This window comes from Stegodyphus dumicola, chromosome 11 (genome assembly GCF_044657685.1).
Source record: "Stegodyphus dumicola isolate Sdum_Otavi_A_Nest chromosome 11, ASM4465768v1".
Lineage (NCBI taxonomy): Eukaryota > Metazoa > Arthropoda > Arachnida > Araneae > Eresidae > Stegodyphus > Stegodyphus dumicola.
In genome coordinates this window covers 23,193,715-23,482,072 of record NC_140778.1, presented here as the reverse complement: position 1 = coordinate 23,482,072, position 288,358 = coordinate 23,193,715, and positions in this window count along the sequence as shown.

The window sequence follows — 288,358 nt, the reverse complement described above, 5'->3', positions numbered from 1 at the left end:
GAAGAAAGCGGATCATAAAGGTAAGCAACCTTTCTTTATTTGCTTATCTAGAATTTTGAATGATCTGTTCTTTTCTGAATTGAAACGATAGTTTCAGTAAATGTTTTCAACTCTCTAAAAAGTTTAATGCACTTTTCCTTTGCAATGTCTCATTCATCAAATTGGAGAAAGAAACTTCGCTTCTTCGAAACTTCAAACATCGTATTTAGGCTTTAGCAAGTATGGCGGTGTCATCGGCAAAGATTGCAAAATGAAAAGAAGGGTCTTTAGGGATATCTTGTGTATAAATATTAGAAACGTAAGGCGAAAGTGCCGACCCCTGAGGGACACCAGCATTGATTACTCTGGTGGTAGAGTAAGCAGTACCGATTTTGATTCTGAAAGATCTGTTGCTGAGAAAAGAGGCTATTAAGCGAATAAAATTATCTGGAAAATTGAGAGTGATTAGTTTGTAAATAAGTCCTCGATGCCATACCCTGTCAAAAGCTTTCGCGATATCGAGAAATATAGCACCGGTCGGAAGCGGCGGACCAGAATCGAAGAAAGCGGATCATAAAGGTAAGCAACCTTTCTTTATTTGCTTATCTAGAATTTTGAATGATCTGTTCTTTTGTGAATTGAAACGATAGTTTCAGTAAATGTTTTCAACTCTCTAAAAAAGTTTAATGCACTTTTCCTATGCAGTGTCTCATTCATCAAATTGGAGAAGGAAACTTCGCTTCTTCGAAACTTCAAACATCGTATTCGCTGTTTACTATCAACACGAGAAATCCAAAAGAAACCCTGACACGAAATATTCAGATAAGTAACATTCTGTTCTCTATACAATATCTTATTCTCTATCACTAAAGTGCCATTAAATTTCTTTATTTATTATTTTCATAAGATTGTAACATTATACAATAGTTAGTAATAGCAGCAAGTCATGTGGTTCTTTTCTTCGTAACTATTCCGTAGAGACGCCACATTCCTTATCAGTAGTCCGTTCTTATCAGCTATTCACACCCATGAAAGATCTGTTGCTGTGAAAAGAGGCTATTAAGCGAATAAAATTATCTGGAAAATTGAGAGTGAATAGTTTGTAAATAAGTCCTCGATGCCATACCCTGTCAAAAGCTTTCGCGATATCGAGAAATATAGCACCGGTCGGAAGCGGCGGACCAGAATCGAAGAAAGCGGATCATAAAGGTAAGCAACCTTTCTTTATTTGCTTATCTAGAATTTTGAATGATCTGTTCTTTTCTGAATTGAAACGATAGTTTCAGTAAATGTTTTCAACTCTCTAAAAAGTTTAATGCACTTTTCCTATGCAATGTCTCATTCATCAAATTGGAGAAGGAAACTTCGCTTCTTCGAAACTTCAAACATCGTATTTAGGCTTTAGCAAGTATGGCGGTGTCATCGGCAAAGAGTGCAAGATGAACAGAAGGGTCTTTAGGGATATCTTGTGTATAAATATTAAAAAGGTACGGCGAAAGTGCCGACCCCTGTGGGACACCAGCATTGATTACTCTGGTGGTAGAGTAAGCAGTACCGATTTTGATTCTGAAAGATCTGTTGCTGAGAAAAGAGGCTATTAAGCGAATAAAATTATCTGGAAAATTGAGAGTCATTAGTTTGTAAATAAGTCCTCGATGCCATACCCTGTCAAAAGCTTTCGCGATATCGAGAAATATAGCACCGGTCGGAAGCGGCGGACCAGAATCGAAGAAAGCGGATCATAAAGGTAAGCAACCTTTCTTTATTTGCTTATCTAGAATTTTGAATGATCTGTTTTTTTCTGAATTGAAACGATAGTTTCAGTAAATGTTTTCAACTCTCTAAAAAAGTTTAATGCACTTTTCCTATGCAATGTCTCATTCATCAAATTGGAGAAGGAAACTTCGCTTCTTCGAAACTTCAAACATCGTATTCGCTGTTTACTATCAACACGAGAAATCCAAAAGAAACCCTGACACGTAATATTCAGATAAGTAACATTCTGTTCTCTATACAATATCTTATTCTCTATCACTAAAGTGCCATTAAATTTCTTTATTTATTATTTTCATAAGATTGTAACATTATACAATAGTTAGTAATAGCAGCAAGTCATGTGGTTCTTTTCTTCGTAACTATTCCGTAGAGACGCCACATTCCTTATCAGTAGTCCGTTCTTATCAGCTATTCACACCCATGAAAGATCTGTTGCTGTGAAAAGAGGCTATTAAGCGAATAAAATTATCTGGAAAATTGAGAGTGATTAGTTTGTAAATAAGTCCTCGATGCCATACCCTGTCAAAAGCTTTCGCGATATCGAGAAATGTAGCACCGGTCGGAAGCGGCGGACCAGAATCGAAGAAAGCGGATCATAAAGGTAAGCAACCTTTCTTTATTTGCTTATCTAGAATTTTGAATGATCTGTTCTTTTCTGAATTTAAACGATAGTTTCAGTAAATGTTTTCAACTCTCTAAAAAGTTTAATGCACTTTTCCTATGCAATGTCTCATTCATCAAATTGGAGAAAGAAACTTCGCTTCTTCGAAACTTCAAACATCGTATTTAGGCTTTAGCAAGTATGGCGGTGTCATCGGCAAAGATTGCAAGATGAACAGAAGGGTCTTTAGGGATATCTTGTGTATAAATATTAGAAACGTAAGGCGAAAGTGCCGACCCCTGAGGGACACCAGCATTGATTACTCTGGTGGTAGAGTAAGCAGTACCGATTTTGATTCTGAAAGATCTGTTGCTGAGAAAAGAGGCTATTAAGCGAATAAAATTATCTGGAAAATTGAGAGTGATTAGTTTGTAAATAAGTCCTCGATGCCATACCCTGTCAAAAGCTTTCGCGATATCGAGAAATATAGCACCGGTCGGAAGCGGCGGACCAGAATCGAAGAAAGCGGATCATAAAGGTAAGCAACCTTTCTTTATTTGCTTATCTAGAATTTTGAATGATCTGTTTTTTTCTGAATTGAAACGATAGTTTCAGTAAATGTTTTCAACTCTCTAAAAAAGTTTAATGCACTTTTCCTATGCAATGTCTCATTCATCAAATTGGAGAAGGAAACTTCGCTTCTTCGAAACTTCAAACATCGTATTCGCTGTTTACTATCAACACGAGAAATCCAAAAGAAACCCTGACACGGAATATTCAGATAAGTAACATTCTGTTCTCTATACAATATCTTATTCTCTATCACTAAAGTGCCATTAAATTTCTTTATTTATTATTTTCATAAGATTGTAACATTATACAATAGTTAGTAATAGCAGCAAGTCATGTGGTTCTTTTCTTCGTAACTATTCCGTAGAGACGCCACATTCCTTATCAGTAGTCCGTTCTTATCAGCTATTCACACCCATGAAAGATCTGTTGCTGTGAAAAGAGGCTATTAAGCGAATAAAATTATCTGGAAAATTGAGAGTGAATAGTTTGAAAATAAGTCCTCGATGCCATACCCTGTCAAAAGCTTTCGCGATATCGAGAAATATAGCACCGGTCGGAAGCGGCGGACCAGAATCGAAGAAAGCGGATCATAAAGGTAAGCAACCTTTCTTTATTTGCTTATCTAGAATTTTGAATGATCTGTTCTTTTCTGAATTGAAACGATAGTTTCAGTAAATGTTTTCAACTCTCTAAAAAGTTTAATGCACATTTCCTATGCAATGTCTCATTCATCAAATTGGAGAAGGAAACTTCGCTTCTTCGAAACTTCAAACATCGTATTTAGGCTTTAGCAAGTATGGCGGTGTCATCGGCAAAGAGTGCAAGATGAACAGAAGGGTCTTTAGGGATATCTTGTGTATAAATATTAAAAAGGTACGGCGAAAGTGCCGACCCCTGTGGGACACCAGCATTGATTACTCTGGTGGTAGAGTAAGCAGTACCGATTTTGATTCTGAAAGATCTGTTGCTGAGAAAAGAGGCTATTAAGCGAATAAAATTATCTGGAAAATTGAGAGTGATTAGTTTGTAAATAAGTCCTCGATGCCATACCCTGTCAAAAGCTTTCGCGATATCGAGAAATATAGCACCGGTCGGAAGCGGCGGACCAGAATCGAAGAAAGCGGATCATAAAGGTAAGCAACCTTTCTTTATTTGCTTATCTAGAATTTTGAATGATCTGTTTTTTTCTGAATTGAAACGATAGTTTCAGTAAATGTTTTCAACTCTCTAAAAAGTTTAATGCACATTTCCTATGCAATGTCTCATTCATCAAATTGGAGAAGGAAACTTCGCTTCTTCGAAACTTCAAACATCGTATTTAGGCTTTAGCAAGTATGGCGGTGTCATCGGCAAAGAGTGCAAGATGAACAGAAGGGTCTTTAGGGATATCTTGTGTATAAATATTAAAAAGGTACGGCGAAAGTGCCGACCCCTGTGGGACACCAGCATTGATTACTCTGGTGGTAGAGTAAGCAGTACCGATTTTGATTCTGAAAGATCTGTTGCTGAGAAAAGAGGCTATTAAGCGAATAAAATTATCTGGAAAATTGAGAGTGATTAGTTTGTAAATAAGTCCTCGATGCCATACCCTGTCAAAAGCTTTCGCGATATCGAGAAATGTAGCACCGGTCGGAAGCGGCGGACCAGAATCGAAGAAAGCGGATCATAAAGGTAAGCAACCTTTCTTTATTTGCTTATCTAGAATTTTGAATGATCTGTTCTTTTCTGAATTTAAACGATAGTTTCAGTAAATGTTTTCAACTCTCTAAAAAGTTTAATGCACTTTTCCTATGCAATGTCTCATTCATCAAATTGGAGAAAGAAACTTCGCTTCTTCGAAACTTCAAACATCGTATTTAGGCTTTAGCAAGTATGGCGGTGTCATCGGCAAAGATTGCAAGATGAACAGAAGGGTCTTTAGGGATATCTTGTGTATAAATATTAGAAACGTAAGGCGAAAGTGCCGACCCCTGAGGGACACCAGCATTGATTACTCTGGTGGTAGAGTAAGCAGTACCGATTTTGATTCTGAAAGATCTGTTGCTGAGAAAAGAGGCTATTAAGCGAATAAAATTATCTGGAAAATTGAGAGTGATTAGTTTGTAAATAAGTCCTCGATGCCATACCCTGTCAAAAGCTTTCGCGATATCGAGAAATATAGCACCGGTCGGAAGCGGCGGACCAGAATCGAAGAAAGCGGATCATAAAGGTAAGCAACCTTTCTTTATTTGCTTATCTAGAATTTTGAATGATCTGTTTTTTTCTGAATTGAAACGATAGTTTCAGTAAATGTTTTCAACTCTCTAAAAAAGTTTAATGCACTTTTCCTATGCAATGTCTCATTCATCAAATTGGAGAAGGAAACTTCGCTTCTTCGAAACTTCAAACATCGTATTCGCTGTTTACTATCAACACGAGAAATCCAAAAGAAACCCTGACACGGAATATTCAGATAAGTAACATTCTGTTCTCTATACAATATCTTATTCTCTATCACTAAAGTGCCATTAAATTTCTTTATTTATTATTTTCATAAGATTGTAACATTATACAATAGTTAGTAATAGCAGCAAGTCATGTGGTTCTTTTCTTCGTAACTATTCCGTAGAGACGCCACATTCCTTATCAGTAGTCCGTTCTTATCAGCTATTCACACCCATGAAAGATCTGTTGCTGTGAAAAGAGGCTATTAAGCGAATAAAATTATCTGGAAAATTGAGAGTGATTAGTTTGTAAATAAGTCCTCGATGCCATACCCTGTCAAAAGCTTTCGCGATATCGAGAAATATAGCACCGGTCGGAAGCGGCGGACCAGAATCGAAGAAAGCGGATCATAAAGGTAAGCAACCTTTCTTTATTTGCTTATCTAGAATTTTGAATGATCTGTTCTTTTCTGAATTTAAACGATAGTTTCAGTAAATGTTTTCAACTCTCTAAAAAGTTTAATGCACTTTTCCTATGCAATGTCTCATTCATCAAATTGGAGAAAGAAACTTCGCTTCTTCGAAACTTCAAACATCGTATTTAGGCTTTAGCAAGTATGGCGGTGTCATCGGCAAAGATTGCAAGATGAACAGAAGGGTCTTTAGGGATATCTTGTGTATAAATATTAGAAACGTAAGGCGAAAGTGCCGACCCTTGAGGGACACCAGCATTGATTACTCTGGTGGTAGAGTAAGCAGTACCGATTTTGATTCTGAAAGATCTGTTGCTGAGAAAAGAGGCTATTAAGCGAATAAAATTATCTGGAAAATTGAGAGTGATTAGTTTGTAAATAAGTCCTCGATGCCATACCCTGTCAAAAGCTTTCGCGATATCGAGAAATATAGCACCGGTCGGAAGCGGCGGACCAGAATCGAAGAAAGCGGATCATAAAGGTAAGCAACCTTTCTTTATTTGCTTATCTAGAATTTTGAATGATCTGTTTTTTTCTGAATTGAAACGATAGTTTCAGTAAATGTTTTCAACTCTCTAAAAAAGTTTAATGCACTTTTCCTATGCAATGTCTCATTCATCAAATTGGAGAAGGGAACTTCGCTTCTTCGAAACTTCAAACATCGTATTCGCTGTTTACTATCAACACGAGAAATCCAAAAGAAACCCTGACACGGAATATTCAGATAAGTAACATTCTGTTCTCTATACAATATCTTATTCTCTATCACTAAAGTGCCATTAAATTTCTTTATTTATTATTTTCATAAGATTGTAACATTATACAATAGTTAGTAATAGCAGCAAGTCATGTGGTTCTTTTCTTCGTAACTATTCCGTAGAGACGCCACATTCCTTATCAGTAGTCCGTTCTTATCAGCTATTCACACCCATGAAAGATCTGTTGCTGTGAAAAGAGGCTATTAAGCGAATAAAATTATCTGGAAAATTGAGAGTGAATAGTTTGAAAATAAGTCCTCGATGCCATACCCTGTCAAAAGCTTTCGCGATATCGAGAAATATAGCACCGGTCGGAAGCGGCGGACCAGAATCGAAGAAAGCGGATCATAAAGGTAAGCAACCTTTCTTTATTTGCTTATCTAGAATTTTGAATGATCTGTTCTTTTCTGAATTGAAACGATAGTTTCAGTAAATGTTTTCAACTCTCTAAAAAGTTTAATGCACTTTTCCTATGCAATGTCTCATTCATCAAATTGGAGAAAGAAACTTCGCTTCTTCGAAACTTCAAACATCGTATTTAGGCTTTAGCAAGTATGGCGGTGTCATCGGCAAAGAGTGCAAGATGAACAGAAGGGTCTTTAGGGATATCTTGTGTATAAATATTAAAAAGGTACGGCGAAAGTGCCGACCCCTGTGGGACACCAGCATTGATTACTCTGGTGGTAGAGTAAGCAGTACCGATTTTGATTCTGAAAGATCTGTTGCTGAGAAAAGAGGCTATTAAGCGAATAAAATTATCTGGAAAATTGAGAGTGATTAGTTTGTAAATAAGTCCTCGATGCCATACCCTGTCAAAAGCTTTCGCGATATCGAGAAATATAGCACCGGTCGGAAGCGGCGGACCAGAATCGAAGAAAGCGGATCATAAAGGTAAGCAACCTTTCTTTATTTGCTTATCTAGAATTTTGAATGATCTGTTTTTTTCTGAATTGAAACGATAGTTTCAGTAAATGTTTTCAACTCTCTAAAAAAGTTTAATGCACTTTTCCTATGCAATGTCTCATTCATCAAATTGGAGAAGGGAACTTCGCTTCTTCGAAACTTCAAACATCGTATTCGCTGTTTACTATCAACACGAGAAATCCAAAAGAAACCCTGACACGGAATATTCAGATAAGTAACATTCTGTTCTCTATACAATATCTTATTCTCTATCACTAAAGTGCCATTAAATTTCTTTATTTATTATTTTCATAAGATTGTAACATTATACAATAGTTAGTAATAGCAGCAAGTCATGTGGTTCTTTTCTTCGTAACTATTCCGTAGAGACGCCACATTCCTTATCAGTAGTCCGTTCTTATCAGCTATTCACACCCATGAAAGATCTGTTGCTGTGAAAAGAGGCTATTAAGCGAATAAAATTATCTGGAAAATTGAGAGTGATTAGTTTGTAAATAAGTCCTCGATGCCATACCCTGTCAAAAGCTTTCGCGATATCGAGAAATATAGCACCGGTCGGAAGCGGCGGACCAGAATCGAAGAAAGCGGATCATAAAGGTAAGCAACCTTTCTTTATTTGCTTATCTAGAATTTTGAATGATCTGTTTTTTTCTGAATTGAAACGATAGTTTCAGTAAATGTTTTCAACTCTCTAAAAAAGTTTAATGCACTTTTCCTATGCAATGTCTCATTCATCAAATTGGAGAAGGAAACTTCGCTTCTTCGAAACTTCAAACATCGTATTCGCTGTTTACTATCAACACGAGAAATCCAAAAGAAACCCTGACACGGAATATTCAGATAAGTAACATTCTGTTCTCTATACAATATCTTATTCTCTATCACTAAAGTGCCATTAAATTTCTTTATTTATTATTTTCATAAGATTGTAACATTATACAATAGTTAGTAATAGCAGCAAGTCATGTGGTTCTTTTCTTCGTAACTATTCCGTAGAGACGCCACATTCCTTATCAGTAGTCCGTTCTTATCAGCTATTCACACCCATGAAAGATCTGTTGCTGTGAAAAGAGGCTATTAAGCGAATAAAATTATCTGGAAAATTGAGAGTGAATAGTTTGAAAATAAGTCCTCGATGCCATACCCTGTCAAAAGCTTTCGCGATATCGAGAAATATAGCACCGGTCGGAAGCGGCGGACCAGAATCGAAGAAAGCGGATCATAAAGGTAAGCAACCTTTCTTTATTTGCTTATCTAGAATTTTGAATGATCTGTTCTTTTCTGAATTGAAACGATAGTTTCAGTAAATGTTTTCAACTCTCTAAAAAGTTTAATGCACATTTCCTATGCAATGTCTCATTCATCAAATTGGAGAAGGAAACTTCGCTTCTTCGAAACTTCAAACATCGTATTTAGGCTTTAGCAAGTATGGCGGTGTCATCGGCAAAGAGCGCAAGATGAACAGAAGGGTCTTTAGGGATATCTTGTGTATAAATATTAAAAAGGTACGGCGAAAGTGCCGACCCCTGTGGGACACCAGCATTGATTACTCTGGTGGTAGAGTAAGCAGTACCGATTTTGATTCTGAAAGATCTGTTGCTGAGAAAAGAGGCTATTAAGCGAATAAAATTATCTGGAAAATTGAGAGTGATTAGTTTGTAAATAAGTCCTCGATGCCATACCCTGTCAAAAGCTTTCGCGATATCGAGAAATATAGCACCGGTCGGAAGCGGCGGACCAGAATCGAAGAAAGCGGATCATAAAGGTAAGCAACCTTTCTTTATTTGCTTATCTAGAATTTTGAATGATCTGTTTTTTTCTGAATTGAAACGATAGTTTCAGTAAATGTTTTCAACTCTCTAAAAAAGTTTAATGCACTTTTCCTATGCAATGTCTCATTCATCAAATTGGAGAAGGAAACTTCGCTTCTTCGAAACTTCAAACATCGTATTCGCTGTTTACTATCAACACGAGAAATCCAAAAGAAACCCTGACACGGAATATTCAGATAAGTAACATTCTGTTCTCTATACAATATCATATTCTCTATCACTAAAGTGCCATTAAATTTCTTTATTTATTATTTTCATAAGATTGTAACATTATACAATAGTTAGTAATAGCAGCAAGTCATGTGGTTCTTTTCTTCGTAACTATTCCGTAGAGACGCCACATTCCTTATCAGTAGTCCGTTCTTATCAGCTATTCACACCCATGAAAGATCTGTTGCTGTGAAAAGAGGCTATTAAGCGAATAAAATTATCTGGAAAATTGAGAGTGATTAGTTTGTAAATAAGTCCTCGATGCCATACCCTGTCAAAAGCTTTCGCGATATCGAGAAATATAGCACCGGTCGGAAGCGGCGGACCAGAATCGAAGAAAGCGGATCATAAAGGTAAGCAACCTTTCTTTATTTGCTTATCTAGAATTTTGAATGATCTGTTCTTTTCTGAATTGAAACGATAGTTTCAGTAAATGTTTTCAACTCTCTAAAAAAGTTTAATGCACTTTTCCTATGCAATGTCTCATTCATCAAATTGGAGAAGGAAACTTCGCTTCTTCGAAACTTCAAACATCGTATTCGCTGTTTACTATCAACACGAGAAATCCAAAAGAAACCCTGACACGGAATATTCAGATAAGTAACATTCTGTTCTCTATACAATATCTTATTCTCTATCACTAAAGTGCCATTAAATTTCTTTATTTATTATTTTCATAAGATTGTAACATTATACAATAGTTAGTAATAGCAGCAAGTCATGTGGTTCTTTTCTTCGTAACTATTCCGTAGAGACGCCACATTCCTTATCAGTAGTCCGTTCTTATCAGCTATTCACACCCATGAAAGATCTGTTGCTGTAAAAAGAGGCTATTAAGCGAATAAAATTATCTGGAAAATTGAGAGTGATTAGTTTGTAAATAAGTCCTCGATGCCATACCCTGTCAAAAGCTTTCGCGATATCGAGAAATATAGCACCGGTCGGAAGCGGCGGACCAGAATCGAAGAAAGCGGATCATAAAGGTAAGCAACCTTTCTTTATTTGCTTATCTAGAATTTTGAATGATCTGTTCTTTTCTGAATTGAAACGATAGTTTCAGTAAATGTTTTCAACTCTCTAAAAAGTTTAATGCACTTTTCCTTTGCAATGTCTCATTCATCAAATTGGAGAAAGAAACTTCGCTTCTTCGAAACTTCAAACATCGTATTTAGGCTTTAGCAAGTATGGCGGTGTCATCGGCAAAGATTGCAAAATGAAAAGAAGGGTCTTTAGGGATATCTTGTGTATAAATATTAGAAACGTAAGGCGAAAGTGCCGACCCCTGAGGGACACCAGCATTGATTACTCTGGTGGTAGAGTAAGCAGTACCGATTTTGATTCTGAAAGATCTGTTGCTGAGAAAAGAGGCTATTAAGCGAATAAAATTATCTGGAAAATTGAGAGTGATTAGTTTGTAAATAAGTCCTCGATGCCATACCCTGTCAAAAGCTTTCGCGATATCGAGAAATATAGCACCGGTCGGAAGCGGCGGACCAGAATCGAAGAAAGCGGATCATAAAGGTAAGCAACCTTTCTTTATTTGCTTATCTAGAATTTTGAATGATCTGTTCTTTTGTGAATTGAAACGATAGTTTCAGTAAATGTTTTCAACTCTCTAAAAAAGTTTAATGCACTTTTCCTATGCAGTGTCTCATTCATCAAATTGGAGAAGGAAACTTCGCTTCTTCGAAACTTCAAACATCGTATTCGCTGTTTACTATCAACACGAGAAATCCAAAAGAAACCCTGACACGAAATATTCAGATAAGTAACATTCTGTTCTCTATACAATATCTTATTCTCTATCACTAAAGTGCCATTAAATTTCTTTATTTATTATTTTCATAAGATTGTAACATTATACAATAGTTAGTAATAGCAGCAAGTCATGTGGTTCTTTTCTTCGTAACTATTCCGTAGAGACGCCACATTCCTTATCAGTAGTCCGTTCTTATCAGCTATTCACACCCATGAAAGATCTGTTGCTGTGAAAAGAGGCTATTAAGCGAATAAAATTATCTGGAAAATTGAGAGTGAATAGTTTGTAAATAAGTCCTCGATGCCATACCCTGTCAAAAGCTTTCGCGATATCGAGAAATATAGCACCGGTCGGAAGCGGCGGACCAGAATCGAAGAAAGCGGATCATAAAGGTAAGCAACCTTTCTTTATTTGCTTATCTAGAATTTTGAATGATCTGTTCTTTTCTGAATTGAAACGATAGTTTCAGTAAATGTTTTCAACTCTCTAAAAAGTTTAATGCACTTTTCCTATGCAATGTCTCATTCATCAAATTGGAGAAGGAAACTTCGCTTCTTCGAAACTTCAAACATCGTATTTAGGCTTTAGCAAGTATGGCGGTGTCATCGGCAAAGAGTGCAAGATGAACAGAAGGGTCTTTAGGGATATCTTGTGTATAAATATTAAAAAGGTACGGCGAAAGTGCCGACCCCTGTGGGACACCAGCATTGATTACTCTGGTGGTAGAGTAAGCAGTACCGATTTTGATTCTGAAAGATCTGTTGCTGAGAAAAGAGGCTATTAAGCGAATAAAATTATCTGGAAAATTGAGAGTCATTAGTTTGTAAATAAGTCCTCGATGCCATACCCTGTCAAAAGCTTTCGCGATATCGAGAAATATAGCACCGGTCGGAAGCGGCGGACCAGAATCGAAGAAAGCGGATCATAAAGGTAAGCAACCTTTCTTTATTTGCTTATCTAGAATTTTGAATGATCTGTTTTTTTCTGAATTGAAACGATAGTTTCAGTAAATGTTTTCAACTCTCTAAAAAAGTTTAATGCACTTTTCCTATGCAATGTCTCATTCATCAAATTGGAGAAGGAAACTTCGCTTCTTCGAAACTTCAAACATCGTATTCGCTGTTTACTATCAACACGAGAAATCCAAAAGAAACCCTGACACGTAATATTCAGATAAGTAACATTCTGTTCTCTATACAATATCTTATTCTCTATCACTAAAGTGCCATTAAATTTCTTTATTTATTATTTTCATAAGATTGTAACATTATACAATAGTTAGTAATAGCAGCAAGTCATGTGGTTCTTTTCTTCGTAACTATTCCGTAGAGACGCCACATTCCTTATCAGTAGTCCGTTCTTATCAGCTATTCACACCCATGAAAGATCTGTTGCTGTGAAAAGAGGCTATTAAGCGAATAAAATTATCTGGAAAATTGAGAGTGATTAGTTTGTAAATAAGTCCTCGATGCCATACCCTGTCAAAAGCTTTCGCGATATCGAGAAATGTAGCACCGGTCGGAAGCGGCGGACCAGAATCGAAGAAAGCGGATCATAAAGGTAAGCAACCTTTCTTTATTTGCTTATCTAGAATTTTGAATGATCTGTTCTTTTCTGAATTTAAACGATAGTTTCAGTAAATGTTTTCAACTCTCTAAAAAGTTTAATGCACTTTTCCTATGCAATGTCTCATTCATCAAATTGGAGAAAGAAACTTCGCTTCTTCGAAACTTCAAACATCGTATTTAGGCTTTAGCAAGTATGGCGGTGTCATCGGCAAAGATTGCAAGATGAACAGAAGGGTCTTTAGGGATATCTTGTGTATAAATATTAGAAACGTAAGGCGAAAGTGCCGACCCCTGAGGGACACCAGCATTGATTACTCTGGTGGTAGAGTAAGCAGTACCGATTTTGATTCTGAAAGATCTGTTGCTGAGAAAAGAGGCTATTAAGCGAATAAAATTATCTGGAAAATTGAGAGTGATTAGTTTGTAAATAAGTCCTCGATGCCATACCCTGTCAAAAGCTTTCGCGATATCGAGAAATATAGCACCGGTCGGAAGCGGCGGACCAGAATCGAAGAAAGCGGATCATAAAGGTAAGCAACCTTTCTTTATTTGCTTATCTAGAATTTTGAATGATCTGTTTTTTTCTGAATTGAAACGATAGTTTCAGTAAATGTTTTCAACTCTCTAAAAAAGTTTAATGCACTTTTCCTATGCAATGTCTCATTCATCAAATTGGAGAAGGAAACTTCGCTTCTTCGAAACTTCAAACATCGTATTCGCTGTTTACTATCAACACGAGAAATCCAAAAGAAACCCTGACACGGAATATTCAGATAAGTAACATTCTGTTCTCTATACAATATCTTATTCTCTATCACTAAAGTGCCATTAAATTTCTTTATTTATTATTTTCATAAGATTGTAACATTATACAATAGTTAGTAATAGCAGCAAGTCATGTGGTTCTTTTCTTCGTAACTATTCCGTAGAGACGCCACATTCCTTATCAGTAGTCCGTTCTTATCAGCTATTCACACCCATGAAAGATCTGTTGCTGTGAAAAGAGGCTATTAAGCGAATAAAATTATCTGGAAAATTGAGAGTGAATAGTTTGAAAATAAGTCCTCGATGCCATACCCTGTCAAAAGCTTTCGCGATATCGAGAAATATAGCACCGGTCGGAAGCGGCGGACCAGAATCGAAGAAAGCGGATCATAAAGGTAAGCAACCTTTCTTTATTTGCTTATCTAGAATTTTGAATGATCTGTTCTTTTCTGAATTGAAACGATAGTTTCAGTAAATGTTTTCAACTCTCTAAAAAGTTTAATGCACATTTCCTATGCAATGTCTCATTCATCAAATTGGAGAAGGAAACTTCGCTTCTTCGAAACTTCAAACATCGTATTTAGGCTTTAGCAAGTATGGCGGTGTCATCGGCAAAGAGTGCAAGATGAACAGAAGGGTCTTTAGGGATATCTTGTGTATAAATATTAAAAAGGTACGGCGAAAGTGCCGACCCCTGTGGGACACCAGCATTGATTACTCTGGTGGTAGAGTAAGCAGTACCGATTTTGATTCTGAAAGATCTGTTGCTGAGAAAAGAGGCTATTAAGCGAATAAAATTATCTGGAAAATTGAGAGTGATTAGTTTGTAAATAAGTCCTCGATGCCATACCCTGTCAAAAGCTTTCGCGATATCGAGAAATATAGCACCGGTCGGAAGCGGCGGACCAGAATCGAAGAAAGCGGATCATAAAGGTAAGCAACCTTTCTTTATTTGCTTATCTAGAATTTTGAATGATCTGTTTTTTTCTGAATTGAAACGATAGTTTCAGTAAATGTTTTCAACTCTCTAAAAAGTTTAATGCACATTTCCTATGCAATGTCTCATTCATCAAATTGGAGAAGGAAACTTCGCTTCTTCGAAACTTCAAACATCGTATTTAGGCTTTAGCAAGTATGGCGGTGTCATCGGCAAAGAGTGCAAGATGAACAGAAGGGTCTTTAGGGATATCTTGTGTATAAATATTAAAAAGGTACGGCGAAAGTGCCGACCCCTGTGGGACACCAGCATTGATTACTCTGGTGGTAGAGTAAGCAGTACCGATTTTGATTCTGAAAGATCTGTTGCTGAGAAAAGAGGCTATTAAGCGAATAAAATTATCTGGAAAATTGAGAGTGATTAGTTTGTAAATAAGTCCTCGATGCCATACCCTGTCAAAAGCTTTCGCGATATCGAGAAATGTAGCACCGGTCGGAAGCGGCGGACCAGAATCGAAGAAAGCGGATCATAAAGGTAAGCAACCTTTCTTTATTTGCTTATCTAGAATTTTGAATGATCTGTTCTTTTCTGAATTTAAACGATAGTTTCAGTAAATGTTTTCAACTCTCTAAAAAGTTTAATGCACTTTTCCTATGCAATGTCTCATTCATCAAATTGGAGAAAGAAACTTCGCTTCTTCGAAACTTCAAACATCGTATTTAGGCTTTAGCAAGTATGGCGGTGTCATCGGCAAAGATTGCAAGATGAACAGAAGGGTCTTTAGGGATATCTTGTGTATAAATATTAGAAACGTAAGGCGAAAGTGCCGACCCCTGAGGGACACCAGCATTGATTACTCTGGTGGTAGAGTAAGCAGTACCGATTTTGATTCTGAAAGATCTGTTGCTGAGAAAAGAGGCTATTAAGCGAATAAAATTATCTGGAAAATTGAGAGTGATTAGTTTGTAAATAAGTCCTCGATGCCATACCCTGTCAAAAGCTTTCGCGATATCGAGAAATATAGCACCGGTCGGAAGCGGCGGACCAGAATCGAATAAAGCGGATCATAAAGGTAAGCAACCTTTCTTTATTTGCTTATCTAGAATTTTGAATGATCTGTTTTTTTCTGAATTGAAACGATAGTTTCAGTAAATGTTTTCAACTCTCTAAAAAAGTTTAATGCACTTTTCCTATGCAATGTCTCATTCATCAAATTGGAGAAGGAAACTTCGCTTCTTCGAAACTTCAAACATCGTATTCGCTGTTTACTATCAACACGAGAAATCCAAAAGAAACCCTGACACGGAATATTCAGATAAGTAACATTCTGTTCTCTATACAATATCTTATTCTCTATCACTAAAGTGCCATTAAATTTCTTTATTTATTATTTTCATAAGATTGTAACATTATACAATAGTTAGTAATAGCAGCAAGTCATGTGGTTCTTTTCTTCGTAACTATTCCGTAGAGACGCCACATTCCTTATCAGTAGTCCGTTCTTATCAGCTATTCACACCCATGAAAGATCTGTTGCTGTGAAAAGAGGCTATTAAGCGAATAAAATTATCTGGAAAATTGAGAGTGATTAGTTTGTAAATAAGTCCTCGATGCCATACCCTGTCAAAAGCTTTCGCGATATCGAGAAATATAGCACCGGTCGGAAGCGGCGGACCAGAATCGAAGAAAGCGGATCATAAAGGTAAGCAACCTTTCTTTATTTGCTTATCTAGAATTTTGAATGATCTGTTCTTTTCTGAATTTAAACGATAGTTTCAGTAAATGTTTTCAACTCTCTAAAAAGTTTAATGCACTTTTCCTATGCAATGTCTCATTCATCAAATTGGAGAAAGAAACTTCGCTTCTTCGAAACTTCAAACATCGTATTTAGGCTTTAGCAAGTATGGCGGTGTCATCGGCAAAGATTGCAAGATGAACAGAAGGGTCTTTAGGGATATCTTGTGTATAAATATTAGAAACGTAAGGCGAAAGTGCCGACCCCTGAGGGACACCAGCATTGATTACTCTGGTGGTAGAGTAAGCAGTACCGATTTTGATTCTGAAAGATCTGTTGCTGAGAAAAGAGGCTATTAAGCGAATAAAATTATCTGGAAAATTGAGAGTGATTAGTTTGTAAATAAGTCCTCGATGCCATACCCTGTCAAAAGCTTTCGCGATATCGAGAAATATAGCACCGGTCGGAAGCGGCGGACCAGAATCGAAGAAAGCGGATCATAAAGGTAAGCAACCTTTCTTTATTTGCTTATCTAGAATTTTGAATGATCTGTTTTTTTCTGAATTGAAACGATAGTTTCAGTAAATGTTTTCAACTCTCTAAAAAAGTTTAATGCACTTTTCCTATGCAATGTCTCATTCATCAAATTGGAGAAGGAAACTTCGCTTCTTCGAAACTTCAAACATCGTATTCGCTGTTTACTATCAACACGAGAAATCCAAAAGAAACCCTGACACGGAATATTCAGATAAGTAACATTCTGTTCTCTATACAATATCTTATTCTCTATCACTAAAGTGCCATTAAATTTCTTTATTTATTATTTTCATAAGATTGTAACATTATACAATAGTTAGTAATAGCAGCAAGTCATGTGGTTCTTTTCTTCGTAACTATTCCGTAGAGACGCCACATTCCTTATCAGTAGTCCGTTCTTATCAGCTATTCACACCCATGAAAGATCTGTTGCTGTGAAAAGAGGCTATTAAGCGAATAAAATTATCTGGAAAATTGAGAGTGAATAGTTTGAAAATAAGTCCTCGATGCCATACCCTGTCAAAAGCTTTCGCGATATCGAGAAATATAGCACCGGTCGGAAGCGGCGGACCAGAATCGAAGAAAGCGGATCATAAAGGTAAGCAACCTTTCTTTATTTGCTTATCTAGAATTTTGAATGATCTGTTCTTTTCTGAATTGAAACGATAGTTTCAGTAAATGTTTTCAACTCTCTAAAAAGTTTAATGCACATTTCCTATGCAATGTCTCATTCATCAAATTGGAGAAGGAAACTTCGCTTCTTCGAAACTTTAAACATCGTATTTAGGCTTTAGCAAGTATGGCGGTGTCATCGGCAAAGAGCGCAAGATGAACAGAAGGGTCTTTAGGGATATCTTGTGTATAAATATTAAAAAGGTACGGCGAAAGTGCCGACCCCTGTGGGACACCAGCATTGATTACTCTGGTGGTAGAGTAAGCAGTACCGATTTTGATTCTGAAAGATCTGTTGCTGAGAAAAGAGGCTATTAAGCGAATAAAATTATCTGGAAAATTGAGAGTGATTAGTTTGTAAATAAGTCCTCGATGCCATACCCTGTCAAAAGCTTTCGCGATATCGAGAAATATAGCACCGGTCGGAAGCGGCGGACCAGAATCGAAGAAAGCGGATCATAAAGGTAAGCAACCTTTCTTTATTTGCTTATCTAGAATTTTGAATGATCTGTTTTTTTCTGAATTGAAACGATAGTTTCAGTAAATGTTTTCAACTCTCTAAAAAAGTTTAATGCACTTTTCCTATGCAATGTCTCATTCATCAAATTGGAGAAGGAAACTTCGCTTCTTCGAAACTTCAAACATCGTATTCGCTGTTTACTATCAACACGAGAAATCCAAAAGAAACCCTGACACGGAATATTCAGATAAGTAACATTCTGTTCTCTATACAATATCTTATTCTCTATCACTAAAGTGCCATTAAATTTCTTTATTTATTATTTTCATAAGATTGTAACATTATACAATAGTTAGTAATAGCAGCAAGTCATGTGGTTCTTTTCTTCGTAACTATTCCGTAGAGACGCCACATTCCTTATCAGTAGTCCGTTCTTATCAGCTATTCACACCCATGAAAGATCTGTTGCTGTGAAAAGAGGCTATTAAGCGAATAAAATTATCTGGAAAATTGAGAGTGAATAGTTTGAAAATAAGTCCTCGATGCCATACCCTGTCAAAAGCTTTCGCGATATCGAGAAATATAGCACCGGTCGGAAGCGGCGGACCAGAATCGAAGAAAGCGGATCATAAAGGTAAGCAACCTTTCTTTATTTGCTTATCTAGAATTTTGAATGATCTGTTCTTTTCTGAATTGAAACGATAGTTTCAGTAAATGTTTTCAACTCTCTAAAAAGTTTAATGCACATTTCCTATGCAATGTCTCATTCATCAAATTGGAGAAGGAAACTTCGCTTCTTCGAAACTTCAAACATCGTATTTAGGCTTTAGCAAGTATGGCGGTGTCATCGGCAAAGAGCGCAAGATGAACAGAAGGGTCTTTAGGGATATCTTGTGTATAAATATTAAAAAGGTACGGCGAAAGTGCCGACCCCTGTGGGACACCAGCATTGATTACTCTGGTGGTAGAGTAAGCAGTACCGATTTTGATTCTGAAAGATCTGTTGCTGAGAAAAGAGGCTATTAAGCGAATAAAATTATCTGGAAAATTGAGAGTGATTAGTTTGTAAATAAGTCCTCGATGCCATACCCTGTCAAAAGCTTTCGCGATATCGAGAAATATAGCACCGGTCGGAAGCGGCGGACCAGAATCGAAGAAAGCGGATCATAAAGGTAAGCAACCTTTCTTTATTTGCTTATCTAGAATTTTGAATGATCTGTTTTTTTCTGAATTGAAACGATAGTTTCAGTAAATGTTTTCAACTCTCTAAAAAAGTTTAATGCACTTTTCCTATGCAATGTCTCATTCATCAAATTGGAGAAGGAAACTTCGCTTCTTCGAAACTTCAAACATCGTATTCGCTGTTTACTATCAACACGAGAAATCCAAAAGAAACCCTGACACGGAATATTCAGATAAGTAACATTCTGTTCTCTATACAATATCTTATTCTCTATCACTAAAGTGCCATTAAATTTCTTTATTTATTATTTTCATAAGATTGTAACATTATACAATAGTTAGTAATAGCAGCAAGTCATGTGGTTCTTTTCTTCGTAACTATTCCGTAGAGACGCCACATTCCTTATCAGTAGTCCGTTCTTATCAGCTATTCACACCCATGAAAGATCTGTTGCTGTAAAAAGAGGCTATTAAGCGAATAAAATTATCTGGAAACTTGAGAGTGATTAGTTTGTAAATAAGTCCTCGATGCCATACCCTGTCAAAAGCTTTCGCGATATCGAGAAATATAGCACCGGTCGGAAGCGGCGGACCAGAATCGAAGAAAGCGGATCATAAAGGTAAGCAACCTTTCTTTATTTGCTTATCTAGAATTTTGAATGATCTGTTCTTTTCTGAATTGAAACGATAGTTTCAGTAAATGTTTTCAACTCTCTAAAAAGTTTAATGCACTTTTCCTATGCAATGTCTCATTCATCAAATTGGAGAAAGAAACTTCGCTTCTTCGAAACTTCAAACATCGTATTTAGGCTTTAGCAAGTATGGCGGTGTCATCGGCAAAGATTGCAAAATGAAAAGAAGGGTCTTTAGGGATATCTTGTGTATAAATATTAGAAACGTAAGGCGAAAGTGCCGACCCCTGAGGGACACCAGCATTGATTACTCTGGTGGTAGAGTAAGCAGTACCGATTTTGATTCTGAAAGATCTGTTGCTGAGAAAAGAGGCTATTAAGCGAATAAAATTATCTGGAAAATTGAGAGTGATTAGTTTGTAAATAAGTCCTCGATGCCATACCCTGTCAAAAGCTTTCGCGATATCGAGAAATATAGCACCGGTCGGAAGCGGCGGACCAGAATCGAAGAAAGCGGATCATAAAGGTAAGCAACCTTTCTTTATTTGCTTATCTAGAATTTTGAATGATCTGTTCTTTTGTGAATTGAAACGATAGTTTCAGTAAATGTTTTCAACTCTCTAAAAAAGTTTAATGCACTTTTCCTATGCAGTGTCTCATTCATCAAATTGGAGAAGGAAACTTCGCTTCTTCGAAACTTCAAACATCGTATTCGCTATTTACTATCAACACGAGAAATCCAAAAGAAACCCTGACACGGAATATTCAGATAAGTAACATTCTGTTCTCTATACAATATCTTATTCTCTATCACTAAAGTGCCATTAAATTTCTTTATTTATTATTTTCATAAGATTGTAACATTATACAATAGTTAGTAATAGCAGCAAGTCATGTGGTTCTTTTCTTCGTAACTATTCCGTAGAGACGCCACATTCCTTATCAGTAGTCCGTTCTTATCAGCTATTCACACCCATGAAAGATCTGTTGCTGTGAAAAGAGGCTATTAAGCGAATAAAATTATCTGGAAAATTGAGAGTGAATAGTTTGTAAATAAGTCCTCGATGCCATACCCTGTCAAAAGCTTTCGCGATATCGAGAAATATAGCACCGGTCGGAAGCGGCGGACCAGAATCGAAGAAAGCGGATCATAAAGGTAAGCAACCTTTCTTTATTTGCTTATCTAGAATTTTGAATGATCTGTTCTTTTCTGAATTGAAACGATAGTTTCAGTAAATGTTTTCAACTCTCTAAAAAGTTTAATGCACTTTTCCTATGCAATGTCTCATTCATCAAATTGGAGAAGGAAACTTCGCTTCTTCGAAACTTCAAACATCGTATTTAGGCTTTAGCAAGTATGGCGGTGTCATCGGCAAAGAGTGCAAGATGAACAGAAGGGTCTTTAGGGATATCTTGTGTATAAATATTAAAAAGGTACGGCGAAAGTGCCGACCCCTGTGGGACACCAGCATTGATTACTCTGGTGGTAGAGTAAGCAGTACCGATTTTGATTCTGAAAGATCTGTTGCTGAGAAAAGAGGCTATTAAGCGAATAAAATTATCTGGAAAATTGAGAGTCATTAGTTTGTAAATAAGTCCTCGATGCCATACCCTGTCAAAAGCTTTCGCGATATCGAGAAATATAGCACCGGTCGGAAGCGGCGGACCAGAATCGAAGAAAGCGGATCATAAAGGTAAGCAACCTTTCTTTATTTGCTTATCTAGAATTTTGAATGATCTGTTTTTTTCTGAATTGAAACGATAGTTTCAGTAAATGTTTTCAACTCTCTAAAAAAGTTTAATGCACTTTTCCTATGCAATGTCTCATTCATCAAATTGGAGAAGGAAACTTCGCTTCTTCGAAACTTCAAACATCGTATTCGCTGTTTACTATCAACACGAGAAATCCAAAAGAAACCCTGACACGTAATATTCAGATAAGTAACATTCTGTTCTCTATACAATATCTTATTCTCTATCACTAAAGTGCCATTAAATTTCTTTATTTATTATTTTCATAAGATTGTAACATTATACAATAGTTAGTAATAGCAGCAAGTCATGTGGTTCTTTTCTTCGTAACTCTTCCGTAGAGACGCCACATTCCTTATCAGTAGTCCGTTCTTATCAGCTATTCACACCCATGAAAGATCTGTTGCTGTGAAAAGAGGCTATTAAGCGAATAAAATTATCTGGAAAATTGAGAGTGATTAGTTTGTAAATAAGTCCTCGATGCCATACCCTGTCAAAAGCTTTCGCGATATCGAGAAATATAGCACCGGTCGGAAGCGGCGGACCAGAATCGAAGAAAGCGGATCATAAAGGTAAGCAACCTTTCTTTATTTGCTTATCTAGAATTTTGAATGATCTGTTCTTTTCTGAATTGAAACGATAGTTTCAGTAAATGTTTTCAACTCTCTAAAAAGTTTAATGCACTTTTCCTATGCAATGTCTCATTCATCAAATTGGAGAAGGAAACTTCGCTTCTTCGAAACTTCAAACATCGTATTTAGGCTTTAGCAAGTATGGCGGTGTCATCGGCAAAGAGTGCAAGATGAACAGAAGGGTCTTTAGGGATATCTTGTGTATAAATATTAAAAAGGTACGGCGAAAGTGCCGACCCCTGTGGGACACCAGCATTGATTACTCTGGTGGTAGAGTAAAAAGTACCGATTTTGATTCTGAAAGATCTGTTGCTGAGAAAAGAGGCTATTAAGCGAATAAAATTATCTGGAAAATTGAGAGTGATTAGTTTGTAAATAAGTCCTCGATGCCATACCCTGTCAAAAGCTTTCGCGATATCGAGAAATATAGCACCGGTCGGAAGCGGCGGACCAGAATCGAAGAAAGCGGATCATAAAGGTAAGCAACCTTTCTTTATTTGCTTATCTAGAATTTTGAATGATCTGTTCTTTTCTGAATTGAAACGATAGTTTCAGTAAATGTTTTCAACTCTCTAAAAAGTTTAATGCACTTTTCCTATGCAATGTCTCATTCATCAAATTGGAGAAGGAAACTTCGCTTCTTCGAAACTTCAAACATCGTATTTAGGCTTTAGCAAGTATGGCGGTGTCATCGGCAAAGAGTGCAAGATGAACAGAAGGGTCTTTAGGGATATCTTGTGTATAAATATTAAAAAGGTACGGCGAAAGTGCCGACCCCTGTGGGACACCAGCATTGATTACTCTGGTGGTAGAGTAAGCAGTACCGATTTTGATTCTGAAAGATCTGTTGCTGAGAAAAGAGGCTATTAAGCGAATAAAATTATCTGGAAAATTGAGAGTCATTAGTTTGTAAATAAGTCCTCGATGCCATACCCTGTCAAAAGCTTTCGCGATATCGAGAAATATAGCACCGGTCGGAAGCGGCGGACCAGAATCGAAGAAAGCGGATCATAAAGGTAAGCAACCTTTCTTTATTTGCTTATCTAGAATTTTGAATGATCTGTTTTTTTCTGAATTGAAACGATAGTTTCAGTAAATGTTTTCAACTCTCTAAAAAAGTTTAATGCACTTTTCCTATGCAATGTCTCATTCATCAAATTGGAGAAGGAAACTTCGCTTCTTCGAAACTTCAAACATCGTATTCGCTGTTTACTATCAACACGAGAAATCCAAAAGAAACCCTGACACGTAATATTCAGATAAGTAACATTCTGTTCTCTATACAATATCTTATTCTCTATCACTAAAGTGCCATTAAATTTCTTTATTTATTATTTTCATAAGATTGTAACATTATACAATAGTTAGTAATAGCAGCAAGTCATGTGGTTCTTTTCTTCGTAACTCTTCCGTAGAGACGCCACATTCCTTATCAGTAGTCCGTTCTTATCAGCTATTCACACCCATGAAAGATCTGTTGCTGTGAAAAGAGGCTATTAAGCGAATAAAATTATCTGGAAAATTGAGAGTGATTAGTTTGTAAATAAGTCCTCGATGCCATACCCTGTCAAAAGCTTTCGCGATATCGAGAAATATAGCACCGGTCGGAAGCGGCGGACCAGAATCGAAGAAAGCGGATCATAAAGGTAAGCAACCTTTCTTTATTTGCTTATCTAGAATTTTGAATGATCTGTTCTTTTCTGAATTGAAACGATAGTTTCAGTAAATGTTTTCAACTCTCTAAAAAGTTTAATGCACTTTTCCTATGCAATGTCTCATTCATCAAATTGGAGAAGGAAACTTCGCTTCTTCGAAACTTCAAACATCGTATTTAGGCTTTAGCAAGTATGGCGGTGTCATCGGCAAAGAGTGCAAGATGAACAGAAGGGTCTTTAGGGATATCTTGTGTATAAATATTAAAAAGGTACGGCGAAAGTGCCGACCCCTGTGGGACACCAGCATTGATTACTCTGGTGGTAGAGTAAAAAGTACCGATTTTGATTCTGAAAGATCTGTTGCTGAGAAAAGAGGCTATTAAGCGAATAAAATTATCTGGAAAATTGAGAGTGATTAGTTTGTAAATAAGTCCTCGATGCCATACCCTGTCAAAAGCTTTCGCGATATCGAGAAATATAGCACCGGTCGGAAGCGGCGGACCAGAATCGAAGAAAGCGGATCATAAAGGTAAGCAACCTTTCTTTATTTGCTTATCTAGAATTTTGAATGATCTGTTCTTTTCTGAATTGAAACGATAGTTTCAGTAAAGGTTTTCAACTCTCTAAAAAAGTTTAATGCACTTTTCCTATGCAATGTCTCATTCATCAAATTGGAGAAGGAAACTTCGCTTCTTCGAAACTTCAAACATCGTATTCGCTGTTTACTATCAAAACGAGAAATCCAAAAGAAACCCTGACACGGAATATTCAGATAAGTAACATTCTGTTCTCTATACAATATCTTATTCTCTATCACTAAAGTGCCATTAAATTTCTTTATTTATTATTTTCATAAGATTGTAACATTATACAATAGTTAGTAATAGCAGCAAGTCATGTGGTTCTTTTCTTCGTAACTATTCCGTAGAGACGCCACATTCCTTATCAGTAGTCCGTTCTTATCAGCTATTCACACCCATGAAAGATCTGTTGCTGTGAAAAGAGGCTATTAAGCGAATAAAATTATCTGGAAAATTGAGAGTGATTAGTTTGTAAATAAGTCCTCGATGCCATACCCTGTCAAAAGCTTTCGCGATATCGAGAAATATAGCACCGGTCGGAAGCGGCGGACCAGAATCGAAGAAAGCGGATCATAAAGGTAAGCAACCTTTCTTTATTTGCTTATCTAGAATTTTGAATGATCTGTTCTTTTCTGAATTGAAACGATAGTTTCAGTAAATGTTTTCAACTCTCTAAAAAAGTTTAATGCACTTTTCCTATGCAATGTCTCATTCATCAAATTGGAGAAGGAAACTTCGCTTCTTCGAAACTTCAAACATCGTATTCGCTGTTTACTATCAACACGAGAAATCCAAAAGAAACCCTGACACGGAATATTCAGATAAGTAACATTCTGTTCTCTATACAATATCTTATTCTCTATCACTAAAGTGCCATTAAATTTCTTTATTTATTATTTTCATAAGATTGTAACATTATACAATAGTTAGTAATAGCAGCAAGTCATGTGGTTCTTTTCTTCGTAACTATTCCGTAGAGACGCCACATTCCTTATCAGTAGTCCGTTCTTATCAGCTATTCACACCCATGAAAGATCTGTTGCTGTGAAAAGAGGCTATTAAGCGAATAAAATTATCTGGAAAATTGAGAGTGATTAGTTTGTAAATAAGTCCTCGATGCCATACCCTGTCAAAAGCTTTCGCGATATCGAGAAATATAGCACCGGTCGGAAGCGGCGGACCAGAATCGAAGAAAGCGGATCATAAAGGTAAGCAACCTTTCTTTATTTGCTTATCTAGAATTTTGAATGATCTGTTCTTTTCTGAATTGAAACGATAGTTTCAGTAAATGTTTTCAACTCTCTAAAAAGTTTAATGCACTTTTCCTATGCAATGTCTCATTCATCAAATTGGAGAAAGAAACTTCGCTTCTTCGAAACTTCAAACATCGTATTTAGGCTTTAGCAAGTATGGCGGTGTCATCGCAAAGATTGCAAGATGAACAGAAGGGTCTTTAGGGATATCTTGTGTATAAATATTAGAAACGTAAGGCGAAAGTGCCGACCCCTGTGGGACACCAGCATTGATTACTCTGGTGGTAGAGTAAAAAGTACCGATTTTGATTCTGAAAGATCTGTTGCTGAGAAAAGAGGCTATTAAGCGAATAAAATTATCTGGAAAATTGAGAGTGATTAGTTTGTAAATAAGTCCTCGATGCCATACCCTGTCAAAAGCTTTCGCGATATCGAGAAATATAGCACCGGTCGGAAGCGGCGGACCAGAATCGAAGAAAGCGGATCATAAAGGTAAGCAACCTTTCTTTATTTGCTTATCTAGAATTTTGAATGATCTGTTCTTTTCTGAATTGAAACGATAGTTTCAGTAAATGTTTTCAACTCTCTAAAAAGTTTAATGCACTTTTCCTATGCAATGTCTCATTCATCAAATTGGAGAAGGAAACTTCGCTTCTTCGAAACTTCAAACATCGTATTTAGGCTTTAGCAAGTATGGCGGTGTCATCGGCAAAGAGTGCAAGATGAACAGAAGGGTCTTTAGGGATATCTTGTGTATAAATATTAAAAAGGTACGGCGAAAGTGCCGACCCCTGTGGGACACCAGCATTGATTACTCTGGTGGTAGAGTAAGCAGTACCGATTTTGATTCTGAAAGATCTGTTGCTGAGAAAAGAGGCTATTAAGCGAATAAAATTATCTGGAAAATTGAGAGTCATTAGTTTGTAAATAAGTCCTCGATGCCATACCCTGTCAAAAGCTTTCGCGATATCGAGAAATATAGCACCGGTCGGAAGCGGCGGACCAGAATCGAAGAAAGCGGATCATAAAGGTAAGCAACCTTTCTTTATTTGCTTATCTAGAATTTTGAATGATCTGTTTTTTTCTGAATTGAAACGATAGTTTCAGTAAATGTTTTCAACTCTCTAAAAAAGTTTAATGCACTTTTCCTATGCAATGTCTCATTCATCAAATTGGAGAAGGAAACTTCGCTTCTTCGAAACTTCAAACATCGTATTCGCTGTTTACTATCAACACGAGAAATCCAAAAGAAACCCTGACACGTAATATTCAGATAAGTAACATTCTGTTCTCTATACAATATCTTATTCTCTATCACTAAAGTGCCATTAAATTTCTTTATTTATTATTTTCATAAGATTGTAACATTATACAATAGTTAGTAATAGCAGCAAGTCATGTGGTTCTTTTCTTCGTAACTCTTCCGTAGAGACGCCACATTCCTTATCAGTAGTCCGTTCTTATCAGCTATTCACACCCATGAAAGATCTGTTGCTGTGAAAAGAGGCTATTAAGCGAATAAAATTATCTGGAAAATTGAGAGTGATTAGTTTGTAAATAAGTCCTCGATGCCATACCCTGTCAAAAGCTTTCGCGATATCGAGAAATATAGCACCGGTCGGAAGCGGCGGACCAGAATCGAAGAAAGCGGATCATAAAGGTAAGCAACCTTTCTTTATTTGCTTATCTAGAATTTTGAATGATCTGTTCTTTTCTGAATTGAAACGATAGTTTCAGTAAATGTTTTCAACTCTCTAAAAAGTTTAATGCACTTTTCCTATGCAATGTCTCATTCATCAAATTGGAGAAGGAAACTTCGCTTCTTCGAAACTTCAAACATCGTATTTAGGCTTTAGCAAGTATGGCGGTGTCATCGGCAAAGAGTGCAAGATGAACAGAAGGGTCTTTAGGGATATCTTGTGTATAAATATTAAAAAGGTACGGCGAAAGTGCCGACCCCTGTGGGACACCAGCATTGATTACTCTGGTGGTAGAGTAAAAAGTACCGATTTTGATTCTGAAAGATCTGTTGCTGAGAAAAGAGGCTATTAAGCGAATAAAATTATCTGGAAAATTGAGAGTGATTAGTTTGTAAATAAGTCCTCGATGCCATACCCTGTCAAAAGCTTTCGCGATATCGAGAAATATAGCACCGGTCGGAAGCGGCGGACCAGAATCGAAGAAAGCGGATCATAAAGGTAAGCAACCTTTCTTTATTTGCTTATCTAGAATTTTGAATGATCTGTTCTTTTCTGAATTGAAACGATAGTTTCAGTAAAGGTTTTCAACTCTCTAAAAAAGTTTAATGCACTTTTCCTATGCAATATCTCATTCATCAAATTGGAGAAGGAAACTTCGCTTCTTCGAAACTTCAAACATCGTATTCGCTGTTTACTATCAAAACGAGAAATCCAAAAGAAACCCTGACACGGAATATTCAGATAAGTAACATTCTGTTCTCTATACAATATCTTATTCTCTATCACTAAAGTGCCATTAAATTTCTTTATTTATTATTTTCATAAGATTGTAACATTATACAATAGTTAGTAATAGCAGCAAGTCATGTGGTTCTTTTCTTCGTAACTATTCCGTAGAGACGCCACATTCCTTATCAGTAGTCCGTTCTTATCAGCTATTCACACCCATGAAAGATCTGTTGCTGTGAAAAGAGGCTATTAAGCGAATAAAATTATCTGGAAAATTGAGAGTGATTAGTTTGTAAATAAGTCCTCGATGCCATACCCTGTCAAAAGCTTTCGCGATATCGAGAAATATAGCACCGGTCGGAAGCGGCGGACCAGAATCGAAGAAAGCGGATCATAAAGGTAAGCAACCTTTCTTTATTTGCTTATCTAGAATTTTGAATGATCTGTTCTTTTCTGAATTGAAACGATAGTTTCAGTAAATGTTTTCAACTCTCTAAAAAAGTTTAATGCACTTTTCCTATGCAATGTCTCATTCATCAAATTGGAGAAGGAAACTTCGCTTCTTCGAAACTTCAAACATCGTATTCGCTGTTTACTATCAACACGAGAAATCCAAAAGAAACCCTGACACGGAATATTCAGATAAGTAACATTCTGTTCTCTATACAATATCTTATTCTCTATCACTAAAGTGCCATTAAATTTCTTTATTTATTATTTTCATAAGATTGTAACATTATACAATAGTTAGTAATAGCAGCAAGTCATGTGGTTCTTTTCTTCGTAACTATTCCGTAGAGACGCCACATTCCTTATCAGTAGTCCGTTCTTATCAGCTATTCACACCCATGAAAGATCTGTTGCTGTGAAAAGAGGCTATTAAGCGAATAAAATTATCTGGAAAATTGAGAGTGATTAGTTTGTAAATAAGTCCTCGATGCCATACCCTGTCAAAAGCTTTCGCGATATCGAGAAATATAGCACCGGTCGGAAGCGGCGGACCAGAATCGAAGAAAGCGGATCATAAAGGTAAGCAACCTTTCTTTATTTGCTTATCTAGAATTTTGAATGATCTGTTCTTTTCTGAATTGAAACGATAGTTTCAGTAAATGTTTTCAACTCTCTAAAAAGTTTAATGCACTTTTCCTATGCAATGTCTCATTCATCAAATTGGAGAAAGAAACTTCGCTTCTTCGAAACTTCAAACATCGTATTTAGGCTTTAGCAAGTATGGCGGTGTCATCGCAAAGATTGCAAGATGAACAGAAGGGTCTTTAGGGATATCTTGTGTATAAATATTAGAAACGTAAGGCGAAAGTGCCGACCCCTGAGGGACACCAGCATTGATTACTCTGGTGGTAGAGTAAGCAGTACCGATTTTGATTCTGAAAGATCTGTTGCTGAGAAAAGAGGCTATTAAGCGAATAAAATTATCTGGAAAATTGAGAGTGATTAGTTTGTAAATAAGTCCTCGATGCCATACCCTGTCAAAAGCTTTCGCGATATCGAGAAATATAGCACCGGTCGGAAGCGGCGGACCAGAATCGAAGAAAGCGGATCATAAAGGTAAGCAACCTTTCTTTATTTGCTTATCTAGAATTTTGAATGATCTGTTCTTTTCTGAATTGAAACGATAGTTTCAGTAAATGTTTTCAACTCTCTAAAAAAGTTTAATGCACTTTTCCTATGCAGTGTCTCATTCATCAAATTGGAGAAGGAAACTTCGCTTCTTCGAAACTTCAAACATCGTATTCGCTGTTTACTATCAACACGAGAAATCCAAAAGAAACCCTGACACGGAATATTCAGATAAGTAACATTCTGTTCTCTATACAATATCTTATTCTCTATCATTAAAGTGCCATTAAATTTCTTTATTTATTATTTTCATAAGAGAGTAACATTATACAATAGTTAGTAATAGCAGCAAGTCATGTGGTTCTTTTCTTCGTAACTATTCCGTAGAGACGCCACATTCCTTATCAGTAGTCCGTTCTTATCAGCTTTTCACACCCATGAAAGATCTGTTGCTGAGAAAAGAGGCTATTAAGCGAATAAAATTATCTGGAAAATTGAGAGTGATTAGTTTGTAAATAAGTCCTCGATGCCATACCCTGTCAAATGCTTTCGCGATATCGACAAATATAGCACCGGTCGGAAGCGGCGGACCAGAATCGAAGAAAGCGGATCATAAAGGTAAGCAGCCTTTCTTTATTTGCTTATCTAGAATTTTGAATGATCTGTTTTTTTCTGAATTGAAACGATAGTTTCAGTAAATGTTTTCAACTCTCTAAAAAAGTTTAATGCACTTTTCCTATGCAATGTCTCATTCATCAAATTGGAGAAGGAAACTTCGCTTCTTCGAAACTTCAAACATCGTATTCGCTGTTTACTATCAACACGAGAAATCCAAAAGAAACCCTGACACGGAATATTCAGATAAGTAACATTCTGTTCTCTATACAATATCTTATTCTCTATCACTAAAGTGCCATTAAATTTCTTTATTTATTATTTTCATAAGATTGTAACATTATACAATAGTTAGTAACAGCAAGTCATGTGGTTCTTTTCTTCGTAACTATTCCGTAGAGACGCCACATTCCTTATCAGTAGTCCGTTCTTATCAGCTATTCACACCCATGAAAGATCTGTTGCTGTGAAAAGAGGCTATTAAGCGAATAAAATTATCTGGAAAATTGAGAGTGAATAGTTTGTAAATAAGTCCTCGATGCCATACCCTGTCAAAAGCTTTCGCGATATCGAGAAATATAGCACCGGTCGGAAGCGGCGGACCAGAATCGAAGAAAGCGGATCATAAAGGTAAGCAACCTTTCTTTATTTGCTTATCTAGAATTTTGAATGATCTGTTCTTTTCTGAATTGAAACGATAGTTTCAGTAAATGTTTTCAACTCTCTAAAAAGTTTAATGCACTTTTCCTATGCAATGTCTCATTCATCAAATTGGAGAAGGAAACTTCGCTTCTTCGAAACTTCAAACATCGTATTTAGGCTTTAGCAAGTATGGCGGTGTCATCGGCAAAGAGTGCAAGATGAACAAAAGGGTCTTTAGGGATATCTTGTGTATAAATATTAAAAAGGTACGGCGAAAGTGCCGACCCCTGTGGGACACCAGCATTGATTACTCTGGTGGTAGAGTAAGCAGTACCGATTTTGATTCTGAAAGATCTGTTCCTGAGAAAAGAGGCTATTAAGCGAATAAAATTATCTGGAAAATTGAGAGTGATTAGTTTGTAAATAAGTCCTCGATGCCATACCCTGTCAAAAGCTTTCGCGATATCGAGAAATATAGCACCGGTCGGAAGCGGCGGACCAGAATCGAAGAAAGCGGATCATAAAGGTAAGCAACCTTTCTTTATTTGCTTATCTAGAATTTTGAATGATCTGTTTTTTTCTGAATTGAAACGATAGTTTCAGTAAATGTTTTCAACTCTCTAAAAAAGTTTAATGCACTTTTCCTATGCAATGTCTCATTCATCAAATTGGAGAAGGAAACTTCGCTTCTTCGAAACTTCAAACATCGTATTCGCTGTTTACTATCAACACGAGAAATCCAAAAGAAACCCTGACACGGAATATTCAGATAAGTAACATTCTGTTCTCTATACAATATCTTATTCTCTATCACTAAAGTGCCATTAAATTTCTTTATTTATTATTTTCATAAGATTGTAACATTATACAATAGTTAGTAATAGCAGCAAGTCATGTGGTTCTTTTCTTCGTAACTATTCCGTAGAGACGCCACATTCCTTATCAGTAGTCCGTTCTTATCAGCTATTCACACCCATGAAAGATCTGTTGCTGTGAAAAGAGGCTATTAAGCGAATAAAATTATCTGGAAAATTGAGAGTGATTAGTTTGTAAATAAGTCCTCGATGCCATACCCTGTCAAAAGCTTTCGCGATATCGAGAAATATAGCACCGGTCGGAAGCGGCGGACCAGAATCGAAGAAAGCGGATCATAAAGGTAAGCAACCTTTCTTTATTTGCTTATCTAGAATTTTGAATGATCTGTTCTTTTCTGAATTGAAACGATAGTTTCAGTAAAGGTTTTCAACTCTCTAAAATAGTTTAATGCACTTTTCCTATGCAATGTCTCATTCATCAAATTGGAGAAGGAAATTTCGCTTCTTCGAAACTTCAAACATCGTATTCGCTGTTTACTATCAAAACGAGAAATCCAAAAGAAACCCTGACACGGAATATTCAGATAAGTAACATTCTGTTCTCTATACAATATCTTATTCTCTATCACTAAAGTGCCATTAAATTTCTTTATTTATTATTTTCATAAGATTGTAACATTATACAATAGTTAGTAATAGCAGCAAGTCATGTGGTTCTTTTCTTCGTAACTATTCCGTAGAGACGCCACATTCCTTATCAGTAGTCCTTTCTTATCAGCTATTCACACCCATGAAAGATCTGTTGCTGTGAAAAGAGGCTATTAAGCGAATAAAATTATCTGGAAAATTGAGAGTGAATAGTTTGTAAATAAGTCCTCGATGCCATACCCTGTCAAAAGCTTTCGCGATATCGAGAAATATAGCACCGGTCGGAAGCGGCGGACCAGAATCGAAGAAAGCGGATCATAAAGGTAAGCAACCTTTCTTTATTTGCTTATCTAGAATTTTGAATGATCTGTTCTTTTCTGAATTGAAACGATAGTTTCAGTAAATGTTTTCAACTCTCTAAAAAGTTTAATGCACTTTTCCTATGCAATGTCTCATTCATCAAATTGGAGAAAGAAACTTCGCTTCTTCGAAACTTCAAACATCGTATTTAGGCTTTAGCAAGTATGGCGGTGTCATCGCAAAGATTGCAAGATGAACAGAAGGGTCTTTAGGGATATCTTGTGTATAAATATTAGAAACGTAAGGCGAAAGTGCCGACCCCTGAGGGACACCAGCATTGATTACTCTGGTGGTAGAGTAAGCAGTACCGATTTTGATTCTGAAAGATCTGTTGCTGAGAAAAGAGGCTATTAAGCGAATAAAATTATCTGGAAAATTGAGAGTGATTAGTTTGTAAATAAGTCCTCGATGCCATACCCTGTCAAAAGCTTTCGCGATATCGAGAAATATAGCACCGGTCGGAAGCGGCGGACCAGAATCGAAGAAAGCGGATCATAAAGGTAAGCAACCTTTCTTTATTTGCTTATCTAGAATTTTGAATGATCTGTTTTTTTCTGAATTGAAACGATAATTTCAGTAAATGTTTTCAACTCTCTAAAAAAGTTTAATGCACTTTTCCTATGCAATGTCTCATTCATCAAATTGGAGAAGGAAACTTCGCTTCTTCGAAACTTCAAACATCGTATTCGCTGTTTACTATCAACACGAGAAATCCAAAAGAAACCCTGACACGGAATATTCAGATAAGTAACATTCTGTTCTCTATACAATATCTTATTCTCTATCACTAAAGTGCCATTAAATTTCTTTATTTATTATTTTCATAAGATTGTAACATTATACAATAGTTAGTAATAGCAGCAAGTCATGTGGTTCTTTTCTTCGTAACTATTCCGTAGAGACGCCACATTCCTTATCAGTAGTCCGTTCTTATCAGCTATTCACACCCATGAAAGATCTGTTGCTGTGAAAAGAGGCTATTAAGCGAATAAAATTATCTGGAAAATTGAGAGTGAATAGTTTGTAAATAAGTCCTCGATGCCATACCCTGTCAAAAGCTTTCGCGATATCGAGAAATATAGCACCGGTCGGAAGCGGCGGACCAGAATCGAAGAAAGCGGATCATAAAGGTAAGCAACCTTTCTTTATTTGCTTATCTAGAATTTTGAATGATCTGTTCTTTTCTGAATTGAAACGATAGTTTCAGTAAATGTTTTCAACTCTCTAAAAAGTTTAATGCACTTTTCCTATGCAATGTCTCATTCATCAAATTGGAGAAGGAAACTTCGCTTCTTCGAAACTTCAAACATCGTATTTAGGCTTTAGCAAGTATGGCGGTGTCATCGGCAAAGAGTGCAAGATGAACAGAAGGGTCTTTAGGGATATCTTGTGTATAAATATTAAAAAGGTACGGCGAAAGTGCCGACCCCTGTGGGACACCAGCATTGATTACTCTGGTGGTAGAGTAAGCAGTACCGATTTTGATTCTGAAAGATCTGTTGCTGAGAAAAGAGGCTATTAAGCGAATAAAATTATCTGGAAAATTGAGAGTGATTAGTTTGTAAATAAGTCCTCGATGCCATACCCTGTCAAAAGCTTTCGCGATATCGAGAAATATAGCACCGGTCGGAAGCGGCGGACCAGAATCGAAGAAAGCGGATCATAAAGGTAAGCAACCTTTCTTTATTTGCTTATCTAGAATTTTGAATGATCTGTTTTTTTCTGAATTGAAACGATAGTTTCAGTAAATGTTTTCAACTCTCTAAAAAAGTTTAATGCACTTTTCCTATGCAATGTCTCATTCATCAAATTGGAGAAGGAAACTTCGCTTCTTCGAAACTTCAAACATCGTATTCGCTGTTTACTATCAACACGAGAAATCCAAAAGAAACCCTGACACGGAATATTCAGATAAGTAACATTCTGTTCTCTATACAATATCTTATTCTCTATCACTAAAGTGCCATTAAATTTCTTTATTTATTATTTTCATAAGATTGTAACATTATACAATAGTTAGTAATAGCAGCAAGTCATGTGGTTCTTTTCTTCGTAACTATTCCGTAGAGACGCCACATTCCTTATCAGTAGTCCGTTCTTATCAGCTTTTCACACCCATGAAAGATCTGTTGCTGAGAAAAGAGGCTATTAAGCGAATAAAATTATCTGGAAAATTGAGAGTGATTAGTTTGTAAATAAGTCCTCGATGCCATACCCTGTCAAAAGCTTTCGCGATATCGATAAATATAGCACCGGTCGGAAGCGGCGGACCAGAATCGAAGAAAGCGGATCATAAAGGTAAGCAACCTTTCTTTATTTGCTTATCTAGAATTTTGAATGATCTGTTTTTTTCTGAATTGAAACGATAGTTTCAGTAAATGTTTTCAACTCTCTAAAAAAGTTTAATGCACTTTTCCTATGCAATGTCTCATTCATCAAATTGGAGAAGGAAACTTCGCTTCTTCGAAACTTCAAACATCGTATTTAGGCTTTAGCAAGTATGGCGGTGTCATCGGCAAAGAGTGCAAGATGAACAGAAGGGTCCTTAGGGATATCTTGTGTATAAATATTAAAAAGGTACGGCGAAAGTGCCGACCCCTGTGGGACACCAGCATTGATTACTCTGGTGGTAGAGTAAGCAGTACCGATTTTGATTCTGAAAGATCTGTTGCTGAGAAAAGAGGCTATTAAGCGAATAAAATTATCTGGAAAATTGAGAGTGATTAGTTTGTAAATAAGTCCTCGATGCCATACCCTGTCAAAAGCTTTCGCGATATCGAGAAATATAGCACCGGTCGGAAGCGGCGGACCAGAATCGAAGAAAGCGGATCATAAAGGTAAGCAACCTTTCTTTATTTGCTTATCTAGAATTTTGAATGATCTGTTTTTTTCTGAATTGAAACGATAGTTTCAGTAAATGTTTTCAACTCTCTAAAAAAGTTTAATGCACTTTTCCTATGCAATGTCTCATTCATCAAATTGGAGAAGGAAACTTCGCTTCTTCGAAACTTCAAACATCGTATTCGCTGTTTACTATCAACACGAGAAATCCAAAAGAAACCCTGACACGGAATATTCAGATAAGTAACATTCTGTTCTCTATACAATATCTTATTCTCTATCACTAAAGTGCCATTAAATTTCTTTATTTATTATTTTCATAAGATTGTAACATTATACAATAGTTAGTAATAGCAGCAAGTCATGTGGTTCTTTTCTTCGTAACTATTCCGTAGAGACGCCACATTCCTTATCAGTAGTCCGTTCTTATCAGCTATTCACACCCATGAAAGATCTGTTGCTGTGAAAAGAGGCTATTAAGCGAATAAAATTATCTGGAAAATTGAGAGTGATTAGTTTGTAAATAAGTCCTCGATGCCATACCCTGTCAAAAGCTTTCGCGATATCGAGAAATATAGCACCGGTCGGAAGCGGCGGACCAGAATCGAAGAAAGCGGATCATAAAGGTAAGCAACCTTTCTTTATTTGCTTATCTAGAATTTTGAATGATCTGTTCTTTTCTGAATTGAAACGATAGTTTCAGTAAATGTTTTCAACTCTCTAAAAAGTTTAATGCACTTTTCCTATGCAATGTCTCATTCATCAAATTGGAGAAAGAAACTTCGCTTCTTCGAAACTTCAAACATCGTATTTAGGCTTTAGCAAGTATGGCGGTGTCATCGCAAAGATTGCAAGATGAACAGAAGGGTCTTTAGGGATATCTTGTGTATAAATATTAGAAACGTAAGGCGAAAGTGCCGACCCCTGAGGGACACCAGCATTGATTACTCTGGTGGTAGAGTAAGCAGTACCGATTTTGATTCTGAAAGATCTGTTGCTGAGAAAAGAGGCTATTAAGCGAATAAAATTATCTGGAAAATTGAGAGTGATTAGTTTGTAAATAAGTTCTCGATGCCATACCCTGTCAAAAGCTTTCGCGATATCGAGAAATATAGCACCGGTCGGAAGCGGCGGACCAGAATCGAAGAAAGCGGATCATAAAGGTAAGCAACCTTTCTTTATTTGCTTATCTAGAATTTTGAATGATCTGTTCTTTTGTGAATTGAAACGATAGTTTCAGTAAATGTTTTCAACTCTCTAAAAAAGTTTAATGCACTTTTCCTATGCAGTGTCTCATTCATCAAATTGGAGAAGGAAACTTCGCTTCTTCGAAACTTCAAACATCGTATTCGCTGTTTACTATCAACACGAGAAATCCAAAAGAAACCCTGACACGGAATATTCAGATAAGTAACATTCTGTTCTCTATACAATATCTTATTCTCTATCATTAAAGTGCCATTAAATTTCTTTATTTATTATTTTCATAAGAGAGTAACATTATACAATAGTTAGTAATAGCAGCAAGTCATGTGGTTCTTTTCTTCGTAACTATTCCGTAGAGACGCCACATTCCTTATCAGTAGTCCGTTCTTATCAGCTTTTCACACCCATGAAAGATCTGTTGCTGAGAAAAGAGGCTATTAAGCGAATAAAATTATCTGGAAAATTGAGAGTGATTAGTTTGTAAATAAGTCCTCGATGCCATACCCTGTCAAATGCTTTCGCGATATCGACAAATATAGCACCGGTCGGAAGCGGCGGACCAGAATCGAAGAAAGCGGATCATAAAGGTAAGCAGCCTTTCTTTATTTGCTTATCTAGAATTTTGAATGATCTGTTTTTTTCTGAATTGAAACGATAGTTTCAGTAAATGTTTTCAACTCTCTAAAAAAGTTTAATGCACTTTTCCTATGCAATGTCTCATTCATCAAATTGGAGAAGGAAACTTCGCTTCTTCGAAACTTCAAACATCGTATTCGCTGTTTACTATCAACACGAGAAATCCAAAAGAAACCCTGACACGGAATATTCAGATAAGTAACATTCTGTTCTCTATACAATATCTTATTCTCTATCACTAAAGTGCCATTAAATTTCTTTATTTATTATTTTCATAAGATTGTAACATTATACAATAGTTAGTAATAGCAGCAAGTCATGTGGTTCTTTTCTTCGTAACTATTCCGTAGAGACGCCACATTCCTTATCAGTAGTCCGTTCTTATCAGCTATTCACACCCATGAAAGATCTGTTGCTGTGAAAAGAGGCTATTAAGCGAATAAAATTATCTGGAAAATTGAGAGTGAATAGTTTGTAAATAAGTCCTCGATGCCATACCCTGTCAAAAGCTTTCGCGATATCGAGAAATATAGCACCGGTCGGAAGCGGCGGACCAGAATCGAAGAAAGCGGATCATAAAGGTAAGCAACCTTTCTTTATTTGCTTATCTAGAATTTTGAATGATCTGTTCTTTTCTGAATTGAAACGATAGTTTCAGTAAATGTTTTCAACTCTCTAAAAAGTTTAATGCACTTTTCCTATGCAATGTCTCATTCATCAAATTGGAGAAGGAAACTTCGCTTCTTCGAAACTTCAAACATCGTATTTAGGCTTTAGCAAGTATGGCGGTGTCATCGGCAAAGAGTGCAAGATGAACAAAAGGGTCTTTAGGGATATCTTGTGTATAAATATTAAAAAGGTACGGCGAAAGTGCCGACCCCTGTGGGACACCAGCATTGATTACTCTGGTGGTAGAGTAAGCAGTACCGATTTTGATTCTGAAAGATCTGTTGCTGAGAAAAGAGGCTATTAAGCGAATAAAATTATCTGGAAAATTGAGAGTGATTAGTTTGTAAATAAGTCCTCGATGCCATACCCTGTCAAAAGCTTTCGCGATATCGAGAAATATAGCACCGGTCGGAAGCGGCGGACCAGAATCGAAGAAAGCGGATCATAAAGGTAAGCAACCTTTCTTTATTTGCTTATCTAGAATTTTGAATGAACTGTTTTTTTCTGAATTGAAACGATAGTTTCAGTAAATGTTTTCAACTCTCTAAAAAAGTTTAATGCACTTTTCCTATGCAATGTCTCATTCATCAAATTGGAGAAGGAAACTTCGCTTCTTCGAAACTTCAAACATCGTATTCGCTGTTTACTATCAACACGAGAAATCCAAAAGAAACCCTGACACGGAATATTCAGATAAGTAACATTCTGTTCTCTATACAATATCTTATTCTCTATCACTAAAGTGCCATTAAATTTCTTTATTTATTATTTTCATAAGATTGTAACATTATACAATAGTTAGTAATAGCAGCAAGTCATGTGGTTCTTTTCTTCGTAACTATTCCGTAGAGACGCCACATTCCTTATCAGTAGTCCGTTCTTATCAGCTATTCACACCCATGAAAGATCTGTTGCTGTGAAAAGAGGCTATTAAGCGAATAAAATTATCTGGAAAATTGAGAGTGATTAGTTTGTAAATAAGTCCTCGATGCCATACCCTGTCAAAAGCTTTCGCGATATAGAGAAATATAGCACCGGTCGGAAGCGGCGGACCAGAATCGAAGAAAGCGGATCATAAAGGTAAGCAACCTTTCTTTATTTGCTTATCTAGAATTTTGAATGATCTGTTCTTTTCTGAATTGAAACGATAGTTTCAGTAAAGGTTTTCAACTCTCTAAAATAGTTTAATGCACTTTTCCTATGCAATGTCTCATTCATCAAATTGGAGAAGGAAATTTCGCTTCTTCGAAACTTCAAACATCGTATTCGCTGTTTACTATCAAAACGAGAAATCCAAAAGAAACCCTGACACGGAATATTCAGATAAGTAACATTCTGTTCTCTATACAATATCTTATTCTCTATCACTAAAGTGCCATTAAATTTCTTTATTTATTATTTTCATAAGATTGTAACATTATACAATAGTTAGTAATAGCAGCAAGTCATGTGGTTCTTTTCTTCGTAACTATTCCGTAGAGACGCCACATTCCTTATCAGTAGTCCGTTCTTATCAGCTATTCACACCCATGAAAGATCTGTTGCTGTGAAAAGAGGCTATTAAGCGAATAAAATTATCTGGAAAATTGAGAGTGAATAGTTTGTAAATAAGTCCTCGATGCCATACCCTGTCAAAAGCTTTCGCGATATCGAGAAATATAGCACCGGTCGGAAGCGGCGGACCAGAATCGAAGAAAGCGGATCATAAAGGTAAGCAACCTTTCTTTATTTGCTTATCTAGAATTTTGAATGATCTGTTCTTTTCTGAATTGAAACGATAGTTTCAGTAAATGTTTTCAACTCTCTAAAAAGTTTAATGCACTTTTCCTATGCAATGTCTCATTCATCAAATTGGAGAAAGAAACTTCGCTTCTTCGAAACTTCAAACATCGTATTTAGGCTTTAGCAAGTATGGCGGTGTCATCGCAAAGATTGCAAGATGAACAGAAGGGTCTTTAGGGATATCTTGTGTATAAATATTAGAAACGTAAGGCGAAAGTGCCGACCCCTGAGGGACACCAGCATTGATTACTCTGGTGGTAGAGTAAGCAGTACCGATTTTGATTCTGAAAGATCTGTTGCTGAGAAAAGAGGCTATTAAGCGAATAAAATTATCTGGAAAATTGAGAGTGATTAGTTTGTAAATAAGTCCTCGATGCCATACCCTGTCAAAAGCTTTCGCGATATCGAGAAATATAGCACCGGTCGGAAGCGGCGGACCAGAATCGAAGAAAGCGGATCATAAAGGTAAGCAACCTTTCTTTATTTGCTTATCTAGAATTTTGAATGATCTGTTCTTTTGTGAATTGAAACGATAGTTTCAGTAAATGTTTTCAACTCTCTAAAAAAGTTTAATGCACTTTTCCTATGCAGTGTCTCATTCATCAAATTGGAGAAGGAAACTTCGCTTCTTCGAAACTTCAAACATCGTATTCGCTGTTTACTATCAACACGAGAAATCCAAAAGAAACCCTGACACGGAATATTCAGATAAGTAACATTCTGTTCTCTATACAATATCTTATTCTCTATCATTAAAGTGCCATTAAATTTCTTTATTTATTATTTTCATTAGAGAGTAACATTATACAATAGTTAGTAATAGCAGCAAGTCATGTGGTTCTTTTCTTCGTAACTATTCCGTAGAGACGCCACATTCCTTATCAGTAGTCCGTTCTTATCAGCTTTTCACACCCATGAAAGATCTGTTGCTGAGAAAAGAGGCTATTAAGCGAATAAAATTATCTGGAAAATTGAGAGTGATTAGTTTGTAAATAAGTCCTCGATGCCATACCCTGTCAAATGCTTTCGCGATATCGACAAATATAGCACCGGTCGGAAGCGGCGGACCAGAATCGAAGAAAGCGGATCATAAAGGTAAGCAGCCTTTCTTTATTTGCTTATCTAGAATTTTGAATGATCTGTTTTTTTCTGAATTGAAACGATAGTTTCAGTAAATGTTTTCAACTCTCTAAAAAAGTTTAATGCACTTTTCCTATGCAATGTCTCATTCATCAAATTGGAGAAGGAAACTTCGCTTCTTCGAAACTTCAAACATCGTATTCGCTGTTTACTATCAACACGAGAAATCCAAAAGAAACCCTGACACGGAATATTCAGATAAGTAACATTCTGTTCTCTATACAATATCTTATTCTCTATCACTAAAGTGCCATTAAATTTCTTTATTTATTATTTTCATAAGATTGTAACATTATACAATAGTTAGTAATAGCAGCAAGTCATGTGGTTCTTTTCTTCGTAACTATTCCGTAGAGACGCCACATTCCTTATCAGTAGTCCGTTCTTATCAGCTATTCACACCCATGAAAGATCTGTTGCTGTGAAAAGAGGCTATTAAGCGAATAAAATTATCTGGAAAATTGAGAGTGAATAGTTTGTAAATAAGTCCTCGATGCCATACCCTGTCAAAAGCTTTCGCGATATCGAGAAATATAGCACCGGTCGGAAGCGGCGGACCAGAATCGAAGAAAGCGGATCATAAAGGTAAGCAACCTTTCTTTATTTGCTTATCTAGAATTTTGAATGATCTGTTCTTTTCTGAATTGAAACGATAGTTTCAGTAAATGTTTTCAACTCTCTAAAAAGTTTAATGCACTTTTCCTATGCAATGTCTCATTCATCAAATTGGAGAAGGAAACTTCGCTTCTTCGAAACTTCAAACATCGTATTTAGGCTTTAGCAAGTATGGCGGTGTCATCGGCAAAGAGTGCAAGATGAACAGAAGGGTCTTTAGGGATATCTTGTGTATAAATATTAAAAAGGTACGGCGAAAGTGCCGACCCCTGTGGGACACCAGCATTGATTACTCTGGTGGTAGAGTAAGCAGTACCGATTTTGATTCTGAAAGATCTGTTGCTGAGAAAAGAGGCTATTAAGCGAATAAAATTATCTGGAAAATTGAGAGTGATTAGTTTGTAAATAAGTCCTCGATGCCATACCCTGTCAAAAGCTTTCGCGATATCGAGAAATATAGCACCGGTCGGAAGCGGCGGACCAGAATCGAAGAAAGCGGATCATAAAGGTAAGCAACCTTTCTTTATTTGCTTATCTAGAATTTTGAATGATCTGTTTTTTTCTGAATTGAAACGATAGTTTCAGTAAATGTTTTCAACTCTCTAAAAAAGTTTAATGCACTTTTCCTATGCAATGTCTCATTCATCAAATTGGAGAAGGAAACTTCGCTTCTTCGAAACTTCAAACATCGTATTCGCTGTTTACTATCAACACGAGAAATCCAAAAGAAACCCTGACACGGAATATTCAGATAAGTAACATTCTGTTCTCTATACAATATCTTATTCTCTATCACTAAAGTGCCATTAAATTTCTTTATTTATTATTTTCATAAGATTGTAACATTATACAATAGTTAGTAATAGCAGCAAGTCATGTGGTTCTTTTCTTCGTAACTATTCCGTAGAGACGCCACATTCCTTATCAGTAGTCCGTTCTTATCAGCTATTCACACCCATGAAAGATCTGTTGCTGTGAAAAGAGGCTATTAAGCGAATAAAATTATCTGGAAAATTGAGAGTGATTAGTTTGTAAATAAGTCCTCGATGCCATACCCTGTCAAAAGCTTTCGCGATATCGAGAAATATAGCACCGGTCGGAAGCGGCGGACCAGAATCGAAGAAAGCGGATCATAAAGGTAAGCAACCTTTCTTTATTTGCTTATCTAGAATTTTGAATGATCTGTTCTTTTCTGAATTGAAACGATAGTTTCAGTAAAGGTTTTCAACTCTCTAAAATAGTTTAATGCACTTTTCCTATGCAATGTCTCATTCATCAAATTGGAGAAGGAAATTTCGCTTCTTCGAAACTTCAAACATCGTATTCGCTGTTTACTATCAAAACGAGAAATCCAAAAGAAACCCTGACACGGAATATTCAGATAAGTAACATTCTGTTCTCTATACAATATCTTATTCTCTATCACTAAAGTGCCATTAAATTTCTTTATTTATTATTTTCATAAGATTGTAACATTATACAATAGTTAGAAATAGCAGCAAGTCATGTGGTTCTTTTCTTCGTAACTATTCCGTAGAGACGCCACATTCCTTATCAGTAGTCCGTTCTTATCAGCTATTCACACCCATGAAAGATCTGTTGCTGTGAAAAGAGGCTATTAAGCGAATAAAATTATCTGGAAAATTGAGAGTGATTAGTTTGTAAATAAGTCCTCGATGCCATACCCTGTCAAAAGCTTTCGCGATATCGAGAAATATAGCACCGGTCGGAAGCGGCGGACCAGAATCGAAGAAAGCGGATCATAAAGGTAAGCAACCTTTCTTTATTTGCTTATCTAGAATTTTGAATGATCTGTTCTTTTCTGAATTGAAACGATAGTTTCAGTAAAGGTTTTCAACTCTCTAAAATAGTTTAATGCACTTTTCCTATGCAATGTCTCATTCATCAAATTGGAGAAGGAAATTTCGCTTCTTCGAAACTTCAAACATCGTATTCGCTGTTTACTATCAAAACGAGAAATCCAAAAGAAACCCTGACACGGAATATTCAGATAAGTAACATTCTGTTCTCTATACAATATCTTATTCTCTATCACTAAAGTGCCATTAAATTTCTTTATTTATTATTTTCATAAGATTGTAACATTATACAATAGTTAGAAATAGCAGCAAGTCATGTGGTTCTTTTCTTCGTAACTATTCCGTAGAGACGCCACATTCCTTATCAGTAGTCCGTTCTTATCAGCTATTCACACCCATGAAAGATCTGTTGCTGTGAAAAGAGGCTATTAAGCGAATAAAATTATCTGGAAAATTGAGAGTGAATAGTTTGTAAATAAGTCCTCGATGCCATACCCTGTCAAAAGCTTTCGGGATATCGAGAAATATAGCACCGGTCGGAAGCGGCGGACCAGAATCGAAGAAAGCGGATCATAAAGGTAAGCAACCTTTCTTTATTTGCTTATCTAGAATTTTGAATGATCTGTTCTTTTCTGAATTGAAACGATAGTTTCAGTAAATGTTTTCAACTCTCTAAAAAGTTTAATGCACTTTTCCTATGCAATGTCTCATTCATCAAATTGGAGAAGGAAACTTCGCTTCTTCGAAACTTCAAACATCGTATTTAGGCTTTAGCAAGTATGGCGGTGTCATCGGCAAAGAGTGCAAGATGAACAGAAGGGTCTTTAGGGATATCTTGTGTATAAATATTAAAAAGGTACGGCGAAAGTGCCGACCCCTGTGGGACACCAGCATTGATTACTCTGGTGGTAGAGTAAGCAGTACCGATTTTGATTCTGAAAGATCTGTTGCTGAGAAAAGAGGCTATTAAGCGAATAAAATTATCTGGAAAATTGAGAGTGATTAGTTTGTAAATAAGTCCTCGATGCCATACCCTGTCAAAAGCTTTCGCGATATCGAGAAATATAGCACCGGTCGGAAGCGGCGGACCAGAATCGAAGAAAGCGGATCATAAAGGTAAGCAACCTTTCTTTATTTGCTTATCTAGAATTTTGAATGATCTGTTTTTTTCTGAATTGAAACGATAGTTTCAGTAAATGTTTTCAACTCTCTAAAAAAGTTTAATGCACTTTTCCTATGCAATGTCTCATTCATCAAATTGGAGAAGGAAACTTCGCTTCTTCGAAACTTCAAACATCGTATTCGCTGTTTACTATCAACACGAGAAATCCAAAAGAAACCCTGACACGGAATATTCAGATAAGTAACATTCTGTTCTCTATACAATATCTTATTCTCTATCACTAAAGTGCCATTAAATTTCTTTATTTATTATTTTCATAAGATTGTAACATTATACAATAGTTAGTAATAGCAGCAAGTCATGTGGTTCTTTTCTTCGTAACTATTCCGTAGAGACGCCACATTCCTTATCAGTAGTCCGTTCTTATCAGCTATTCACACCCATGAAAGATCTGTTGCTGTGAAAAGAGGCTATTAAGCGAATAAAATTATCTGGAAAATTGAGAGTGATTAGTTTGTAAATAAGTCCTCGATGCCATACCCTGTCAAAAGCTTTCGCGATATCGAGAAATATAGCACCGGTCGGAAGCGGCGGACCAGAATCGAAGAAAGCGGATCATAAAGGTAAGCAACCTTTCTTTATTTGCTTATCTAGAATTTTGAATGATCTGTTCTTTTCTGAATTGAAACGATAGTTTCAGTAAATGTTTTCAACTCTCTAAAAAGTTTAATGCACTTTTCCTATGCAATGTCTCATTCATCAAATTGGAGAAAGAAACTTCGCTTCTTCGAAACTTCAAACATCGTATTTAGGCTTTAGCAAGTATGGCGGTGTCATCGGCAAAGATTGCAAGATGAACAGAAGGGTCTTTAGGGATATCTTGTGTATAAATATTAGAAACGTAAGGCGAAAGTGCCGACCCCTGAGGGACACCAGCATTGATTACTCTGGTGGTAGAGTAAGCAGTACTGATTTTGATTCTGAAAGATCTGTTGCTGAGAAAAGAGGCTATTAAGCGAATAAAATTATCTGGAAAATTGAGAGTGATTAGTTTGTAAATAAGTCCTCGATGCCATACCCTGTCAAAAGCTTTCGCGATATCGAGAAATATAGCACCGGTCGGAAGCGGCGGACCAGAATCGAAGAAAGCGGATCATAAAGGTAAGCAACCTTTCTTTATTTGCTTATCTAGAATTTTGAATGATCTGTTCTTTTGTGAATTGAAACGATAGTTTCAGTAAATGTTTTCAACTCTCTAAAAAAGTTTAATGCACTTTTCCTATGCAGTGTCTCATTCATCAAATTGGAGAAGGAAACTTCGCTTCTTCGAAACTTCAAACATCGTATTCGCTGTTTACTATCAACACGAGAAATCCAAAAGAAACCCTGACACGGAATATTCAGATAAGTAACATTCTGTTCTCTATACAATATCTTATTCTCTATCATTAAAGTGCCATTAAATTTCTTTATTTATTATTTTCATAAGAGAGTAACATTATACAATGGTTAGTAATAGCAGCAAGTCATGTGGTTCTTTTCTTCGTAACTATTCCGTAGAGACGCCACATTCCTTATCAGTAGTCCGTTCTTATCAGCTTTTCACACCCATGAAAGATCTGTTGCTGAGAAAAGAGGCTATTAAGCGAATAAAATTATCTGGAAAATTGAGAGTGATTAGTTTGTAAATAAGTCCTCGATGCCATACCCTGTCAAATGCTTTCGCGATATCGAGAAATATAGCACCGGTCGGAAGCGGCGGACCAGAATCGAAGAAAGCGGATCATAAAAGTAAGCAACCTTTCTTTATTTGCTTATCTAGAATTTTGAATGATCTGTTTTTTTCTGAATTGAAACGATAGTTTCAGTAAATGTTTTCAACTCTCTAAAAAAGTTTAATGCACTTTTCCTATGCAATGTCTCATTCACCAAATTGGAGAAGGAAACTTCGCTTCTTCGAAACTTCAAACATCGTATTCGCTGTTTACTATCAACACGAGAAATCCAAAAGAAACCCTGACACGGAATATTCAGATAAGTAACATTCTGTTCTCTATACAATATCTTATTCTCTATCACTAAAGTGCCATTAAATTTCTTTATTTATTATTTTCATAAGATTGTAACATTATACAATAGTTAGTAATAGCAGCAAGTCATGTGGTTCTTTTCTTCGTAACTATTCCGTAGAGACGCCACATTCCTTATCAGTAGTCCGTTCTTATCAGCTATTCACACCCATGAAAGATCTGTTGCTGTGAAAAGAGGCTATTAAGCGAATAAAATTATCTGGAAAATTGAGAGTGAATAGTTTGTAAATAAGTCCTCGATGCCATACCCTGTCAAAAGCTTTCGCGATATCGAGAAATATAGCACCGGTCGGAAGCGGCGGACCAGAATCGAAGAAAGCGGATCATAAAGGTAAGCAACCTTTCTTTATTTGCTTATCTAGAATTTTGAATGATCTGTTCTTTTCTGAATTGAAACGATAGTTTCAGTAAATGTTTTCAACTCTCTAAAAAGTTTAATGCACTTTTCCTATGCAATGTCTCATTCATCAAATTGGAGAAGGAAACTTCGCTTCTTCGAAACTTCAAACATCGTATTTAGGCTTTAGCAAGTATGGCGGTGGCATCGGCAAAGAGTGCAAGATGAACAGAAGGGTCTTTAGGGATATCTTGTGTATAAATATTAAAAAGGTACGGCGAAAGTGCCGACCCCTGTGGGACACCAGCATTGATTACTCTGGTGGTAGAGTAAGCAGTACCGATTTTGATTCTGAAAGATCTGTTGCTGAGAAAAGAGGCTATTAAGCGAATAAAATTATCTGGAAAATTGAGAGTGATTAGTTTGTAAATAAGTCCTCGATGCCATACCCTGTCAAAAGCTTTCGCGATATCGAGAAATATAGCACCGGTCGGAAGCGGCGGACCAGAATCGAAGAAAGCGGATCATAAAGGTAAGCAACCTTTCTTTATTTGCTTATCTAGAATTTTGAATGATCTGTTTTTTTCTGAATTGAAACGATAGTTTCAGTAAATGTTTTCAACTCTCTAAAAAAGTTTAATGCACTTTTCCTATGCAATGTCTCATTCATCAAATTGGAGAAGGAAACTTCGCTTCTTCGAAACTTCAAACATCGTATTCGCTGTTTACTATCAACACGAGAAATCCAAAAGAAACCCTGACACGGAATATTCAGATAAGTAACATTCTGTTCTCTATACAATATCTTATTCTCTATCACTAAAGTGCCATTAAATTTCTTTATTTATTATTTTCATAAGATTGTAACATTATACAATAGTTAGTAATAGCAGCAAGTCATGTGGTTCTTTTCTTCGTAACTATTCCGTAGAGACGCCACATTCCTTATCAGTAGTCCGTTCTTATCAGCTATTCACACCCATGAAAGATCTGTTGCTGTGAAAAGAGGCTATTAAGCGAATAAAATTATCTGGAAAATTGAGAGTGATTAGTTTGTAAATAAGTCCTCGATGCCATACCCTGTCAAAAGCTTTCGCGATATCGAGAAATATAGCACCGGTCGGAAGCGGCGGACCAGAATCGAAGAAAGCGGATCATAAAGGTAAGCAACCTTTCTTTATTTGCTTATCTAGAATTTTGAATGATCTGTTTTTTTCTGAATTGAAACGATAGTTTCAGTAAATGTTTTCAACTCTCTAAAAAAGTTTAATGCACTTTTCCTATGCAATGTCTCATTCATCAAATTGGAGAAGGAAACTTCGCTTCTTCGAAACTTCAAACATCGTATTCGCTGTTTACTATCAACACGAGAAATCCAAAAGAAACCCTGACACGGAATATTCAGATAAGTAACATTCTGTTCTCTATACAATATCTTATTCTCTATCACTAAAGTGCCATTAAATTTCTTTATTTATTATTTTCATAAGATTGTAACATTATACAATAGTTAGTAATAGCAGCAAGTCATGTGGTTCTTTTCTTCGTAACTATTCCGTAGAGACGCCACATTCCTTATCAGTAGTCCGTTCTTATCAGCTATTCACACCCATGAAAGATCTGTTGCTGTGAAAAGAGGCTATTAAGCGAATAAAATTATCTGGAAAATTGAGAGTGAATAGTTTGTAAATAAGTCCTCGATGCCATACCCTGTCAAAAGCTTTCGCGATATCGAGAAATATAGCACCGGTCGGAAGCGGCGGACCAGAATCGAAGAAAGCGGATCATAAAGGTAAGCAACCTTTCTTTATTTGCTTATCTAGAATTTTGAATGATCTGTTCTTTTCTGAATTGAAACGATAGTTTCAGTAAATGTTTTCAACTCTCTAAAAAGTTTAATGCACTTTTCCTATGCAATGTCTCATTCATCAAATTGGAGAAGGAAACTTCGCTTCTTCGAAACTTCAAACATCGTATTTAGGCTTTAGCAAGTATGGCGGTGTCATCGGCAAAGAGTGCAAGATGAACAGAAGGGTCTTTAGGGATATCTTGTGTATAAATATTAAAAAGGTACGGCGAAAGTGCCGACCCCTGTGGGACACCAGCATTGATTACTCTGGTGGTAGAGTAAAAAGTACCGATTTTGATTCTGAAAGATCTGTTGCTGTGAAAAGAGGCTATTAAGCGAATAAAATTATCTGGAAAATTGAGAGTGATTAGTTTGTAAATAAGTCCTCGATGCCATACCCTGTCAAAAGCTTTCGCGATATCGAGAAATATAGCACCGGTCGGAAGCGGCGGACCAGAATCGAAGAAAGCGGATCATAAAGGTAAGCAACCTTTCTTTATTTGCTTATCTAGAATTTTGAATGATCTGTTCTTTTCTGAATTGAAACGATAGTTTCAGTAAAGGTTTTCAACTCTCTAAAAAAGTTTAATGCACTTTTCCTATGCAATGTCTCATTCATCAAATTGGAGAAGGAAACTTCGCTTCTTCGAAACTTCAAACATCGTATTCGCTGTTTACTATCAAAACGAGAAATCCAAAAGAAACCCTGACACGGAATATTCAGATAAGTAACATTCTGTTCTCTATACAATATCTTATTCTCTATCACTAAAGTGCCATTAAATTTCTTTATTTATTATTTTCATAAGATTGTAACATTATACAATAGTTAGTAAGAGCAGCAAGTCATGTGGTTCTTTTCTTCGTAACTATTCCGTAGAGACGCCACATTCCTTATCAGTAGTCCGTTCTTATCAGCTATTCACACCCATGAAAGATCTGTTGCTGTGAAAAGAGGCTATTAAGCGAATAAAATTATCTGGAAAATTGAGAGTGATTAGTTTGTAAATAAGTCCTCGATGCCATACCCTGTCAAAAGCTTTCGCGATATCGAGAAATATAGCACCGGTCGGAAGCGGCGGACCAGAATCGAAGAAAGCGGATCATAAAGGTAAGCAACCTTTCTTTATTTGCTTATCTAGAATTTTGAATGATCTGTTTTTTTCTGAATTGAAACGATAGTTTCAGTAAATGTTTTCAACTCTCTAAAAAGTTTAATGCACTTTTCCTATGCAATGTCTCATTCATCAAATTGGAGAAGGAAACTTCGCTTCTTCGAAACTTCAAACATCGTATTCGCTGTTTACTATCAACACGAGAAATCCAAAAGAAACCCTGACACGGAATATTCAGATAAGTAACATTCTGTTCTCTATACAATATCTTATTCTCTATCACTAAAGTGCCATTAAATTTCTTTATTTATTATTTTCATAAGATTGTAACATTATACAATAGTTAGTAATAGCAGCAAGTCATGTGGTTCTTTTCTTCGTAACTATTCCGTAGAGACGCCACATTCCTTATCAGTAGTCCGTTCTTATCAGCTATTCACACCCATGAAAGATCTGTTGCTGTGAAAAGAGGCTATTAAGCGAATAAAATTATCTGGAAAATTGAGAGTGAATAGTTTGTAAATAAGTCCTCGATGCCATACCCTGTCAAAAGCTTTCGCGATATCGAGAAATATAGCACCGGTCGGAAGCGGCGGACCAGAATCGAAGAAAGCGGATCATAAAGGTAAGCAACCTTTCTTTATTTGCTTATCTAGAATTTTGAATGATCTGTTCTTTTCTGAATTGAAACGATAGTTTCAGTAAATGTTTTCAACTCTCTAAAAAGTTTAATGCACTTTTCCTATGCAATGTCTCATTCATCAAATATGAGAAGGAAACTTCGCTTCTTCGAAACTTCAAACATCGTATTTAGGCTTTAGCAAGTATGGCGGTGTCATCGGCAAAGAGTGCAAGATGAACAGAAGGGTCTTTAGAGATATCTTGTGTATAAATATTAAAAAGGTACGGCGAAAGTGCCGACCCCTGTGGGACACCAGCATTGATTACTCTGGTGGTAGAGTAAGCAGTACCGATTTTGATTCTGAAAGATCTGTTGCTGAGAAAAGAGGCTATTAAGCGAATAAAATTATCTGGAAAATTGAGAGTGATTAGTTTGTAAATAGGTCCTCGATGCCATACCCTGTCAAAAGCTTTCGCGATATCGAGAAATATAGCACCGGTCGGAAGCGGCGGACCGGAATCGAAGAAAGCGGATCATAAAGGTAAGCAACCTTTCTTTATTTGCTTATCTAGAATTTTGAATGATCTGTTTTTTTCTGAATTGAAACGATAGTTTCAGTAAATGTTTTCAACTCTCTAAAAAAGTTTAATGCACTTTTCCTATGCAATGTCTCATTCATCAAATTGGAGAAGGAAACTTCGCTTCTTCGAAACTTCAAACATCGTATTCGCTGTTTACTATCAACACGAGAAATCCAAAAGAAACCCTGACACGGAATATTCAGATAAGTAACATTCTGTTCTCTATACAATATCTTATTCTCTATCACTAAAGTGCCATTAAATTTCTTTATTTATTATTTTCATAAGATTGTAACATTATACAATAGTTAGTAATAGCAGCAAGTCATGTGGTTCTTTTCTTCGTAACTATTCCGTAGAGACGCCACATTCCTTATCAGTAGTCCGTTCTTATCAGCTATTCACACCCATGAAAGATCTGTTGCTGTGAAAAGAGGCTATTAAGCGAATAAAATTATCTGGAAAATTGAGAGTGATTAGTTTGTAAATAAGTCCTCGATGCCATACCCTGTCAAAAGCTTTCGCGATATCGAGAAATATAGCACCGGTCGGAAGCGGCGGACCAGAATCGAAGAAAGCGGATCATAAAGGTAAGCAACCTTTCTTTATTTGCTTATCTAGAATTTTGAATGATCTGTTCTTTTCTGAATTGAAACGATAGTTTCAGTAAATGTTTTCAACTCTCTAAAAAGTTTAATGCACTTTTCCTATGCAATGTCTCATTCATCAAATTGGAGAAAGAAACTTCGCTTCTTCGAAACTTCAAACATCGTATTTAGGCTTTAGCAAGTATGGCGGTGTCATCGGCAAAGATTGCAAGATGAACAGAAGGGTCTTTAGGGATATCTTGTGTATAAATATTAGAAACGTAAGGCGAAAGTGCCGACCCCTGAGGGACACCAGCATTGATTACTCTGGTGGTAGAGTAAGCAGTACCGATTTTGATTCTGAAAGATCTGTTGCTGAGAAAAGAGGCTATTAAGCGAATAAAATTATCTGGAAAATTGAGAGTGATTAGTTTGTAAATAAGTCCTCGATGCCATACCCTGTCAAAAGCTTTCGCGATATCGAGAAATATAGCACCGGTCGGAAGCGGCGGACCAGAATCGAAGAAAGCGGATCATAAAGGTAAGCAACCTTTCTTTATTTGCTTATCTAGAATTTTGAATGATCTGTTCTTTTGTGAATTGAAACGATAGTTTCAGTAAATGTTTTCAACTCTCTAAAAAAGTTTAATGCACTTTTCCTATGCAGTATCTCATTCATCAAATTGGAGAAGGAAACTTCGCTTCTTCGAAACTTCAAACATCGTATTCGCTGTTTACTATCAACACGAGAAATCCAAAAGAAACCCTGACACGGAATATTCAGATAAGTAACATTCTGTTCTCTATACAATATCTTATTCTCTATCATTAAAGTGCCATTAAATTTCTTTATTTATTATTTTCATAAGAGAGTAACATTATAGAATGGTTAGTAATAGCAGCAAGTCATGTGGTTCTTTTCTTCGTAACTATTCCGTAGAGACGCCACATTCCTTATCAGTAGTCCGTTCTTATCAGCTTTTCACACCCATGAAAGATCTGTTGCTGAGAAAAGAGGCTATTAAGCGAATAAAATTATCTGGAAAATTGAGAGTGATTAGTTTGTAAATAAGTCCTCGATGCCATACCCTGTCAAATGCTTTCGCGATATCGAGAAATATAGCACCGGTCGGAAGCGGCGGACCAGAATCGAAGAAAGCGGATCATAAAGGTAAGCAACCTTTCTTTATTTGCTTATCTAGAATTTTGAATGATCTGTTTTTTTCTGAATTGAAACGATAGTTTCAGTAAATGTTTTCAACTCTCTAAAAAAGCTTAATGCACTTTTCCTATGCAATGTCTCATTCATCAAATTGGAGAAGGAAACTTCGCTTCTTCGAAACTTCAAACATCGTATTCGCTGTTTACTATCAACACGAGAAATCCAAAAGAAACCCTGACACGGAATATTCAGATAAGTAACATTCTGTTCTCTATACAATATCTTATTCTCTATCACTAAAGTGCCATTAAATTTCTTTATTTATTATTTTCATAAGATTGTAACATTATACAATAGTTAGTAATAGCAGCAAGTCATGTGGTTCTTTTCTTCGTAACTATTCCGTAGAGACGCCACATTCCTTATCAGTAGTCCGTTCTTATCAGCTATTCACACCCATGAAAGATCTGTTGCTGTGAAAAGAGGCTATTAAGCGAATAAAATTATCTGGAAAATTGAGAGTGAATAGTTTGTAAATAAGTCCTCGATGCCATACCCTGTCAAAAGCTTTCGCGATATCGAGAAATATAGCACCGGTCGGAAGCGGCGGACCAGAATCGAAGAAAGCGGATCATAAAGGTAAGCAACCTTTCTTTATTTGCTTATCTAGAATTTTGAATGATCTGTTCTTTTCTGAATTGAAACGATAGTTTCAGTAAATGTTTTCAACTCTCTAAAAAAGTTTAATGCACTTTTCCTATGCAATGTCTCATTCATCAAATTGGAGAAGGAAACTTCGCTTCTTCGAAACTTCAAACATCGTATTCGCTGTTTACTATCAACACGAGAAATCCAAAAGAAACCCTGACACGGAATATTCAGATAAGTAACATTCTGTTCTCTATACAATATCTTATTCTCTATCACTAAAGTGCCATTAAATTTCTTTATTTATTATTTTCATAAGATAGTAACATTATACAATAGTTAGTAATAGCAGCAAGTCATGTGGTTCTTTTCTTTGTAACTATTCCGTAGAGACGCCACATTCCTTATCAGTAGTCCGTTCTTATCAGCTTTTCACACCCATGAAAGATCTGTTGCTGAGAAAAGAGGCTATTAAGAGAATAAAATTATCTGGAAAATTGAGAGTGATTAGTTTGTAAATAAGTCCTCGATGCCATACCCTGTCAAAAGCTTTCGCGATATCGAGAAATATAGCACCTGTCGGAAGCGGCGGACCAGAATCGAAGAAAGCGGATCATAAAGGTAAGCAACCTTTCTTTATTTGCTTATCTAGAATTTTGAATGATCTGTTCTTTTCTGAATTGAAACGATAGTTTCAGTAAATGTTTTCAACTCTCTAAAAAGTTTAATGCACTTTTCCTATGCAATGTCTCATTCATCAAATTGGAGAAAGAAACTTCGCTTCTTCGAAACTTCAAACATCGTATTTAGGCTTTAGCAAGTATGGCGGTGTCATCGGCAAAGATTGCAAGATGAACAGAAGGGTCTTTAGGGATATCTTGTGTATAAATATTAGAAACGTAAGGCGAAAGTGCCGACCCCTGAGGGACACCAGCATTGATTACTCTGGTGGTAGAGTAAGCAGTACCGATTTTGATTCTGAAAGATCTGTTGCTGAGAAAAGAGGCTATTAAGCGAATAAAATTATCTGGAAAATTGAGAGTGATTAGTTTGTAAATAAGTCCTCGATGCCATACCCTGTCAAAAGCTTTCGCGATATCGAGAAATATAGCACCGGTCGGAAGCGGCGGACCAGAATCGAAGAAAGCGGATCATAAAGGTAAGCAACCTTTCTTTATTTGCTTATCTAGAATTTTGAATGATCTGTTCTTTTGTGAATTGAAACGATAGTTTCAGTAAATGTTTTCAACTCTCTAAAAAAGTTTAATGCACTTTTCCTATGCAGTATCTCATTCATCAAATTGGAGAAGGAAACTTCGCTTCTTCGAAACTTCAAGCATCGTATTCGCTGTTTACTATCAACACGAGAAATCCAAAAGAAACCCTGACACGGAATATTCAGATAAGTAACATTCTGTTCTCTATACAATATCTTATTCTCTATCATTAAAGTGCCATTAAATTTCTTTATTTATTATTTTCATAAGAGAGTAACATTATACAATGGTTAGTAATAGCAGCAAGTCATGTGGTTCTTTTCTTCGTAACTATTCCGTAGAGACGCCACATTCCTTATCAGTAGTCCGTTCTTATCAGCTTTTCACACCCATGAAAGATCTGTTGCTGAGAAAAGAGGCTATTAAGCGAATAAAATTATCTGGAAAATTGAGAGTGATTAGTTTGTAAATAAGTCCTCGATGCCATACCCTGTCAAATGCTTTCGCGATATCGAGAAATATAGCACCGGTCGGAAGCGGCGGACCAGAATCGAAGAAAGCGGATCATAAAGGTAAGCAACCTTTCTTTATTTGCTTATCTAGAATTTTGAATGATCTGTTTTTTTCTGAATTGAAACGATAGTTTCAGTAAATGTTTTCAACTCTCTAAAAAAGTTTAATGCACTTTTCCTATGCAATGTCTCATTCATCAAATTGGAGAAGGAAACTTCGCTTCTTCGAAACTTCAAACATCGTATTCGCTGTTTACTATCAACACGAGAAATCCAAAAGAAACCCTGACACGGAATATTCAGATAAGTAACATTCTGTTCTCTATACAATATCTTATTCTCTATCACTAAAGTGCCATTAAATTTCTTTATTTATTATTTTCATAAGATTGTAACATTATACAATAGTTAGTAATAGCAGCAAGTCATGTGGTTCTTTTCTTCGTAACTATTCCGTAGAGACGCCACATTCCTTATCAGTAGTCCGTTCTTATCAGCTATTCACACCCATGAAAGATCTGTTGCTGTGAAAAGAGGCTATTAAGCGAATAAAATTATCTGGAAAATTGAGAGTGAATAGTTTGTAAATAAGTCCTCGATGCCATACCCTGTCAAAAGCTTTCGCGATATCGAGAAATATAGCACCGGTCGGAAGCGGCGGACCAGAATCGAAGAAAGCGGATCATAAAGGTAAGCAACCTTTCTTTATTTGCTTATCTAGAATTTTGAATGATCTGTTCTTTTCTGAATTGAAACGATAGTTTCAGTAAATGTTTTCAACTCTCTAAAAAGTTTAATGCACTTTTCCTATGCAATGTCTCATTCATCAAATTGGAGAAGGAAACTTCGCTTCTTCGAAACTTCAAACATCGTATTTAGGCTTTAGCAAGTATGGCGGTGTCATCGGCAAAGAGTGCAAGATGAACAGAAGGGTCTTTAGAGATATCTTGTGTATAAATATTAAAAAGGTACGGCGAAAGTGCCGACCCCTGTGGGACACCAGCATTGATTACTCTGGTGGTAGAGTAAGCAGTACCGATTTTGATTCTGAAAGATCTGTTGCTGAGAAAAGAGGCTATTAAGCGAATAAAATTATCTGGAAAATTGAGAGTGATTAGTTTGTAAATAGGTCCTCGATGCCATACCCTGTCAAAAGCTTTCGCGATATCGAGAAATATAGCACCGGTCGGAAGCGGCGGACCAGAATCGAAGAAAGCGGATCATAAAGGTAAGCAACCTTTCTTTATTTGCTTGTCTAGAATTTTGAATGATCTGTTTTTTTCTGAATTGAAACGATAGTTTCAGTAAATGTTTTCAACTCTCTAAAAAAGTTTAATGCACTTTTCCTATGCAATGTCTCATTCATCAAATTGGAGAAGGAAACTTCGCTTCTTCGAAACTTCAAACATCGTATTCGCTGTTTACTATCAACACGAGAAATCCAAAAGAAACCCTGACACGGAATATTCAGATAAGTAACATTCTGTTCTCTATACAATATCTTATTCTCTATCACTAAAGTGCCATTAAATTTCTTTATTTATTATTTTCATAAGATTGTAACATTATACAATACTTAGTAATAGCAGCAAGTCATGTGGTTCTTTTCTTCGTAACTATTCCGTAGAGACGCCACATTCCTTATCAGTAGTCCGTTCTTATCAGCTATTCACACCCATGAAAGATCTGTTGCTGTGAAAAGAGGCTATTAAGCGAATAAAATTATCTGGAAAATTGAGAGTGATTAGTTTGTAAATAAGTCCTCGATGCCATACCCTGTCAAAAGCTTTCGCGATATCGAGAAATATAGCACCGGTCGGAAGCGGCGGACCAGAATCGAAGAAAGCGGATCATAAAGGTAAGCAACCTTTCTTTATTTGCTTATCTAGAATTTTGAATGATCTGTTTTTTTCTGAATTGAAACGATAGTTTCAGTAAATGTTTTCAACTCTCTAAAAAAGTTTAATGCACTTTTCCTATGCAATGTCTCATTCATCAAATTGGAGAAGGAAACTTCGCTTCTTCGAAACTTCAAACATCGTATTCGCTGTTTACTATCAACACGAGAAATCCAAAAGAAACCCTGACACGGAATATTCAGATAAGTAACATTCTGTTCTCTATACAATATCTTATTCTCTATCACTAAAGTGCCATTAAATTTCTTTATTTATTATTTTCATAAGATTGTAACATTATACAATAGTTAGTAATAGCAGCAAGTCATGTGGTTCTTTTCTTCGTAACTATTCCGTAGAGACGCCACATTCCTTATCAGTAGTCCGTTCTTATCAGCTATTCACACCCATGAAAGATCTGTTGCTGTGAAAAGAGGCTATTAAGCGAATAAAATTATCTGGAAAATTGAGAGTGAATAGTTTGTAAATAAGTCCTCGATGCCATACCCTGTCAAAAGCTTTCGCGATATCGAGAAATATAGCACCGGTCGGAAGCGGCGGACCAGAATCGAAGAAAGCGGATCATAAAGGTAAGCAACCTTTCTTTATTTGCTTATCTAGAATTTTGAATGATCTGTTCTTTTCTGAATTGAAACGATAGTTTCAGTAAATGTTTTCAACTCTCTAAAAAGTTTAATGCACTTTTCCTATGCAATGTCTCATTCATCAAATTGGAGAAGGAAACTTCGCTTCTTCGAAACTTCAAACATCGTATTTAGGCTTTAGCAAGTATGGCGGTGTCATCGGCAAAGAGTGCAAGATGAACAGAAGGGTCTTTAGGGATATCTTGTGTATAAATATTAAAAAGGTACGGCGAAAGTGCCGACCCCTGTGGGACACCAGCATTGATTACTCTGGTGGTAGAGTAAAAAGTACCGATTTTGATTCTGAAAGATCTGTTGCTGTGAAAAGAGGCTATTAAGCGAATAAAATTATCTGGAAAATTGAGAGTGATTAGTTTGTAAATAAGTCCTCGATGCCATACCCTGTCAAAAGCTTTCGCGATATCGAGAAATATAGCACCGGTCGGAAGCGGCGGACCAGAATCGAAGAAAGCGGATCATAAAGGTAAGCAACCTTTCTTTATTTGCTTATCTAGAATTTTGAATGATCTGTTCTTTTCTGAATTGAAACGATAGTTTCAGTAAAGGTTTTCAACTCTCTAAAAAAGTTTAATGCACTTTTCCTATGCAATGTCTCATTCATCAAATTGGAGAAGGAAACTTCGCTTCTTCGAAACTTCAAACATCGTATTCGCTGTTTACTATCAAAACGAGAAATCCAAAAGAAACCCTGACACGGAATATTCAGATAAGTAACATTCTGTTCTCTATACAATATCTTATTCTCTATCACTAAAGTGCCATTAAATTTCTTTATTTATTATTTTCATAAGATTGTAACATTATACAATAGTTAGTAAGAGCAGCAAGTCATGTGGTTCTTTTCTTCGTAACTATTCCGTAGAGACGCCACATTCCTTATCAGTAGTCCGTTCTTATCAGCTATTCACACCCATGAAAGATCTGTTGCTGTGAAAAGAGGCTATTAAGCGAATAAAATTATCTGGAAAATTGAGAGTGATTAGTTTGTAAATAAGTCCTCGATGCCATACCCTGTCAAAAGCTTTCGCGATATCGAGAAATATAGCACCGGTCGGAAGCGGCGGACCAGAATCGAAGAAAGCGGATCATAAAGGTAAGCAACCTTTCTTTATTTGCTTATCTAGAATTTTGAATGATCTGTTTTTTTCTGAATTGAAACGATAGTTTCAGTAAATGTTTTCAACTCTCTAAAAAGTTTAATGCACTTTTCCTATGCAATGTCTCATTCATCAAATTGGAGAAGGAAACTTCGCTTCTTCGAAACTTCAAACATCGTATTCGCTGTTTACTATCAACACGAGAAATCCAAAAGAAACCCTGACACGGAATATTCAGATAAGTAACATTCTGTTCTCTATACAATATCTTATTCTCTATCACTAAAGTGCCATTAAATTTCTTTATTTATTATTTTCATAAGATTGTAACATTATACAATAGTTAGTAATAGCAGCAAGTCATGTGGTTCTTTTCTTCGTAACTATTCCGTAGAGACGCCACATTCCTTATCAGTAGTCCGTTCTTATCAGCTATTCACACCCATGAAAGATCTGTTGCTGTGAAAAGAGGCTATTAAGCGAATAAAATTATCTGGAAAATTGAGAGTGAATAGTTTGTAAATAAGTCCTCGATGCCATACCCTGTCAAAAGCTTTCGCGATATCGAGAAATATAGCACCGGTCGGAAGCGGCGGACCAGAATCGAAGAAAGCGGATCATAAAGGTAAGCAACCTTTCTTTATTTGCTTATCTAGAATTTTGAATGATCTGTTCTTTTCTGAATTGAAACGATAGTTTCAGTAAATGTTTTCAACTCTCTAAAAAGTTTAATGCACTTTTCCTATGCAATGTCTCATTCATCAAATATGAGAAGGAAACTTCGCTTCTTCGAAACTTCAAACATCGTATTTAGGCTTTAGCAAGTATGGCGGTGTCATCGGCAAAGAGTGCAAGATGAACAGAAGGGTCTTTAGAGATATCTTGTGTATAAATATTAAAAAGGTACGGCGAAAGTGCCGACCCCTGTGGGACACCAGCATTGATTACTCTGGTGGTAGAGTAAGCAGTACCGATTTTGATTCTGAAAGATCTGTTGCTGAGAAAAGAGGCTATTAAGCGAATAAAATTATCTGGAAAATTGAGAGTGATTAGTTTGTAAATAGGTCCTCGATGCCATACCCTGTCAAAAGCTTTCGCGATATCGAGAAATATAGCACCGGTCGGAAGCGGCGGACCAGAATCGAAGAAAGCGGATCATAAAGGTAAGCAACCTTTCTTTATTTGCTTATCTAGAATTTTGAATGATCTGTTTTTTTCTGAATTGAAACGATAGTTTCAGTAAATGTTTTCAACTCTCTAAAAAAGTTTAATGCACTTTTCCTATGCAATGTCTCATTCATCAAATTGGAGAAGGAAACTTCGCTTCTTCGAAACTTCAAACATCGTATTCGCTGTTTACTATCAACACGAGAAATCCAAAAGAAACCCTGACACGGAATATTCAGATAAGTAACATTCTGTTCTCTATACAATATCTTATTCTCTATCACTAAAGTGCCATTAAATTTCTTTATTTATTATTTTCATAAGATTGTAACATTATACAATAGTTAGTAATAGCAGCAAGTCATGTGGTTCTTTTCTTCGTAACTATTCCGTAGAGACGCCACATTCCTTATCAGTAGTCCGTTCTTATCAGCTATTCACACCCATGAAAGATCTGTTGCTGTGAAAAGAGGCTATTAAGCGAATAAAATTATCTGGAAAATTGAGAGTGATTAGTTTGTAAATAAGTCCTCGATGCCATACCCTGTCAAAAGCTTTCGCGATATCGAGAAATATAGCACCGGTCGGAAGCGGCGGACCAGAATCGAAGAAAGCGGATCATAAAGGTAAGCAACCTTTCTTTATTTGCTTATCTAGAATTTTGAATGATCTGTTCTTTTCTGAATTGAAACGATAGTTTCAGTAAATGTTTTCAACTCTCTAAAAAGTTTAATGCACTTTTCCTATGCAATGTCTCATTCATCAAATTGGAGAAAGAAACTTCGCTTCTTCGAAACTTCAAACATCGTATTTAGGCTTTAGCAAGTATGGCGGTGTCATCGGCAAAGATTGCAAGATGAACAGAAGGGTCTTTAGGGATATCTTGTGTATAAATATTAGAAACGTAAGGCGAAAGTGCCGACCCCTGAGGGACACCAGCATTGATTACTCTGGTGGTAGAGTAAGCAGTACCGATTTTGATTCTGAAAGATCTGTTGCTGAGAAAAGAGGCTATTAAGCGAATAAAATTATCTGGAAAATTGAGAGTGATTAGTTTGTAAATAAGTCCTCGATGCCATACCCTGTCAAAAGCTTTCGCGATATCGAGAAATATAGCACCGGTCGGAAGCGGCGGACCAGAATCGAAGAAAGCGGATCATAAAGGTAAGCAACCTTTCTTTATTTGCTTATCTAGAATTTTGAATGATCTGTTCTTTTGTGAATTGAAACGATAGTTTCAGTAAATGTTTTCAACTCTCTAAAAAAGTTTAATGCACTTTTCCTATGCAGTATCTCATTCATCAAATTGGAGAAGGAAACTTCGCTTCTTCGAAACTTCAAACATCGTATTCGCTGTTTACTATCAACACGAGAAATCCAAAAGAAACCCTGACACGGAATATTCAGATAAGTAACATTCTGTTCTCTATACAATATCTTATTCTCTATCATTAAAGTGCCATTAAATTTCTTTATTTATTATTTTCATAAGAGAGTAACATTATAGAATGGTTAGTAATAGCAGCAAGTCATGTGGTTCTTTTCTTCGTAACTATTCCGTAGAGACGCCACATTCCTTATCAGTAGTCCGTTCTTATCAGCTTTTCACACCCATGAAAGATCTGTTGCTGAGAAAAGAGGCTATTAAGCGAATAAAATTATCTGGAAAATTGAGAGTGATTAGTTTGTAAATAAGTCCTCGATGCCATACCCTGTCAAATGCTTTCGCGATATCGAGAAATATAGCACCGGTCGGAAGCGGCGGACCAGAATCGAAGAAAGCGGATCATAAAGGTAAGCAACCTTTCTTTATTTGCTTATCTAGAATTTTGAATGATCTGTTTTTTTCTGAATTGAAACGATAGTTTCAGTAAATGTTTTCAACTCTCTAAAAAAGCTTAATGCACTTTTCCTATGCAATGTCTCATTCATCAAATTGGAGAAGGAAACTTCGCTTCTTCGAAACTTCAAACATCGTATTCGCTGTTTACTATCAACACGAGAAATCCAAAAGAAACCCTGACACGGAATATTCAGATAAGTAACATTCTGTTCTCTATACAATATCTTATTCTCTATCACTAAAGTGCCATTAAATTTCTTTATTTATTATTTTCATAAGATTGTAACATTATACAATAGTTAGTAATAGCAGCAAGTCATGTGGTTCTTTTCTTCGTAACTATTCCGTAGAGACGCCACATTCCTTATCAGTAGTCCGTTCTTATCAGCTATTCACACCCATGAAAGATCTGTTGCTGTGAAAAGAGGCTATTAAGCGAATAAAATTATCTGGAAAATTGAGAGTGAATAGTTTGTAAATAAGTCCTCGATGCCATACCCTGTCAAAAGCTTTCGCGATATCGAGAAATATAGCACCGGTCGGAAGCGGCGGACCAGAATCGAAGAAAGCGGATCATAAAGGTAAGCAACCTTTCTTTATTTGCTTATCTAGAATTTTGAATGATCTGTTCTTTTCTGAATTGAAACGATAGTTTCAGTAAATGTTTTCAACTCTCTAAAAAAGTTTAATGCACTTTTCCTATGCAATGTCTCATTCATCAAATTGGAGAAGGAAACTTCGCTTCTTCGAAACTTCAAACATCGTATTCGCTGTTTACTATCAACACGAGAAATCCAAAAGAAACCCTGACACGGAATATTCAGATAAGTAACATTCTGTTCTCTATACAATATCTTATTCTCTATCACTAAAGTGCCATTAAATTTCTTTATTTATTATTTTCATAAGATTGTAACATTATACAATAGTTAGTAATAGCAGCAAGTCATGTGGTTCTTTTCTTCGTAACTATTCCGTAGAGACGCCACATTCCTTATCAGTAGTCCGTTCTTATCAGCTATTCACACCCATGAAAGATCTGTTGCTGTGAAAAGAGGCTATTAAGCGAATAAAATTATCTGGAAAATTGAGAGTGATTAGTTTGTAAATAAGTCCTCGATGCCATACCCTGTCAAAAGCTTTCGCGATATCGAGAAATATAGCACCGGTCGGAAGCGGCGGACCAGAATCGAAGAAAGCGGATCATAAAGGTAAGCAACCTTTCTTTATTTGCTTATCTAGAATTTTGAATGATCTGTTCTTTTCTGAATTGAAACGATAGTTTCAGTAAATGTTTTCAACTCTCTAAAAAGTTTAATGCACTTTTCCTATGCAATGTCTCATTCATCAAATTGGAGAAAGAAACTTCGCTTCTTCGAAACTTCAAACATCGTATTTAGGCTTTAGCAAGTATGGCGGTGTCATCGGCAAAGATTGCAAGATGAACAGAAGGGTCTTTAGGGATATCTTGTGTATAAATATTAGAAACGTAAGGCGAAAGTGCCGACCCCTGAGGGACACCAGCATTGATTACTCTGGTGGTAGAGTAAGCAGTACCGATTTTGATTCTGAAAGATCTGTTGCTGAGAAAAGAGGCTATTAAGCGAATAAAATTATCTGGAAAATTGAGAGTGATTAGTTTGTAAATAAGTCCTCGATGCCATACCCTGTCAAAAGCTTTCGCGATATCGAGAAATATAGCACCGGTCGGAAGCGGCGGACCAGAATCGAAGAAAGCGGATCATAAAGGTAAGCAACCTTTCTTTATTTGCTTATCTAGAATTTTGAATGATCTGTTCTTTTGTGAATTGAAACGATAGTTTCAGTAAATGTTTTCAACTCTCTAAAAAAGTTTAATGCACTTTTCCTATGCAGTATCTCATTCATCAAATTGGAGAAGGAAACTTCGCTTCTTCGAAACTTCAAGCATCGTATTCGCTGTTTACTATCAACACGAGAAATCCAAAAGAAACCCTGACACGGAATATTCAGATAAGTAACATTCTGTTCTCTATACAATATCTTATTCTCTATCATTAAAGTGCCATTAAATTTCTTTATTTATTATTTTCATAAGAGAGTAACATTATACAATGGTTAGTAATAGCAGCAAGTCATGTGGTTCTTTTCTTCGTAACTATTCCGTAGAGACGCCACATTCCTTATCAGTAGTCCGTTCTTATCAGCTTTTCACACCCATGAAAGATCTGTTGCTGAGAAAAGAGGCTATTAAGCGAATAAAATTATCTGGAAAATTGAGAGTGATTAGTTTGTAAATAAGTCCTCGATGCCATACCCTGTCAAATGCTTTCGCGATATCGAGAAATATAGCACCGGTCGGAAGCGGCGGACCAGAATCGAAGAAAGCGGATCATAAAGGTAAGCAACCTTTCTTTATTTGCTTATCTAGAATTTTGAATGATCTGTTTTTTTCTGAATTGAAACGATAGTTTCAGTAAATGTTTTCAACTCTCTAAAAAAGTTTAATGCACTTTTCCTATGCAATGTCTCATTCATCAAATTGGAGAAGGAAACTTCGCTTCTTCGAAACTTCAAACATCGTATTCGCTGTTTACTATCAACACGAGAAATCCAAAAGAAACCCTGACACGGAATATTCAGATAAGTAACATTCTGTTCTCTATACAATATCTTATTCTCTATCACTAAAGTGCCATTAAATTTCTTTATTTATTATTTTCATAAGATTGTAACATTATACAATAGTTAGTAATAGCAGCAAGTCATGTGGTTCTTTTCTTCGTAACTATTCCGTAGAGACGCCACATTCCTTATCAGTAGTCCGTTCTTATCAGCTATTCACACCCATGAAAGATCTGTTGCTGTGAAAAGAGGCTATTAAGCGAATAAAATTATCTGGAAAATTGAGAGTGAATAGTTTGTAAATAAGTCCTCGATGCCATACCCTGTCAAAAGCTTTCGCGATATCGAGAAATATAGCACCGGTCGGAAGCGGCGGACCAGAATCGAAGAAAGCGGATCATAAAGGTAAGCAACCTTTCTTTATTTGCTTATCTAGAATTTTGAATGATCTGTTCTTTTCTGAATTGAAACGATAGTTTCAGTAAATGTTTTCAACTCTCTAAAAAGTTTAATGCACTTTTCCTATGCAATGTCTCATTCATCAAATTGGAGAAGGAAACTTCGCTTCTTCGAAACTTCAAACATCGTATTTAGGCTTTAGCAAGTATGGCGGTGTCATCGGCAAAGAGTGCAAGATGAACAGAAGGGTCTTTAGAGATATCTTGTGTATAAATATTAAAAAGGTACGGCGAAAGTGCCGACCCCTGTGGGACACCAGCATTGATTACTCTGGTGGTAGAGTAAGCAGTACCGATTTTGATTCTGAAAGATCTGTTGCTGAGAAAAGAGGCTATTAAGCGAATAAAATTATCTGGAAAATTGAGAGTGATTAGTTTGTAAATAGGTCCTCGATGCCATACCCTGTCAAAAGCTTTCGCGATATCGAGAAATATAGCACCGGTCGGAAGCGGCGGACCAGAATCGAAGAAAGCGGATCATAAAGGTAAGCAACCTTTCTTTATTTGCTTGTCTAGAATTTTGAATGATCTGTTTTTTTCTGAATTGAAACGATAGTTTCAGTAAATGTTTTCAACTCTCTAAAAAAGTTTAATGCACTTTTCCTATGCAATGTCTCATTCATCAAATTGGAGAAGGAAACTTCGCTTCTTCGAAACTTCAAACATCGTATTCGCTGTTTACTATCAACACGAGAAATCCAAAAGAAACCCTGACACGGAATATTCAGATAAGTAACATTCTGTTCTCTATACAATATCTTATTCTCTATCACTAAAGTGCCATTAAATTTCTTTATTTATTATTTTCATAAGATTGTAACATTATACAATAGTTAGTAATAGCAGCAAGTCATGTGGTTCTTTTCTTCGTAACTATTCCGTAGAGACGCCACATTCCTTATCAGTAGTCCGTTCTTATCAGCTATTCACACCCATGAAAGATCTGTTGCTGTGAAAAGAGGCTATTAAGCGAATAAAATTATCTGGAAAATTGAGAGTGATTAGTTTGTAAATAAGTCCTCGATGCCATACCCTGTCAAAAGCTTTCGCGATATCGAGAAATATAGCACCGGTCGGAAGCGGCGGACCAGAATCGAAGAAAGCGGATCATAAAGGTAAGCAACCTTTCTTTATTTGCTTATCTAGAATTTTGAATGATCTGTTCTTTTCTGAATTGAAACGATAGTTTCAGTAAATGTTTTCAACTCTCTAAAAAGTTTAATGCACTTTTCCTATGCAATGTCTCATTCATCAAATTGGAGAAAGAAACTTCGCTTCTTCGAAACTTCAAACATCGTATTTAGGCTTTAGCAAGTATGGCGGTGTCATCGGCAAAGATTGCAAGATGAACAGAAGGGTCTTTAGGGATATCTTGTGTATAAATATTAGAAACGTAAGGCGAAAGTGCCGACCCCTGAGGGACACCAGCATTGATTACTCTGGTGGTAGAGTAAGCAGTACCGATTTTGATTCTGAAAGATCTGTTGCTGAGAAAAGAGGCTATTAAGCGAATAAAATTATCTGGAAAATTGAGAGTGATTAGTTTGTAAATAAGTCCTCGATGCCATACCCTGTCAAAAGCTTTCGCGATATCGAGAAATATAGCACCGGTCGGAAGCGGCGGACCAGAATCGAAGAAAGCGGATCATAAAGGTAAGCAACCTTTCTTTATTTGCTTATCTAGAATTTTGAATGATCTGTTCTTTTGTGAATTGAAACGATAGTTTCAGTAAATGTTTTCAACTCTCTAAAAAAGTTTAATGCACTTTTCCTATGCAGTATCTCATTCATCAAATTGGAGAAGGAAACTTCGCTTCTTCGAAACTTCAAACATCGTATTCGCTGTTTACTATCAACACGAGAAATCCAAAAGAAACCCTGACACGGAATATTCAGATAAGTAACATTCTGTTCTCTATACAATATCTTATTCTCTATCATTAAAGTGCCATTAAATTTCTTTATTTATTATTTTCATAAGAGAGTAACATTATAGAATGGTTAGTAATAGCAGCAAGTCATGTGGTTCTTTTCTTCGTAACTATTCCGTAGAGACGCCACATTCCTTATCAGTAGTCCGTTCTTATCAGCTTTTCACACCCATGAAAGATCTGTTGCTGAGAAAAGAGGCTATTAAGCGAATAAAATTATCTGGAAAATTGAGAGTGATTAGTTTGTAAATAAGTCCTCGATGCCATACCCTGTCAAATGCTTTCGCGATATCGAGAAATATAGCACCGGTCGGAAGCGGCGGACCAGAATCGAAGAAAGCGGATCATAAAGGTAAGCAACCTTTCTTTATTTGCTTATCTAGAATTTTGAATGATCTGTTTTTTTCTGAATTGAAACGATAGTTTCAGTAAATGTTTTCAACTCTCTAAAAAAGTTTAATGCACTTTTCCTATGCAATGTCTCATTCATCAAATTGGAGAAGGAAACTTCGCTTCTTCGAAACTTCAAACATCGTATTCGCTGTTTACTATCAACACGAGAAATCCAAAAGAAACCCTGACACGGAATATTCAGATAAGTAACATTCTGTTCTCTATACAATATCTTATTCTCTATCACTAAAGTGCCATTAAATTTCTTTATTTATTATTTTCATAAGATTGTAACATTATACAATAGTTAGTAATAGCAGCAAGTCATGTGGTTCTTTTCTTCGTAACTATTCCGTAGAGACGCCACATTCCTTATCAGTAGTCCGTTCTTATCAGCTATTCACACCCATGAAAGATCTGTTGCTGTGAAAAGAGGCTATTAAGCGAATAAAATTATCTGGAAAATTGAGAGTGAATAGTTTGTAAATAAGTCCTCGATGCCATACCCTGTCAAAAGCTTTCGCGATATCGAGAAATATAGCACCGGTCGGAAGCGGCGGACCAGAATCGAAGAAAGCGGATCATAAAGGTAAGCAACCTTTCTTTATTTGCTTATCTAGAATTTTGAATGATCTGTTCTTTTCTGAATTGAAACGATAGTTTCAGTAAATGTTTTCAACTCTCTAAAAAAGTTTAATGCACTTTTCCTATGCAATGTCTCATTCATCAAATTGGAGAAGGAAACTTCGCTTCTTCGAAACTTCAAACATCGTATTCGCTGTTTACTATCAACACGAGAAATCCAAAAGAAACCCTGACACGGAATATTCAGATAAGTAACATTCTGTTCTCTATACAATATCTTATTCTCTATCACTAAAGTGCCATTAAATTTCTTTATTTATTATTTTCATAAGATTGTAACATTATACAATAGTTAGTAATAGCAGCAAGTCATGTGGTTCTTTTCTTCGTAACTATTCCGTAGAGACGCCACATTCCTTATCAGTAGTCCGTTCTTATCAGCTATTCACACCCATGAAAGATCTGTTGCTGTGAAAAGAGGCTATTAAGCGAATAAAATTATCTGGAAAATTGAGAGTGATTAGTTTGTAAATAAGTCCTCGATGCCATACCCTGTCAAAAGCTTTCGCGATATCGAGAAATATAGCACCGGTCGGAAGCGGCGGACCAGAATCGAAGAAAGCGGATCATAAAGGTAAGCAACCTTTCTTTATTTGCTTATCTAGAATTTTGAATGATCTGTTCTTTTCTGAATTGAAACGATAGTTTCAGTAAATGTTTTCAACTCTCTAAAAAGTTTAATGCACTTTTCCTATGCAATGTCTCATTCATCAAATTGGAGAAAGAAACTTCGCTTCTTCGAAACTTCAAACATCGTATTTAGGCTTTAGCAAGTATGGCGGTGTCATCGGCAAAGATTGCAAGATGAACAGAAGGGTCTTTAGGGATATCTTGTGTATAAATATTAGAAACGTAAGGCGAAAGTGCCGACCCCTGAGGGACACCAGCATTGATTACTCTGGTGGTAGAGTAAGCAGTACCGATTTTGATTCTGAAAGATCTGTTGCTGAGAAAAGAGGCTATTAAGCGAATAAAATTATCTGGAAAATTGAGAGTGATTAGTTTGTAAATAAGTCCTCGATGCCATACCCTGTCAAAAGCTTTCGCGATATCGAGAAATATAGCACCGGTCGGAAGCGGCGGACCAGAATCGAAGAAAGCGGATCATAAAGGTAAGCAACCTTTCTTTATTTGCTTATCTAGAATTTTGAATGATCTGTTCTTTTGTGAATTGAAACGATAGTTTCAGTAAATGTTTTCAACTCTCTAAAAAAGTTTAATGCACTTTTCCTATGCAGTATCTCATTCATCAAATTGGAGAAGGAAACTTCGCTTCTTCGAAACTTCAAGCATCGTATTCGCTGTTTACTATCAACACGAGAAATCCAAAAGAAACCCTGACACGGAATATTCAGATAAGTAACATTCTGTTCTCTATACAATATCTTATTCTCTATCATTAAAGTGCCATTAAATTTCTTTACTTATTATTTTCATAAGAGAGTAACATTATACAATGGTTAGTAATAGCAGCAAGTCATGTGGTTCTTTTCTTCGTAACTATTCCGTAGAGACGCCACATTCCTTATCAGTAGTCCGTTCTTATCAGCTTTTCACACCCATGAAAGATCTGTTGCTGAGAAAAGAGGCTATTAAGCGAATAAAATTATCTGGAAAATTGAGAGTGATTAGTTTGTAAATAAGTCCTCGATGCCATACCCTGTCAAATGCTTTCGCGATATCGAGAAATATAGCACCGGTCGGAAGCGGCGGACCAGAATCGAAGAAAGCGGATCATAAAGGTAAGCAACCTTTCTTTATTTGCTTATCTAGAATTTTGAATGATCTGTTTTTTTCTGAATTGAAACGATAGTTTCAGTAAATGTTTTCAACTCTCTAAAAAAGTTTAATGCACTTTTCCTATGCAATGTCTCATTCATCAAATTGGAGAAGGAAACTTCGCTTCTTCGAAACTTCAAACATCGTATTCGCTGTTTACTATCAACACGAGAAATCCAAAAGAAACCCTGACACGGAATATTCAGATAAGTAACATTCTGTTCTCTATACAATATCTTATTCTCTATCACTAAAGTGCCATTAAATTTCTTTATTTATTATTTTCATAAGATTGTAACATTATACAATAGTTAGTAATAGCAGCAAGTCATGTGGTTCTTTTCTTCGTAACTATTCCGTAGAGACGCCACATTCCTTATCAGTAGTCCGTTCTTATCAGCTATTCACACCCATGAAAGATCTGTTGCTGTGAAAAGAGGCTATTAAGCGAATAAAATTATCTGGAAAATTGAGAGTGAATAGTTTGTAAATAAGTCCTCGATGCCATACCCTGTCAAATGCTTTCGCGATATCGAGAAATATAGCACCGGTCGGAAGCGGCGGACCAGAATCGAAGAAAGCGGATCATAAAGGTAAGCAACCTTTCTTTATTTGCTTATCTAGAATTTTGAATGATCTGTTCTTTTCTGAATTGAAACGATAGTTTCAGTAAATGTTTTCAACTCTCTAAAAAGTTTAATGCACTTTTCCTATGCAATGTCTCATTCATCAAATTGGAGAAGGAAACTTCGCTTCTTCGAAACTTCAAACATCGTATTTAGGCTTTAGCAAGTATGGCGGTGTCATCGGCAAAGAGTGCAAGATGAACAGAAGGGTCTTTAGAGATATCTTGTGTATAAATATTAAAAAGGTACGGCGAAAGTGCCGACCCCTGTGGGACACCAGCATTGATTACTCTGGTGGTAGAGTAAGCAGTACCGATTTTGATTCTGAAAGATCTGTTGCTGAGAAAAGAGGCTATTAAGCGAATAAAATTATCTGGAAAATTGAGAGTGATTAGTTTGTAAATAGGTCCTCGATGCCATACCCTGTCAAAAGCTTTCGCGATATCGAGAAATATAGCACCGGTCGGAAGCGGCGGACCAGAATCGAAGAAAGCGGATCATAAAGGTAAGCAACCTTTCTTTATTTGCTTATCTAGAATTTTGAATGATCTGTTTTTTTCTGAATTGAAACGATAGTTTCAGTAAATGTTTTCAACTCTCTAAAAAAGTTTAATGCACTTTTCCTATGCAATGTCTCATTCATCAAATTGGAGAAGGAAACTTCGCTTCTTCGAAACTTCAAACATCGTATTCGCTGTTTACTATCAACACGAGAAATCCAAAAGAAACCCTGACACGGAATATTCAGATAAGTAACATTCTGTTCTCTATACAATATCTTATTCTCTATCACTAAAGTGCCATTAAATTTCTTTATTTATTATTTTCATAAGATTGTAACATTATACAATAGTTAGTAATAGCAGCAAGTCATGTGGTTCTTTTCTTCGTAACTATTCCGTAGAGACGCCACATTCCTTATCAGTAGTCCGTTCTTATCAGCTATTCACACCCATGAAAGATCTGTTGCTGTGAAAAGAGGCTATTAAGCGAATAAAATTATCTGGAAAATTGAGAGTGATTAGTTTGTAAATAAGTCCTCGATGCCATACCCTGTCAAAAGCTTTCGCGATATCGAGAAATATAGCACCGGTCGGAAGCGGCGGACCAGAATCGAAGAAAGCGGATCATAAAGGTAAGCAACCTTTCTTTATTTGCTTATCTAGAATTTTGAATGATCTGTTCTTTTCTGAATTGAAACGATAGTTTCAGTAAATGTTTTCAACTCTCTAAAAAGTTTAATGCACTTTTCCTATGCAATGTCTCATTTATCAAATTGGAGAAGGAAACTTCGCTTCTTCGAAACTTCAAACATCGTATTTAGGCTTTAGCAAGTATGGCGGTGTCATCGGCAAAGAGTGCAAGATGAACAGAAGGGTCTTTAGAGATATCTTGTGTATAAATATTAAAAAGGTACGGCGAAAGTGCCGACCCCTGTGGGACACCAGCATTGATTACTCTGGTGGTAGAGTAAGCAGTACCGATTTTGATTCTGAAAGATCTGTTGCTGAGAAAAGAGGCTATTAAGCGAATAAAATTATCTGGAAAATTGAGAGTGATTAGTTTGTAAATAGGTCCTCGATGCCATACCCTGTCAAAAGCTTTCGCGATATCGAGAAATATAGCACCGGTCGGAAGCGGCGGACCAGAATCGAAGAAAGCGGATCATAAAGGTAAGCAACCTTTCTTTATTTGCTTATCTAGAATTTTGAATGATCTGTTTTTTTCTGAATTGAAACGATAGTTTCAGTAAATGTTTTCAACTCTCTAAAAAAGTTTAATGCACTTTTCCTATGCAATGTCTCATTCATCAAATTGGAGAAGGAAACTTCGCTTCTTCGAAACTTCAAACATCGTATTCGCTGTTTACTATCAACACGAGAAATCCAAAAGAAACCCTGACACGGAATATTCAGATAAGTAACATTCTGTTCTCTATACAATATCTTATTCTCTATCACTAAAGTGCCATTAAATTTCTTTATTTATTATTTTCATAAGATTGTAACATTATACAATAGTTAGTAATAGCAGCAAGTCATGTGGTTCTTTTCTTCGTAACTATTCCGTAGAGACGCCACATTCCTTATCAGTAGTCCGTTCTTATCAGCTATTCACACCCATGAAAGATCTGTTGCTGTGAAAAGAGGCTATTAAGCGAATAAAATTATCTGGAAAATTGAGAGTGATTAGTTTGTAAATAAGTCCTCGATGCCATACCCTGTCAAAAGCTTTCGCGATATCGAGAAATATAGCACCGGTCGGAAGCGGCGGACCAGAATCGAAGAAAGCGGATCATAAAGGTAAGCAACCTTTCTTTATTTGCTTATCTAGAATTTTGAATGATCTGTTCTTTTCTGAATTGAAACGATAGTTTCAGTAAATGTTTTCAACTCTCTAAAAAGTTTAATGCACTTTTCCTATGCAATGTCTCATTCATCAAATTGGAGAAAGAAACTTCGCTTCTTCGAAACTTCAAACATCGTATTTAGGCTTTAGCAAGTATGGCGGTGTCATCGGCAAAGATTGCAAGATGAACAGAAGGGTCTTTAGGGATATCTTGTGTATAAATATTAGAAACGTAAGGCGAAAGTGCCGACCCCTGAGGGACACCAGCATTGATTACTCTGGTGGTAGAGTAAGCAGTACCGATTTTGATTCTGAAAGATCTGTTGCTGAGAAAAGAGGCTATTAAGCGAATAAAATTATCTGGAAAATTGAGAGTGATTAGTTTGTAAATAAGTCCTCGATGCCATACCCTGTCAAAAGCTTTCGCGATATCGAGAAATATAGCACCGGTCGGAAGCGGCGGACCAGAATCGAAGAAAGCGGATCATAAAGGTAAGCAACCTTTCTTTATTTGCTTATCTAGAATTTTGAATGATCTGTTCTTTTGTGAATTGAAACGATAGTTTCAGTAAATGTTTTCAACTCTCTAAAAAAGTTTAATGCACTTTTCCTATGCAGTATCTCATTCATCAAATTGGAGAAGGAAACTTCGCTTCTTCGAAACTTCAAACATCGTATTCGCTGTTTACTATCAACACGAGAAATCCAAAAGAAACCCTGACACGGAATATTCAGATAAGTAACATTCTGTTCTCTATACAATATCTTATTCTCTATCATTAAAGTGCCATTAAATTTCTTTATTTATTATTTTCATAAGAGAGTAACATTATACAATGGTTAGTAATAGCAGCAAGTCATGTGGTTCTTTTCTTCGTAACTATTCCGTAGAGACGCCACATTCCTTATCAGTAGTCCGTTCTTATCAGCTTTTCACACCCATGAAAGATCTGTTGCTGAGAAAAGAGGCTATTAAGCGAATAAAATTATCTGGAAAATTGAGAGTGATTAGTTTGTAAATAAGTCCTCGATGCCATACCCTGTCAAATGCTTTCGCGATATCGAGAAATATAGCACCGGTCGGAAGCGGCGGACCAGAATCGAAGAAAGCGGATCATAAAGGTAAGCAACCTTTCTTTATTTGCTTATCTAGAATTTTGAATGATCTGTTTTTTTCTGAATTGAAACGATAGTTTCAGTAAATGTTTTCAACTCTCTAAAAAAGTTTAATGCACTTTTCCTATGCAATGTCTCATTCATCAAATTGGAGAAGGAAACTTCGCTTCTTCGAAACTTCAAACATCGTATTCGCTGTTTACTATCAACACGAGAAATCCAAAAGAAACCCTGACACGGAATATTCAGATAAGTAACATTCTGTTCTCTATACAATATCTTATTCTCTATCACTAAAGTGCCATTAAATTTCTTTATTTATTATTTTCATAAGATTGTAACATTATACAATAGTTAGTAATAGCAGCAAGTCATGTGGTTCTTTTCTTCGTAACTATTCCGTAGAGACGCCACATTCCTTATCAGTAGTCCGTTCTTATCAGCTATTCACACCCATGAAAGATCTGTTGCTGTGAAAAGAGGCTATTAAGCGAATAAAATTATCTGGAAAATTGAGAGTGAATAGTTTGTAAATAAGTCCTCGATGCCATACCCTGTCAAAAGCTTTCGCGATATCGAGAAATATAGCACCGGTCGGAAGCGGCGGACCAGAATCGAAGAAAGCGGATCATAAAGGTAAGCAACCTTTCTTTATTTGCTTATCTAGAATTTTGAATGATCTGTTCTTTTCTGAATTGAAACGATAGTTTCAGTAAATGTTTTCAACTCTCTAAAAAGTTTAATGCACTTTTCCTATGCAATGTCTCATTCATCAAATTGGAGAAGGAAACTTCGCTTCTTCGAAACTTCAAACATCGTATTTAGGCTTTAGCAAGTATGGCGGTGTCATCGGCAAAGAGTGCAAGATGAACAGAAGGGTCTTTAGGGATATCTTGTGTATAAATATTAAAAAGGTACGGCGAAAGTGCCGACCCCTGTGGGACACCAGCATTGATTACTCTGGTGGTAGAGTAAGCAGTACCGATTTTGATTCTGAAAGATCTGTTGCTGAGAAAAGAGGCTATTAAGCGAATAAAATTATCTGGAAAATTGAGAGTGATTAGTTTGTAAATAAGTCCTCGATGCCATACCCTGTCAAAAGCTTTCGCGATATCGAGAAATATAGCACCGGTCGGAAGCGGCGGACCAGAATCGAAGAAAGCGGATCATAAAGGTAAGCAACCTTTCTTTATTTGCTTATCTAGAATTTTGAATGATCTGTTTTTTTCTGAATTGAAACGATAGTTTCAGTAAATGTTTTCAACTCTCTAAAAAAGTTTAATGCACTTTTCCTATGCAATGTCTCATTCATCAAATTGGAGAAGGAAACTTCGCTTCTTCGAAACTTCAAACATCGTATTCGCTGTTTACTATCAACACGAGAAATCCAAAAGAAACCCTGACACGGAATATTCAGATAAGTAACATTCTGTTCTCTATACAATATCTTATTCTCTATCACTAAAGTGCCATTAAATTTCTTTATTTATTATTTTCATAAGATTGTAACATTATACAATAGTTAGTAATAGCAGCAAGTCATGTGGTTCTTTTCTTCGTAACTATTCCGTAGAGCCGCCACATTCCTTATCAGTAGTCCGTTCTTATCAGCTATTCACACCCATGAAAGATCTGTTGCTGTGAAAAGAGGCTATTAAGCGAATAAAATTATCTGGAAAATTGAGAGTGATTAGTTTGTAAATAAGTCCTCGATGCCATACCCTGTCAAAAGCTTTCGCGATATCGAGAAATATAGCACCGGTGGGAAGCGGCGGACCAGAATCGAAGAAAGCGGATCATAAAGGTAAGCAACCTTTCTTTATTTGCTTATCTAGAATTTTGAATGATCTGTTTTTTTCTGAATTGAAACGATAGTTTCAGTAAATGTTTTCAACTCTCTAAAAAAGTTTAATGCACTTTTCCTATGCAATGTCTCATTCATCAAATTGGAGAAGGAAACTTCGCTTCTTCGAAACTTCAAACATCGTATTCGCTGTTTACTATCAACACGAGAAATCCAAAAGAAACCCTGACACGGAATATTCAGATAAGTAACATTCTGTTCTCTATACAATATCTTATTCTCTATCACTAAAGTGCCATTAAATTTCTTTATTTATTATTTTCATAAGATTGTAACATTATACAATAGTTAGTAATAGCAGCAAGTCATGTGGTTCTTTTCTTCGTAACTATTCCGTAGAGACGCCACATTCCTTATCAGTAGCCCGTTCTTATCAGCTATTCACACCCATGAAAGATCTGTTGCTGTGAAAAGAGGCTATTAAGCGAATAAAATTATCTGGAAAATTGAGAGTGAATAGTTTGTAAATAAGTCCTCGATGCCATACCCTGTCAAAAGCTTTCGCGATATCGAGAAATATAGCACCGGTCGGAAGCGGCGGACCAGAATCGAAGAAAGCGGATCATAAAGGTAAGCAACCTTTCTTTATTTGCTTATCTAGAATTTTGAATGATCTGTTCTTTTCTGAATTGAAACGATAGTTTCAGTAAATGTTTTCAGCCCTCTAAAAAGTTTAATGCACTTTTCCTATGCAATGTCTCATTCATCAAATTGGAGAAGGAAACTTCGCTTCTTCGAAACTTCAAACATCGTATTTAGGCTTTAGCAAGTATGGCGGTGTCATCGGCAAAGAGTGCAAGATGAACAGAAGGGTCTTTAGGGATATCTTGTGTATAAATATTAAAAAGGTACGGCGAAAGTGCCGACCCCTGTGGGACACCAGCATTGATTACTCTGGTGGTAGAGTAAGCAGTACCGATTTTGATTCTGAAAGATCTGTTGCTGAGAAAAGAGGCTATTAAGCGAATAAAATTATCTGGAAAATTGAGAGTGATTAGTTTGTAAATAAGTCCTCGATGCCATACCCTGTCAAAAGCTTTCGCGATATCGAGAAATATAGCACCGGTCGGAAGCGGCGGACCAGAATCGAAGAAAGCGGATCATAAAGGTAAGCAACCTTTCTTTATTTGCTTATCTAGAATTTTGAATGATCTGTTTTTTTCTGAATTGAAACGATAGTTTCAGTAAATGTTTTCAACTCTCTAAAAAAGTTTAATGCACTTTTCCTATGCAATGTCTCATTCATCAAATTGGAGAAGGAAACTTCGCTTCTTCGAAACTTCAAACATCGTATTCGCTGTTTACTATCAACACGAGAAATCCAAAAGAAACCCTGACACGGAATATTCAGATAAGTAACATTCTGTTCTCTATACAATATCTTATTCTCTATCACTAAAGTGCCATTAAATTTCTTTATTTATTATTTTCATAAGATTGTAACATTATACAATAGTTAGTAATAGCAGCAAGTCATGTGGTTCTTTTCTTCGTAACTATTCCGTAGAGACGCCACATTCCTTATCAGTAGTCCGTTCTTATCAGCTATTCACACCCATGAAAGATCTGTTGCTGTGAAAAGAGGCTATTAAGCGAATAAAATTATCTGGAAAATTGAGAGTGATTAGTTTGTAAATAAGTCCTCGATGCCATACCCTGTCAAAAGCTTTCGCGATATCGAGAAATATAGCACCGGTCGGAAGCGGCGGACCAGAATCGAAGAAAGCGGATCATAAAGGTAAGCAACCTTTCTTTATTTGCTTATCTAGAATTTTGAATGATCTGTTTTTTTCTGAATTGAAACGATAGTTTCAGTAAATGTTTTCAACTCTCTAAAAAAGTTTAATGCACTTTTCCTATGCAATGTCTCATTCATCAAATTGGAGAAGGAAACTTCGCTTCTTCGAAACTTCAAACATCGTATTCGCTGTTTACTATCAACACGAGAAATCCAAAAGAAACCCTGACACGGAATATTCAGATAAGTAACATTCTGTTCTCTATACAATATCTTATTCTCTATCACTAAAGTGCCATTAAATTTCTTTATTTATTATTTTCATAAGATTGTAACATTATACAATAGTTAGTAATAGCAGCAAGTCATGTGGTTCTTTTCTTCGTAACTATTCCGTAGAGCCGCCACATTCCTTATCAGTAGTCCGTTCTTATCAGCTATTCACACCCATGAAAGATCTGTTGCTGTGAAAAGAGGCTATTAAGCGAATAAAATTATCTGGAAAATTGAGAGTGATTAGTTTGTAAATAAGTCCTCGATGCCATACCCTGTCAAAAGCTTTCGCGATATCGAGAAATATAGCACCGGTGGGAAGCGGCGGACCAGAATCGAAGAAAGCGGATCATAAAGGTAAGCAACCTTTCTTTATTTGCTTATCTAGAATTTTGAATGATCTGTTTTTTTCTGAATTGAAACGATAGTTTCAGTAAATGTTTTCAACTCTCTAAAAAAGTTTAATGCACTTTTCCTATGCAATGTCTCATTCATCAAATTGGAGAAGGAAACTTCGCTTCTTCGAAACTTCAAACATCGTATTCGCTGTTTACTATCAACACGAGAAATCCAAAAGAAACCCTGACACGGAATATTCAGATAAGTAACATTCTGTTCTCTATACAATATCTTATTCTCTATCACTAAAGTGCCATTAAATTTCTTTATTTATTATTTTCATAAGATTGTAACATTATACAATAGTTAGTAATAGCAGCAAGTCATGTGGTTCTTTTCTTCGTAACTATTCCGTAGAGACGCCACATTCCTTATCAGTAGCCCGTTCTTATCAGCTATTCACACCCATGAAAGATCTGTTGCTGTGAAAAGAGGCTATTAAGCGAATAAAATTATCTGGAAAATTGAGAGTGAATAGTTTGTAAATAAGTCCTCGATGCCATACCCTGTCAAAAGCTTTCGCGATATCGAGAAATATAGCACCGGTCGGAAGCGGCGGACCAGAATCGAAGAAAGCGGATCATAAAGGTAAGCAACCTTTCTTTATTTGCTTATCTAGAATTTTGAATGATCTGTTCTTTTCTGAATTGAAACGATAGTTTCAGTAAATGTTTTCAGCCCTCTAAAAAGTTTAATGCACTTTTCCTATGCAATGTCTCATTCATCAAATTGGAGAAGGAAACTTCGCTTCTTCGAAACTTCAAACATCGTATTTAGGCTTTAGCAAGTATGGCGGTGTCATCGGCAAAGAGTGCAAGATGAACAGAAGGGTCTTTAGGGATATCTTGTGTATAAATATTAAAAAGGTACGGCGAAAGTGCCGACCCCTGTGGGACACCAGCATTGATTACTCTGGTGGTAGAGTAAGCAGTACCGATTTTGATTCTGAAAGATCTGTTGCTGAGAAAAGAGGCTATTAAGCGAATAAAATTATCTGGAAAATTGAGAGTGATTAGTTTGTAAATAAGTCCTCGATGCCATACCCTGTCAAAAGCTTTCGCGATATCGAGAAATATAGCACCGGTCGGAAGCGGCGGACCAGAATCGAAGAAAGCGGATCATAAAGGTAAGCAACCTTTCTTTATTTGCTTATCTAGAATTTTGAATGATCTGTTTTTTTCTGAATTGAAACGATAGTTTCAGTAAATGTTTTCAACTCTCTAAAAAAGTTTAATGCACTTTTCCTATGCAATGTCTCATTCATCAAATTGGAGAAGGAAACTTCGCTTCTTCGAAACTTCAAACATCGTATTCGCTGTTTACTATCAACACGAGAAATCCAAAAGAAACCCTGACACGGAATATTCAGATAAGTAACATTCTGTTCTCTATACAATATCTTATTCTCTATCACTAAAGTGCCATTAAATTTCTTTATTTATTATTTTCATAAGATTGTAACATTATACAATAGTTAGTAATAGCAGCAAGTCATGTGGTTCTTTTCTTCGTAACTATTCCGTAGAGACGCCACATTCCTTATCAGTAGTCCGTTCTTATCAGCTATTCACACCCATGAAAGATCTGTTGCTGTGAAAAGAGGCTATTAAGCGAATAAAATTATCTGGAAAATTGAGAGTGATTAGTTTGTAAATAAGTCCTCGATGCCATACCCTGTCAAAAGCTTTCGCGATATCGAGAAATATAGCACCGGTCGGAAGCGGCGGACCAGAATCGAAGAAAGCGGATCATAAAGGTAAGCAACCTTTCTTTATTTGCTTATCTAGAATTTTGAATGATCTGTTTTTTTCTGAATTGAAACGATAGTTTCAGTAAATGTTTTCAACTCTCTAAAAAAGTTTAATGCACTTTTCCTATGCAATGTCTCATTCATCAAATTGGAGAAGGAAACTTCGCTTCTTCGAAACTTCAAACATCGTATTCGCTGTTTACTATCAACACGAGAAATCCAAAAGAAACCCTGACACGGAATATTCAGATAAGTAACATTCTGTTCTCTATACAATATCTTATTCTCTATCACTAAAGTGCCATTAAATTTCTTTATTTATTATTTTCATAAGATTGTAACATTATACAATAGTTAGTAATAGCAGCAAGTCATGTGGTTCTTTTCTTCGTAACTATTCCGTAGAGACGCCACATTCCTTATCAGTAGTCCGTTCTTATCAGCTTTTCACACCCATGAAAGATCTGTTGCTGAGAAAAGAGGCTATTAAGCGAATAAAATTATCTGGAAAATTGAGAGTGATTAGTTTGTAAATAAGTCCTCGATGCCATACCCTGTCAAAAGCTTTCGCGATATCGAGAAATATAGCACCGGTCGGAAGCGGCGGACCAGAATCGAAGAAAGCGGATCATAAAGGTAAGCAACCTTTCTTTATTTGCTTATCTAGAATTTTGAATGATCTGTTTTTTTCTGAATTGAAACGATAGTTTCAGTAAATGTTTTCAACTCTCTAAAAAAGTTTAATGCACTTTTCCTATGCAATGTCTCATTCATCAAATTGGAGAAGGAAACTTCGCTTCTTCGAAACTTCAAACATCGTATTCGCTGTTTACTATCAACACGAGAAATCCAAAAGAAACCCTGACACGGAATATTCAGATAAGTAACATTCTGTTCTCTATACAATATCTTATTCTCTATCACTAAAGTGCCATTAAATTTCTTTATTTATTATTTTCATAAGATTGTAACATTATACAATAGTTAGTAATAGCAGCAAGTCATGTGGTTCTTTTCTTCGTAACTATTCCGTAGAGACGCCACATTCCTTATCAGTAGTCCGTTCTTATCAGCTATTCACACCCATGAAAGATCTGTTGCTGTGAAAAGAGGCTATTAAGCGAATAAAATTATCTGGAAAATTGAGAGTGAATAGTTTGTAAATAAGTCCTCGATGCCATACCCTGTCAAATGCTTTCGCGATATCGAGAAATATAGCACCGGTCGGAAGCGGCGGACCAGAATCGAAGAAAGCGGATCATAAAGGTAAGCAACCTTTCTTTATTTGCTTATCTAGAATTTTGAATGATCTGTTCTTTTCTGAATTGAAACGATAGTTTCAGTAAATGTTTTCAACTCTCTAAAAAGTTTAATGCACTTTTCCTATGCAATGTCTCATTCATCAAATTGGAGAAGGAAACTTCGCTTCTTCGAAACTTCAAACATCGTATTTAGGCTTTAGCAAGTATGGCGGTGTCATCGGCAAAGAGTGCAAGATGAACAGAAGGGTCTTTAGAGATATCTTGTGTATAAATATTAAAAAGGTACGGCGAAAGTGCCGACCCCTGTGGGACACCAGCATTGATTACTCTGGTGGTAGAGTAAGCAGTACCGATTTTGATTCTGAAAGATCTGTTGCTGAGAAAAGAGGCTATTAAGCGAATAAAATTATCTGGAAAATTGAGAGTGATTAGTTTGTAAATAGGTCCTCGATGCCATACCCTGTCAAAAGCTTTCGCGATATCGAGAAATATAGCACCGGTCGGAAGCGGCGGACCAGAATCGAAGAAAGCGGATCATAAAGGTAAGCAACCTTTCTTTATTTGCTTATCTAGAATTTTGAATGATCTGTTTTTTTCTGAATTGAAACGATAGTTTCAGTAAATGTTTTCAACTCTCTAAAAAAGTTTAATGCACTTTTCCTATGCAATGTCTCATTCATCAAATTGGAGAAGGAAACTTCGCTTCTTCGAAACTTCAAACATCGTATTCGCTGTTTACTATCAACACGAGAAATCCAAAAGAAACCCTGACACGGAATATTCAGATAAGTAACATTCTGTTCTCTATACAATATCTTATTCTCTATCACTAAAGTGCCATTAAATTTCTTTATTTATTATTTTCATAAGATTGTAACATTATACAATAGTTAGTAATAGCAGCAAGTCATGTGGTTCTTTTCTTCGTAACTATTCCGTAGAGACGCCACATTCCTTATCAGTAGTCCGTTCTTATCAGCTATTCACACCCATGAAAGATCTGTTGCTGTGAAAAGAGGCTATTAAGCGAATAAAATTATCTGGAAAATTGAGAGTGATTAGTTTGTAAATAAGTCCTCGATGCCATACCCTGTCAAAAGCTTTCGCGATATCGAGAAATATAGCACCGGTCGGAAGCGGCGGACCAGAATCGAAGAAAGCGGATCATAAAGGTAAGCAACCTTTCTTTATTTGCTTATCTAGAATTTTGAATGATCTGTTCTTTTCTGAATTGAAACGATAGTTTCAGTAAATGTTTTCAACTCTCTAAAAAGTTTAATGCACTTTTCCTATGCAATGTCTCATTCATCAAATTGGAGAAGGAAACTTCGCTTCTTCGAAACTTCAAACATCGTATTTAGGCTTTAGCAAGTATGGCGGTGTCATCGGCAAAGAGTGCAAGATGAACAGAAGGGTCTTTAGAGATATCTTGTGTATAAATATTAAAAAGGTACGGCGAAAGTGCCGACCCCTGTGGGACACCAGCATTGATTACTCTGGTGGTAGAGTAAGCAGTACCGATTTTGATTCTGAAAGATCTGTTGCTGAGAAAAGAGGCTATTAAGCGAATAAAATTATCTGGAAAATTGAGAGTGATTAGTTTGTAAATAGGTCCTCGATGCCATACCCTGTCAAAAGCTTTCGCGATATCGAGAAATATAGCACCGGTCGGAAGCGGCGGACCAGAATCGAAGAAAGCGGATCATAAAGGTAAGCAACCTTTCTTTATTTGCTTATCTAGAATTTTGAATGATCTGTTTTTTCTGAATTGAAACGATAGTTTCAGTAAAAGTTTTCAACTCTCTAAAAAAGTTTAATGCACTTTTCCTATGCAATGTCTCATTCATCAAATTGGAGAAGGAAACTTCGCTTCTTCGAAACTTCAAACATCGTATTCGCTGTTTACTATCAACACGAGAAATCCAAAAGAAACCCTGACACGGAATATTCAGATAAGTAACATTCTGTTCTCTATACAATATCTTATTCTCTATCACTAAAGTGCCATTAAATTTCTTTATTTATTATTTTCATAAGATTGTAACATTATACAATAGTTAGTAATAGCAGCAAGTCATGTGGTTCTTTTCTTCGTAACTATTCCGTAGAGACGCCACATTCCTTATCAGTAGTCCGTTCTTATCAGCTATTCACACCCATGAAAGATCTGTTGCTGTGAAAAGAGGCTATTAAGCGAATAAAATTATCTGGAAAATTGAGAGTGATTAGTTTGTAAATAAGTCCTCGATGCCATACCCTGTCAAAAGCTTTCGCGATATCGAGAAATATAGCACCGGTCGGAAGCGGCGGACCAGAATCGAAGAAAGCGGATCATAAAGGTAAGCAACCTTTCTTTATTTGCTTATCTAGAATTTTGAATGATCTGTTCTTTTCTGAATTGAAACGATAGTTTCAGTAAATGTTTTCAACTCTCTAAAAAGTTTAATGCACTTTTCCTATGCAATGTCTCATTCATCAAATTGGAGAAAGAAACTTCGCTTCTTCGAAACTTCAAACATCGTATTTAGGCTTTAGCAAGTATGGCGGTGTCATCGGCAAAGATTGCAAGATGAACAGAAGGGTCTTTAGGGATATCTTGTGTATAAATATTAGAAACGTAAGGCGAAAGTGCCGACCCCTGAGGGACACCAGCATTGATTACTCTGGTGGTAGAGTAAGCAGTACCGATTTTGATTCTGAAAGATCTGTTGCTGAGAAAAGAGGCTATTAAGCGAATAAAATTATCTGGAAAATTGAGAGTGATTAGTTTGTAAATAAGTCCTCGATGCCATACCCTGTCAAAAGCTTTCGCGATATCGAGAAATATAGCACCGGTCGGAAGCGGCGGACCAGAATCGAAGAAAGCGGATCATAAAGGTAAGCAACCTTTCTTTATTTGCTTATCTAGAATTTTGAATGATCTGTTCTTTTGTGAATTGAAACGATAGTTTCAGTAAATGTTTTCAACTCTCTAAAAAAGTTTAATGCACTTTTCCTATGCAGTATCTCATTCATCAAATTGGAGAAGGAAACTTCGCTTCTTCGAAACTTCAAACATCGTATTCGCTGTTTACTATCAACACGAGAAATCCAAAAGAAACCCTGACACGGAATATTCAGATAAGTAACATTCTGTTCTCTATACAATATCTTATTCTCTATCATTAAAGTGCCATTAAATTTCTTTATTTATTATTTTCATAAGAGAGTAACATTATACAATGGTTAGTAATAGCAGCAAGTCATGTGGTTCTTTTCTTCGTAACTATTCCGTAGAGACGCCACATTCCTTATCAGTAGTCCGTTCTTATCAGCTTTTCACACCCATGAAAGATCTGTTGCTGTGAAAAGAGGCTATTAAGCGAATAAAATTATCTGGAAAATTGAGAGTGAATAGTTTGTAAATAAGTCCTCGATGCCTTATCCTGTCAAAAGCTTTCGCGATATCGAGAAATATAGCACCGGTCGGAAGCGGCGGACCAGAATCGAAGAAAGCGGATCATAAAGGTAAGCAACCTTTCTTTATTTGCTTATCTAGAATTTTGAATGATCTGTTCTTTTCTGAATTGAAACGATAGTTTCAGTAAATGTTTTCAACTCTCTAAAAAGTTTAATGCACTTTTCCTATGCAATGTCTCATTCATCAAATTGGAGAAGGAAACTTCGCTTCTTCGAAACTTCAAACATCGTATTTAGGCTTTAGCAAGTATGGCGGTGTCATCGGCAAAGAGTGCAAGATGAACAGAAGGGTCTTTAGGGATATCTTGTGTATAAATATTAAAAAGGTACGGCGAAAGTGCCGACCCCTGTGGGACACCAGCATTGATTACTCTGGTGGTAGAGTAAGCAGTACCGATTTTGATTCTGAAAGATCTGTTGCTGAGAAAAGAGGCTATTAAGCGAATAAAATTATCTGGAAAATTGAGAGTGATTAGTTTGTAAATAAGTCCTCGATGCCATACCCTGTCAAAAGCTTTCGCGATATCGAGAAATATAGCACCGGTCGGAAGCGGCGGACCAGAATCGAAGAAAGCGGATCATAAAGGTAAGCAACCTTTCTTTATTTGCTTATCTAGAATTTTGAATGATCTGTTTTTTTCTGAATTGAAACGATAGTTTCAGTAAATGTTTTCAACTCTCTAAAAAAGTTTAATGCACTTTTCCTATGCAATGTCTCATTCATCAAATTGGAGAAGGAAACTTCGCTTCTTCGAAACTTCAAACATCGTATTCGCTGTTTACTATCAACACGAGAAATCCAAAAGAAACCCTGACACGGAATATTCAGATAAGTAACATTCTGTTCTCTATACAATATCTTATTCTCTATCACTAAAGTGCCATTAAATTTCTTTATTTATTATTTTCATAAGATTGTAACATTATACAATAGTTAGTAATAGCAGCAAGTCATGTGGTTCTTTTCTTCGTAACTATTCCGTAGAGCCGCCACATTCCTTATCAGTAGTCCGTTCTTATCAGCTATTCACACCCATGAAAGATCTGTTGCTGTGAAAAGAGGCTATTAAGCGAATAAAATTATCTGGAAAATTGAGAGTGATTAGTTTGTAAATAAGTCCTCGATGCCATACCCTGTCAAAAGCTTTCGCGATATCGAGAAATATAGCACCGGTCGGAAGCGGCGGACCAGAATCGAAGAAAGCGGATCATAAAGGTAAGCAACCTTTCTTTATTTGCTTATCTAGAATTTTGAATGATCTGTTCTTTTCTGAATTGAAACGATAGTTTCAGTAAATGTTTTCAGCTCTCTAAAAAGTTTAATGCACTTTTCCTATGCAATGTCTCATTCATCAAATTGGAGAAGGAAACTTCGCTTCTTCGAAACTTCAAACATCGTATTTAGGCTTTAGCAAGTATGGCGGTGTCATCGGCAAAGAGTGCAAGATGAACAGAAGGGTCTTTAGGGATATCTTGTGTATAAATATTAAAAAGGTACGGCGAAAGTGCCGACCCCTGTGGGACACCAGCATTGATTACTCTGGTGGTAGAGTAAGCAGTACCGATTTTGATTCTGAAAGATCTGTTGCTGAGAAAAGAGGCTATTAAGCGAATAAAATTATCTGGAAAATTGAGAGTGATTAGTTTGTAAATAAGTCCTCGATGCCATACCCTGTCAAAAGCTTTCGCGATATCGAGAAATATAGCACCGGTCGGAAGCGGCGGACCAGAATCGAAGAAAGCGGATCATAAAGGTAAGCAACCTTTCTTTATTTGCTTATCTAGAATTTTGAATGATCTGTTTTTTTCTGAATTGAAACGATAGTTTCAGTAAATGTTTTCAACTCTCTAAAAAAGTTTAATGCACTTTTCCTATGCAATGTCTCATTCATCAAATTGGAGAAGGAAACTTCGCTTCTTCGAAACTTCAAACATCGTATTCGCTGTTTACTATCAACACGAGAAATCCAAAAGAAACCCTGACACGGAATATTCAGATAAGTAACATTCTGTTCTCTATACAATATCTTATTCTCTATCACTAAAGTGCCATTAAATTTCTTTATTTATTATTTTCATAAGATTGTAACATTATACAATAGTTAGTAATAGCAGCAAGTCATGTGGTTCTTTTCTTCGTAACTATTCCGTAGAGACGCCACATTCCTTATCAGTAGTCCGTTCTTATCAGCTATTCACACCCATGAAAGATCTGTTGCTGTGAAAAGAGGCTATTAAGCGAATAAAATTATCTGGAAAATTGAGAGTGATTAGTTTGTAAATAAGTCCTCGATGCCATACCCTGTCAAAAGCTTTCGCGATATCGAGAAATATAGCACCGGTCGGAAGCGGCGGACCAGAATCGAAGAAAGCGGATCATAAAGGTAAGCAACCTTTCTTTATTTGCTTATCTAGAATTTTGAATGATCTGTTTTTTTCTGAATTGAAACGATAGTTTCAGTAAATGTTTTCAACTCTCTAAAAAAGTTTAATGCACTTTTCCTATGCAATGTCTCATTCATCAAATTGGAGAAGGAAACTTCGCTTCTTCGAAACTTCAAACATCGTATTCGCTGTTTACTATCAACACGAGAAATCCAAAAGAAACCCTGACACGGAATATTCAGATAAGTAACATTCTGTTCTCTATACAATATCTTATTCTCTATCACTAAAGTGCCATTAAATTTCTTTATTTATTATTTTCATAAGATTGTAACATTATACAATAGTTAGTAATAGCAGCAAGTCATGTGGTTCTTTTCTTCGTAACTATTCCGTAGAGACGCCACATTCCTTATCAGTAGTCCGTTCTTATCAGCTTTTCACACCCATGAAAGATCTGTTGCTGAGAAAAGAGGCTATTAAGCGAATAAAATTATCTGGAAAATTGAGAGTGATTAGTTTGTAAATAAGTCCTCGATGCCATACCCTGTCAAAAGCTTTCGCGATATCGAGAAATATAGCACCGGTCGGAAGCGGCGGACCAGAATCGAAGAAAGCGGATCATAAAGGTAAGCAACCTTTCTTTATTTGCTTATCTAGAATTTTGAATGATCTGTTTTTTTCTGAATTGAAACGATAGTTTCAGTAAATGTTTTCAACTCTCTAAAAAAGTTTAATGCACTTTTCCTATGCAATGTCTCATTCATCAAATTGGAGAAGGAAACTTCGCTTCTTCGAAACTTCAAACATCGTATTCGCTGTTTACTATCAACACGAGAAATCCAAAAGAAACCCTGACACGGAATATTCAGATAAGTAACATTCTGTTCTCTATACAATATCTTATTCTCTATCACTAAAGTGCCATTAAATTTCTTTATTTATTATTTTCATAAGATTGTAACATTATACAATAGTTAGTAATAGCAGCAAGTCATGTGGTTCTTTTCTTCGTAACTATTCCGTAGAGACGCCACATTCCTTATCAGTAGTCCGTTCTTATCAGCTTTTCACACCCATGAAAGATCTGTTGCTGAGAAAAGAGGCTATTAAGCGAATAAAATTATCTGGAAAATTGAGAGTGATTAGTTTGTAAATAAGTCCTCGATGCCATACCCTGTCAAAAGCTTTCGCGATATCGAGAAATATAGCACCGGTCGGAAGCGGCGGACCAGAATCGAAGAAAGCGGATCATAAAGGTAAGCAACCTTTCTTTATTTGCTTATCTAGAATTTTGAATGATCTGTTTTTTTCTGAATTGAAACGATAGTTTCAGTAAATGTTTTCAACTCTCTAAAAAAGTTTAATGCACTTTTCCTATGCAATGTCTCATTCATCAAATTGGAGAAGGAAACTTCGCTTCTTCGAAACTTCAAACATCGTATTCGCTGTTTACTATCAACACGAGAAATCCAAAAGAAACCCTGACACGGAATATTCAGATAAGTAACATTCTGTTCTCTATACAATATCTTATTCTCTATCACTAAAGTGCCATTAAATTTCTTTATTTATTATTTTCATAAGATTGTAACATTATACAATAGTTAGTAATAGCAGCAAGTCATGTGGTTCTTTTCTTCGTAACTATTCCGTAGAGACGCCACATTCCTTATCAGTAGTCCGTTCTTATCAGCTTTTCACACCCATGAAAGATCTGTTGCTGAGAAAAGAGGCTATTAAGCGAATAAAATTATCTGGAAAATTGAGAGTGATTAGTTTGTAAATAAGTCCTCGATGCCATACCCTGTCAAAAGCTTTCGCGATATCGAGAAATATAGCACCGTTCGGAAGCGGCGGACCAGAATCGAAGAAAGCGGATCATAAAGGTCAGCAACCTTTCTTTATTTGCTTATCTAGAATTTTGAATGATCTGTTCTTTTCTGAATTGAAACGATAGTTTCAGTAAATGTTTTCAACTCTCTAAAAAGTTTAATGCACTTTTCCTATGCAATGTCTCATTCATCAAATTGGAGAAAGAAACTTCGCTTCTTCGAAACTTCAAACATCGTATTTAGGCTTTAGCAAGTATGGCGGTGTCATCGGCAAAGATTGCAAGATGAACAGAAGGGTCTTTAGGGATATCTTGTGTATAAATATTAGAAACGTAAGGCGAAAGTGCCGACCCCTGAGGGACACCAGCATTGATTACTCTGGTGGTAGAGTAAGCAGTACCGATTTTGATTCTGAAAGATCTGTTGCTGAGAAAAGAGGCTATTAAGCGAATAAAATTATCTGGAAAATTGAGAGTGATTAGTTTGTAAATAAGTCCTCGATGCCATACCCTGTCAAAAGCTTTCGCGATATCGAGAAATATAGCACCGGTCGGAAGCGGCGGACCAGAATCGAAGAAAGCGGATCATAAAGGTAAGCAACCTTTCTTTATTTGCTTATCTAGAATTTTGAATGATCTGTTCTTTTGTGAATTGAAACGATAGTTTCAGTAAATGTTTTCAACTCTCTAAAAAAGTTTAATGCACTTTTCCTATGCAGTGTCTCATTCATCAAATTGGAGAAGGAAACTTCGCTTCTTCGAAACTTCAAACATCGTATTCGCTGTTTACTATCAACACGAGAAATCCAAAAGAAACCCTGACACGGAATATTCAGATAAGTAACATTCTGTTCTCTATACAATATCTTATTCTCTATCATTAAAGTGCCATTAAATTTCTTTATTTATTATTTTCATAAGATAGTAACATTATACAATAGTTAGTAATAGCAGCAAGTCATGTGGTTCTTTTCTTCGTAACTATTCCGTAGAGACGCCACATTCCTTATCAGTAGTCCGTTCTTATCAGCTTTTCACACCCATGAAAGATCTGTTGCTGAGAAAAGAGGCTATTAAGCGAATAAAATTATCTGGAAAATTGAGAGTGATTAGTTTGTAAATAAGTCCTCGATGCCATACCCTGTCAAAAGCTTTCGCGATATCGAGAAATATAGCACCGGTCGGAAGCGGCGGACCAGAATCGAAGAAAGCGGATCATAAAGGTAAGCAACCTTTCTTTATTTGCTTATCTAGAATTTTGAATGATCTGTTTTTTTCTGAATTGAAACGATAGTTTCAGTAAATGTTTTCAACTCTCTAAAAAAGTTTAATGCACTTTTCCTATGCAATGTCTCATTCATCAAATTGGAGAAGGAAACTTCGCTTCTTCGAAACTTCAAACATCGTATTCGCTGTTTACTATCAACACGAGAAATCCAAAAGAAACCCTGACACGGAATATTCAGATAAGTAACATTCTGTTCTCTATACAATATCTTATTCTCTATCACTAAAGTGCCATTAAATTTCTTTATTTATTATTTTCATAAGATTGTAACATTATACAATAGTTAGTAATAGCAGCAAGTCATGTGGTTCTTTTCTTCGTAACTATTCCGTAGAGACGCCACATTCCTTATCAGTAGTCCGTTCTTATCAGCTTTTCACACCCATGAAAGATCTGTTGCTGAGAAAAGAGGCTATTAAGCGAATAAAATTATCTGGAAAATTGAGAGTGATTAGTTTGTAAATAAGTCCTCGATGCCATACCCTGTCAAAAGCTTTCGCGATATCGAGAAATATAGCACCGTTCGGAAGCGGCGGACCAGAATCGAAGAAAGCGGATCATAAAGGTCAGCAACCTTTCTTTATTTGCTTATCTAGAATTTTGAATGATCTGTTCTTTTCTGAATTGAAACGATAGTTTCAGTAAATGTTTTCAACTCTCTAAAAAGTTTAATGCACTTTTCCTATGCAATGTCTCATTCATCAAATTGGAGAAAGAAACTTCGCTTCTTCGAAACTTCAAACATCGTATTTAGGCTTTAGCAAGTATGGCGGTGTCATCGGCAAAGATTGCAAGATGAACAGAAGGGTCTTTAGGGATATCTTGTGTATAAATATTAGAAACGTAAGGCGAAAGTGCCGACCCCTGAGGGACACCAGCATTGATTACTCTGGTGGTAGAGTAAGCAGTACCGATTTTGATTCTGAAAGATCTGTTGCTGAGAAAAGAGGCTATTAAGCGAATAAAATTATCTGGAAAATTGAGAGTGATTAGTTTGTAAATAAGTCCTCGATGCCATACCCTGTCAAAAGCTTTCGCGATATCGAGAAATATAGCACCGGTCGGAAGCGGCGGACCAGAATCGAAGAAAGCGGATCATAAAGGTAAGCAACCTTTCTTTATTTGCTTATCTAGAATTTTGAATGATCTGTTCTTTTGTGAATTGAAACGATAGTTTCAGTAAATGTTTTCAACTCTCTAAAAAAGTTTAATGCACTTTTCCTATGCAGTGTCTCATTCATCAAATTGGAGAAGGAAACTTCGCTTCTTCGAAACTTCAAACATCGTATTCGCTGTTTACTATCAACACGAGAAATCCAAAAGAAACCCTGACACGGAATATTCAGATAAGTAACATTCTGTTCTCTATACAATATCTTATTCTCTATCATTAAAGTGCCATTAAATTTCTTTATTTATTATTTTCATAAGATAGTAACATTATACAATAGTTAGTAATAGCAGCAAGTCATGTGGTTCTTTTCTTCGTAACTATTCCGTAGAGACGCCACATTCCTTATCAGTAGTCCGTTCTTATCAGCTTTTCACACCCATGAAAGATCTGTTGCTGAGAAAAGAGGCTATTAAGCGAATAAAATTATCTGGAAAATTGAGAGTGATTAGTTTGTAAATAAGTCCTCGATGCCATACCCTGTCAAAAGCTTTCGCGATATCGAGAAATATAGCACCGGTCGGAAGCGGCGGACCAGAATCGAAGAAAGCGGATCATAAAGGTAAGCAACCTTTCTTTATTTGCTTATCTAGAATTTTGAATGATCTGTTTTTTTCTGAATTGAAACGATAGTTTCAGTAAATGTTTTCAACTCTCTAAAAAAGTTTAATGCACTTTTCCTATGCAATGTCTCATTCATCAAATTGGAGAAGGAAACTTCGCTTCTTCGAAACTTCAAACATCGTATTCGCTGTTTACTATCAACACGAGAAATCCAAAAGAAACCCTGACACGGAATATTCAGATAAGTAACATTCTGTTCTCTATACAATATCTTATTCTCTATCACTAAAGTGCCATTAAATTTCTTTATTTATTATTTTCATAAGATTGTAACATTATACAATAGTTAGTAATAGCAGCAAGTCATGTGGTTCTTTTCTTCGTAACTATTCCGTAGAGACGCCACATTCCTTATCAGTAGTCCGTTCTTATCAGCTATTCACACCCATGAAAGATCTGTTGCTGTGAAAAGAGGCTATTAAGCGAATAAAATTATCTGGAAAATTGAGAGTGAATAGTTTGTAAATAAGTCCTCGATGCCATACCCTGTCAAAAGCTTTCGCGATATCGAGAAATATAGCACCGGTCGGAAGCGGCGGACCAGAATCGAACAAAGCGGATCATAAAGGTAAGCAACCTTTCTTTATTTGCTTATCTAGAATTTTGAATGATCTGTTCTTTTCTGAATTGAAACGATAGTTTCAGTAAATGTTTTCAACTCTCTAAAAAGTTTAATGCACTTTTCCTATGCAATGTCTCATTCATCAAATTGGAGAAGGAAACTTCGCTTCTTCGAAACTTCAAACATCGTATTTAGGCTTTAGCAAGTATGGCGGTGTCATCGGCAAAGAGTGCAAGATGAACAGAAGGGTCTTTAGGGATATCTTGTGTATAAATATTAAAAAGGTACGGCGAAAGTGCCGACCCCTGTGGGACACCAGCATTGATTACTCTGGTGGTAGAGTAAGCAGTACCCATTTTGATTCTGAAAGATCTGTTGCTGAGAAAAGAGGCTATTAAGCGAATAAAATTATCTGGAAAATTGAGAGTGATTAGTTTGTAAATAAGTCCTCGATGCCATACCCTGTCAAAAGCTTTCGCAATATCGAGAAATATAGCACCGGTCGGAAGCGGCGGACCAGAATCGAAGAAAGCGGATCATAAAGGTAAGCAACCTTTCTTTATTTGCTTATCTAGAATTTTGAATGATCTGTTTTTTTCTGAATTGAAACGATAGTTTCAGTAAATGTTTTCAACTCTCTAAAAAAGTTTAATGCACTTTTCCTATGCAATGTCTCATTCATCAAATTGGAGAAGGAAACTTCGCTTCTTCGAAACTTCAAACGTCGTATTCGCTGTTTACTATCAACACGAGAAATCCAAAAGAAACCCTGACACGGAATATTCAGATAAGTAACATTCTGTACTCTATACAATATCTTATTCTCTATCACTAAAGTGCCATTAAATTTCTTTATTTATTATTTTCATAAGATTGTAACATTATACAATAGTTAGTAATAGCAGCAAGTCATGTGGTTCTTTTCTTCGTAACTATTCCGTAGAGACGCCACATTCCTTATCAGTAGTCCGTTGTTATCAGGTATTCACACCCATGAAAGATCTGTTGCTGTGAAAAGAGGCTATTAAGCGAATAAAATTATCTGGAAAATTGAGAGTGATTAGTTTGTAAATAAGTCCTCGATGCCATACCCTGTCAAAAGCTTTCGCGATATCGAGAAATATAGCACCGGTCGGAAGCGGCGGACCAGAATCGAAGAAAGCGGATCATAAAGGTAAGCAACCTTTCTTTATTTGCTTATCTAGAATTTTGAATGATCTGTTTTTTTCTGAATTGAAACGATAGTTTCAGTAAATGTTTTCAACTCTCTAAAAAAGTTTAATGCACTTTTCCTATGCAATGTCTCATTCATCAAATTGGAGAAGGAAACTTCGCTTCTTCGAAACTTCAAACGTCGTATTCGCTGTTTACTATCAACACGAGAAATCCAAAAGAAACCCTGACACGGAATATTCAGATAAGTAACATTCTGTACTCTATACAATATCTTATTCTCTATCACTAAAGTGCCATTAAATTTCTTTATTTATTATTTTCATAAGATTGTAACATTATACAATAGTTAGTAATAGCAGCAAGTCATGTGGTTCTTTTCTTCGTAACTATTCCGTAGAGACGCCACATTCCTATATCAGTAGTCCGTTGTTATCAGGTATTCACACCCATGAAAGATCTGTTGCTGTGAAAAGAGGCTATTAAGCGAATAAAATTATCTGGAAAATTGAGAGTGATTAGTTTGTAAATAAGTCCTCGATGCCATACCCTGTCAAAAGCTTTCGCGATATCGAGAAATATAGCACCGGTCGGAAGCGGCGGACCAGAATCGAAGAAAGCGGATCATAAAGGTAAGCAACCTTTCTTTATTTGCTTATCTAGAATTTTGAATGATCTGTTTTTTTCTGAATTGAAACGATAGTTTCAGTAAATGTTTTCAACTCTCTAAAAAAGTTTAATGCACTTTTCCTATGCAATGTCTCATTCATCAAATTGGAGAAGGAAACTTCGCTTCTTCGAAACTTCAAACATGGTATTCGCTGTTTACTATCAACACGAGAAATCCAAAAGAAACCCTGACACGGAATATTCAGATAAGTAACATTCTGTTCTCTATACAATATCTTATTCTCTATCACTAAAGTGCCATTAAATTTCTTTATTTATTATTTTCATAAGATTGTAACATTATACAATAGTTAGTAATAGCAGCAAGTCATGTGGTTCTTTTCTTCGTAACTATTCCGTAGAGACGCCACATTCCTTATCAGTAGTCCGTTCTTATCAGCTATTCACACCCATGAAAGATCTGTTGCTGTGAAAAGAGGCTATTAAGCGAATAAAATTATCTGGAAAATTGAGAGTGATTAGTTTGTAAATAAGTCCTCGATGCCATACCCTGTCAAAAGCTTTCGCGATATCGAGAAATATAGCACCGGTCGGAAGCGGCGGACCAGAATCGAAGAAAGCGGATCATAAAGGTAAGCAACCTTTCTTTATTTGCTTATCTAGAATTTTGAATGATCTGTTCTTTTCTGAATTGAAACGATAGTTTCAGTAAATGTTTTCAAATCTCTAAAAAAGTTTAATGCACTTTTCCTATGCAATGTCTCATTCATCAAATTGGAGAAGGAAACTTCGCTTCTTCGAAACTTCAAACATCGTATTCGCTGTTTACTATCAACACGAGAAATCCAAAAGAAACCCTGACACGGAATATTCAGATAAGTAACATTCTGTTCTCTATACAATATCTTATTCTCTATCACTAAAGTGCCATTAAATTTCTTTATTTATTATTTTCATAAGATTGTAACATTATACAATAGTTAGTAATAGCAGCAAGTCATGTGGTTCTTTTCTTCGTAACTATTCCGTAGAGACGCCACATTCCTTATCAGTAGTCCGTTCTTATCAGCTATTCACACCCATGAAAGATCTGTTGCTGTGAAAAGAGGCTATTAAGCGAATAAAATTATCTGGAAAATTGAGAGTGATTAGTTTGTAAATAAGTCCTCGATGCCATACCCTGTCAAAAGCTTTCGCGATATCGAGAAATGTAGCACCGGTCGGAAGCGGCGGACCAGAATCGAAGAAAGCGGATCATAAAGGTAAGCAACTTTCTTTATTTGCTTATCTAGAATTTTGAATGATCTGTTCTTTTCTGAATTGAAACGATAGTTTCAGTAAATGTTTTCAACTCTCTAAAATGTTTAATGCACTTTTCCTATGCAATGTCTCATTCATCAAATTGGAGAAGGAAACTTCGCTTCTTCGAAACTTCAAACATCGTATTTAGGCTTTAGCAAGTATGGCGGTGTCATCGGCAAAGATTGCAAGATGAACAGAAGGGTCTTTAGGGATATCTTGTGTATAAATATTAGAAACGTAAGGCGAAAGTGCCGACCCCTGAGGGACACCAGCATTGATTACTCTGGTGGTAGAGTAAGCAGTACCGATTTTGATTCTGAAAGATCTGTTGCTGAGAAAAGAGGCTATTAAGCGAATAAAATTATCTGGAAAATTGAGAGTGATTAGTTTGTAAATAAGTCCTCGATGCCATACCCTGTCAAAAGCTTTCGCGATATCGAGAAATATAGCACCGGTCGGAAGCGGCGGAACAGAATCGAAGAAAGCGGATCATAAAGGTAAGCAACCTTTCTTTATTTGCTTATCTAGAATTTTGAATGATCTGTTTTTTTCTGAATTGAAACGATAGTTTCAGTAAATGTTTTCAACTCTCTAAAAAAGTTTAATGCACTTTTCCTATGCAATGTCTCATTCATCAAATTGGAGAAGGAAACTTCGCTTCTTCGAAACTTCAAACATCGTATTCGCTGTTTACTATCAACACGAGAAATCCAAAAGAAACCCTGACACGGAATATTCAGATAAGTAACATTCTGTTCTCTATACAATATCTTATTCTCTATCATTAAAGTGCCATTAAATTTCTTTATTTATTATTTTCATAAGATAGTAACATTATACAATAGTTAGTAATAGCAGCAAGTCATGTGGTTCTTTTCTTCGTAACTATTCCGTAGAGACGCCACATTCCTTATCAGTAGTCCGTTCTTATCAGCTTTTCACACCCATGAAAGATCTGTTGCTGAGAAAAGAGGCTATTAAGCGAATAAAATTATCTGGAAAATTGAGAGTGATTAGTTTGTAAATAAGTCCTCGATGCCATACCCTGTCAAAAGCTTTCGCGATATCGAGAAATATAGCACCGGTCGGAAGCGGCGGACCAGAATCGAAGAAAGCGGATCATAAAGGTAAGCAACCTTTCTTTATTTGCTTATCTAGAATTTTGAATGATCTGTTTTTTTCTGAATTGAAACGATAGTTTCAGTAAATGTTTTCAACTCTCTAAAAAAGTTTAATGCACTTTTCCTATGCAATGTCTCATTCATCAAATTGGAGAAGGAAACTTCGCTTCTTCGAAACTTCAAACATCGTATTCGCTGTTTACTATCAACACGAGAAATCCAAAAGAAACCCTGACACGGAATATTCAGATAAGTAACATTCTGTTCTCTATACAATATCTTATTCTCTATCACTAAAGTGCCATTAAATTTCTTTATTTATTATTTTCATAAGATTGTAACATTATACAATAGTTAGTAATAGCAGCAAGTCATGTGGTTCTTTTCTTCGTAACTATTCCGTAGAGACGCCACATTCCTTATCAGTAGTCCGTTCTTATCAGCTATTCACACCCATGAAAGATCTGTTGCTGTGAAAAGAGGCTATTAAGCGAATAAAATTATCTGGAAAATTGAGAGTGAATAGTTTGTAAATAAGTCCTCGATGCCATACCCTGTCAAAAGCTTTCGCGATATCGAGAAATATAGCACCGGTCGGAAGCGGCGGACCAGAATCGAAGAAAGCGGATCATAAAGGTAAGCAACCTTTCTTTATTTGCTTATCTAGAATTTTGAATGATCTGTTCTTTTCTGAATTGAAACGATAGTTTCAGTAAATGTTTTCAACTCTCTAAAAAGTTTAATGCACTTTTCCTATGCAATGTCTCATTCATCAAATTGGAGAAGGAAACTTCGCTTCTTCGAAACTTCAAACATCGTATTTAGGCTTTAGCAAGTATGGCGGTGTCATCGGCAAAGAGTGCAAGATGAACAGAAGGGTCTTTAGGGATATCTTGTGTATAAATATTAAAAAGGTACGGCGAAAGTGCCGACCCCTGTGGGACACCAGCATTGATTACTCTGGTGGTAGAGTAAGCAGTACCGATTTTGATTCTGAAAGATCTGTTGCTGAGAAAAGAGGCTATTAAGCGAATAAAATTATCTGGAAAATTGAGAGTGATTAGTTTGTAAATAAGTCCTCGATGCCATACCCTGTCAAAAGCTTTCGCGATATCGAGAAATATAGCACCGGTCGGAAGCGGCGGACCAGAATCGAAGAAAGCGGATCATAAAGGTAAGCAACCTTTCTTTATTTGCTTATCTAGAATTTTGAATGATCTGTTTTTTTCTGAATTGAAACGATAGTTTCAGTAAATGTTTTCAACTCTCTAAAAAAGTTTAATGCACTTTTCCTATGCAATGTCTCATTCATCAAATTGGAGAAGGAAACTTCGCTTCTTCGAAACTTCAAACGTCGTATTCGCTGTTTACTATCAACACGAGAAATCCAAAAGAAACCCTGACACGGAATATTCAGATAAGTAACATTCTGTTCTCTATACAATATCTTATTCTCTATCACTAAAGTGCCATTAAATTTCTTTATTTATTATTTTCATAAGATTGTAACATTATACAATAGTTAGTAATAGCAGCAAGTCATGTGGTTCTTTTCTTCGTAACTATTCCGTAGAGACGCCACATTCCTTATCAGTAGTCCGTTGTTATCAGGTATTCACACCCATGAAAGATCTGTTGCTGTGAAAAGAGGCTATTAAGCGAATAAAATTATCTGGAAAATTGAGAGTGATTAGTTTGTAAATAAGTCCTCGATGCCATACCCTGTCAAAAGCTTTCGCGATATCGAGAAATATAGCACCGGTCGGAAGCGGCGGACCAGAATCGAAGAAAGCGGATCATAAAGGTAAGCAACCTTTCTTTATTTGCTTATCTAGAATTTTGAATGATCTGTTTTTTTCTGAATTGAAACGATAGTTTCAGTAAATGTTTTCAACTCTCTAAAAAAGTTTAATGCACTTTTCCTATGCAATGTCTCATTCATCAAATTGGAGAAGGAAACTTCGCTTCTTCGAAACTTCAAACATGGTATTCGCTGTTTACTATCAACACGAGAAATCCAAAAGAAACCCTGACACGGAATATTCAGATAAGTAACATTCTGTTCTCTATACAATATCTTATTCTCTATCACTAAAGTGCCATTAAATTTCTTTATTTATTATTTTCATAAGATTGTAACATTATACAATAGTTAGTAATAGCAGCAAGTCATGTGGTTCTTTTCTTCGTAACTATTCCGTAGAGACGCCACATTCCTTATCAGTAGTCCGTTCTTATCAGCTATTCACACCCATGAAAGATCTGTTGCTGTGAAAAGAGGCTATTAAGCGAATAAAATTATCTGGAAAATTGAGAGTGATTAGTTTGTAAATAAGTCCTCGATGCCATACCCTGTCAAAAGCTTTCGCGATATCGAGAAATATAGCACCGGTCGGAAGCGGCGGACCAGAATCGAAGAAAGCGGATCATAAAGGTAAGCAACCTTTCTTTATTTGCTTATCTAGAATTTTGAATGATCTGTTTTTTTCTGAATTGAAACGATAGTTTCAGTAAATGTTTTCAACTCTCTAAAAAAGTTTAATGCACTTTTCCTATGCAATGTCTCATTCATCAAATTGGAGAAGGAAACTTCGCTTCTTCGAAACTTCAAACATCGTATTCGCTGTTTACTATCAACACGAGAAATCCAAAAGAAACCCTGACACGGAATATTCAGATAAGTAACATTCTGTTCTCTATACAATATCTTATTCTCTATCACTAAAGTGCCATTAAATTTCTTTATTTATTATTTTCATAAGATTGTAACATTATACAATAGTTAGTAATAGCAGCAAGTCATGTGGTTCTTTTCTTCGTAACTATTCCGTAGAGACGCCACATTCCTTATCAGTAGTCCGTTCTTATCAGCTATTCACACCCATGAAAGATCTGTTGCTGTGAAAAGAGGCTATTAAGCGAATAAAATTATCTGGAAAATTGAGAGTGAATAGTTTGTAAATAAGTCCTCGATGCCATACCCTGTCAAAAGCTTTCGCGATATCGAGAAATATAGCACCGGTCGGAAGCGGCGGACCAGAATCGAAGAAAGCGGATCATAAAGGTAAGCAACCTTTCTTTATTTGCTTATCTAGAATTTTGAATGATCTGTTCTTTTGTGAATTGAAACGATAGTTTCAGTAAATGTTTTCAACTCTCTAAAAAAGTTTAATGCACTTTTCCTATGCAATGTCTCATTCATCAAATTGGAGAAGGAAACTTCGCTTCTTCGAAACTTCAAACATCGTATTCGCTGTTTACTATCAACACGAGAATTCCAAAAGAAACCCTGACACGGAATATTCAGATAAGTAACATTCTGTTCTCTATACAATATCTTATTCTCTATCATTAAAGTGCCATTAAATTTCTTTATTTATTATTTTCATAAGATTGTAACATTATACAATAGTTAGTAATAGCAGCAAGTCATGTGGTTCTTTTCTTCGTAACTATTCCGTAGAGACGCCACATTCCTTATCAGTAGTCCGTTCTTATCAGCTATTCACACCCATGAAAGATCTGTTGCTGTGAAAAGAGGCTATTAAGCGAATAAAATTATCTGGAAAATTGAGAGTGATTAGTTTGTAAATAAGTCCTCGATGCCATACCCTGTCAAAAGCTTTCGCGATATCGAGAAATATAGCACCGGTCGGAAGCGGCAGACCAGAATCGAAGAAAGCGGATCATAAAGGTAAGCAACCTTTCTTTATTTGCTTATCTAGAATTTTGAATGATCTGTTCTTTTCTGAATTGAAACGATAGTTTCAGTAAATGTTTTCAAATCTCTAAAAAAGTTTAATGCACTTTTCCTATGCAATGTCTCATTCATCAAATTGGAGAAGGAAACTTCGCTTCTTCGAAACTTCAAACATCGTATTCGCTGTTTACTATCAACACGAGAAATCCAAAAGAAACCCTGACACGGAATATTCAGATAAGTAACATTCTGTTCTCTATACAATATCTTATTCTCTATCACTAAAGTGCCATTAAATTTCTTTATTTATTATTTTCATAAGATTGTAACATTATACAATAGTTAGTAATAGCAGCAAGTCATGTGGTTCTTTTCTTCGTAACTATTCCGTAGAGACGCCACATTCCTTATCAGTAGTCCGTTCTTATCAGCTATTCACACCCATGAAAGATCTGTTGCTGTGAAAAGAGGCTATTAAGCGAATAAAATTATCTGGAAAATTGAGAGTGATTAGTTTGTAAATAAGTCCTCGATGCCATACCCTGTCAAAAGCTTTCGCGATATCGAGAAATATAGCACCTGTCGGAAGCGGCGGACCAGAATCGAAGAAAGCGGATCATAAAGGTAAGCAACCTTTCTTTATTTGCTTATCTAGAATTTTGAATGATATGTTTTTTTCTGAATTGAAACGATAGTTTCAGTAAAAGTTTTCAACTCTCTAAAAACGTTTAATGCACATTTCCTATGCAATGTCTCATTCATCAAATTGGAGAAGGAAAGTTCGCTTCTTCGAAACTTCAAACATCGTATTCGCTGTTTACTATCAACACGAGAAATCCAAAAGAAACCCTGACACGGAATATTCAGATAAGTAACATTCTGTTCTCTATACAATATCTTATTCTCTATCACTAAAGTGCCATTAAATTTCTTTATTTATTATTTTCATAAGATTGTAACATTATACAATAGTTAGTAATAGCAGCAAGTCATGTGGTTCTTTTCTTCGTAACTATTCCGTAGAGACGCCACATTCCTTATCAGTAGTCCGTTCTTATCAGCTATTCACACCCATGAAAGATCTGTTGCTGTGAAAAGAGGCTATTAAGGGAATAAAATTATCTGGAAAATTGAGAGTGATTAGTTTGTAAATAAGTCCTCGATGCCATACCCTGTCAAAAGCTTTCGCGATATCGAGAAATGTAGCACCGGTCGGAAGCGGCGGACCAGAATCGAAGAAAGCGGATCATAAAGGTAAGCAACTTTCTTTATTTGCTTATCTAGAATTTTGAATGATCTGTTCTTTTCTGAATTGAAACGATAGTTTCAGTAAATGTTTTCAACTCTCTAAAATGTTTAATGCACTTTTCCTATGCAATGTCTCATTCATCAAATTGGAGAAGGAAACTTCGCTTCTTCGAAACTTCAAACATCGTATTTAGGCTTTAGCAAGTATGGCGGTGTCATCGGCAAAGATTGCAAGATGAACAGAAGGGTCTTTAGGGATATCTTGTGTATAAATATTAGAAACGTAAGGCGAAAGTGCCGACCCCTGAGGGACACCAGCATTGATTACTCTGGTGGTAGAGTAAGCAGTACCGATTTTGATTCTGAAAGATCTGTTGCTGAGAAAAGAGGCTATTAAGCGAATAAAATTATCTGGAAAATTGAGAGTGATTAGTTTGTAAATAAGTCCTCGATGCCATACCCTGTCAAAAGCTTTCGCGATATCGAGAAATATAGCACCGGTCGGAAGCGGCGGACCAGAATCGAAGAAAGCGGATCATAAAGGTAAGCAACCTTTCTTTATTTGCTTATCTAGAATTTTGAATGATCTGTTTTTTTCTTAATTGAAACGATAGTTTCAGTAAATGTTTTCAACTCTCTAAAAAAGTTTAATGCACTTTTCCTATGCAATGTCTCATTCATCAAATTGGAGAAGGAAACTTCGCTTCTTCGAAACTTCAAACATCGTATTCGCTGTTTACTATCAACACGAGAAATCCAAAAGAAACCCTGACACGGAATATTCAGATAAGTAACATTCTGTTTTCTATACAATATCCTATTCTCTATCACTAAAGTGCCATTAAATTTCTTTATTTATTATTTTCATAAGATTGTAACATTATACAATAGTTAGTAATAGCAGCAAGTCATGTGGTTCTTTTCTTCGTAACTATTCCGTAGAGACGCCACATTCCTTATCAGTAGTCCGTTCTTATCAGCTATTCACACCCATGAAAGATCTGTTGCTGTGAAAAGAGGCTATTATACGAATAAAATTATCTGGAAAATTGAGAGTGATTAGTTTGTAAATAAGTCCTCGATGCCATACCCTGTCAAAAGCTTTCGCGATATCGAGAAATGTAGCACCGGTCGGAAGCGGCGGACCAGAATCGAAGAAAGCGGATCATAAAGGTAAGCAACTTTCTTTATTTGCTTATCTAGAATTTTGAATGATCTGTTCTTTTCTGAATTGAAACAATAGTTTCAGTAAATGTTTTCAACTCTCTAAAATGTTTAATGCACTTTTCCTATGCAATGTCTCGTTCATCAAATTGGAGAAGGAAACTTCGCTTCTTCGAAACTTCAAACATCGTATTTAGGCTTCAGCAAGTATGGCGGTGTCATCGGCAAAGATTGCAAGATGAACAGAAGGGTCTTTAGGGATATCTTGTGTATAAATATTAGAAACGTAAGGCGAAAGTGCCGACCCCTGAGGGACACCAGCATTGATTACTCTGGTGGTAGAGTAAGCAGTACCGATTTTGATTCTGAAAGATCTGTTGCTGAGAAAAGAGGCTATTAAGCGAATAAAATTATCTGGAAAATTGAGAGTGATTAGTTTGTAAAAAAGTCCTCGATGCCATACCCTGTCAAAAGCTTTCGCGATATCGAGAAATATAGCACCGGTCGGAAGCGGCGGACCAGAATCGAAGAAAGCGGATCATAAAGGTAAGCAACCTTTCTTTATTTGCTTATCTAGAATTTTGAATGATCTGTTTTTTTCTGAATTGAAACGATAGTTTCAGTAAATGTTTTCAACTCTCTAAAAAGTTTAATGCACTTTTCCTATGCAATGTCTCATTCATCAAATTGGAGAAGGAAACTTCGCTTCTTCGAAACTTCAAACATCGTATTCGCTGTTTACTATCAACACGAGAAATCCAAAAGAAACCCTGACACGGAATATTCAGATAAGTAACATTCTGTTCTCTATACAATATCTTATTCTCTATCACTAAAGTGCCATTAAATTTCTTTATTTATTATTTTCATAAGATTGTAACATTATACAATAGTTAGTAATAGCAGCAAGTCATGTGGTTCTTTTCTTCGTAACTATTCCGTAGAGACACCACATTCCTTATCAGTAGTCTGTTCTTATCAGCTATTCACACCCATGAAAGATCTGTTGCTGTGAAAAGAGGCTATTAAGCGAATAAAATTATCTGGAAAATTGAGAGTGATTAGTTTGTAAATAAGTCCTCGATGCCATACCCTGTCAAAAGCTTTCGCGATATCGAGAAATGTAGCACCGGTCGGAAGCGGCGGACCAGAATCGAAGAAAGCGGATCATAAAGGTAAGCAACCTTTCTTTATTTGCTTATCTAGAATTTTGAATGATCTGTTCTTTTCTGAATTTAAACGATAGTTTCAGTAAATGTTTTCAACTCTCTAAAAAGTTTAATGCACTTTTCCTATGCAATGTCTCATTCATCAAATTGGAGAAAGAAACTTCGCTTCTTCGAAACTTCAAACATCGTATTTAGGCTTTAGCAAGTATGGCGGTGTCATCGGCAAAGATTGCAAGATGAACAGAAGGGTCTTTAGGGATATCTTGTGTATAAATATTAGAAACGTAAGGCGAAAGTGCCGACCCCTGAGGGACACCAGCATTGATTACTCTGGTGGTAGAGTAAGCAGTACCGATTTTGATTCTGAAAGATCTGTTGCTGAGAAAAGAGGCTATTAAGCGAATAAAATTATCTGGAAAATTGAGAGTGATTAGTTTGTAAATAAGTCCTCGATGCCATACCCTGCAAAAGCTTTCGCGATATCGAGAAATATAGCACCGGTCGGAAGCGGCGGACCAGAATCGAAGAAAGCGGATCATAAAGGTAAGCAACCTTTCTTTATTTGCTTATCTAGAATTTTGAATAATCTGTTCTTTTGTGAATTGAAACGATAGTTTCAGTAAATGTTTTCAACTCTCTAAAAAAGTTTAATGCACTTTTCCTATGCAATGTCTCATTCATCAAATTGGAGAAGGAAACTTCGCTTCTTCGAAACTTCAAACATCGTATTCGCTGTTTACTATCAACACGAGAAATCCAAAAGAAACCCTGACACGGAATATTCAGATAAGTAACATTCTGTTCTCTATACAATATCTTATTCTCTATCATTAAAGTGCCATTAAATTTCTTTATTTATTATTTTCATAAGATAGTAACATTATACAATAGTTAGTAATAGCAGCAAGTCATGTGGTTCTTTTCTTCGTAACTATTCCGTAGAGACGCCACATTCCTTATCAGTAGTCCGTTCTTATCAGCTTTTCACACCCATGAAAGATCTGTTGCTGAGAAAAGAGGCTATTAAGCGAATAAAATTATCTGGAAAATTGAGAGTGATTAGTTTGTAAATAAGTCCTCGATGCCATACCCTGTCAAAAGCTTTCGCGATATCGAGAAATATAACACCGGTCGGAAGCGGCGGACCAGAATCGAAGAAAGCAGATCATAAAGGTAAGGAACCTTTCTTTATTTGCTTATCTAGAATTTTGAATGATCTGTTCTTTTCTGAATTGAAACGATAGTTTCAGTAAATGTTTTCAACTCTCTAAAAAGTTTAATGCACTTTTCCTATGCAATGTCTCATTCATCAAATTGGAGAAGGAAACTTCGCTTCTTCGAAACTTCAAACATCGTATTTAGGCTTTAGCAAGTATGGCGGTGTCATCGGCAAAGAGTGCAAGATGAACAGAAGGGTCTTTAGGGATATCTTGTGTATAAATATTAAAAAGGTACGGCGAAAGTGCCGACCCCTGTGGGACACCAGCATTGATTACTCTGGTGGTAGAGTAAGCAGTACCGATTTTGATTCTGAAAGATCTGTTGCTGAGAAAAGAGGCTATTAAGCGAATAAAATTATCTGGAAAATTGAGAGTGATTAGTTTGTAAATAAGTCCTCGATGCCATACCCTGTCAAAAGCTTTCGCGATATCGAGAAATATAGCACCGGTCGGAAGCGGCGGACCAGAATCGAAGAAAGCGGATCATAAAGGTAAGCAACCTTTCTTTATTTGCTTATCTAGAATTTTGAATGATCTGTTTTTTTCTGAATTGAAACGATAGTTTCAGTAAATGTTTTCAACTCTCTAAAAAAGTTTAATGCACTTTTCCTATGCAATGTCTCATTCATCAAATTGGAGAAGGAAACTTCGCTTCTTCGAAACTTCAAACATCGTATTCGCTGTTTACTATCAACACGAGAAATCCAAAAGAAACCCTGACACGGAATATTCAGATAAGTAACATTCTGTTCTCTATACAATATCTTATTCTCTATCACTAAAGTGCCATTAAATTTCTTTATTTATTATTTTCATAAGATTGTAACATTATACAATAGTTAGTAATAGCAGCAAGTCATGTGGTTCTTTTCTTCGTAACTATTCCGTAGAGACGCCACATTCCTTATCAGTAGTCTGTTCTTATCAGCTATTCACACCCATGAAAGATCTGTTGCTGTGAAAAGAGGCTATTAAGCGAATAAAATTATCTGGAAAATTGAGAGTGATTAGTTTGTAAATAAGTCCTCGATGCCATACCCTGTCAAAAGCTTTCGCGATATCGAGAAATGTAGCACCGGTCGGAAGCGGCGGACCAGAATCGAAGAAAGCGGATCATAAAGGTAAGCAACCTTTCTTTATTTGCTTATCTAGAATTTTGAATGATCTGTTCTTTTCTGAATTTAAACGATAGTTTCAGTAAATGTTTTCAACTCTCTAAAAAGTTTAATGCACTTTTCCTATGCAATGTCTCATTCATCAAATTGGAGAAAGAAACTTCGCTTCTTCGAAACTTCAAACATCGTATTTAGGCTTTAGCAAGTATGGCGGTGTCATCGGCAAAGATTGCAAGATGAACAGAAGGGTCTTTAGGGATATCTTGTGTATAAATATTAGAAACGTAAGGCGACAGTGCCGACCCCTGAGGGACACCAGCATTGATTACTCTGGTGGTAGAGTAAGCAGTACCGATTTTGATTCTGAAAGATCTGTTGCTGAGAAAAGAGGCTATTAAGCGAATAAAATTATCTGGAAAATTGAGAGTGATTAGTTTGTAAATAAGTCCTCGATGCCATACCCTGTCAAAAGCTTTCGCGATATCGAGAAATATAGCACCGGTCGGAAGCGTCGGACCAGAATCGAAGAAAGCGGATCATAAAGGTAAGCAACCTTTCTTTATTTGCTTATCTAGAATTTTGAATAATCTGTTCTTTTGTGAATTGAAACGATAGTTTCAGTAAATGTTTTCAACTCTCTAAAAAAGTTTAATGCACTTTTCCTATGCAATGTCTCATTCATCAAATTGGAGAAGGAAACTTCGCTTCTTCGAAACTTCAAACATCGTATTCGCTGTTTACTATCAACACGAGAAATCCAAAAGAAACCCTGACACGGAATATTCAGATAAGTAACATTCTGTTCTCTATACAATATCTTATTCTCTATCATTAAAGTGCCATTAAATTTCTTTATTTATTATTTTCATAAGATAGTAACATTATACAATAGTTAGTAATAGCAGCAAGTCATGTGGTTCTTTTCTTCGTAACTATTCCGTAGAGACGCCACATTCCTTATCAGTAGTCCGTTCTTATCAGCTTTTCACACCCATGAAAGATCTGTTGCTGAGAAAAGAGGCTATTAAGCGAATAAAATTATCTGGAAAATTGAGAGTGATTAGTTTGTAAATAAGTCCTCGATGCCATACCCTGTCAAAAGCTTTCGCGATATCGAGAAATATAGCACCGGTCGGAAGCGGCGGACCAGAATCGAAGAAAGCGGATCATAAAGGTAAGCAACCTTTCTTTATTTGCTTATCTAGAATTTTGAATGATCTGTTCTTTTCTGAATTGAAACGATAGTTTCAGTAAATGTTTTCAACTCTCTAAAAAGTTTAATGCACTTTTCCTATGCAATGTCTCATTCATCAAATTGGAGAAGGAAACTTCGCTTCTTCGAAACTTCAAACATCGTATTTAGGCTTTAGCAAGTATGGCGGTGTCATCGGCAAAGAGTGCAAGATGAACAGAAGGGTCTTTAGGGATATCTTGTGTATAAATATTAAAAAGGTACGGCGAAAGTGCCGACCCCTGTGGGACACCAGCATTGATTACTCTGGTGGTAGAGTAAGCAGTACCGAATTTGATTCTGAAAGATCTGTTGCTGAGAAAAGAGGCTATTAAGCGAATAAAATTATCTGGAAAATTGAGAGTGATTAGTTTGTAAATAAGTCCTCGATGCCATACCCTGTCAAAAGCTTTCGCGATATCGAGAAATATAGCACCGGTCGGAAGCGGCGGACCAGAATCGAAGAAAGCGGATCATAAAGGTAAGCAACCTTTCTTTATTTGCTTATCTAGAATTTTGAATGATCTGTTTTTTTCTGAATTGAAACGATATTTTCAGTAAATGTTTTCAACTCTCTAAAAAAGTTTAATGCACTTTTCCTATGCAATGTCTCATTCATCAAATTGGAGAAGGAAACTTCGCTTCTTCGAAACTTCAAACATCGTATTCGCTGTTTACTATCAACACGAGAAATCCAAAAGAAACCCTGACACAGAATATTCAGATAAGTAACATTCTGTTCTCTATACAATATCTTATTCTCTATCACTAAAGTGCCATTAAATTTCTTTATTTATTATTTTCATAAGATTGTAACATTATACAATAGTTAGTAATAGCAGCAAGTCATGTGGTTCTTTTCTTCGTAACTATTCCGTAGAGACGCCACATTCCTTATCAGTAGTCCGTTCTTATCAGCTATTCACACCCATGAAAGATCTGTTGCTGTGAAAAGAGGCTATTAAGCGAATAAAATTATCTGGAAAATTGAGAGTGATTAGTTTGTAAATAAGTCCTCGATGCCATACCCTGTCAAAAGCTTTCGCGATATCGAGAAATATAGCACCGGTCGGAAGCGGCGGACCAGAATCGAAGAAAGCGGATCATAAAGGTAAGCAACCTTTCTTTATTTGCTTATCTAGAATTTTGAATGATCTGTTCTTTTCTGAATTGAAACGATAGTTTCAGTAAATGTTTTCAACTCTCTAAAAAGTTTAATGCACTTTTCCTATGCAATGTCTCATTCATCAAATTGGAGAAAGAAACTTCGCTTCTTCGAAACTTCAAACATCGTATTTAGGCTTTAGCAAGTATGGCGGTGTCATCGGCAAAGATTGCAAGATGAACAGAAGGGTCCTTAGGGATATCTTGTGTATAAATATTAGAAACGTAAGGCGAAAGTGCCGACCCCTGAGGGACACCAGCATTGATTACTCTGGTGGTAGAGTAAGCAGTACCGATTTTGATTCTGAAAGATCTGTTGCTGAGAAAAGAGGCTATTAAGCGAATAAAATTATCTGGAAAATTGAGAGTGATTAGTTTGTAAATAAGTCCTCGATGCCATACCCTGTCAAAAGCTTTCGCGATATCGAGAATTATAGCACCGGTCGGAAGCGGCGGACCAGAATCGAAGAAAGCGGATCATAAAGGTAAGCAACCTTTCTTTATTTGCTTATCTAGAATTTTGAATGATCTGTTCTTTTGTGAATTGAAACGATAGTTTCAGTAAATGTTTTCAACTCTCTAAAAAAGTTTAATGCACTTTTCCTATGCAGTGTCTCATTCATCAAATTGGAGAAGGAAACTTCGCTTCTTCGAAACTTCAAACATCGTATTCGCTGTTTACTATCAACACGAGAAATCCAAAAGAAACCCTGACACGGAATATTCAGATAAGTAACATTCTGTTCTCTATACAATATCTTATTCTCTATCATTAAAGTGCCATTAAATTTCTTTATTTATTATTTTCATAAGATAGTAACATTATACAATAGTTAGTAATAGCAGCAAGTCATGTGGTTCTTTTCTTCGTAACTATTCCGTAGAGACGCCACATTCCTTATCAGTAGTCCGTTCTTATCAGCTATTCACACCCATGAAAGATCTGTTGCTGTGAAAAGAGGCTATTAAGCGAATAAAATTATCTGGAAAATTGAGAGTGAATAGTTTGTAAATAAGTCCTCGATGCCATACCCTGTCAAAAGCTTTCGCGATATCGAGAAATATAGCACCGGTCGGAAGCGGCGGACCAGAATCGAAGAAAGCGGATCATAAAGGTAAGCAACCTTTCTTTATTTGCTTATCTAGAATTTTGAATGATCTGTTCTTTTCTGAATTGAAACGATAGTTTCAGTAAATGTTTTCAACTCTCTAAAAAGTTTAATGCACTTTTCCTATGCAATGTCTCATTCATCAAATTGGAGAAGGAAACTTCGCTTCTTCGAAACTTCAAACATCGTATTTAGGCTTTAGCAAGTATGGCGGTGTCATCGGCAAAGAGTGCAAGATGAACAGAAGGGTCTTTAGGGATATCTTGTGTATAAATATTAAAAAGGTACGGCGAAAGTGCCGACCCCTGTGGGATACCAGCATTGATTACTCTGGTGGTAGAGTAAGCAGTACCGATTTTGATTCTGAAAGATCTGTTGCTGAGAAAAGAGGCTATTAAGCGAATAAAATTATCTGGAAAATTGAGAGTGATTAGTTTGTAAATAAGTCCTCGATGCCATACCCTGTCAAAAGCTTTCGCGATATCGAGAAATATAGCACCGGTCGGAAGCGGCGGACCAGAATCGAAGAAAGCGGATCATAAAGGTAAGCAACCTTTCTTTATTTGCTTATCTAGAATTTTGAATGATCTGTTTTTTTCTGAATTGAAACGATAGTTTCAGTAAATGTTTTCAACTCTCTAAAAAAGTTTAATGCACTTTTCCTATGCAATGTCTCATTCATCAAATTGGAGAAGGAAACTTCGCTTCTTCGAAACTTCAAACATCGTATTCGCTGTTTACTATCAACACGAGAAATCCAAAAGAAACCCTGACACGGAATATTCAGATAAGTAACATTCTGTTCTCTATACAATATCTTATTCTCTATCACTAAAGTGCCATTAAATTTCTTTATTTATTATTTTCATAAGATTGTAACATTATACAATAGTTAGTAATAGCAGCAAGTCATTTGGTTCTTTTCTTCGTAACTATTCCGTAGAGACGCCACATTCCTTATCAGTAGTCCGTTCTTATCAGCTATTCACACCCATGAAAGATCTGTTGCTGTGAAAAGAGGCTATTAAGCGAATAAAATTATCTGGAAAATTGAGAGTGAATAGTTTGTAAATAAGTCCTCGATGCCATACCCTGTCAAAAGCTTTCGCGATATCGAGAAATATAGCACCGGTCGGAAGCGGCGGACCAGAATCGAAGAAAGCGGATCATAAAGGTAAGCAACCTTTCTTTATTTGCTTATCTAGAATTTTGAATGATCTGTTCTTTTCTGAATTGAAACGATAGTTTCAGTAAATGTTTTCAACTCTCTAAAAAGTTTAATGCACTTTTCCTATGCAATGTCTCATTCATCAAATTGGAGAAGGAAACTTCGCTTCTTCGAAACTTCAAACATCGTATTTAGGCTTTAGCAAGTATGGCGGTGTCATCGGCAAAGAGTGCAAGATGAACAGAAGGGTCTTTAGGGATATCTTGTGTATAAATATTAAAAAGGTACGGCGAAAGTGCCGACCCCTGTGGGACACCAGGATTGATTACTCTGGTGGTAGAGTAAGCAGTACCGATTTTGATTCTGAAAGATCTGTTGCTGAGAAAAGAGGCTATTAAGCGAATAAAATTATCTGGAAAATTGAGAGTGATTAGTTTGTAAATAAGTCCTCGATGCCATACCCTGTCAAAAGCTTTCGCGATATCGAGAAATATAGCACCGGTCGGAAGCGGCGGACCAGAATCGAAGAAAGCGGATCATAAAGGTAAGCAACCTTTCTTTATTTGCTTATCTAGAATTTTGAATGATCTGTTCTTTTCTGAATTGAAACGATAGTTTCAGTAAATGTTTTCAACTCTCTAAAAAAGTTTAATGCACTTTTCCTATGCAATGTCTCATTCATCAAATTGGAGAAGGAAACTTCGCTTCTTCGAAACTTCAAACATCGTATTCGCTGTTTACTATCAACACGAGAAATCCAAAAGAAACCCTGACACGGAATATTCAGATAAGTAACATTCTGTTCTCTATACAATATCTTATTCTCTATCACTAAAGTGCCATTAAATTTCTTTATTTATTATTTTCATAAGATTGTAACATTATACAATAGTTAGTAATAGCAGCAAGTCATGTGGTTCTTTTTTTCGTAACTATTCCGTAGAGACGCCACATTCCTTATCAGTAGTCCGTTCTTATCAGCTTTTCACACCCATGAAAGATCTGTTGCTGAGAAAAGAGGCTATTAAGCGAATAAAATTATCTGGAAAATTGAGAGTGATTAGTTTGTAAATAAGTCCTCGATGCCATACCCTGTCAAAAGCTTTCGCGATATCGAGAAATATAGCACCGGTCGGAAGCGGCGGACCAGAATCGAAGAAAGCGGATCATAAAGGTAAGCAACCTTTCTTTATTTGCTTATCTAGAATTTTGAATGATCTGTTCTTTTCTGAATTGAAACGATAGTTTCAGTAAATGTTTTCAACTCTCTAAAAAAGTTTAATGCACTTTTCCTATGCAATGTCTCATTCATCAAATTGGAGAAGGAAACTTCGCTTCTTCGAAACTTCAAACATCGTATTCGCTGTTTACTATCAACACGAGAAATCCAAAAGAAACCCTGACACGGAATATTCAGATAAGTAACATTCTGTTCTCTATACAATATCTTATTCTCTATCACTAAAGTGCCATTAAATTTCTTTATTTATTATTTTCATAAGATTGTAACATTATACAATAGTTAGTAATAGCAGCAAGTCATGTGGTTCTTTTTTTCGTAACTATTCCGTAGAGACGCCACATTCCTTATCAGTAGTCCGTTCTTATCAGCTTTTCACACCCATGAAAGATCTGTTGCTGAGAAAAGAGGCTATTAAGCGAATAAAATTATCTGGAAAATTGAGAGTGATTAGTTTGTAAATAAGTCCTCGATGCCATACCCTGTCAAAAGCTTTCGCGATATCGAGAAATATAGCACCGGTCGGAAGCGGCGCACCAGAATCGAAGAAAGCGGATCATAAAGGTAAGCAACCTTTCTTTATTTGCTTATCTAGAATTTTGAATGATCTGTTTTTTTCTGAATTGAAACGATAGTTTCAGTAAATGTTTTCAACTCTCTAAAAAAGTTTAATGCACTTTTCCTATGCAATGTCTCATTCATCAAATTGGAGAAGGAAACTTCGCTTCTTCGAAACTTCAAACATCGTATTCGCTGTTTACTATCAACACGAGAAATCCAAAACAAACCCTGACACGGAATATTCAGATAAGTAACATTCTGTTCTCTATACAATATCTTATTCTCTATCACTAAAGTGCCATTAAATTTCTTTATTTATTATTTTCATAAGATTGTAACATTATACAATAGTTAGTAATAGCAGCAAGTCATGTGGTTCTTTTCTTCGTAACTATTCCGTAGAGACGCCACATTCCTTATCAGTAGTCCGTTCTTATCAGCTATTCACACCCATGAAAGATCTGTTGCTGTGAAAAGAGGCTATTAAGCGAATAAAATTATCTGGAAAATTGAGAGTGAATAGTTTGTAAATAAGTCCTCGATGCCATACCCTGTCAAAAGCTTTCGCGATATCGAGAAATATAGCACCGGTCGGAAGCGGCGGACCAGAATCGAAGAAAGCGGATCATAAAGGTAAGCAACCTTTCTTTATTTGCTTATCTAGAATTTTGAATGATCTGTTCTTTTCTGAATTGAAACGATAGTTTCAGTAAATGTTTTCAACTCTCTAAAAAGTTTAATGCACTTTTCCTATGCAATGTCTCATTCATCAAATTGGAGAAGGAAACTTCGCTTCTTCGAAACTTCAAACATCGTATTTAGGCTTTAGCAAGTATGGCGGTGTCATCGGCAAAGAGTGCAAGATGAACAGAAGGGTCTTTAGGGATATCTTGTGTATAAATATTAAAAAGGTACGGCGAAAGTGCCGACCCCTGTGGGACACCAGCATTGATTACTCTGGTGGTAGAGTAAGCAGTACCGATTTTGATTCTGAAAGATCTGTTGCTGAGAAAAGAGGCTATTAAGCGAATAAAATTATCTGGAAAATTGAGAGTGATTAGTTTGTAAATAAGTCCTCGATGCCATACCCTGTCAAAAGCTTTCGCGATATCGAGAAATATAGCACCGGTCGGAAGCGGCGGACCAGAATCGAAGAAAGCGGATCATAAAGGTAAGCAACCTTTCTTTATTTGCTTATCTAGAATTTTGAATGATCTGTTTTTTTCTGAATTGAAACGATAGTTTCAGTAAATGTTTTCAACTCTCTAAAAAAGTTTAATGCACTTTTCCTATGCAATGTCTCATTCATCAAATTGGAGAAGGAAACTTCGCTTCTTCGAAACTTCAAACATCGTATTCGCTGTTTACTATCAACACGAGAAATCCAAAAGAAACCCTGACACGGAATATTCAGATAAGTAACATTCTGTTCTCTATACAATATCTTATTCTCTATCACTAAAGTGCCATTAAATTTCTTTATTTATTATTTTCATAAGATTGTAACATTATACAATAGTTAGTAATAGCAGCAAGTCATGTGGTTCTTTTCTTCGTAACTATTCCGTAGAGACGCCACATTCCTTATCAGTAGTCCGTTCTTATCAGCTATTCACACCCATGAAAGATCTGTTGCTGTGAAAAGAGGCTATTAAGCGAATAAAATTATCTGGAAAATAGAGAGTGATTAGTTTGTAAATAAGTCCTCGATGCCATACCCTGTCAAAAGCTTTCGCGATATCGAGAAATATAGCACATGTCGGAAGCGGCGGACCAGAATCGAAGAAAGCGGATCATAAAGGTAAGCAACCTTTCTTTATTTGCTTATCTAGAATTTTGAATGATCTGTTTTTTTCTGAATTGAAACGATAGTTTCAGTAAATGTTTTCAACTCTCTAAAAAAGTTTAATGCACTTTTCCTATGCAATGTCTCATTCATCAAATTGGAGAAGGAAACTTCGCTTCTTCGAAACTTCAAACATCGTATTCGCTGTTTACTATCAACACGAGAAATCCAAAAGAAACCCTGACACGGAATATTCAGATAAGTAACATTCTGTTCTCTATACAATATCTTATTCTCTATCACTAAAGTGCCATTAAATTTCTTTATTTATTATTTTCATAAGATTGTAACATTATACAATAGTTAGTAATAGCAGCAAGTCATGTGGTTCTTTTCTTCGTAACTATTCCGTAGAGACGCCACATTCCTTATCAGTAGTCCGTTCTTATCAGCTATTCACACCCATGAAAGATCTGTTGCTGTGAAAAGAGGCTATTAAGCGAATAAAATTATCTGGAAAATTGAGAGTGAATAGTTTGTAAATAAGTCCTCGATGCCATACCCTGTCAAAAGCTTTCGCGATATCGAGAAATATAGCACCGGTCGGAAGCGGCGGACCAGAATCGAAGAAAGCGGATCATAAAGGTAAGCAACCTTTCTTTATTTGCTTATCTAGAATTTTGAATGATCTGTTTTTTTCTGAATTGAAACGATAGTTTCAGTAAATGTTTTCAACTCTCTAAAAAAGTTTAATGCACTTTTCCTATGCAATGTCTCATTCATCAAATTGGAGAAGGAAACTTCGCTTCTTCGAAACTTCAATTATCGTATTCGCTGTTTACTATCAACACGAGAAATCCAAAAGAAACCCTGACACGGAATATTCAGATAAGTAACATTCTGTTCTCTATACAATATCTTATTCTCTATCACTAAAGTGCCATTAAATTTCTTTATTTATTATTTTCATAAGATTGTAACATTATACAATAGTTAGTAATAGCAGCAAGTCATGTGGTTCTTTTCTTCGTAACTATTCCGTAGAGACGCCACATTCCTTATCAGTAGTCCGTTCTTATCAGCTATTCACACCCATGAAAGATCTGTTGCTGTGAAAAGAGGCTATTAAGCGAATAAAATTATCTGGAAAATTGAGAGTGATTAGTTTGTAAATAAGTCCTCGATGCCATACCCTGTCAAAAGCTTTCGCGATATCGAGAAATATAGCACCGGTCGGAAGCGGCGGACCAGAATCGAAGAAAGCGGATCATAAAGGTAAGCAACCTTTCTTTATTTGCTTATCTAGAATTTTGAATGATCTGTTTTTTTCTGAATTGAAACGATAGTTTCAGTAAATGTTTTCAACTCTCTAAAAAAGTTTAATGCACTTTTCCTATGCAATGTCTCATTCATCAAATTGGAGAAGGAAACTTCGCTTCTTCGAAACTTCAAACATCGTATTCGCTGTTTACTATCAACACGAGAAATCCAAAAGAAACCCTGACACGGAATATTCAGATAAGTAACATTCTGTTCTCTATACAATATCTTATTCTCTATCACTAAAGTGCCATTAAATTTCTTTATTTATTATTTTCATAAGATTGTAACATTATACAATAGTTAGTAATAGCAGCAAGTCATGTGGTTCTTTTCTTCGTAACTATTCCGTAGAGACGCCACATTCCTTATCAGTAGTCCGTTCTTATCAGCTATTCACACCCATGAAAGATCTGTTGCTGTGAAAAGAGGCTATTAAGCGAATAAAATTATCTGGAAAATAGAGAGTGATTAGTTTGTAAATAAGTCCTCGATGCCATACCCTGTCAAAAGCTTTCGCGATATCGAGAAATATAGCACATGTCGGAAGCGGCGGACCAGAATCGAAGAAAGCGGATCATAAAGGTAAGCAACCTTTCTTTATTTGCTTATCTAGAATTTTGAATGATCTGTTTTTTTCTGAATTGAAACGATAGTTTCAGTAAATGTTTTCAACTCTCTAAAAAAGTTTAATGCACTTTTCCTATGCAATGTCTCATTCATCAAATTGGAGAAGGAAACTTCGCTTCTTCGAAACTTCAAACATCGTATTCGCTGTTTACTATCAACACGAGAAATCCAAAAGAAACCCTGACACGGAATATTCAGATAAGTAACATTCTGTTCTCTATACAATATCTTATTCTCTATCACTAAAGTGCCATTAAATTTCTTTATTTATTATTTTCATAAGATTGTAACATTATACAATAGTTAGTAATAGCAGCAAGTCATGTGGTTCTTTTCTTCGTAACTATTCCGTAGAGACGCCACATTCCTTATCAGTAGTCCGTTCTTATCAGCTATTCACACCCATGAAAGATCTGTTGCTGTGAAAAGAGGCTATTAAGCGAATAAAATTATCTGGAAAATTGAGAGTGAATAGTTTGTAAATAAGTCCTCGATGCCATACCCTGTCAAAAGCTTTCGCGATATCGAGAAATATAGCACCGGTCGGAAGCGGCGGACCAGAATCGAAGAAAGCGGATCATAAAGGTAAGCAACCTTTCTTTATTTGCTTATCTAGAATTTTGAATGATCTGTTCTTTTCTGAATTTAAACGATAGTTTCAGTAAATGTTTTCAACTCTCTAAAAAGTTTAATGCACTTTTCCTATGCAATGTCTCATTCATCAAATTGGAGAAAGAAACTTCGCTTCTTCGAAACTTCAAACATCGTATTTAGGCTTTAGCAAGTATGGCGGTGTCATCGGCAAAGATTGCAAGATGAACAGAAGGGTCTTTAGGGATATCTTGTGTATAAATATTAGAAACGTAAGGCGAAAGTGACGACCCCTGAGGGACACCAGCATTGATTACTCTGGTGGTAGAGTAAGCAGTACCGATTTTGATTCTGAAAGATCTGTTGCTGAGAAAAGAGGCTATTAAGCGAATAAAATTATCTGGAAAATTGAGAGTGATTAGTTTGTAAATAAGTCCTCGATGCCATACCCTGTCAAAAGCTTTCGCGATATCGAGAAATATAGCACCGGTCGGAAGCGGCGGACCAGAATCGAAGAAAGCGGATCATAAAGGTAAGCAACCTTTCTTTATTTGCTTATCTAGAATTTTGAATGATCTGTTCTTTTGTGAATTGAAACGATAGTTTCAGTAAATGTTTTCAACTCTCTAAAAAAGTTTAATGCACTTTTCCTATGCAATGTCTCATTCATCAAATTGGAGAAGGAAACTTCGCTTCTTCGAAACTTCAAACATCGTATTCGCTGTTTACTATCAACACGAGAAATCCAAAAGAAACCCTGACACGGAATATTCAGATAAGTAACATTCTGTTCTCTATACAATATCTTATTCTCTATCATTAAAGTGCCATTAAATTTCTTTATTTATTATTTTCATAAGATAGCAACATTATACAATAGTTAGTAATAGCAGCAAGTCATGTGGTTCTTTTCTTCGTAACTATTCCGTAGAGACGCCACATTCCTTATCAGTAGTCCGTTCTTATCAGCTATTCACACCCATGAAAGATCTGTTGCTGTGAAAAGAGGCTATTAAGCGAATAAAATTATCTGGAAAATTGAGAGTGAATAGTTTGTAAATAAGTCCTCGATGCCATACCCTGTCAAAAGCTTTCGCGATATCGAGAAATATAGCACCGGTCGGAAGCGGCGGACCAGAATCGAAGAAAGCGGATCATAAAGGTAAGCAACCTTTCTTTATTTGCTTATCTAGAATTTTGAATGATCTGTTCTTTTCTGAATTTAAACGATAGTTTCAGTAAATGTTTTCAACTCTCTAAAAAGTTTAATGCACTTTTCCTATGCAATGTCTCATTCATCAAATTGGAGAAAGAAACTTCGCTTCTTCGAAACTTCAAACATCGTATTTAGGCTTTAGCAAGTATGGCGGTGTCATCGGCAAAGATTGCAAGATGAACAGAAGGGTCTTTAGGGATATCTTGTGTATAAATATTAGAAACGTAAGGCGAAAGTGACGACCCCTGAGGGACACCAGCATTGATTACTCTGGTGGTAGAGTAAGCAGTACCGATTTTGATTCTGAAAGATCTGTTGCTGAGAAAAGAGGCTATTAAGCGAATAAAATTATCTGGAAAATTGAGAGTGATTAGTTTGTAAATAAGTCCTCGATGCCATACCCTGTCAAAAGCTTTCGCGATATCGAGAAATATAGCACCGGTCGGAAGCGGCGGACCAGAATCGAAGAAGAATTATTCTCTATCATTAAAGTGCCATTAAATTTCTTTATTTATTATTTTCATAAGATAGTAACATTATACAATAGTTAGTAATAGCAGCAAGTCATGTGGTTCTTTTCTTCGTAACTATTCCGTAGAGACGCCACATTCCTTATCAGTAGTCCGTTCTTATCAGCTTTTCACACCCATGAAAGATCTGTTGCTGAGAAAAGAGGCTATTAAGCGAATAAAATTATCTGGAAAATTGAGAGTGATTAGTTTGTAAATAAGTCCTCGATGCCATACCCTGTCAAAAGCTTTCGCGATATCGAGAAATATAGCACCGGTCGGAAGCGGCGGACCAGAATCGAAGAAAGTGGATCATAAAGGTAAGCAACCTTTCTTTATTTGCTTATCTAGAATTTTGAATGATCTGTTTTTTTCTGAATTGAAACGATAGTTTCAGTAAATGTTTTCAACTCTCTAAAAAAGTTTAATGCACTTTTCCTATGCAATGTCTCATTCATCAAATTGGAGAAGGAAACTTCGCTTCTTCGAAACTTCAAACATCGTATTCGCTGTTTACTATCAACACGAGAAATCCAAAAGAAACCCTGACACGGAATATTCAGATAAGTAACTATACAATATCTTATTCTCTATCACTAAAGTGCCATTAAATTTCTTTATTTATTATTTTCATAAGATTGTAACATTATACAATAGTTAGTAATAGCAGCAAGTCATGTGGTTCTTTTCTTCGTAACTATTCCGTAGAGACGCCACATTCCTTATCAGTAGTCCGTTCTTATCAGCTATTCACACCCATGAAAGATCTGTTGCTGTGAAAAGAGGCTATTAAGCGAATAAAATTATCTTGAAAATTGAGAGTGAATAGTTTGTAAATAAGTCCTCGATGCCATACCCTGTCAAAAGCTTTCGCGATATCGAGAAATATAGCACCGGTCGGAAGCGGCGGACCAGAATCGAAGAAAGCGGATCATAAAGGTAAGCAACCATTCTTTATTTGCTTATCTAGAATTTTGAATGATCTGTTCTTTTCTGAATTGAAACGATATTTTCAGTAAATGTTTTCAACTCTCTAAAAAGTTTAATGCACTTTTCCTATGCAATGTCTCATTCATCAAATTGGAGAAGGAAACTTCGCTTCTTCGAAACTTCAAACATCGTATTTAGGCTTTAGCAAGTATGGCGGTGTCATCGGCAAAGAGTGCAAGATGAACAGAAGGGTCTTTAGGGATATCTTGTGTATAAATATTAAAAAGGTACGGCGAAAGTGCCGACCCCTGTGGGACACCAGCATTGATTACTCTGGTGGTAGAGTAAGCAGTACCGATTTTGATTCTGAAAGATCTGTTGCTGAGAAAAGAGGCTATTAAGCGAATAAAATTATCTGGAAAATTGAGAGTGATTAGTTTGTAAATAAGTCCTCGATGCCATACCCTGTCAAAAGCTTTCGCGATATCGAGAAATATAGCACCGGTCGGAAGCGGCGGACCAGAATCGAAGAAAGCGGATCATAAAGGTAAGCAACCTTTCTTTATTTGCTTATCTAGAATTTTGAATGATCTGTTTTTTTCTGAATTGAAACGATAGTTTCAGTAAATGTTTTCAACTCTCTAAAAAAGTTTAATGCACTTTTCCTATGCAATGGCTCATTCATCAAATTGGAGAAGGAAACTTCGCTTCTTCGAAACTTCAAACATCGTATTCGCTGTTTACTATCAACACGAGAAATCCAAAAGAAACCCTGACACGGAATATTCAGATAAGTAACATTCTGTTCTCTATACAATATCTTATTCTCTATCACTAAAGTGCCATTAAATTTCTTTATTTATTATTTTCATAAGATTGTAACATTATACAATAGTTAGTAATAGCAGCAAGTCATGTGGTTCTTTTCTTCGTAACTATTCCGTAGAGACGCCACATTCCTTATCAGTAGTCCGTTGTTATCAGGTATTCACACCCATGAAAGATCTGTTGCTGTGAAAAGAGGCTATTAAGCGAATAAAATTATCTGGAAAATTGAGAGTGATTAGTTTGTAAATAAGTCCTCGATGCCATACCCTGTCAAAAGCTTTCGCGATATCGAGAAATATAGCACCGGTCGGAAGCGGCGGACCAGAATCGAAGAAAGCGGATCATAAAGGTAAGCAACCTTTCTTTATTTGCTTATCTAGAATTTTGAATGATCTGTTCTTTTCTGAATTGAAACGATAGTTTCAGTAAATGTTTTCAACTCTCTAAAAAAGTTTAATGCACTTTTCCTATGCAATGTCTCATTCATCAAATTGGAGAAGGAAACTTCGCTTCTTCGAAACTTCAAACATCGTATTCGCTGTTTACTATCAACACGAGAAATCCAAAAGAAACCCTGACACGGAATATTCAGATAAGTAACATTCTGTTCTCTATACAATATCTTATTCTCTATCACTAAAGTGCCATTAAATTTCTTTATTTATTATTTTCATAAGATTGTAACATTATACAATAGTTAGTAATAGCAGCAAGTCATGTGGTTCTTTTCTTCGTAACTATTCCGTAGAGACGCCACATTCCTTATCAGTAGTCCGTTCTTATCAGCTATTCACACCCATGAAAGATCTGTTGCTGTGAAAAGAGGCTATTAAGCGAATAAAATTATCTGGAAAATTGAGAGTGATTAGTTTGTAAATAAGTCCTCGATGCCATACCCAGTCAAAAGCTTTCGCGATATCGAGAAATATAGCACCGGTCGGAAGCGGCGGACCAGAATCGAAGAAAGCGGATCATAAAGGTAAGCAACCTTTCTTTATTTGCTTATCTAGAATTTTGAATGATCTGTTCTTTTCTGAATTGAAACGATAGTTTCAGTAAATGTTTTCAACTCTCTAAAAAGTTTAATGCACTTTTCCTATGCAATGTCTCATTCATCAAATTGGAGAAAGAAACTTCGCTTCTTCGAAACTTCAAACATCGTATTTAGGCTTTAGCAAGTATGGCGGTGTCATCGGCAAAGATTGCAAGATGAACAGAAGGGTCTTTAGGGATATCTTGTGTATAAATATTAAAAAGGTACGGCGAAAGTGCCGACCCCTGTGGGACACCAGCATTGATTACTCTGGTGGTAGAGTAAGCAGTACCGATTTTGATTCTGAAAGATCTGTTGCTGAGAAAAGAGGCTATTAAGCGAATAAAATTATCTGGAAAATTGAGAGTGATTAGTTTGTAAATAAGTCCTCGATGCCATACCCTGTCAAAAGCTTTCGCGATATCGAGAAATATAGCACCGGTCGGAAGCGGCGGACCAGAATCGAAGAAAGCGGATCATAAAGGTAAGCAACCTTTCTTTATTTGCTTATCTAGAATTTTGAATGATCTGTTTTTTTCTGAATTGAAACGATAGTTTCAGTAAATGTTTTCAACTCTCTAAAAAAGTTTAATGCACTTTTCCTATGCAATGTCTCATTCATCAAATTGGAGAAGGAAACTTCGCTTCTTCGAAACTTCAAACATCGTATTCGCTGTTTACTATCAACACGAGAAATCCAAAAGAAACCCTGACACGGAATATTCAGATAAGTAACATTCTGTTCTCTATACAATATCTTATTCTCTATCACTAAAGTGCCATTAAATTTCTTTATTTATTATTTTCATAAGATTGTAACATTATACAATAGTTAGTAATAGCAGCAAGTCATGTGGTTCTTTTCTTCGTAACTATTCCGTGGAGACGCCACTATCCTTATCAGTAGTCCGTTGTTATCAGGTATTCACACCCATGAAAGATCTGTTGCTGTGAAAAGAGGCTATTAAGCGAATAAAATTATCTGGAAAATTGAGAGTGATTAGTTTGTAAATAAGTCCTCGATGCCATACCCTGTCAAAAGCTTTCGCGATATCGAGAAATATAGCACCGGTCGGAAGCGGCGGACCAGAATCGAAGAAAGCGGATCATAAAGGTAAGCAACCTTTCTTTATTTGCTTATCTAGAATTTTGAATGATCTGTTCTTTTCTGAATTGAAACGATAGTTTCAGTAAATGTTTTCAACTCTCTAAAAAGTTTAATGCACTTTTCCTATGCAATGTCTCATTCATCAAATTGGAGAAAGAAACTTCGCTTCTTCGAAACTTCAAACATCGTATTTAGGCTTTAGCAAGTATGGCGGTGTCATCGGCAAAGATTGCAAGATGAACAGAAGGGTCTTTAGGGATATCTTGTGTATAAATATTAGAAACGTAAGGCGAAAGTGCCGACCCCTGAGGGACACCAGCATTGATTACTCTGGTGGTAGAGTAAGCAGTACCGATTTTGATTCTGAAAGATCTGTTGCTGAGAAAAGAGGCTATTAAGCGAATAAAATTATCTGGAAAATTGAGAGTGATTAGTTTGTAAATAAGTCCTCGATGCCATACCCTGTCAAAAGCTTTCGCGATATCGAGAAATATAGCACCGGTCGGAAGCGGCGGACCAGAATCGAAGAAAGCGGATCATAAAGGTAAGCAACCTTTCTTTATTTGCTTATCTAGAATTTTGAATGATCTGTTCTTTTGTGAATTGAAACGATAGTTTCAGTAAATGTTTTCAACTCTCTAAAAAAGTTTAATGCACTTTTCCTATGCAGTGTCTCATTCATCAAATTGGAGAAGGAAACTTCGCTTCTTCGAAACTTCAAACATCGTATTCGCTGTTTACTATCAACACGAGAAATCCAAAAGAAACCCTGACACGGAATATTCAGATAAGTAACATTCTGTTCTCTATACAATATCTTATTCTCTATCACTAAAGTGCCATTAAATTTCTTTATTTATTATTTTCATAAGATTGTAACATTATACAATAGTTAGTAATAGCAGCAAGTCATGTGGTTCTTTTCTTCGTAACTATTCCGTAGAGACGCCACATTCCTTATCAGTAGTCCGTTGTTATCAGGTATTCACACCCATGAAAGATCTGTTGCTGTGAAAAGAGGCTATTAAGCGAATAAAATTATCTGGAAAATTGAGAGTGATTAGTTTGTAAATAAGTCCTCGATGCCATACCCTGTCAAAAGCTTTCGCGATATCGAGAAATGTAGCACCGGTCGGAAGCGGCGGACCAGAATCGAAGAAAGCGGATCATAAAGGTAAGCAACCTTTCTTTATTTGCTTATCTAGAATTTTGAATGATCTGTTCTTTTCTGAATTGAAACGATAGTTTCAGTAAATGCTTTCAACTCTCTAAAAAAGTTTAATGCACTTTTCCTATGCAATGTCTCATTCATCAAATTGGAGAAGGAAACTTCGCTTCTTCGAAACTTCAAACATCGTATTCGCTGTTTACTATCAACACGAGAAATCCAAAAGAAACCCTGACACGGAATATTCAGATAAGTAACATTCTGTTCTCTATACAATATCTTATTCTCTATCACTAAAGTGCCATTAAATTTCTTTATTTATTATTTTCATAAGATTGTAACATTATACAATAGTTAGTAATAGCAGCAAGTCATGTGGTTCTTTTCTTCGTAACTATTCCGTAGAGACGCCACATTCCTTATCAGTAGTCCGTTGTTATCAGGTATTCACACCCATGAAAGATCTGTTGCTGTGAAAAGAGGCTATTAAGCGAATAAAATTATCTGGAAAATTGAGAGTGATTAGTTTGTAAATAAGTCCTCGATGCCATACCCTGTCAAAAGCTTTCGCGATATCGAGAAATATAGCACCGGTCGGAAGCGGCGGACCAGAATCGAAGAAAGCGGATCATAAAGGTAAGCAACCTTTCTTTATTTGCTTATCTACAATTTTGAATGATCTGTTCTTTTCTGAATTGAAACGATAGTTTCAGTAAATGTTTTCAACTCTCTAAAAACGTTTAATGCACTTTTCCTATGCAATGTCTCATTCATCAAATTGGAGAAGGAAACTTCGCTTCTTCGAAACTTCAAACATCGTATTCGCTGTTTTCTATCAACACGAGAAATCCAAAAGAAACCCTGACACGGAATATTCAGATAAGTAACATTCTGTTCTCTATACAATATCTTATTCTCTATCACTAAAGTGCCATTAAATTTCTTTATTTATTATTTTCATAAGATTGTAACATTATACAATAGTTAGTAATAGCAGCAAGTCATGTGGTTCTTTTCTTCGTAACTATTCCGTAGAGACGCCACATTCCTTATCAGTAGTCCGTTGTTATCAGGTATTCACACCCATGAAAGATCTGTTGCTGTGAAAAGAGGCTATTAAGCGAATAAAATTATCTGGAAAATTGAGAGTGATTAGTTTGTAAATAAGTCCTCGATGCCATACCCTGTCAAAAGCTTTCGCGATATCGAGAAATGTAGCACCGGTCGGAAGCGGCGGACCAGAATCGAAGAAAGCGGATCATAAAGGTAAGCAACCTTTCTTTATTTGCTTATCTAGAATTTTGAATGATCTGTTCTTTTCTGAATTGAAACGATAGTTTCAGTAAATGCTTTCAACTCTCTAAAAAAGTTTAATGCACTTTTCCTATGCAATGTCTCATTCATCAAATTGGAGAAGGAAACTTCGCTTCTTCGAAACTTCAAACATCGTATTCGCTGTTTACTATCAACACGAGAAATCCAAAAGAAACCCTGACACGGAATATTCAGATAAGTAACATTCTGTTCTCTATACAATATCTTATTCTCTATCACTAAAGTGCCATTAAATTTCTTTATTTATTATTTTCATAAGATTGTAACATTATACAATAGTTAGTAATAGCAGCAAGTCATGTGGTTCTTTTCTTCGTAACTATTCCGTGGAGACGCCACTATCCTTATCAGTAGTCCGTTGTTATCAGGTATTCACACCCATGAAAGATCTGTTGCTGTGAAAAGAGGCTATTAAGCGAATAAAATTATCTGGAAAATTGAGAGTGATTAGTTTGTAAATAAGTCCTCGATGCCATACCCTGTCAAAAGCTTTCGCGATATCGAGAAATATAGCACCGGTCGGAAGCGGCGGACCAGAATCGAAGAAAGCGGATCATAAAGGTAAGCAACCTTTCTTTATTTGCTTATCTAGAATTTTGAATGATCTGTTCTTTTCTGAATTGAAACGATAGTTTCAGTAAATGTTTTCAACTCTCTAAAAAGTTTAATGCACTTTTCCTATGCAATGTCTCATTCATCAAATTGGAGAAAGAAACTTCGCTTCTTCGAAACTTCAAACATCGTATTTAGGCTTTAGCAAGTATGGCGGTGTCATCGGCAAAGATTGCAAGATGAACAGAAGGGTCTTTAGGGATATCTTGTGTATAAATATTAGAAACGTAAGGCGAAAGTGCCGACCCCTGAGGGACACCAGCATTGATTACTCTGGTGGTAGAGTAAGCAGTACCGATTTTGATTCTGAAAGATCTGTTGCTGAGAAAAGAGGCTATTAAGCGAATAAAATTATCTGGAAAATTGAGAGTGATTAGTTTGTAAATAAGTCCTCGATGCCATACCCTGTCAAAAGCTTTCGCGATATCGAGAAATATAGCACCGGTCGGAAGCGGCGGACCAGAATCGAAGAAAGCGGATCATAAAGGTAAGCAACCTTTCTTTATTTGCTTATCTAGAATTTTGAATGATCTGTTCTTTTGTGAATTGAAACGATAGTTTCAGTAAATGTTTTCAACTCTCTAAAAAAGTTTAATGCACTTTTCCTATGCAGTGTCTCATTCATCAAATTGGAGAAGGAAACTTCGCTTCTTCGAAACTTCAAACATCGTATTCGCTGTTTACTATCAACACGAGAAATCCAAAAGAAACCCTGACACGGAATATTCAGATAAGTAACATTCTGTTCTCTATACAATATCTTATTCTCTATCACTAAAGTGCCATTAAATTTCTTTATTTATTATTTTCATAAGATTGTAACATTATACAATAGTTAGTAATAGCAGCAAGTCATGTGGTTCTTTTCTTCGTAACTATTCCGTAGAGACGCCACATTCCTTATCAGTAGTCCGTTGTTATCAGGTATTCACACCCATGAAAGATCTGTTGCTGTGAAAAGAGGCTATTAAGCGAATAAAATTATCTGGAAAATTGAGAGTGATTAGTTTGTAAATAAGTCCTCGATGCCATACCCTGTCAAAAGCTTTCGCGATATCGAGAAATGTAGCACCGGTCGGAAGCGGCGGACCAGAATCGAAGAAAGCGGATCATAAAGGTAAGCAACCTTTCTTTATTTGCTTATCTAGAATTTTGAATGATCTGTTCTTTTCTGAATTGAAACGATAGTTTCAGTAAATGCTTTCAACTCTCTAAAAAAGTTTAATGCACTTTTCCTATGCAATGTCTCATTCATCAAATTGGAGAAGGAAACTTCGCTTCTTCGAAACTTCAAACATCGTATTCGCTGTTTACTATCAACACGAGAAATCCAAAAGAAACCCTGACACGGAATATTCAGATAAGTAACATTCTGTTCTCTATACAATATCTTATTCTCTATCACTAAAGTGCCATTAAATTTCTTTATTTATTATTTTCATAAGATTGTAACATTATACAATAGTTAGTAATAGCAGCAAGTCATGTGGTTCTTTTCTTCGTAACTATTCCGTAGAGACGCCACATTCCTTATCAGTAGTCCGTTGTTATCAGGTATTCACACCCATGAAAGATCTGTTGCTGTGAAAAGAGGCTATTAAGCGAATAAAATTATCTGGAAAATTGAGAGTGATTAGTTTGTAAATAAGTCCTCGATGCCATACCCTGTCAAAAGCTTTCGCGATATCGAGAAATATAGCACCGGTCGGAAGCGGCGGACCAGAATCGAAGAAAGCGGATCATAAAGGTAAGCAACCTTTCTTTATTTGCTTATCTACAATTTTGAATGATCTGTTCTTTTCTGAATTGAAACGATAGTTTCAGTAAATGTTTTCAACTCTCTAAAAACGTTTAATGCACTTTTCCTATGCAATGTCTCATTCATCAAATTGGAGAAGGAAACTTCGCTTCTTCGAAACTTCAAACATCGTATTCGCTGTTTTCTATCAACACGAGAAATCCAAAAGAAACCCTGACACGGAATATTCAGATAAGTAACATTCTGTTCTCTATACAATATCTTATTCTCTATCACTAAAGTGCCATTAAATTTCTTTATTTATTATTTTCATAAGATTGTAACATTATACAATAGTTAGTAATAGCAGCAAGTCATGTGGTTCTTTTCTTCGTAACTATTCCGTAGAGACGCCACATTCCTTATCAGTAGTCCGTTGTTATCAGGTATTCACACCCATGAAAGATCTGTTGCTGTGAAAAGAGGCTATTAAGCGAATAAAATTATCTGGAAAATTGAGAGTGATTAGTTTGTAAATAAGTCCTCGATGCCATACCCTGTCAAAAGCTTTCGCGATATCGAGAAATGTAGCACCGGTCGGAAGCGGCGGACCAGAATCGAAGAAAGCGGATCATAAAGGTAAGCAACCTTTCTTTATTTGCTTATCTAGAATTTTGAATGATCTGTTCTTTTCTGAATTGAAACGATAGTTTCAGTAAATGCTTTCAACTCTCTAAAAAAGTTTAATGCACTTTTCCTATGCAATGTCTCATTCATCAAATTGGAGAAGGAAACTTCGCTTCTTCGAAACTTCAAACATCGTATTCGCTGTTTACTATCAACACGAGAAATCCAAAAGAAACCCTGACACGGAATATTCAGATAAGTAACATTCTGTTCTCTATACAATATCTTATTCTCTATCACTAAAGTGCCATTAAATTTCTTTATTTATTATTTTCATAAGATTGTAACATTATACAATAGTTAGTAATAGCAGCAAGTCATGTGGTTCTTTTCTTCGTAACTATTCCGTAGAGACGCCACATTCCTTATCAGTAGTCCGTTGTTATCAGGTATTCACACCCATGAAAGATCTGTTGCTGTGAAAAGAGGCTATTAAGCGAATAAAATTATCTGGAAAATTGAGAGTGATTAGTTTGTAAATAAGTCCTCGATGCCATACCCTGTCAAAAGCTTTCGCGATATCGAGAAATATAGCACCGGTCGGAAGCGGCGGACCAGAATCGAAGAAAGCGGATCATAAAGGTAAGCAACCTTTCTTTATTTGCTTATCTACAATTTTGAATGATCTGTTCTTTTCTGAATTGAAACGATAGTTTCAGTAAATGTTTTCAACTCTCTAAAAACGTTTAATGCACTTTTCCTATGCAATGTCTCATTCATCAAATTGGAGAAGGAAACTTCGCTTCTTCGAAACTTCAAACATCGTATTCGCTGTTTTCTATCAACACGAGAAATCCAAAAGAAACCCTGACACGGAATGTTCAGATAAGTAACATTCTGTTCTCTATACAATATCTTATTCTCTATCACTAAAGTGCCATTAAATTTCTTTATTTATTATTTTCATAAGATTGTAACATTATACAATAGTTAGTAATAGCAGCAAGTCATGTGGTTCTTTTCTTCGTAACTATTCCGTAGAGACGCCACATTCCTTATCAGTAGTCCGTTCTTATCAGCTATTCACACCCATGAAAGATCTGTTGCTGTGAAAAGAGGCTATTAAGCGAATAAAATTATCTGGAAAATTGAGAGTGATTAGTTTGTAAATAAGTCCTCGATGCCATACCCTGTCAAAAGCTTTCGCGATATCGAGAAATGTAGCACCGGTCGGAAGCGGCGGACCAGAATCGAAGAAAGCGGATCATAAAGGTAAGCAACCTTTCTTTATTTGCTTATCTAGAATTTTGAATGATCTGTTCTTTTCTGAATTGAAACGATAGTTTCAGTAAATGCTTTCAACTCTCTAAAAAGTTTAATGCACTTTTCCTATGCAATGTCTCATTCATCAAATTGGAGAAGGAAACTTCGCTTCTTCGAAACTTCAAACATCGTATTTAGGCTTTAGCAAGTATGGCGGTGTCATCGGCAAAGATTGCAAGATGAACAGAAGGGTCTTTAGGGATATCTTGTGTATAAATATTAGAAACGTAAGGCGAAAGTGCCGACCCCTGAGGGACACCAGCATTGATTACTCTGGTGGTATAGTAAGCAGTACCGAATTTGATTCTGAAAGATCTGTTGCTGAGAAAAGAGGCTATTAAGCGAATAAAATTATCTGGAAAATTGAGAGTGATTAGTTTGTAAATAAGTCCTCGATGCCATACCCTGTCAAAAGCTTTCGCGATATCGAGAAATATAGCACCGGTCGGAAGCGGCGGACCAGAATCGAAGAAAGCGGATCATAAAGGTAAGCAACCTTTCTTTATTTGCTTATCTAGAATTTTGAATGATCTGTTTTTTTCTGAATTGAAACGATAGTTTCAGTAAATGTTTTCAACTCTCTAAAAAAGTTTAATGCACTTTTCCTATGCAATGTCTCATTCATCAAATTGGAGAAGGAAACTTCGCTTCTTCGAAACTTCAAACATCGTATTCGCTGTTTACTATCAACACGAGAAATCCAAAAGAAACCCTGACACGGAATATTCAGATAAGTAACATTCTGTTCTCTATACAATATCTTATTCTCTATCACTAAAGTGCCATTAAATTTCTTTATTTATTATTTTCATAAGATTGTAACATTATACAATAGTTAGTAATAGCAGCAAGTCATGTGGTTCTTTTCTTCGTAACTATTCCGTAGAGACGCCACATTCCTTATCAGTAGTCCGTTCTTATCAGCTATTCACACCCATGAAAGATCTGTTGCTGTGAAAAGAGGCTATTAAGCGAATAAAATTATCTGGAAAATTCAGAGTGAATAGTTTGTAAATAAGTCCTCGATGCCATACCCTGTCAAAAGCTTTCGCGATATCGAGAAATATAGCACCGGTCGGAAGCGGCGGACCAGAATCGAAGAAAGCGGATCATAAAGGTAAGCAACCTTTCTTTATTTGCTTATCTAGAATTTTGAATGATCTGTTCTTTTCTGAATTGAAACGATAGTTTCAGTAAATGTATTCAACTCTCTAAAAAGTTTAATGCACTTTTCCTATGCAATGTCTCATTCATCAAATTGGAGAAGGAAACTTCGCTTCTTCGAAACTTCAAACATCGTATTTAGGCTTTAGCAAGTATGGCGGTGTCATCGGGAAAGAGTGCAAGATGAACAGAAGGGTCTTTAGGGATATCTTGTGTATAAATATTAAAAAGGTACGGCGAAAGTGCCGACCCCTGTGGGACACCAGCATTGATTACTCTGGTGGTAGAGTAAGCAGTACCGATTTTGATTCTGAAAGATCTGTTGCTGAGAAAAGAGGCTATTAAGCGAATAAAATTATCTGGAAAATTGAGAGTGATTAGTTTGTAAATAAGTCCTCGATGCCATACCCTGTCAAAAGCTGTCGCGATATCGAGAAATATAGCACCGGTCGGAAGCGGCGGACCAGAATCGAAGAAATCGGATCATAAAGGTAAGCAACCTTTCTTTATTTGCTTATCTAGAATTTTGAATGATCTGTTTTTTTCTGAATTGAAACGATAGTTTCAGTAAATGTTTTCAACTCTCTAAAAAAGTTTAATGCACTTTTCCTATGCAATGTCTCATTCATCAAATTGGAGAAGGAAACTTCGCTTCTTCGAAACTTCAAACATCGTATTCGCTGTTTACTATCAACACGAGAAATCCAAAAGAAACCCTGACACGGAATATTCAGATAAGTAACATTCTGTTCTCTATACAATATCTTATTCTCTATCACTAAAGTGCCATTAAATTTCTTTATTTATTATTTTCATAAGATTGTAACATTATACAATAGTTAGTAATAGCAGCAAGTCATGTGGTTCTTTTCTTCGTAACTATTCCGTAGAGACGCCACATTCCTTATCAGTAGTCCGTTCTTATCAGCTATTCACACCCATGAAAGATCTGTTGCTGTGAAAAGAGGCTATTAAGCGAATAAAATTATCTGGAAAATTGAGAGTGATTAGTTTGTAAATAAGTCCTCGATGCCATACCCTGTCAAAAGCTGTCGCGATATCGAGAAATATAGCACCGGTCGGAAGCGGCGGACCAGAATCGAAGAAAGCGGATCATAAAGGTAAGCAACCTTTCTTTATTTGCTTATCTAGAATTTTGAATGATCTGTTCTTTTCTGAATTGAAACGATAGTTTCAGTAAATGTTTTCAACTCTCTAAAAAGTTTAATGCACTTTTCCTATGCAATGTCTCATTCATCAAATTGGAGAAAGAAACTTCGCTTCTTCGAAACTTCAAACATCGTATTTAGGCTTTAGCAAGTATGGCGGTGTCATCGGCAAAGATTGCAAGATGAACAGAAGGGTCTTTAGGGATATCTTGTGTATAAATATTAGAAACGTAAGGCGAAAGTGCCGACCCCTGAGGGACACCAGCATTGATTACTCTGGTGGTAGAGTAAGCAGTACCGATTTTGTTTCTGAAAGATCTGTTGCTGAGAAAAGAGGCTATTAAGCGAATAAAATTATCTGGAAAATTGAGAGTGATTAGTTTGTAAATAAGTCCTCGATGCCATACCCTGTCAAAAGCTTTCGCGATATCGAGAAATATAGCACCGGTCGGAAGCGGCGGACCAGAATCGAAGAAAGCGGATCATAAAGGTAAGCAACCTTTCTTTATTTGCTTATCTAGAATTTTGAATGATCTGTTCTTTTGTGAATTGAAACGATAGTTTCAGTAAATGTTTTCAACTCTCTAAAAAAGTTTAATGCACTTTTCCTATGCAGTGTCTCATTCATCAAATTGGAGAAGGAAACTTCGCTTCTTCGAAACTTCAAACATCGTATTCGCTGTTTACTATCAACACGAGAAATCCAAAAGAAACCCTGACACGGAATATTCAGATAAGTAACATTCTGTTCTCTATACAATATCTTATTCTCTATCATTAAAGTGCCATTAAATTTCTTTATTTATTATTTTCATAAGATAGTAACATTATACAATAGTTAGTAATAGCAGCAAGTCATGTGGTTCTTTTCTTCGTAACTATTCCGTAGAGACGCCACATTCCTTATCAGTAGTCCGTTCTTATCAGCTTTTCACACCCATGAAAGATCTGTTGCTGAGAAAAGAGGCTATTAAGCGAATAAAATTATCTGGAAAATTGAGAGTGATTAGTTTGTAAATAAGTCCTCGATGCCATACCCTGTCAAAAGCTTTCGCGATATCGAGAAATATAGCACCGGTCGGAAGCGGCGGACCAGAATCGAAGAAAGCGGATCATAAAGGTAAGCAACCTTTCTTTATTTGCTTATCTAGAATTTTGAATGATCTGTTTTTTTCTGAATTGAAACGATAGTTTCAGTAAATGTTTTCAACTCTCTAAAAAAGTTTAATGCACTTTTCCTATGCAATGTCTCATTCATCAAATTGGAGAAGGAAACTTCGCTTCTTCGAAACTTCAAACATCGTATTCGCTGTTTACTATCAACACGAGAAATCCAAAAGAAACCCTGACACGGAATATTCAGATAAGTAACATTCTGTTCTCTATACAATATCTTATTCTCTATCACTAAAGTGCCATTAAATTTCTTTATTTATTATTTTCATAAGATTGTAACATTATACAATAGTTAGTAATAGCAGCAAGTCATGTGGTTCTTTTCTTCGTAACTATTCCGTAGAGACGCCACATTCCTTACCAGTAGTCCGTTCTTATCAGCTATTCACACCCATGAAAGATCTGTTGCTGTGAAAAGAGGCTATTAAGCGAATAAAATTATCTGGAAAATTAAGAGTGAATAGTTTGTAAATAAGTCCTCGATGCCATACCCTGTCAAAAGCTTTCGCGATATCGAGAAATATAGCACCGGTCGGAAGCGGCGGACCAGAATCGAAGAAAGCGGATCATAAAGGTAAGCAACCTTTCTTTATTTGCTTATCTAGAATTTTGAATGATCTGTTCTTTTCTGAATTTAAACGATAGTTTCAGTAAATGTTTTCAACTCTCTAAAAAGTTTAATGCACTTTTCCTATGCAATGTCTCATTCATCAAATTGGAGAAAGAAACTTCGCTTCTTCGAAACTTCAAACATCGTATTTAGGCTTTAGCAAGTATGGCGGTGTCATCGGCAAAGATTGCAAGATGAACAGAAGGGTCTTTAGGGATATCTTGTGTATAAATATTAGAAACGTAAGGCGAAAGTGCCGACCCCTGAGGGACACCAGCATTGATTACTCTGGTGGTAGAGTAAGCAGTACCGATTTTGATTCTGAAAGATCTGTTGCTGAGAAAAGAGGCTATTAAGCGAATAAAATTATCTGGAAAATTGAGAGTGATTAGTTTGTAAATAAGTCCTCGATGCCATACCCTGTCAAAAGCTTTCGCGATATCGAGAAATATAGCACCGGTCGGAAGCGGCGGACCAGAATCGAAGAAAGCGGATCATAAAGGTAGGCAACCTTTCTTTATTTGCTTATCTAGAATTTTGAATGATCTGTTCTTTTGTGAATTGAAACGATAGTTTCAGTAAATGTTTTCAACTCTCTAAAAAAGTTTAATGCACTTTTCCTATGCAATGTCTCATTCATCAAATTGGAGAAGGAAACTTCGCTTCTTCGAAACTTCAAACATCGTATTCGCTGTTTACTATCAACACGAGAAATCCAAAAGAAACCCTGACACGGAATATTCAGATAAGTAACATTCTGTTCTCTATACAATATCTTATTCTCTATCATTAAAGTGCCATTAAATTTCTTTATTTATTATTTTCATAAGATAGTAACATTATACAATAGTTAGTAATAGCAGCAAGTCATGTGGTTCTTTTCTTCGTAACTATTCCGTAGAGACGCCACATTCCTTATCAGTAGTCCGTTCTTATCAGCTTTTCACACCCATGAAAGATCTGTTGCTGAGAAAAGAGGCTATTAAGCGAATAAAATTATCTGGAAAATTGAGAGTGATTAGTTTGTAAATAAGTCCTCGATGCCATACCCTGTCAAAAGCTTTCGCGATATCGAGAAATATAGCACCGGTCGGAAGCGGCGGACCAGAATCGAAGAAAGTGGATCATAAAGGTAAGCAACCTTTCTTTATTTGCTTATCTAGAATTTTGAATGATCTGTTTTTTTCTGAATTGAAACGATAGTTTCAGTAAATGTTTTCAACTCTCTAAAAAAGTTTAATGCACTTTTCCTATGCAATGTCTCATTCATCAAATTGGAGAAGGAAACTTCGCTTCTTCGAAACTTCAAACATCGTATTCGCTGTTTACTATCAACACGAGAAATCCAAAAGAAACCCTGACACGGAATATTCAGATAAGTAACATTCTGTTCTCTATACAATATCTTATTCTCTATCACTAAAGTGCCATTAAATTTCTTTATTTATTATTTTCATAAGATTGTAACATTATACAATAGTTAGTAATAGCAGCAAGTCATGTGGTTCTTTTCTTCGTAACTATTCCGTAGAGACGCCACATTCCTTATCAGTAGTCCGTTCTTATCAGCTATTCACACCCATGAAAGATCTGTTGCTGTGAAAAGAGGCTATTAAGCGAATAAAATTATCTTGAAAATTGAGAGTGAATAGTTTGTAAATAAGTCCTCGATGCCATACCCTGTCAAAAGCTTTCGCGATATCGAGAAATATAGCACCGGTCGGAAGCGGCGGACCAGAATTGAAGAAAGCGGATCATAAAGGTAAGCAACCATTCTTTATTTGCTTATCTAGAATTTTGAATGATCTGTTCTTTTCTGAATTGAAACGATAGTTTCAGTAAATGTTTTCAACTCTCTAAAAAGTTTAATGCACTTTTCCTATGCAATGTCTCATTCAGCAAATTGGAGAAGGAAACTTCGCTTCTTCGAAACTTCAAACATCGTATTTAGGCTTTAGCAAGTATGGCGGTGTCATCGGCAAAGAGTGCAAGATGAACAGAAGGGTCTTTAGGGATATCTTGTGTATAAATATTAAAAAGGTACGGCGAAAGTGCCGACCCCTGTGGGACACCAGCATTGATTACTCTGGTGGTAGAGTAAGCAGTACCGATTTTGTTTCTGAAAGATCTGTTGCTGAGAAAAGAGGCTATTAAGCGAATAAAATTATCTGGAAAATTGAGAGTGATTAGTTTGTAAATAAGTCCTCGATGCCATACCCTGTCAAAAGCTTTCGCGATATCGAGAAATATAGCACCGGTCGGAAGCGGCGGACCAGAATCGAAGAAAGCGGATCATAAAGGTAAGCAACCTTTCTTTATTTGCTTATCTAGAATTTTGAATGATCTGTTCTTTTGTGAATTGAAACGATAGTTTCAGTAAATGTTTTCAACTCTCTAAAAAAGTTTAATGCACTTTTCCTATGCAGTGTCTCATTCATCAAATTGGAGAAGGAAACTTCGCTTCTTCGAAACTTCAAACATCGAATTCGCTGTTTACTATCAACACGAGAAATCCAAAAGAAACCCTGACACGGAATATTCAGATAAGTAACATTCTGTTCTCTATACAATATCTTATTCTCTATCATTAAAGTGCCATTAAATTTCTTTATTTATTATTTTCATAAGATAGTAACATTATACAATAGTTAGTAATAGCAGCAAGTCATGTGGTTCTTTTCTTCGTAACTATTCCGTAGAGACGCCACATTCCTTATCAGTAGTCCGTTCTTATCAGCTTTTCACACCCATGAAAGATCTGTTGCTGAGAAAAGAGGCTATTAAGCGAATAAAATTATCTGGAAAATTGAGAGTGATTAGTTTGTAAATAAGTCCTCGATACCATACCCTGTCAAAAGCTTTCGCGATATCGAGAAATATAGCACCGGTCGGAAGCGGCGGACCAGAATCGAAGAAAGCGGATCATAAAGGTAAGCAACCTTTCTTTATTTGCTTATCTAGAATTTTGAATGATCTGTTCTTTTGTGAATTGAAACGATAGTTTCAGTAAATGTTTTCAACTCTCTAAAAAAGTTTAATGCACTTTTCCTATGCAGTGTCTCATTCATCAAATTGGAGAAGGAAACTTCGCTTCTTCGAAACTTCGAACATCGTATTCGCTGTTTACTATCAACACGAGAAATCCAAAAGAAACCCTGACACGGAATATTCAGATAAGTAACATTCTGTTCTCTATACAATATCTTATTCTCTATCATTAAAGTGCCATTAAATTTCTTTATTTATTATTTTCATAAGATAGTAACATTATACAATAGTTAGTAATAGCAGCAAGTCATGTGGTTCTTTTCTTCGTAACTATTCCGTAGAGACGCCACATTCCTTATCAGTAGTCCGTTCTTATCAGCTTTTCACACCCATGAAAGATCTGTTGCTGAGAAAAGAGGCTATTAAGCGAATAAAATTATCTGGAAAATTGAGAGTGATTAGTTTGTAAATAAGTCCTCGATACCATACCCTGTCAAAAGCTTTCGCGATATCGAGAAATATAGCACCGGTCGGAAGCGGCGGACCAGAATCGAAGAAAGCGGATCATAAAGGTAAGCAACCTTTCTTTATTTGCTTATCTAGAATTTTGAATGATCTGTTCTTTTGTGAATTGAAACGATAGTTTCAGTAAATGTTTTCAACTCTCTAAAAAAGTTTAATGCACTTTTCCTATGCAATGTCTCATTCATCAAATTGGAGAAGGAAACTTCGCTTCTTCGAAACTTCAAACATCGTATTCGCTGTTTACTATCAACACGAGAAATCCAAAAGAAACCCTGACACGGAATATTCAGATAAGTAACATTCTGTTCTCTATACAATATCTTATTCTCTATCATTAAAGTGCCATTAAATTTCTTTATTTATTATTTTCATAAGATAGTAACATTATACAATAGTTAGTAATAGCAGCAAGTCATGTGGTTCTTTTCTTCGTAACTATTCCGTAGAGACGCCACATTCCTTATCAGTAGTCCGTTCTTATCAGCTTTTCACACCCATGAAAGATCTGTTGCTGAGAAAAGAGGCTATTAAGCGAATAAAATTATCTGGAAAATTGAGAGTGATTAGTTTGTAAATAAGTCCTCGATGCCATACCCTGTCAAAAGCTTTCGCGATATCGAGAAATATAGCACCGGTCGGAAGCGGCGGACCAGAATCGAAGAAAGTGGATCATAAAGGTAAGCAACCTTTCTTTATTTGCTTATCTAGAATTTTGAATGATCTGTTTTTTTCTGAATTGAAACGATAGTTTCAGTAAATGTTTTCAACTCTCTAAAAAAGTTTAATGCACTTTTCCTATGCAATGTCTCATTCATCAAATTGGAGAAGGAAACTTCGCTTCTTCGAAACTTCAAACATCGTATTCGCTGTTTACTATCAACACGAGAAATCCAAAAGAAACCCTGACACGGAATATTCAGATAAGTAACATTCTGTTCTCTATACAATATCTTATTCTCTATCACTAAAGTGCCATTAAATTTCTTTATTTATTATTTTCATAAGATTGTAACATTATACAATAGTTAGTAATAGCAGCAAGTCATGTGGTTCTTTTCTTCGTAACTATTCCGTAGAGACGCCACATTCCTTATCAGTAGTCCGTTCTTATCAGCTATTCACACCCATGAAAGATCTGTTGCTGTGAAAAGAGGCTATTAAGCGAATAAAATTATCTTGAAAATTGAGAGTGAATAGTTTGTAAATAAGTCCTCGATGCCATACCCTGTCAAAAGCTTTCGCGATATCGAGAAATATAGCACCGGTCGGAAGCGGCGGACCAGAATCGAAGAAAGCGGATCATAAAGGTAAGCAACCATTCTTTATTTGCTTATCTAGAATTTTGAATGATCTGTTCTTTTCTGAATTGAAACGATAGTTTCAGTAAATGTTTTCAACTCTCTAAAAAGTTTAATGCACTTTTCCTATGCAATGTCTCATTCATCAAATTGGAGAAGGAAACTTCGCTTCTTCGAAACTTCAAACATCGTATTTAGGCTTTAGCAAGTATGGCGGTGTCATCGGCAAAGAGTGCAAGATGAACAGAAGGGTCTTTAGGGATATCTTGTGTATAAATATTAAAAAGGTACGGCGAAAGTGCCGACCCCTGTGGGACACCAGCATTGATTACTCTGGTGGTAGAGTAAGCAGTACCGATTTTGATTCTGAAAGATCTGTTGCTGAGAAAAGAGGCTATTAAGCGAATAAAATTATCTGGAAAATTGAGAGTGATTAGTTTGTAAATAAGTCCTCGATGCCATACCCTGTCAAAAGCTTTCGCGATATCGAGAAATATAGCACCGGTCGGAAGCGGCGGACCAGAATCGAAGAAAGCGGATCATAAAGGTAAGCAACCTTTCTTTATTTGCTTATCTAGAATTTTGAATGATCTGTTTTTTTCTGAATTGAAACGATAGTTTCAGTAAATGTTTTCAACTCTCTAAAAAAGTTTAATGCACTTTTCCTATGCAATGGCTCATTCATCAAATTGGAGAAGGAAACTTCGCTTCTTCGAAACTTCAAACATCGTATTCGCTGTTTACTATCAACACGAGAAATCCAAAAGAAACCCTGACACGGAATATTCAGATAAGTAACATTCTGTTCTCTATACAATATCTTATTCTCTATCACTAAAGTGCCATTAAATTTCTTTATTTATTATTTTCATAAGATTGTAACATTATACAATAGTTAGTAATAGCAGCAAGTCATGTGGTTCTTTTCTTCGTAACTATTCCGTAGAGACGCCACATTCCTTATCAGTAGTCCGTTGTTATCAGGTATTCACACCCATGAAAGATCTGTTGCTGAGAAAAGAGGCTATTAAGCGAATAAAATTATCTGGAAAATTGAGAGTGATTAGTTTGTAAATAAGTCCTCGATGCCATACCCTGTCAAAAGCTTTCGCGATATCGAGAAATATAGCACCGGTCGGAAGCGGCGGACCAGAATCGAAGAAAGTGGATCATAAAGGTAAGCAACCTTTCTTTATTTGCTTATCTAGAATTTTGAATGATCTGTTTTTTTCTGAATTGAAACGATAGTTTCAGTAAATGTTTTCAACTCTCTAAAAAAGTTTAATGCACTTTTCCTATGCAATGTCTCATTCATCAAATTGGAGAAGGAAACTTCGCTTCTTCGAAACTTCAAACATCGTATTCGCTGTTTACTATCAACACGAGAAATCCAAAAGAAACCCTGACACGGAATATTCAGATAAGTAACATTCTGTTCTCTATACAATATCTTATTCTCTATCACTAAAGTGCCATTAAATTTCTTTATTTATTATTTTCATAAGATTGTAACATTATACAATAGTTAGTAATAGCAGCAAGTCATGTGGTTCTTTTCTTCGTAACTATTCCGTAGAGACGCCACATTCCTTATCAGTAGTCCGTTCTTATCAGCTATTCACACCCATGAAAGATCTGTTGCTGTGAAAAGAGGCTATTAAGCGAATAAAATTATCTTGAAAATTGAGAGTGAATAGTTTGTAAATAAGTCCTCGATGCCATACCCTGTCAAAAGCTTTCGCGATATCGAGAAATATAGCACCGGTCGGAAGCGGCGGACCAGAATCGAAGAAAGCGGATCATAAAGGTAAGCAACCATTCTTTATTTGCTTATCTAGAATTTTGAATGATCTGTTCTTTTCTGAATTGAAACGATAGTTTCAGTAAATGTTTTCAACTCTCTAAAAAGTTTAATGCACTTTTCCTATGCAATGTCTCATTCATCAAATTGGAGAAGGAAACTTCGCTTCTTCGAAACTTCAAACATCGTATTTAGGCTTTAGCAAGTATGGCGGTGTCATCGGCAAAGAGTGCAAGATGAACAGAAGGGTCTTTAGGGATATCTTGTGTATAAATATTAAAAAGGTACGGCGAAAGTGCCGACCCCTGTGGGACACCAGCATTGATTACTCTGGTGGTAGAGTAAGCAGTACCGATTTTGTTTCTGAAAGATCTGTTGCTGAGAAAAGAGGCTATTAAGCGAATAAAATTATCTGGAAAATTGAGAGTGATTAGTTTGTAAATAAGTCCTCGATGCCATACCCTGTCAAAAGCTTTCGCGATATCGAGAAATATAGCACCGGTCGGAAGCGGCGGACCAGAATCGAAGAAAGCGGATCATAAAGGTAAGCAACCTTTCTTTATTTGCTTATCTAGAATTTTGAATGATCTGTTCTTTTGTGAATTGAAACGATAGTTTCAGTAAATGTTTTCAACTCTCTAAAAAAGTTTAATGCACTTTTCCTATGCAGTGTCTCATTCATCAAATTGGAGAAGGAAACTTCGCTTCTTCGAAACTTCAAACATCGTATTCGCTGTTTACTATCAACACGAGAAATCCAAAAGAAACCCTGACACGGAATATTCAGATAAGTAACATTCTGTTCTCTATACAATATCTTATTCTCTATCATTAAAGTGCCATTAAATTTCTTTATTTATTATTTTCATAAGATAGTAACATTATACAATAGTTAGTAATAGCAGCAAGTCATGTGGTTCTTTTCTTCGTAACTATTCCGTAGAGACGCCACATTCCTTATCAGTAGTCCGTTCTTATCAGCTTTTCACACCCATGAAAGATCTGTTGCTGAGAAAAGAGGCTATTAAGCGAATAAAATTATCTGGAAAATTGAGAGTGATTAGTTTGTAAATAAGTCCTCGATACCATACCCTGTCAAAAGCTTTCGCGATATCGAGAAATATAGCACCGGTCGGAAGCGGCGGACCAGAATCGAAGAAAGCGGATCATAAAGGTAAGCAACCTTTCTTTATTTGCTTATCTAGAATTTTGAATGATCTGTTCTTTTGTGAATTGAAACGATAGTTTCAGTAAATGTTTTCAACTCTCTAAAAAAGTTTAATGCACTTTTCCTATGCAATGTCTCATTCATCAAATTGGAGAAGGAAACTTCGCTTCTTCGAAACTTCAAACATCGTATTCGCTGTTTACTATCAACACGAGAAATCCAAAAGAAACCCTGACACGGAATATTCAGATAAGTAACATTCTGTTCTCTATACAATATCTTATTCTCTATCATTAAAGTGCCATTAAATTTCTTTATTTATTATTTTCATAAGATAGTAACATTATACAATAGTTAGTAATAGCAGCAAGTCATGTGGTTCTTTTCTTCGTAACTATTCCGTAGAGACGCCACATTCCTTATCAGTAGTCCGTTCTTATCAGCTTTTCACACCCATGAAAGATCTGTTGCTGAGAAAAGAGGCTATTAAGCGAATAAAATTATCTGGAAAATTGAGAGTGATTAGTTTGTAAATAAGTCCTCGATGCCATACCCTGTCAAAAGCTTTCGCGATATCGAGAAATATAGCACCGGTCGGAAGCGGCGGACCAGAATCGAAGAAAGTGGATCATAAAGGTAAGCAACCTTTCTTTATTTGCTTATCTAGAATTTTGAATGATCTGTTTTTTTCTGAATTGAAACGATAGTTTCAGTAAATGTTTTCAACTCTCTAAAAAAGTTTAATGCACTTTTCCTATGCAATGTCTCATTCATCAAATTGGAGAAGGAAACTTCGCTTCTTCGAAACTTCAAACATCGTATTCGCTGTTTACTATCAACACGAGAAATCCAAAAGAAACCCTGACACGGAATATTCAGATAAGTAACATTCTGTTCTCTATACAATATCTTATTCTCTATCACTAAAGTGCCATTAAATTTCTTTATTTATTATTTTCATAAGATTGTAACATTATACAATAGTTAGTAATAGCAGCAAGTCATGTGGTTCTTTTCTTCGTAACTATTCCGTAGAGACGCCACATTCCTTATCAGTAGTCCGTTCTTATCAGCTATTCACACCCATGAAAGATCTGTTGCTGTGAAAAGAGGCTATTAAGCGAATAAAATTATCTTGAAAATTGAGAGTGAATAGTTTGTAAATAAGTCCTCGATGCCATACCCTGTCAAAAGCTTTCGCGATATCGAGAAATATAGCACCGGTCGGAAGCGGCGGACCAGAATCGAAGAAAGCGGATCATAAAGGTAAGCAACCATTCTTTATTTGCTTATCTAGAATTTTGAATGATCTGTTCTTTTCTGAATTGAAACGATAGTTTCAGTAAATGTTTTCAACTCTCTAAAAAGTTTAATGCACTTTTCCTATGCAATGTCTCATTCATCAAATTGGAGAAGGAAACTTCGCTTCTTCGAAACTTCAAACATCGTATTTAGGCTTTAGCAAGTATGGCGGTGTCATCGGCAAAGAGTGCAAGATGAACAGAAGGGTCTTTAGGGATATCTTGTGTATAAATATTAAAAAGGTACGGCGAAAGTGCCGACCCCTGTGGGACACCAGCATTGATTACTCTGGTGGTAGAGTAAGCAGTACCGATTTTGATTCTGAAAGATCTGTTGCTGAGAAAAGAGGCTATTAAGCGAATAAAATTATCTGGAAAATTGAGAGTGATTAGTTTGTAAATAAGTCCTCGATGCCATACCCTGTCAAAAGCTTTCGCGATATCGAGAAATATAGCACCGGTCGGAAGCGGCGGACCAGAATCGAAGAAAGCGGATCATAAAGGTAAGCAACCTTTCTTTATTTGCTTATCTAGAATTTTGAATGATCTGTTTTTTTCTGAATTGAAACGATAGTTTCAGTAAATGTTTTCAACTCTCTAAAAAAGTTTAATGCACTTTTCCTATGCAATGGCTCATTCATCAAATTGGAGAAGGAAACTTCGCTTCTTCGAAACTTCAAACATCGTATTCGCTGTTTACTATCAACACGAGAAATCCAAAAGAAACCCTGACACGGAATATTCAGATAAGTAACATTCTGTTCTCTATACAATATCTTATTCTCTATCACTAAAGTGCCATTAAATTTCTTTATTTATTATTTTCATAAGATTGTAACATTATACAATAGTTAGTAATAGCAGCAAGTCATGTGGTTCTTTTCTTCGTAACTATTCCGTAGAGACGCCACATTCCTTATCAGTAGTCCGTTGTTATCAGGTATTCACACCCATGAAAGATCTGTTGCTGTGAAAAGAGGCTATTAAGCGAATAAAATTATCTGGAAAATTGAGAGTGATTAGTTTGTAAATAAGTCCTCGATGCCATACCCTGTCAAAAGCTTTCGCGATATCGAGAAATATAGCACCGGTCGGAAGCGGCGGACCAGAATCGAAGAAAGCGGATCATAAAGGTAAGCAACCTTTCTTTATTTGCTTATCTAGAATTTTGAATGATCTGTTCTTTTCTGAATTGAAACGATAGTTTCAGTAAATGTTTTCAACTCTCTAAAAAAGTTTAATGCACTTTTCCTATGCAATGTCTCATTCATCAAATTGGAGAAGGAAACTTCGCTTCTTCGAAACTTCAAACATCGTATTCGCTGTTTACTATCAACACGAGAAATCCAAAAGAAACCCTGACACGGAATATTCAGATAAGTAACATTCTGTTCTCTATACAATATCTTATTCTCTATCACTAAAGTGCCATTAAATTTCTTTATTTATTATTTTCATAAGATTGTAACATTATACAATAGTTAGTAATAGCAGCAAGTCATGTGGTTCTTTTCTTCGTAACTATTCCGTAGAGACGCCACATTCCTTATCAGTAGTCCGTTCTTATCAGCTATTCACACCCATGAAAGATCTGTTGCTGTGAAAAGAGGCTATTAAGCGAATAAAATTATCTGGAAAATTGAGAGTGATTAGTTTGTAAATAAGTCCTCGATGCCATACCCAGTCAAAAGCTTTCGCGATATCGAGAAATATAGCACCGGTCGGAAGCGGCGGACCAGAATCGAAGAAAGCGGATCATAAAGGTAAGCAACCTTTCTTTATTTGCTTATCTAGAATTTTGAATGATCTGTTCTTTTCTGAATTGAAACGATAGTTTCAGTAAATGTTTTCAACTCTCTAAAAAGTTTAATGCACTTTTCCTATGCAATGTCTCATTCATCAAATTGGAGAAAGAAACTTCGCTTCTTCGAAACTTCAAACATCGTATTTAGGCTTTAGCAAGTATGGCGGTGTCATCGGCAAAGATTGCAAGATGAACAGAAGGGTCTTTAGGGATATCTTGTGTATAAATATTAAAAAGGTACGGCGAAAGTGCCGACCCCTGTGGGACACCAGCATTGATTACTCTGGTGGTAGAGTAAGCAGTACCGATTTTGATTCTGAAAGATCTGTTGCTGAGAAAAGAGGCTATTAAGCGAATAAAATTATCTGGAAAATTGAGAGTGATTAGTTTGTAAATAAGTCCTCGATGCCATACCCTGTCAAAAGCTTTCGCGATATCGAGAAATATAGCACCGGTCGGAAGCGGCGGACCAGAATCGAAGAAAGCGGATCATAAAGGTAAGCAACCTTTCTTTATTTGCTTATCTAGAATTTTGAATGATCTGTTTTTTTCTGAATTGAAACGATAGTTTCAGTAAATGTTTTCAACTCTCTAAAAAAGTTTAATGCACTTTTCCTATGCAATGTCTCATTCATCAAATTGGAGAAGGAAACTTCGCTTCTTCGAAACTTCAAACATCGTATTCGCTGTTTACTATCAACACGAGAAATCCAAAAGAAACCCTGACACGGAATATTCAGATAAGTAACATTCTGTTCTCTATACAATATCTTATTCTCTATCACTAAAGTGCCATTAAATTTCTTTATTTATTATTTTCATAAGATTGTAACATTATACAATAGTTAGTAATAGCAGCAAGTCATGTGGTTCTTTTCTTCGTAACTATTCCGTGGAGACGCCACATTCCTTATCAGTAGTCCGTTGTTATCAGGTATTCACACCCATGAAAGATCTGTTGCTGTGAAAAGAGGCTATTAAGCGAATAAAATTATCTGGAAAATTGAGAGTGATTAGTTTGTAAATAAGTCCTCGATGCCATACCCTGTCAAAAGCTTTCGCGATATCGAGAAATATAGCACCGGTCGGAAGCGGCGGACCAGAATCGAAGAAAGCGGATCATAAAGGTAAGCAACCTTTCTTTATTTGCTTATCTAGAATTTTGAATGATCTGTTCTTTTCTGAATTGAAACGATAGTTTCAGTAAATGTTTTCAACTCTCTAAAAAGTTTAATGCACTTTTCCTATGCAATGTCTCATTCATCAAATTGGAGAAAGAAACTTCGCTTCTTCGAAACTTCAAACATCGTATTTAGGCTTTAGCAAGAATGGCGGTGTCATCGGCAAAGATTGCAAGATGAACAGAAGGGTCTTTAGGGATATCTTGTGTATAAATATTAGAAACGTAAGGCGAAAGTGCCGACCCCTGAGGGACACCAGCATTGATTACTCTGGTGGTAGAGTAAGCAGTACCGATTTTGATTCTGAAAGATCTGTTGCTGAGAAAAGAGGCTATTAAGCGAATAAAATTATCTGGAAAATTGAGAGTGATTAGTTTGTAAATAAGTCCTCGATGCCATACCCTGTCAAAAGCTTTCGCGATATCGAGAAATATAGCACCGGTCGGAAGCGGCGGACCAGAATCGAAGAAAGCGGATCATAAAGGTAAGCAACCTTTCTTTATTTGCTTATCTAGAATTTTGAATGATCTGTTCTTTTGTGAATTGAAACGATAGTTTCAGTAAATGTTTTCAACTCTCTAAAAAAGTTTAATGCACTTTTCCTATGCAGTGTCTCATTCATCAAATTGGAGAAGGAAACTTCGCTTCTTCGAAACTTCAAACATCGTATTCGCTGTTTACTATCAACACGAGAAATCCAAAAGAAACCCTGACACGGAATATTCAGATAAGTAACATTCTGTTCTCTATACAATATCTTATTCTCTATCACTAAAGTGCCATTAAATTTCTTTATTTATTATTTTCATAAGATTGTAACATTATACAATAGTTAGTAATAGCAGCAAGTCATGTGGTTCTTTTCTTCGTAACTATTCCGTAGAGACGCCACATTCCTTATCAGTAGTCCGTTGTTATCAGGTATTCACACCCATGAAAGATCTGTTGCTGTGAAAAGAGGCTATTAAGCGAATAAAATTATCTGGAAAATTGAGAGTGATTAGTTTGTAAATAAGTCCTCGATGCCATACCCTGTCAAAAGCTTTCGCGATATCGAGAAATATAGCACCGGTCGGAAGCGGCGGACCAGAATCGAAGAAAGCGGATCATAAAGGTAAGCAACCTTTCTTTATTTGCTTATCTAGAATTTTGAATGATCTGTTTTTTTCTGAATTGAAACGATAGTTTCAGTAAATGTTTTCAACTCTCTAAAAAAGTTTAATGCACTTTTCCTATGCAATGTCTCATTCATCAAATTGGAGAAGGAAACTTCGCTTCTTCGAAACTTCAAACATCGTATTCGCTGTTTACTATCAACACGAGAAATCCAAAAGAAACCCTGACACGGAATATTCAGATAAGTAACATTCTGTTCTCTATACAATATCTTATTCTCTATCACTAAAGTGCCATTAAATTTCTTTATTTATTATTTTCATAAGATTGTAACATTATACAATAGTTAGTAATAGCAGCAAGTCATGTGGTTCTTTTCTTCGTAACTATTCCGTAGAGACGCCACATTCCTTATCAGTAGTCCGTTGTTATCAGGTATTCACACCCATGAAAGATCTGTTGCTGTGAAAAGAGGCTATTAAGCGAATAAAATTATCTGGAAAATTGAGAGTGATTAGTTTGTAAATAAGTCCTCGATGCCATACCCTGTCAAAAGCTTTCGCGATATCGAGAAATATAGCACCGGTCGGAAGCGGCGGACCAGAATCGAAGAAAGCGGATCATAAAGGTAAGCAACCTTTCTTTATTTGCTTATCTAGAATTTTGAATGATCTGTTCTTTTCTGAATTGAAACGATAGTTTCAGTAAATGCTTTCAACTCTCTAAAAAGTTTAATGCACTTTTCCTATGCAATGTCTCATTCATCAAATTGGAGAAGGAAACTTCGCTTCTTCGAAACTTCAAACATCGTATTTAGGCTTTAGCAAGTATGGCGGTGTCATCGGCAAAGATTGCAAGATGAACAGAAGGGTCTTTAGGGATATCTTGTGTATAAATATTAGAAACGTAAGGCGAAAGTGCCGACCCCTGAGGGACACCAGCATTGATTACTCTGGTGGTAGAGTAAGCAGTACCGAATTTGATTCTGAAAGATCTGTTGCTGAGAAAAGAGGCTATTAAGCGAATAAAATTATCTGGAAAATTGAGAGTGATTAGTTTGTAAATAAGTCCTCGATGCCATACCCTGTCAAAAGCTTTCGCGATATCGAGAAATATAGCACCGGTCGGAAGCGGCGGACCAGAATCGAAGAAAGCGGATCATAAAGGTAAGCAACCTTTCTTTATTTGCTTATCTAGAATTTTGAATGATCTGTTTTTTTCTGAATTGAAACGATAGTTTCAGTAAATGTTTTCAACTCTCTAAAAAAGTTTAATGCACTTTTCCTATGCAATGTCTCATTCATCAAATTGGAGAAGGAAACTTCGCTTCTTCGAAACTTCAAACATCGTATTCGCTGTTTACTATCAACACGAGAAATCCAAAAGAAACCCTGACACGGAATATTCAGATAAGTAACATTCTGTTCTCTATACAATATCTTATTCTCTATCACTAAAGTGCCATTAAATTTCTTTATTTATTATTTTCATAAGATTGTAACATTATACAATAGTTAGTAATAGCAGCAAGTCATGTGGTTCTTTTCTTCGTAACTATTCCGTAGAGACGCCACATTCCTTATCAGTAGTCCGTTCTTATCAGCTATTCACACCCATGAAAGATCTGTTGCTGTGAAAAGAGGCTATTAAGCGAATAAAATTATCTGGAAAATTCAGAGTGAGTAGTTTGTAAATAAGTCCTCGATGCCATACCCTGTCAAAAGCTTTCGCGATATCGAGAAATATAGCACCGGTCGGAAGCGGCGGACCAGAATCGAAGAAAGCGGATCATAAAGGTAAGCAACCTTTCTTTATTTGCTTATCTAGAATTTTGAATGATCTGTTCTTTTCTGAATTGAAACGATAGTTTCAGTAAATGTTTTCAACTCTCTAAAAAGTTTAATGCACTTTTCCTATGCAATGTCTCATTCATCAAATTGGAGAAGGAAACTTCGCTTCTTCGAAACTTCAAACATCGTATTTAGGCTTTAGCAAGTATGGCGGTGTCATCGGGAAAGAGTGCAAGATGAACAGAAGGGTCTTTAGGGATATCTTGTGTATAAATATTAAAAAGGTACGGCGAAAGTGCCGACCCCTGTGGGACACCAGCATTGATTACTCTGGTGGTAGAGTAAGCAGTACCGATTTTGATTCTGAAAGATCTGTTGCTGAGAAAAGAGGCTATTAAGCGAATAAAATTATCTGGAAAATTGAGAGTGATTAGTTTGTAAATAAGTCCTCGATGCCATACCCTGTCAAAAGCTGTCGCGATATCGAGAAATATAGCACCGGTCGGAAGCGGCGGACCAGAATCGAAGAAATCGGATCATAAAGGTAAGCAACCTTTCTTTATTTGCTTATCTAGAATTTTGAATGATCTGTTTTTTTCTGAATTGAAACGATAGTTTCAGTAAATGTTTTCAACTCTCTAAAAAAGTTTAATGCACTTTTCCTATGCAATGTCTCATTCATCAAATTGGAGAAGGAAACTTCGCTTCTTCGAAACTTCAAACATCGTATTCGCTGTTTACTATCAACACGAGAAATCCAAAAGAAACCCTGACACGGAATATTCAGATAAGTAACATTCTGTTCTCTATACAATATCTTATTCTCTATCACTAAAGTGCCATTAAATTTCTTTATTTATTATTTTCATAAGATTGTAACATTATACAATAGTTAGTAATAGCAGCAAGTCATGTGGTTCTTTTCTTCGTAACTATTCCGTAGAGACGCCACATTCCTTATCAGTAGTCCGTTCTTATCAGCTATTCACACCCATGAAAGATCTGTTGCTGTGAAAAGAGGCTATTAAGCGAATAAAATTATCTGGAAAATTGAGAGTGATTAGTTTGTAAATAAGTCCTCGATGCCATACCCTGTCAAAAGCTGTCGCGATATCGAGAAATATAGCACCGGTCGGAAGCGGCGGACCAGAATCGAAGAAAGCGGATCATAAAGGTAAGCAACCTTTCTTTATTTGCTTATCTAGAATTTTGAATGATCTGTTCTTTTCTGAATTGAAACGATAGTTTCAGTAAATGTTTTCAACTCTCTAAAAAGTTTAATGCACTTTTCCTATGCAATGTCTCATTCATCAAATTGGAGAAAGAAACTTCGCTTCTTCGAAACTTCAAACATCGTATTTAGGCTTTAGCAAGTATGGCGGTGTCATCGGCAAAGATTGCAAGATGAACAGAAGGGTCTTTAGGGATATCTTGTGTATAAATATTAGAAACGTAAGGCGAAAGTGCCGACCCCTGAGGGACACCAGCATTGATTACTCTGGTGGTAGAGTAAGCAGTACCGATTTTGTTTCTGAAAGATCTGTTGCTGAGAAAAGAGGCTATTAAGCGAATAAAATTATCTGGAAAATTGAGAGTGATTAGTTTGTAAATAAGTCCTCGATGCCATACCCTGTCAAAAGCTTTCGCGATATCGAGAAATATAGCACCGGTCGGAAGCGGCGGACCAGAATCGAAGAAAGCGGATCATAAAGGTAAGCAACCTTTCTTTATTTGCTTATCTAGAATTTTGAATGATCTGTTCTTTTGTGAATTGAAACGATAGTTTCAGTAAATGTTTTCAACTCTCTAAAAAAGTTTAATGCACTTTTCCTATGCAGTGTCTCATTCATCAAATTGGAGAAGGAAACTTCGCTTCTTCGAAACTTCAAACATCGTATTCGCTGTTTACTATCAACACGAGAAATCCAAAAGAAACCCTGACACGGAATATTCAGATAAGTAACATTCTGTTCTCTATACAATATCTTATTCTCTATCATTAAAGTGCCATTAAATTTCTTTATTTATTATTTTCATAAGATAGTAACATTATACAATAGTTAGTAATAGCAGCAAGTCATGTGGTTCTTTTCTTCGTAACTATTCCGTAGAGACGCCACATTCCTTATCAGTAGTCCGTTCTTATCAGCTTTTCACACCCATGAAAGATCTGTTGCTGAGAAAAGAGGCTATTAAGCGAATAAAATTATCTGGAAAATTGAGAGTGATTAGTTTGTAAATAAGTCCTCGATGCCATACCCTGTCAAAAGCTTTCGCGATATCGAGAAATATAGCACCGGTCGGAAGCGGCGGACCAGAATCGAAGAAAGCGGATCATAAAGGTAAGCAACCTTTCTTTATTTGCTTATCTAGAATTTTGAATGATCTGTTCTTTTGTGAATTGAAACGATAGTTTCAGTAAATGTTTTCAACTCTCTAAAAAAGTTTAATGCACTTTTCCTATGCAATGTCTCATTCATCAAATTGGAGAAGGAAACTTCGCTTCTTCGAAACTTCAAACATCGTATTCGCTGTTTACTATCAACACGAGAAATCCAAAAGAAACCCTGACACGGAATATTCAGATAAGTAACATTCTGTTCTCTATACAATATCTTATTCTCTATCACTAAAGTGCCATTAAATTTCTTTATTTATTATTTTCATAAGATTGTAACATTATACAATAGTTAGTAATAGCAGCAAGTCATGTGGTTCTTTTCTTCGTAACTATTCCGTAGAGACGCCACATTCCTTATCAGTAGTCCGTTCTTATCAGCTATTCACACCCATGAAAGATCTGTTGCTGTGAAAAGAGGCTATTAAGCGAATAAAATTATCTGGAAAATTGAGAGTGATTAGTTTGTAAATAAGTCCTCGATGCCATACCCTGTCAAAAGCTGTCGCGATATCGAGAAATATAGCACCGGTCGGAAGCGGCGGACCAGAATCGAAGAAAGCGGATCATAAAGGTAAGCAACCTTTCTTTATTTGCTTATCTAGAATTTTGAATGATCTGTTCTTTTCTGAATTGAAACGATAGTTTCAGTAAATGTTTTCAACTCTCTAAAAAGTTTAATGCACTTTTCCTATGCAATGTCTCATTCATCAAATTGGAGAAAGAAACTTCGCTTCTTCGAAACTTCAAACATCGTATTTAGGCTTTAGCAAGTATGGCGGTGTCATCGGCAAAGATTGCAAGATGAACAGAAGGGTCTTTAGGGATATCTTGTGTATAAATATTAGAAACGTAAGGCGAAAGTGCCGACCCCTGAGGGACACCAGCATTGATTACTCTGGTGGTAGAGTAAGCAGTACCGATTTTGTTTCTGAAAGATCTGTTGCTGAGAAAAGAGGCTATTAAGCGAATAAAATTATCTGGAAAATTGAGAGTGATTAGTTTGTAAATAAGTCCTCGATGCCATACCCTGTCAAAAGCTTTCGCGATATCGAGAAATATAGCACCGGTCGGAAGCGGCGGACCAGAATCGAAGAAAGCGGATCATAAAGGTAAGCAACCTTTCTTTATTTGCTTATCTAGAATTTTGAATGATCTGTTCTTTTGTGAATTGAAACGATAGTTTCAGTAAATGTTTTCAACTCTCTAAAAAAGTTTAATGCACTTTTCCTATGCAGTGTCTCATTCATCAAATTGGAGAAGGAAACTTCGCTTCTTCGAAACTTCAAACATCGTATTCGCTGTTTACTATCAACACGAGAAATCCAAAAGAAACCCTGACACGGAATATTCAGATAAGTAACATTCTGTTCTCTATACAATATCTTATTCTCTATCATTAAAGTGCCATTAAATTTCTTTATTTATTATTTTCATAAGATAGTAACATTATACAATAGTTAGTAATAGCAGCAAGTCATGTGGTTCTTTTCTTCGTAACTATTCCGTAGAGACGCCACATTCCTTATCAGTAGTCCGTTCTTATCAGCTTTTCACACCCATGAAAGATCTGTTGCTGAGAAAAGAGGCTATTAAGCGAATAAAATTATCTGGAAAATTGAGAGTGATTAGTTTGTAAATAAGTCCTCGATGCCATACCCTGTCAAAAGCTTTCGCGATATCGAGAAATATAGCACCGGTCGGAAGCGGCGGACCAGAATCGAAGAAAGCGGATCATAAAGGTAAGCAACCTTTCTTTATTTGCTTATCTAGAATTTTGAATGATCTGTTCTTTTGTGAATTGAAACGATAGTTTCAGTAAATGTTTTCAACTCTCTAAAAAAGTTTAATGCACTTTTCCTATGCAGTGTCTCATTCATCAAATTGGAGAAGGAAACTTCGCTTCTTCGAAACTTCAAACATCGTATTCGCTGTTTACTATCAACACGAGAAATCCAAAAGAAACCCTGACACGGAATATTCAGATAAGTAACATTCTGTTCTCTATACAATATCTTATTCTCTATCATTAAAGTGCCATTAAATTTCTTTATTTATTATTTTCATAAGATAGTAACATTATACAATAGTTAGTAATAGCAGCAAGTCATGTGGTTCTTTTCTTCGTAACTATTCCGTAGAGACGCCACATTCCTTATCAGTAGTCCGTTCTTATCAGCTTTTCACACCCATGAAAGATCTGTTGCTGAGAAAAGAGGCTATTAAGCGAATAAAATTATCTGGAAAATTGAGAGTGATTAGTTTGTAAATAAGTCCTCGATGCCATACCCTGTCAAAAGCTTTCGCGATATCGAGAAATATAGCACCGGTCGGAAGCGGCGGACCAGAATCGAAGAAAGCGGATCATAAAGGTAAGCAACCTTTCTTTATTTGCTTATCTAGAATTTTGAATGATCTGTTCTTTTCTGAATTGAAACGATAGTTTCAGTAAATGTTTTCAACTCTCTAAAAAGTTTAATGCACTTTTCCTATGCAATGTCTCATTCATCAAATTGGAGAAGGAAACTTCGCTTCTTCGAAACTTCAAACATCGTATTTAGGCTTTAGCAAGTATGGCGGTGTCATCGGGAAAGAGTGCAAGATGAACAGAAGGGTCTTTAGGGATATCTTGTGTATAAATATTAAAAAGGTACGGCGAAAGTGCCGACCCCTGTGGGACACCAGCATTGATTACTCTGGTGGTAGAGTAAGCAGTACCGATTTTGATTCTGAAAGATCTGTTGCTGAGAAAAGAGGCTATTAAGCGAATAAAATTATCTGGAAAATTGAGAGTGATTAGTTTGTAAATAAGTCCTCGATGCCATACCCTGTCAAAAGCTGTCGCGATATCGAGAAATATAGCACCGGTCGGAAGCGGCGGACCAGAATCGAAGAAATCGGATCATAAAGGTAAGCAACCTTTCTTTATTTGCTTATCTAGAATTTTGAATGATCTGTTTTTTTCTGAATTGAAACGATAGTTTCAGTAAATGTTTTCAACTCTCTAAAAAAGTTTAATGCACTTTTCCTATGCAATGTCTCATTCATCAAATTGGAGAAGGAAACTTCGCTTCTTCGAAACTTCAAACATCGTATTCGCTGTTTACTATCAACACGAGAAATCCAAAAGAAACCCTGACACGGAATATTCAGATAAGTAACATTCTGTTCTCTATACAATATCTTATTCTCTATCACTAAAGTGCCATTAAATTTCTTTATTTATTATTTTCATAAGATTGTAACATTATACAATAGTTAGTAATAGCAGCAAGTCATGTGGTTCTTTTCTTCGTAACTATTCCGTAGAGACGCCACATTCCTTATCAGTAGTCCGTTCTTATCAGCTATTCACACCCATGAAAGATCTGTTGCTGTGAAAAGAGGCTATTAAGCGAATAAAATTATCTGGAAAATTGAGAGTGATTAGTTTGTAAATAAGTCCTCGATGCCATACCCTGTCAAAAGCTGTCGCGATATCGAGAAATATAGCACCGGTCGGAAGCGGCGGACCAGAATCGAAGAAAGCGGATCATAAAGGTAAGCAACCTTTCTTTATTTGCTTATCTAGAATTTTGAATGATCTGTTCTTTTCTGAATTGAAACGATAGTTTCAGTAAATGTTTTCAACTCTCTAAAAAGTTTAATGCACTTTTCCTATGCAATGTCTCATTCATCAAATTGGAGAAAGAAACTTCGCTTCTTCGAAACTTCAAACATCGTATTTAGGCTTTAGCAAGTATGGCGGTGTCATCGGCAAAGATTGCAAGATGAACAGAAGGGTCTTTAGGGATATCTTGTGTATAAATATTAGAAACGTAAGGCGAAAGTGCCGACCCCTGAGGGACACCAGCATTGATTACTCTGGTGGTAGAGTAAGCAGTACCGATTTTGTTTCTGAAAGATCTGTTGCTGAGAAAAGAGGCTATTAAGCGAATAAAATTATCTGGAAAATTGAGAGTGATTAGTTTGTAAATAAGTCCTCGATGCCATACCCTGTCAAAAGCTTTCGCGATATCGAGAAATATAGCACCGGTCGGAAGCGGCGGACCAGAATCGAAGAAAGCGGATCATAAAGGTAAGCAACCTTTCTTTATTTGCTTATCTAGAATTTTGAATGATCTGTTCTTTTGTGAATTGAAACGATAGTTTCAGTAAATGTTTTCAACTCTCTAAAAAAGTTTAATGCACTTTTCCTATGCAGTGTCTCATTCATCAAATTGGAGAAGGAAACTTCGCTTCTTCGAAACTTCAAACATCGTATTCGCTGTTTACTATCAACACGAGAAATCCAAAAGAAACCCTGACACGGAATATTCAGATAAGTAACATTCTGTTCTCTATACAATATCTTATTCTCTATCATTAAAGTGCCATTAAATTTCTTTATTTATTATTTTCATAAGATAGTAACATTATACAATAGTTAGTAATAGCAGCAAGTCATGTGGTTCTTTTCTTCGTAACTATTCCGTAGAGACGCCACATTCCTTATCAGTAGTCCGTTCTTATCAGCTTTTCACACCCATGAAAGATCTGTTGCTGAGAAAAGAGGCTATTAAGCGAATAAAATTATCTGGAAAATTGAGAGTGATTAGTTTGTAAATAAGTCCTCGATGCCATACCCTGTCAAAAGCTTTCGCGATATCGAGAAATATAGCACCGGTCGGAAGCGGCGGACCAGAATCGAAGAAAGCGGATCATAAAGGTAAGCAATCTTTCTTTATTTGCTTATCTAGAATTTTGAATGATCTGTTTTTTTCTGAATTGAAACGATAGTTTCAGTAAATGTTTTCAACTCTCTAAAAAAGTTTAATGCACTTTTCCTATGCAATGTCTCATTCATCAAATTGGAGAAGGAAACTTCGCTTCTTCGAAACTTCAAACATCGTATTCGCTGTTTACTATCAACACGAGAAATCCAAAAGAAACCCTGACACGGAATATTCAGATAAGTAACATTCTGTTCTCTATACAATATCTTATTCTCTATCACTAAAGTGCCATTAAATTTCTTTATTTATTATTTTCATAAGATTGTAACATTATACAATAGTTAGTAATAGCAGCAAGTCATGTGGTTCTTTTCTTCGTAACTATTCCGTAGAGACGCCACATTCCTTATCAGTAGTCCGTTCTTATCAGCTATTCACACCCATGAAAGATCTGTTGCTGTGAAAAGAGGCTATTAAGCGAATAAAATTATCTGGAAAATTGAGAGTGATTAGTTTGTAAATAAGTCCTCGATGCCATACCCTGTCAAAAGCTTTCGCGATATCGAGAAATATAGCACCGGTCGGAAGCGGCGGACCAGAATCGAAGAAAGCGGATCATAAAGGTAAGCAACCTTTCTTTATTTGCTTATCTACAATTTTGAATGATCTGTTCTTTTCTGAATTGAAACGATAGTTTAAGTAAATGTTTTCAACTCTCTAAAAAAGTTTAATGCACTTTTCCTATGCAATGTCTCATTCATCAAATTGGAGAAGGAAACTTCGCTTCTTCGAAACTTCAAACATCGTATTCGCTGTTTACTATCAACACGAGAAATCCAAAAGAAACCCTGACACGGAATATTCAGATAAGTAACATTCTGTTCTCTATACAATATCTTATTCTCTATCACTAAAGTGCCATTAAATTTCTTTATTTATTATTTTCATAAGATTGTAACATTATACAATAGTTAGTAATAGCAGCAAGTCATGTGGTTCTTTTCTTCGTAACTATTCCGTAGAGACGCCACATTCCTTATCAGTAGTCCGTTCTTATCAGCTATTCACACCCATGAAAGATCTGTTGCTGTGAAAAGAGGCTATTAAGCGAATAAAATTATCTGGAAAATTGAGAGTGAATAGTTTGTAAATAAGTCCTCGATGCCATACCCTGTCAAAAGCTTTCGCGATATCGAGAAATATAGCACCGGTCGGAAGCGGCGGACCAGAATCGAAGAAAGCGGATCATAAAGGTAAGCAACCTTTCTTTATTTGCTTATCTAGAATTTTGAATGATCTGTTCTTTTCTGAATTGAAACGATAGTTTCAGTAAATGTTTTCAACTCTCTAAAAAGTTTAATGCACTTTTCCTATGCAATGTCTCATTCATCAAATTGGAGAAGGAAAATTCGCTTCTTCGAAACTTCAAACATCGTATTTAGGCTTTAGCAAGTATGGCGGTGTCATCGGGAAAGAGTGCAAGATGAACAGAAGGGTCTTTAGGGATATCTTGTGTATAAATATTAAAAAGGTACGGCGAAAGTGCCGACCCCTGTGGGACACCAGCATTGATTACTCTGGTGGTAGAGTAAGCAGTACCGATTTTGATTCTGAAAGATCTGTTGCTGAGAAAAGAGGCTATTAAGCGAATAAAATTATCTGGAAAATTGAGAGTGATTAGTTTGTAAATAAGTCCTCGATGCCATACCCTGTCAAAAGCTGTCGCGATATCGAGAAATATAGCAGCGGTCGGAAGCGGCGGACCAGAATCGAAGAAATCGGATCATAAAGGTAAGCAACCTTTCTTTATTTGCTTATCTAGAATTTTGAATGATCTGTTTTTTTCTGAATTGAAACGATAGTTTCAGTAAATGTTTTCAACTCTCTAAAAAAGTTTAATGCACTTTTCCTATGCAATGTCTCATTCATCAAATTGGAGAAGGAAACTTCGCTTCTTCGAAACTTCAAACATCGTATTCGCTGTTTACTATCAACACGAGAAATCCAAAAGAAACCCTGACACGGAATATTCAGATAAGTAACATTCTGTTCTCTATACAATATCTTATTCTCTATCACTAAAGTGCCATTAAATTTCTTTATTTATTATTTTCATAAGATTGTAACATTATACAATAGTTAGTAATAGCAGCAAGTCATGTGGTTCTTTTCTTCGTAACTATTCCGTAGAGACGCCACATTCCTTATCAGTAGTCCGTTCTTATCAGCTATTCACACCCATGAAAGATCTGTTGCTGTGAAAAGAGGCTATTAAGCGAATAAAATTATCTGGAAAATTGAGAGTGATTAGTTTGTAAATAAGTCCTCGATGCCATACCCTGTCAAAAGCTGTCGCGATATCGAGAAATATAGCACCGGTCGGAAGCGGCGGACCAGAATCGAAGAAAGCGGATCATAAAGGTAAGCAACCTTTCTTTATTTGCTTATCTAGAATTTTGAATGATCTGTTCTTTTCTGAATTGAAACGATAGTTTCAGTAAATGTTTTCAACTCTCTAAAAAGTTTAATGCACTTTTCCTATGCAATGTCTCATTCATCAAATTGGAGAAAGAAACTTCGCTTCTTCGAAACTTCAAACATCGTATTTAGGCTTTAGCAAGTATGGCGGTGTCATCGGCAAAGATTGCAAGATGAACAGAAGGGTCTTTAGGGATATCTTGTGTATAAATATTAGAAACGTAAGGCGAAAGTGCCGACCCCTGAGGGACACCAGCATTGATTACTCTGGTGGTAGAGTAAGCAGTACCGATTTTGTTTCTGAAAGATCTGTTGCTGAGAAAAGAGGCTATTAAGCGAATAAAATTATCTGGAAAATTGAGAGTGATTAGTTTGTAAATAAGTCCTCGATGCCATACCCTGTCAAAAGCTTTCGCGATATCGAGAAATATAGCACCGGTCGGAAGCGGCGGACCAGAATCGAAGAAAGCGGATCATAAAGGTAAGCAACCTTTCTTTATTTGCTTATCTAGAATTTTGAATGATCTGTTCTTTTGTGAATTGAAACGATAGTTTCAGTAAATGTTTTCAACTCTCTAAAAAAGTTTAATGCACTTTTCCTATGCAGTGTCTCATTCATCAAATTGGAGAAGGAAACTTCGCTTCTTCGAAACTTCAAACATCGTATTCGCTGTTTACTATCAACACGAGAAATCCAAAAGAAACCCTGACACGGAATATTCAGATAAGTAACATTCTGTTCTCTATACAATATCTTATTCTCTATCATTAAAGTGCCATTAAATTTCTTTATTTATTATTTTCATAAGATAGTAACATTATACAATAGTTAGTAATAGCAGCAAGTCATGTGGTTCTTTTCTTCGTAACTATTCCGTAGAGACGCCACATTCCTTATCAGTAGTCCGTTCTTATCAGCTTTTCACACCCATGAAAGATCTGTTGCTGAGAAAAGAGGCTATTAAGCGAATAAAATTATCTGGAAAATTGAGAGTGATTAGTTTGTAAATAAGTCCTCGATGCCATACCCTGTCAAAAGCTGTCGCGATATCGAGAAATATAGCACCGGTCGGAAGCGGCGGACCAGAATCGAAGAAAGCGGATCATAAAGGTAAGCAACCTTTCTTTATTTGCTTATCTAGAATTTTGAATGATCTGTTTTTTTCTGAATTGAAACGATAGTTTCAGTAAATGTTTTCAACTCTCTAAAAAAGTTTAATGCACTTTTCCTATGCAATGTCTCATTCATCAAATTGGAGAAGGAAACTTCGCTTCTTCGAAACTTCAAACATCGTATTCGCTGTTTACTATCAACACGAGAAATCCAAAAGAAACCCTGACACGGAATATTCAGATAAGTAACATTCTGTTCTCTATACAATATCTTATTCTCTATCACTAAAGTGCCATTAAATTTCTTTATTTATTATTTTCATAAGATTGTAACATTATACAATAGTTAGTAATAGCAGCAAGTCATGTGGTTCTTTTCTTCGTAACTATTCCGTAGAGACGCCACATTCCTTATCAGTAGTCCGTTCTTATCAGCTATTCACACCCATGAAAGATCTGTTGCTGTGAAAAGAGGCTATTAAGCGAATAAAATTATCTGGAAAATTGAGAGTGATTAGTTTGTAAATAAGTCCTCGATGCCATACCCTGTCAAAAGCTTTCGCGATATCGAGAAATATAGCACCGGTCGGAAGCGGCGGACCAGAATCGAAGAAAGCGGATCATAAAGGTAAGCAACCTTTCTTTATTTGCTTATCTAGAATTTTGAATGATCTGTTTTTTTCTGAATTGAAACGATAGTTTCAGTAAATGTTTTCAACTCTCTAAAAAAGTTTAATGCACTTTTCCTATGCAATGTCTCATTCATCAAATTGGAGAAGGAAACTTCGCTTCTTCGAAACTTCAAACATCGTATTCGCTGTTTACTATCAACACGAGAAATCCAAAAGAAACCCTGACACGGAATATTCAGATAAGTAACATTCTGTTCTCTATACAATATCTTATTCTCTATCACTAAAGTGCCATTAAATTTCTTTATTTATTATTTTCATAAGATTGTAACATTATACAATAGTTAGTAATAGCAGCAAGTCATGTGGTTCTTTTCTTCGTAACTATTCCGTAGAGACGCCACATTCCTTATCAGTAGTCCGTTGTTATCAGGTATTCACACCCATGAAAGATCTGTTGCTGTGAAAAGAGGCTATTAAGCGAATAAAATTATCTGGAAAATTGAGAGTGATTAGTTTGTAAATAAGTCCTCGATGCCATACCCTGTCAAAAGCTTTCGCGATATCGAGAAATATAGCACCGGTCGGAAGCGGCGGACCAGAATCGAAGAAATCGGATCATAAAGGTAAGCAACCTTTCTTTATTTGCTTATCTACAATTTTGAATGATCTGTTCTTTTCTGAATTGAAACGATAGTTTCAGTAAATGTTTTCAACTCTCTAAAAAAGTTTAATGCACTTTTCCTATGCAATGTCTCATTCATCAAATTGGAGAAGGAAACTTCGCTTCTTCGAAACTTCAAACATCGTATTCGCTGTTTACTATCAACACGAGAAATCCAAAAGAAACCCTGACACGGAATATTCAGATAAGTAACATTCTGTTCTCTATACAATATCTTATTCTCTATCACTAAAGTGCCATTAAATTTCTTTATTTATTATTTTCATAAGATTGTAACATTATACAATAGTTAGTAATAGCAGCAAGTCATGTGGTTCTTTTCTTCGTAACTATTCCGTAGAGACGCCACATTCCTTATCAGTAGTCCGTTCTTATCAGCTATTCACACCCATGAAAGATCTGTTGCTGTGAAAAGAGGCTATTAAGCGAATAAAATTATCTGGAAAATTGAGAGTGATTAGTTTGTAAATAAGTCCTCGATGCCATACCCTGTCAAAAGCTGTCGCGATATCGAGAAATATAGCACCGGTCGGAAGCGGCGGACCAGAATCGAAGAAAGCGGATCATAAAGGTAAGCAACCTTTCTTTATTTGCTTATCTAGAATTTTGAATGATCTGTTCTTTTCTGAATTGAAACGATAGTTTCAGTAAATGTTTTCAACTCTCTAAAAAGTTTAATGCACTTTTCCTATGCAATGTCTCATTCATCAAATTGGAGAAAGAAACTTCGCTTCTTCGAAACTTCAAACATCGTATTTAGGCTTTAGCAAGTATGGCGGTGTCATCGGCAAAGATTGCAAGATGAACAGAAGGGTCTTTAGGGATATCTTGTGTATAAATATTAGAAACGTAAGGCGAAAGTGCCGACCCCTGAGGGACACCAGCATTGATTACTCTGGTGGTAGAGTAAGCAGTACCGATTTTGTTTCTGAAAGATCTGTTGCTGAGAAAAGAGGCTATTAAGCGAATAAAATTATCTGGAAAATTGAGAGTGATTAGTTTGTAAATAAGTCCTCGATGCCATACCCTGTCAAAAGCTTTCGCGATATCGAGAAATATAGCACCGGTCGGAAGCGGCGGACCAGAATCGAAGAAAGCGGATCATAAAGGTAAGCAACCTTTCTTTATTTGCTTATCTAGAATTTTGAATGATCTGTTCTTTTGTGAATTGAAACGATAGTTTCAGTAAATGTTTTCAACTCTCTAAAAAAGTTTAATGCACTTTTCCTATGCAGTGTCTCATTCATCAAATTGGAGAAGGAAACTTCGCTTCTTCGAAACTTCAAACATCGTATTCGCTGTTTACTATCAACACGAGAAATCCAAAAGAAACCCTGACACGGAATATTCAGATAAGTAACATTCTGTTCTCTATACAATATCTTATTCTCTATCATTAAAGTGCCATTAAATTTCTTTATTTATTATTTTCATAAGATAGTAACATTATACAATAGTTAGTAATAGCAGCAAGTCATGTGGTTCTTTTCTTCGTAACTATTCCGTAGAGACGCCACATTCCTTATCAGTAGTCCGTTCTTATCAGCTTTTCACACCCATGAAAGATCTGTTGCTGAGAAAAGAGGCTATTAAGCGAATAAAATTATCTGGAAAATTGAGAGTGATTAGTTTGTAAATAAGTCCTCGATGCCATACCCTGTCAAAAGCTGTCGCGATATCGAGAAATATAGCACCGGTCGGAAGCGGCGGACCAGAATCGAAGAAAGCGGATCATAAAGGTAAGCAACCTTTCTTTATTTGCTTATCTAGAATTTTGAATGATCTGTTTTTTTCTGAATTGAAACGATAGTTTCAGTAAATGTTTTCAACTCTCTAAAAAAGTTTAATGCACTTTTCCTATGCAATGTCTCATTCATCAAATTGGAGAAGGAAACTTCGCTTCTTCGAAACTTCAAACATCGTATTCGCTGTTTACTATCAACACGAGAAATCCAAAAGAAACCCTGACACGGAATATTCAGATAAGTAACATTCTGTTCTCTATACAATATCTTATTCTCTATCACTAAAGTGCCATTAAATTTCTTTATTTATTATTTTCATAAGATTGTAACATTATACAATAGTTAGTAATAGCAGCAAGTCATGTGGTTCTTTTCTTCGTAACTATTCCGTAGAGACGCCACATTCCTTCTCAGTAGTCCGTTGTTATCAGGTATTCACACCCATGAAAGATCTGTTGCTGTGAAAAGAGGCTATTAAGCGAATAAAATTATCTGGAAAATTGAGAGTGATTAGTTTGTAAATAAGTCCTCGATGCCATACCCTGTCAAAAGCTGTCGCGATATCGAGAAATATAGCACCGGTCGGAAGCGGCGGACCAGAATCGAAGAAAGCGGATCATAAAGGTAAGCAACCTTTCTTTATTTGCTTATCTAGAATTTTGAATGATCTGTTCTTTTCTGAATTGAAACGATAGTTTCAGTAAATGTTTTCAACTCTCTAAAAAGTTTAATGCACTTTTCCTATGCAATGTCTCATTCATCAAATTGGAGAAGGAAACTTCGCTTCTTCGAAACTTCAAACATCGTATTCGCTGTTTACTATCAACACGAGAAATCCAAAAGAAACCCTGACACGGAATATTCAGATAAGTAACATTCTGTTCTCTATACAATATCTTATTCTCTATCACTAAAGTGCCATTAAATTTCTTTATTTATTATTTTCATAAGATTGTAACATTATACAATAGTCAGTAATAGCAGCAAGTCATGTGGTTCTTTTCTTCGTAACTATTCCGTAGAGACGCCACATTCCTTATCAGTAGTCCGTTCTTATCAGCTATTCACACCCATGAAAGATCTGTTGCTGTGAAAAGAGGCTATTAAGCGAATAAAATTATCTGGAAAATTGAGAGTGATTAGTTTGTAAATAAGTCCTCGATGCCATACCCTGTCAAAAGCTGTCGCGATATCGAGAAATATAGCACCGGTCGGAAGCGGCGGACCAGAATCGAAGAAAGCGGATCATAAAGGTAAGCAACCTTTCTTTATTTGCTTATCTAGAATTTTGAATGATCTGTTCTTTTCTGAATTGAAACGATAGTTTCAGTAAATGTTTTCAACTCTCTAAAAAGTTTAATGCACTTTTCCTATGCAATGTCTCATTCATCAAATTGGAGAAAGAAACTTCGCTTCTTCGAAACTTCAAACATCGTATTTAGGCTTTAGCAAGTATGGCGGTGTCATCGGCAAAGATTGCAAGATGAACAGAAGGGTCTTTAGGGATATCTTGTGTATAAATATTAGAAACGTAAGGCGAAAGTGCCGACCCCTGAGGGACACCAGCATTGATTACTCTGGTGGTAGAGTAAGCAGTACCGATTTTGTTTCTGAAAGATCTGTTGCTGAGAAAAGAGGCTATTAAGCGAATAAAATTATCTGGAAAATTGAGAGTGATTAGTTTGTAAATAAGTCCTCGATGCCATACCCTGTCAAAAGCTTTCGCGATATCGAGAAATATAGCACCGGTCGGAAGCGGCGGACCAGAATCGAAGAAAGCGGATCATAAAGGTAAGCAACCTTTCTTTATTTGCTTATCTAGAATTTTGAATGATCTGTTCTTTTGTGAATTGAAACGATAGTTTCAGTAAATGTTTTCAACTCTCTAAAAAAGTTTAATGCACTTTTCCTATGCAGTGTCTCATTCATCAAATTGGAGAAGGAAACTTCGCTTCTTCGAAACTTCAAACATCGTATTCGCTGTTTACTATCAACACGAGAAATCCAAAAGAAACCCTGACACGGAATATTCAGATAAGTAACATTCTGTTCTCTATACAATATCTTATTCTCTATCATTAAAGTGCCATTAAATTTCTTTATTTATTATTTTCATAAGATAGTAACATTATACAATAGTTAGTAATAGCAGCAAGTCATGTGGTTCTTTTCTTCGTAACTATTCCGTAGAGACGCCACATTCCTTATCAGTAGTCCGTTCTTATCAGCTTTTCACACCCATGAAAGATCTGTTGCTGAGAAAAGAGGCTATTAAGCGAATAAAATTATCTGGAAAATTGAGAGTGATTAGTTTGTAAATAAGTCCTCGATGCCATACCCTGTCAAAAGCTGTCGCGATATCGAGAAATATAGCACCGGTCGGAAGCGGCGGACCAGAATCGAAGAAAGCGGATCATAAAGGTAAGCAACCTTTCTTTATTTGCTTATCTAGAATTTTGAATGATCTGTTTTTTTCTGAATTGAAACGATAGTTTCAGTAAATGTTTTCAACTCTCTAAAAAAGTTTAATGCACTTTTCCTATGCAATGTCTCATTCATCAAATTGGAGAAGGAAACTTCGCTTCTTCGAAACTTCAAACATCGTATTCGCTGTTTACTATCAACACGAGAAATCCAAAAGAAACCCTGACACGGAATATTCAGATAAGTAACATTCTGTTCTCTATACAATATCTTATTCTCTATCACTAAAGTGCCATTAAATTTCTTTATTTATTATTTTCATAAGATTGTAACATTATACAATAGTTAGTAATAGCAGCAAGTCATGTGGTTCTTTTCTTCGTAACTATTCCGTAGAGACGCCACATTCCTTATCAGTAGTCCGTTCTTATCAGCTATTCACACCCATGAAAGATCTGTTGCTGTGAAAAGAGGCTATTAAGCGAATAAAATTATCTGGAAAATTGAGAGTGATTAGTTTGTAAATAAGTCCTCGATGCCATACCCTGTCAAAAGCTTTCGCGATATCGAGAAATATAGCACCGGTCGGAAGCGGCGGACCAGAATCGAAGAAAGCGGATCATAAAGGTAAGCAACCTTTCTTTATTTGCTTATCTAGAATTTTGAATGATCTGTTTTTTTCTGAATTGAAACGATAGTTTCAGTAAATGTTTTCAACTCTCTAAAAAAGTTTAATGCACTTTTCCTATGCAATGTCTCATTCATCAAATTGGAGAAGGAAACTTCGCTTCTTCGAAACTTCAAACATCGTATTCGCTGTTTACTATCAACACGAGAAATCCAAAAGAAACCCTGACACGGAATATTCAGATAAGTAACATTCTGTTCTCTATACAATATCTTATTCTCTATCACTAAAGTGCCATTAAATTTCTTTATTTATTATTTTCATAAGATTGTAACATTATACAATAGTTAGTAATAGCAGCAAGTCATGTGGTTCTTTTCTTCGTAACTATTCCGTAGAGACGCCACATTCCTTATCAGTAGTCCGTTGTTATCAGGTATTCACACCCATGAAAGATCTGTTGCTGTGAAAAGAGGCTATTAAGCGAATAAAATTATCTGGAAAATTGAGAGTGATTAGTTTGTAAATAAGTCCTCGATGCCATACCCTGTCAAAAGCTTTCGCGATATCGAGAAATATAGCACCGGTCGGAAGCGGCGGACCAGAATCGAAGAAAGCGGATCATAAAGGTAAGCAACCTTTCTTTATTTGCTTATCTACAATTTTGAATGATCTGTTCTTTTCTGAATTGAAACGATAGTTTCAGTAAATGTTTTCAACTCTCTAAAAAAGTTTAATGCACTTTTCCTATGCAATGTCTCATTCATCAAATTGGAGAAGGAAACTTCGCTTCTTCGAAACTTCAAACATCGTATTCGCTGTTTACTATCAACACGAGAAATCCAAAAGAAACCCTGACACGGAATATTCAGATAAGTAACATTCTGTTCTCTATACAATATCTTATTCTCTATCACTAAAGTGCCATTAAATTTCTTTATTTATTATTTTCATAAGATTGTAACATTATACAATAGTTAGTAATAGCAGCAAGTCATGTGGTTCTTTTCTTCGTAACTATTCCGTAGAGACGCCACATTCCTTATCAGTAGTCCGTTCTTATCAGCTATTCACACCCATGAAAGATCTGTTGCTGTGAAAAGAGGCTATTAAGCGAATAAAATTATCTGGAAAATTGAGAGTGATTAGTTTGTAAATAAGTCCTCGATGCCATACCCTGTCAAAAGCTTTCGCGATATCGAGAAATGTAGCACCGGTCGGAAGCGGCGGACCAGAATCGAAGAAAGCGGATCATAAAGGTAAGCAACCTTTCTTTATTTGCTTATCTAGAATTTTGAATGATCTGTTCTTTTCTGAATTGAAACGATAGTTTCAGTAAATGCTTTCAACTCTCTAAAAAGTTTAATGCACTTTTCCTATGCAATGTCTCATTCATCAAATTGGAGAAGGAAACTTCGCTTCTTCGAAACTTCAAACATCGTATTTAGGCTTTAGCAAGTATGGCGGTGTCATCGGCAAAGATTGCAAGATGAACAGAAGGGTCTTTAGGGATATCTTGTGTATAAATATTAGAAACGTAAGGCGAAAGTGCCGACCCCTGAGGGACACCAGCATTGATTACTCTGGTGGTAGAGTAAGCAGTACCGAATTTGATTCTGAAAGATCTGTTGCTGAGAAAAGAGGCTATTAAGCGAATAAAATTATCTGGAAAATTGAGAGTGATTAGTTTGTAAATAAGTCCTCGATGCCATACCCTGTCAAAAGCTTTCGCGATATCGAGAAATATAGCACCGGTCGGAAGCGGCGGACCAGAATCGAAGAAAGCGGATCATAAAGGTAAGCAACCTTTCTTTATTTGCTTATCTAGAATTTTGAATGATCTGTTTTTTTCTGAATTGAAACGATAGTTTCAGTAAATGTTTTCAACTCTCTAAAAAGTTTAATGCACTTTTCCTATGCAATGTCTCATTCATCAAATTGGAGAAGGAAACTTCGCTTCTTCGAAACTTCAAACATCGTATTCGCTGTTTACTATCAACACGAGAAATCCAAAAGAAACCCTGACACGGAATATTCAGATAAGTAACATTCTGTTCTCTATACAATATCTTATTCTCTATCACTAAAGTGCCATTAAATTTCTTTATTTATTATTTTCATAAGATTGTAACATTATACAATAGTTAGTAATAGCAGCAAGTCATGTGGTTCTTTTCTTCGTAACTATTCCGTAGAGACGCCACATTCCTTATCAGTAGTCCGTTCTTATCAGCTATTCACACCCATGAAAGATCTGTTGCTGTGAAAAGAGGCTATTAAGCGAATAAAATTATCTGGAAAATTCAGAGTGAATAGTTTGTAAATAAGTCCTCGATGCCATACCCTGTCAAAAGCTTTCGCGATATCGAGAAATATAGCACCGGTCGGAAGCGGCGGACCAGAATCGAAGAAAGCGGATCATAAAGGTAAGCAACCTTTCTTTATTTGCTTATCTAGAATTTTGAATGATCTGTTCTTTTCTGAATTGAAACGATAGTTTCAGTAAATGTTTTCAACTCTCTAAAAAGTTTAATGCACTTTTCCTATGCAATGTCTCATTCATCAAATTGGAGAAGGAAACTTCGCTTCTTCGAAACTTCAAACATCGTATTTAGGCTTTAGCAAGTATGGCGGTGTCATCGGGAAAGAGTGCAAGATGAACAGAAGGGTCTTTAGGGATATCTTGTGTATAAATATTAAAAAGGTACGGCGAAAGTGCCGACCCCTGTGGAACACCAGCATTGATTACTCTGGTGGTAGAGTAAGCAGTACCGATTTTGATTCTGAAAGATCTGTTGCTGAGAAAAGAGGCTATTAAGCGAATAAAATTATCTGGAAAATTGAGAGTGATTAGTTTGTAAATAAGTCCTCGATGCCATACCCTGTCAAAAGCTGTCGCGATATCGAGAAATATAGCACCGGTCGGAAGCGGCGGACCAGAATCGAAGAAATCGGATCATAAAGGTAAGCAACCTTTCTTTATTTGCTTATCTAGAATTTTGAATGATCTGTTTTTTTCTGAATTGAAACGATAGTTTCAGTAAATGTTTTCAACTCTCTAAAAAAGTTTAATGCACTTTTCCTATGCAATGTCTCATTCATCAAATTGGAGAAGGAAACTTCGCTTCTTCGAAACTTCAAACATCGTATTCGCTGTTTACTATCAACACGAGAAATCCAAAAGAAACCCTGACACGGAATATTCAGATAAGTAACATTCTGTTCTCTATACAATATCTTATTCTCTATCACTAAAGTGCCATTAAATTTCTTTATTTATTATTTTCATAAGATTGTAACATTATACAATAGTTAGTAATAGCAGCAAGTCATGTGGTTCTTTTCTTCGTAACTATTCCGTAGAGACGCCACATTCCTTATCAGTAGTCCGTTCTTATCAGCTATTCACACCCATGAAAGATCTGTTGCTGTGAAAAGAGGCTATTAAGCGAATAAAATTATCTGGAAAATTGAGAGTGATTAGTTTGTAAATAAGTCCTCGATGCCATACTCTGTCAAAAGCTGTCGCGATATCGAGAAATATAGCACCGGTCGGAAGCGGCGGACCAGAATCGAAGAAAGCGGATCATAAAGGTAAGCAACCTTTCTTTATTTGCTTATCTAGAATTTTGAATGATCTGTTCTTTTCTGAATTGAAACGATAGTTTCAGTAAATGTTTTCAACTCTCTAAAAAGTTTAATGCACTTTTCCTATGCAATGTCTCATTCATCAAATTGGAGAAAGAAACTTCGCTTCTTCGAAACTTCAAACATCGTATTTAGGCTTTAGCAAGTATGGCGGTGTCATCGGCAAAGATTGCAAGATGAACAGAAGGGTCTTTAGGGATATCTTGTGTATAAATATTAGAAACGTAAGGCGAAAGTGCCGACCCCTGAGGGACACCAGCATTGATTACTCTGGTGGTAGAGTAAGCAGTACCGATTTTGTTTCTGAAAGATCTGTTGCTGAGAAAAGAGGCTATTAAGCGAATAAAATTATCTGGAAAATTGAGAGTGATTAGTTTGTAAATAAGTCCTCGATGCCATACCCTGTCAAAAGCTTTCGCGATATCGAGAAATATAGCACCGGTCGGAAGCGGCGGACCAGAATCGAAGAAAGCGGATCATAAAGGTAAGCAACCTTTCTTTATTTGCTTATCTAGAATTTTGAATGATCTGTTCTTTTGTGAATTGAAACGATAGTTTCAGTAAATGTTTTCAACTCTCTAAAAAAGTTTAATGCACTTTTCCTATGCAGTGTCTCATTCATCAAATTGGAGAAGGAAACTTCGCTTCTTCGAAACTTCAAACATCGTATTCGCTGTTTACTATCAACACGAGAAATCCAAAAGAAACCCTGACACGGAATATTCAGATAAGTAACATTCTGTTCTCTATACAATATCTTATTCTCTATCATTAAAGTGCCATTAAATTTCTTTATTTATTATTTTCATAAGATAGTAACATTATACAATAGTTAGTAATAGCAGCAAGTCATGTGGTTCTTTTCTTCGTAACTATTCCGTAGAGACGCCACATTCCTTATCAGTAGTCCGTTCTTATCAGCTTTTCACACCCATGAAAGATCTGTTGCTGAGAAAAGAGGCTATTAAGCGAATAAAATTATCTGGAAAATTGAGAGTGATTAGTTTGTAAATAAGTCCTCGATGCCATACCCTGTCAAAAGCTTTCGCGATATCGAGAAATATAGCACCGGTCGGAAGCGGCGGACCAGAATCGAAGAAAGCGGATCATAAAGGTAAGCAACCTTTCTTTATTTGCTTATCTAGAATTTTGAATGATCTGTTTTTTTCTGAATTGAAACGATAGTTTCAGTAAATGTTTTCAACTCTCTAAAAAAGTTTAATGCACTTTTCCTATGCAATGTCTCATTCATCAAATTGGAGAAGGAAACTTCGCTTCTTCGAAACTTCAAACATCGTATTCGCTGTTTACTATCAACACGAGAAATCCAAAAGAAACCCTGACACGGAATATTCAGATAAGTAACATTTTGTTCTCTATACAATATCTTATTCTCTATCACTAAAGTGCCATTAAATTTCTTTATTTATTATTTTCATAAGATTGTAACATTATACAATAGTTAGTAATAGCAGCAAGTCATGTGGTTCTTTTCTTCGTAACTATTCCGTAGAGACGCCACATTCCTTATCAGTAGTCCGTTGTTATCAGGTATTCACACCCATGAAAGATCTGTTGCTGTGAAAAGAGGCTATTAAGCGAATAAAATTATCTGGAAAATTGAGAGTGATTAGTTTGTAAATAAGTCCTCGATGCCATACCCTGTCAAAAGCTTTCGCGATATCGAGAAATATAGCACCGGTCGGAAGCGGCGGACCAGAATCGAAGAAAGCGGATCATAAAGGTAAGCAACCTTTCTTTATTTGCTTATCTACAATTTTGAATGATCTGTTCTTTTCTGAATTGAAACGATAGTTTCAGTAAATGTTTTCAACTCTCTAAAAAAGTTTAATGCACTTTTCCTATGCAATGTCTCATTCATCAAATTGGAGAAGGAAACTTCGCTTCTTCGAAACTTCAAACATCGTATTCGCTGTTTACTATCAACACGAGAAATCCAAAAGAAACCCTGACACGGAATATTCAGATAAGTAACATTCTGTTCTCTATACAATATCTTATTCTCTATCACTAAAGTGCCATTAAATTTCTTTATTTATTATTTTCATAAGATTGTAACATTATACAATAGTTAGTAATAGCAGCAAGTCATGTGGTTCTTTTCTTCGTAACTATTCCGTAGAGACGCCACATTCCTTATCAGTAGTCCGTTCTTATCAGCTATTCACACCCATGAAAGATCTGTTGCTGTGAAAAGAGGCTATTAAGCGAATAAAATTATCTGGAAAATTGAGAGTGAATAGTTTGTAAATAAGTCCTCGATGCCATACCCTGTCAAAAGCTTTCGCGATATCGAGAAATATAGCACCGGTCGGAAGCGGCGGACCAGAATCGAAGAAAGCGGATCATAAAGGTAAGCAACCTTTCTTTATTTGCTTATCTAGAATTTTGAATGATCTGTTCTTTTCTGAATTGAAACGATAGTTTCAGTAAATGTTTTCAACTCTCTAAAAAGTTTAATGCACTTTTCCTATGCAATGTCTCATTCATCAAATTGGAGAAGGAAACTTCGCTTCTTCGAAACTTCAAACATCGTATTTAGGCTTTAGCAAGTATGGCGGTGTCATCGGCAAAGAGTGCAAGATGAACAGAAGGGTCTTTAGGGATATCTTGTGTATAAATATTAAAAAGGTACGGCGAAAGTGCCGACCCCTGTGGGACACCAGCATTGATTACTCTGGTGGTAGAGTAAGCAGTACCGATTTTGATTCTGAAAGATCTGTTGCTGAGAAAAGAGGCTATTAAGCGAATAAAATTATCTGGAAAATTGAGAGTGATTAGTTTGTAAATAAGTCCTCGATGCCATACCCTGTCAAAAGCTGTCGCGATATCGAGAAATATAGCACCGGTCGGAAGCGGCGGACCAGAATCGAAGAAATCGGATCATAAAGGTAAGCAACCTTTCTTTATTTGCTTATCTAGAATTTTGAATGATCTGTTTTTTTCTGAATTGAAACGATAGTTTCAGTAAATGTTTTCAACTCTCTAAAAAAGTTTAATGCACTTTTCCTATGCAATGTCTCATTCATCAAATTGGAGAAGGAAACTTCGCTTCTTCGAAACTTCAAACATCGTATTCGCTGTTTACTATCAACACGAGAAATCCAAAAGAAACCCTGACACGGAATATTCAGATAAGTAACATTCTGTTCTCTATACAATATCTTATTCTCTATCACTAAAGTGCCATTAAATTTCTTTATTTATTATTTTCATAAGATTGTAACATTATACAATAGTTAGTAATAGCAGCAAGTCATGTGGTTCTTTTCTTCGTAACTATTCCGTAGAGACGCCACATTCCTTATCAGTAGTCCGTTCTTATCAGCTATTCACACCCATGAAAGATCTGTTGCTGTGAAAAGAGGCTATTAAGCGAATAAAATTATCTGGAAAATTGAGAGTGATTAGTTTGTAAATAAGTCCTCGATGCCATACCCTGTCAAAAGCTTTCGCGATATCGAGAAATATAGCACCGGTCGGAAGCGGCGGACCAGAATCGAAGAAAGCGGATCATAAAGGTAAGCAACCTTTCTTTATTTGCTTATCTAGAATTTTGAATGATCTGTTCTTTTCTGAATTGAAACGATAGTTTCAGTAAATGTTTTCAACTCTCTAAAAAGTTTAATGCACTTTTCCTATGCAATGTCTCATTCATCAAATTGGAGAAGGAAACTTCGCTTCTTCGAAACTTCAAACATCGTATTCGCTGTTTACTATCAACACGAGAAATCCAAAAGAAACCCTGACACGGAATATTCAGATAAGTAACATTCTGTTCTCTATACAATATCTTATTCTCTATCACTAAAGTGCCATTAAATTTCTTTATTTATTATTTTCATAAGATTGTAACATTATACAATAGTTACTAATAGCAGCAAGTCATGTGGTTCTTTTCTTCGTAACTATTCCGTAGAGACGCCACATTCCTTATCAGTAGTCCGTTCTTATCAGCTATTCACACCCATGAAAGATCTGTTGCTGTGAAAAGAGGCTATTAAGCGAATAAAATTATCTGGAAGATTGAGAGTGATTAGTTTGTAAATAAGTCCTCGATGCCATACCCTGTCAAAAGCTGTCGCGATATCGAGAAATATAGCACCGGTCGGAAGCGGCGGACCAGAATCGAAGAAATCGGATCATAAAGGTAAGCAACCTTTCTTTATTTGCTTATCTAGAATTTTGAATGATCTGTTTTTTTCTGAATTGAAACGATAGTTTCAGTAAATGTTTTCAACTCTCTAAAAAAGTTTAATGCACTTTTCCTATGCAATGTCTCATTCATCAAATTGGAGAAGGAAACTTCGCTTCTTCGAAACTTCAAACATCGTATTCGCTGTTTACTATCAACACGAGAAATCCAAAAGAAACCCTGACACGGAATATTCAGATAAGCAACATTCTGTTCTCTATACAATATCTTATTCTCTATCACTAAAGTGCCATTAAATTTCTTTATTTATTATTTTCATAAGATTGTAACATTATACAATAGTTAGTAATAGCAGCAAGTCATGTGGTTCTTTTCTTCGTAACTATTCCATAGAGACGCCACATTCCTTATCAGTAGTCCGTTCTTATCAGCTATTCACACCCATGAAAGATCTGTTGCTGTGAAAAGAGGCTATTAAGCGAATAAAATTATCTGGAAAATTGAGAGTGATTAGTTTGTAAATAAGTCCTCGATGCCATACCCTGTCAAAAGCTTTCGCGATATCGAGAAATGTAGCACCGGTCGGAAGCGGCGGACCAGAATCGAAGAAAGCGGATCATAAAGGTAAGCAACCTTTCTTTATTTGCTTATCTAGAATTTTGAATGATCTGTTCTTTTCTGAATTGAAACGATAGTTTCAGTAAATGCTTTCAACTCTCTAAAAAGTTTAATGCACTTTTCCTATGCAATGTCTCATTCATCAAATTGGAGAAGGAAACTTCGCTTCTTCGAAACTTCAAACATCGTATTTAGGCTTTAGCAAGTATGGCGGTGTCATCGGCAAAGATTGCAAGATGAACAGAAGGGTCTTTAGGGATATCTTGTGTATAAATATTAGAAACGTAAGGCGAAAGTGCCGACCCCTGAGGGACACCAGCATTGATTACTCTGGTGGTAGAGTAAGCAGTACCGATTTTGATTCTGAAAGATCTGTTGCTGAGAAAAGAGGCTATTAAGCGAATAAAATTATCTGGAAAATTGAGAGTGATTAGTTTGTAAATAAGTCCTCGATGACATACCCTGTCAAAAGCTTTCGCGATATCGAGAAATATAGCACCGGTCGGAAGCGGCGGACCAGAATCGAGGAAAGCGGATCATAAAGGTAAGCAACCTTTCTTTATTTGCTTATCTAGAATTTTGAATGATCTGTTTTTTTCTGAATTGAAACGATAGTTTCAGTAAATGTTTTCAACTCTCTAAAAAAGTTTAATGCACTTTTCCTATGCAATGTCTCATTCATCAAATTGGAGAAGGAAACTTCGCTTCTTCGAAACTTCAAACATCGTATTCGCTGTTTACTATCAACACGAGAAATCCAAAAGAAACCCTGACACGGAATATTCAGATAAGTAACATTCTGTTCTCTATACAATATCTTATTCTCTATCACTAAAGTGCCATTAAATTTCTTTATTTATTATTTTCATAAGATTGTAACATTATACAATAGTTAGTAATAGCAGCAAGTCATGTGGTTCTTTTCTTCGTAACTATTCCGTAGAGACGCCACATTCCTTATCAGTAGTCCGTTCTTATCAGCTATTCACACCCATGAAAGATCTGTTGCTGTGAAAAGAGGCTATTAAGCGAATAAAATTATCTGGAAAATTGAGAGTGAATAGTTTGTAAATAAGTCCTCGATGCCATACCCTGTCAAAAGCTTTCGCGATATCGAGAAATATAGCACCGGTCGTAAGCGGCGGACCAGAATCGAAGAAAGCGGATCATAAAGGTAAGCAACCTTTCTTTATTTGCTTATCTAGAATTTTGAATGATCTGTTCTTTTCTGAATTGAAACGATAGTTTCAGTAAATGTTTTCAACTCTCTAAAAAGTTTAATGCACTTTTCCTATGCAATGTCTCATTCATCAAATTGGAGAAGGAAACTTCGCTTCTTCGAAACTTCAAACATCGTATTTAGGCTTTAGCAAGTATGGCGGTGTCATCGGCAAAGAGTGCAAGATGAACAGAAGGGTCTTTAGGGATATCTTGTGTATAAATATTAAAAAGGTACGGCGAAAGTGCCGACCCCTGTGGGACACCAGCATTGATTACTCTGGTGGTAGAGTAAGCAGTACCGATTTTGATTCTGAAAGATCTGTTGCTGAGAAAAGAGGCTATTAAGCGAATAAAATTATCTGGAAAATTGAGAGTGATTAGTTTGTAAATAAGTCCTCGATGCCATACCCTGTCAAAAGCTGTCGCGATATCGAGAAATATAGCACCGGTCGGAAGCGGCGGACCAGAATCGAAGAAATCGGATCATAAAGGTAAGCAACCTTTCTTTATTTGCTTATCTAGAATTTTGAATGATCTGTTTTTTTCTGAATTGAAACGATAGTTTCAGTAAATGTTTTCAACTCTCTAAAAAAGTTTAATGCACTTTTCCTATGCAATGTCTCATTCATCAAATTGGAGAAGGAAACTTCGCTTCTTCGAAACTTCAAACATCGTATTCGCTGTTTACTATCAACACGAGAAATCCAAAAGAAACCCTGACACGGAATATTCAGATAAGTAACATTCTGTTCTCTATACAATATCTTATTCTCTATCACTAAAGTGCCATTAAATTTCTTTATTTATTATTTTCATAAGATTGTAACATTATACAATAGTTAGTAATAGCAGCAAGTCATGTGGTTCTTTTCTTCGTAACTATTCCGTAGAGACGCCACATTCCTTATCAGTAGTCCGTTCTTATCAGCTATTCACACCCATGAAAGATCTGTTGCTGTGAAAAGAGGCTATTAAGCGAATAAAATTATCTGGAAAATTGAGAGTGATTAGTTTGTAAATAAGTCCTCGATGCCATACCCTGTCAAAAGCTGTCGCGATATCGAGAAATATAGCACCGGTCGGAAGCGGCGGACCAGAATCGAAGAAATCGGATCATAAAGGTAAGCAACCTTTCTTTATTTGCTTATCTAGAATTTTGAATGATCTGTTTTTTTCTGAATTGAAACGATAGTTTCAGTAAATGTTTTCAACTCTCTAAAAAAGTTTAATGCACTTTTCCTATGCAATGTCTCATTCATCAAATTGGAGAAGGAAACTTCGCTTCTTCGAAACTTCAAACATGGTATTCGCTGTTTACTATCAACACGAGAAATCCAAAAGAAACCCTGACACGGAATATTCAGATAAGTAACATTCTGTTCTCTATACAATATCTTATTCTCTATCACTAAAGTGCCATTAAATTTGTTTATTTATTATTTTCATAAGATTGTAACATTATACAATAGTTAGTAATAGCAGCAAGTCATGTGGTTCTTTTCTTCGTAACTATTCCATAGAGACGCCACATTCCTTATCAGTAGTCCGTTCTTATCAGCTATTCACACCCATGAAAGATCTGTTGCTGTGAAAAGAGGCTATTAAGCGAATAAAATTATCTGGAAAATTGAGAGTGATTAGTTTGTAAATAAGTCCTCGATGCCATACCCTGTCAAAAGCTTTCGCGATATCGAGAAATATAGCACCGGTCGGAAGCGGCGGACCAGAATCGAAGAAAGCGGATCATAAAGGTAAGCAACCTTTCTTTATTTGCTTATCTAGAATTTTGAATGATCTGTTCTTTTCTGAATTGAAACGATAGTTTCAGTAAATGTTTTCAACTCTCTAAAAAGGTTAATGCACTTTTCCTATGCAATGTCTCATTCATCAAATTGGAGAAGGAAACTTCGCTTCTTCGAAACTTCAAACATCGTATTCGCTGTTTACTATCAACACGAGAAATCCAAAAGAAACCCTGACACGGAATATTCAGATAAGTAACATTCTGTTCTCTATACAATATCTTATTCTCTATCACTAAAGTGCCATTAAATTTCTTTATTTATTATTTTCATAAGATTGTAACATTATACAATAGTTAGTAATAGCAGCAAGTCATGTGGTTCTTTTCTTCGTAACTATTCCGTAGAGACGCCACATTCCTTATCAGTAGTCCGTTCTTATCAGCTATTCACACCCATGAAAGATCTGTTGCTGTGAAAAGAGGCTATTAAGCGAATAAAATTATCTGGAAAATTGAGAGTGATTAGTTTGTAAATAAGTCCTCGATGCCATACCCTGTCAAAAGCTTTCGCGATATCGAGAAATGTAGCACCGGTCGGAAGCGGCGGACCAGAATCGAAGAAAGCGGATCATAAAGGTAAGCAACCTTTCTTTATTTGCTTATCTAGAATTTTGAATGATCTGTTCTTTTCTGAATTGAAACGATAGTTTCAGTAAATGCTTTCAACTCTCTAAAAAGTTTAATGCACTTTTCCTATGCAATGTCTCATTCATCAAATTGGAGAAGGAAACTTCGCTTCTTCGAAACTTCAAACATCGTATTTAGGCTTTAGCAAGTATGGCGGTGTCATCGGCAAAGATTGCAAGATGAACAGAAGGGTCTTTAGGGATATCTTGTGTATAAATATTAGAAACGTAAGGCGAAAGTGCCGACCCCTGAGGGACACCAGCATTGATTACTCTGGTGGTAGAGTAAGCAGTACCGATTTTGATTCTGAAAGATCTGTTGCTGAGAAAAGAGGCTATTAAGCGAATAAAATTATCTGGAAAATTGAGAGTGATTAGTTTGTAAATAAGTCCTCGATGCCATACCCTGTCAAAAGCTTTCGCGATATCGAGAAATATAGCACCGGTCGGAAGCGGCGGACCAGAATCGAAGAAATCGGATCATAAAGGTAAGCAACCTTTCTTTATTTGCTTATCTAGAATTTTGAATGATCTGTTTTTTTCTGAATTGAAACGATAGTTTCAGTAAATGTTTTCAACTCTCTAAAAAAGTTTAATGCACTTTTCCTATGCAATGTCTCATTCATCAAATTGGAGAAGGAAACTTCGCTTCTTCGAAACTTCAAACATCGTATTCGCTGTTTACTATCAACACGAGAAATCCAAAAGAAACCCTGACACGGAATATTCAGATAAGTAACATTCTGTTCTCTATACAATATCTTATTCTCTATCACTAAAGTGCCATTAAATTTCTTTATTTATTATTTTCATAAGATAGTAACATTATACAATAGTTAGTAATAGCAGCAAGTCATGTGGTTCTTTTCTTCGTAACTATTCCGTAGAGACGCCACATTCCTTATCAGTAGTCCGTTCTTATCAGATATTCACACCCATGAAAGATCTGTTGCTGTGAAAAGAGGCTATTAAGCGAATAAAATTATCTGGAAAATTGAGAGTGATTAGTTTGTAAATAAGTCCTCGATGCCATACCCTGTCAAAAGCTTTCGCGATATCGAGAAATATAGCACCGGTCGGAAGCGGCGGACCAGAATCGAAGAAAGCGGATCATAAAGGTAAGCAACCTTTCTATATTTGCTTATCTAGAATTTTGAATGATCTGTTCTTTTCTGAATTGAAACGATAGTTTCAGTAAATGCTTTCAACTCTCTAAAAAGTTTAATGCACTTTTCCTATGCAATGTCTCATTCATCAAATTGGAGAAGGAAACTTCGCTTCTTCGAAACTTCAAACATCGTATTTAGGCTTTAGCAAGTATGGCGGAGTCATCGGCAAAGATTGCAAGATGAACAGAAGGGTCTTTAGGGATATCTTGTGTATAAATATTAGAAACGTAAGGCGAAAGTGCCGACCCCTGAGGGACACCAGCATTGATTACTCTGGTGGTAGAGTAAGCAGTACCGATTTTGATTCTGAAAGATCTGTTGCTGAGAAAAGAGGCTATTAAGCGAATAAAATTATCTGGAAAATTGAGAGTGATTAGTTTGTAAATAAGTCCTCGATGCCATACCCTGTCAAAAGCTTTCGCGATATCGAGAAATATAGCACCGGTCGGAAGCGGCGGACCAGAATCGAAGAAAGCGGATCATAAAGGTAAGCAACCTTTCTTTATTTGCTTATCTAGAATTTTGAATGATCTGTTTTTTTCTGAATTGAAACGATAGTTTCAGTAAATGTTTTCAACTCTCTAAAAAAGTTTAATGCACTTTTCCTATGCAATGTCTCATTCATCAAATTGGAGAAGGAAACTTCGCTTCTTCGAAACTTCAAACATCGTATTCGCTGTTTACTATCAACACGAGAAATCCAAAAGAAACCCTGACACGGAATATTCAGATAAGTAACATTCTGTTCTCTATACAATATCTTATTCTCTATCACTAAAGTGCCATTAAATTTCTTTATTTATTATTTTCATAAGATAGTAACATTATACAATAGTTAGTAATAGCAGCAAGTCATGTGGTTCTTTTCTTCGTAACTATTCCGTAGAGACGCCACATTCCTTATCAGTAGTCCGTTCTTATCAGATATTCACACCCATGAAAGATCTGTTGCTGTGAAAAGAGGCTATTAAGCGAATAAAATTATCTGGAAAATTGAGAGTGATTAGTTTGTAAATAAGTCCTCGATGCCATACCCTGTCAAAAGCTTTCGCGATATCGAGAAATATAGCACCGGTCGGAAGCGGCGGACCAGAATCGAAGAAAGCGGATCATAAAGGTAAGCAACCTTTCTTTATTTGCTTATCTAGAATTTTGAATGATCTGTTTTTTTCTGAATTGAAACGATAGTTTCAGTAAATGTTTTCAACTCTCTAAAAAAGTTTAATGCACTTTTCCTATGCAATGTCTCATTCATCAAATTGGAGAAGGAAACTTCGCTTCTTCGAAACTTCAAACATCGTATTCGCTGTTTACTATCAACACGAGAAATCCAAAAGAAACCCTGACACGGAATATTCAGATAAGTAACATTCTGTTCTCTATACAATATCTTATTCTCTATCACTAAAGTGCCATTAAATTTCTTTATTTATTATTTTCATAAGATTGTAACATTATACAATAGTTAGTAATAGCAGCAAGTCATGTGGTTCTTTTCTTCGTAACTATTCCGTAGAGACGCCACATTCCTTATCAGTAGTCCGTTCTTATCAGCTATTCACACCCATGAAAGATCTGTTGCTGTGAAAAGAGGCTATTAAGCGAATAAAATTATCTGGAAAATTGAGAGTGAATAGTTTGTAAATAAGTCCTCGATGCCATACCCTGTCAAAAGCTTTCGCGATATCGAGAAATATAGCACCGGTCGGAAGCGGCGGACCAGAATCGAAGAAAGCGGATCATAAAGGTAAGCAACCTTTCTTTATTTGCTTATCTAGAATTTTGAATGATCTGTTCTTTTCTGAATTGAAACGATAGTTTCAGTAAATGTTTTCAACTCTCTAAAAAGTTTAATGCACTCTTCCTATGCAATGTCTCATTCATCAAATTGGAGAAGGAAACTTCGCTTCTTCGAAACTTCAAACATCGTATTTAGGCTTTAGCAAGTATGGCGGTGTCATCGGCAAAGAGTGCAAGATGAACAGAAGGGTCTTTAGGGATATCTTGTGTATAAATATTAAAAAGGTACGGCGAAAGTGCCGACCCCTGTGGGACACCAGCATTGATTACTCTGGTGGTAGAGTAAGCAGTACCGATTTTGATTCTGAAAGATCTGTTGCTGAGAAAAGAGGCTATTAAGCGAATAAAATTATCTGGAAAATTGAGAGTGATTAGTTTGTAAATAAGTCCTCGATGCCATACCCTGTCAAAAGCTTTCGCGATATCGAGAAATATAGAACCGGTCGGAAGCGGCGGACCAGAATCGAAGAAATCGGATCATAAAGGTAAGCAACCTTTCTTTATTTGCTTATCTAGAATTTTGAATGATCTGTTTTTTTCTGAATTGAAACGATAGTTTCAGTAAATGTTTTCAACTCTCTAAAAAAGTTTAATGCACTTTTCCTATGCAATGTCTCATTCATCAAATTGGAGAAGGAAACTTCGCTTCTTCGAAACTTCAAACATCGTATTCGCTGTTTACTATCAACACGAGAAATCCAAAAGAAACCCTGACACGGAATATTCAGATAAGTAACATTCTGTTCTCTATACAATATCTTATTCTCTATCACTAAAGTGCCATTAAATTTCTTTATTTATTATTTTCATAAGATTGTAACATTATACAATAGTTAGTAATAGCAGCAAGTCATGTGGTTCTTTTCTTCGTAACTATTCCGTAGAGACGCCACATTCCTTATCAGTAGTCCGTTCTTATCAGCTATTCACACCCATGAAAGATCTGTTGCTGTGAAAAGAGGCTATTAAGCGAATAAAATTATCTGGAAAATTGAGAGTGATTAGTTTGTAAATAAGTCCTCGATGCCATACCCTGTCAAAAGCTGTCGAGATATCGAGAAATATAGCACCGGTCGGAAGCGGCGGACCAGAATCGAAGAAAGCGGATCATAAAGGTAAGCAACCTTTCTTTATTTGCTTATCTAGAATTTTGAATGATCTGTTCTTTTCTGAATTGAAACGATAGTTTCAGTAAATGTTTTCAACTCTCTAAAAAGTTTAATGCACTTTTCCTATGCAATGTCTCATTCATCAAATTGGAGAAAGAAACTTCGCTTCTTCGAAACTTCAAACATCGTATTTAGGCTTTAGCAAGTATGGCGGTGTCATCGGCAAAGATTGCAAGATGAACAGAAGGGTCTTTAGGGATATCTTGTGTATAAATATTAGAAACGTAAGGCGAAAGTGCCGACCCCTGAGGGACACCAGCATTGATTACTCTGGTGGTAGAGTAAGCAGTACCGATTTTGATTCTGAAAGATCTGTTGCTGAGAAAAGAGGCTATTAAGCGAATAAAATTATCTGGAAAATTGAGAGTGATTAGTTTGTAAATAAGTCCTCGATGCCATACCCTGTCAAAAGCTTTCGCGATATCGAGAAATATAGCACCGGTCGGAAGCGGCGGACCAGAATCGAAGAAAGCGGATCATAAAGGTAAGCAACCTTTCTTTATTTGCTTATCTAGAATTTTGAATGATCTGTTCTTTTGTGAATTGAAACGATAGTTTCAGTAAATGTTTTCAACTCTCTAAAAAAGTTTAATGCACTTTTCCTATGCAGTGTCTCATTCATCAAATTGGAGAAGGAAACTTCGCTTCTTCGAAACTTCAAACATCGTATTCGCTGTTTACTATCAACACGAGAAATCCAAAAGAAACCCTGACACGGAATATTCAGATAAGTAACATTCTGTTCTCTATACAATATCTTATTCTCTATCACTAAAGTGCCATTAAATTTCTTTATTTATTATTTTCATAAGATTGTAACATTATACAATAGTTAGTAATAGCAGCAAGTCATGTGGTTCTTTTCTTCGTAACTATTCCATAGAGACGCCACATTCCTTATCAGTAGTCCGTTCTTATCAGCTATTCACACCCATGAAAGATCTGTTGCTGTGAAAAGAGGCTATTAAGCGAATAAAATTATCTGGAAAATTGAGAGTGATTAGTTTGTAAATAAGTCCTCGATGCCATACCCTGTCAAAAGCTTTCGCGATATCGAGAAATATAGCACCGGTCGGAAGCGGCGGACCAGAATCGAAGAAAGCGGATCATAAAGGTAAGCAACCTTTCTTTATTTGCTTATCTAGAATTTTGAATGATCTGTTCTTTTCTGAATTGAAACGATAGTTTCAGTAAATGTTTTCAACTCTCTAAAAAGTTTAATGCACTTTTCCTATGCAATGTCTCATTCATCAAATTGGAGAAGGAAACTTCGCTTCTTCGAAACTTCAAACATCGTATTCGCTGTTTACTATCAACACGAGAAATCCAAAAGAAACCCTGACACGGAATATTCAGATAAGTAACATTCTGTTCTCTATACAATATCTTATTCTCTATCACTAAAGTGCCATTAAATTTCTTTATTTATTATTTTCATAAGATTGTAACATTATACAATAGTTAGTAATAGCAGCAAGTCATGTGGTTCTTTTCTTCGTAACTATTCCGTAGAGACGCCACATTCCTTATCAGTAGTCCGTTCTTATCAGCTATTCACACCCATGAAAGATCTGTTGCTGTGAAAAGAGGCTATTAAGCGAATAAAATTATCTGGAAAATTGAGAGTGATTAGTTTGTAAATAAGTCCTCGATGCCATACCCTGTCAAAAGCTTTCGCGATATCGAGAAATGTAGCACCGGTCGGAAGCGGCGGACCAGAATCGAAGAAAGCGGATCATAAAGGTAAGCAACCTTTCTTTATTTGCTTATCTAGAATTTTGAATGATCTGTTCTTTTCTGAATTGAAACGATAGTTTCAGTAAATGCTTTCAACTCTCTAAAAAGTTTAATGCACTTTTCCTATGCAATGTCTCATTCATCAAATTGGAGAAGGAAACTTCGCTTCTTCGAAACTTCAAACATCGTATTTAGGCTTTAGCAAGTATGGCGGTGTCATCGGCAAAGATTGCAAGATGAACAGAAGGGTCTTTAGGGATATCTTGTGTATAAATATTAGAAACGTAAGGCGAAAGTGCCGACCCCTGAGGGACACCAGCATTGATTACTCTGGTGGTAGAGTAAGCAGTACCGATTTTGATTCTGAAAGATCTGTTGCTGAGAAAAGAGGCTATTAAGCGAATAAAATTATCTGGAAAATTGAGAGTGATTAGTTTGTAAATAAGTCCTCGATGCCATACCCTGTCAAAAGCTTTCGCGATATCGAGAAATATAGCACCGGTCGGAAGCGGCGGACCAGAATCGAAGAAATCGGATCATAAAGGTAAGCAACCTTTCTTTATTTGCTTATCTAGAATTTTGAATGATCTGTTTTTTTCTGAATTGAAACGATAGTTTCAGTAAATGTTTTCAACTCTCTAAAAAAGTTTAATGCACTTTTCCTATGCAATGTCTCATTCATCAAATTGGAGAAGGAAACTTCGCTTCTTCGAAACTTCAAACATCGTATTCGCTGTTTACTATCAACACGAGAAATCCAAAAGAAACCCTGACACGGAATATTCAGATAAGTAACATTCTGTTCTCTATACAATATCTTATTCTCTATCACTAAAGTGCCATTAAATTTCTTTATTTATTATTTTCATAAGATAGTAACATTATACAATAGTTAGTAATAGCAGCAAGTCATGTGGTTCTTTTCTTCGTAACTATTCCGTAGAGACGCCACATTCCTTATCAGTAGTCCGTTCTTATCAGATATTCACACCCATGAAAGATCTGTTGCTGTGAAAAGAGGCTATTAAGCGAATAAAATTATCTGGAAAATTGAGAGTGATTAGTTTGTAAATAAGTCCTCGATGCCATACCCTGTCAAAAGCTTTCGCGATATCGAGAAATATAGCACCGGTCGGAAGCGGCGGACCAGAATCGAAGAAAGCGGATCATAAAGGTAAGCAACCTTTCTTTATTTGCTTATCTAGAATTTTGAATGATCTGTTCTTTTCTGAATTGAAACGATAGTTTCAGTAAATGTTTTCAACTCTCTAAAAAGTTTAATGCACTTTTCCTATGCAATGTCTCATTCATCAAATTGGAGAAGGAAACTTCGCTTCTTCGAAACTTCAAACATCGTATTCGCTGTTTACTATCAACACGAGAAATCCAAAAGAAACCCTGACACGGAATAATCAGATAAGTAACATTCTGTTCTCTATACAATATCTTATTCTCTATCACTAAAGTGCCATTAAATTTCTTTATTTATTATTTTCATAAGATTGTAACATTATACAATAGTTAGTAATAGCAGCAAGTCATGTGGTTCTTTTCTTCGTAACTATTCCGTAGAGACGCCACATTCCTTATCAGTAGTCCGTTCTTATCAGCTATTCACACCCATGAAAGATCTGTTGCTGTGAAAAGAGGCTATTAAGCGAATAAAATTATCTGGAAAATTGAGAGTGATTAGTTTGTAAATAAGTCCTCGATGCCATACCCTGTCAAAAGCTTTCGCGATATCGAGAAATGTAGCACCGGTCGGAAGCGGCGGACCAGAATCGAAGAAAGCGGATCATAAAGGTAAGCAACCTTTCTTTATTTGCTTATCTAGAATTTTGAATGATCTGTTCTTTTCTGAATTGAAACGATAGTTTCAGTAAATGCTTTCAACTCTCTAAAAAGTTTAATGCACTTTTCCTATGCAATGTCTCATTCATCAAATTGGAGAAGGAAACTTCGCTTCTTCGAAACTTCAAACATCGTATTTAGGCTTTAGCAAGTATGGCGGTGTCATCGGCAAAGATTGCAAGATGAACAGAAGGGTCTTTAGGGATATCTTGTGTATAAATATTAGAAACGTAAGGCGAAAGTGCCGACCCCTGAGGGACACCAGCATTGATTACTCTGGTGGTAGAGTAAGCAGTACCGATTTTGATTCTGAAAGATCTGTTGCTGAGAAAAGAGGCTATTAAGCGAATAAAATTATCTGGAAAATTGAGAGTGATTAGTTTGTAAATAAGTCCTCGATGCCATACCCTGTCAAAAGCTTTCGCGATATCGAGAAATATAGCACCGGTCGGAAGCGGCGGACCAGAATCGAAGAAATCGGATCATAAAGGTAAGCAACCTTTCTTTATTTGCTTATCTAGAATTTTGAATGATCTGTTCTTTTGTGAATTGAAACGATAGTTTCAGTAAATGTTTTCAACTCTCTAAAAAAGTTTAATGCACTTTTCCTATGCAGTGTCTCATTCATCAAATTGGAGAAGGAAACTTCGCTTCTTCGAAACTTCAAACATCGTATTCGCTGTTTACTATCAACACGAGAAATCCAAAAGAAACCCTGACACGGAATATTCAGATAAGTAACATTCTGTTCTCTATACAATATCTTATTCTCTATCACTAAAGTGCCATTAAATTTCTTTATTTATTATTTTCATAAGATTGTAACATTATACAATAGTTAGTAATAGCAGCAAGTCATGTGGTTCTTTTCTTCGTAACTATTCCATAGAGACGCCACATTCCTTATCAGTAGTCCGTTCTTATCAGCTATTCACACCCATGAAAGATCTGTTGCTGTGAAAAGAGGCTATTAAGCGAATAAAATTATCTGGAAAATTGAGAGTGATTAGTTTGTAAATAAGTCCTCGATGCCATACCCTGTCAAAAGCTTTCGCGATATCGAGAAATATAGCACCGGTCGGAAGCGGCGGACCAGAATCGAAGAAAGCGGATCATAAAGGTAAGCAACCTTTCTTTATTTGCTTATCTAGAATTTTGAATGATCTGTTCTTTTCTGAATTGAAACGATAGTTTCAGTAAATGTTTTCAACTCTCTAAAAAGTTTAATGCACTTTTCCTATGCAATGTCTCATTCATCAAATTGGAGAAGGAAACTTCGCTTCTTCGAAACTTCAAACATCGTATTCGCTGTTTACTATCAACACGAGAAATCCAAAAGAAACCCTGACACGGAATATTCAGATAAGTAACATTCTGTTCTCTATACAATATCTTATTCTCTATCACTAAAGTGCCATTAAATTTCTTTATTTATTATTTTCATAAGATTGTAACATTATACAATAGTTAGTAATAGCAGCAAGTCATGTGGTTCTTTTCTTCGTAACTATTCCGTAGAGACGCCACATTCCTTATCAGTAGTCCGTTCTTATCAGCTATTCACACCCATGAAAGATCTGTTGCTGTGAAAAGAGGCTATTAAGCGAATAAAATTATCTGGAAAATTGAGAGTGATTAGTTTGTAAATAAGTCCTCGATGCCATACCCTGTCAAAAGCTTTCGCGATATCGAGAAATGTAGCACCGGTCGGAAGCGGCGGACCAGAATCGAAGAAAGCGGATCATAAAGGTAAGCAACCTTTCTTTATTTGCTTATCTAGAATTTTGAATGATCTGTTCTTTTCTGAATTGAAACGATAGTTTCAGTAAATGCTTTCAACTCTCTAAAAAGTTTAATGCACTTTTCCTATGCAATGTCTCATTCATCAAATTGGAGAAGGAAACTTCGCTTCTTCGAAACTTCAAACATCGTATTTAGGCTTTAGCAAGTATGGCGGTGTCATCGGCAAAGATTGCAAGATGAACAGAAGGGTCTTTAGGGATATCTTGTGTATAAATATTAGAAACGTAAGGCGAAAGTGCCGACCCCTGAGGGACACCAGCATTGATTACTCTGGTGGTAGAGTAAGCAGTACCGATTTTGATTCTGAAAGATCTGTTGCTGAGAAAAGAGGCTATTAAGCGAATAAAATTATCTGGAAAATTGAGAGTGATTAGTTTGTAAATAAGTCCTCGATGCCATACCCTGTCAAAAGCTTTCGCGATATCGAGAAATATAGCACCGGTCGGAAGCGGCGGACCAGAATCGAAGAAATCGGATCATAAAGGTAAGCAACCTTTCTTTATTTGCTTATCTAGAATTTTGAATGATCTGTTTTTTTCTGAATTGAAACGATAGTTTCAGTAAATGTTTTCAACTCTCTAAAAAAGTTTAATGCACTTTTCCTATGCAATGTCTCATTCATCAAATTGGAGAAGGAAACTTCGCTTCTTCGAAACTTCAAACATCGTATTCGCTGTTTACTATCAACACGAGAAATCCAAAAGAAACCCTGACACGGAATATTCAGATAAGTAACATTCTGTTCTCTATACAATATCTTATTCTCTATCACTAAAGTGCCATTAAATTTCTTTATTTATTATTTTCATAAGATAGTAACATTATACAATAGTTAGTAATAGCAGCAAGTCATGTGGTTCTTTTCTTCGTAACTATTCCGTAGAGACGCCACATTCCTTATCAGTAGTCCGTTCTTATCAGATATTCACACCCATGAAAGATCTGTTGCTGTGAAAAGAGGCTATTAAGCGAATAAAATTATCTGGAAAATTGAGAGTGATTAGTTTGTAAATAAGTCCTCGATGCCATACCCTGTCAAAAGCTTTCGCGATATCGAGAAATATAGCACCGGTCGGAAGCGGCGGACCAGAATCGAAGAAAGCGGATCATAAAGGTAAGCAACCTTTCTTTATTTGCTTATCTAGAATTTTGAATGATCTGTTCTTTTCTGAATTGAAACGATAGTTTCAGTAAATGTTTTCAACTCTCTAAAAAGTTTAATGCACTTTTCCTATGCAATGTCTCATTCATCAAATTGGAGAAGGAAACTTCGCTTCTTCGAAACTTCAAACATCGTATTCGCTGTTTACTATCAACACGAGAAATCCAAAAGAAACCCTGACACGGAATATTCAGATAAGTAACATTCTGTTCTCTATACAATATCTTATTCTCTATCACTAAAGTGCCATTAAATTTCTTTATTTATTATTTTCATAAGATTGTAACATTATACAATAGTTAGTAATAGCAGCAAGTCATGTGGTTCTTTTCTTCGTAACTATTCCGTAGAGACGCCACATTCCTTATCAGTAGTCCGTTCTTATCAGCTATTCACACCCATGAAAGATCTGTTGCTGTGAAAAGAGGCTATTAAGCGAATAAAATTATCTGGAAAATTGAGAGTGATTAGTTTGTAAATAAGTCCTCGATGCCATACCCTGTCAAAAGCTTTCGCGATATCGAGAAATGTAGCACCGGTCGGAAGCGGCGGACCAGAATCGAAGAAAGCGGATCATAAAGGTAAGCAACCTTTCTTTATTTGCTTATCTAGAATTTTGAATGATCTGTTCTTTTCTGAATTGAAACGATAGTTTCAGTAAATGCTTTCAACTCTCTAAAAAGTTTAATGCACTTTTCCTATGCAATGTCTCATTCATCAAATTGGAGAAGGAAACTTCGCTTCTTCGAAACTTCAAACATCGTATTTAGGCTTTAGCAAGTATGGCGGTGTCATCGGCAAAGATTGCAAGATGAACAGAAGGGTCTTTAGGGATATCTTGTGTATAAATATTAGAAACGTAAGGCGAAAGTGCCGACCCCTGAGGGACACCAGCATTGATTACTCTGGTGGTAGAGTAAGCAGTACCGATTTTGATTCTGAAAGATCTGTTGCTGAGAAAAGAGGCTATTAAGCGAATAAAATTATCTGGAAAATTGAGAGTGATTAGTTTGTAAATAAGTCCTCGATGCCATACCCTGTCAAAAGCTTTCGCGATATCGAGAAATATAGCACCGGTCGGAAGCGGCGGACCAGAATCGAAGAAATCGGATCATAAAGGTAAGCAACCTTTCTTTATTTGCTTATCTAGAATTTTGAATGATCTGTTTTTTTCTGAATTGAAACGATAGTTTCAGTAAATGTTTTCAACTCTCTAAAAAAGTTTAATGCACTTTTCCTATGCAATGTCTCATTCATCAAATTGGAGAAGGAAACTTCGCTTCTTCGAAACTTCAAACATTGTATTCGCTGTTTACTATCAACACGAGAAATCCAAAAGAAACCCTGACACGGAATATTCAGATAAGTAACATTCTGTTCTCTATACAATATCTTATTCTCTATCACTAAAGTGCCATTAAATTTCTTTATTTATTATATTCATAAGATAGTAACATTATACAATAGTTAGTAATAGCAGCAAGTCATGTGGTTCTTTTCTTCGTAACTATTCCGTAGAGACGCCACATTCCTTATCAGTAGTCCGTTCTTATCAGATATTCACACCCATGAAAGATCTGTTGCTGTGAAAAGAGGCTATTAAGCGAATAAAATTATCTGGAAAATTGAGAGTGATTAGTTTGTAAATAAGTCCTCGATGCCATACCCTGTCAAAAGCTTTCGCGATATCGAGAAATATAGCACCGGTCGGAAGCGGCGGACCAGAATCGAAGAAAGCGGATCATAAAGGTAAGCAACCTTTCTTTATTTGCTTATCTAGAATTTTGAATGATCTGTTCTTTTCTGAATTGAAACGATAGTTTCAGTAAATGCTTTCAACTCTCTAAAAAGTTTAATGCACTTTTCCTATGCAATGTCTCATTCATCAAATTGGAGAAGGAAACTTCGCTTCTTCGAAACTTCAAACATCGTATTTAGGCTTTAGCAAGTATGGCGGAGTCATCGGCAAAGATTGCAAGATGAACAGAAGGGTCTTTAGGGATATCTTGTGTATAAATATTAGAAACGTAAGGCGAAAGTGCCGACCCCTGAGGGACACCAGCATTGATTACTCTGGTGGTAGAGTAAGCAGTACCGATTTTGATTCTGAAAGATCTGTTGCTGAGAAAAGAGGCTATTAAGCGAATAAAATTATCTGGAAAATTGAGAGTGATTAGTTTGTAAATAAGTCCTCGATGCCATACCCTGTCAAAAGCTTTCGCGATATCGAGAAATATAGCACCGGTCGGAAGCGGCGGACCAGAATCGAAGAAAGCGGATCATAAAGGTAAGCAACCTTTCTTTATTTGCTTATCTAGAATTTTGAATGATCTGTTTTTTTCTGAATTGAAACGATAGTTTCAGTAAATGTTTTCAACTCTCTAAAAAAGTTTAATGCACTTTTCCTATGCAATGTCTCATTCATCAAATTGGAGAAGGAAACTTCGCTTCTTCGAAACTTCAAACATCGTATTCGCTGTTTACTATCAACACGAGAAATCCAAAAGAAACCCTGACACGGAATATTCAGATAAGTAACATTCTGTTCTCTATACAATATCTTATTCTCTATCACTAAAGTGCCATTAAATTTCTTTATTTATTATTTTCATAAGATTGTAACATTATACAATAGTTAGTAATAGCAGCAAGTCATGTGGTTCTTTTCTTCGTAACTATTCCGTAGAGACGCCACATTCCTTATCAGTAGTCCGTTCTTATCAGCTATTCACACCCATGAAAGATCTGTTGCTGTGAAAAGAGGCTATTAAGCGAATAAAATTATCTGGAAAATTGAGAGTGAATAGTTTGTAAATAAGTCCTCGATGCCATACCCTGTCAAAAGCTTTCGCGATATCGAGAAATATAGCACCGGTCGGAAGCGGCGGACCAGAATCGAAGAAAGCGGATCATAAAGGTAAGCAACCTTTCTTTATTTGCTTATCTAGAATTTTGAATGATCTGTTCTTTTCTGAATTGAAACGATAGTTTCAGTAAATGTTTTCAACTCTCTAAAAAAGTTTAATGCACTTTTCCTATGCAATGTCTCATTCATCAAATTGGAGAAGGAAACTTCGCTTCTTCGAAACTTCAAACATCGTATTCGCTGTTTACTATCAACACGAGAAATCCAAAAGAAACCCTGACACGGAATATTCAGATAAGTAACATTCTGTTCTCTATACAATATCTTATTCTCTATCACTAAAGTGCCATTAAATTTCTTTATTTATTATTTTCATAAGATTGTAACATTATACAATAGTTAGTAATAGCAGCAAGTCATGTGGTTCTTTTCTTCGTAACTATTCCGTAGAGACGCCACATTCCTTATCAGTAGTCCGTTCTTATCAGCTATTCACACCCATGAAAGATCTGTTGCTGTGAAAAGAGGCTATTAAGCGAATAAAATTATCTGGAAAATTGAGAGTGATTAGTTTGTAAATAAGTCCTCGATGCCATACCCTGTCAAAAGCTGTCGAGATATCGAGAAATATAGCACCGGTCGGAAGCGGCGGACCAGAATCGAAGAAAGCGGATCATAAAGGTAAGCAACCTTTCTTTATTTGCTTATCTAGAATTTTGAATGATCTGTTCTTTTCTGAATTGAAACGATAGTTTCAGTAAATGTTTTCAACTCTCTAAAAAGTTTAATGCACTTTTCCTATGCAATGTCTCATTCATCAAATTGGAGAAAGAAACTTCGCTTCTTCGAAACTTCAAACATCGTATTTAGGCTTTAGCAAGTATGGCGGTGTCATCGGCAAAGATTGCAAGATGAACAGAAGGGTCTTTAGGGATATCTTGTGTATAAATATTAGAAACGTAAGGCGAAAGTGCCGACCCCTGAGGGACACCAGCATTGATTACTCTGGTGGTAGAGTAAGCAGTACCGATTTTGATTCTGAAAGATCTGTTGCTGAGAAAAGAGGCTATTAAGCGAATAAAATTATCTGGAAAATTGAGAGTGATTAGTTTGTAAATAAGTCCTCGATGCCATACCCTGTCAAAAGCTTTCGCGATATCGAGAAATATAGCACCGGTCGGAAGCGGCGGACCAGAATCGAAGAAAGCGGATCATAAAGGTAAGCAACCTTTCTTTATTTGCTTATCTAGAATTTTGAATGATCTGTTCTTTTGTGAATTGAAACGATAGTTTCAGTAAATGTTTTCAACTCTCTAAAAAAGTTTAATGCACTTTTCCTATGCAGTGTCTCATTCATCAAATTGGAGAAGGAAACTTCGCTTCTTCGAAACTTCAAACATCGTATTCGCTGTTTACTATCAACACGAGAAATCCAAAAGAAACCCTGACACGGAATATTCAGATAAGTAACATTCTGTTCTCTATACAATATCTTATTCTCTATCATTAAAGTGCCATTAAATTTCTTTATTTATTATTTTCATAAGATAGTAACATTATACAATAGTTAGTAATAGCAGCAAGTCATGTGGTTCTTTTCTTCGTAACTATTCCGTAGAGACGCCACATTCCTTATCAGTAGTCCGTTCTTATCAGCTTTTCACACCCATGAAAGATCTGTTGCTGAGAAAAGAGGCTATTAAGCGAATAAAATTATCTGGAAAATTGAGAGTGATTAGTTTGTAAATAAGTCCTCGATGCCATACCCTGTCAAAAGCTTTCGCGATATCGAGAAATATAGCACCGGTCGGAAGCGGCGGACCAGAATCGAAGAAAGCGGATCATAAAGGTAAGCAACCTTTCTTTATTTGCTTATCTAGAATTTTGAATGATCTGTTTTTTTCTGAATTGAAACGATAGTTTCAGTAAATGTTTTCAACTCTCTAAAAAAGTTTAATGCACTTTTCCTATGCAATGTCTCATTCATCAAATTGGAGAAGGAAACTTCGCTTCTTCGAAACTTCAAACATCGTATTTAGGCTTTAGCAAGTATGGCGGTGTCATCGGCAAAGATTGCAAGATGAACAGAAGGGTCTTTAGGGATATCTTGTGTATAAATATTAGAAACGTAAGGCGAAAGTGCCGACCCCTGAGGGACACCAGCATTGATTACTCTGGTGGTAGAGTAAGCAGTACCGATTTTGATTCTGAAAGATCTGTTGCTGAGAAAAGAGGCTATTAAGCGAATAAAATTATCTGGAAAATTGAGAGTGATTAGTTTGTAAATAAGTCCTCGATGACATACCCTGTCAAAAGCTTTCGCGATATCGAGAAATATAGCACCGGTCGGAAGCGGCGGACCAGAATCGAGGAAAGCGGATCATAAAGGTAAGCAACCTTTCTTTACTTGCTTATCTAGAATTTTGAATGATCTGTTTTTTTCTGAATTGAAACGATAGTTTCAGTAAATGTTTTCAACTCTCTAAAAAAGTTTAATGCACTTTTCCTATGCAATGTCTCATTCATCAAATTGGAGAAGGAAACTTCGCTTCTTCGAAACTTCAAACATCGTATTCGCTGTTTACTATCAACACGAGAAATCCAAAAGAAACCCTGACACGGAATATTCAGATAAGTAACATTCTGTTCTCTATACAATATCTTATTCTCTATCACTAAAGTGCCATTAAATTTCTTTATTTATTATTTTCATAAGATTGTAACATTATACAATAGTTAGTAATAGCAGCAAGTCATGTGGTTCTTTTCTTCGTAACTATTCCGTAGAGACGCCACATTCCTTATCAGTAGTCCGTTCTTATCAGCTATTCACACCCATGAAAGATCTGTTGCTGTGAAAAGAGGCTATTAAGCGAATAAAATTATCTGGAAAATTGAGAGTGAATAGTTTGTAAATAAGTCCTCGATGCCATACCCTGTCAAAAGCTTTCGCGATATCGAGAAATATAGCACCGGTCGGAAGCGGCGGACCAGAATCGAAGAAAGCGGATCATAAAGGTAAGCAACCTTTCTTTATTTGCTTATCTAGAATTTTGAATGATCTGTTCTTTTCTGAATTGAAACGATAGTTTCAGTAAATGTTTTCAACTCTCTAAAAAGTTTAATGCACTTTTCCTATGCAATGTCTCATTCATCAAATTGGAGAAGGAAACTTCGCTTCTTCGAAACTTCAAACATCGTATTCGCTGTTTACTATCAACACGAGAAATCCAAAAGAAACCCTGACACGGAATATTCAGATAAGTAACATTCTGTTCTCTATACAATATCTTATTCTCTATCACTAAAGTGCCATTAAATTTCTTTATTTATTATTTTCATAAGATTGTAACATTATACAATAGTTAGTAATAGCAGCAAGTCATGTGGTTCTTTTCTTCGTAACTATTCCGTAGAGACGCCACATTCCTTATCAGTAGTCCGTTCTTATCAGCTATTCACACCCATGAAAGATCTGTTGCTGTGAAAAGAGGCTATTAAGCGAATAAAATTATCTGGAAAATTGAGAGTGATTAGTTTGTAAATAAGTCCTCGATGCCATACCCTGTCAAAAGCTGTCGCGATATCGAGAAATATAGCACCGGTCGGAAGCGGCGGACCAGAATCGAAGAAATCGGATCATAAAGGTAAGCAACCTTTCTTTATTTGCTTATCTAGAATTTTGAATGATCTGTTTTTTTCTGAATTGAAACGATAGTTTCAGTAAATGTTTTCAACTCTCTAAAAAAGTTTAATGCACTTTTCCTATGCAATGTCTCATTCATCAAATTGGAGAAGGAAACTTCGCTTCTTCGAAACTTCAAACATCGTATTCGCTGTTTACTATCAACACGAGAAATCCAAAAGAAACCCTGACACGGAATATTCAGATAAGTAACATTCTGTTCTCTATACAATATCTTATTCTCTATCACTAAAGTGCCATTAAATTTCTTTATTTATTATTTTCATAAGATTGTAACATTATACAATAGTTAGTAATAGCAGCAAGTCATGTGGTTCTTTTCTTCGTAACTATTCCGTAGAGACGCCACATTCCTTATCAGTAGTCCGTTCTTATCAGCTATTCACACCCATGAAAGATCTGTTGCTGTGAAAAGAGGCTATTAAGCGAATAAAATTATCTGGAAAATTGAGAGTGATTAGTTTGTAAATAAGTCCTCGATGCCATACCCTGTCAAAAGCTGTCGAGATATCGAGAAATATAGCACCGGTCGGAAGCGGCGGACCAGAATCGAAGAAAGCGGATCATAAAGGTAAGCAACCTTTCTTTATTTGCTTATCTAGAATTTTGAATGATCTGTTCTTTTCTGAATTGAAACGATAGTTTCAGTAAATGTTTTCAACTCTCTAAAAAGTTTAATGCACTTTTCCTATGCAATGTCTCATTCATCAAATTGGAGAAGGAAACTTCGCTTCTTCGAAACTTCAAACATCGTATTTAGGCTTTAGCAAGTATGGCGGTGTCATCGGCAAAGAGTGCAAGATGAACAGAAGGGTCTTTAGGGATATCTTGTGTATAAATATTAAAAAGGTACGGCGAAAGTGCCGACCCCTGTGGGACACCAGCATTGATTACTCTGGTGGTAGAGTAAGCAGTACCGATTTTGATTCTGAAAGATCTGTTGCTGAGAAAAGAGGCTATTAAGCGAATAAAATTATCTGGAAAATTGAGAGTGATTAGTTTGTAAATAAGTCCTCGATGCCATACCCTGTCAAAAGCTGTCGCGATATCGAGAAATATAGCACCGGTCGGAAGCGGCGGACCAGAATCGAAGAAATCGGATCATAAAGGTAAGCAACCTTTCTTTATTTGCTTATCTAGAATTTTGAATGATCTGTTTTTTTCTGAATTGAAACGATAGTTTCAGTAAATGTTTTCAACTCTCTAAAAAAGTTTAATGCACTTTTCCTATGCAATGTCTCATTCATCAAATTGGAGAAGGAAACTTCGCTTCTTCGAAACTTCAAACATCGTATTCGCTGTTTACTATCAACACGAGAAATCCAAAAGAAACCCTGACACGGAATATTCAGATAAGTAACATTCTGTTCTCTATACAATATCTTATTCTCTATCACTAAAGTGCCATTAAATTTCTTTATTTATTATTTTCATAAGATTGTAACATTATACAATAGTTAGTAATAGCAGCAAGTCATGTGGTTCTTTTCTTCGTAACTATTCCGTAGAGACGCCACATTCCTTATCAGTAGTCCGTTCTTATCAGCTATTCACACCCATGAAAGATCTGTTGCTGTGAAAAGAGGCTATTAAGCGAATAAAATTATCTGGAAAATTGAGAGTGATTAGTTTGTAAATAAGTCCTCGATGCCATACCCTGTCAAAAGCTGTCGCGATATCGAGAAATATAGCACCGGTCGGAAGCGGCGGACCAGAATCGAAGAAATCGGATCATAAAGGTAAGCAACCTTTCTTTATTTGCTTATCTAGAATTTTGAATGATCTGTTTTTTTCTGAATTGAAACGATAGTTTCAGTAAATGTTTTCAACTCTCTAAAAAAGTTTAATGCACTTTTCCTATGCAATGTCTCATTCATCAAATTGGAGAAGGAAACTTCGCTTCTTCGAAACTTCAAACATCGTATTCGCTGTTTACTATCAACACGAGAAATCCAAAAGAAACCCTGACACGGAATATTCAGATAAGTAACATTCTGTTCTCTATACAATATCTTATTCTCTATCACTAAAGTGCCATTAAATTTCTTTATTTATTATTTTCATAAGATTGTAACATTATACAATAGTTAGTAATAGCAGCAAGTCATGTGGTTCTTTTCTTCGTAACTATTCCGTAGAGACGCCACATTCCTTATCAGTAGTCCGTTCTTATCAGCTATTCACACCCATGAAAGATCTGTTGCTGTGAAAAGAGGCTATTAAGCGAATAAAATTATCTGGAAAATTGAGAGTGATTAGTTTGTAAATAAGTCCTCGATGCCATACCCTGTCAAAAGCTGTCGCGATATCGAGAAATATAGCACCGGTCGGAACCGGCGGACCAGAATCGAAGAAATCGGATCATAAAGGTAAGCAACCTTTCTTTATTTGCTTATCTAGAATTTTGAATGATCTGTTTTTTTCTGAATTGAAACGATAGTTTCAGTAAATGTTTTCAACTCTCTAAAAAAGTTTAATGCACTTTTCCTATGCAATGTCTCATTCATCAAATTGGAGAAGGAAACTTCGCTTCTTCGAAACTTCAAACATCGTATTCGCTGTTTACTATCAACACGAGAAATCCAAAAGAAACCCTGACACGGAATATTCAGATAAGTAACATTCTGTTCTCTATACAATATCTTATTCTCTATCACTAAAGTGCCATTAAATTTCTTTATTTATTATTTTCATAAGATTGTAACATTATACAATAGTTAGTAATAGCAGCAAGTCATGTGGTTCTTTTCTTCGTAACTATTCCGTAGAGACGCCACATTCCTTATCAGTAGTCCGTTCTTATCAGCTATTCACACCCATGAAAGATCTGTTGCTGTGAAAAGAGGCTATTAAGCGAATAAAATTATCTGGAAAATTGAGAGTGATTAGTTTGTAAATAAGTCCTCGATGCCATACCCTGTCAAAAGCTGTCGCGATATCGAGAAATATAGAACCGGTCGGAAGCGGCGGACCAGAATCGAAGAAATCGGATCATAAAGGTAAGCAACCTTTCTTTATTTGCTTATCTAGAATTTTGAATGATCTGTTTTTTTCTGAATTGAAACGATAGTTTCAGTAAATGTTTTCAACTCTCTAAAAAAGTTTAATGCACTTTTCCTATGCAATGTCTCATTCATCAAATTGGAGAAGGAAACTTCGCTTCTTCGAAACTTCAAACATCGTATTCGCTGTTTACTATCAACACGAGAAATCCAAAAGAAACCCTGACACGGAATATTCAGATAAGTAACATTCTGTTCTCTATACAATATCTTATTCTCTATCACTAAAGTGCCATTAAATTTCTTTATTTATTATTTTCATAAGATTGTAACATTATACAATAGTTAGTAATAGCAGCAAGTCATGTGGTTCTTTTCTTCGTAACTATTCCGTAGAGACGCCACATTCCTTATCAGTAGTCCGTTCTTATCAGCTATTCACACCCATGAAAGATCTGTTGCTGTGAAAAGAGGCTATTAAGCGAATAAAATTATCTGGAAAATTGAGAGTGATTAGTTTGTAAATAAGTCCTCGATGCCATACCCTGTCAAAAGCTGTCGCGATATCGAGAAATATAGCACCGGTCGGAACCGGCGGACCAGAATCGAAGAAAGCGGATCATAAAGGTAAGCAACCTTTCTTTATTTGCTTATCTAGAATTTTGAATGATCTGTTTTTTTCTGAATTGAAACGATAGTTTCAGTAAATGTTTTCAACTCTCTAAAAAAGTTTAATGCACTTTTCCTATGCAATGTCTCATTCATCAAATTGGAGAAGGAAACTTCGCTTCTTCGAAACTTCAAACATCGTATTCGCTGTTTACTATCAACACGAGAAATCCAAAAGAAACCCTGACACGGAATATTCAGATAAGTAACATTCTGTTCTCTATACAATATCTTATTCTCTATCACTAAAGTGCCATTAAATTTCTTTATTTATTATTTTCATAAGATTGTAACATTATACAATAGTTAGTAATAGCAACAAGTCATGTGGTTCTTTTCTTCGTAACTATTCCGTAGAGACGCCACATTCCTTATCAGTAGTCCGTTCTTATCAGCTATTCACACCCATGAAAGATCTGTTGCTGTGAAAAGAGGCTATTAAGCGAATAAAATTATCTGGAAAATTGAGAGTGATTAGTTTGTAAATAAGTCCTCGATGCCATACCCTGTCAAAAGCTGTCGCGATATCGAGAAATATAGAACCGGTCGGAAGCGGCGGACCAGAATCGAAGAAATCGGATCATAAAGGTAAGCAACCTTTCTTTATTTGCTTATCTAGAATTTTGAATGATCTGTTTTTTTCTGAATTGAAACGATAGTTTCAGTAAATGTTTTCAACTCTCTAAAAAAGTTTAATGCACTTTTCCTATGCAATGTCTCATTCATCAAATTGGAGAAGGAAACTTCGCTTCTTCGAAACTTCAAACATCGTATTCGCTGTTTACTATCAACACGAGAAATCCAAAAGAAACCCTGACACGGAATATTCAGATAAGTAACATTCTGTTCTCTATACAATATCTTATTCTCTATCACTAAAGTGCCATTAAATTTCTTTATTTATTATTTTCATAAGATTGTAACATTATACAATAGTTAGTAATAGCAGCAAGTCATGTGGTTCTTTTCTTCGTAACTATTCCGTAGAGACGCCACATTCCTTATCAGTAGTCCGTTCTTATCAGCTATTCACACCCATGAAAGATCTGTTGCTGTGAAAAGAGGCTATTAAGCGAATAAAATTATCTGGAAAATTGAGAGTGATTAGTTTGTAAATAAGTCCTCGATGCCATACCCTGTCAAAAGCTGTCGAGATATCGAGAAATATAGCACCGGTCGGAAGCGGCGGACCAGAATCGAAGAAAGCGGATCATAAAGGTAAGCAACCTTTCTTTATTTGCTTATCTAGAATTTTGAATGATCTGTTTTTTTCTGAATTGAAACGATAGTTTCAGTAAATGTTTTCAACTCTCTAAAAAAGTTTAATGCACTTTTCCTATGCAATGTCTCATTCATCAAATTGGAGAAGGAAACTTCGCTTCTTCGAAACTTCAAACATCGTATTCGCTGTTTACTATCAACACGAGAAATCCAAAAGAAACCCTGACACGGAATATTCAGATAAGTAACATTCTGTTCTCTATACAATATCTTATTCTCTATCACTAAAGTGCCATTAAATTTCTTTATTTATTATTTTCATAAGATTGTAACATTATACAATAGTTAGTAATAGCAGCAAGTCATGTGGTTCTTTTCTTCGTAACTATTCCGTAGAGACGCCACATTCCTTATCAGTAGTCCGTTCTTATCAGCTATTCACACCCATGAAAGATCTGTTGCTGTGAAAAGAGGCTATTAAGCGAATAAAATTATCTGGAAAATTGAGAGTGAATAGTTTGTAAATAAGTCCTCGATGCCATACCCTGTCAAAAGCTTTCGCGATATCGAGAAATATAGCACCGGTCGGAAGCGGCGGACCAGAATCGAAGAAAGCGGATCATAAAGGTAAGCAACCTTTCTTTATTTGCTTATCTAGAATTTTGAATGATCTGTTCTATGCAATGTCTCATTCATCAAATTGGAGAAGGAAACTTCGCTTCTTCGAAACTTCAAACATCGTATTCGCTGTTTACTATCAACACGAGAAATCCAAAAGAAACCCTGACACGGAATATTCAGATAAGTAACATTCTGTTCTCTATACAATATCTTATTCTCTATCACTAAAGTGCCATTAAATTTCTTTATTTATTATTTTCATAAGATTGTAACATTATACAATAGTTAGTAATAGCAGCAAGTCATGTGGTTCTTTTCTTCGTAACTATTCCGTAGAGACGCCACATTCCTTATCAGTAGTCCGTTCTTATCAGCTATTCACACCCATGAAAGATCTGTTGCTGTGAAAAGAGGCTATTAAGCGAATAAAATTATCTGGAAAATTGAGAGTGATTAGTTTGTAAATAAGTCCTCGATGCCATACCCTGTCAAAAGCTGTCGAGATATCGAGAAATATAGCACCGGTCGGAAGCGGCGGACCAGAATCGAAGAAAGCGGATCATAAAGGTAAGCAACCTTTCTTTATTTGCTTATCTAGAATTTTGAATGATCTGTTCTTTTCTGAATTGAAACGATAGTTTCAGTAAATGTTTTCAACTCTCTAAAAAGTTTAATGCACTTTTCCTATGCAATGTCTCATTCATCAAATTGGAGAAGGAAACTTCGCTTCTTCGAAACTTCAAACATCGTATTTAGGCTTTAGCAAGTATGGCGGTGTCATCGGCAAAGAGTGCAAGATGAACAGAAGGGTCTTTAGGGATATCTTGTGTATAAATATTAAAAAGGTACGGCGAAAGTGCCGACCCCTGTGGGACACCAGCATTGATTACTCTGGTGGTAGAGTAAGCAGTACCGATTTTGATTCTGAAAGATCTGTTGCTGAGAAAAGAGGCTATTAAGCGAATAAAATTATCTGGAAAATTGAGAGTGATTAGTTTGTAAATAAGTCCTCGATGCCATACCCTGTCAAAAGCTGTCGCGATATCGAGAAATATAGCACCGGTCGGAAGCGGCGGACCAGAATCGAAGAAATCGGATCATAAAGGTAAGCAACCTTTCTTTATTTGCTTATCTAGAATTTTGAATGATCTGTTTTTTTTCTGAATTGAAACGATAGTTTCAGTAAATGTTTTCAACTCTCTAAAAAAGTTTAATGCACTTTTCCTATGCAATGTCTCATTCATCAAATTGGAGAAGGAAACTTCGCTTCTTCGAAACTTCAAACATCGTATTCGCTGTTTACTATCAACACGAGAAATCCAAAAGAAACCCTGACACGGAATATTCAGATAAGTAACATTCTGTTCTCTATACAATATCTTATTCTCTATCACTAAAGTGCCATTAAATTTCTTTATTTATTATTTTCATAAGATTGTAACATTATACAATAGTTAGTAATAGCAGCAAGTCATGTGGTTCTTTTCTTCGTAACTATTCCGTAGAGACGCCACATTCCTTATCAGTAGTCCGTTCTTATCAGCTATTCACACCCATGAAAGATCTGTTGCTGTGAAAAGAGGCTATTAAGCGAATAAAATTATCTGGAAAATTGAGAGTGATTAGTTTGTAAATAAGTCCTCGATGCCATACCCTGTCAAAAGCTGTCGCGATATCGAGAAATATAGCACCGGTCGGAAGCGGCGGACCAGAATCGAAGAAATCGGATCATAAAGGTAAGCAACCTTTCTTTATTTGCTTATCTAGAATTTTGAATGATCTGTTTTTTTCTGAATTGAAACGATAGTTTCAGTAAATGTTTTCAACTCTCTAAAAAAGTTTAATGCACTTTTCCTATGCAATGTCTCATTCATCAAATTGGAGAAGGAAACTTCGCTTCTTCGAAACTTCAAACATCGTATTCGCTGTTTACTATCAACACGAGAAATCCAAAAGAAACCCTGACACGGAATATTCAGATAAGTAACATTCTGTTCTCTATACAATATCTTATTCTCTATCACTAAAGTGCCATTAAATTTCTTTATTTATTATTTTCATAAGATTGTAACATTATACAATAGTTAGTAATAGCAGCAAGTCATGTGGTTCTTTTCTTCGTAACTATTCCGTAGAGACGCCACATTCCTTATCAGTAGTCCGTTCTTATCAGCTATTCACACCCATGAAAGATCTGTTGCTGTGAAAAGAGGCTATTAAGCGAATAAAATTATCTGGAAAATTGAGAGTGAATAGTTTGTAAATAAGTCCTCGATGCCATACCCTGTCAAAAGCTTTCGCGATATCGAGAAATATAGCACCGGTCGGAAGCGGCGGACCAGAATCGAAGAAAGCGGATCATAAAGGTAAGCAACCTTTCTTTATTTGCTTATCTAGAATTTTGAATGATCTGTTCTATGCAATGTCTCATTCATCAAATTGGAGAAGGAAACTTCGCTTCTTCGAAACTTCAAACATCGTATTCGCTGTTTACTATCAACACGAGAAATCCAAAAGAAACCCTGACACGGAATATTCAGATAAGTAACATTCTGTTCTCTATACAATATCTTATTCTCTATCACTAAAGTGCCATTAAATTTCTTTATTTATTATTTTCATAAGATTGTAACATTATACAATAGTTAGTAATAGCAGCAAGTCATGTGGTTCTTTTCTTCGTAACTATTCCGTAGAGACGCCACATTCCTTATCAGTAGTCCGTTCTTATCAGCTATTCACACCCATGAAAGATCTGTTGCTGTGAAAAGAGGCTATTAAGCGAATAAAATTATCTGGAAAATTGAGAGTGATTAGTTTGTAAATAAGTCCTCGATGCCATACCCTGTCAAAAGCTGTCGAGATATCGAGAAATATAGCACCGGTCGGAAGCGGCGGACCAGAATCGAAGAAAGCGGATCATAAAGGTAAGCAACCTTTCTTTATTTGCTTATCTAGAATTTTGAATGATCTGTTCTTTTCTGAATTGAAACGATAGTTTCAGTAAATGTTTTCAACTCTCTAAAAAGTTTAATGCACTTTTCCTATGCAATGTCTCATTCATCAAATTGGAGAAAGAAACTTCGCTTCTTCGAAACTTCAAACATCGTATTTAGGCTTTAGCAAGTATGGCGGTGTCATCGGCAAAGATTGCAAGATGAACAGAAGGGTCTTTAGGGATATCTTGTGTATAAATATTAGAAACGTAAGGCGAAAGTGCCGACCCCTGAGGGACACCAGCATTGATTACTCTGGTGGTAGAGTAAGCAGTACCGATTTTGATTCTGAAAGATCTGTTGCTGAGAAAAGAGGCTATTAAGCGAATAAAATTATCTGGAAAATTGAGAGTGATTAGTTTGTAAATAAGTCCTCGATGCCATACCCTGTCAAAAGCTTTCGCGATATCGAGAAATATAGCACCGGTCGGAAGCGGCGGACCAGAATCGAAGAAAGCGGATCATAAAGGTAAGCAACCTTTCTTTATTTGCTTATCTAGAATTTTGAATGATCTGTTCTTTTGTGAATTGAAACGATAGTTTCAGTAAATGTTTTCAACTCTCTAAAAAAGTTTAATGCACTTTTCCTATGCAGTGTCTCATTCATCAAATTGGAGAAGGAAACTTCGCTTCTTCGAAACTTCAAACATCGTATTCGCTGTTTACTATCAACACGAGAAATCCAAAAGAAACCCTGACACGGAATATTCAGATAAGTAACATTCTGTTCTCTATACAATATCTTATTCTCTATCATTAAAGTGCCATTAAATTTCTTTATTTATTATTTTCATAAGATAGTAACATTATACAATAGTTAGTAATAGCAGCAAGTCATGTGGTTCTTTTCTTCGTAACTATTCCGTAGAGACGCCACATTCCTTATCAGTAGTCCGTTCTTATCAGCTTTTCACACCCATGAAAGATCTGTTGCTGAGAAAAGAGGCTATTAAGCGAATAAAATTATCTGGAAAATTGAGAGTGATTAGTTTGTAAATAAGTCCTCGATGCCATACCCTGTCAAAAGCTTTCGCGATATCGAGAAATATAGCACCGGTCGGAAGCGGCGGACCAGAATCGAAGAAAGCGGATCATAAAGGTAAGCAACCTTTCTTTATTTGCTTATCTAGAATTTTGAATGATCTGTTTTTTTCTGAATTGAAACGATAGTTTCAGTAAATGTTTTCAACTCTCTAAAAAAGTTTAATGCACTTTTCCTATGCAATGTCTCATTCATTAAATTGGAGAAGGAAACTTCGCTTCTTCGAAACTTCAAACATCGTATTCGCTGTTTACTATCAACACGAGAAATCCAAAAGAAACCCTGACACGGAATATTCAGATAAGTAACATTCTGTTCTCTATACAATATCTTATTCTCTATCACTAAAGTGCCATTAAATTTCTTTATTTATTATTTTCATAAGATTGTAACATTATACAATAGTTAGTAATAGCAGCAAGTCATGTGGTTCTTTTCTTCGTAACTATTCCGTAGAGACGCCACATTCCTTATCAGTAGTCCGTTGTTATCAGGTATTCACACCCATGAAAGATCTGTTGCTGTGAAAAGAGGCTATTAAGCGAATAAAATTATCTGGAAAATTGAGAGTGATTAGTTTGTAAATAAGTCCTCGATGCCATACCCTGTCAAAAGCTTTCGCGATATCGAGAAATATAGCACCGGTCGGAAGCGGCGGACCAGAATCGAAGAAAGCGGATCATAAAGGTAAGCAACCTTTCTTTATTTGCTTATCTACAATTTTGAATGATCTGTTCTTTTCTGAATTGAAACGATAGTTTCAGTAAATGTTTTCAACTCTCTAAAAAAGTTTAATGCACTTTTCCTATGCAATGTCTCATTCATCAAATTGGAGAAGGAAACTTCGCTTCTTCGAAACTTCAAACATCGTATTTAGGCTTTAGCAAGTATGGCGGTGTCATCGGCAAAGATTGCAAGATGAACAGAAGGGTCTTTAGGGATATCTTGTGTATAAATATTAGAAACGTAAGGCGAAAGTGCCGACCCCTGAGGGACACCAGCATTGATTACTCTGGTGGTAGAGTAAGCAGTACCGATTTTGATTCTGAAAGATCTGTTGCTGAGAAAAGAGGCTATTAAGCGAATAAAATTATCTGGAAAATTGAGAGTGATTAGTTTGTAAATAAGTCCTCGATGACATACCCTGTCAAAAGCTTTCGCGATATCGAGAAATATAGCACCGGTCGGAAGCGGCGGACCAGAATCGAGGAAATCGGATCATAAAGGTAAGCAACCTTTCTTTATTTGCTTATCTAGAATTTTGAATGATCTGTTTTTTTCTGAATTGAAACGATAGTTTCAGTAAATGTTTTCAACTCTCTAAAAAAGTTTAATGCACTTTTCCTATGCAATGTCTCATTCATCAAATTGGAGAAGGAAACTTCGCTTCTTCGAAACTTCAAACATCGTATTCGCTGTTTACTATCAACACGAGAAATCCAAAAGAAACCCTGACACGGAATATTCAGATAAGTAACATTCTGTTCTCTATACAATATCTTATTCTCTATCACTAAAGTGCCATTAAATTTCTTTATTTATTATTTTCATAAGATTGTAACATTATACAATAGTTAGTAATAGCAGCAAGTCATGTGGTTCTTTTCTTCGTAACTATTCCGTAGAGACGCCACATTCCTTATCAGTAGTCCGTTCTTATCAGCTATTCACACCCATGAAAGATCTGTTGCTGTGAAAAGAGGCTATTAAGCGAATAAAATTATCTGGAAAATTGAGAGTGATTAGTTTGTAAATAAGTCCTCGATGCCATACCCTGTCAAAAGCTGTCGCGATATCGAGAAATATAGCACCGGTCGGAAGCGGCGGACCAGAATCGAAGAAATCGGATCATAAAGGTAAGCAACCTTTCTTTATTTGCTTATCTAGAATTTTGAATGATCTGTTTTTTTCTGAATTGAAACGATAGTTTCAGTAAATGTTTTCAACTCTCTAAAAAAGTTTAATGCACTTTTCCTATGCAATGTCTCATTCATCAAATTGGAGAAGGAAACTTCGCTTCTTCGAAACTTCAAACATCGTATTCGCTGTTTACTATCAACACGAGAAATCCAAAAGAAACCCTGACACGGAATATTCAGATAAGTAACATTCTGTTCTCTATACAATATCTTATTCTCTATCACTAAAGTGCCATTAAATTTCTTTATTTATTATTTTCATAAGATTGTAACATTATACAATAGTTAGTAATAGCAGCAAGTCATGTGGTTCTTTTCTTCGTAACTATTCCGTAGAGACGCCACATTCCTTATCAGTGGTCCGTTCTTATCAGCTATTCACACCCATGAAAGATCTGTTGCTGTGAAAAGAGGCTATTAAGCGAATAAAATTATCTGGAAAATTGAGAGTGAATAGTTTGTAAATAAGTCCTCGATGCCATACCCTGTCAAAAGCTTTCGCGATATCGAGAAATATAGCACCGGTCGGAAGCGGCGGACCAGAATCGAAGAAAGCGGATCATAAAGGTAAGCAACCTTTCTTTATTTGCTTATCTAGAATTTTGAATGATCTGTTCTTTTCTGAATTGAAACGATAGTTTCAGTAAATGTTTTCAACTCTCTAAAAAGTTTAATGCACTTTTCCTATGCAATGTCTCATTCATCAAATTGGAGAAGGAAACTTCGCTTCTTCGAAACTTCAAACATCGTATTTAGGCTTTAGCAAGTATGGCGGTGTCATCGGCAAAGAGTGCAAGATGAACAGAAGGGTCTTTAGGGATATCTTGTGTATAAATATTAAAAAGGTACGGCGAAAGTGCCGACCCCTGTGGGACACCAGCATTGATTACTCTGGTGGTAGAGTAAGCAGTACCGATTTTGATTCTGAAAGATCTGTTGCTGAGAAAAGAGGCTATTAAGCGAATAAAATTATCTGGAAAATTGAGAGTGATTAGTTTGTAAATAAGTCCTCGATGCCATACCCTGTCAAAAGCTGTCGCGATATCGAGAAATATAGAACCGGTCGGAAGCGGCGGACCAGAATCGAAGAAATCGGATCATAAAGGTAAGCAACCTTTCTTTATTTGCTTATCTAGAATTTTGAATGATCTGTTTTTTTCTGAATTGAAACGATAGTTTCAGTAAATGTTTTCAACTCTCTAAAAAAGTTTAATGCACTTTTCCTATGCAATGTCTCATTCATCAAATTGGAGAAGGAAACTTCGCTTCTTCGAAACTTCAAACATCGTATTCGCTGTTTACTATCAACACGAGAAATCCAAAAGAAACCCTGACACGGAATATTCAGATAAGTAACATTCTGTTCTCTATACAATATCTTATTCTCTATCACTAAAGTGCCATTAAATTTCTTTATTTATTATTTTCATAAGATTGTAACATTATACAATAGTTAGTAATAGCAGCAAGTCATGTGGTTCTTTTCTTCGTAACTATTCCGTAGAGACGCCACATTCCTTATCAGTAGTCCGTTCTTATCAGCTTTTCACACCCATGAAAGATCTGTTGCTGAGAAAAGAGGCTATTAAGCGAATAAAATTATCTGGAAAATTGAGAGTGATTAGTTTGTAAATAAGTCCTCGATGCCATACCCTGTCAAAAGCTTTCGCGATATCGAGAAATATAGCACCGGTCGGAAGCGGCGGACCAGAATCGAAGAAAGCGGATCATAAAGGTAAGCAACCTTTCTTTATTTGCTTATCTAGAATTTTGAATGATCTGTTTTTTTCTGAATTGAAACGATAGTTTCAGTAAATGTTTTCAACTCTCTAAAAAAGTTTAATGCACTTTTCCTATGCAATGTCTCATTCATTAAATTGGAGAAGGAAACTTCGCTTCTTCGAAACTTCAAACATCGTATTCGCTGTTTACTATCAACACGAGAAATCCAAAAGAAACCCTGACACGGAATATTCAGATAAGTAACATTCTGTTCTCTATACAATATCTTATTCTCTATCACTAAAGTGCCATTAAATTTCTTTATTTATTATTTTCATAAGATTGTAACATTATACAATAGTTAGTAATAGCAGCAAGTCATGTGGTTCTTTTCTTCGTAACTATTCCGTAGAGACGCCACATTCCTTATCAGTAGTCCGTTCTTATCAGCTATTCACACCCATGAAAGATCTGTTGCTGTGAAAAGAGGCTATTAAGCGAATAAAATTATCTGGAAAATTGAGAGTGAATAGTTTGTAAATAAGTCCTCGATGCCATACCCTGTCAAAAGCTTTCGCGATATCGAGAAATATAGCACCGGTCGGAAGCGGCGGACCAGAATCGAAGAAAGCGGATCATAAAGGTAAGCAACCTTTCTTTATTTGCTTATCTAGAATTTTGAATGATCTGTTCTTTTCTGAATTGAAACGATAGTTTCAGTAAATGTTTTCAACTCTCTAAAAAGTTTAATGCACTTTTCCTATGCAATGTCTCATTCATCAAATTGGAGAAGGAAACTTCGCTTCTTCGAAACTTCAAACATCGTATTTAGGCTTTAGCAAGTATGGCGGTGTCATCGGCAAAGAGTGCAAGATGAACAGAAGGGTCTTTAGGGATATCTTGTGTATAAATATTAAAAAGGTACGGCGAAAGTGCCGACCCCTGTGGGACACCAGCATTGATTACTCTGGTGGTAGAGTAAGCAGTACCGATTTTGATTCTGAAAGATCTGTTGCTGAGAAAAGAGGCTATTAAGCGAATAAAATTATCTGGAAAATTGAGAGTGATTAGTTTGTAAATAAGTCCTCGATGCCATACCCTGTCAAAAGCTGTCGCGATATCGAGAAATATAGCACCGGTCGGAAGCGGCGGACCAGAATCGAAGAAATCGGATCATAAAGGTAAGCAACCTTTCTTTATTTGCTTATCTAGAATTTTGAATGATCTGTTTTTTTTCTGAATTGAAACGATAGTTTCAGTAAATGTTTTCAACTCTCTAAAAAAGTTTAATGCACTTTTCCTATGCAATGTCTCATTCATCAAATTGGAGAAGGAAACTTCGCTTCTTCGAAACTTCAAACATCGTATTCGCTGTTTACTATCAACACGAGAAATCCAAAAGAAACCCTGACACGGAATATTCAGATAAGTAACATTCTGTTCTCTATACAATATCTTATTCTCTATCACTAAAGTGCCATTAAATTTCTTTATTTATTATTTTCATAAGATTGTAACATTATACAATAGTTAGTAATAGCAGCAAGTCATGTGGTTCTTTTCTTCGTAACTATTCCGTAGAGACGCCACATTCCTTATCAGTAGTCCGTTCTTATCAGCTATTCACACCCATGAAAGATCTGTTGCTGTGAAAAGAGGCTATTAAGCGAATAAAATTATCTGGAAAATTGAGAGTGATTAGTTTGTAAATAAGTCCTCGATGCCATACCCTGTCAAAAGCTGTCGCGATATCGAGAAATATAGCACCGGTCGGAAGCGGCGGACCAGAATCGAAGAAAGCGGATCATAAAGGTAAGCAACCTTTCTTTATTTGCTTATCTAGAATTTTGAATGATCTGTTCTTTTCTGAATTGAAACGATAGTTTCAGTAAATGTTTTCAACTCTCTAAAAAGTTTAATGCACTTTTCCTATGCAATGTCTCATTCATCAAATTGGAGAAGGAAACTTCGCTTCTTCGAAACTTCAAACATCGTATTCGCTGTTTACTATTCAACACGAGAAATCCAAAAGAAACCCTGACACGGAATATTCAGATAAGTAACATTCTGTTCTCTATACAATATCTTATTCTCTATCACTAAAGTGCCATTAAATTTCTTTATTTATTATTTTCATAAGATTGTAACATTATACAATAGTTAGTAATAGCAGCAAGTCATGTGGTTCTTTTCTTCGTAACTATTCCGTAGAGACGCCACATTCCTTATCAGTAGTCCGTTCTTATCAGCTATTCACACCCATGAAAGATCTGTTGCTGTGAAAAGAGGCTATTAAGCGAATAAAATTATCTGGAAAATTGAGAGTGATTAGTTTGTAAATAAGTCCTCGATGCCACACCCTGTCAAAAGCTGTCGAGATATCGAGAAATATAGCACCGGTCGGAAGCGGCGGACCAGAATCGAAGAAAGCGGATCATAAAGGTAAGCAACCTTTCTTTATTTGCTTATCTAGAATTTTGAATGATCTGTTCTTTTCTGAATTGAAACGATAGTTTCAGTAAATGTTTTCAACTCTCTAAAAAGTTTAATGCACTTTTCCTATGCAATGTCTCATTCATCAAATTGGAGAAAGAAACTTCGCTTCTTCGAAACTTCAAACATCGTATTTAGGCTTTAGCAAGTATGGCGGTGTCATCGGCAAAGATTGCAAGATGAACAGAAGGGTCTTTAGGGATATCTTGTGTATAAATATTAGAAACGTAAGGCGAAAGTGCCGACCCCTGAGGGACACCAGCATTGATTACTCTGGTGGTAGAGTAAGCAGTACCGATTTTGATTCTGAAAGATCTGTTGCTGAGAAAAGAGGCTATTAAGCGAATAAAATTATCTGGAAAATTGAGAGTGATTAGTTTGTAAATAAGTCCTCGATGCCATACCCTGTCAAAAGCTTTCGCGATATCGAGAAATATAGCACCGGTCGGAAGCGGCGGACCAGAATCGAAGAAAGCGGATCATAAAGGTAAGCAACCTTTCTTTATTTGCTTATCTAGAATTTTGAATGATCTGTTCTTTTGTGAATTGAAACGATAGTTTCAGTAAATGTTTTCAACTCTCTAAAAAAGTTTAATGCACTTTTCCTATGCAGTGTCTCATTCATCAAATTGGAGAAGGAAACTTCGCTTCTTCGAAACTTCAAACATCGTATTCGCTGTTTACTATCAACACGAGAAATCCAAAAGAAACCCTGACACGGAATATTCAGATAAGTAACATTCTGTTCTCTATACAATATCTTATTCTCTATCATTAAAGTGCCATTAAATTTCTTTATTTATTATTTTCATAAGATAGTAACATTATACAATAGTTAGTAATAGCAGCAAGTCATGTGGTTCTTTTCTTCGTAACTATTCCGTAGAGACACCACATTCCTTATCAGTAGTCCGTTCTTATCAGCTTTTCACACCCATGAAAGATCTGTTGCTGAGAAAAGAGGCTATTAAGCGAATAAAATTATCTGGAAAATTGAGAGTGATTAGTTTGTAAATAAGTCCTCGATGCCATACCCTGTCAAAAGCTTTCGCGATATCGAGAAATATAGCACCGGTCGGAAGCGGCGGACCAGAATCGAAGAAAGCGGATCATAAAGGTAAGCAACCTTTCTTTATTTGCTTATCTAGAATTTTGAATGATCTGTTTTTTTCTGAATTGAAACGATAGTTTCAGTAAATGTTTTCAACTCTCTAAAAAAGTTTAATGCACTTTTCCTATGCAATGTCTCATTCATTAAATTGGAGAAGGAAACTTCGCTTCTTCGAAACTTCAAACATCGTATTCGCTGTTTACTATCAACACGAGAAATCCAAAAGAAACCCTGACACGGAATATTCAGATAAGTAACATTCTGTTCTCTATACAATATCTTATTCTCTATCACTAAAGTGCCATTAAATTTCTTTATTTATTATTTTCATAAGATTGTAACATTATACAATAGTTAGTAATAGCAGCAAGTCATGTGGTTCTTTTCTTCGTAACTATTCCGTAGAGACGCCACATTCCTTATCAGTAGTCCGTTGTTATCAGGTATTCACACCCATGAAAGATCTGTTGCTGTGAAAAGAGGCTATTAAGCGAATAAAATTATCTGGAAAATTGAGAGTGATTAGTTTGTAAATAAGTCCTCGATGCCATACCCTGTCAAAAGCTTTCGCGATATCGAGAAATATAGCACCGGTCGGAAGCGGCGGACCAGAATCGAAGAAAGCGGATCATAAAGGTAAGCAACCTCTCTTTATTTGCTTATCTACAATTTTGAATGATCTGTTCTTTTCTGAATTGAAACGATAGTTTCAGTAAATGTTTTCAACTCTCTAAAAAAGTTTAATGCACTTTTCCTATGCAATGTCTCATTCATCAAATTGGAGAAGGAAACTTCGCTTCTTCGAAACTTCAAACATCGTATTCGCTGTTTACTATCAACACGAGAAATCCAAAAGAAACCCTGACACGGAATATTCAGATAAGTAACATTCTGTTCTCTATACAATATCTTATTCTCTATCACTAAAGTGCCATTAAATTTCTTTATTTATTATTTTCATAAGATTGTAACATTATACAATAGTTAGTAATAGCAGCAAGTCATGTGGTTCTTTTCTTCGTAACTATTCCGTAGAGACGCCACATTCCTTATCAGTAGTCCGTTCTTATCAGCTATTCACACCCATGAAAGATCTGTTGCTGTGAAAAGAGGCTATTAAGCGAATAAAATTATCTGGAAAATTGAGAGTGATTAGTTTGTAAATAAGTCCTCGATGCCATACCCTGTCAAAAGCTTTCGCGATATCGAGAAATGTAGCACCGATCGGAAGCGGCGGACCAGAATCGAAGAAAGCGGATCATAAAGGTAAGCAACCTTTCTTTATTTGCTTATCTAGAATTTTGAATGATCTGTTCTTTTCTGAATTGAAACGATAGTTTCAGTAAATGCTTTCAACTCTCTAAAAAGTTTAATGCACTTTTCCTATGCAATGTCTCATTCATCAAATTGGAGAAGGAAACTTCGCTTCTTCGAAACTTCAAACATCGTATTTAGGCTTTAGGAAGTATGGCGGTGTCATCGGCAAAGATTGCAAGATGAACAGAAGGGTCTTTAGGGATATCTTGTGTATAAATATTAGAAACGTAAGGCGAAAGTGCCGACCCCTGAGGGACACCAGCATTGATTACTCTGGTGGTAGAGTAAGCAGTACCGATTTTGATTCTGAAAGATCTGTTGCTGAGAAAAGAGGCTATTAAGCGAATAAAATTATCTGGAAAATTGAGAGTGATTAGTTTGTAAATAAGTCCTCGATGCCATACCCTGTCAAAAGCTTTCGCGATATCGAGAAATATAGCACCGGTCGGAAGCGGCGGACCAGAATCGAGGAAAGCGGATCATAAAGGTAAGCAACCTTTCTTTATTTGCTTATCTAGAATTTTGAATGATCTGTTTTTTTCTGAATTGAAACGATAGTTTCAGTAAATGTTTTCAACTCTCTAAAAAAGTTTAATGCACTTTTCCTATGCAATGTCTCATTCATCAAATTGGAGAAGGAAACTTCGCTTCTTCGAAACTTCAAACATCGTATTCGCTGTTTACTATCAACACGAGAAATCCAAAAGAAACCCTGACACGGAATATTCAGATAAGTAACATTCTGTTCTCTATACAATATCTTATTCTCTATCACTAAAGTGCCATTAAATTTCTTTATTTATTATTTTCATAAGATTGTAACATTATACAATAGTTAGTAATAGCAGCAAGTCATGTGGTTCTTTTCTTCGTAACTATTCCGTAGAGACGCCACATTCCTTATCAGTAGTCCGTTCTTATCAGCTATTCACACCCATGAAAGATCTGTTGCTGTGAAAAGAGGCTATTAAGCGAATAAAATTATCTGGAAAATTGAGAGTGATTAGTTTGTAAATAAGTCCTCGATGCCATACCCTGTCAAAAGCTTTCGCGATATCGAGAAATATAGCACCGGTCGGAAGCGGCGGACCAGAATCGAAGAAAGCGGATCATAAAGGTAAGCAACCTTTCTTTATTTGCTTATCTAGAATTTTGAATGATCTGTTCTTTTCTGAATTGAAACGATAGTTTCAGTAAATGTTTTCAACTCTCTAAAAAGTTTAATGCACTTTTCCTATGCAATGTCTCATTCATCAAATTGGAGAAGGAAACTTCGCTTCTTCGAAACTTCAAACATCGTATTCGCTGTTTACTATCAACACGAGAAATCCAAAAGAAACCCTGACACGGAATATTCAGATAAGTAACATTCTGTTCTCTATACAATATCTTATTCTCTATCACTAAAGTGCCATTAAATTTCTTTATTTATTATTTTCATAAGATTGTAACATTATACAATAGTTAGTAATAGCAGCAAGTCATGTGGTTCTTTTCTTCGTAACTATTCCGTAGAGACGCCACATTCCTTATCAGTAGTCCGTTCTTATCAGCTATTCACACCCATGAAAGATCTGTTGCTGTGAAAAGAGGCTATTAAGCGAATAAAATTATCTGGAAAATTGAGAGTGATTAGTTTGTAAATAAGTCCTCGATGCCATACCCTGTCAAAAGCTTTCGCGATATCGAGAAATATAGCACCGGTCGGAAGCGGCGGACCAGAATCGAAGAAAGCGGATCATAAAGGTAAGCAACCTCTCTTTATTTGCTTATCTACAATTTTGAATGATCTGTTCTTTTCTGAATTGAAACGATAGTTTCAGTAAATGTTTTCAACTCTCTAAAAAAGTTTAATGCACTTTTCCTATGCAATGTCTCATTCATCAAATTGGAGAAGGAAACTTCGCTTCTTCGAAACTTCAAACATCGTATTCGCTGTTTACTATCAACACGAGAAATCCAAAAGAAACCCTGACACGGAATATTCAGATAAGTAACATTCTGTTCTCTATACAATATCTTATTCTCTATCACTAAAGTGCCATTAAATTTCTTTATTTATTATTTTCATAAGATTGTAACATTATACAATAGTTAGTAATAGCAGCAAGTCATGTGGTTCTTTTCTTCGTAACTATTCCGTAGAGACGCCACATTCCTTATCAGTAGTCCGTTCTTATCAGCTATTCACACCCATGAAAGATCTGTTGCTGTGAAAAGAGGCTATTAAGCGAATAAAATTATCTGGAAAATTGAGAGTGATTAGTTTGTAAATAAGTCCTCGATGCCATACCCTGTCAAAAGCTTTCGCGATATCGAGAAATGTAGCACCGGTCGGAAGCGGCGGACCAGAATCGAAGAAAGCGGATCATAAAGGTAAGCAACCTTTCTTTATTTGCTTATCTAGAATTTTGAATGATCTGTTCTTTTCTGAATTGAAACGATAGTTTCAGTAAATGCTTTCAACTCTCTAAAAAGTTTAATGCACTTTTCCTATGCAATGTCTCATTCATCAAATTGGAGAAGGAAACTTCGCTTCTTCGAAACTTCAAACATCGTATTTAGGCTTTAGGAAGTATGGCGGTGTCATCGGCAAAGATTGCAAGATGAACAGAAGGGTCTTTAGGGATATCTTGTGTATAAATATTAGAAACGTAAGGCGAAAGTGCCGACCCCTGAGGGACACCAGCATTGATTACTCTGGTGGTAGAGTAAGCAGTACCGATTTTGATTCTGAAAGATCTGTTGCTGAGAAAAGAGGCTATTAAGCGAATAAAATTATCTGGAAAATTGAGAGTGATTAGTTTGTAAATAAGTCCTCGATGCCATACCCTGTCAAAAGCTTTCGCGATATCGAGAAATATAGCACCGGTCGGAAGCGGCGGACCAGAATCGAGGAAAGCGGATCATAAAGGTAAGCAACCTTTCTTTATTTGCTTATCTAGAATTTTGAATGATCTGTTTTTTTCTGAATTGAAACGATAGTTTCAGTAAATGTTTTCAACTCTCTAAAAAAGTTTAATGCACTTTTCCTATGCAATGTCTCATTCATCAAATTGGAGAAGGAAACTTCGCTTCTTCGAAACTTCAAACATCGTATTCGCTGTTTACTATCAACACGAGAAATCCAAAAGAAACCCTGACACGGAATATTCAGATAAGTAACATTCTGTTCTCTATACAATATCTTATTCTCTATCACTAAAGTGCCATTAAATTTCTTTATTTATTATTTTCATAAGATTGTAACATTATACAATAGTTAGTAATAGCAGCAAGTCATGTGGTTCTTTTCTTCGTAACTATTCCGTAGAGACGCCACATTCCTTATCAGTAGTCCGTTCTTATCAGCTATTCACACCCATGAAAGATCTGTTGCTGTGAAAAGAGGCTATTAAGCGAATAAAATTATCTGGAAAATTGAGAGTGAATAGTTTGTAAATAAGTCCTCGATGCCATACCCTGTCAAAAGCTTTCGCGATATCGAGAAATATAGCACCGGTCGGAAGCGGCGGACCAGAATCGAAGAAAGCGGATCATAAAGGTAAGCAACCTTTCTTTATTTGCTTATCTAGAATTTTGAATGATCTGTTCTTTTCTGAATTGAAACGATAGTTTCAGTAAATGTTTTCAACTCTCTAAAAAGTTTAATGCACTTTTCCTATGCAATGTCTCATTCATCAAATTGGAGAAGGAAACTTCGCTTCTTCGAAACTTCAAACATCGTATTTAGGCTTTAGCAAGTATGGCGGTGTCATCGGCAAAGAGTGCAAGATGAACAGAAGGGTCTTTAGGGATATCTTGTGTATAAATATTAAAAAGGTACGGCGAAAGTGCCGACCCCTGTGGGACACCAGCATTGATTACTCTGGTGGTAGAGTAAGCAGTACCGATTTTGATTCTGAAAGATCTGTTGCTGAGAAAAGAGGCTATTAAGCGAATAAAATTATCTGGAAAATTGAGAGTGATTAGTTTGTAAATAAGTCCTCGATGCCATACCCTGTCAAAAGCTGTCGCGATATCGAGAAATATAGCACCGGTCGGAAGCGGCGGACCAGAATCGAAGAAATCGGATCATAAAGGTAAGCAACCTTTCTTTATTTGCTTATCTAGAATTTTGAATGATCTGTTTTTTTCTGAATTGAAACGATAGTTTCAGTAAATGTTTTCAACTCTCTAAAAAAGTTTAATGCACTTTTCCTATGCAATGTCTCATTCATCAAATTGGAGAAGGAAACTTCGCTTCTTCGAAACTTCAAACATCGTATTCGCTGTTTACTATCAACACGAGAAATCCAAAAGAAACCCTGACACGGAATATTCAGATAAGTAACATTCTGTTCTCTATACAATATCTTATTCTCTATCACTAAAGTGCCATTAAATTTCTTTATTTATTATTTTCATAAGATTGTAACATTATACAATAGTTAGTAATAGCAGCAAGTCATGTGGTTCTTTTCTTCGTAACTATTCCGTAGAGACGCCACATTCCTTATCAGTAGTCCGTTCTTATCAGCTATTCACACCCATGAAAGATCTGTTGCTGTGAAAAGAGGCTATTAAGCGAATAAAATTATCTGGAAAATTGAGAGTGATTAGTTTGTAAATAAGTCCTCGATGCCATACCCTGTCAAAAGCTGTCGCGATATCGAGAAATATAGCACCGGTCGGAAGCGGCGGACCAGAATCGAAGAAATCGGATCATAAAGGTAAGCAACCTTTCTTTATTTGCTTATCTAGAATTTTGAATGATCTGTTTTTTTCTGAATTGAAACGATAGTTTCAGTAAATGTTTTCAACTCTCTAAAAAAGTTTAATGCACTTTTCCTATGCAATGTCTCATTCATCAAATTGGAGAAGGAAACTTCGCTTCTTCGAAACTTCAAACATCGTATTCGCTGTTTACTATCAACACGAGAAATCCAAAAGAAACCCTGACACGGAATATTCAGATAAGTAACATTCTGTTCTCTATACAATATCTTATTCTCTATCACTAAAGTGCCATTAAATTTCTTTATTTATTATTTTCATAAGATTGTAACATTATACAATAGTTAGTAATAGCAGCAAGTCATGTGGTTCTTTTCTTCGTAACTATTCCGTAGAGACGCCACATTCCTTATCAGTAGTCCGTTCTTATCAGCTATTCACACCCATGAAAGATCTGTTGCTGTGAAAAGAGGCTATTAAGCGAATAAAATTATCTGGAAAATTGAGAGTGATTAGTTTGTAAATAAGTCCTCGATGCCATACCCTGTCAAAAGCTGTCGCGATATCGAGAAATATAGCACCGGTCGGAAGCGGCGGACCAGAATCGAAGAAATCGGATCATAAAGGTAAGCAACCTTTCTTTATTTGCTTATCTAGAATTTTGAATGATCTGTTTTTTTTCTGAATTGAAACGATAGTTTCAGTAAATGTTTTCAACTCTCTAAAAAAGTTTAATGCACTTTTCCTATGCAATGTCTCATTCATCAAATTGGAGAAGGAAACTTCGCTTCTTCGAAACTTCAAACATCGTATTCGCTGTTTACTATCAACACGAGAAATCCAAAAGAAACCCTGACACGGAATATTCAGATAAGTAACATTCTGTTCTCTATACAATATCTTATTCTCTATCACTAAAGTGCCATTAAATTTCTTTATTTATTATTTTCATAAGATTGTAACATTATACAATAGTTAGTAATAGCAGCAAGTCATGTGGTTCTTTTCTTCGTAACTATTCCGTAGAGACGCCACATTCCTTATCAGTAGTCCGTTCTTATCAGCTATTCACACCCATGAAAGATCTGTTGCTGTGAAAAGAGGCTATTAAGCGAATAAAATTATCTGGAAAATTGAGAGTGATTAGTTTGTAAATAAGTCCTCGATGCCATACCCTGTCAAAAGCTTTCGCGATATCGAGAAATATAGCACCGGTCGGAAGCGGCGGACCAGAATCGAAGAAAGCGGATCATAAAGGTAAGCAACCTTTCTTTATTTGCTTATCTAGAATTTTGAATGATCTGTTCTTTTCTGAATTGAAACGATAGTTTCAGTAAATGCTTTCAACTCTCTAAAAAGTTTAATGCACTTTTCCTATGCAATGTCTCATTCATCAAATTGGAGAAGGAAACTTCGCTTCTTCGAAACTTCAAACATCGTATTTAGGCTTTAGCAAGTATGGCGGAGTCATCGGCAAAGATTGCAAGATGAACAGAAGGGTCTTTAGGGATATCTTGTGTATAAATATTAGAAACGTAAGGCGAAAGTGCCGACCCCTGAGGGACACCAGCATTGATTACTCTGGTGGTAGAGTAAGCAGTACCGATTTTGATTCTGAAAGATCTGTTGCTGAGAAAAGAGGCTATTAAGCGAATAAAATTATCTGGAAAATTGAGAGTGATTAGTTTGTAAATAAGTCCTCGATGCCATACCCTGTCAAAAGCTTTCGCGATATCGAGAAATATAGCACCGGTCGGAAGCGGCGGACCAGAATCGAAGAAAGCGGATCATAAAGGTAAGCAACCTTTCTTTATTTGCTTATCTAGAATTTTGAATGATCTGTTTTTTTCTGAATTGAAACGATAGTTTCAGTAAATGTTTTCAACTCTCTAAAAAAGTTTAATGCACTTTTCCTATGCAATGTCTCATTCATCAAATTGGAGAAGGAAACTTCGCTTCTTCGAAACTTCAAACATCGTATTCGCTGTTTACTATCAACACGAGAAATCCAAAAGAAACCCTGACACGGAATATTCAGATAAGTAACATTCTGTTCTCTATACAATATCTTATTCTCTATCACTAAAGTGCCATTAAATTTCTTTATTTATTATTTTCATAAGATTGTAACATTATACAATAGTTAGTAATAGCAGCAAGTCATGTGGTTCTTTTCTTCGTAACTATTCCGTAGAGACGCCACATTCCTTATCAGTAGTCCGTTCTTATCAGCTATTCACACCCATGAAAGATCTGTTGCTGTGAAAAGAGGCTATTAAGCGAATAAAATTATCTGGAAAATTGAGAGTGAATAGTTTGTAAATAAGTCCTCGATGCCATACCCTGTCAAAAGCTTTCGCGATATCGAGAAATATAGCACCGGTCGGAAGCGGCGGACCAGAATCGAAGAAAGCGGATCATAAAGGTAAGCAACCTTTCTTTATTTGCTTATCTAGAATTTTGAATGATCTGTTCTTTTCTGAATTGAAACGATAGTTTCAGTAAATGTTTTCAACTCTCTAAAAAGTTTAATGCACTTTTCCTATGCAATGTCTCATTCATCAAATTGGAGAAGGAAACTTCGCTTCTTCGAAACTTCAAACATCGTATTTAGGCTTTAGCAAGTATGGCGGTGTCATCGGCAAAGAGTGCAAGATGAACAGAAGGGTCTTTAGGGATATCTTGTGTATAAATATTAAAAAGGTACGGCGAAAGTGCCGACCCCTGTGGGACACCAGCATTGATTACTCTGGTGGTAGAGTAAGCAGTACCGATTTTGATTCTGAAAGATCTGTTGCTGAGAAAAGAGGATATTAAGCGAATAAAATTATCTGGAAAATTGAGAGTGATTAGTTTGTAAAGAAGTCCTCGATGCCATACCCTGTCAAAAGCTGTCGCGATATCGAGAAATATAGCACCGGTCGGAAGCGGCGGACCAGAATCGAAGAAATCGGATCATAAAGGTAAGCAACCTTTCTTTATTTGCTTATCTAGAATTTTGAATGATCTGTTTTTTTTCTGAATTGAAACGATAGTTTCAGTAAATGTTTTCAACTCTCTAAAAAAGTTTAATGCACTTTTCCTATGCAATGTCTCATTCATCAAATTGGAGAAGGAAACTTCGCTTCTTCGAAACTTCAAACATCGTATTCGCTGTTTACTATCAACACGAGAAATCCAAAAGAAACCCTGACACGGAATATTCAGATAAGTAACATTCTGTTCTCTATACAATATCTTATTCTCTATCACTAAAGTGCCATTAAATTTCTTTATTTATTATTTTCATAAGATTGTAACATTATACAATAGTTAGTAATAGCAGCAAGTCATGTGGTTCTTTTCTTCGTAACTATTCCGTAGAGACGCCACATTCCTTATCAGTAGTCCGTTCTTATCAGCTATTCACACCCATGAAAGATCTGTTGCTGTGAAAAGAGGCTATTAAGCGAATAAAATTATCTGGAAAATTGAGAGTGATTAGTTTGTAAATAAGTCCTCGATGCCATACCCTGTCAAAAGCTGTCGAGATATCGAGAAATATAGCACCGGTCGGAAGCGGCGGACCAGAATCGAAGAGAGCGGATCATAAAGGTAAGCAACCTTTCTTTATTTGCTTATCTAGAATTTTGAATGATCTGTTCTTTTCTGAATTGAAACGATAGTTTCAGTAAATGTTTTCAACTCTCTAAAAAGTTTAATGCACTTTTCCTATGCAATGTCTCATTCATCAAATTGGAGAAAGAAACTTCGCTTCTTCGAAACTTCAAACATCGTATTTAGGCTTTAGCAAGTATGGCGGTGTCATCGGCAAAGATTGCAAGATGAACAGAAGGGTCTTTAGGGATATCTTGTGTATAAATATTAGAAACGTAAGGCGAAAGTGCCGACCCCTGAGGGACACCAGCATTGATTACTCTGGTGGTAGAGTAAGCAGTACCGATTTTGATTCTGAAAGATCTGTTGCTGAGAAAAGAGGCTATTAAGCGAATAAAATTATCTGGAAAATTGAGAGTGATTAGTTTGTAAATAAGTCCTCGATGCCATACCCTGTCAAAAGCTTTCGCGATATCGAGAAATATAGCACCGGTCGGAAGCGGCGGACCAGAATCGAAGAAAGCGGATCATAAAGGTAAGCAACCTTTCTTTATTTGCTTATCTAGAATTTTGAATGATCTGTTCTTTTGTGAATTGAAACGATAGTTTCAGTAAATGTTTTCAACTCTCTAAAAAAGTTTAATGCACTTTTCCTATGCAGTGTCTCATTCATCAAATTGGAGAAGGAAACTTCGCTTCTTCGAAACTTCAAACATCGTATTCGCTGTTTACTATCAACACGAGAAATCCAAAAGAAACCCTGACACGGAATATTCAGATAAGTAACATTCTGTTCTCTATACAATATCTTATTCTCTATCACTAAAGTGCCATTAAATTTCTTTATTTATTATTTTCATAAGATTGTAACATTATACAATAGTTAGTAATAGCAGCAAGTCATGTGGTTCTTTTCTTCGTAACTATTCCGTAGAGACGCCACATTCCTTATCAGTAGTCCGTTCTTATCAGCTATTCACACCCATGAAAGATCTGTTGCTGTGAAAAGAGGCTATTAAGCGAATAAAATTATCTGGAAAATTGAGAGTGATTAGTTTGTAAATAAGTCCTCGATGCCATACCCTGTCAAAAGCTGTCGAGATATCGAGAAATATAGCACCGGTCGGAAGCGGCGGACCAGAATCGAAGAAAGCGGATCATAAAGGTAAGCAACCTTTCTTTATTTGCTTATCTAGAATTTTGAATGATCTGTTCTTTTCTGAATTGAAACGATAGTTTCAGTAAATGTTTTCAACTCTCTAAAAAGTTTAATGCACTTTTCCTATGCAATGTCTCATTCATCAAATTGGAGAAAGAAACTTCGCTTCTTCGAAACTTCAAACATCGTATTTAGGCTTTAGCAAGTATGGCGGTGTCATCGGCAAAGATTGCAAGATGAACAGAAGGGTCTTTAGGGATATCTTGTGTATAAATATTAGAAACGTAAGGCGAAAGTGCCGACCCCTGAGGGACACCAGCATTGATTACTCTGGTGGTAGAGTAAGCAGTACCGATTTTGATTCTGAAAGATCTGTTGCTGAGAAAAGAGGATATTAAGCGAATAAAATTATCTGGAAAATTGAGAGTGATTAGTTTGTAAATAAGTCCTCGATGCCATACCCTGTCAAAAGCTGTCGCGATATCGAGAAATATAGCACCGGTCGGAAGCGGCGGACCAGAATCGAAGAAATCGGATCATAAAGGTAAGCAACCTTTCTTTATTTGCTTATCTAGAATTTTGAATGATCTGTTTTTTTTCTGAATTGAAACGATAGTTTCAGTAAATGTTTTCAACTCTCTAAAAAAGTTTAATGCACTTTTCCTATGCAATGTCTCATTCATCAAATTGGAGAAGGAAACTTCGCTTCTTCGAAACTTCAAACATCGTATTCGCTGTTTACTATCAACACGAGAAATCCAAAAGAAACCCTGACACGGAATATTCAGATAAGTAACATTCTGTTCTCTATACAATATCTTATTCTCTATCACTAAAGTGCCATTAAATTTCTTTATTTATTATTTTCATAAGATTGTAACATTATACAATAGTTAGTAATAGCAGCAAGTCATGTGGTTCTTTTCTTCGTAACTATTCCGTAGAGACGCCACATTCCTTATCAGTAGTCCGTTCTTATCAGCTATTCACACCCATGAAAGATCTGTTGCTGTGAAAAGAGGCTATTAAGCGAATAAAATTATCTGGAAAATTGAGAGTGATTAGTTTGTAAATAAGTCCTCGATGCCATACCCTGTCAAAAGCTGTCGAGATATCGAGAAATATAGCACCGGTCGGAAGCGGCGGACCAGAATCGAAGAAAGCGGATCATAAAGGTAAGCAACCTTTCTTTATTTGCTTATCTAGAATTTTGAATGATCTGTTCTTTTCTGAATTGAAACGATAGTTTCAGTAAATGTTTTCAACTCTCTAAAAAGTTTAATGCACTTTTCCTATGCAATGTCTCATTCATCAAATTGGAGAAAGAAACTTCGCTTCTTCGAAACTTCAAACATCGTATTTAGGCTTTAGCAAGTATGGCGGTGTCATCGGCAAAGATTGCAAGATGAACAGAAGGGTCTTTAGGGATATCTTGTGTATAAATATTAGAAACGTAAGGCGAAAGTGCCGACCCCTGAGGGACACCAGCATTGATTACTCTGGTGGTAGAGTAAGCAGTACCGATTTTGATTCTGAAAGATCTGTTGCTGAGAAAAGAGGCTATTAAGCGAATAAAATTATCTGGAAAATTGAGAGTGATTAGTTTGTAAATAAGTCCTCGATGCCATACCCTGTCAAAAGCTTTCGCGATATCGAGAAATATAGCACCGGTCGGAAGCGGCGGACCAGAATCGAAGAAAGCGGATCATAAAGGTAAGCAACCTTTCTTTATTTGCTTATCTAGAATTTTGAATGATCTGTTCTTTTGTGAATTGAAACGATAGTTTCAGTAAATGTTTTCAACTCTCTAAAAAAGTTTAATGCACTTTTCCTATGCAGTGTCTCATTCATCAAATTGGAGAAGGAAACTTCGCTTCTTCGAAACTTCAAACATCGTATTCGCTGTTTACTATCAACACGAGAAATCCAAAAGAAACCCTGACACGGAATATTCAGATAAGTAACATTCTGTTCTCTATACAATATCTTATTCTCTATCACTAAAGTGCCATTAAATTTCTTTATTTATTATTTTCATAAGATTGTAACATTATACAATAGTTAGTATTAGCAGCAAGTCATGTGGTTCTTTTCTTCGTAACTATTCCGTAGAGACGCCACATTCCTTATCAGTAGTCCGTTCTTATCAGCTATTCACACCCATGAAAGATCTGTTGCTGTGAAAAGAGGCTATTAAGCGAATAAAATTATCTGGAAAATTGAGAGTGAATAGTTTGTAAATAAGTCCTCGATGCCATACCCTGTCAAAAGCTTTCGCGATATCGAGAAATATAGCACCGGTCGGAAGCGGCGGACCAGAATCGAAGAAAGCGGATCATAAAGGTAAGCAACCTTTCTTTATTTGCTTATCTAGAATTTTGAATGATCTGTTCTTTTCTGAATTGAAACGATAGTTTCAGTAAATGTTTTCAACTCTCTAAAAAGTTTAATGCACTTTTCCTATGCAATGTCTCATTCATCAAATTGGAGAAGGAAACTTCGCTTCTTCGAAACTTCAAACATCGTATTTAGGCTTTAGCAAGTATGGCGGTGTCATCGGCAAAGAGTGCAAGATGAACAGAAGGGTCTTTAGGGATATCTTGTGTATAAATATTAAAAAGGTACGGCGAAAGTGCCGACCCCTGTGGGACACCAGCATTGATCTGGTGGTAGAGTAAGCAGTACCGATTTTGATTCTGAAAGATCTGTTGCTGAGAAAAGAGGCTATTAAGCGAATAAAATTATCTGGAAAATTGAGAGTGATTAGTTTGTAAATAAGTCCTCGATGCCATACCCTGTCAAAAGCTTTCGCGATATCGAGAAATATAGCACCGGTCGGAAGCGGCGGACCAGAATCGAAGAAAGCGGATCATAAAGGTAAGCAACCTTTCTTTATTTGCTTATCTAGAATTTTGAATGATCTGTTCTTTTGTGAATTGAAACGATAGTTTCAGTAAATGTTTTCAACTCTCTAAAAAAGTTTAATGCACTTTTCCTATGCAGTGTCTCATTCATCAAATTGGAGAAGGAAACTTCGCTTCTTCGAAACTTCAAACATCGTATTCGCTGTTTACTATCAACACGAGAAATCCAAAAGAAACCCTGACACGGAATATTCAGATAAGTAACATTCTGTTCTCTATACAATATCTTATTCTCTATCACTAAAGTGCCATTAAATTTCTTTATTTATTATTTTCATAAGATTGTAACATTATACAATAGTTAGTATTAGCAGCAAGTCATGTGGTTCTTTTCTTCGTAACTATTCCGTAGAGACGCCACATTCCTTATCAGTAGTCCGTTCTTATCAGCTATTCACACCCATGAAAGATCTGTTGCTGTGAAAAGAGGCTATTAAGCGAATAAAATTATCTGGAAAATTGAGAGTGAATAGTTTGTAAATAACTCCTCGATGCCATACCCTGTCAAAAGCTTTCGCGATATCGAGAAATATAGCACCGGTCGGAAGCGGCGGACCAGAATCGAAGAAAGCGGATCATAAAGGTAAGCAACCTTTCTTTATTTGCTTATCTAGAATTTTGAATGATCTGTTCTTTTCTGAATTGAAACGATAGTTTCAGTAAATGTTTTCAACTCTCTAAAAAGTTTAATGCACTTTTCCTATGCAATGTCTCATTCATCAAATTGGAGAAGGAAACTTCGCTTCTTCGAAACTTCAAACATCGTATTTAGGCTTTAGCAAGTATGGCGGTGTCATCGGCAAAGAGTGCAAGATGAACAGAAGGGTCTTTAGGGATATCTTGTGTATAAATATTAAAAAGGTACGGCGAAAGTGCCGACCCCTGTGGGACACCAGCATTGATTACTCTGGTGGTAGAGTAAGCAGTACCGATTTTGATTCTGAAAGATCTGTTGCTGAGAAAAGAGGCTATTAAGCGAATAAAATTATCTGGAAAATTGAGAGTGATTAGTTTGTAAATAAGTCCTCGATGCCATACCCTGTCAAAAGCTGTCGCGATATCGAGAAATATAGCACCGGTCGGAAGCGGCGGACCAGAATCGAAGAAATCGGATCATAAAGGTAAGCAACCTTTCTTTATTTGCTTATCTAGAATTTTGAATGATCTGTTCTTTTCTGAATTGAAACGATAGTTTCAGTAAATGTTTTCAACTCTCTAAAAAGTTTAATGCACTTTTCCTATGCAATGTCTCATTCATCAAATTGGAGAAGGAAACTTCGCTTCTTCGAAACTTCAAACATCGTATTCGCTGTTTACTATCAACACGAGAAATCCAAAAGAAACCCTGACACGGAATATTCAGATAAGTAACATTCTGTTCTCTATACAATATCTTATTCTCTATCACTAAAGTGCCATTAAATTTCTTTATTTATTATTTTCATAAGATTGTAACATTATACAATAGTTAGTAATATCAGCAAGTCATGTGGTTCTTTTCTTCGTAACTATTCCGTAGAGACGCCACATTCCTTATCAGTAGTCCGTTCTTATCAGCTATTCACACCCATGAAAGATCTGTTGCTGTGAAAAGAGGCTATTAAGCGAATAAAATTATCTGGAAAATGTGATTCAGAGTGATTAGTTTGTAAATAAGTCCTCGATGCCATACCCTGTCAAAAGCTTTCGCGATATCGAGAAATATAGCACCGGTCGGAAGCGGCGGACCAGAATCGAAGAAAGCGGATCATAAAGGTAAGCAACCTTTCTTTATTTGCTTATCTAGAATTTTGAATGATCTGTTCTTTTCTGAATTGAAACGATAGTTTCAGTAAATGTTTTCAACTCTCTAAAAAGTTTAATGCACTTTTCCTATGCAATGTCTCATTCATCAAATTGGAGAAGGAAACTTCGCTTCTTCGAAACTTCAAACATCGTATTCGCTGTTTACTATCAACACGAGAAATCCAAAAGAAACCCTGACACGGAATATTCAGATAAGTAACATTCTGTTTTCTATACAATATCTTATTCTCTATCACTAAAGTGCCATTAAATTTCTTTATTTATTATTTTCATAAGATTGTAACATTATACAATAGTTAGTAATAGCAGCAAGTCATGTGGTTCTTTTCTTCGTAACTATTCCGTAGAGACGCCACATTCCTTATCAGTAGTCCGTTCTTATCAGCTATTCACACCCATGAAAGATCTGTTGCTGTGAAAAGAGGCTATTAAGCGAATAAAATTATCTGGAAAATTGAGAGTGATTAGTTTGTAAATAAGTCCTCGATGCCATACCCTGTCAAAAGCTGTCGCGATATCGAGAAATATAGCACCGGTCGGAAGCGGCGGACCAGAATCGAAGAAATCGGATCATAAAGGTAAGCAACCTTTCTTTATTTGCTTATCTAGAATTTTGAATGATCTGTTCTTTTCTGAATTGAAACGATAGTTTCAGTAAATGTTTTCAACTCTCTAAAAAGTTTAATGCACTTTTCCTATGCAATGTCTCATTCATCAAATTGGAGAAGGAAACTTCGCTTCTTCGAAACTTCAAACATCGTATTCGCTGTTTACTATCAACACGAGAAATCCAAAAGAAACCCTGACACGGAATATTCAGATAAGTAACATTCTGTTCTCTATACAATATCTTATTCTCTATCACTAAAGTGCCATTAAATTTCTTTATTTATTATTTTCATAAGATTGTAACATTATACAATAGTTAGTAATATCAGCAAGTCATGTGGTTCTTTTCTTCGTAACTATTCCGTAGAGACGCCACATTCCTTATCAGTAGTCCGTTCTTATCAGCTATTCACACCCATGAAAGATCTGTTGCTGTGAAAAGAGGCTATTAAGCGAATAAAATTATCTGGAAAATGTGATTCAGAGTGATTAGTTTGTAAATAAGTCCTCGATGCCATACCCTGTCAAAAGCTTTCGCGATATCGAGAAATATAGCACCGGTCGGAAGCGGCGGACCAGAATCGAAGAAAGCGGATCATAAAGGTAAGCAACCTTTCTTTATTTGCTTATCTAGAATTTTGAATGATCTGTTCTTTTCTGAATTGAAACGATAGTTTCAGTAAATGTTTTCAACTCTCTAAAAAGTTTAATGCACTTTTCCTATGCAATGTCTCATTCATCAAATTGGAGAAGGAAACTTCGCTTCTTCGAAACTTCAAACATCGTATTCGCTGTTTACTATCAACACGAGAAATCCAAAAGAAACCCTGACACGGAATATTCAGATAAGTAACATTCTGTTCTCTATACAATATCTTATTCTCTATCACTAAAGTGCCATTAAATTTCTTTATTTATTATTTTCATAAGATTGTAACATTATACAATAGTTAGTAATAGCAGCAAGTCATGTGGTTCTTTTCTTCGTAACTATTCCATAGAGACGCCACATTCCTTATCAGTAGTCCGTTCTTATCAGCTATTCACACCCATGAAAGATCTGTTGCTGTGAAAAGAGGCTATTAAGCGAATAAAATTATCTGGAAAATTGAGAGTGATTAGTTTGTAAATAAGTCCTCGATGCCATACCCTGTCAAAAGCTGTCGCGATATCGAGAAATATAGCACCGGTCGGAAGCGGCGGACCAGAATCGAAGAAATCGGATCATAAAGGTAAGCAACCTTTCTTTATTTGCTTATCTAGAATTTTGAATGATCTGTTTTTTTCTGAATTGAAACGATAGATTCAGTAAATGTTTTCAACTCTCTAAAAAAGTTTAATGCACTTTTCCTATGCAATGTCTCATTCATCAAATTGGAGAAGGAAACTTCGCTTCTTCGAAACTTCAAACATCGTATTCGCTGTTTACTATCAACACGAGAAATCCAAAAGAAACCCTGACACGGAATATTCAGATAAGTAACATTCTGTTCTCTATACAATATCTTATTCTCTATCACTAAAGTGCCATTAAATTTCTTTATTTATTATTTTCATAAGATTGTAACATTATACAATAGTTAGTAATAGCAGCAAGTCATGTGGTTCTTTTCTTCGTAACTATTCCGTAGAGACGCCACATTCCTTATCAGTAGTCCGTTCTTATCAGCTATTCACACCCATGAAAGATCTGTTGCTGTGAAAAGAGGCTATTAAGCGAATAAAATTATCTGGAAAATTGAGAGTGATTAGTTTGTAAATAAGTCCTCGATGCCATACCCTGTCAAAAGCTTTCGCGATATCGAGAAATATAGCACCGGTCGGAAGCGGCGGACCAGAATCGAAGAAAGCGGATCATAAAGGTAAGCAACCTTTCTTTATTTGCTTATCTAGAATTTTGAATGATCTGTTCTTTTCTGAATTGAAACGATAGTTTCAGTAAATGTTTTCAACTCTCTAAAAAGTTTAATGCACTTTTCCTATGCAATGTCTCATTCATCAAATTGGAGAAGGAAACTTCGCTTCTTCGAAACTTCAAACATCGTATTCGCTGTTTACTATCAACACGAGAAATCCAAAAGAAACCCTGACACGGAATATTCAGATAAGTAACATTCTGTTCTCTATACAATATCTTATTCTCTATCACTAAAGTGCCATTAAATTTCTTTATTTATTATTTTCATAAGATTGTAACATTATACAATAGTTAGTAATAGCAGCAAGTCATGTGGTTCTTTTCTTCGTAACTATTCCGTAGAGACGCCACATTCCTTATCAGTAGTCCGTTCTTATCAGCTATTCACACCCATGAAAGATCTGTTGCTGTGAAAAGAGGCTATTAAGCGAATAAAATTATCTGGAAAATTGAGAGTGATTAGTTTGTAAATAAGTCCTCGATGCCATACCCTGTCAAAAGCTTTCGCGATATCGAGAAATGTAGCACCGGTCGGAAGCGGCGGACCAGAATCGAAGAAAGCGGATCATAAAGGTAAGCAACCTTTCTTTATTTGCTTATCTAGAATTTTGAATGATCTGTTCTTTTCTGAATTGAAACGATAGTTTCAGTAAATGCTTTCAACTCTCTAAAAAGTTTAATGCACTTTTCCTATGCAATGTCTCATTCATCAAATTGGAGAAGGAAACTTCGCTTCTTCGAAACTTCAAACATCGTATTTAGGCTTTAGCAAGTATGGCGGTGTCATCGGCAAAGATTGCAAGATGAACAGAAGGGCCTTTAGGGATATCTTGTGTATAAATATTAGAAACGTAAGGCGAAAGTGCCGACCCCTGAGGGACACCAGCATTGATTACTCTGGTGGTAGAGTAAGCAGTACCGATTTTGATTCTGAAAGATCTGTTGCTGAGAAAAGGGGCTATTAAGCGAATAAAATTATCTGGAAAATTGAGAGTGATTAGTTTGTAAATAAGTCCTCGATGCCATACCCTGTCAAAAGCTTTCGCGATATCGAGAAATATAGCACCGGTCGGAAGCGGCGGACCAGAATCGAAGAAATCGGATCATAAAGGTAAGCAACCTTTCTTTATTTGCTTATCTAGAATTTTGAATGATCTGTTTTTTTCTGAATTGAAACGATAGTTTCAGTAAATGTTTTCAACTCTCTAAAAAAGTTTAATGCACTTTTCCTATGCAATGTCTCATTCATCAAATTGGAGAAGGAAACTTCGCTCCTTCGAAACTTCAAACATCGTATTCGCTGTTTACTATCAACACGAGAAATCCAAAAGAAACCCTGACACGGAATATTCAGATAAGTAACATTCTGTTCTCTATACAATATCTTATTCTCTATCACTAAAGTGCCATTAAATTTCTTTATTTATTATTTTCATAAGATTGTAACATTATACAATAGTTAGTAATAGCAGCAAGTCATGTGGTTCTTTTCTTCGTAACTATTCCGTAGAGACGCCACATTCCTTATCAGTAGTCCGTTCTTATCAGCTATTCACACCCATGAAAGATCTGTTGCTGTGAAAAGAGGCTATTAAGCGAATAAAATTATCTGGAAAATTGAGAGTGATTAGTTTGTAAATAAGTCCTCGATGCCATACCCTGTCAAAAGCTTTCGCGATATCGAGAAATATAGCACCGGTCGGAAGCGGCGGACCAGAATCGAAGAAAGCGGATCATAAAGGTAAGCAACCTTTCTTTATTTGCTTATCTAGAATTTTGAATGATCTGTTCTTTTCTGAATTGAAACGATAGTTTCAGTAAATGTTTTCAACTCTCTAAAAAGTTTAATGCACTTTTCCTATGCAATGTCTCATTCATCAAATTGTAGAAGGAAACTTCGCTTCTTCGAAACTTCAAACATTGTATTCGCTGTTTACTATCAACACGAGAAATCCAAAAGAAACCCTGACACGGAATATTCAGATAAGTAACATTCTGTTCTCTATACAATATCTTATTCTCTATCACTAAAGTGCCATTAAATTTCTTTATTTATTATTTTCATAAGATTGTAACATTATACAATAGTTACTAATAGCAGCAAGTCATGTGGTTCTTTTCTTCGTAACTATTCCGTAGAGACGCCACATTCCTTATCAGTAGTCCGTTCTTATCAGCTATTCACACCCATGAAAGATCTGTTGCTGTGAAAAGAGGCTATTAAGCGAATAAAATTATCAGGAAAATTGAGAGTGAATAGTTTGTAAATAAGTCCTCGATGCCATACCCTGTCAAAAGCTTTCGCGATATCGAGAAATATAGCACCGATCGGAAGCGGCGGACCAGAATCGAAGAAAGCGGATCATAAAGGTAAGCAACCTTTCTTTATTTGCTTATCTAGAATTTTGAATGATCTGTTCTTTTCTGAATTGAAACGATAGTTTCAGTAAATGTTTTCAACTCTCTAAAAAGTTTAATGCACTTTTCCTATGCAATGTCTCATTCATCAAATTGGAGAAGGAAACTTCGCTTCTTCGAAACTTCAAACATCGTATTTAGGCTTTAGCAAGTATGGCGGTGTCATCGGCAAAGAGTGCAAGATGAACAGAAGGGTCTTTAGGGATATCTTGTGTATAAATATTAAAAAGGTACGGCGAAAGTGCCGACCCCTGTGGGACACCAGCATTGATTACTCTGGTGGTAGAGTAAGCAGTACCGATTTTGATTCTGAAAGATCTGTTGCTGAGAAAAGAGGCTATTAAGCGAATAAAATTATCTGGAAAATTGAGAGTGATTAGTTTGTAAATAAGTCCTCGATGCCATACCCTGTCAAAAGCTTTCGCGATATCGAGAAATATAGCACCGGTCGGAAGCGGCGGACCAGAATCGAAGAAATCGGATCATAAAGGTAAGCAACCTTTCTTTATTTGCTTATCTAGAATTTTGAATGATCTGTTTTTTTCTGAATTGAAACGATAGTTTCAGTAAATGTTTTCAACTCTCTAAAAAAGTTTAATGCACTTTTCCTATGCAATGTCTCATTCATCAAATTGGAGAAGGAAACTTCGCTTCTTCGAAACTTCAAACATCGTATTCGCTGTTTACTATCAACACGAGAAATCCAAAAGAAACCCTGACACGGAATATTCAGATAAGTAACATTCTGTTCTCTATACAATATCTTATTCTCTATCACTAAAGTGCCATTAAATTTCTTTATTTATTATTTTCATAAGATTGTAACATTATACAATAGTTAGTAATAGCAGCAAGTCATGTGGTTCTTTTCTTCGTAACTATTCCGTAGAGACGCCACATTCCTTATCAGTAGTCCGTTCTTATCAGCTATTCACACCCATGAAAGATCTGTTGCTGTGAAAAGAGGCTATTAAGCGAATAAAATTATCTGGAAAATTGAGAGTGATTAGTTTGTAAATAAGTCCTCGATGCCATACCCTGTCAAAAGCTGTCGCGATATCGAGAAATATAGCACCGGTCGGAAGCGGCGGACCAGAATCGAAGAAATCGGATCATAAAGGTAAGCAACCTTTCTTTATTTGCTTATCTAGAATTTTGAATGATCTGTTCTTTTCTGAATTGAAACGATAGTTTCAGTAAATGTTTTCAACTCTCTAAAAAGTTTAATGCACTTTTCCTATGCAATGTCTCATTCATCAAATTGGAGAAGGAAACTTCGCTTCTTCGAAACTTCAAACATCGTATTCGCTGTTTACTATCAACACGAGAAATCCAAAAGAAACCCTGACACGGAATATTCAGATAAGTAACATTCTGTTCTCTATACAATATCTTATTCTCTATCACTAAAGTGCCATTAAATTTCTTTATTTATTATTTTCATAAGATTGTAACATTATACAATAGTTAGTAATATCAGCAAGTCATGTGGTTCTTTTCTTCGTAACTATTCCGTAGAGACGCCACATTCCTTATCAGTAGTCCGTTCTTATCAGCTATTCACACCCATGAAAGATCTGTTGCTGTGAAAAGAGGCTATTAAGCGAATAAAATTATCTGGAAAATGTGATTCAGAGTGATTAGTTTGTAAATAAGTCCTCGATGCCATACCCTGTCAAAAGCTTTCGCGATATCGAGAAATATAGCACCGGTCGGAAGCGGCGGACCAGAATCGAAGAAAGCGGATCATAAAGGTAAGCAACCTTTCTTTATTTGCTTATCTAGAATTTTGAATGATCTGTTCTTTTCTGAATTGAAACGATAGTTTCAGTAAATGTTTTCAACTCTCTAAAAAGTTTAATGCACTTTTCCTATGCAATGTCTCATTCATCAAATTGGAGAAGGAAACTTCGCTTCTTCGAAACTTCAAACATCGTATTCGCTGTTTACTATCAACACGAGAAATCCAAAAGAAACCCTGACACGGAATATTCAGATAAGTAACATTCTGTTCTCTATACAATATCTTATTCTCTATCACTAAAGTGCCATTAAATTTCTTTATTTATTATTTTCATAAGATTGTAACATTATACAATAGTTAGTAATAGCAGCAAGTCATGTGGTTCTTTTCTTCGTAACTATTCCGTAGAGACGCCACATTCCTTATCAGTAGTCCGTTCTTATCAGCTATTCACACCCATGAAAGATCTGTTGCTGTGAAAAGAGGCTATTAAGCGAATAAAATTATCTGGAAAATTGAGAGTGATTAGTTTGTAAATAAGTCCTCGATGCCATACCCTGTCAAAAGCTGTCGCGATATCGAGAAATATAGCACCGGTCGGAAGCGGCGGACCAGAATCGAAGAAATCGGATCATAAAGGTAAGCAACCTTTCTTTATTTGCTTATCTAGAATTTTGAATGATCTGTTTTTTTCTGAATTGAAACGATAGATTCAGTAAATGTTTTCAACTCTCTAAAAAAGTTTAATGCACTTTTCCTATGCAATGTCTCATTCATCAAATTGGAGAAGGAAACTTCGCTTCTTCGAAACTTCAAACATCGTATTCGCTGTTTACTATCAACACGAGAAATCCAAAAGAAACCCTGACACGGAATATTCAGATAAGTAACATTCTGTTCTCTATACAATATCTTATTCTCTATCACTAAAGTGCCATTAAATTTCTTTATTTATTATTTTCATAAGATTGTAACATTATACAATAGTTAGTAATAGCAGCAAGTCATGTGGTTCTTTTCTTCGTAACTATTCCGTAGAGACGCCACATTCCTTATCAGTAGTCCGTTCTTATCAGCTATTCACACCCATGAAAGATCTGTTGCTGTGAAAAGAGGCTATTAAGCGAATAAAATTATCTGGAAAATTGAGAGTGATTAGTTTGTAAATAAGTCCTCGATGCCATACCCTGTCAAAAGCTTTCGCGATATCGAGAAATATAGCACCGGTCGGAAGCGGCGGACCAGAATCGAAGAAAGCGGATCATAAAGGTAAGCAACCTTTCTTTATTTGCTTATCTAGAATTTTGAATGATCTGTTCTTTTCTGAATTGAAACGATAGTTTCAGTAAATGTTTTCAACTCTCTAAAAAGTTTAATGCACTTTTCCTATGCAATGTCTCATTCATCAAATTGTAGAAGGAAACTTCGCTTCTTCGAAACTTCAAACATTGTATTCGCTGTTTACTATCAACACGAGAAATCCAAAAGAAACCCTGACACGGAATATTCAGATAAGTAACATTCTGTTCTCTATACAATATCTTATTCTCTATCACTAAAGTGCCATTAAATTTCTTTATTTATTATTTTCATAAGATTGTAACATTATACAATAGTTACTAATAGCAGCAAGTCATGTGGTTCTTTTCTTCGTAACTATTCCGTAGAGACGCCACATTCCTTATCAGTAGTCCGTTCTTATCAGCTATTCACACCCATGAAAGATCTGTTGCTGTGAAAAGAGGCTATTAAGCGAATAAAATTATCAGGAAAATTGAGAGTGAATAGTTTGTAAATAAGTCCTCGATGCCATACCCTGTCAAAAGCTTTCGCGATATCGAGAAATATAGCACCGATCGGAAGCGGCGGACCAGAATCGAAGAAAGCGGATCATAAAGGTAAGCAACCTTTCTTTATTTGCTTATCTAGAATTTTGAATGATCTGTTCTTTTCTGAATTGAAACGATAGTTTCAGTAAATGTTTTCAACTCTCTAAAAAGTTTAATGCACTTTTCCTATGCAATGTCTCATTCATCAAATTGGAGAAGGAAACTTCGCTTCTTCGAAACTTCAAACATCGTATTTAGGCTTTAGCAAGTATGGCGGTGTCATCGGCAAAGAGTGCAAGATGAACAGAAGGGTCTTTAGGGATATCTTGTGTATAAATATTAAAAAGGTACGGCGAAAGTGCCGACCCCTGTGGGACACCAGCATTGATTACTCTGGTGGTAGAGTAAGCAGTACCGATTTTGATTCTGAAAGATCTGTTGCTGAGAAAAGAGGCTATTAAGCGAATAAAATTATCTGGAAAATTGAGAGTGATTAGTTTGTAAATAAGTCCTCGATGCCATACCCTGTCAAAAGCTTTCGCGATATCGAGAAATATAGCACCGGTCGGAAGCGGCGGACCAGAATCGAAGAAAGCGGATCATAAAGGTAAGCAACCTTTCTTTATTTGCTTATCTAGAATTTTGAATGATCTGTTCTTTTCTGAATTGAAACGATAGTTTCAGTAAATGTTTTCAACTCTCTAAAAAGTTTAATGCACTTTTCCTATGCAATGTCTCATTCATCAAATTGGAGAAAGAAACTTCGCTTCTTCGAAACTTCAAACATCGTATTTAGGCTTTAGCAAGTATGGCGGTGTCATCGGCAAAGATTGCAAGATGAACAGAAGGGTCTTTAGGGATATCTTGTGTATAAATATTAGAAACGTAAGGCGAAAGTGCCGACCCCTGAGGGACACCAGCATTGATTACTCTGGTGGTAGATTAAGCAGTACCGATTTTGATTCTGAAAGATCTGTTGCTGAGAAAAGAGGCTATTAAGCGAATAAAATTATCTGGAAAATTGAGAGTGATTAGTTTGTAAATAAGTCCTCGATGCCATACCCTGTCAAAAGCTTTCGCGATATCGAGAAATATAGCACCGGTCGGAAGCGGCGGACCAGAATCGAAGAAAGCGGATCATAAAGGTAAGCAACCTTTCTTTATTTGCTTATCTAGAATTTTGAATGATCTGTTCTTTTGTGAATTGAAACGATAGTTTCAGTAAATGTTTTCAACTCTCTAAAAAAGTTTAATGCACTTTTCCTATGCAGTGTCTCATTCATCAAATTGGAGAAGGAAACTTCGCTTCTTCGAAACTTCAAACATCGTATTCGCTGTTTACTATCAACACGAGAAATCCAAAAGAAACCCTGACACGGAATATTCAGATAAGTAACATTCTGTTCTCTATACAATATCTTATTCTCTATCATTAAAGTGCCATTAAATTTCTTTATTTATTATTTTCATAAGATTGTAACATTATACAATAGTTAGTAATAGCAGCAAGTCATGTGGTTCTTTTCTTCGTAACTATTCCGTAGAGACGCCACATTCCTTATCAGTAGTCCGTTCTTATCAGCTATTCACACCCATGAAAGATCTGTTGCTGTGAAAAGAGGCTATTAAGCGAATAAAATTATCTGGAAAATTGAGAGTGATTAGTTTGTAAATAAGTCCTCGATGCCATACCCTGTCAAAAGCTGTCGCGATATCGAGAAATATAGCACCGGTCGGAAGCGGCGGACCAGAATCGAAGAAATCGGATCATAAAGGTAAGCAACCTTTCTTTATTTGCTTATCTAGAATTTTGAATGATCTGTTTTTTTCTGAATTGAAACGATAGATTCAGTAAATGTTTTCAACTCTCTAAAAAAGTTTAATGCACTTTTCCTATGCAATGTCTCATTCATCAAATTGGAGAAGGAAACTTCGCTTCTTCGAAACTTCAAACATCGTATTCGCTGTTTACTATCAACACGAGAAATCCAAAAGAAACCCTGACACGGAATATTCAGATAAGTAACATTCTGTTCTCTATACAATATCTTATTCTCTATCACTAAAGTGCCATTAAATTTCTTTATTTATTATTTTCATAAGATTGTAACATTATACAATAGTTAGTAATAGCAGCAAGTCATGTGGTTCTTTTCTTCGTAACTATTCCGTAGAGACGCCACATTCCTTATCAGTAGTCCGTTCTTATCAGCTATTCACACCCATGAAAGATCTGTTGCTGTGAAAAGAGGCTATTAAGCGAATAAAATTATCTGGAAAATTGAGAGTGATTAGTTTGTAAATAAGTCCTCGATGCCATACCCTGTCAAAAGCTTTCGCGATATCGAGAAATATAGCACCGGTCGGAAGCGGCGGACCAGAATCGAAGAAAGCGGATCATAAAGGTAAGCAACCTTTCTTTATTTGCTTATCTAGAATTTTGAATGATCTGTTCTTTTCTGAATTGAAACGATAGTTTCAGTAAATGTTTTCAACTCTCTAAAAAGTTTAATGCACTTTTCCTATGCAATGTCTCATTCATCAAATTGTAGAAGGAAACTTCGCTTCTTCGAAACTTCAAACATTGTATTCGCTGTTTACTATCAACACGAGAAATCCAAAAGAAACCCTGACACGGAATATTCAGATAAGTAACATTCTGTTCTCTATACAATATCTTATTCTCTATCACTAAAGTGCCATTAAATTTCTTTATTTATTATTTTCATAAGATTGTAACATTATACAATAGTTACTAATAGCAGCAAGTCATGTGGTTCTTTTCTTCGTAACTATTCCGTAGAGACGCCACATTCCTTATCAGTAGTCCGTTCTTATCAGCTATTCACACCCATGAAAGATCTGTTGCTGTGAAAAGAGGCTATTAAGCGAATAAAATTATCAGGAAAATTGAGAGTGAATAGTTTGTAAATAAGTCCTCGATGCCATACCCTGTCAAAAGCTTTCGCGATATCGAGAAATATAGCACCGATCGGAAGCGGCGGACCAGAATCGAAGAAAGCGGATCATAAAGGTAAGCAACCTTTCTTTATTTGCTTATCTAGAATTTTGAATGATCTGTTCTTTTCTGAATTGAAACGATAGTTTCAGTAAATGTTTTCAACTCTCTAAAAAGTTTAATGCACTTTTCCTATGCAATGTCTCATTCATCAAATTGGAGAAGGAAACTTCGCTTCTTCGAAACTTCAAACATCGTATTTAGGCTTTAGCAAGTATGGCGGTGTCATCGGCAAAGAGTGCAAGATGAACAGAAGGGTCTTTAGGGATATCTTGTGTATAAATATTAAAAAGGTACGGCGAAAGTGCCGACCCCTGTGGGACACCAGCATTGATTACTCTGGTGGTAGAGTAAGCAGTACCGATTTTGATTCTGAAAGATCTGTTGCTGAGAAAAGAGGCTATTAAGCGAATAAAATTGTCTGGAAAATTGAGAGGGATTAGTTTGTAAATAAGTCCTCGATGCCATACCCTGTCAAAAGCTTTCGCGATATCGAGAAATATAGCACCGGTCGGAAGCGGCGGACCAGAATCGAAGAAAGCGGATCATAAAGGTAAGCAACCTTTCTTTATTTGCTTATCTAGAATTTTGAATGATCTGTTCTTTTCTGAATTGAAACGATAGTTTCAGTAAATGTTTTCAACTCTCTAAAAAGTTTAATGCACTTTTCCTATGCAATGTCTCATTCATCAAATTGGAGAAAGAAACTTCGCTTCTTCGAAACTTCAAACATCGTATTTAGGCTTTAGCAAGTATGGCGGTGTCATCGGCAAAGATTGCAAGATGAACAGAAGGGTCTTTAGGGATATCTTGTGTATAAATATTAGAAACGTAAGGCGAAAGTGCCGACCCCTGAGGGACACCAGCATTGATTACTCTGGTGGTAGATTAAGCAGTACCGATTTTGATTCTGAAAGATCTGTTGCTGAGAAAAGAGGCTATTAAGCGAATAAAATTATCTGGAAAATTGAGAGTGATTAGTTTGTAAATAAGTCCTCGATGCCATACCCTGTCAAAAGCTTTCGCGATATCGAGAAATATAGCACCGGTCGGAAGCGGCGGACCAGAATCGAAGAAAGCGGATCATAAAGGTAAGCAACCTTTCTTTATTTGCTTATCTAGAATTTTGAATGATCTGTTCTTTTGTGAATTGAAACGATAGTTTCAGTAAATGTTTTCAACTCTCTAAAAAAGTTTAATGCACTTTTCCTATGCAGTGTCTCATTCATCAAATTGGAGAAGGAAACTTCGCTTCTTCGAAACTTCAAACATCGTATTCGCTGTTTACTATCAACACGAGAAATCCAAAAGAAACCCTGACACGGAATATTCAGATAAGTAACATTCTGTTCTCTATACAATATCTTATTCTCTATCATTAAAGTGCCATTAAATTTCTTTATTTATTATTTTCATAAGATTGTAACATTATACAATAGTTAGTAATAGCAGCAAGTCATGTGGTTCTTTTCTTCGTAACTATTCCGTAGAGACGCCACATTCCTTATCAGTAGTCTGTTCTTATCAGCTATTCACACCCATGAAAGATCTGTTGCTGTGAAAAGAGGCTATTAAGCGAATAAAATTATCTGGAAAATTGAGAGTGATTAGTTTGTAAATAAGTCCTCGATGCCATACCCTGTCAAAAGCTTTCGCGATATCGAGAAATATAGCACCGGTCGGAAGCGGCGGACCAGAATCGAAGAAAGCGGATCATAAAGGTAAGCAACCTTTCTTTATTTGCTTATCTAGAATTTTGAATGATCTGTTTTTTTCTGAATTGAAACGATAGTTTCAGTAAATGTTTTCAACTCTCTAAAAAGTTTAATGCACTTTTCCTATGCAATGTCTCATTCATCAAATTGGAGAAGGAAACTTCGCTTCTTCGAAACTTCAAACATCGTATTCGCTGTTTACTATCAACACGAGAAATCCAAAAGAAACCCTGACACGGAATATTCAGATAAGTAACATTCTGTTCTCTATACAATATCTTATTCTCTATCACTAAAGTGCCATTAAATTTCTTTATTTATTATTTTCATAAGATTGTAACATTATACAATAGTTAGTAATAGCAGCAAGTCATGTGGTTCTTTTCTTCGTAACTATTCCGTAGAGACGCCACATTCCTTATCAGTAGTCCGTTCTTATCAGCTATTCACACCCATGAAAGATCTGTTGCTGTGAAAAGAGGCTATTAAGCGAATAAAATTATCTGGAAAATTGAGAGTGATTAGTTTGTAAATAAGTCCTCGATGCCATACCCTGTCAAAAGCTTTCGCGATATCGAGAAATGTAGCACCGGTCGGAAGCGGCGGACCAGAATCGAAGAAAGCGGATCATAAAGGTAAGCAACCTTTCTTTATTTGCTTATCTAGAATTTTGAATGATCTGTTCTTTTCTGAATTGAAACGATAGTTTCAGTAAATGCTTTCAACTCTCTAAAAAGTTTAATGCACTTTTCCTATGCAATGTCTCATTCATCAAATTGGAGAAGGAAACTTCGCTTCTTCGAAACTTCAAACATCGTATTTAGGCTTTAGCAAGTATGGCGGTGTCATCGGCAAAGATTGCAAGATGAACAGAAGGGTCTTTAGGGATATCTTGTGTATAAATATTAGAAACGTAAGGCGAAAGTGCCGACCCCTGAGGGACACCAGCATTGATTACTCTGGTGGTAGAGTAAGCAGTACCGATTTTGATTCTGAAAGATCTGTTGCTGAGAAAAGAGGCTATTAAGCGAATAAAATTATCTGGAAAATTGAGAGTGATTAGTTTGTAAATAAGTCCTCGATGCCATACCCTGTCAAAAGCTTTCGCGATATCGAGAAATATAGCACCGGTCGGAAGCGGCGGACCAGAATCGAAGAAATCGGATCATAAAGGTAAGCAACCTTTCTTTATTTGCTTATCTAGAATTTTGAATGATCTGTTTTTTTCTGAATTGAAACGATAGTTTCAGTAAATGTTTTCAACTCTCTAAAAAAGTTTAATGCACTTTTCCTATGCAATGTCTCATTCATCAAATTGGAGAAGGAAACTTCGCTCCTTCGAAACTTCAAACATCGTATTCGCTGTTTACTATCAACACGAGAAATCCAAAAGAAACCCTGACACGGAATATTCAGATAAGTAACATTCTGTTCTCTATACAATATCTTATTCTCTATCACTAAAGTGCCATTAAATTTCTTTATTTATTATTTTCATAAGATTGTAACATTATACAATAGTTAGTAATAGCAGCAAGTCATGTGGTTCTTTTCTTCGTAACTATTCCGTAGAGACGCCACATTCCTTATCAGTAGTCCGTTCTTATCAGCTATTCACACCCATGAAAGATCTGTTGCTGTGAAAAGAGGCTATTAAGCGAATAAAATTATCTGGAAAATTGAGAGTGATTAGTTTGTAAATAAGTCCTCGATGCCATACCCTGTCAAAAGCTTTCGCGATATCGAGAAATATAGCACCGGTCGGAAGCGGCGGACCAGAATCGAAGAAAGCGGATCATAAAGGTAAGCAACCTTTCTTTATTTGCTTATCTAGAATTTTGAATGATCTGTTCTTTTCTGAATTGAAACGATAGTTTCAGTAAATGTTTTCAACTCTCTAAAAAGTTTAATGCACTTTTCCTATGCAATGTCTCATTCATCAAATTGGAGAAGGAAACTTCGCTTCTTCGAAACTTCAAACATCGTATTCGCTGTTTACTATCAACACGAGAAATCCAAAAGAAACCCTGACACGGAATATTCAGATAAGTAACATTCTGTTCTCTATGCAATATCTTATTCTCTATCACTAAAGTGCCATTAAATTTCTTTATTTATTATTTTCATAAGATTGTAACATTATACAATAGTTACTAATAGCAGCAAGTCATGTGGTTCTTTTCTTCGTAACTATTCCGTAGAGACGCCACATTCCTTATCAGTAGTCCGTTCTTATCAGCTATTCACACCCATGAAAGATCTGTTGCTGTGAAAAGAGGCTATTAAGCGAATAAAATTATCTGGAAAATTGAGAGTGATTAGTTTGTAAATAAGTCCTCGATGCCATACCCTGTCAAAAGCTTTCGCGATATCGAGAAATGTAGCACCGGTCGGAAGCGGCGGACCAGAATCGAAGAAAGCGGATCATAAAGGTAAGCAACCTTTCTTTATTTGCTTATCTAGAATTTTGAATGATCTGTTCTTTTCTGAATTGAAACGATAGTTTCAGTAAATGCTTTCAACTCTCTAAAAAGTTTAATGCACTTTTCCTATGCAATGTCTCATTCATCAAATTGGAGAAGGAAACTTCGCTTCTTCGAAACTTCAAACATCGTATTTAGGCTTTAGCAAGTATGGCGGAGTCATCGGCAAAGATTGCAAGATGAACAGAAGGGTCTTTAGGGATATCTTGTGTATAAATATTAGAAACGTAAGGCGAAAGTGCCGACCCCTGAGGGACACCAGCATTGATTACTCTGGTGGTAGAGTAAGCAGTACCGATTTTGATTCTGAAAGATCTGTTGCTGAGAAAAGAGGCTATTAAGCGAATAAAATTATCTGGAAAATTGAGAGTGATTAGTTTGTAAATAAGTCCTCGATGCCATACCCTGTCAAAAGCTGTCGCGATATCGAGAAATATAGCACCGGTCGGAAGCGGCGGACCAGAATCGAAGAAATCGGATCATAAAGGTAAGCAACCTTTCTTTATTTGCTTATCTAGAATTTTGAATGATCTGTTTTTTTCTGAATTGAAACGATAGTTTCAGTAAATGTTTTCAACTCTCTAAAAAAGTTTAATGCACTTTTCCTATGCAATGTCTCATTCATCAAATTGGAGAAGGAAACTTCGCTTCTTCGAAACTTCAAACATCGTATTCGCTGTTTACTATCAACACGAGAAATCCAAAAGAAACCCTGACACGGAATATTCAGATAAGTAACATTCTGTTCTCTATACAATATCTTATTCTCTATCACTAAAGTGCCATTAAATTTCTTTATTTATTATTTTCATAAGATTGTAACATTATACAATAGTTAGTAATAGCAGCAAGTCATGTGGTTCTTTTCTTCGTAACTATTCCGTAGAGACGCCACATTCCTTATCAGTAGTCCGTTCTTATCAGCTATTCACACCCATGAAAGATCTGTTGCTGTGAAAAGAGGCTATTAAGCGAATAAAATTATCTGGAAAATTGAGAGTGATTAGTTTGTAAATAAGTCCTCGATGCCATACCCTGTCAAAAGCTTTCGCGATATCGAGAAATATAGCACCGGTCGGAAGCGGCGGACCAGAATCGAAGAAAGCGGATCATAAAGGTAAGCAACCTTTCTTTATTTGCTTATCTAGAATTTTGAATGATCTGTTCTTTTCTGAATTGAAACGATAGTTTCAGTAAATGTTTTCAACTCTCTAAAAAAGTTTAATGCACTTTTCCTATGCAATGTCTCATTCATCAAATTGGAGAAGGAAACTTCGCTTCTTCGAAACTTCAAACATCGTATTCGCTGTTTACTATCAACACGAGAAATCCAAAAGAAACCCTGACACGGAATATTCAGATAAGTAACATTCTGTTCTCTATACAATATCTTATTCTCTATCACTAAAGTGCCATTAAATTTCTTTATTTATTATTTTCATAAGATTGTAACATTATACAATAGTTACTAATAGCAGCAAGTCATGTGGTTCCTTTCTTCGTAACTATTCCGTAGAGACGCCACATTCCTTATCAGTAGTCCGTTCTTATCAGCTATTCACACCCATGAAAGATCTGTTGCTGTGAAAAGAGGCTATTAAGCGAATAAAATTATCTGGAAAATTGAGAGTGATTAGTTTGTAAATAAGTCCTCGATGCCATACCCTGTCAAAAGCTTTCGCGATATCGAGAAATGTAGCACCGGTCGGAAGCGGCGGACCAGAATCGAAGAAAGCGGATCATAAAGGTAAGCAACCTTTCTTTATTTGCTTATCTAGAATTTTGAATGATCTGTTCTTTTCTGAATTGAAACGATAGTTTCAGTAAATGTTTTCAACTCTCTAAAAAGTTTAATGCACTTTTCCTATGCAATGTCTCATTCATCAAATTGGAGAAGGAAACTTCGCTTCTTCGAAACTTCAAACATCGTATTCGCTGTTTACTATCAACACGAGAAATCCAAAAGAAACCCTGACACGGAATATTCAGATAAGTAACATTCTGTTCTCTATACAATATCTTATTCTCTATCACTAAAGTGCCATTAAATTTCTTTATTTATTATTTTCATAAGATTGTAACATTATACAATAGTTACTAATAGCAGCAAGTCATGTGGTTCTTTTCTTCGTAACTATTCCGTAGAGACGCCACATTCCTTATCAGTAGTCCGTTCTTATCAGCTATTCACACCCATGAAAGATCTGTTGCTGTGAAAAGAGGCTATTAAGCGAATAAAATTATCTGGAAAATTGAGAGTGATTAGTTTGTAAATAAGTCCTCGATGCCATACCCTGTCAAAAGCTTTCGCGATATCGAGAAATGTAGCACCGATCGGAAGCGGCGGACCAGAATCGAAGAAAGCGGATCATAAAGGTAAGCAACCTTTCTTTATTTGCTTATCTAGAATTTTGAATGATCTGTTCTTTTCTGAATTGAAACGATAGTTTCAGTAAATGCTTTCAACTCTCTAAAAAGTTTAATGCACTTTTCCTATGCAATGTCTCATTCATCAAATTGGAGAAGGAAACTTCGCTTCTTCGAAACTTCAAACATCGTATTCGCTGTTTACTATCAACACGAGAAATCCAAAAGAAACCCTGACACGGAATATTCAGATAAGTAACATTCTGTTCTCTATACAATATCTTATTCTCTATCACTAAAGTGCCATTAAATTTCTTTATTTATTATTTTCATAAGATTGTAACATTATACAATAGTTAGTAATAGCAGCAAGTCATGTGGTTCTTTTCTTCGTAACTATTCCGTAGAGACGCCACATTCCTTATCAGTAGTCCGTTCTTATCAGCTATTCACACCCATGAAAGATCTGTTGCTGTGAAAAGAGGCTATTAAGCGAATAAAATTATCTGGAAAATTGAGAGTGATTAGTTTGTAAATAAGTCCTCGATGCCATACCCTGTCAAAAGCTATCGAGAAATATAGCACCGGTCGGAAGCGGCGGACCAGAATCGAAGAAAGCGGATCATAAAGGTAAGCAACCTTTCTTTATTTGCTTATCTAGAATTTTGAATGATCTGTTCTTTTCTGAATTGAAACGATAGTTTCAGTAAATGTTTTCAACTCTCTAAAAAGTTTAATGCACTTTTCCTATGCAATGTCTCATTCATCAAATTGGAGAAAGAAACTTCGCTTCTTCGAAACTTCAAACATCGTATTTAGGCTTTAGCAAGTATGGCGGTGTCATCGGCAAAGATTGCAAGATGAACAGAAGGGTCTTTAGGGATATCTTGTGTATAAATATTAGAAACGTAAGGCGAAAGTGCCGACCCCTGAGGGACACCAGCATTGATTACTCTGGTGGTAGATTAAGCAGTACCGATTTTGATTCTGAAAGATCTGTTGCTGAGAAAAGAGGCTATTAAGCGAATAAAATTATCTGGAAAATTGAGAGTGATTAGTTTGTAAATAAGTCCTCGATGCCATACCCTGTCAAAAGCTTTCGCGATATCGAGAAATATAGCACCGGTCGGAAGCGGCGGACCAGAATCGAAGAAAGCGGATCATAAAGGTAAGCAACCTTTCTTTATTTGCTTATCTAGAATTTTGAATGATCTGTTCTTTTGTGAATTGAAACGATAGTTTCAGTAAATGTTTTCAACTCTCTAAAAAAGTTTAATGCACTTTTCCTATGCAGTGTCTCATTCATCAAATTGGAGAAGGAAACTTCGCTTCTTCGAAACTTCAAACATCGTATTCGCTGTTTACTATCAACACGAGAAATCCAAAAGAAACCCTGACACGGAATATTCAGATAAGTAACATTCTGTTCTCTATACAATATCTTATTCTCTATCATTAAAGTGCCATTAAATTTCTTTATTTATTATTTTCATAAGATAGTAACATTATACAATAGTTAGTAATAGCAGCAAGTCATGTGGTTCTTTTCTTTGTAACTATTCCGTAGAGACGCCACATTCCTTATCAGTAGTCCGTTCTTATCAGCTTTTCACACCCATGAAAGATCTGTTGCTGAGAAAAGAGGCTATTAAGCGAATAAAATTATCTGGAAAATTGAGAGTGATTAGTTTGTAAATAAGTCCTCGATGCCATACCCTGTCAAAAGCTTTCGCGATATCGAGAAATATAGCACCGGTCGGAAGCGGCGGACCAGAATCGAAGAAAGCGGATCATAAAGGTAAGCAACCTTTCTTTATTTGCTTATCTAGAATTTTGAATGATCTGTTTTTTTCTGAATTGAAACGATAGTTTCAGTAAATGTTTTCAACTCTCTAAAAAAGTTTAATGCACTTTTCCTATGCAATGTCTCATTCATTAAATTGGAGAAGGAAACTTCGCTTCTTCGAAACTTCAAACATCGTATTCGCTGTTTACTATCAACACGAGAAATCCAAAAGAAACCCTGACACGGAATATTCAGATAAGTAACATTCTGTTCTCTATACAATATCTTATTCTCTATCACTAAAGTGCCATTAAATTTCTTTATTTATTATTTTCATAAGATTGTAACATTATACAATAGTTAGTAATAGCAGCAAGCCATGTGGTTCTTTTCTTCGTAACTATTCCGTAGAGACGCCACATTCCTTATCAGTAGTCCGTTCTTATCAGCTATTCACACCCATGAAAGATCTGTTGCTGTGAAAAGAGGCTATTAAGCGAATAAAATTATCTGGAAAATTGAGAGTGATTAGTTTGTAAATAAGTCCTCGATGCCATACCCTGTCAAAAGCTGTCGCGATATCGAGAAATATAGCACCGGTCGGAAGCGGCGGACCACAATCGAAGAAATCGGATCATAAAGGTAAGCAACCTTTCTTTATTTGCTTATCTAGAATTTTGAATGATCTGTTTTTTTCTGAATTGAAACGATAGTTTCAGTAAATGTTTTCAACTCTCTAAAAAAGTTTAATGCACTTTTCCTATGCAATGTCTCATTCATCAAATTGGAGAAGGAAACTTCGCTTCTTCGAAACTTCAAACATCGTATTCGCTGTTTACTATCAACACGAGAAATCCAAAAGAAACCCTGACACGGAATATTCAGATAAGTAACATTCTGTTCTCTATACAATATCTTATTCTCTATCACTAAAGTGCCATTAAATTTCTTTATTTATTATTTTCATAAGATTGTAACATTATACAATAGTTAGTAATAGCAGCAAGTCATGTGGTTCTTTTCTTCGTAACTATTCCGTAGAGACGCCACATTCCTTATCAGTAGTCCGTTCTTATCAGCTATTCACACCCATGAAAGATCTGTTGCTGTGAAAAGAGGCTATTAAGCGAATAAAATTATCTGGAAAATTGAGAGTGATTAGTTTGTAAATAAGTCCTCGATGCCATACCCTGTCAAAAGCTTTCGCGATATCGAGAAATATAGCACCGGTCGGAAGCGGCGGACCAGAATCGAAGAAAGCGGATCATAAAGGTAAGCAACCTTTCTTTATTTGCTTATCTAGAATTTTGAATGATCTGTTCTTTTCTGAATTGAAACGATAGTTTCAGTAAATGTTTTCAACTCTCTAAAAAGTTTAATGCACTTTTCCTATGCAATGTCTCATTCATCAAATTGGAGAAGGAAACTTCGCTTCTTCGAAACTTCAAACATCGTATTCGCTGTTTACTATCAACACGAGAAATCCAAAAGAAACCCTGACACGGAATATTCAGATAAGTAACATTCTGTTCTCTATACAATATCTTATTCTCTATCACTAAAGTGCCATTAAATTTCTTTATTTATTATTTTCATAAGATTGTAACATTATACAATAGTTAGTAATAGCAGCAAGTCATGTGGTTCTTTTCTTCGTAACTATTCCGTAGAGACGCCACATTCCTTATCAGTAGTCCGTTCTTATCAGCTATTCACACCCATGAAAGATCTGTTGCTGTGAAAAGAGGCTATTAAGCGAATAAAATTATCTGGAAAATTGAGAGTGATTAGTTTGTAAATAAGTCCTCGATGCCATACCCTGTCAAAAGCTTTCGCGATATCGAGAAATATAGCACCGGTCGGAAGCGGCGGACCAGAATCGAAGAAAGCGGATCATAAAGGTAAACAACCTTTCTTTATTTGCTTATCTAGAATTTTGAATGATCTGTTCTTTTCTGAATTGAAACGATAGTTTCAGTAAATGTTTTCAACTCTCTAAAAAGTTTAATGCACTTTTCCTATGCAATGTCTCATTCATCAAATTGGAGAAGGAAACTTCTCTTCTTCGAAACTTCAAACATCGTATTCGCTGTTTACTATCAACACGAGAAATCCAAAAGAAACCCTGACACGGAATATTCAGATAAGTAACATTCTGTTCTCTATACAATATCTTATTCTCTATCACTAAAGTGCCATTAAATTTCTTTATTTATTATTTTCATAAGATTGTAACATTATACAATAGTTAGTAATAGCAGCAAGTCATGTGGTTCTTTTCTTCGTAACTATTCCGTAGAGACGCCACATTCCTTATCAGTAGTCCGTTCTTATCAGCTATTCACACCCATGAAAGATCTGTTGCTGTGAAAAGAGGCTATTAAGCGAATAAAATTATCTGGAAAATTGAGAGTGATTAGTTTGTAAATAAGTCCTCGATGCCATACCCTGTCAAAAGCTTTCGCGATATCGAGAAATGTAGCACCGGTCGGAAGCGGCGGACCAGAATCGAAGAAAGCGGATCATAAAGGTAAGCAACCTTTCTTTATTTGCTTATCTAGAATTTTGAATGATCTGTTCTTTTCTGAATTGAAACGATAGTTTCAGTAAATGCTTTCAACTCTCTAAAAAGTTTAATGCACTTTTCCTATGCAATGTCTCATTCATCAAATTGGAGAAGGAAACTTCGCTTCTTCGAAACTTCAAACATCGTATTTAGGCTTTAGCAAGTATGGCGGTGTCATCGGCAAAGATTGCAAGATGAACAGAAGGGTCTTTAGGGATATCTTGTGTATAAATATTAGAAACGTAAGGCGAAAGTGCCGACCCCTGAGGGACACCAGCATTGATTACTCTGGTGGTAGAGTAAGCAGTACCGATTTTGATTCTGAAAGATCTGTTGCTGAGAAAAGAGGCTATTAAGCGAATAAAATTATCTGGAAAATTGAGAGTGATTAGTTTGTAAATAAGTCCTCGATGCCATACCCTGTCAAAAGCTTTCGCGATATCGAGAAATATAGCACCGGTCGGAAGCGGCGGACCAGAATCGAACAAATCGGATCATAAATGTAAGCAACCTTTCTTTATTTGCTTATCTAGAATTTTGAATGATCTGTTTTTTTCTGAATTAAAACGATAGTTTCAGTAAATGTTTTCAACTCTCTAAAAAAGTTTAATGCACTTTTCCTATGCAATGTCTCATTCATCAAATTGGAGAAGGAAACTTCGCTTCTTCGAAACTTCAAACATCGTATTCGCTGTTTACTATCAACACGAGAAATCCAAAAGAAACCCTGACACGGAATATTCAGATAAGTAACATTCTGTTCTCTATACAATATCTTATTCTCTATCACTAAAGTGCCATTAAATTTCTTTATTTATTATTTTCATAAGATTGTAACATTATACAATAGTTAGTAATAGCAGCAAGTCATGTGGTTCTTTTCTTCGTAACTATTCCGTAGAGACGCCACATTCCTTATCAGTAGTCCGTTCTTATCAGCTATTCACACCCATGAAAGATCTGTTGCTGTGAAAAGAGGCTATTAAGCGAATAAAATTATCTGGAAAATTGAGAGTGATTAGTTTGTAAATAAGTCCTCGATGCCATACCCTGTCAAAAGCTGTCGCGATATCTAGAAATATAGCACCGGTCGGAAGCGGCGGACCAGAATCGAAGAAATCGGATCATAAAGGTAAGCAACCTTTCTTTATTTGCTTATCTAGAATTTTGAATGATCTGTTTTTTTCTGAATTGAAACGATAGTTTCAGTAAATGTTTTCAACTCTCTAAAAAAGTTTAATGCACTTTTCCTATGCAATGTCTCATTCATCAAATTGGAGAAGGAAACTTCGCTTCTTCGAAACTTCAAACATCGTATTCGCTGTTTACTATCAACACGAGAAATCCAAAAGAAACCCTGACACGGAATATTCAGATAAGTAACATTCTGTTCTCTATACAATATCTTATTCTCTATCACTAAAGTGCCATTAAATTTCTTTATTTATTATTTTCATAAGATTGTAACATTATACAATAGTTAGTAATAGCAGAAGTCATGTGGTTCTTTTCTTCGTAACTATTCCGTAGAGACGCCACATTCCTTATCAGTAGTCCGTTCTTATCAGCTATTCACACCCATGAAAGATCTGTTGCTGTGAAAAGAGGCTATTAAGCGAATAAAATTATCTGGAAAATTGAGAGTGATTAGTTTGTAAATAAGTCCTCGATGCCATACCCTGTCAAAAGCTTTCGCGATATCGAGAAATATAGCACCGGTCGGAAGCGGCGGACCAGAATCGAAGAAAGCGGATCATAAAGGTAAGCAACCTTTCTTTATTTGCTTATCTAGAATTTTGAATGATCTGTTCTTTTCTGAATTGAAACGATAGTTTCAGTAAATGTTTTCAACTCTCTAAAAAGTTTAATGCACTTTTCCTATGCAATGTCTCATTCATCAAATTGGAGAAGGAAACTTCGCTTCTTCGAAACTTCAAACATCGTATTCGCTGTTTACTATCAACACGAGAAATCCAAAAGAAACCCTGACACGGAATATTCAGATAAGTAACATTCTGTTCTCTATACAATATCTTATTCTCTATCACTAAAGTGCCATTAAATTTCTTTATTTATTATTTTCATAAGATTGTAACATTATACAATAGTTAGTAATAGCAGCAAGTCATGTGGTTCTTTTCTTCGTAACTATTCCGTAGAGACGCCACATTCCTTATCAGTAGTCCGTTCTTATCAGCTATTCACACCCATGAAAGATCTGTTGCTGTGAAAAGAGGCTATTAAGCGAATAAAATTATCTGGAAAATTGAGAGTGATTAGTTTGTAAATAAGTCCTCGATGCCATACCCTGTCAAAAGCTTTCGCGATATCGAGAAATGTAGCACCGGTCGGAAGCGGCGGACCAGAATCGAAGAAAGCGGATCATAAAGGTAAGCAACCTTTCTTTATTTGCTTATCTAGAATTTTGAATGATCTGTTCTTTTCTGAATTGAAACGATAGTTTCAGTAAATGCTTTCAACTCTCTAAAAAGTTTAATGCACTTTTCCTATGCAATGTCTCATTCATCAAATTGGAGAAGGAAACTTCGCTTCTTCGAAACTTCAAACATCGTATTTAGGCTTTAGCAAGTATGGCGGTGTCATCGGCAAAGATTGCAAGATGAACAGAAGGGTCTTTAGGGATATCTTGTGTATAAATATTAGAAACGTAAGGCGAAAGTGCCGACCCCTGAGGGACACCAGCATTGATTACTCTGGTGGTAGAGTAAGCAGTACCGATTTTGATTCTGAAAGATCTGTTGCTGAGAAAAGAGGCTATTAAGCGAATAAAATTATCTGGAAAATTGAGAGTGATTAGTTTGTAAATAAGTCCTCGATGCCATACCCTGTCAAAAGCTTTCGCGATATCGAGAAATATAGCACCGGTCGGAAGCGGCGGACCAGAATCGAAGAAATCGGATCATAAAGGTAAGCAACCTTTCTTTATTTGCTTATCTAGAATTTTGAATGATCTGTTTTTTTCTGAATTGAAACGATAGTTTCAGTAAATGTTTTCAACTCTCTAAAAAAGTTTAATGCACTTTTCCTATGCAATGTCTCATTCATCAAATTGGAGAAGGAAACTTCGCTTCTTCGAAACTTCAAACATCGTATTCGCTGTTTACTATCAACACGAGAAATCCAAAAGAAACCCTGACACGGAATATTCAGATAAGTAACATTCTGTTCTCTATACAATATCTTATTCTCTATCACTAAAGTGCCATTAAATTTCTTTATTTATTATTTTCATAAGATTGTAACATTATACAATAGTTAGTAATAGCAGCAAGTCATGTGGTTCTTTTCTTCGTAACTATTCCGTAGAGACGCCACATTCCTTATCAGTAGTCCGTTCTTATCAGCAATTCACACCCATGAAAGATCTGTTGCTGTGAAAAGAGGCTATTAAGCGAATAAAATTATCTGGAAAATTGAGAGTGATTAGTTTGTAAATAAGTCCTCGATGCCATACCCTGTCAAAAGCTGTCGCGATATCGAGAAATATAGCACCGGTCGGAAGCGGCGGACCAGAATCGAAGAAATCGGATCATAAAGGTAAGCAACCTTTCTTTATTTGCTTATCTAGAATTTTGAATGATCTGTTTTTTTCTGAATTGAAACGATAGTTTCAGTAAATGTTTTCAACTCTCTAAAAAAGTTTAATGCACTTTTCCTATGCAATGTCTCATTCATCAAATTGGAGAAGGAAACTTCGCTTCTTCGAAACTTCAAACATCGTATTCGCTGTTTACTATCAACACGAGAAATCCAAAAGAAACCCTGACACGGAATATTCAGATAAGTAACATTCTGTTCTCTATACAATATCTTATTCTCTATCACTAAAGTGCCATTAAATTTCTTTATTTATTATTTTCATAAGATTGTAACATTATACAATAGTTAGTAATAGCAGCAAGTCATGTGGTTCTTTTCTTCGTAACTATTCCGTAGAGACGCCACATTCCTTATCAGTAGTCCGTTCTTATCAGCTATTCACACCCATGAAAGATCTGTTGCTGTGAAAAGAGGCTATTAAGCGAATAAAATTATCTGGAAAATTGAGAGTGATTAGTTTGTAAATAAGTCCTCGATGCCATACCCTGTCAAAAGCTTTCGCGATATCGAGAAATATAGCACCGGTCGGAAGCGGCGGACCAGAATCGAAGAAAGCGGATCATAAAGGTAAGCAACCTTTCTTTATTTGCTTATCTAGAATTTTGAATGATCTGTTCTTTTCTGAATTGAAACGATAGTTTCAGTAAATGTTTTCAACTCTCTAAAAAGTTTAATGCACTTTTCCTATGCAATGTCTCATTCATCAAATTGGAGAAGGAAACTTCGCTTCTTCGAAACTTCAAACATCGTATTCGCTGTTTACTATCAACACGAGAAATCCAAAAGAAACCCTGACACGGAATATTCAGATAAGTAACATTCTGTTCTCTATACAATATCTTATTCTCTATCACTAAAGTGCCATTAAATTTCTTTATTTATTATTTTCATAAGATTGTAACATTATACAATAGTTAGTAATAGCAGCAAGTCATGTGGTTCTTTTCTTCGTAACTATTCCGTAGAGACGCCACATTCCTTATCAGTAGTCCGTTCTTATCAGCTATTCACACCCATGAAAGATCTGTTGCTGTGAAAAGAGGCTATTAAGCGAATAAAATTATCTGGAAAATTGAGAGTGATTAGTTTGTAAATAAGTCCTCGATGCCATACCCTGTCAAAAGCTTTCGCGATATCGAGAAATGTAGCACCGGTCGGAAGCGGCGGACCAGAATCGAAGAAAGCGGATCATAAAGGTAAGCAACCTTTCTTTATTTGCTTATCTAGAATTTTGAATGATCTGTTCTTTTCTGAATTGAAACGATAGTTTCAGTAAATGCTTTCAACTCTCTAAAAAGTTTAATGCACTTTTCCTATGCAATGTCTCATTCATCAAATTGGAGAAGGAAACTTCGCTTCTTCGAAACTTCAAACATCGTATTTAGGCTTTAGCAAGTATGGCGGTGTCATCGGCAAAGATTGCAAGATGAACAGAAGGGTCTTTAGGGATATCTTGTGTATAAATATTAGAAACGTAAGGCGAAAGTGCCGACCCCTGAGGGACACCAGCATTGATTACTCTGGTGGTAGAGTAAGCAGTACCGATTTTGATTCTGAAAGATCTGTTGCTGAGAAAAGAGGCTATTAAGCGAATAAAATTATCTGGAAAATTGAGAGTGATTAGTTTGTAAATAAGTCCTCGATGCCATACCCTGTCAAAAGCTTTCGCGATATCGAGAAATATAGCACCGGTCGGAAGCGGCGGACCAGAATCGAAGAAATCGGATCATAAAGGTAAGCAACCTTTCTTTATTTGCTTATCTAGAATTTTGAATGATCTGTTTTTTTCTGAATTGAAACGATAGTTTCAGTAAATGTTTTCAACTCTCTAAAAAAGTTTAATGCACTTTTCCTATGCAATGTCTCATTCATCAAATTGGAGAAGGAAACTTCGCTTCTTCGAAACTTCAAACATCGTATTCGCTGTTTACTATCAACACGAGAAATCCAAAAGAAACCCTGACACGGAATATTCAGATAAGTAACATTCTGTTCTCTATACAATATCTTATTCTCTATCACTAAAGTGCCATTAAATTTCTTTATTTATTATTTTCATAAGATTGTAACATTATACAATAGTTAGTAATAGCAGCAAGTCATGTGGTTCTTTTCTTCGTAACTATTCCGTAGAGACGCCACATTCCTTATCAGTAGTCCGTTCTTATCAGCAATTCACACCCATGAAAGATCTGTTGCTGTGAAAAGAGGCTATTAAGCGAATAAAATTATCTGGAAAATTGAGAGTGATTAGTTTGTAAATAAGTCCTCGATGCCATACCCTGTCAAAAGCTGTCGCGATATCGAGAAATATAGCACCGGTCGGAAGCGGCGGACCAGAATCGAAGAAATCGGATCATAAAGGTAAGCAACCTTTCTTTATTTGCTTATCTAGAATTTTGAATGATCTGTTTTTTTCTGAATTGAAACGATAGTTTCAGTAAATGTTTTCAACTCTCTAAAAAAGTTTAATGCACTTTTCCTATGCAATGTCTCATTCATCAAATTGGAGAAGGAAACTTCGCTTCTTCGAAACTTCAAACATCGTATTCGCTGTTTACTATCAACACGAGAAATCCAAAAGAAACCCTGACACGGAATATTCAGATAAGTAACATTCTGTTCTCTATACAATATCTTATTCTCTATCACTAAAGTGCCATTAAATTTCTTTATTTATTATTTTCATAAGATTGTAACATTATACAATAGTTAGTAATAGCAGCAAGTCATGTGGTTCTTTTCTTCGTAACTATTCCGTAGAGACGCCACATTCCTTATCAGTAGTCCGTTCTTATCAGCTATTCACACCCATGAAAGATCTGTTGCTGTGAAAAGAGGCTATTAAGCGAATAAAATTATCTGGAAAATTGAGAGTGATTAGTTTGTAAATAAGTCCTCGATGCCATACCCTGTCAAAAGCTTTCGCGATATCGAGAAATATAGCACCGGTCGGAAGCGGCGGACCAGAATCGAAGAAAGCGGATCATAAAGGTAAGCAACCTTTCTTTATTTGCTTATCTAGAATTTTGAATGATCTGTTCTTTTCTGAATTGAAACGATAGTTTCAGTAAATGTTTTCAACTCTCTAAAAAGTTTAATGCACTTTTCCTATGCAATGTCTCATTCATCAAATTGGAGAAGGAAACTTCGCTTCTTCGAAACTTCAAACATCGTATTCGCTGTTTACTATCAACACGAGAAATCCAAAAGAAACCCTGACACGGAATATTCAGATAAGTAACATTCTGTTCTCTATACAATATCTTATTCTCTATCACTAAAGTGCCATTAAATTTCTTTATTTATTATTTTCATAAGATTGTAACATTATACAATAGTTAGTAATAGCAGCAAGTCATGTGGTTCTTTTCTTCGTAACTATTCCGTAGAGACGCCACATTCCTTATCAGTAGTCCGTTCTTATCAGCTATTCACACCCATGAAAGATCTGTTGCTGTGAAAAGAGGCTATTAAGCGAATAAAATTATCTGGAAAATTGAGAGTGATTAGTTTGTAAATAAGTCCTCGATGCCATACCCTGTCAAAAGCTTTCGCGATATCGAGAAATGTAGCACCGGTCGGAAGCGGCGGACCAGAATCGAAGAAAGCGGATCATAAAGGTAAGCAACCTTTCTTTATTTGCTTATCTAGAATTTTGAATGATCTGTTCTTTTCTGAATTGAAACGATAGTTTCAGTAAATGCTTTCAACTCTCTAAAAAGTTTAATGCACTTTTCCTATGCAATGTCTCATTCATCAAATTGGAGAAGGAAACTTCGCTTCTTCGAAACTTCAAACATCGTATTTAGGCTTTAGCAAGTATGGCGGTGTCATCGGCAAAGATTGCAAGATGAACAGAAGGGTCTTTAGGGATATCTTGTGTATAAATATTAGAAACGTAAGGCGAAAGTGCCGACCCCTGAGGGACACCAGCATTGATTACTCTGGTGGTAGAGTAAGCAGTACCGATTTTGATTCTGAAAGATCTGTTGCTGAGAAAAGAGGCTATTAAGCGAATAAAATTATCTGGAAAATTGAGAGTGATTAGTTTGTAAATAAGTCCTCGATGCCATACCCTGTCAAAAGCTTTCGCGATATCGAGAAATATAGCACCGGTCGGAAGCGGCGGACCAGAATCGAAGAAAGCGGATCATAAAGGTAAGCAACCTTTCTTTATTTGCTTATCTAGAATTTTGAATGATCTGTTCTTTTCTGAATTGAAACGATAGTTTCAGTAAATGTTTTCAACTCTCTAAAAAGTTTAATGCACTTTTCCTATGCAATGTCTCATTCATCAAATTGGAGAAGGAAACTTCGCTTCTTCGAAACTTCAAACATCGTATTCGCTGTTTACTATCAACACGAGAAATCCAAAAGAAACCCTGACACGGAATATTCAGATAAGTAACATTCTGTTCTCTATACAATATCTTATTCTCTATCACTAAAGTGCCATTAAATTTCTTTATTTATTATTTTCATAAGATTGTAACATTATACAATAGTTAGTAATAGCAGCAAGTCATGTGGTTCTTTTCTTCGTAACTATTCCGTAGAGACGCCACATTCCTTATCAGTAGTCCGTTCTTATCAGCTATTCACACCCATGAAAGATCTGTTGCTGTGAAAAGAGGCTATTAAGCGAATAAAATTATCTGGAAAATTGAGAGTGATTAGTTTGTAAATAAGTCCTCGATGCCATACCCTGTCAAAAGCTTTCGCGATATCGAGAAATGTAGCACCGGTCGGAAGCGGCGGACCAGAATCGAAGAAAGCGGATCATAAAGGTAAGCAACCTTTCTTTATTTGCTTATCTAGAATTTTGAATGATCTGTTCTTTTCTGAATTGAAACGATAGTTTCAGTAAATGCTTTCAACTCTCTAAAAAGTTTAATGCACTTTTCCTATGCAATGTCTCATTCATCAAATTGGAGAAGGAAACTTCGCTTCTTCGAAACTTCAAACATCGTATTTAGGCTTTAGCAAGTATGGCGGTGTCATCGGCAAAGATTGCAAGATGAACAGAAGGGTCTTTAGGGATATCTTGTGTATAAATATTAGAAACGTAAGGCGAAAGTGCCGACCCCTGAGGGACACCAGCATTGATTACTCTGGTGGTAGAGTAAGCAGTACCGATTTTGATTCTGAAAGATCTGTTGCTGAGAAAAGAGGCTATTAAGCGAATAAAATTATCTGGAAAATTGAGAGTGATTAGTTTGTAAATAAGTCCTCGATGCCATACCCTGTCAAAAGCTTTCGCGATATCGAGAAATATAGCACCGGTCGGAAGCGGCGGACCAGAATCGAAGAAATCGGATCATAAAGGTAAGCAACCTTTCTTTATTTGCTTATCTAGAATTTTGAATGATCTGTTTTTTTCTGAATTGAAACGATAGTTTCAGTAAATGTTTTCAACTCTCTAAAAAAGTTTAATGCACTTTTCCTATGCAATGTCTCATTCATCAAATTGGAGAAGGAAACTTCGCTTCTTCGAAACTTCAAACATCGTATTCGCTGTTTACTATCAACACGAGAAATCCAAAAGAAACCCTGACACGGAATATTCAGATAAGTAACATTCTGTTCTCTATACAATATCTTATTCTCTATCACTAAAGTGCCATTAAATTTCTTTATTTATTATTTTCATAAGATTGTAACATTATACAATAGTTAGTAATAGCAGCAAGTCATGTGGTTCTTTTCTTCGTAACTATTCCGTAGAGACGCCACATTCCTTATCAGTAGTCCGTTCTTATCAGCAATTCACACCCATGAAAGATCTGTTGCTGTGAAAAGAGGCTATTAAGCGAATAAAATTATCTGGAAAATTGAGAGTGATTAGTTTGTAAATAAGTCCTCGATGCCATACCCTGTCAAAAGCTGTCGCGATATCGAGAAATATAGCACCGGTCGGAAGCGGCGGACCAGAATCGAAGAAATCGGATCATAAAGGTAAGCAACCTTTCTTTATTTGCTTATCTAGAATTTTGAATGATCTGTTTTTTTCTGAATTGAAACGATAGTTTCAGTAAATGTTTTCAACTCTCTAAAAAAGTTTAATGCACTTTTCCTATGCAATGTCTCATTCATCAAATTGGAGAAGGAAACTTCGCTTCTTCGAAACTTCAAACATCGTATTCGCTGTTTACTATCAACACGAGAAATCCAAAAGAAACCCTGACACGGAATATTCAGATAAGTAACATTCTGTTCTCTATACAATATCTTATTCTCTATCACTAAAGTGCCATTAAATTTCTTTATTTATTATTTTCATAAGATTGTAACATTATACAATAGTTAGTAATAGCAGCAAGTCATGTGGTTCTTTTCTTCGTAACTATTCCGTAGAGACGCCACATTCCTTATCAGTAGTCCGTTCTTATCAGCTATTCACACCCATGAAAGATCTGTTGCTGTGAAAAGAGGCTATTAAGCGAATAAAATTATCTGGAAAATTGAGAGTGATTAGTTTGTAAATAAGTCCTCGATGCCATACCCTGTCAAAAGCTTTCGCGATATCGAGAAATATAGCACCGGTCGGAAGCGGCGGACCAGAATCGAAGAAAGCGGATCATAAAGGTAAGCAACCTTTCTTTATTTGCTTATCTAGAATTTTGAATGATCTGTTCTTTTCTGAATTGAAACGATAGTTTCAGTAAATGTTTTCAACTCTCTAAAAAGTTTAATGCACTTTTCCTATGCAATGTCTCATTCATCAAATTGGAGAAGGAAACTTCGCTTCTTCGAAACTTCAAACATCGTATTCGCTGTTTACTATCAACACGAGAAATCCAAAAGAAACCCTGACACGGAATATTCAGATAAGTAACATTCTGTTCTCTATACAATATCTTATTCTCTATCACTAAAGTGCCATTAAATTTCTTTATTTATTATTTTCATAAGATTGTAACATTATACAATAGTTAGTAATAGCAGCAAGTCATGTGGTTCTTTTCTTCGTAACTATTCCGTAGAGACGCCACATTCCTTATCAGTAGTCCGTTCTTATCAGCTATTCACACCCATGAAAGATCTGTTGCTGTGAAAAGAGGCTATTAAGCGAATAAAATTATCTGGAAAATTGAGAGTGATTAGTTTGTAAATAAGTCCTCGATGCCATACCCTGTCAAAAGCTTTCGCGATATCGAGAAATGTAGCACCGGTCGGAAGCGGCGGACCAGAATCGAAGAAAGCGGATCATAAAGGTAAGCAACCTTTCTTTATTTGCTTATCTAGAATTTTGAATGATCTGTTCTTTTCTGAATTGAAACGATAGTTTCAGTAAATGCTTTCAACTCTCTAAAAAGTTTAATGCACTTTTCCTATGCAATGTCTCATTCATCAAATTGGAGAAGGAAACTTCGCTTCTTCGAAACTTCAAACATCGTATTTAGGCTTTAGCAAGTATGGCGGTGTCATCGGCAAAGATTGCAAGATGAACAGAAGGGTCTTTAGGGATATCTTGTGTATAAATATTAGAAACGTAAGGCGAAAGTGCCGACCCCTGAGGGACACCAGCATTGATTACTCTGGTGGTAGAGTAAGCAGTACCGATTTTGATTCTGAAAGATCTGTTGCTGAGAAAAGAGGCTATTAAGCGAATAAAATTATCTGGAAAATTGAGAGTGATTAGTTTGTAAATAAGTCCTCGATGCCATACCCTGTCAAAAGCTTTCGCGATATCGAGAAATATAGCACCGGTCGGAAGCGGCGGACCAGAATCGAAGAAAGCGGATCATAAAGGTAAGCAACCTTTCTTTATTTGCTTATCTAGAATTTTGAATGATCTGTTCTTTTCTGAATTGAAACGATAGTTTCAGTAAATGTTTTCAACTCTCTAAAAAGTTTAATGCACTTTTCCTATGCAATGTCTCATTCATCAAATTGGAGAAGGAAACTTCGCTTCTTCGAAACTTCAAACATCGTATTCGCTGTTTACTATCAACACGAGAAATCCAAAAGAAACCCTGACACGGAATATTCAGATAAGTAACATTCTGTTCTCTATACAATATCTTATTCTCTATCACTAAAGTGCCATTAAATTTCTTTATTTATTATTTTCATAAGATTGTAACATTATACAATAGTTAGTAATAGCAGCAAGTCATGTGGTTCTTTTCTTCGTAACTATTCCGTAGAGACGCCACATTCCTTATCAGTAGTCCGTTCTTATCAGCTATTCACACCCATGAAAGATCTGTTGCTGTGAAAAGAGGCTATTAAGCGAATAAAATTATCTGGAAAATTGAGAGTGATTAGTTTGTAAATAAGTCCTCGATGCCATACCCTGTCAAAAGCTTTCGCGATATCGAGAAATGTAGCACCGGTCGGAAGCGGCGGACCAGAATCGAAGAAAGCGGATCATAAAGGTAAGCAACCTTTCTTTATTTGCTTATCTAGAATTTTGAATGATCTGTTCTTTTCTGAATTGAAACGATAGTTTCAGTAAATGCTTTCAACTCTCTAAAAAGTTTAATGCACTTTTCCTATGCAATGTCTCATTCATCAAATTGGAGAAGGAAACTTCGCTTCTTCGAAACTTCAAACATCGTATTTAGGCTTTAGCAAGTATGGCGGTGTCATCGGCAAAGATTGCAAGATGAACAGAAGGGTCTTTAGGGATATCTTGTGTATAAATATTAGAAACGTAAGGCGAAAGTGCCGACCCCTGAGGGACACCAGCATTGATTACTCTGGTGGTAGAGTAAGCAGTACCGATTTTGATTCTGAAAGATCTGTTGCTGAGAAAAGAGGCTATTAAGCGAATAAAATTATCTGGAAAATTGAGAGTGATTAGTTTGTAAATAAGTCCTCGATGCCATACCCTGTCAAAAGCTTTCGCGATATCGAGAAATATAGCACCGGTCGGAAGCGGCGGACCAGAATCGAAGAAAGCGGATCATAAAGGTAAGCAACCTTTTTTATTTGCTTATCTAGAATTTTGAATGATCTGTTCTTTTGTGAATTGAAACGATAGTTTCAGTAAATGTTTTCAACTCTCTAAAAAAGTTTAATGCACTTTTCCTATGCAATGTCTCATTCATCAAATTGGAGAAGGAAACTTCGCTTCTTCGAAACTTCAAACATCGTATTCGCTGTTTACTATCAACACGAGAAATCCAAAAGAAACCCTGACACGGAATATTCAGATAAGTAACATTCTGTTCTCTATACAATATCTTATTCTCTATCATTAAAGTGTTATTAAATTTCTTTATTTATTATTTTCATAAGATTGTAACATTATACAATAGTTAGTAATAGCAGCAAGTCATGTGGTTCTTTTCTTCGTAACTATTCCGTAGAGACGCCACATTCCTTATCAGTAGTCCGTTCTTATCAGCTATTCACACCCATGAAAGATCTGTTGCTGTGAAAAGAGGCTATTAAGCGAATAAAATTATCTGGAAAATTGAGAGTGATTAGTTTGTAAATAAGTCCTCGATGCCATACCCTGTCAAAAGCTTTCGCGATATCGAGAAATGTAGCACCGGTCGGAAGCGGCGGACCAGAATCGAAGAAAGCGGATCATAAAGGTAAGCAACCTTTCTTTATTTGCTTATCTAGAATTTTGAATGATCTTTTCTTTTCTGAATTGAAACGATAGTTTCAGTAAATGCTTTCAACTCTCTAAAAAGTTTAATGCACTTTTCCTATGCAATGTCTCATTCATCAAATTGGAGAAGGAAACTTCGCTTCTTCGAAACTTCAAACATCGTATTTAGGCTTTAGCAAGTATGGCGGTGTCATCGGCAAAGATTGCAAGATGAACAGAAGGGTCTTTAGGGATATCTTGTGTATAAATATTAGAAACGTAAGGCGAAAGTGCCGACCCCTGAGGGACACCAGCATTGATTACTCTGGTGGTAGAGTAAGCAGTACCGATTTTGATTCTGAAAGATCTGTTGCTGAGAAAAGAGGCTATTAAGCGAATAAAATTATCTGGAAAATTGAGAGTGATTAGTTTGTAAATAAGTCCTCGATGCCATACCCTGTCAAAAGCTTTCGCGATATCGAGAAATATAGCACCGGTCGGAAGCGGCGGACCAGAATCGAAGAAAGCGGATCATAAAGGTAAGCAACCTTTCTTTATTTGCTTATCTAGAATTTTGAATGATCTGTTTTTTTCTGAATTGAAACGATAGTTTCAGTAAATGTTTTCAACTCTCTAAAAAAGTTTAATGCACTTTTCCTATGCAATGTCTCATTCATCAAATTGGAGAAGGAAACTTCGCTTCTTCGAAACTTCAAACATCGTATTCGCTGTTTACTATCAACACGAGAAATCCAAAAGAAACCCTGACACGGAATATTCAGATAAGTAACATTCTGTTCTCTATACAATATCTTATTCTCTATCACTAAAGTGCCATTAAATTTCTTTATTTATTATTTTCATAAGATTGTAACATTATACAATAGTTAGTAATAGCAGCAAGTCATGTGGTTCTTTTCTTCGTAACTATTCCGTAGAGACGCCACATTCCTTATCAGTAGTCCGTTCTTATCAGCTATTCACACCCATGAAAGATCTGTTGCTGTGAAAAGAGGCTATTAAGCGAATAAAATTATCTGGAAAATTGAGAGTGATTAGTTTGTAAATAAGTCCTCGATGCCATACCCTGTCAAAAGCTTTCGCGATATCGAGAAATGTAGCACCGGTCGGAAGCGGCGGACCAGAATCGAAGAAAGCGGATCATAAAGGTAAGCAACCTTTCTTTATTTGCTTATCTAGAATTTTGAATGATCTGTTCTTTTCTGAATTGAAACGATAGTTTCAGTAAATGTTTTCAACTCTCTAAAAAGTTTAATGCACTTTTCCTATGCAATGTCTCATTCATCAAATTGGAGAAGGAAACTTCGCTTCTTCGAAACTTCAAACATCGTATTTAGGCTTTAGCAAGTATGGCGGTGTCATCGGCAAAGATTGCAAGATGAACAGAAGGGTCTTTAGGGATATCTTGTGTATAAATATTAGAAACGTAAGGCGAAAGTGCCGACCCCTGAGGGACACCAGCATTGATTACTCTGGTGGTAGAGTAAGCAGTACCGATTTTGATTCTGAAAGATCTGTTGCTGAGAAAAGAGGCTATTAAGCGAATAAAATTATCTGGAAAATTGAGAGTGATTAGTTTGTAAATAAGTCCTCGATGCCATACCCTGTCAAAAGCTTTCGCGATATCGAGAAATATAGCACCGGTCGGAAGCGGCGGACCAGAATCGAAGAAAGCGGATCATAAAGGTAAGCAACCTTTCTTTATTTGCTTATCTAGAATTTTGAATGATCTGTTTTTTTCTGAATTGAAACGATAGTTTCAGTAAATGTTTTCAACTCTCTAAAAAAGTTTAATGCACTTTTCCTATGCAATGTCTCATTCATCAAATTGGAGAAGGAAACTTCGCTTCTTCGAAACTTCAAACATCGTATTCGCTGTTTACTATCAACACGAGAAATCCAAAAGAAACCCTGACACGGAATATTCAGATAAGTAACATTCTGTTCTCTATACAATATCTTATTCTCTATCACTAAAGTGCCATTAAATTTCTTTATTTATTATTTTCATAAGATTGTAACATTATACAATAGTTAGTAATAGCAGCAAGTCATGTGGTTCTTTTCTTCGTAACTATTCCGTAGAGACGCCACATTCCTTATCAGTAGTCCGTTCTTATCAGCTATTCACACCCATGAAAGATCTGTTGCTGTGAAAAGAGGCTATTAAGCGAATAAAATTATCTGGAAAATTGAGAGTGAATAGTTTGTAAATAAGTCCTCGATGCCATACCCTGTCAAAAGCTTTCGCGATATCGAGAAATATAGCACCGGTCGGAAGCGGCGGACCAGAATCGAAGAAAGCGGATCATAAAGGTAAGCAACCTTTCTTTATTTGCTTATCTAGGATTTTGAATGATCTGTTCTTTTCTGAATTGAAACGATAGTTTCAGTAAATGTTTTCAACTCTCTAAAAAGTTTAATGCACTTTTCCTATGCAATGTCTCATTCATCAAATTGGAGAAGGAAACTTCGCTTCTTCGAAACTTCAAACATCGTATTTAGGCTTTAGCAAGTATGGCGGTGTCATCGGCAAAGAGTGCAAGATGAACAGAAGGGTCTTTAGGGATATCTTGTGTATAAATATTAAAAAAGTACGGCGAAAGTGCCGACCCCTGTGGGACACCAGCATTGATTACTCTGGTGGTAGAGTAAGCAGTACCGATTTTGATTCTGAAAGATCTGTTGCTGAGAAAAGAGGCTATTAAGCGAATAAAATTATCTGGAAAATTGAGAGTGATTAGTTTGTAAATAAGTCCTCGATGCCATACCCTGTCAAAAGCTGTCGCGATATCGAGAAATATAGCACCGGTCGGAAGCGGCGGACCAGAATCGAAGAAATCGGATCATAAAGGTAAGCAACCTTTCTTTATTTGCTTATCTAGAATTTTGAATGATCTGTTTTTTTCTGAATTGAAACGATAGTTTCAGTAAATGTTTTCAACTCTCTAAAAAAGTTTAATGCACTTTTCCTATGCAATGTCTCATTCATCAAATTGGAGAAGGAAACTTCGCTTCTTCGAAACTTCAAACATCGTATTCGCTGTTTACTATCAACACGAGAAATCCAAAAGAAACCCTGACACAGAATATTCAGATAAGTAACATTCTGTTCTCTATACAATATCTTATTCTCTATCACTAAAGTGCCATTAAATTTCTTTATTTATTATTTTCATAAGATTGTAACATTATACAATAGTTAGTAATAGCAGCAAGTCATGTGGTTCTTTTCTTCGTAACTATTCCGTAGAGACGCCACATTCCTTATCAGTAGTCCGTTCTTATCAGCTATTCACACCCATGAAAGATCTGTTGCTGTGAAAAGAGGCTATTAAGCGAAAAAAATTATCTGGAAAATTGAGAGTGATTAGTTTGTAAATAAGTCCTCGATGCCATACCCTGTCAAAAGCTTTCGCGATATCGAGAAATATAGCACCGGTCGGAAGCGGCGGACCAGAATCGAAGAAAGCGGATCATAAAGGTAAGCAACCTTTCTTTATTTGCTTATCTAGAATTTTGAATGATCTGTTCTTTTCTGAATTGAAACGATAGTTTCAGTAAATGTTTTCAACTCTCTAAAAAGTTTAATGCACTTTTCCTATGCAATGTCTCATTCATCAAATTGGAGAAGGAAACTTCGCTTCTTCGAAACTTCAAACATCGTATTCGCTGTTTACTATCAACACGAGAAATCCAAAAGAAACCCTGACACGGAATATTCAGATAAGTAACATTCTGTTCTCTATACAATATCTTATTCTCTATCAATAAAGTGCCATTAAATTTCTTTATTTATTATTTTCATAAGATTGTAACATTATACAATAGTTAGTAATAGCAGCAAGTCATGTGGTTCTTTTCTTCGTAACTATTCCGTAGAGACGCCACATTCCTTATCAGTAGTCCGTTCTTATCAGCTATTCACACCCATGAAAGATCTGTTGCTGTGAAAAGAGGCTATTAAGCGAATAAAATTATCTGGAAAATTGAGAGTGATTAGTTTGTAAATAAGTCCTCGATGCCATACCCTGTCAAAAGCTTTCGCGATATCGAGAAATGTAGCACCGGTCGGAAGCGGCGGACCAGAATCGAAGAAAGCGGATCATAAAGGTAAGCAACCTTTCTTTATTTGCTTATCTAGAATTTTGAATGATCTGTTCTTTTCTGAATTGAAACGATAGTTTCAGTAAATGTTTTCAACTCTCTAAAAAGTTTAATGCACTTTTCCTATGCAATGTCTCATTCATCAAATTGGAGAAGGAAACTTCGCTTCTTCGAAACTTCAAACATCGTATTTAGGCTTTAGCAAGTATGGCGGTGTCATCGGCAAAGATTGCAAGATGAACAGAAGGGTCTTTAGGGATATCTTGTGTATAAATATTAGAAACGTAAGGCGAAAGTGCCGACCCCTGAGGGACACCAGCATTGATTACTCTGGTGGTAGAGTAAGCAGTACCGATTTTGATTCTGAAAGATCTGTTGCTGAGAAAAGAGGCTATTAAGCGAATAAAATTATCTGGAAAATTGAGAGTGATTAGTTTGTAAATAAGTCCTCGATGCCATACCCTGTCAAAAGCTTTCGCGATATCGAGAAATATAGCACCGGTCGGAAGCGGCGGACCAGAATCGAAGAAAGCGGATCATAAAGGTAAGCAACCTTTTTTATTTGCTTATCTAGAATTTTGAATGATCTGTTCTTTTGTGAATTGAAACGATAGTTTCAGTAAATGTTTTCAACTCTCTAAAAAAGTTTAATGCACTTTTCCTATGCAATGTCTCATTCATCAAATTGGAGAAGGAAACTTCGCTTCTTCGAAACTTCAAACATCGTATTCGCTGTTTACTATCAACACGAGAAATCCAAAAGAAACCCTGACACGGAATATTCAGATAAGTAACATTCTGTTCTCTATACAATATCTTATTCTCTATCATTAAAGTGTTATTAAATTTCTTTATTTATTATTTTCATAAGATTGTAACATTATACAATAGTTAGTAATAGCAGCAAGTCATGTGGTTCTTTTCTTCGTAACTATTCCGTAGAGACGCCACATTCCTTATCAGTAGTCCGTTCTTATCAGCTATTCACACCCATGAAAGATCTGTTGCTGTGAAAAGAGGCTATTAAGCGAATAAAATTATCTGGAAAATTGAGAGTGATTAGTTTGTAAATAAGTCCTCGATGCCATACCCTGTCAAAAGCTTTCGCGATATCGAGAAATATAGCACCGGTCGCAAGCGGCGGACCAGAATCGAAGAAAGCGGATCATAAAGGTAAGCAACCTTTCTTTATTTGCTTATCTAGAATTTTGAATGATCTGTTCTTTTCTGAATTGAAACGAAAGTTTCAGTAAATGTTTTCAACTCTCTAAAAAGTTTAATGCACTTTTCCTATGCAATGTCTCATTCATCAAATTGGAGAAGGAAACTTCGCTTCTTCGAAACTTCAAACATCGTATTCGCTGTTTACTATCAACACGAGAAATCCAAAAGAAACCCTGACACGGAATATTCAGATAAGTAACATTCTGTTCTCTATACAATATCTTATTCTCTATCACTAAAGTGCCATTAAATTTCTTTATTTATTATTTTCATAAGATTGTAACATTATACAATAGTTAGTAATAGCAGCAAGTCATGTGGTTCTTTTCTTCGTAACTATTCCGTAGAGACGCCACATTCCTTATCAGTAGTCCGTTCTTATCAGCTATTCACACCCATGAAAGATCTATTGCTGTGAAAAGAGGCTATTAAGCGAATAAAATTATCTGGAAAATTGAGAGTGATTAGTTTGTAAATAAGTCCTCGATGCCATACCCTGTCAAAAGCTTTCGCGATATCGAGAAATGTAGCACCGGTCGGAAGCGGCGGACCAGAATCGAAGAAAGCGGATCATAAAGGTAAGCAACCTTTCTTTATTTGCTTATCTAGAATTTTGAATGATCTGTTCTTTTCTGAATTGAAACGATAGTTTCAGTAAATGCTTTCAACTCTCTAAAAAGTTTAATGCACTTTTCCTATGCAATGTCTCATTCATCAAATTGGAGAAGGAAACTTCGCTTCTTCGAAACTTCAAACATCGTATTTAGGCTTTAGCAAGTATGGCGGTGTCATCGGCAAAGATTGCAAGATGAACAGAAGGGTCTTTAGGGATATCTTGTGTATAAATATTAGAAACGTAAGGCGAAAGTGCCGACCCCTGAGGGACACCAGCATTGATTACTCTGGTGGTAGAGTAAGCAGTACCGATTTTGATTCTGAAAGATCTGTTGCTGAGAAAAGAGGCTATTAAGCGAATAAAATTATCTGGAAAATTGAGAGTGATTAGTTTGTAAATAAGTCCTCGATGCCATACCCTGTCAAAAGCTGTCGCGATATCGAGAAATATAGCACCGGTCGGAAGCGGCGGACCAGAATCGAAGAAATCGGATCATAAAGGTAAGCAACCTTTCTTTATTTGCTTATCTAGAATTTTGAATGATCTGTTTTTTTCTGAATTGAAACGATAGTTTCAGTAAATGTTTTCAACTCTCTAAAAAAGTTTAATGCACTTTTCCTATGCAATGTCTCATTCATCAAATTGGAGAAGGAAACTTCGCTTCTTCGAAACTTCAAACATCGTATTCGCTGTTTACTATCAACACGAGAAATCCAAAAGAAACCCTGACACGGAATATTCAGATAAGTAACATTCTGTTCTCTATACAATATCTTATTCTCTATCACTAAAGTGCCATTAAATTTCTTTATTTATTATTTTCATAAGATTGTAACATTATACAATAGTTAGTAATAGCAGCAAGTCATGTGGTTCTTTTCTTCGTAACTATTCCGTAGAGACGCCACATTCCTTATCAGTAGTCCGTTCTTATCAGCTATTCACACCCATGAAAGATCTGTTGCTGTGAAAAGAGGCTATTAAGCGAATAAAATTATCTGGAAAATTGAGAGTGATTAGTTTGTAAATAAGTCCTCGATGCCATACCCTGTCAAAAGCTTTCGCGATATCGAGAAATATAGCACCGGTTGGAAGCGGCGGACCAGAATCGAAGAAAGCGGATCATAAAGGTAAGCAACCTTTCTTTATTTGCTTATCTAGAATTTTGAATGATCTGTTCTTTTCTGAATTGAAACGATAGTTTCAGTAAATGTTTTCAACTCTCTAAAAAGTTTAATGCACTTTTCCTATGCAATGTCTCATTCATCAAATTGGAGAAGGAAACTTCGCTTCTTCGAAACTTCAAACATCGTATTCGCTGTTTACTATCAACACGAGAAATCCAAAAGAAACCCTGACACGGAATATTCAGATAAGTAACATTCTGTTCTCTATACAATATCTTATTCTCTATCACTAAAGTGCCATTAAATTTCTTTATTTATTATTTTCATAAGATTGTAACATTATACAATAGTTAGTAATAGCAGCAAGTCATGTGGTTCTTTTCTTCGTAACTATTCCGTAGAGACGCCACATTCCTTATCAGTAGTCCGTTCTTATCAGCTATTCACACCCATGAAAGATCTGTTGCTGTGAAAAGAGGCTATTAAGCGAATAAAATTATCTGGAAAATTGAGAGTGAATAGTTTGTAAATAAGTCCTCGATGCCATACCCTGTCAAAAGCTTTCGCGATATCGAGAAATATAGCACCGGTCGGAAGCGGCGGACCAGAATCGAAGAAAGCGGATCATAAAGGTAAGCAACCTTTCTTTATTTGCTTATCTAGAATTTTGAATGATCTGTTCTTTTCTGAATTGAAACGATAGTTTCAGTAAATGTTTTCAACTCTCTAAAAAGTTTAATGCACTTTTCCTATGCAATGTCTCATTCATCAAATTGGAGAAGGAAACTTCGCTTCTTCGAAACCTCAAACATCGTATTTAGGCTTTAGCAAGTATGGCGGTGTCATCGGCAAAGAGTGCAAGATGAACAGAAGGGTCTTTAGGGATATCTTGTGTATAAATATTAAAAAGGTACGGCGAAAGTGCCGACCCCTGTGGGACACCAGCATTGATTACTCTGGTGGTAGAGTAAGCAGTACCGATTTTGATTCTGAAAGATCTGTTGCTGAGAAAAGAGGCTATTAAGCGAATAAAATTATCTGGAAAATTGAGAGTGATTAGTTTGTAAATAAGTCCTCGATGCCATACCCTGTCAAAAGCTTTCGCGATATCGAGAAATATAGCACCGGTCGGAAGCGGCGGACCAGAATCGAAGAAAGCGGATCATAAAGGTAAGCAACCTTTCTTTATTTGCTTATCTAGAATTTTGAATGATCTGTTTTTTTCTGAATTGAAACGATAGTTTCAGTAAATGTTTTCAACTCTCTAAAAAAGTTTAATGCACTTTTCCTATGCAATGTCTCATTCATCAAATTGGAGAAGGAAACTTCGCTTCTTCGAAACTTCAAACATCGTATTCGCTGTTTACTATCAACACGAGAAATCCAAAAGAAACCCTGACACGGAATATTCAGATAAGTAACATTCTGTTCTCTATACAATATCTTATTCTCTATCACTAAAGTGCCATTAAATTTCTTTATTTATTATTTTCATAAGATTGTAACATTATACAATAGTTAGTAATAGCAGCAAGTCATGTGGTTCTTTTCTTCGTAACTATTCCGCAGAGACGCCACACTCCTTATCAGTAGTCCGTTCTTATCAGCTATTCACACCCATGAAAGATCTGTTGCTGTGAAAAGAGGCTATTAAGCGAATAAAATTATCTGGAAAATTGAGAGTGATTAGTTTGTAAATAAGTCCTCGATGCCATACCCTGTCAAAAGCTTTCGCGATATCGAGAAATATAGTACCGGTCGGAAGCGGCGGACCAGAATCGAAGAAAGCGGATCATAAAGGTAAGCAACCTTTCTTTATTTGCTTATCTAGAATTTTGAATGATCTGTTTTTTTCTGAATTGAAACGATAGTTTCAGTAAATGTTTTCAACTCTCTAAAAAACGTTTAATGCACTTTTCCTATGCAATGTCTCATTCATCAAATTGGAGAAGGAAACTTCGCTTCTTCGAAACTTCAAACATCGTATTCGCTGTTTACTATCAACACGAGAAATCCAAAAGAAACCCTGACACGGAATATTCAGATAAGTAACATTCTGTTCTCTATACAATATCTTATTCTCTATCACTAAAGTGCCATTAAATTTCTTTATTTATTATTTTCATAAGATTGTAACATTATACAATAGTTAGTAATAGCAGCAAGTCATGTGGTTCTTTTCTTCGTAACTATTCCGTAGAGACGCCACATTCCTTATCAGTAGTCCGTTCTTATCAGCTATTCACACCCATGAAAGATCTGTTGCTGTGAAAAGAGGCTATTAAGCGAATAAAATTATCTGGAAAATTGAGAGTGATTAGTTTGTAAATAAGTCCTCGATGCCATACCCTGTCAAAAGCTTTCGCGATATCGAGAAATATAGCACCGGTCGGAAGCGGCGGACCAGAATCGAAGAAAGCGGATCATAAAGGTAAGCAACCTTTCTTTATTTGCTTATCTAGAATTTTGAATGATCTGTTCTTTTCTGAATTGAAACGATAGTTTCAGTAAATGTTTTCAACTCTCTAAAAAAGTTTAATGCACTTTTCCTATGCAATGTCTCATTCATCAAATTGGAGAAGGAAACTTCGCTTCTTCGAAACTTCAAACATCGTATTCGCTGTTTACTATCAACACGAGAAATCCAAAAGAAACCCTGACACGGAATATTCAGATAAGTAACATTCTGTTCTCTATACAATATCTTATTCTCTATCACTAAAGTGCCATTAAATTTCTTTATTTATTATTTTCATAAGATTGTAACATTATACAATAGTTAGTAATAGCAGCAAGTCATGTGCTTCTTTTCTTCGTAACTATTCCGTAGAGACGCCACATTCCTTATCAGTAGTCCGTTCTTATCAGCTATTCACACCCATGAAAGATCTGTTGCTGTGAAAAGAGGCTATTAAGCGAATAAAATTATCTGGAAAATTGAGAGTGAATAGTTTGTAAATAAGTCCTCGATGCCATACCCTGTCAAAAGCTTTCGCGATATCGAGAAATATAGCACCTGTCGGAAGCGGCGGACCAGAATCGAAGAAAGCGGATCATAAAGGTAAGCAACCTTTCTTTATTTGCTTATCTAGAATTTTGAATGATCTGTTTTTTTCTGAATTGAAACGATAGTTTCAGTAAATGTTTTCAACTCTCTAAAAAAGTTTAATGCACTTTTCCTATGCAATGTCTCATTCATCAAATTGGAGAAGGAAACTTCGCTTCTTCGAAACTTCAAACATCGTATTCGCTGTTTACTATCAACACGAGAAATCCAAAAGAAGCCCTGACACGGAATATTCAGATAAGTAACATTCTGTTCTCTATACAATATCTTATTCTCTATCACTAAAGTGCCATTAAATTTCTTTATTTATTATTTTCATAAGATTGTAACATTATACAATAGTTAGTAATAGCAGCAAGTCATGTGCTTCTTTTCTTCGTAACTATTCCGTAGAGACGCCACATTCCTTATCAGTAGTCCGTTCTTATCAGCTATTCACACCCATGAAAGATCTGTTGCTGTGAAAAGAGGCTATTAAGCGAATAAAATTATCTGGAAAATTGAGAGTGAATAGTTTGTAAATAAGTCCTCGATGCCATACCCTGTCAAAAGCTTTCGCGATATCGAGAAATATAGCACCTGTCGGAAGCGGCGGACCAGAATCGAAGAAAGCGGATCATAAAGGTAAGCAACCTTTCTTTATTTGCTTATCTAGAATTTTGAATGATCTGTTCTTTTCTGAATTGAAACGATAGTTTCAGTAAATGTTTTCAACTCTCTAAAAAGTTTAATGCACTTTTCCTATGCAATGTCTCATTCATCAAATTGGAGAAGGAAACTTCGCTTCTTCGAAACTTCAAACATCGTATTTAGGCTTTAGCAAGTATGGCGGTGTCATCGGCAAAGATTGCAAGATGAACAGAAGGGTCTTTAGGGATATCTTGTGTATAAATATTAGAAACGTAAGGCGAAAGTGCCGACCCCTCAGGGACACCAGCATTGATTACTCTGGTGGTAGAGTAAGCAGTAACGATTTTGATTCTGAAAGATCTGTTGCTGAGAAAAGAGGCTATTAAGAGAATAAAATTATCTGGAAAATTGAGAGTGATTAGTTTGTAAATAAGTCCTCGATGCCATACCCTGTCAAAAGCTTTCGCGATATCGAGAAATATAGCACCGGTCGGAAGCGGCGGACCAGAATCGAAGAAAGCGGATCATAAAGGTAAGCAACCTTTCTTTATTTGCTTATCTAGAATTTTGAATGATCTGTTTTTTTCTGAATTGAAACGATAGTTTCAGTAAATGTTTTCAACTCTCTAAAAAAAGTTTAATGCACTCTTCCTATGCAATGTCTCATTCATCAAATTGGAGAAGGAAACTTCGCTTCTTCGAAACTTCAAACATCGTATTCGCTGTTTACTATCAACACGAGAAATCCAAAAGAAACCCTGACACGGAATATTCAGATAAGTAACATTCATTTCTCTATACAATATCTTATTCTCTATCACTAAAGTGCCATTAAATTTCTTTATTTATTATTTTCATAAGATAGTAACATTATACAATAGTTAGTAATAGCAGCAAGTCATGTGGTTCTTTTCTTTGTAACTATTCCGTAGAGACGCCACATTCCTTATCAGTAGTCCGTTCTTATCAGCTTTTCACACCCATGAAAGATCTGTTGCTGAGAAAAGAGGCTATTAAGCGAATAAAATTATCTGGAAAATTGAGAGTGATTAGTTTGTAAATAAGTCCTCGATGCCATACCCTGTCAAAAGCTTTCGCGATATCGAGAAATATAGCACCGGTCGGAAGCGGCGGACCAGAATCGAAGAAAGCGGATCATAAAGGTAAGCAACCTTTCTTTATTTGCTTATCTAGAATTTTGAATGATCTGTTTTTTTCTGAATTGAAACGATAGTTTCAGTAAATGTTTTCAACTCTCTAAAAAAGTTTAATGCACTTTTCCTATGCAATGTCTCATTCATCAAATTGGAGAAGGAAACTTCGCTTCTTCGAAACTTCAAACATCGTATTCGCTGTTTACTATCAACACGAGAAATCCAAAAGAAACCCTGACACGGAATATTCAGATAAGTAACATTCTCTTCTCTATACAATATCTTATTCTCTATCACTAAAGTGCCATTAAATTTCTTTATTTATTATTTTCATAAGATTGTAACATTATACAATAGTTAGTAATAGCAGCAAGTCATGTGGTTCTTTTCTTCGTAACTATTCCGTAGAGACGCCACATTCCTTATCAGTAGTCCGTTCTTATCAGCTATTCACACCCATGAAAGATCTGTTGCTGTGAAAAGAGGCTATTAAGCGAATAAAATTATCTGGAAAATTGAGAGTGATTAGTTTGTAAATAAGTCTTCGATGCCATACCCTGTCAAAAGCTTTCGCGATATCGAGAAATGTAGCACCGGTCGAAAGCGGCGGACCAGAATCGAAGAAAGCGGATCATAAAGGTAAGCAACCTTTCTTTATTTGCTTATCTAGAATTTTGAATGATCTGTTCTTTTCTGAATTGAAACGATAGTTTCAGTAAATGTTTTCAACTCTCTAAAAAGTTTAATGCACTTTTCCTATGCAATGTCTCATTCATCAAATTGGAGAAGGAAACTTCGCTTCTTCGAAACTTCAAACATCGTATTTAGGCTTTAGCAAGTATGGCGGTGTCATCGGCAAAGATTGCAAGATGAACAGTAGGGTCTTTAGGGATATCTTGTGTATAAATATTAGAAACGTAAGGCGAAAGTGCCGACCCCTGAGGGACACCAGCATTGATTACTCTGGTGGTAGAGTAAGCAGTACCGATTTTGATTCTGAAAGATCTGTTGCTGAGAAAAGAGGCTATTAAGCGAATAAAATTATCTGGAAAATTGAGAGTGATTAGTTTGTAAATAAGTCCTCGATGCCATACCCTGTCAAAAGCTTTCGCGATATCGAGAAATATAGCACCGGTCGGAAGCGGCGGACCAGAATCGAAGAAAGCGGATCATAAAGGTAAGCAACCTTTCTTTATTTGCTTATCTAGAATTTTGAATGATCTGTTTTTTTCTGAATTGAAACGATAGTTTCAGTAAATGTTTTCAACTCTCTAAAAAAGTTTAATGCACTTTTCCTATGCAATGTCTCATTCATCAAATTGGAGAAGGAAACTTCGCTTCTTCGAAACTTCAAACATCGTATTCGCTGTTTACTATCAACACGAGAAATCCAAAAGAAACCCTGACACGGAATATTCAGATAAGTAACATTCTGTTCTCTATACAATATCTTATTCTCTATCACTAAAGTGCCATTAAATTTCTTTATTTATTATTTTCATAAGATTGTAACATTATACAATAGTTAGTAATAGCAGCAAGTCATGTGGTTCTTTTCTTCGTAACTATTCCGTAGAGACGCCACATTCCTTATCAGTAGTCCGTTCTTATCAGCTATTCACACCCATGAAAGATCTGTTGCTGTGAAAAGAGGCTATTAAGCGAATAAAATTATCTGGAAAATTGAGAGTGAATAGTTTGTAAATAAGTCCTCGATGCCATACCCTGTCAAAAGCTTTCGCGATATCGAGAAATATAGCACCGGTCGGAAGCGGCGGACCAGAATCGAAGAAAGCGGATCATAAAGGTAAGCAACCTTTCTTTATTTGCTTATCTAGAATTTTGAATGATCTGTTTTTTTCTGAATTGAAACGATAGTTTCAGTAAATGTTTTCAACTCTCTAAAAAAAGTTTAATGCACTTTTCCTATGCAATGTCTCATTCATCAAATTGGAGAAGGAAACTTCGCTTCTTCGAAACTTCAAACATCGTATTCGCTGTTTACTATCAACACGAGAAATCCAAAAGAAACCCTGACACGGAATATTCAGATAAGTAACATTCTGTTCTCTATACAATATCTTATTCTCTATCACTAAAGTGCCATTAAATTTCTTTATTTATTATTTTCATAAGATTGTAACATTATACAATAGTTAGTAATAGCAGCAAGTCATGTGGTTCTTTTCTTCGTAACTATTCCGTAGAGACGCCACATTCCTTATCAGTAGTCCGTTCTTATCAGCTATTCACACCCATGAAAGATCTGTTGCTGTGAAAAGAGGCTATTAAGGGAATAAAATTATCTGGAAAATTGAGAGTGATTAGTTTGTAAATAAGTCCTCGATGCCATACCCTGTCAAAAGCTTTCGCGATATCGAGAAATGTAGCACCGGTCGGAAGCGGCGGACCAGAATCGAAGAAAGCGGATCATAAAGGTAAGCAACCTTTCTTTATTTGCTTATCTAGAATTTTGAATGATCTGTTTTTTTCTGAATTGAAACGATAGTTTCAGTAAATGTTTTCAACTCTCTAAAAAAGTTTAATGCACTTTTCCTATGCAATGTCTCATTCATCAAATTGGAGAAGGAAACTTCGCTTCTTCGAAACTTCAAACATCGTATTCGCTGTTTACTATCAACACGAGAAATCCAAAAGAAACCCTGACACGGAATATTCAGATAAGTAACATTCTGTTCTCTATACAATATCTTATTCTCTATCACTAAAGTGCCATTAAATTTCTTTATTTATTATTTTCATAAGATTGTAACATTATACAATAGTTAGTAATAGCAGCAAGTCATGTGGTTCTTTTCTTCGTAACTATTCCGTAGAGACGCCACATTCCTTATCAGTAGTCCGTTCTTATCAGCTATTCACACCCATGAAAGATCTGTTGCTGTGAAAAGAGGCTATTAAGCGAATAAAATTATCTGGAAAATTGAGAGTGAATAGTTTGTAAATAAGTCCTCGATGCCATACCCTGTCAAAAGCTTTCGCGATATCGAGAAATATAGCACCGGTCGGAAGCGGCGGACCAGAATCGAAGAAAGCGGATCATAAAGGTAAGCAACCTTTCTTTATTTGCTTATCTAGAATTTTGAATGATCTGTTTTTTTCTGAATTGAAACGATAGTTTCAGTAAATGTTTTCAACTCTCTAAAAAAAGTTTAATGCACTTTTCCTATGCAATGTCTCATTCATCAAATTGGAGAAGGAAACTTCGCTTCTTCGAAACTTCAAACATCGTATTCGCTGTTTACTATCAACACGAGAAATCCAAAAGAAACCCTGACACGGAATATTCAGATAAGTAACATTCTGTTCTCTATACAATATCTTATTCTCTATCACTAAAGTGCCATTAAATTTCTTTATTTATTATTTTCATAAGATTGTAACATTATACAATAGTTAGTAATAGCAGCAAGTCATGTGGTTCTTTTCTTCGTAACTATTCCGTAGAGACGCCACATTCCTTATCAGTAGTCCGTTCTTATCAGCTATTCACACCCATGAAAGATCTGTTGCTGTGAAAAGAGGCTATTAAGGGAATAAAATTATCTGGAAAATTGAGAGTGATTAGTTTGTAAATAAGTCCTCGATGCCATACCCTGTCAAAAGCTTTCGCGATATCGAGAAATGTAGCACCGGTCGGAAGCGGCGGACCAGAATCGAAGAAAGCGGATCATAAAGGTAAGCAACCTTTCTTTATTTGCTTATCTAGAATTTTGAATGATCTGTTTTTTTCTGAATTGAAACGATAGTTTCAGTAAATGTTTTCAACTCTCTAAAAAAGTTTAATGCACTTTTCCTATGCAATGTCTCATTCATCAAATTGGAGAAGGAAACTTCGCTTCTTCGAAACTTCAAACATCGTATTCGCTGTTTACTATCAACACGAGAAATCCAAAAGAAACCCTGACACGGAATATTCAGATAAGTAACATTCTGTTCTCTATACAATATCTTATTCTCTATCACTAAAGTGCCATTAAATTTCTTTATTTATTATTTTCATAAGATTGTAACATTATACAATAGTTAGTAATAGCAGCAAGTCATGTGGTTCTTTTCTTCGTAACTATTCCGTAGAGACGCCACATTCCTTATCAGTAGTCCGTTCTTATCAGCTATTCACACCCATGAAAGATCTGTTGCTGTGAAAAGAGGCTATTAAGCGAATAAAATTATCTGGAAAATTGAGAGTGAATAGTTTGTAAATAAGTCCTCGATGCCATACCCTGTCAAAAGCTTTCGCGATATCGAGAAATATAGCACCGGTCGGAAGCGGCGGACCAGAATCGAAGAAAGCGGATCATAAAGGTAAGCAACCTTTCTTTATTTGCTTATCTAGAATTTTGAATGATCTGTTTTTTTCTGAATTGAAACGATAGTTTCAGTAAATGTTTTCAACTCTCTAAAAAAAGTTTAATGCACTTTTCCTATGCAATGTCTCATTCATCAAATTGGAGAAGGAAACTTCGCTTCTTCGAAACTTCAAACATCGTATTCGCTGTTTACTATCAACACGAGAAATCCAAAAGAAACCCTGACACGGAATATTCAGATAAGTAACATTCTGTTCTCTATACAATATCTTATTCTCTATCACTAAAGTGCCATTAAATTTCTTTATTTATTATTTTCATAAGATTGTAACATTATACAATAGTTAGTAATAGCAGCAAGTCATGTGGTTCTTTTCTTCGTAACTATTCCGTAGAGACGCCACATTCCTTATCAGTAGTCCGTTCTTATCAGCTATTCACACCCATGAAAGATCTGTTGCTGTGAAAAGAGGCTATTAAGCGAATAAAATTATCTGGAAAATTGAGAGTGATTAGTTTGTAAATAAGTCCTCCATGCCATACCCTGTCAAAAGCTTTCGCGATATCGAGAAATTTAGCACCGGTCGGAAGCGGCGGACCAGAATCGAAGAAAGCGGATCATAAAGGTAAGCAACCTTTCTTTATTTGCTTATCTAGAATTTTGAATGATCTGTTTTTTTCTGAATTGAAACGATAGTTTCAGTAAATGTTTTCAACTCTCTAAAAAAGTTTAATGCACTTTTCCTATGCAATGTCTCATTCATCAAATTGGAGAAGGAAACTTCGCTTCTTCGAAACTTCAAACATCGTATTCGCTGTTTACTATCAACACGAGAAATCCAAAAGAAACCCTGACATGTAATATTCAGATAAGTAACATTCTGTTCTCTATACAATATCTTATTCTCTATCACTAAAGTGCCATTAAATTTCTTTATTTATTATTTTCATAAGATTGTAACATTATACAATAGTTAGTAATAGCAGCAAGTCATGTGGTTCTTTTCTTCGTAACTATTCCGTAGAGACGCCACATTCCTTATCAGTAGTCCGTTCTTATCAGCTATTCACACCCATGAAAGATCTGTTGCTGTGAAAAGAGGCTATTAAGCGAATAAAATTATCTGGAAAATTGAGAGTGAATAGTTTGTAAATAAGTCCTCGATGCCATACCCTGTCAAAAGCTTTCGCGATATCGAGAAATATAGCACCGGTCGGAAGCGGCGGACCAGAATCGAAGAAAGCGGATCATAAAGGTAAGCAACCTTTCTTTATTTGCTTATCTAGAATTTTGAATGATCTGTTTTTTTCTGAATTGAAACGATAGTTTCAGTAAATGTTTTCAACTCTCTAAAAAAAGTTTAATGCACTTTTCCTATGCAATGTCTCATTCATCAAATTGGAGAAGGAAACTTCGCTTCTTCGAAACTTCAAACATCGTATTCGCTGTTTACTATCAACACGAGAAATCCAAAAGAAGCCCTGACACGGAATATTCAGATAAGTAACATTCTGTTCTCTATACAATATCTTATTCTCTATCACTAAAGTGCCATTAAATTTCTTTATTTATTATTTTCATAAGATTGTAACATTATACAATAGTTAGTAATAGCAGCAAGTCATGTGGTTCTTTTCTTCGTAACTATTCCGTAGAGACGCCACATTCCTTATCAGTAGTCCGTTCTTATCAGCTATTCACACCCATGAAAGATCTGTTGCTGTGAAAAGAGGCTATTAAGGGAATAAAATTATCTGGAAAATTGAGAGTGATTAGTTTGTAAATAAGTCCTCGATGCCATACCCTGTCAAAAGCTTTCGCGATATCGAGAAATGTAGCACCGGTCGGAAGCGGCGGACCAGAATCGAAGAAAGCGGATCATAAAGGTAAGCAACCTTTCTTTATTTGCTTATCTAGAATTTTGAATGATCTGTTCTTTTCTGAATTGAAACGATAGTTTCAGTAAATGTTTTCAACTCTCTAAAAAGTTTAATGCACTTTTCCTATGCAATGTCTCATTCATCAAATTGGAGAAGGAAACTTCGCTTCTTCGAAACTTCAAACATCGTATTTAGGCTTTAGCAAGTATGGCGGTGTCATCGGCAAAGATTGCAAGATGAACAGAAGGGTCTTTAGGGATATCTTGTGTATAAATATTAGAAACGTAAGGCGAAAGTGCCGACCCCTGAGGGACACCAGCATTGATTACTCTGGTGGTAGAGTAAGCAGTACCGATTTTGATTCTGAAAGATCTGTTGCTGAGAAAAGAGGCTATTAAGCGAATAAAATTATCTGGAAAATTGAGAGTGATTAGTTTGTAAATAAGTCCTCGATGCCATACCCTGTCAAAAGCTTTCGCGATATCGAGAAATATAGCACCGGTCGGAAGCGGCGGACCAGAATCGAAGAAAGCGGATCATAAAGGTAAGCAACCTTTCTTTATTTGCTTATCTAGAATTTTGAATGATCTGTTTTTTTCTGAATTGAAACGATAGTTTCAGTAAATGTTTTCAACTCTCTAAAAAAGTTTAATGCACTTTTCCTATGCAATGTCTCATTCATCAAATTGGAGAAGGAAACTTCGCTTCTTCGAAACTTCAAACATCGTATTCGCTGTTTACTATCAACACGAGAAATCCAAAAGAAACCCTGACATGTAATATTCAGATAAGTAACATTCTGTTCTCTATACAATATCTTATTCTCTATCACTAAAGTGCCATTAAATTTCTTTATTTATTATTTTCATAAGATTGTAACATTATACAATAGTTAGTAATAGCAGCAAGTCATGTGGTTCTTTTCTTCGTAACTATTCCGTAGAGACGCCACATTCCTTATCAGTAGTCCGTTCTTATCAGCTATTCACACCCATGAAAGATCTGTTGCTGTGAAAAGAGGCTATTAAGCGAATAAAATTATCTGGAAAATTGAGAGTGAATAGTTTGTAAATAAGTCCTCGATGCCATACCCTGTCAAAAGCTTTCGCGATATCGAGAAATATAGCACCGGTCGGAAGCGGCGGACCAGAATCGAAGAAAGCGGATCATAAAGGTAAGCAACCTTTCTTTATTTGCTTATCTAGAATTTTGAATGATCTGTTTTTTTCTGAATTGAAACGATAGTTTCAGTAAATGTTTTCAACTCTCTAAAAAAAGTTTAATGCACTTTTCCTATGCAATGTCTCATTCATCAAATTGGAGAAGGAAACTTCGCTTCTTCGAAACTTCAAACATCGTATTCGCTGTTTACTATCAACACGAGAAATCCAAAAGAAGCCCTGACACGGAATATTCAGATAAGTAACATTCTGTTCTCTATACAATATCTTATTCTCTATCACTAAAGTGCCATTAAATTTCTTTATTTATTATTTTCATAAGATTGGAACATTATACAATAGTTAGTAATAGCAGCAAGTCATGTGGTTCTTTTCTTCGTAACTATTCCGTAGAGACGCCACATTCCTTATCAGTAGTCCGTTCTTATCAGCTATTCACACCCATGAAAGATCTGTTGCTGTGAAAAGAGGCTATTAAGGGAATAAAATTATCTGGAAAATTGAGAGTGATTAGTTTGTAAATAAGTCCTCGATGCCATACCCTGTCAAAAGCTTTCGCGATATCGAGAAATGTAGCACCGGTCGGAAGCGGCGGACCAGAATCGAAGAAAGCGGATCATAAAGGTAAGCAACCTTTCTTTATTTGCTTATCTAGAATTTTGAATGATCTGTTCTTTTCTGAATTGAAACGATAGTTTCAGTAAATGTTTTCAACTCTCTAAAAAGTTTAATGCACTTTTCCTATGCAATGTCTCATTCATCAAATTGGAGAAGGAAACTTCGCTTCTTCGAAACTTCAAACATCGTATTTAGGCTTTAGCAAGTATGGCGGTGTCATCGGCAAAGATTGCAAGATGAACAGAAGGGTCTTTAGGGATATCTTGTGTATAAATATTAGAAACGTAAGGCGAAAGTGCCGACCCCTGAGGGACACCAGCATTGATTACTCTGGTGGTAGAGTAAGCAGTACCGATTTTGATTCTGAAAGATCTGTTGCTGAGAAAAGAGGCTATTAAGCGAATAAAATTATCTGGAAAATTGAGAGTGATTAGTTTGTAAATAAGTCCTCGATGCCATACCCTGTCAAAAGCTTTCGCGATATCGAGAAATATAGCACCGGTCGGAAGCGGCGGACCAGAATCGAAGAAAGCGGATCATAAAGGTAAGCAACCTTTCTTTATTTGCTTATCTAGAATTTTGAATGATCTGTTTTTTTCTGAATTGAAACGATAGTTTCAGTAAATGTTTTCAACTCTCTAAAAAAGTTTAATGCACTTTTCCTATGCAATGTCTCATTCATCAAATTGGAGAAGGAAACTTCGCTTCTTCGAAACTTCAAACATCGTATTCGCTGTTTACTATCAACACGAGAAATCCAAAAGAAACCCTGACACGGAATATTCAGATAAGTAACATTCTGTTCTCTATACAATATCTTATTCTCTATCACTAAAGTGCCATTAAATTTCTTTATTTATTATTTTCATAAGATTGTAACATTATACAATAGTTAGTAATAGCAGCAAGTCATGTGGTTCTTTTCTTCGTAACTATTCCGTAGAGACGCCACATTCCTTATCAGTAGTCCGTTCTTATCAGCTATTCACACCCATGAAAGATCTGTTGCTGTGAAAAGAGGCTATTAAGCGAATAAAATTATCTGGAAAATTGAGAGTGAATAGTTTGTAAATAAGTCCTCGATGCCATACCCTGTCAAAAGCTTTCGCGATATCGAGAAATATAGCACCGGTCGGAAGCGGCGGACCAGAATCGAAGAAAGCGGATCATAAAGGTAAGCAACCTTTCTTTATTTGCTTATCTAGAATTTTGAATGATCTGTTTTTTTCTGAATTGAAACGATAGTTTCAGTAAATGTTTTCAACTCTCTAAAAAAAGTTTAATGCACTTTTCCTATGCAATGTCTCATTCATCAAATTGGAGAAGGAAACTTCGCTTCTTCGAAACTTCAAACATCGTATTCGCTGTTTACTATCAACACGAGAAATCCAAAAGAAACCCTGACACGGAATATTCAGATAAGTAACATTCTGTTCTCTATACAATATCTTATTCTCTATCACTAAAGTGCCATTAAATTTCTTTATTTATTATTTTCATAAGATTGTAACATTATACAATAGTTAGTAATAGCAGCAAGTCATGTGGTTCTTTTCTTCGTAACTATTCCGTAGAGACGCCACATTCCTTATCAGTAGTCCGTTCTTATCAGCTATTCACACCCATGAAAGATCTGTTGCTGTGAAAAGAGGCTATTAAGCGAATAAAATTATCTGGAAAATTGAGAGTGATTAGTTTGTAAATAAGTCCTCGATGCCATACCCTGTCAAAAGCTTTCGCGATATCGAGAAATATAGCACCGGTCGGAAGCGGCGGACCAGAATCGAAGAAAGCGGATCATAAAGGTAAGCAACCTTTCTTTATTTGCTTATCTAGAATTTTGAATGATCTGTTTTTTTCTGAATTGAAACGATAGTTTCAGTAAATGTTTTCAACTCTCTAAAAAAGTTTAATGCACTTTTCCTATGCAATGTCTCATTCATCAAATTGGAGAAGGAAACTTCGCTTCTTCGAAACTTCAAACATCGTATTCGCTGTTTACTATCAACACGAGAAATCCAAAAGAAACCCTGACACGAAATATTCAGATAAGTAACATTCTGTTCTCTATACAATATCTTATTCTCTATCACTAAAGTGCCATTAAATTTCTTTATTTATTATTTTCATAAGATTGTAACATTATACAATAGTTAGTAATAGCAGCAAGTCATGTGGTTCTTTTCTTCGTAACTATTCCGTAGAGACGCCACATTCCTTATCAGTAGTCCGTTCTTATCAGCTATTCACACCCATGAAAGATCTGTTGCTGTGAAAAGAGGCTATTAAGCGAATAAAATTATCTGGAAAATTGAGAGTGATTAGTTTGTAAATAAGTCCTCGATGCCATGCCCTGTCAAAAGCTTTCGCGATATCGAGAAATGTAGCACCGGTCGGAAGCGGCGGACCAGAATCGAAGAAAGCGGATCATAAAGGTAAGCAACCTTTCTTTATTTGCTTATCTAGAATTTTGAATGATCTGTTCTTTTCTGAATTGAAACGATAGTTTCAGTAAATGTTTTCAACTCTCTAAAAAGTTTAATGCACTTTTCCTATGCAATGTCTCATTCATCAAATTGGAGAAGGAAACTTCGCTTCTTCGAAACCTCAAACATCGTATTTAGGCTTTAGCAAGTATGGCGGTGTCATCGGCAAAGAGTGCAAGATGAACAGAAGGGTCTTTAGGGATATCTTGTGTATAAATATTAAAAAGGTACGGCGAAAGTGCCGACCCCTGTGGGACACCAGCATTGATTACTCTGGTGGTAGAGTAAGCAGTACCGATTTTGATTCTGAAAGATCTGTTGCTGAGAAAAGAGGCTATTAAGCGAATAAAATTATCTGGAAAATTGAGAGTGATTAGTTTGTAAATAAGTCCTCGATGCCATACCCTGTCAAAAGCTTTCGCGATATCGAGAAATATAGCACCGGTCGGAAGCGGCGGACCAGAATCGAAGAAAGCGGATCATAAAGGTAAGCAACCTTTCTTTATTTGCTTATCTAGAATTTTGAATGATCTGTTTTTTTCTGAATTGAAACGATGGTTTCAGTAAATGTTTTCAACTCTCTAAAAAAAGTTTAATGCACTTTTCCTATGCAATGTCTCATTCATCAAATTGGAGAAGGAAACTTCGCTTCTTCGAAACTTCAAACATCGTATTCGCTGTTTACTATCAACACGAGAAATCCAAAAGAAACCCTGACACGGAATATTCAGATAAGTAACATTCTGTTCTCTATACAATATCTTATTCTCTATCACTAAAGTGCCATTAAATTTCTTTATTTATTATTTTCATAAGATTGTAACATTATACAATAGTTAGTAATAGCAGCAAGTCATGTGGTTCTTTTCTTCGTAACTATTCCGTAGAGACGCCACATTCCTTATCAGTAGTCCGTTCTTATCAGCTATTCACACCCATGAAAGATCTGTTGCTGTGAAAAGAGGCTATTAAGCGAATAAAATTATCTGGAAAATTGAGAGTGATTAGTTTGTAAATAAGTCCTCGATGCCATACCCTGTCAAAAGCTTTCGCGATATCGAGAAATATAGCACCGGTCGGAAGCGGCGGACCAGAATCGAAGAAAGCGGATCATAAAGGTAAGCAACCTTTCTTTATTTGCTTATCTAGAATTTTGAATGATCTGTTTTTTTCTGAATTGAAACGATAGTTTCAGTAAATGTTTTCAACTCTCTAAAAAAGTTTAATGCACTTTTCCTATGCAATGTCTCATTCATCAAATTGGAGAAGGAAACTTCGCTTCTTCGAAACTTCAAACATCGTATTCGCTGTTTACTATCAACACGAGAAATCCAAAAGAAACCCTGACATGTAATATTCAGATAAGTAACATTCTGTTCTCTATACAATATCTTATTCTCTATCACTAAAGTGCCATTAAATTTCTTTATTTATTATTTTCATAAGATTGTAACATTATACAATAGTTAGTAATAGCAGCAAGTCATGTGGTTCTTTTCTTCGTAACTATTCCGTAGAGACGCCACATTCTTTATCAGTAGTCCGTTCTTATCAGCTATTCACACCCATGAAAGATCTGTTGCTGTGAAAAGAGGCTATTAAGCGAATAAAATTATCTGGAAAACTGAGAGTGAATAGTTTGTAAATAAGTCCTCGATGCCATACCCTGTCAAAAGCTTTCGCGATATCGAGAAATATAGCACCGGTCGGAAGCGGCGGACCAGAATCGAAGAAAGCGGATCGTAAAGGTAAGCAACCTTTCTTTATTTGCTTATCTAGAATTTTGAATGATCTGTTTTTTTCTGAATTGAAACGATGGTTTCAGTAAATGTTTTCAACTCTCTAAAAAAAGTTTAATGCACTTTTCCTATGCAATGTCTCATTCATCAAATTGGAGAAGGAAACTTCGCTTCTTCGAAACTTCAAACATCGTATTCGCTGTTTACTATCAACACGAGAAATCCAAAAGAAACCCTGACACGGAATATTCAGATAAGTAACATTCTGTTCTCTATACAATATCTTATTCTCTATCACTAAAGTGCCATTAAATTTCTTTATTTATTATTTTCATAAGATTGTAACATTATACAATAGTTAGTAATAGCAGCAAGTCATGTGGTTCTTTTCTTCGTAACTATTCCGTAGAGACGCCACATTCCTTATCAGTAGTCCGTTCTTATCAGCTATTCACACCCATGAAAGATCTGTTGCTGTGAAAAGAGGCTATTAAGCGAATAAAATTATCTGGAAAATTGAGAGTGATTAGTTTGTAAATAAGTCCTCGATGCCATACCCTGTCAAAAGCTTTCGCGATATCGAGAAATATAGCACCGGTCGGAAGCGGCGGACCAGAATCGAAGAAAGCGGATCATAAAGGTAAGCAACCTTTCTTTATTTGCTTATCTAGAATTTTGAATGATCTGTTTTTTTCTGAATTGAAACGATAGTTTCAGTAAATGTTTTCAACTCTCTAAAAAAGTTTAATGCACTTTTCCTATGCAATGTCTCATTCATCAAATTGGAGAAGGAAACTTCGCTTCTTCGAAACTTCAAACATCGTATTCGCTGTTTACTATCAACACGAGAAATCCAAAAGAAACCCTGACATGTAATATTCAGATAAGTAACATTCTGTTCTCTATACAATATCTTATTCTCTATCACTAAAGTGCCATTAAATTTCTTTATTTATTATTTTCATAAGATTGTAACATTATACAATAGTTAGTAATAGCAGCAAGTCATGTGGTTCTTTTCTTCGTAACTATTCCGTAGAGACGCCACATTCTTTATCAGTAGTCCGTTCTTATCAGCTATTCACACCCATGAAAGATCTGTTGCTGTGAAAAGAGGCTATTAAGCGAATAAAATTATCTGGAAAACTGAGAGTGAATAGTTTGTAAATAAGTCCTCGATGCCATACCCTGTCAAAAGCTTTCGCGATATCGAGAAATATAGCACCGGTCGGAAGCGGCGGACCAGAATCGAAGAAAGCGGATCATAAAGGTAAGCAACCTTTCTTTATTTGCTTATCTAGAATTTTGAATGATCTGTTTTTTTCTGAATTGAAACGATAGTTTCAGTAAATGTTTTCAACTCTCTAAAAAAAGTTTAATGCACTTTTCCTATGCAATGTCTCATTCATC